The 214,311-nt window shown below is 53.2% G+C and overlaps 4 protein-coding genes across 6 annotated transcripts; 1 reads left to right on the top strand and 3 right to left on the bottom strand.

Annotated features, from left to right (window-relative positions):
• Nucleotides 1–25,736: 25,736 nt before the first annotated feature.
• Nucleotides 25,737–55,331, bottom strand: RBPMS2 (RNA binding protein, mRNA processing factor 2). 2 transcript variants are annotated; one of them, XM_086471598.1, is made up of 8 exons: nt 55,253–55,331; nt 41,109–41,186; nt 40,398–40,436; nt 39,753–39,815; nt 38,000–38,150; nt 37,179–37,327; nt 26,212–26,281; nt 25,737–25,948 (listed from the first exon to the last, which is right to left on the bottom strand). In XM_086471598.1, exons 1-7 carry the CDS (start codon nt 55,310–55,312, stop codon nt 26,219–26,221), a joined length of 603 nt encoding a protein of 200 aa, XP_086327724.1. In that variant the 5' UTR covers nt 55,313–55,331; the 3' UTR covers nt 25,737–25,948; nt 26,212–26,218. The 2 variants fall into 2 exon arrangements, with proteins under 2 accessions (XP_086327724.1, XP_086327723.1); XM_086471597.1 differs by having other exon boundaries at nt 25,737–25,935.
• A 27,435-nt stretch (nt 55,332–82,766) lies between these two features.
• Nucleotides 82,767–96,167, top strand: OAZ2 (ornithine decarboxylase antizyme 2). The gene is given in 6 exon segments (XM_086471429.1): nt 82,767–82,829; nt 86,221–86,296; nt 86,298–86,378; nt 91,616–91,791; nt 93,533–93,618; nt 95,354–96,167. Coding segments are annotated over 6 exon segments (573 nt in total). The 5' UTR covers nt 82,767–82,809; the 3' UTR covers nt 95,488–96,167.
• Nucleotides 96,168–100,268: 4,101 nt separating this feature from the next.
• On the bottom strand, nt 100,269–159,490 carry ZNF609 (zinc finger protein 609). The gene is made up of 9 exons (XM_086471488.1): nt 158,722–159,490; nt 116,125–116,350; nt 105,737–105,824; nt 102,987–105,339; nt 102,296–102,662; nt 101,944–102,119; nt 101,129–101,345; nt 100,845–100,923; nt 100,269–100,652 (listed from the first exon to the last, which is right to left on the bottom strand). Exons 1-8 carry the CDS (start codon nt 159,466–159,468, stop codon nt 100,850–100,852), a joined length of 4,248 nt encoding a protein of 1,415 aa, XP_086327614.1. The 5' UTR covers nt 159,469–159,490; the 3' UTR covers nt 100,269–100,652; nt 100,845–100,849.
• Nucleotides 159,491–178,214: 18,724 nt separating this feature from the next.
• Nucleotides 178,215–213,383, bottom strand: TRIP4 (thyroid hormone receptor interactor 4). 2 transcript variants are annotated; one of them, XM_086471497.1, is made up of 13 exons: nt 213,298–213,383; nt 212,452–212,618; nt 212,103–212,239; nt 208,416–208,649; nt 207,428–207,506; nt 205,516–205,645; nt 204,985–205,200; nt 204,313–204,439; nt 203,389–203,576; nt 202,189–202,313; nt 201,279–201,370; nt 183,295–183,397; nt 178,215–178,452 (listed from the first exon to the last, which is right to left on the bottom strand). In XM_086471497.1, the coding sequence occupies exons 1-13, from the start codon at nt 213,381–213,383 to the stop codon at nt 178,385–178,387; spliced, it is 1,752 nt and encodes a 583-aa protein (XP_086327623.1). In that variant the 3' UTR covers nt 178,215–178,384. The 2 variants fall into 2 exon arrangements, with proteins under 2 accessions (XP_086327623.1, XP_086327622.1); XM_086471496.1 differs by lacking the exon at nt 178,215–178,452 and adding an exon at nt 182,903–183,108.
• Between the last annotated feature and the right edge of the window lie 928 nt (nt 213,384–214,311).

Here is a 214,311-nt window from a genome sequence, read left to right as displayed (position 1 = left end):
CCTCTTACCTAGTGCCCGCCCAGCTGCATCCTGCTTCTGTGCTAAATGGAGTGGTTTGACTCAAACCACTGCTGGTGAGATGCTGGCAGCAACACAGCGCCATGAACTTTTGACTAAAATTTGATAAAATGCAGGGCTGTGGGCTTGCCTGGACCCAACTGGACACAGCATGGTTGGGACGTGGATGTCTCAGTTGTCATAATGTCTTATGGGGGAAAAAAAATATATTTTGGGGATTCTGGGTTTCAGGGATAAGGGGTTTTCCACCCAAACAGAGTTGGCAAAGATCTCGAGAAGATTATCTGCTCCAGGGTCCCGTAAGAGCATTCTGCAGTTGAAAGCTTTCCAAGCTTGACTTCTTGGAAAAGTAGAAAATGTACAGGACATGTCATGCAAAGTTGCGAGAACCAGCTAAAAATAGCCTGCACTTCTAATATTGTTGCTTCCTCCTGCTTGCATGAATGCACATAACTATGACTTGCTTTTCCGTCTTGCAAAAATGTTTCACCTTCCAGGTGGACAAGGGCTGATGCATTTCTGTTCTTCCTGTCAGGGTCATTGCCCATAACGCTTAGCTGAGTCAAAGTCAGCATTGAACTAGTGGCTGTGAGATGCCCCTGTGGTTATTCTGAGGGCAGGAAAAGGAGTGTGTGTGTGATGGACACTGTGACAAAACACCTTACACAGCAATGCAATTCCTGCGTCAGTGGGTGAAGCAGGAATATTTACATTTCTGCAAATTGCAGAAAGATGAGGAACAGACGTTTCTTCCTGGACACGCTTATTTTCTCGAGGCCCCTGTTCACACCTCTCCTTTTTGGGATGTATTTGCAGCTAACCTCCAAACTTGACTTGCCACATAAATTGTCAGTGTTGTTCTATCTCCATGCCAGCGTGGAAATCGCTGTGAAATCCCGCATCTCTACCAGCAACATGCAGTCTGGCCCTCCCACTCCCCAAATCTGAAGAAAAGCTGGAGGTGTGTACTGGGGGCTCTGCTGGGAACTTAAGGCTCTTGCTATAGTACCATTGCTTTGGGTTCTTAGGTCAGTTTTGCTCCCCAAGGGCATTGCAGGGTGTTGAGGGGTCTGCTGGGAGCTGTCACAGGAGCTGTCTTCAGTTCCTGCGTCACTGAATCTCACTTTCCTGGTGGACATTCTTCCCCTGTGTTGCTGGTTGTCAGATAAAACCCTGAATAAGTGGAGTTGCCTACAATTAAGCACATCTGGGGATGCCTGGGAAGCTGGCTGTTCCTATGCAGCCTTATCCCTCCTATTTTTTCAAGGGAAATTTCTCACATGCTCAATATTTGTCCTGGATAGTTTCTCTCCATCTGAAACTACTCCATTTCTTGGGGCAAAGTTGCAGACTGCCATTGCAAAAGCAGCGCTGTTTCCTTGCATGCTGCAACACACACTGAGATTTCCTCTGTGTGCATCAAACAGACCAGGCCAACGGCAGGTGTGTCGGACAAGCCAAAAAAATGTGTGTTTCAATTGCTGCAGGCTTCATCTAGCTGTGAAGGTGGCTTTTGTGCTGCTTAGATCTGCTTTTGCACACCAGGGGCTGCTCTGAAGAGCCCAGCCTCTGGCTTCTGCTGCGCCCAGGGTGTCAGTGCTTTGACAGAGCAGGGTGGCAGATTTAAAGTGCTTTGGTTCTGCTGTCTCTCTCCCAGGAGGAAGTGATGGTGCTGGCTTTTCTTTTCAAGGCATGGCGATGCCCTGGACCAACATGGCCCTCTGGCCAGACAGCCTCTGCTCCTGCCCTGCAGCGAGATGGGGAGGAAGGTGGTTCCTTGCCAGTGTTTGGGCAGACAAGTGGCTTTTTGTTGGGGCAGGAGAACTGGTTCCTTCAGCTCTTCTGCTCCTCCCTGCCATGACTGTCAGCACTATGTCTTCAGTTTCCTCCCCCTCTCTTTCCCACTTTCCTTCTGGATCAGATCCACTTCACATTTTCTTTCCATCTGTGTTTTCTCTGCCAGTATTTGCTGCTTGGCAGCTAGCTCCAGCGTGCAGACAGGGTCTGCTCTTGCTTCAAGTTCACCAGGACTTCACCAGCTGCTACAACTCCTCAGAGATCCTCCTTTAAAAGAAGTTTTGAAGTTCTTGCCATGGTCCATTTCTTTTTGTTTGCCTTCAACACTGCCTGGCAAGTTTTTTGACTGCCAACCAAAGAACACTCTAAGGCAAACGTACTTAGGACTTAGATGCACATTCATTTCTTTTTGACTTATGCTTATGGGCATACAGCTTTTACTGACCAGAGGTCATTTGCATTCCTTCGAGCACTCCACAGTGGTGCTGTAAAGATCATGTCATAACCATAAGCTGAACTTGCAAAACAATCCATATTGCCAGAACAGTTTCACTTTGCATTAGCTCAACAAAAATATGTTTGTCTTTTTAGTCAATGATCAGGATCATTGTTGCCTCGCTAGATAAGAAGATAGATGCTTTGTTGACATGCCTATAACTCGGTTCACTTAGAGCAGTCAGACTCGGCATGTATTTTCCTTGTTTGCAAGTTATGAAACACCTCTCTGGACCATCTCAGGTGAGGAGAGGAGTGGCCTGACCTCAGGGGGACACATCTCTGGAGGGGGAGCTCCCCTGAAACAAAGGGCAACATCACAGGTCACATACCTGCTGGCTCCCCATGGAGGGTGAGGACAGTGTTTTGGACCCCAGGCTCCTTGCGGTGGTCATTCAGCAGTCCCACACAGTGGGGCAGCCTCGGGTGTAGTGTTGGCCGTATGGAGCAGCCAAATATCTGCTGTAAGCATCAGACATCAGTGCAAGCCTCTGCCTGATTGTACAACGTAACCGAAGGTCTGAATTCCCTGTAGCCTGAGCCCAATCTCTCCACCTTCACGAGTTCTGCATCTGCATGCACAGTGCAAGCGGGACTTACATCGGAGGCAGATACTTCTATTCCCCTCCCCTTATTTACCCTTTAAAGGTTTTCTGTGTTTGCCCAGGAAGTGTTGTCACCCTCACCAGGGTCCCTCTGAAGCTTTTTGCACATCCCAGCATAGCAATTCTATTTCAGACAAACTAGATCAAATGTTTTCTCCCAAATTTATGCAGAAAATTCTAAGATGCCTGTTCATGATGCCACATGAGTTTGCTCAGGGCCTTGTCCAGTCTGGTGATGTTCTAATGGTTGGTAATCCCTTTCCAAATCTTTGGGCCTGTCCCACAGCGGCACCGTGCTTATGGTTACCAATTTTTCACTTTTCTGGAATGGGCCTACTGCAATTTGAGCTGTTGCCTCTTGTCATTTCTCTGGGCATCTCTGAGAAAAGCCTTGGTCTGTCTTCTCTATATCCTCCCTCTATGTAACTGAAGGCAGCAACTATATTCCCTATAATCCTTCTCTTCTCTTGTAAGACAAGTCCAGCTCCTTCAGTATCTCCTCAAATGCCACGAACTCCAGTCTCAACCATCTTAGTGACCCTCTGCTGGACTTTGCAAACAACCAACCTTTCCAACACCCTTCTGGAAGGATATACTCAAAGTCCTGCTTCCACACAGGTGAAATCAAGTGGCCAGTGATGTTACTTCCCCTCCATTGCAGCATCCCTTCCTCCGTGTACCACCCTGAAGCTATCTGTCTGCATAAGCATGATTATCTTGTTCGTGTCTTTGGCTTTTTTTTCTGTTTGGGGTTGGTTTTTTTTTCTGCTACTTGTCACACACCATTGACTCCAGAATCATTTAAGATGCAGCCACATGGTACTCACATTCTACCCCAGAGACATGGCTTAGTCCAGAGTTAGTCCATAGCCTGTGTTTCATGCTTTTAGTATTTCTCCTTTTCCATAAAAAAAGACGTGACTTTTGATGAAGAAGAAGCTGCCTGGATGCTTTGCAGAACATTTCCCAAGTTCATGATATAGCCCTCTCTGAAATCCTCATGAAGTCGTCATGGGCAGCTGGGCCCTGATAGATCCATAAGGCAGAGATGAGGCCAGTTTTGGGGGGAGCTGTTTCATATCTGGGGGATTGGCTGAAAGAGCAAAAATGTCCCTGTGAGTGAAGCAGAGAAATGGGACAACAGAGCATGAAACAAGTGGGGCTTGGTGAGAGATGCAGATGAGTAACTGGAGAAGGACTAGCCACAAGGAGGCCTGAAAGCAGAGAGGGGACCCTGGACCAAGGTGTGACTGAGACAGGGACAGTAGTGAGGAGCAGCAACAGAGTTTGGATAATGCCTAAAGAAGCTACTACGTTCTCCACACAGGAATCAGGCCATGCGGAAGGTCCAGCTGCTTCTCAGCAGGGATTAATACTCCAAGATAGGCTCTGGGTGATAAGAGATTTTTGCACTTTGTCTCTCTCTTGCTCTGGGTCATTCCCCAGGGTGTGTTTCCTGGAGGAGTCTGGCCTTTTTTAGCACCAGCAGCACCAGGCTGGAGGCAGTTGTTTGCTTTGTTTTGTAGCTGTATCTAATCCTGTGCCTGTGCCATCCACCACAAAGTTCAATGCCAGCAGTACGAAGGAATACTAAAAAAAAACCCCACATGCCTTTAAACACATCTCGAGTAACTAAGCACTGTGGAATGAATCACAAACCACACTCCCTCAACAGATGAGGAAACACAGGGAAACAAAAACATCAAGTGTAGCAAGGAAGCTAAGTACTACTTTGTTCCCCTGACCCGCAAGGCTTGTTTGGGAAGTTAATAAAAATGTGTTGACATTCTTTCTTGTTAAACCAGGTGACCTATTTACAATAAATACAACCACCCAGGACTGGAAATGAATGCTAGATCTCATAGGGGATTGAGTAACTTCCTCTTCTCCAGGGGGTGAGGCGGTGAAGCTTTTGCTTCTGATGTGGTGTGGACTCCATCTCTGAGACGGGTATGAGCAGCAGGGCAAGTATTGGCCCCGGTGGAATCTTGGCCCTTGGATGGCATTAATAGCCCATATGGGCAAAAGAGATTGAAACTTCAGCAAAAACAATTTAGGGTATCTGGGTAAATGTTCAGGGGCAAGATATTGAGAAACAAGCTCTGCACCATGAGCAAATGAGATGAATACAATTGGTCCAAGCTGTGAACACCCCCAGGAACAGGGACTTGGATACAGTAGGAGGAGGGACAGGCTCCTGGATGCCTCCTGGGTCTAGGGAAGATTGGACGTCAGCAGGGTAGGATGCCACTGACATAAAAATCTACCCAGACAGCAGGAGTCCTGCTTGGAGAGTAAAACCCAAAGACAGACAGAAGACATGTTGTGAGTCCAATGATAACCTGGGTAGCTGCAGCGTCCAAGTTTCTCCTTCCTCTGGCAGCAGCAGACACCTAGAGAGCTTGCCAAATGTCACCAAAAAGGCCTCAGACAGCACAGCAGTTCCTTGTTCAGTGGTCTTCCCAGAAATGTGAAAAGCCTAGCAGTGAAGTCTCCCAGGAGGGTTTTCCTCCTTGTTTAATCATCCTGAGTACACAGAGGTGTCACATTCTTGTCCTTCTCTTCTCTCCTCTCAAGGAGGGAAAAGATTAACCAAACGCCACGTATGGTAACCATCGAGGTGGATTGTGGCAGCGCGGGTCTGTGTTCCAAGCCAGATGGATGTCAAGAGCAAAGAGCACCTCATGACATACATTTCTACAGAAAGTAACCAGAGGTTGCTCTAAAATTAAACGAAGGTGGACAAACCCTGATGCTACCTTATGTCTGGTATACTCCAGCTCCTGAAGCAATCGTGAGGACTCGGAGAAACCTCTCTTATTGATGAGAACAGCAGAATTTGGGGCCAAATAAACTCCTCCTTTCCAAAGGCTGTAGATCTTCTAACGACAGATGTTTATGTGGTTCTGGCTTGATGGCCAAACTGCCAATGACTTGAGCAGCACTTCTGCCAAGGGGAGGGAGCAACACAGGGAGATCACAAAAATCACTGCCCACCCTGCAATCTCCAGCCACAGAGGAAACACGATTCCCACTCAGTCCCTCTCTTGTCGACTGCTAAAAGGCCATTCCCATTTATAAGCCTGGGATGGTATCCTAGGGACAAGAATGGCCTGTCCTATATACCTTTCATAAAAGTAATGCATCTTTTCTGTCGCCTTCTAATGGAAACACCTTAGGAAAAAAGTCTGCATTAGATGGAACAAATGCATAGCAAAGCCGATATGTGAGAGTCCAGCAGCTTCTTACCTCCAGAGGTATCCAGAGAAGAACGTGGGAACACTAGGAACATCCTACCTTTCCAGATCTCACTCTTGGAGAAGTTCTTCCCCTTTCCAGTCAACCCCAAATGTTCTTCTTGGCAACCTCTTCTTCTCCTGCAAGGCCTTCTCCTCTCTTTCCTCTCAACTCTTTTGCCCCTTTGGGGTCTTGTACAGAGTCACAGGCAGCCCTGTTCCTTACCCTCAAGGTTAACACCCATGCAGTAAAGGTATCTCCTTGCAATCATTCACTCCCTCATTCCCCACTCCCACCAGACTTCTCCCCCTTGGTTTGCCCTTTTGGTTCCTCCCGGCCTTGTTGTGACCTGCAGGCATGGGGCAGACTTCCTGTCTCCTCTGCGAGAGGTGGGAAGTACCCAGACCTCACTGTCTCTTTTATGCAACCCAGCATGGCTGAGGGCTACATAAAAAACCTCTGCTGTTTCAGTCTTGGGTGATTCTTTAGCAGCCTGTAGGGACCGTTGATTAATTTTTTTCCATCCAAGTGTTCAACAGTGTCATTTCAGACAGTCTTGGAGTATCTCCAGTTTCTGGAAACCTCCATGACAAGATGTTCTGACATTCCTAGTGTTCCCATGTTCTTCTCTGGATACCTCTGGAGGTAAGAAGCTGCTGGGCTCTCACATATCGGCTTTGCTATGCATTTGTTTCATCTAATGCTGACTTTTTTTCTAAGGTGTTTATATTAGGAGGTAGAAGAGTCTATGCTTTACTTTTATGAAAGTTATGTAGGATTTGCATACTCATCCTTACACTGTGAGCAGCAGGAATGATCTGGAGCATCCTTTTGGGGCCAAATAACAAAGAGCTGGGTGTGATTGGAAAGGCACACTGGGCTTGGCATGACCAGCCCAGCCCACTGTCCTCATACAAATGGCATTCCTTGAGAAATGCAATGGAAAAGAAACTGCTGAAGGAGGAGGTTGAGCATGGAAAGCTGGCTTGAGTTGAGCAGGGGAGAAAGCCTAGCATGCCCAAGCTGGGAGTGGGCTGGAGCTCATCAAGCTTCAAGTCAGAGATGTTGGGTTGCCAGCTGAATAACAAGGTAGCTCTTCTGCACCCCCCTGAAGACCAGTGGGACTGCAACTGATGAATGCTCAGCTTTTTTCAGCATGTGGGCTACAGACTTTCTCCCAGTGGCAGAAGACACTCACAGGCTGTGATTTCTCAGCTGCTGCCTGGCTGAACCTACCTGCACGTGCATGGTGATACATCCTACTCTGGAACTCGCTCTGGAGACCAGTCTAACAGCTCAACTGCAAGGCTTCCCCTAAATAACTCTCAGCCCTGCACGATTTGCTTGTTCTAATTTTGCACATCATGTTCCTTTTGGAAAGCAGTGACTGGTTGGCTCCTCCCCGGGGGAGCAGCTGAGCCCAGCTGGGGGGAAAGACCAGGATCAATAGCCGAAACAAGGACACGGGAAGCTGCATCTCTGGAAGAAGCTGCAAGGAGGAGCAGGGAGCAGGCATTGGGGTGATGGAGAATGGCCTCACACAGAGTTGAACTCAAAGCCACAGAGCTGACTAAACCCAAGCCTGGAAGCAAGGACACCTGCAAGGACACAACGCTGGAAGAAAATTTTTATAAATTTCTTGTTCTTCTATTCCAGCCTTGCTACTTTGAGATCCTTTTAGTTGAAAAGTGATCTGTTCTAGTTTATACCTGGGTTTGTTATGGTAGCAGGCTTTGTGGGGTGTTGTGAAGTCTGAGATCCATGCCAAGGGTTTGGCTGACTCAGGGTCGCAGCATGCCCTGGCAAGAAACAGAAGTCTGGGGCCTTGAGAACCTCACAAAGGCTATAGCAGACTTATTCTGTGACACAGGATGACAACTGCTCTTTTAACCCTTGGCAGGTGGCCATCCTTTATCTCCCTGTGCTAAGATGGAAAGAGGCTAGGAAGATGTCAAGTCTGGCCCTAACTTGCGGGTTATAGACACTTAATTGGTCTTTAAGATGCCGAGTTTGGCCCATTCACCTGCTTCTTCTTTCCAACATACAAGTTGGCTTACATGTAAGATTTCAGAGTTGACCCATTCCTGCATTTTCTTCTCTTCCAAAACAGTGACTGAGTTGGAAGTTGCTGGTCCTATTAGAGAAGCTGCTTTGTAATTGAATGCTAAGCCCATCTCTTGCAAGGTGGTGCACTCCCGCAGCTGAGTCCATCGCTTCTGCGTGCCCCAGCAAAGCGACTAGCAGTCACTACCTTTTCTCACATGCATATTGGTGGGCACAGCTGTTAAAAAGCTGATCAGTGCTAACAGGCTGGCAGCCACCTGTGAAGTCTGAGCTGCTGGGTACCTTTGTTTACCTGCCACCACTTCACAAAAGAAACTTGACAGAGCACTTCAGCTCTTGCCTATAGCTTGCATTGCCAACCCATTTTGGCAGGACCATACCACTCCTTCCCAAGACCTGCTCATTTCTGCACACAGGTATTCTTACAGTATTGACCATGACTGCCTCTGCCAACTATACAGGGGGAGAGAATTTATTTTTCAGACATTTTTGTCATTATGGTTGTCATGTTTTTCAAAAGACTGGTTAAAAGTGCACTTTTGGCTGCTTTGAACTGGATATTTACAAGCACCTTTGTGCAGCTAGTGCTGTGCTAAGTAGCCTCAGAGGCAGGAAAAAACATTACGTTAAAAACTTTTAGACTTGAGGACAGTACAATTCAAATCTCAGCTGTCCTCCAAAGCCTTCATGATCTTGGCAATGGCTCCTTCCATGGAGTAATTTTGGCGGTTAGCTTTAAAAGCTTACAGTGAGCCTCTGAAGGTACTGTAGTTTGCATTTTTCTAATGTTACTTCCCTGGCCCTGCCCAGAACCCATCCGGTAAGGATGCCTGCGTACCCATCACCAGCTGAGGGGTGGGAGAAGATTTCAATAGAATGATAAAGATGATTTCATGACTACCACAGGAGCTGGCATTCAACAGGACAATCCTTTGTTTTCTGTCCAGGATTTTAGCAGAGTTTTTTATACTGCTTCTTGCCTGAGCCTTGGGGCAATTCTTTAGTTAACAAACTGAGTTTGCTGTACTTCTCCAGCAAGAAGTCCTGCAGGATTAGTGTGCTTAGCACACGTGGAGACTCTGTGTCTCGGGCACAACCTGGAGCACTGCTGACATCCGTGGTAGCTCCTAGTTGAAGACCACATTGTCTTGGACATAACCAGGATTGTGTTTCTTAGCCAGGAAACATCTGATAGGGAAGGGGAACCATGTGGTTTTGGAGGAGCAAGGCTGGGGAAAACCTCAGGATGCAAAAGAGCTGCTGGGTTGGAAGAAAATTGTTTCTCAGAGCTGTGATTCAGCCCAGGGCCCTCCCTCACTGCTGCAATACTACAAAGGACTTCAGCTGAGAAAGACAAGAGGATCCCAGTGTTGCTGCGGGCAAGGATGACTCAAAGGGAACGGCATGGTGTGGCTCCATGGGTGGAGGAGAGTGCTCCCTTCCAAGAAGGCAGCATAGGCATATTTTCTTGTTACTGTGGGCTGGGCTGAGTTGCCTGTTGTTTTCACTGGGCTGAAGCAGAAAGGTTGCTTTGAGACACCTAACAAGCAAGGCAGTGGCTGGGAGGCAGCACCAACCTGACAAATATCTGCCATTTCCCATCACCATCCAAGTGCTTGGCCTCCATGAGGTACCGGCTCCTCTAGTCCCCACAGCTCTTCTAAAACCTCCTGCTCCTGCAGGTTGCTACTGTTGGCACTGGAATGAGCATCTCCAGGGCAGAGCTTTCACTCTGGTGCTTGACCCTCACCCGGGAGGGTTGGTTCTGCTCTGCCAGGGCAAGCAAGGAGCAATGAGAGTGAGGCAAGGAACAGCGTGAATCACAGAGACATTCTGAATTGCCCACAGCAGTCTGAGAGTGCTTATCTGTGGCATATGAAACCCAGTCCTTTAGTTTTGTATTTTTTTCACACTGGAAAATATCTAGAGTGGCCACTTCTGTTTAAGTCGAGCATGACCTGTGCAATGCGCTTGAATCACCAGCTTAGCTTCTGCTCTCTGCTGGAGATCTTTGTGCAGTTATTAAGAGAAATTTGATTTAAATACATAATGTCCCAGAGAGGGTTTTTTGTCCTAAAATGAGGAAAATACATTCTGTGTATTTGCCTTTATTTCTAGCTTTATCTTCTTATAAGATTGTTTTCAATGACCTTGTTTAGAACCAAATTGTCCCAGCAGCATTTCCCTACAAAAATACATGTTTTCCTGCACAACATTTTGTTGTTTGTTAGCCCAAGCTTTGCTCCTAACAACCTTGGACACGCAAGCATCAATGCAGGTGTAAAGTCTATGTTTGCTCTTCCCTAGAACATTTTCAAAATTATTTAAAACAGCTGACCATTTTTCCCCACAAAGAGTTAATACACATTTTGATAGTGACCAGAAATATCTACAGCAGCAGGAGATCCTAGAAAAAAAATAAAAGGTTGGGATCCAGGTGATGGAGAGAAGGGGTATAGAAATTTGTCCAAAATCCATGGGAGGGAGAGGTACAGGGGAAGACATACATAACAGCACTTCAGGTGCTGGACATGAGTGTGTGCATTTCTCTAGCCCCACCATCTTCACAGAGCAGGTTGGCTTTGCCCATGTTTATCTAAGGCTCTGCTTTAAGCAGCAGTGGAATTTCTGTGGGCAAGTCAGGACACCTCAGGGTACATCTCTGTAAGTAGAAACAAAGACTGTCAAACGCTTTCTTGACACTAGTTGCATGTCTGAGGAGTGTCTGCCCCCGCGATCTGTTACTAGTTAAGAATTGGGCCACATACTGCTTGCTGGGTTGACATGGAGCTGGTTTGCCCCAGTTGGTTCCTCTGTTCTTTCTGGGATGGTTTTGTGGACCATCTTGTCCAAGGAAGGGCATGCATCCCTGCTCCATTATGTCAGTAAGGCAGATGTCCTCTCTCCTAGTATCTCTCCTTCATCACAGGCTCTGGAGAAGGTGTTCCTCAGTAGTTCTTAGCAGTGCTCTATCACTTGGGTTTTCTCCTGTGACTTTCCCAAAACGCTGCCTTGCATCCTGCCTTGTCCATTCAAGAAGGTTATTCTGGGAGGAGGAAACACGAATTTAAATGGAAGTAGTTATAACAATATTCTTTTGCACAGTCCACTGCAAAAAGCATTAGATGTGGTGGCTTGGGGATGGTTTTAGCCTGAACAACTCAGCCCCACTCTTCCCTTTCTCATGTTGCCTTTGGCCATTTCCTCTCTGTCCTTTGGAGTTGCAAATGTTTCAGATCTAGCATTCATGCCTAAGTCTTTGCCCAGGAACAAAAGGTCCATAGCTCTGACTATGCCTGCTCAGAAAAATATGAGAAAACCCATCTTGTTTTTTCCAGGGCTCACCCAACACTGTTCTCTCTGAGTGTCACCAGTGTTCGCTTCCAGTTTCTAGTTCGGGAACCTCCTGTGCATCGCAGCTTTAGTCTGATCTGATACACAAAAACCTCTGGGAGACCATCTTTCTCTTAACCACAACATATTTTCTTTAGGCACTCAAGTTTTACTTACTGGCTTTGGATTTGTGTGTGTTTGTAATAGTCTTTTTTGAGAATATAAACAGTGTAAAAAGCTGTTAGCTTCCAGTTTTCTTTCATGTAGAGCTTTTGTAAAGGCAGGTGTTATGAGGAGTGAACACCAAGAAATGCTTAAACCTTCTGGAAAACATTGGCTGCGTTCAGTGGGTATAATAAATTTAATCCCTAAAACAATACGTATCTTTTGTTCTGAGCTAGAAACTTACTTTTTAAAGCAAAAATCTGTTCATCCACACGTATTAAGTGATAAATGACTTCCTACTGAATGTGGCCAGAGAGACCTGCTTAGCCAGAGTTATCCCCTCTCCCATGCAACATCCCCATAAAATGCAACGATCAGAGAAAGTTTTGGGGGTTGAGGGAACTCTGGAGGTCTCGTTCCAGTAGGTGTGCACTGAAGGTCTCCAAGGATGGACATACTCCTCCGATTCTCTGCTCCCTGTCCAGCAGCTCCACCACTCTCAATGTGAATTTTTTTCCTTGCATCTGACTGTAATTCCCCCCATTTCCCAAGGGGGGGTGGTTCGTTGTTCCCCAGCCACAGGACCTCTCTGTCAGAAATAATAGATAGTAATTTTGAACTGTTAAATGTTAAGAAAGGATTTTTAGCCTTAGTTAAATATTAAAATAGTTTTTTAAGGCTCCACCGCTAACATTTTTTACGTATTTTGGATATAAGCTTTCCTGTGTCTGTTTAATAAATTCAAATCCATCACATGAACTCAGTGCATCTTCCCAAGAGATGCCCTTGTAACCTTTCAAGCTGTGACAAGGGCAAATTTTTCAGAGCTAGCATTTTTTTGAGACAAAGAAAGAAGACAACAGACCCAGTGGTCCCTGGGATTTCCAGGTAAGTTGTTTTTTGTAAATATTAAGAAAAAAGTCCATGTCAAAATGCTCAGTTCAAGCCAAGAAAGGGTCGTTTTAAGATGCATCTATTGAAATCCATTTGAATTTGCAGATTCTGAATCTGCATTTCAGAAAAATACTGGTGCAGCCAGGCTGAGCCACAAAAGAGAATTATTTCTCTCCAGTTTCCCCAAACTGCCCCAAAAGAGGCAAAATACCTGCAGGTGGAAATTTCCATGGAAAAGCAATATTTCCTTACTGATTCCCAGCCCACATCTAAGTGCTTATACCAGAGGGGTAACCCAAAAATATGGGTATTTGATTAAACTTTAATCAAATTTTACCCTATTTGGTCCTTGTCAGCGTTTTGATGTGCTCAGGACATAAATGCAAGGGCTGGTTCAGCAACAGGATAGTTATGACTTGCAGTCAGTGATTTGTTTGGGAGTGGTTTTCTTGCAGAAACGAGTCCCTGGGATTGGAGGTGCTCTTGCTAATTAATATCCCTCTAAAGACTCATCTGTGGGGCATAGGGGGGTTGTGGTGAGGCTAATAAATGCATTCATTTCCAGAGGAAAAACTTACTCTGTTTTCAAAGACATAAGTTTGTGGGTAAGACCAGTTAGTATAGCTGGAAAAAAAATAAACTTATAGCTGCAGGAGCACTGCCTAATATTATAACACGGCATCCAGACCCTTTCTGAGCCTGGTATGTGTTTCTGAGAGCATGGTGGCTGGCAATTAGGCTGCGTAGTGATTCCCATGCCCAAAGGTCTCAGCCGCTTCATCTGTGAAGCCCTCATCATAACTGGTCTTCATTCATTCAAGAGTGAGGAAGAAAACCAAAAGGTTTCTGTGGCGTGGTCTGACCTCACAGACAAAAGCGGTGAAGATCTTCTGCAGGGGTGATCAGTTCTCAACAGCCTGTCAGGGAGCCAGACTGTGTTTCTCCAGGTGGAGGTGACAACTGCTTCCCAACCCATGGGCATCTTCTGGACAGCACAAGGGACACACGCTCGTACCCCTATGCTGCAACATCTTGGAAAGGAAGACCTATCCCAGGGAGCCATTTCCACCCAGGTCCCACTGCCTACTCTTCACTCCTGCTTTTTCAGGCACAAAAGCCATATTTCCTCATTACAGTCAGGTCTGGGTTTGGAAAGTAAAAACGCTGGCTGCAAGTGACTGGCGGGAAGGTGGGTGAAGGCACAAAGTTTCCTGTAATGCAGGGATGTCTTATCAGGCTGTCTGTCAAGCCATCAGGAGCCCTGTTGAGCCAAACACGCGGAAGCAGTGCTGAATGCTGTTGACTTTGGCCAACGATGGCACCTGTGGCTCAGACTGTCTGCATTAGCAGAACCTGTTCCCAGGGTAAAGTGCTAGGATGGCATCCACCTGCACCAGCGGGCACCTTGTAAAATGCCACATGAGGCATTGGGTTGGAAGGGACCTTAAAGATCACCCAGTTCCACCCTCCCTGCCATGGGTAGGGACACCTTCCATTAGACCAGGTTGCTCCAAGCCCCGTCCAACCTGGGACGCAGAGACCTCCTGGGAGCATTGACAGAGATGAACCAGGGTGGAGGTGGCAGTTACTTGGTCTTCCTACTGCAGCTGGGCAGCTACTTGGTCTTCTGGAGATGATGCTTCTTGCTGGGGGAAGCAGGGCATGATCGAGTTCAGGCTGAAACCAGGGACACTGTGGACAGAGTAGAGCTAACAGCCTCTCCCAGCCATCTGCAAGATTCAGGTTTGTCTGCCAAAACCCCTCTAGGCTCATTCGTTCCCTTCAGCTTTCTCTCCCAGAAAGCCATGTGCAAGTCATATGCACCCTTAGCAAGTTTGCCAACGACACCAAGCTGTTTGATGTGGTTGACACACTGGAGGGAAGGGAGCCCGTACAGAGGGGCCTTGACAGGCTTGAGAGGTGGACCCATGCAAACCTCATGAAGTTCAACAAGGCCGAGTACAAGGTCCTGCACATGGATTGGGGCGATCCCAAGCACAAATACGGGCTGGGCAGAGAATGGATTGAGAGAAGCCCCAGAGAGAAGGACTTGGGGTTGTTAATTGATGAGAAGCTCAACATGACCCAGCAATGTGCACTTGCAGCCCAGAAAGCCAACTGTATCCTGGGCTGCATCAAAGAAGCGTGGCCAGCAGATCGAGGGAGGTGATTCTCCCCCTCTACTCCACCCTCGTGAGACCCCATCTGGAGTACAGCATTCAGGTCTGGGGCCCCCCAACATAAGAAAGACATGAACCTTTTGGAGCAAGTCCAGAGGAGGGCCAAGACAGGCTGAGAGAGTTGGGGCTGCTCAGCCTGGAGAAGAGAAGGCTCTGGGAAGACCTTACAGCAGCCTTCCAGTACTTAAAGGGAGCCTACAGGAAAGGTGGGGAGGGACTTTTTACAAGGGCATGTAGTGATAGGACAAGGGTTAATGGCTTTAAACTGAAAGAAGGGAAGATTTAGATGCGATATTAGGAAGAAATTCTTCCCTATGAGGGCGGTGAGGCACTGGCACAGGCTGCCCAGAGAAGCTGTGGCTGCCCCCTCCCTGGCAGTGCTCAAGCCCAGGTTGGACGGGGCTTGGAGCAACCTGGTCTGGTGGAAGGTGTCCCTGCCCATGGCAGGGGGGTGGAACCGGGTGATCTTTAAGGTCCCTTCCAATCCAAACTGTTCTGTGATTCTGTGAACTCATGGCCACTGCTGCTGGTGCTGAGAACTCACAGTAACCTGAAAGTCACTGACAACCCTAAGATGTAAGTGTCCTAGAATGAGTGATTTAGATCGCTTAAAGAATCACCAACAATGTGTAATTTGATTGTAGCAGTTGGTAGGTTGTGACGGCAGCTGAATAGTTAAAGTCAGATTCCATAATTTTGGTAAAATTACAAGCACAGATACTGAATTGATTGTTTGTCTCTACAGTAGTGTTATCTATAAATACAGAATCACAAAGAGTTCTCCTGCAAGTGCCTCCATCTCCAACATACACAGTGTCAGGGCTTTCATCAGTATGTATTTCAAAATGACAAACATTTTGTTCAGTGCCAAGACAAATGTCTTGAGCCTTAATGGTATTACTTTCACAAGTAAATCCTTTTTGTTCCCGTATAACACATGCATCAACATCAATAGGTTGCCATTTGTTCCTATTTTGTTGGGCCCACGCTCTATGTTCTAACGGACGGAGTACAGTTCTACAGTGATTTAACCCCAGTGCAGTGGTTGGGTATATGGTGTACACTGAAGCATTGCATGTTGTTAAAACAAAAGCTGTGGCTTTTCTGTCGATAGGGTCATAAGTGATATTCACTAGACACCACTAGGATTGGAATTCCCTTTCAAATTTAGTTGCATTATCCCAGATTATCTTTCGAACCTCAGTGAGCAAGGTGCCCTCAACACCTTCCCTTACAATTGCTGCCACAGTAGATTGCACACACGACTGCGAAACAAGTATGGTGCAGAACATACTGTAGTTACCGTATTGATTAGTATAAATAAAAGATGTGAGGGTCTCCACCCTGTGGGCCGGCCTTGTCGATGTGTGAAGCCAATTTGGTTCATACCCAGTATCATTCCTAGAAAGGGAAAACAATACAAGTCTCAGCAGGGTTTTTCCGTACGGGTTACACCTTAGCGGCTCAACTTGTTTAACTGCTCGGACTAAAGACAAAAGTCTCTTTTCCCACTCAGAATATCTCTGTTCTGTCTCTTTAAATGCAGTTATGCTAAACATTAAACATTTCTTTGGCCTGTCAGGGCCGGTTTGGAACAGGTTACTGTAAGTACCATGTTCAGCAAAATCCCATTCTGCTATAATGGGGTCATGGGGGTGTACTGGTCCTAATGACTGATATGTTTTTAATTCCCATATTAGGGTTTTGACTGCTTCTTCATGTTCTGGGTTCCATCTGCGTGGTTTTCGCATTCATAAAAGCGAGTGCAGTGGGCGAGTGATGATAGAAAATCCAGGTACATGTTTTCTCCAATATCCTAAAGTTCCCATAAGCTGTTGTAACTCTTTCCTAGAGCAGGGCATTTGCAGCTGTTCTATTTTCCTTAAGGTATCTGGAGGAATCATTGCACTGCCCACTATCCACCAAGTACCTAAAAACTACCTTTCTACTTGGTCCCTGACATTTTTCAGGTGGAACTTCAACTTCTGCTTTGTATAGTGCTTGCCACAGTGCTGCTGTCACTTCTCCCACTTTTCAGGGGAGTTCCCTCTGTTTAGAATATCATCCATATATTGGTACTGTTTCACATTCTGAGGAAGTGAGACTGAAAATTCAGCAAGCGCAATGTGAGCAATTGTGGGTGAATGTTTATACCCCTGTGGGACTCTGTTAAAGGGTCCATCGTATACCTTCCCAAGTAAAAGCAAATTTTTCTTTATCCTTCTGTAAGGAGATCATAAAGAACATATCTTTTATGTCTAGCACTGCCATCCATGGATGTGCAGCTGCTTGTAGGGTGGCTGTTAAAGTTGCAATACTGGGTACTGCAGCCATTAGCGGAGCTGCGTTGGCATTTAGACACCAACAATCAATTGTCAGCTGCTGTCTCCCATCCAGCTTTTGGACTGGCCAGATGGGTGAATTGTATGGGGAGCAGGTTCTGGAAATAATGTGCCATTTTTCCAAGTCTGCTATTACCTCAGAAAACCCATTCTGTGCTGCAGCAGAAGTTGGATATGGTGGTACATTAGTAATCTTTGAATCAGGAAGTGCCAGGGCCGTGTGGAGCACACACACTGTAGCCTCCTGATTTCTGTCAGGGTTAGGGTCAACACCTGAACAGAAGGACCACATGCTCTGTCCGGCAGGTGCCAGGTCTGGCCATTCAAAACAGCAAAACTGAAAATATTTTCATTGTACTTTTTATTTGCAAAGTGAGTAGACAACATGTGCTTGTCACCCGGGAGCCATAAATTAACTTTTGCAGTTTGGCAAATAACACTTGCTTCATTTATTCCGGTGATTTTAACTCTTTGCCATCCAGGTGGCACACCCAGCATCCCGGCATCCTGTTGTGTTAGTATTGACTTTGTGCTCCTGTATCCATTAGAAATTTCACCAGTTGTTATTGAGGACCAACTGGAATCAGAATGTATTCTGCTTTAATGATGGGTCTACCTACATATTCAGAGGAATCTGAGGGAAACAAAGGATCATCTTCCCTTGGTTTGCTATCATTGGGGCAACCCCATATGTTCCCATCTCAGTCTTCAGGCTATACAATTAATTTCCTAACCTGTACACTGTCAGGGGGGTGGGGAGCTTGTATAAGCATCGTTTTGACCCTTTCTTCCAACTTTTGTTTTTTCTTCTTTTCTTCCTGTAACTGTTTCTGCAGCTGCTCAGTTTTCAAAGACAGTATTAATTCAGCTGCCTTTCTGCCTTCTGTTTCTTCTTTTAGGTCCTGTTCCCTTTTATCGTTATTCTTCCTATCCTGATAAGCAGCTTATAAACAAGTACCTAGCATTTTGCAAATAATTCCTTTCCCTTTTCCATCCTTTATATGACTCCTGGCCACCTTTAGCTGTTCTTCCACAGCTTCCCAATCATGCCAATTATCACACACCCATTCTTCTGAGAATTTGGGACTCGGATTTATTCCATCTTTCCGTAAGTAATCAGTGATACTACTTGCCATGCTGACGACTACACCAATTTGTTGTGGAATGAGTGATTTAGATTGCTTAAAGAATCACCACTAAAGGTATTAGCAAAAGTGGTTTTGCAAAATTTGTAAAAGTGCAACTTCACAGAGTTTGATGGCAAGGTTTGCTCTGTTGCTTACTACATGGAAGAGACATACAAAGGAAAATCAAGTTAGAATTGAGCTACAATGATTTACGCGGAGAACGGAGACTCAAAAGGGTAAGGGAGATCCTCCCATTGAGCATGAGGCTCAGAATGGACCCCCTTGCTTTCTAAACTACTTCTCAGAGAAGTTAAGGAAGGATCTGTTAGTCTCAGGTAAGGAATCTAAAACCTTTAGGGGTGTCCCTGCTCAAGGAGAGTCACCTGGAGTGCAGCCCTTTTGCAATTTAGGGAGAACTCGAATTGGGCTCATCCAAAGTCAGGAGGCTCACTTAGGCTGTCATATTTGTGGGATAAAGTGGTTGGCTTATAGTCAAATTGCATACAATGGGAGCGGTATGCATGAGACTCCTTGTACCCACAACTTCCTTTGTTCCTTGATAAATGAGTCTTGAAGAAACCACCCATTATTCATGCATTAATTGCAGGATCAGTGTTCCAAACTCATATGCATCGATGTTCACTAGGTCACTCTGTTCCTCTGTGGGTTTCCTAGAAGAGTTCTTGGCCTGGCTACAGCTCAGCCTTTTACCCCTTCTGGAGCCTGTACCAGCTACTGTGAGTTTGGTTAAGGGGTCGAGTGCATCCACCACAGTAAGTGTTCCTCCATGCAGGGCAACTCTGTACCACCTCTGGAGAAGCAGCACTAAGTACCACAGTCCAGACCTGTGGGCACAGCTTTTACCCTGCTGCCTTGGGGAAACATTCAGAAAAGCCAGTTGCAGGAGGACTTCCAGCATTTGTTATCAGTATTCATGATTTCCAGCTGGAAACACCCAGCAGGCAGTAGCATGGACTGAGGCCTTGCTCATGACCCGCCCAGCACCAGTCCCTACGGCTATCTACATTCTGGTGGGCTGGCAGACCTTCTGAGAAGCTCCAGCACACTCTGCATGAGCTCAGCTGGTGGTGGACAGAGGGCTGCCTTTGCTGTCCTTGCCAGCAGAGAAGGGAAAGCCCCTGCAGGGGACAGCAGGTACCCACCTCACCAAGTGACCACGAGGGGGACCATGCTGTCACCTACAGACCCTTGAGCAACCAGCCCAGTCCTCAGCAAGACACCAAGGACAGCAAGAGGAAGAAAGACAGATGAAACACATTGGTCGTGGTGCCAGAGTGCTCTGAACATCTGGCTGGCTGCACCAGCCATTTGGCTTTGACTCGGCGCAAGCTAGCATCCTCCCTCTGCCTGTTGAAACGCCTGTCCTGGGGGAGCAGCATGGAGATTTTTGTCCCCAGGAGAGGTTCAGGAGTTCCCACTCACTCTTGTGACCCAGAGGAGGATGAAAGGAGCGTGTCAATTACAATGAAGCCAAGTGGATGAAGCCCACCAGATGAAGCCCACCAGATGAAGCATGCTTGGCCTGCCATGCCTAGAGAGCATAGGAAATGGAGGGAAGGGGAGACCTGTGGATTCCCGTAGCAGGACAAACACCCTGGAGACTTCAATTCGTCTGCATCAGAGAGGAAAAGCTGGGATTTCTCCTGTTTTCAGTGCCCCAGACCAAGGGAGCAGGACATTTTGGATATATTTGGAGACACTTCTAATTTTTTATCAGGGGCTGGTGTTTCCCTGTCCCAGGGTTCTGGGTTGCTGCAGCTGTTTTTATCCTTTTGGTCTTCTCTCTGGCAGCTATACAGTCTGTGCAGCGCTGAGACCTGCAGGTCCAGCAGTGGCCTCTGTTCCCCCAGGCACCAGGACTTGCTCAGTCCTTCCTGAGCTAATCTCCTAGTGCCATCTGCCGTCTGACCCAGCCCCATCGTAGGGTGGTGGTGATGCTCCTGGCCATCTCGATCCTCAACCTCATTTGCCAAACAAGCTGGACTAGGTAGCCCACTGCCAAGCTTGGGTGGCCCCCACTGCCCTGTGCCTAGTGAAGAGCTGAATGTGTCATCGTTATGTTGTCATGTCAGATTGTTATATTTTCTTCTTCTTTAGTTAAATGAGTAATACCAGAAGCTATGCTTTGGGACAGACACCCAGAAAAGGGAGATCTCAAGCCTTAGGGGTTTCCCAAGCTCAGTTGGACCAAGCCAGAACTGGCCTGAGTCAGTGCTGGTGACAGTCCCACCACAGCTGGTCTACGGACACCCCTGCCCCAGCAAGCCCACTGAGATTCAGTGTATTTTTGGTAACAATGCTGTAGCTGACCAGAAAAGTAAAAAGGTTTTCGTCTATTAACTTAATATGGAGATTCTTTATCTAAAGTACTTACATTCTCCCCATCTCAAGGGGGAAGGGGAAGGTGCAGGACAAAATCTATGCGTGTTTTCTCCAGTGTCCCAAGCTGCAACTTCCTGTTTAAGCTCCTGCTTGGAAAGTGTCCCGGTTTCGTGTGCTCAGGTCTCGGATGCCACCTCCTGGCTTTCCCACTGTACTGTGTATCTCGTTAACGCGCTGTGGTGCAACGCAGACCGGGAGGACCTTTCCCATCACAGATAACAAAGCCGTGTAAAGCCTTACTGGTTCAGAGCAGCTTTTCTTCTTTGAGGATCTGACCCAATCCCATGTATTTTTGAATCAGGATGAAGGTAACTCCTCTAACTAATAACCCTCCAGCCACCCACTCGCCATTAAGATCTTACAGGCTTTTGTGCAGGATCCCATCACAGCAGCACCTTGACTCCCAAAGCCCCTCTGAGCTGTGATCCATCACTTGGGGGTGAGCCCTGGTACCTCTCACCTTTCACCAGCAGTTATTGTGCAAGGTGTATTTTGTCCCTACAAACTTGTGTGACCCTTGGGCAGTGTCTTTGGGGGTACGGGGGTGCTGTTTGCACAACTCTACAGACTTCTTGCTGGATTGGGGAATAATTTAGTGAGTGAGCAGTTGGCAGGGGGATAGCAAAGGTATATTTTGAACTGTAAGACAGTGTGGTGATATCGGAGCCCGGCAGTTAAGCAAAACTTATGAGAGGGGCAGTGTGCAATAAAGAAACACAAGATAAGGAGCAGATGGCATGCTTTCTCCTCTGTGCTTGGTCTCCATCATTTCCTATCTTTCTGCCCTCCTGGTGAGGTTTCTAGCCTGGGTAAGCCTACTACTACACCTGCCAGCCAAACCTGCCTCTTCCAGAGGCTGGGGCTCCACAGACCTGGTATGCATGACATTAGACCTGCTCCCAGCAAAATTACGTGAGCTGCAGCTTCTTGGAAGTCAGCTGGGAGCAGTAGCTGCTAAAGCCTGATGGAGTATGGCTCTGGGGCTATCTGAGACATGTCCTCATGATTGTGACTGTTGGTGTCTGCCTGATGGACAAACAGCTGGGAGGACATCAGTGGTCTTCAAAATGGTCTTCAACCATGAAAGGCTTCAGCCTGAATGAGGAGGGATGCCTTGGGGAAAGGAGACGGTGACAGAGGCTCTTCTCCCTGCGCTGCCAGTGCAGACCAGCAGGTGGAAGTTGCTGGGATTTGCAGGAGCCATTTTGATCCTTTGCAGAAGCCATTTGAACCACTCTTCATCACATTTGCTGTAGAAATGGGCTGAAGGCACCAGATCATGCAACCTGCGTGACTGAGCTGCATGTCGGTGCCCTTAATCATCTGCAAAGATATGCAGAACCATGAGGACAGCATCAGTGCTGCAAGGCATTCCTGACCTCAGTCACAGGAGCTCTGTGGTCTCTTGTAACCAGGAGGTCCCTGGATGAATGTAGATGTTAAATGACCTGCCTCCTTTCCTACATCTCTGGTTTCAAGCAGGGACTGAGTTTTGCATCTGGCTTCCCTGAAGACACCCTGGCCTGCTGCGAGCATGTCTAATCAGTTCAAATGGGGGCCCAAGCCAGCTCTGTGGCAGCTTGTCCAGCACGACTGTGCCGTGGGGCCTTTTTGAATCAGAACAACTGGATTTTCTCTTTCCAAAGTTGTTGCAGTGCCTGGACCACACGCTGTGGCAGAGCACAGTGCTTTCAGGAGAAAATGGTCCGAAAGCTCCCAGATTGATTTATTTTTTATGCCACCTTCAAAACAAGGAAAAGAGAGGGGGAGTTTCCAGTAAAACATAAAATGAAAGTGTGCCAAAACCTATTGTTCCCTATTCCTTCTTATAGAATCACAGAATCATTAGGTTGGAATAGGCCTCTGAGATCATCAAGTCCAACCATTGATGTAATACCACCATGCCCACTAAACCATGTCCTGAAGTGCCATATCTACATGGGGTTTTTTAACACCTCCAGGGACGGTGACTCCACCACTTCCCTGGACAGCCTGTTCCAACGTTTGACTACTCTTTCCATAAAGAATTTTTTCCTAACATCCAATCTAAACCTCCCCTGGTGCAACTTGAGGCCATTTCCTCTTGTCCTATCACTTGTTACTTGGGAGAAGACACCAACCCCCACCTCACTACAACCTCCTTTCAGGTAGCTGCAGAGAACGACAAGGTCTCCCCTCAGCCTCCTCTTCTCCAAACTAAACACCCCCAGTTCCCTCAGCCGCTCCTCACAGACCTGTTCTCCAGGCCCTTCACCAGCTTCATTGCCCTTCTCTGGACACGCTCCAGCACCTCAATGTCCTTCTTGCAGTGAGGGGCCCAAAACTGCACACAGGATTCGAGGTGCAGCCCCACCAGCGCTGCATCCTTCTTCCAGACCCAATGCCATCTCCTCTCTTCTCTGGCCACTTTCTCCTACGGCTATGCCCCAACAGGTCTGGGCAGTGCCAAGAACCAAAGGAGCTGGGTGCCAGCAACCTGTGCCCTTTTTCCTGGCAATGCTACCAGGCTGTGCCCCATCTAGAGCTGCTCTCCACCCTGGAGCTTCATCCCACCCACAGACCGGGGACATTCCCTGTCCCCAAATTGCTGCGCAGAGAGTGTCCCTTTGGAGTAGGACACGAGTGGGAGCAGCCGGGGAGGGGCAGGGGCGTTGCAGACACGCACGGACAGAGGCAGCAAGTGCACACGTGTGTGCACACACGCCTGCGCCATGCTCACACTGGCCACGGAGGGGGACGCCCAGGGACCCTCGGAGCAGACGTGACCTACTTTAGCTCCAAGGCGAGCTGTGTTGCGCGAGTCCCAGTGTAAAAGCTTAATAGAGCCGGGCGTAAATTATTCATTGCCTGGCCATGTTAATGCATGTGCTAAAGGCTTTTTAAAAAAAAAAAAAAAAAAAAATCTCCTCTATAATTTAAAGCCTTGCACACTCTCATCGCCAGGCCCTGACTGCTCTCCGGGGTGTTTCTGCTTAGGTGAGCAGAGCTATGAGATGAGGACAGACCCGGCAGGAGGCGGGATGCAGGCAGGAGCTGGGATTTCAGCAGGAGCTGGGATTTCGGCAGGAGCAAGCTTTGCCTGGACCCCAGGCAGGGGGGTCCCATGGGGAAGGGGTTGGCAGCCCGGCTCGGGCTCTGGCAGCCTGCGGCCCTGCAGCGAGTCACTTCCTGGAGCAGCAGAGCTCAGCGGAGCCCGTTCCCAGGCATGGTGGCCAGCAGAGCTATTTATAGACCTATCTTTTGCTTTTTCTTATCCCCCCCCCCCCCCGTTCCTCACCTTTGCTCAGCGCTGCCCCCAAAACACTGGGGAGAGAGGAAAACACTGATCCCTGGAGTAGGAAGCTGCATGGGAGGGCTTTAGGAGCACCCCATCACACAGACTCACTGAGCTGAGCCCCAACAACCCCTTTGGCACAGCAGGGAGACCCCCCCAGGCCACCCTGCTGGGATTTAAGCAAGCTGCCTCCAGTGCATCTGCAGGCAGCTCCTACTGTAACAACCAGCCCCGCTTCCACCCCACTAGGACAACCACCCCCTGCTCTAGGGCTGCTTTAGCAGGTACTGATAAGGCCACAAAAAGAGGTCGGCAGCTCTAGCCAGGATACCCTGCACCAGAGGAGGAGCTGGGCAGGCGTGGGGTGCTGCTGCAGAGGATGTTTGCCTTCTATGGACATCTCTCCTCGCTGCACCGCTGGCAGGGAGGAACAGCGCTGGCACAGAAGAGGGAACAAAAACACCCAAAAAAGCTCGTGGTTGCCCTCTCAGAGGCCTCCAGAAGAGCTCAGCATCAACAGCCCCTTCAACACATGCCTGCGCAAGGCAAGGACTTGCCTTTCTCCTGGCGGGGGAGGGGGAGGAAGGGAACGGAACACGGACGGAGGGACAGGGCCACCCAGCCCCACGCGTGGTCCTCAGCAGCATCCTGACCAGCCTATATCCTTGGGGCCCCGGGCAGAAAGGCAAAAGGGGGCGTGCTATACCCCTCCACTGAACCAGCCCAGCCCAGCCCCTGAAGAAAACACAACAGACCACAGAAAAAGAGTCACAGCAGCCTCTAGGTATATTTTTTTCTTTTTTTTTGGTTGCATTTCATATATTATCCAGTTTCACATTCTCATAGGATCAGCAATGATATAGCAACTTATTCTCAAATCTTTTAATACAAGCGAGACAGCCATGGTCGTATAATACTTAAAGCACTTCAATACCAAGCAATAAGATGCTAAAACAAAAATTGCACAATTTCTTGTTTACTATGCCTGACTGAATCATTGTTACAGAAGACAACCCATCTCTTTCAAGCTTTTAACTAAACATTAACTTATCTTACAGGATTACAATTTCTCTTTAATAATAATAATAATTAATTGCACACAAACACACAAGAAATTCTTTATGATGCATAAATATTTCCTTATTACACATGGTACAAAAATACTCATACTTTTTTTTTGTTCGGTATTCCCATAAGGATGGCTGATTATTTGGCAGGACTGGATGCTCTCCAATCAGAAGGATGTGGAAAAAAAAAAAATAGGTTAGATATTTTACAGCCGTTCTATATATAGAAGTCTGAAGAAGAAAAAAAAATAATATAATAACCCTGACTTTAAAACCAGAGAAGAATGGATAAGAACAGAAACCCAGTGCATCGTACTTGGGGAAAAAAAAGTATTTTTCAAATTTTTCTGGTTGTACTGGGAGGGGGAAGGCGGAGGTGGGAGAAGGGGTGAGACAAGGACAGTTAGTATTTCTCAAAGCCAAGTCTTCACCGAAGCAAGATGAAAACCTTGATAGATCAACCCATTGGGCCAAGACCTGTTGCTAACGGTTACACAAACGCTAGAACAAACAAACTTACACTCACACATACACAAGTTAAGTGTTTTAATTCATGCCAGAAAACATGCAAAACCCATTGCCTTTCATTTCCTTCAGCCGAGCCACCGGGGCAGGGCGAGCCCGGGAAGACCAGGACCAAGCCCCCCGGCTGGGTTTTGGCACAGCTGGACGGCAAAGCTCAGTCGGGGAGGATGTCCTGGGGGTGGAGGGATGGAGGGAGGGATGGAGGGAGGGAGGGATGGAGGCGGTGCCTAGCCCATAGCAGGGGGCCACAGCAGCTTCACAGTCCGGGGAGGGGGGATGCCGGCAGCCCTGGGAGGGAGCACACAGGGGCCGGGCGCCTTGTCCGCTGGCCGCAAACCAAACCAAGAGGAGTCTGAGCGATCGTCCCTGGCACATCCCTCCATGGAGAGGCAGGGAGGAGGAACACAAGCTGAGGAGAGATGCTGCATGAGAGGAGCAGTGGTGAGCGGGGCTGGCTGGATCTGCTCCCCCAGCAGCGTCCACAGCCCTTTCCCCACCCCAGGGCTTGGTGGGCCTCCCTGCTCCCGCCGGGGTGGATGTGGCCCATCAATGTGACCCAACCACATCTTTAGGTGGATGCGGGGGGCTGAACCCAAGCTCCCATCCCTCCTCCCCACAACAGCCCAAAGAGCCCAGGGATGACCAAAAGACAAGGACCCAGCTGCAAGAGTAATTAATTACTTACTAACGAACTAACAAAACTGACGAGACTTCCATCCTTGCTGGGTAGCTTCAGAGGGAGGATACCAGCGCATCTAGAAAAAAAAAAGCCACGCCAGAGGTCCATGATCCAGGATTATCCCAAGCAAAACCCAAACCTGCAGCTCCTTCAGGCCACGTACAAGGTCTACTGAGTAAAGATGTCTCCAGCATGGGAAAGGAGACTGCAGGGTGAGCCCCAAATACTACTTGAGTAGCATCCCAACCAGGGGCTGCACTGTGCCAGCACTACCCGTTGTGCCAGCCCCACACTGGCCAGCTCTGGTGGCTCACGCAAGGACAGGCTGAGGCTCACCAGGCGCTGGGATCAGGCCAGGTCTTCCCTTAAAAAGCACGGCAGGATCCCACACATCTAAGAAGGAAGCTAGCACCCCATCCCAAGGCTTGCCTCAACATCTCAAGTACTTTCTGCCTATTGGCATAACCAGACGACAGCCCCCAAATTCACAGCCCTGCCTGGCCCCAGCTCACAACACACAGAACACCACCATTCAAGCTAGGAAGTCTCCTCACCACCAAGCTATCTGTGAAGTTTACCACTGCAGAAGTGTGCGCAAGAAGGGTCTGTTCCCCCCAGCACGCTCCCATTCCCACACATACCCCAAGTTTACATCTTCCCCTCCCCCCATTCAGGCTGAGGCAGGGCAGATGAGGATCACTTTGGGCATGCAGCACCTCAAGGCAGTGGCTGCTCTGCCCTCAGAAGGAGGCATCTCAGGACCAGACAACCTCTACATAACACGCATGGGGTAAGAACTGGCTCATCCGCCACAGAAGAGACCCATGAAAATTTCTAAGCCACAACCCAGCCATCAGAAGAGGCTCCAGGCAGACCATGTCATGGCAAGAACTTGGTAGAACTGCAAACCAGCAAGACCTGGAGGCTTCCCTGGCAGGTCACTGCTGCCACATCTACTGCTCAGGCCTGTTCCTTGCTGAGGCAGGACTGCTGGATGGGGACCCAACAAGCAGTCATGGGAACAGTAAGTGAACAGATAATTTCCAGCCTGTCAGTAGATGCAGCAAGCTGGCAACATCCAGCAGAATAGCATCAGACATCCAGATGCTCCTGTTTGATCTGCACGACCAGTACGTCAGGCTGGGCTGAGTTAGCAGCTTCATGCCTGAGAGCAGTGGGAGATGAAACTGTGCCACTTGACTGAACACAGATCCAGCAGCAGAGGCAGCTAGCAGAGCTTGGTCCTGCTGCTGTTTTCAAAGGGAGCTCAAAGACAGTGGCCATCTCCACTCTCCTCCCTCCCCAGCTGGTGGGAGGAGAGCACAGCCTCAGTGCAGACAGGCATCAAGGGCAGCAGGTACATTCAGGGCTCTGGGCACCAGCAGAACAACGGAGTTTGCTCTAAGATGGGCGGAAACCACCCTAGAGCCCAGCATGAATTGTTCCCCTTGCCAAACCATCCCGGCAACATTGTCCCCTTGCCTGAACAAGTCTGGCTAGATGCTCCCCTCCCAAGCACATGCACCACCCTAGGGCTAGAGGGGAAAAAAACAGTATTCCCAGACCAGCTCCAGCCCCCATACATGGCACTCTCCCATAAGAGGGACCCTTTGTCGAGAACAGGCAGACTTTCCTGAAGCAAGGTCCCAGGCCAGTCAGGCAAAGGAAGAGCTGCAGCCACAGCCAATGCATCTAGTTTGGCAGAGGCTTTACAGCTCATCGAACACGGTGTGCCCAGCAAGGGCAATCCTGCCAGCCTTTCTAACAGGGCTCTTGCCAGAGTCAGGTCTCCTCTGTAGGTTCTAAGCATGCAAGAGACATCAAGAAAGCTGCTCCAGACTGAGGTAACAGCTGGCAACAAGGGGAAAAACAGGAGCCAGCTATTTTCTAACTACCTAGCAAGCAGCGTGCTGCCCAACTGATGCGCTGGATGACACATGCAATGCAAGTCTTGCTGCAATGTTATCCAAGAGTGGAGATGCAAACCTGGGTCCCCAACCCCAGCTGCACAAGACCTCCAGAAGCTGCACACAGGTCTTCAGAAGAGACAGAGCTGAGGATCAGGACACCCAGAGACTCAGAGACAGCCCTTGGATTACTCTCCCAAGCTAGGCACATCCGCAGTAGGTACCTTCAAACCCTATTCCCTCCATCCCTAAAGAAGTGGAAGTCACATCCGATGGAGGTGCAAAGCCAGAGGCTTTGCAATCACTCCTGCATGCAGATACATGCAGCAAACTGCCAAGACCAAGAAACTGCAGCCTCCTTACAGGAGCTGGAGGGGACAGTAAGCACACATCTCCCAGAACGCGCAGCTGCCTGCAATGCAATGGCCAAGCCCTCCCTCCACCAGCACAAGGGCCGTGATGCGAGTAATTGAACAGCCCCAAGCATGAGCTCAGGGACATCAAGTCCCTCTTCCTGTGATGGCTTGTATGATGAGGAGCCCTGCAAGCTTGCAGAGGCTCTGTCCTAGCAGGAGCCTCTCATCAGCTCATCAAGTTAGATCTGCTGGATCCCAGGCTCCTGTTCAGGAACCAGCACCACACCCAAGGCAGCTGTCTGTAGCCAGGCACACTGGGCTGGTTGGACTCCTTGCTAGACACCTTCACAAGGCAAGTGGGTGCCATCAAGTCAGCTCCCAGCTGGCCCCATAGCTTCCTCCATGGCACAGCAATCAAGTGCACCCCAGGCAGTCCGGCTTTGGGTGGAGGGAATCGAGGGCATGGACATTACCAGGACCCTCCTCCCCAGTGAGGGGTCCCACCTGATACCATGACCAAAGTGCTATCTTGATGCTACTCACAAACCCCTTCACTTCTCCATTAGCCTGTGAGAGGGCCTCAGCTCAGCTGCACTCTTGCTCCTCAGTCCGAGGCCACCATGCTGCTCTGGAGCATGGTTATCTCCTTGCACTGGCACAGGCCAGGAAGGCTTGCAGCTCAGTGCAGGCAGCGGCATCACTGACACCTCGTGGGGCCACCACAGCAGCTGCCAGTGCAAGGAGGGCAGTTACTTGCTCCCCCCCAACCCTGTCAGCAGGAGGTGCTTGCTCAGCAGAGCAAGCATCTCCTCAGCAGCCAGAGGTCCTACTCCCTGGCCAGTGTCTCCCACTCCAGCACCCCTCCCCATGACAGCTGGAAGTAGTTTCCTCCTGCCCAGCAGCAACAGGAAACTCCCACTGCATTCACAAGGCTTCAAGCACTTAACCCCACGAGGTGCCTCCATCCCACACCAGGCAAGCAGCATGGCTGTACGGAAGCAGGCACAGCAGCTGCACACATGCAAGACAGCCATCCTCTACCCCGCTCCCCAAGCCTGGTGGCTCTTCATCCCTTCCTCAGGGGTCTGAGCCAGCTTCTGCCTCACATGCACACCCCACCCCAAGCCTGACCAGAGCCTCCAGCACCTCCAGTTTCAACAGAAGCCCTGCTTTTCTCCTAAAACTCACACTGTTTGTGGCTCTGGCACTAATCACCCTCCACTTCTGATGGACCACCTCTCCTTGCATTCCTTCTGTAGGTCTCCTATGTTCATACATGCAAATCCAACCAGCCTGACTCACAGTGGCCCCACCTGCCAGCAGAGGGGCTCATGCAGGTGCGATGACCCTGGGTACAGATCTGACACAGACGGCAGGGTGAGGGAATGACCTGCTAGGTCTTCCAGCCCACAGAAAGATTAAGGGCCTGATGGGATGAGGCAGGAGCACCCCCTCACTAGGAGGGTTGTTTCTGAAACCAGCAGAAAGCACTGGAAGAAGCAGATTGGAGGTAGCAGCTAGCCAAGAGGACATGCCCTTTAGGACAGTGGCACTTGCCAAGGCAGTTTTCTCTTCACATCCTTCAAAGTGTCTCAGGCACCTTGCTTTTACCAAAGAGTAGAGAGACTCTAGAAACAGGGGGCTCCCGGAACCACCTGGAAGAGGAGACCAGCACCACAGAAGACTGCATAGGGATATCCCCAAGAGGATCACAACCTGGCAGGGCAAGCCAGAGCACTTCCCTGTAGGAAGCAAATTTTTGAGGGCTTTCAGAAGATCCGCTGTCTCTCAAAATACCACGTCTGTCAAGGAGGAAGCTGAGAAAGAGTGAACAGAGATGTCCAACACTGGGCAAGGAAAGCAGAGCAAGGGAGGCTTTTACTGGAAGAGGCGCAGTTGTTTCTGGAGCTGCATTAGCTCACAGTTGGAGAGGAGTCTGGCCACACCACTGCAGACATCTCCTCCTCGCAGGGACGAGACAGACACCGCCAGCCAACTGCAGCCAGCGTCATGCTGCTGCGTTCAACATCTGTCCTAGAAAACAGCTGGAGAAGAGAAATTTGTGCCTCTGCCTGCCACCTTCCAGAGGCCAGGTAAAACATCCAGAAGTGAAGAGCCTCTCCCTTGCTGCAGCACAAGACCAGTGCTACCAAAAAAAAAAAAAATCACAAAGAAATGATAAATGGGGCAGAAATACCCCCTCAGCACTTTACTCTCCTTGTCAAGTCCTCCATTGTCTCTCCCAGTTACCCTCAAAATATAAATTTCCCATCTTGCCCACCATCCTTATGGAGAGCAACTCTTTCAGCAGGAAAATGAAGGGGAGGAAGGAATGACTGAATACACAGATCCATCAAGCCACCTTTAGCTTGGACGCCCTGCCTTTTCTCCTTAGTTCTAAGTCTGCTTATCTTTGCTCTGCAGTCAGCCTCAACATCTTGTGGAGCTCAGAGCTATCACTACACTGGGAACAGACCCAGCCACCTCCCCAGGCAGCAGAAAGGCTCCCTGTGCAAGAAGGGACAAAGCACTCCGTTGTGCTCCTGGTAGCTGGTAGGACCCGAACCAGCATGTTCCAAGAGCTGCATCTATTTACCAGCTGCTGACGGGCAGAGTGGCATCTTCAATTGCACTGCTGAGACAGCCTCACCCCAGCAAGCCACAAGCACTTCATGGTCACTGCTTCCCCCAGGCTGCAGGTCCCTTGGGCAGACTATAGGGGTAGCTGGCAAGAGCTCCATGCTCCACCTGGAAACACAGCTGAAGGGAACATGAGGGCAGACAAGCACAGCCTGCAAAGGTGCATCCACAAGGCACTAACATAATCCATTAGTGCTCTCTAGACACATACTTCCAGTCTCAGCAGCAGGCACTTCACCCAAGCCACCCACTTCCAGGGTCCTTCAGGGGGCTGGGTTGAGGAGATGAGCATCCAAACACTTGCAAGTGGCTCAGCCCACAAGAAAACCTTGCTGCAGTTGGATCGAGCACAGACATCTCCCCAGGCAGCTATGGCAAGGGAGAGCTAGAGGATCAGCACATCATCTCATACCATGTTAAGGAGCATGCAGAAGACAACAGGCACTGATCCATCCTGTTGCTTTAAAGGAGTGTTTTAGCAGGCATCCATCCAATGCCTTGCACCCCTCTGGGCCTTGAGGGAGCTTATGCTACAGCTCATGGAGACATACCCGTCTTGCAGACCACAGCAAACAAGCATTTCTCCTTGTCCCAGAGTGGAAGCGAGTTATGCTGCTTTGCTTTGGGTTGAGCTAGCCAGGGAGAGCCAGTACTGGCCACAGGTCAGAAGTCACTTCTGGTGGCATCTCAGTCCAGTTCACTCATTAGGTGTGATTTAGCAAGACTAGCTGCTGAGCAGGTACCTGGAGGAGCTAAGAGCATCTCCTGCCTGCTTTTCTCTGGCTAGGAGGAAACAGCTGGCTTGGGGAGAGCTTGCTCAGGGCTGCTTGGTCAGCCACGCTAGCTCTAAGTCACTGGAGTTTAGAAAGACACCACAACTATGAAGGTCTTGAAGACTGCTTCACACCTGCAGGAACCATGGAGATTGCCCAGAAAAATAATCCTGGAAAGTCCTACACAACACCCCCAAAAACCAGGCAAAAAGTTATTAGGCACAGAAAATCTGTCACTGTCTCCAGCCTCCCATCCCAGGGAGGGTCTGTCAGAGTTTAGCTGCCTCAACGTGAAGTTCAGGAGATTTTGCAGATGAGACCATGAAGTGAGTCCAGAGCTCAGTGGTGCACAAAGGCAGGATCCCTATTGTCCAGCAGATCCACCATGGTGGCCATTGCTTGGTGCTCCAGGGCTTAGCCAGGCTGGTGGCACCCAGGTGGTCACACGCCCAAGGAACAGCAGCATCACAACAGAAGGCAATACTCAAGGAGAAGCACAGCACCTGAGCCTACCCCAGCAGATCTTCCCCACACTCCCACTTCTCTAGGGCCAGCACCAGATCACAGCCACTAGGATCTGCCTCATGTCCATCCTCAACAGCAGCCACCACTCAGAAGATCCAGCCTAGGCAGCAAACAAGAGGGAAAAGGTTTTCTGGGGGCACTGACCTCTCTTTCCATCAATGGGCTCTGCCTCAACTCAGTGCTGGGAAGCCTCAGGGTCCTGCTGGGCCTCTTGCACCACTCCATAGCCACAATCCAGGACTGCTCCTTCCACCCACCACTCGCTTGGACAGATCCCACCTTCAGAGGCCCACCATCTCCTCAATGCCTCCAGACAAGGCTGCTGCCAGCAGCAGCCATGTGGGTGCTCTGAGGGCACCTTGGTCAGCCCACCCCTAAAAGGACTGGAATCTGATGTTTCGGTCCATGACTCACTCCCTGACTCGGAAGAATCTACCACAGACACTCTTCTGGGCTCTGGGTACCCAACACATCAGCCTAGCATCCTACAAGCACTGTTTGGTAAACCACCACCAGCCTCACCCATGTTCTTATGAAGCAGTCCCGTATCCAGCCCCTGCTTTCCAGGGCAAGTCCTGTCCATAGGAGAGTCCTGCCCTCAGGGGTGCTACCACAACTGGAAGCATCTCTTTGCAGAAGAGCTCCAGCCACATTGATAGCCCCAGATGTCTCCTACTGCCCACTCAGAGCCTGGCTTAGAGGCGCTCCAAAACAAGTAGTTTCACATCAGAGACTCAATGTATCCCAACTCCATCACACAAGCAACAGATGAAAATGTGCACCAGGTCCAAGCAGAACACCACAAGCTGTATCACTGTTTCTACGCTTGTGTTGAGCTCTCCCCATCTTCCCAGGAGACCAACTCTGCACATCTTTGCACCCTAGAGTCTTCCAAGACCAAAGGCAGACCTGAGGCTGCATCTTTGATGACTCTTCCCCAAATCACCACCACACAGAGGAAAAAAGTCTACCCAGAACCACTGCAAGGAGTAGTGAGCCAGGACTCAGTTCCTTCAGTTAGAGCTGACACAGCAACCATCCTCCCTACCAACAAGTCCCAGGCCAGGCCATCTTCCCTCTTCCCAAGCTCCCAGTTTCCTACACCACTCCCATCTCTCCCAGGCTGCCAATTCCCTTCATTACAACTCACAAAACCTGTGTCCTGCCTGTGATTTCAGGTTGCAAGAGAGAAGCCAAGCTCCAGGTAGGAACTTGCTCTGTTTCCAGTAACTGGAGAGGAAAGAGGTGAGATTAGACCCATGATTAAGGGCAGGGTCTGTCCCGGTATGCAATTCTGGAACAAAGTGACCGGTAAGTGCTGTTGTCTAACGTGCCCACTAGAATTTAGTTGTGTGCTATCACTATCATGTCACTCACCTCCCCCACCGTGTGCCAGGAGTGAGGTCAAGGTGTATTTCTGGTTGCCCTCGAAGGGTCGTGGTTGGGGAGAAACCAGGTTTCTTTCACGCCAAGCGACAGGGTTGTGCCTGCCCTGGCTCAACCGGGCTGCTCCCTTCCCACCAGCAGGACCTGGCTGAGCCTGGCTCAGCTGGGAGGAGTTGATGTAAGATGGTGCCATGCTGTGTGCGCCATGTCATGTGCTGCCAAGTTGGAGATGTGGGTTAGAAAGAAGGCCTGGTATCTCATTCCCCAGGCTCTGGTGGGTGGGTAGCGTGAGGCCCATGCACTGGGTTGCCAAGGAGATACGGGCTACAGAGATGGGCAGAAGCTTGCAAATCCCATGGTGCACCTTGGAGGAGAGATGGTTACCTTACCAGTCTTTCCAGACGTGGCTGCCATCATGCTTAACACTTCTAGGAATGGAGCTGTAGTACAGCCACTCCACTAGCTGCAAAAAGGCATCACTAGGGTGTCCCATCTCCAGGGACAGCTCTGAGCTTCAGGGCTAGCCTGCGCTGGCATCATGGCTGGAGTTCACTAGGGACATCAAAGGAGGGATTTGAGAGAGGGTGGGAAGGAGGGAAGGCAGATGGGACAATCTTAAAGTCAGTGGAGTCCCCACAGGTAGAGGCTCTTAGCTGTGCAGGGTCAGGCCACAGCCACACGTATAGCAGCCTGGTGCCTGCCAGGAGCATCACCAAGGCACGGCAGCTCAGGGAGCAGCAGCCGCCAGTCTCATCTACAAGCAGCTTACCGATGGCTCCCAGTGTGCGAGCTGAGGCCAGGCCAGCCTCGCACCGTCTCCTGTGCCTCGCCACTCCTGCCAGCCCTCTGGGCAGCTCTTCAGGAGGTTGCACGGGTGCATCACAGAGGGCAGCCACCTCCTCTCCCACTTGCTACTAGACTTGAACACATAGCTGCAAGAGGACGAGCACTTCAGGTTTAATTCTTTTCCATCAAGCTCTCAGTTTAGCTACAGCCTTCAACTTCATGCCTGCTTCAGGACTGATTGCTATGGAGCTGCTATGACTCTGGCCATCCCCATGAACATCCTCCAGCCAACACCAGTCTCAGGAGGAACAGCAGCTGTCCTGGAGAATAACCCATGTGCCCACCACCCCAGCGAACCAGCCCCTACCAGTGAGAGCAGAGGGCTCAGTACACCAAGGCTAAGGTTACAGCTTTTAGCCCAGTTTGTGAGCAAAAGTCATCTCACTGACTCACTCCACCCTGCCTCGGCTCTGCAAGGGAGAGGGCTCCAGCTTAGAGACAAGGCAGCTTAGAGCTGCCAGCCTGAGTAATGTTTAACCCCATAAAACTTTATTGGTAACATACACTGCACCAGAATGTCTCCCTGCGAGGTCACCACCGGCTCAAGCACAACACAGCAAGGAGCAGCTGTAACTGCTCACCCAGCCCAGATGCTCTTCAGAAGAGAGCTGGGTCCGGCCATGGCCACGGGCCTGGAGGGGCTACACTGGCTCCCTAAGGCTTAGGGGCATGTTACCACTTACGGACCTCCTTGGGCAGGGAGTTCTACCTATACAGGGAGCTCTCTGGAGCCTCCGGGTCATTCTTCAGGCCAGGAGACCTCTTTGAAAGATAGTAACTTGCCAATTGGAGGGCAGGAACTAAGACCCCAGAGGGAGAAGATCTGGCTGAGGGCCACCTTGACACCTTGCACTTCAGTAGAGTGGAGTTTTTCCTCCCCTACCATGCACCATAAAGTTTTGGTGTCTAACCATTACAGTCACCGATGATCATCCTTGAAGGAACTGCAGTAATGGTTTTACCTCCCTTAACCACCTCAGCCAGGCCAGAGGAGTTTATTTCCTGGTTCTCCCTCGTAGGGGCAATTCAACCAGCAACAGCTCTCAGCTCCACCACCCTTTCCCTGCCCCTTGTGTGTAGGAAGACATCTGCTCTCCTGGGCTGTGCAGGAGCAGAGCGCACTCCTGTAGTTGTGGGCACCATCAATAACAAAGCAAGTACAACCCTGCCCCAGTGAAGGACCAGCCTGGCTCTGGAGGCCCTTGGAAGAACAAGCCAATGCCTTGTCCTGCCCTGGGCGCCACATACTTCTTGCCTACCCTGCAAGAGCTTCAGCCCAACACAAGCTCACCAGTAAAGGTCAAAAGCAGCAGAGGCCTGCAGGTGTGTGAGGGGCAGGACAGACAAGCCTACACAGGCCAGGAGCTTGCATACCTTCCACTGCCTCCATACTGCGTTTGGGAAAAAAGCTTGGGTTGAAGCTGGGCAGTTACAGTCAAGATGCTTGCGGGAAGCCAACTGAGCTGACTGTCAGCCAAGTGGACAAGATGAGGGAACATGGCTCTTCATCCTCTCAATTTAAGCAGGGCAGAGTGGAGCTAAACACCCTGCTCAGCAGGGCAGAGAGCCCAAATGCTCTGAGGTCTGAGCCCAGAGTCCCACTGCCCTAGTCCCCCATGGCACTACTACAGGAGCAGAGACCAAAGCAGGCAGAGCACAGCTGACTGGTAACACCAAGCAGGGCAGGGACAGGGGCTCCAGGCTCTCCCACACGAGTGTTCCAAACCTTAGCCTGGAATTAGGACACTTCTATTTTGGCTTTCCCTTTGCCTTTCCATGGTTTCAGGGACTCCATGCTCAGCAGGGGTGTTGGTCTCAGTACATTAAAGCATTCCAGTTTCAGACCAGTACAGGCATCCCTACACCTCCAGCTGTCAGCAGGCATATCCTGGGACACCAGGCAGCTGGTTGCACCACCACCAGTGTTTCCAGAGGCTCGTACACATAGTGACTCTCTCTAGCCTGCATGCAGGGTGGCTAGCACCACTGCCCCATCAGAGTTCCTCGCTGTGGCAAGGCTCTGATCGCTCATCTCCTGCAGGACATCCTCCTCCAGCTTCAAAAGTATTTGACTCACTTGGCCCAGCTGAGCCCCTTACTTCAGCACTGAGCTAAGCCTATTGCCTTCGCTGTGACTTCAAGGAGGACATTTTGTAGCTATTTTACTTGCTGGCAGGTAGTGTTTCCTCCCAACAGTCCCACAACATGGTTCTCCAGCCACAGAGATGGGCAAAGCCAGACAGAACTTGAGTCCTGACTTTCTCCCACCTGCCTGCCTCTTGCAGGGAAGTAGGCTGGACCTGCAGGGTCAGAAACCATCATCCAGCTCTGACTGCTCTCGGCCACGTAGACCTCTCCCCTGCAATTTTCTCAGGGCTGGGGGGCCCTCCAGGCACTTCAGCCAGGAGGAGGCTTTGCCCAGGAGCCAAGGTGCAGAGGCCAGGGTCGAACCAGCCAAGCAGAGACCCACAGGAGCAAACACCAGGGCAGGGGAGAGAGGAGAGCCCAGTTTCTGGCACAAGACACAGGGAGCGACTCACCTGAGCGTGAAGAGCAGCGGCCGCAGCGGCGGCTGCTGGGTATGTGAAGGCGGCATGGGGGATGGCAGGGGTTAGCTCCGTGGTGTACAGTGGGTAGGGAGCCCATGCTTCTGGGGACGCTGGAATAAGAGCCGCTCCAGTCAGGTCATCTAGACAGGAGGAGGAAAGGTGACAGCATCTCAGTAGCTGGCCACAACAGCCTGTTTCAGGGACAGGCCCTGGATTTCCAATCCAAACTAAAGCTTTGTGCTGCCATCTCGGTGAGGTATAAAATATAGCACCCCTGTGGCATCTGTGACCAGCTGCTCCTCCAGCCTCCCAGCCTTGCCAAGAGAGGCCAGGAACACACTCCATCACACTGCTCAGCACCCCACACGGGCTTTGGGCAAGCTAGTTCACAGACACAGCACAGGGCTGGTGCCACAGGGTGGCAGGACAGGAGTCAGGGCTCTCAGCACCACGCTACAGGCTGCCCAACAAGCCTCAGCAGGGCTGCTCAACCCAACAGGCTACACTGAGGGTGCATGGCACAGGACTCATCCTTTCTGCTTCACACCTAGGAGTGGTTTAAGTGACTTATGGTATCCCTTAAGCTACCAAAACCAACTCTGCACTCCCAACATTTCTAGTGTTGGCCAGAAGCCTTACCAGATGTCTGTTATTCTCCTGCAGCCCTAACATGCTGGCCTTCCCACACCAGGCAGATTTCAGCCAGAGCACACATGGGTATGGTTTCCTTTCCACCCTGGCAACATACCCAGGGTTGGGCATCTCCCAGGTTGGACCAGCTGCAAGCTCAAAGTCCCTCCCAGCATACTCACAGGGGTCCCGTGCAATGAAGTGTGCGCCCAAGGCGGGGTGGATATTGGTGGGGTTTGGTGTAGCCATCAGCTTGCTCTTGGCCATTTTTGTGTTGGCTTTTGCAAACTCTAACCGCAAGGTCTGGGGGTTCTCTGGGTCGAAGCGGATGCCCTGTCACAGAAGAAAGCACAGGAATCTCTCAGAGGTGAAGTTTCCAGTCCAATCACAGGCTGTGTCTATTCACAAAGCAAAGCCCAATCAGGGAACCAAGGCCATCACACTGCAGTCACATGCCCAGATTTTTGTCACCTCACTGCGACACAAGCTCCCACATGCTTGTATTTGTATGTTTAGCTGGCCTAGGACCACTGCTTCCAACAGGAGGGGGACAGTTTTGCTCCTTATGTGCACTTCACCAACCAGCATAGCTGTGATGGCTACCAGCCCTGGTCAGGAAAGACCGGTCTACTGGAGCTGGGGTAATCCCATCTATACTGGAGCTCTGCCAGCCTGGGCAGAGACACCAGCACATGCCCCAGTGCCCAAAGCAAGGTCTACAGCAGACCAGAACCAGATCAGCACATCCTGCTGCCTGGATTCCACTAACTTCTGCAGGTCCACATGGGATGGAGATCATTTTGGGTATACCTGCCATGTTGACCATCCTCAAGTCTTTTACTTGAGCTGCAGCATTTTGGAAATGCTGTGGATCTGCTAAAGAACCCTTACCAGACAGCTTTGACCGTGCCTCATGCCCTGCCATGGAAGCAGCAGCATGGAAAGGCTGGTTTCCTTCCTTTCTGAAGTAGGTACCTTCTGGCTGCAGAGGTCCTGGCAGGCCAGAGTCCAGGACAAGGACCTGCTCTGCAGAACTGCCACACGATTTTCATCAGGGCATTTGGTAAGTGAGGCTTTAACAAGGCTGCTATCACCAAGCAAGTTCTACAGTCAGACAACAAACCAGCTTTGCTATAAGCCTGCTTCACTACCCACATACCCCTGTGAGCCTGACATAGAGCCTCAAAAAGCTGATGCTAAACACAAGTTGAGCTCTGCATGCCTCATTACAGCATTACAGGGTGTCAACTGGGTATCACCCCGGCCTGCATATGCCTGGGAGCCCCCAACACCTCCCTTATCTCTTTGCTAAGGACTGGATCCCCAGAGAAGACCTGCCTGCTTCAGGTAGGCCAAGCCAAGCTAGGATGAGCCCCCACCTCAGTGCTCAGCGATGACAGAAGGCGGAAAAGCTCCTTCAAGAGTAGCTCTGGCTACACATCAAAACACATAGATAATCCATGCTCATTTGAACAAGGCGGGGGGCAGTCCCTCAGTCCACAACTCTTCCCCATATAGGGGGGAGCACTTAATGGAAGAGGAAAAGGATCCACAGTCTGGATCCTGTTATCAGAGGCCAACTGTTGAGTATGGAGGTGCATGCTGAGTCAAGAAGAGAAGTAGCTGTTCTTTTCCCACACTCAGAGGCCCTGCAGCAGCCTTCCAGTGGTCAGAAACTACACCTAGTCTAAGCATGGGACAGTCTGCATCCACTTGTTTAGGCTGATATCAGGCTTAAACAGCTCTCCTGCTTCCTGGTGGGATGCTGCAGGGCCACTTAGCTTCCAGACTCAAGGGCACAGCTGAGACACTCTGACCCTTCCTATGCTATGGACAAGCCAAACATCACTCTAAGCCCACAGCTTCAGGTCTAAGTACAGCAGTGTGTACGACCCCCAGCCCACCCTGGCGCCTCCCAGCACATTGGGTACTCACATTCAAGGCGTTCTTTGCTGCTTCAGCACCAGCTCGGCTGTCAAATGTCACAAAACCAACTGGCTAAAAGAAATAATGCTGATTTCAGTTTGGAAGCCTCTTCTACCTCCTCATAGACAACCCTGCCACCCCCTCTGCCCCAGAGAGCTTACAGCAAGTCGAAGACACCATCTAAAGCTACAGAAGGCCTTCAAGCAGAGCTTGAAGGGTCTTGGGTCATTAGCCCAAGATTCCTGCTCCGTGTCTGCTCCCACCACACCAAAATGCTTTGACATTCATACATATGGGGGCACTGGTCACCCTGGTAGCCCCCAGCAAGGGTACCCGTTGCCCACAAGGAGAACTACTGCTTTGGTTAGGATGGGGCTGGGGAAGGTTTCTGACAGCACAGGGTTTGAGGCAGAAGCATCAGCTCTCACCCAGCCACATGGCCGTGGGCAGCAATAGACAATATGTGGACATTCAGCACATGCTGAAAGCTCGGGGCCACGAGGACAGTGGGAGTGAGCAGAACCCAGCTGTATACATGGTGCTGAACACAGACAACACTTTACATAGTGAAATGGTATCTGTCCCCCCCTCCCCTCCTGGCGTGTCTAGTTTTCTAGAAAAAGCAAAAAAAGTAGCCAAGCTGGAAGGAGGTACCTGCTTTGAAGTTAGCTTGATCAGTGACCCTTCATAACCCTGCAAGAAAGTAAGTCAGTGTCAGGTTCCTGAAGGAGTCAAGCCACAACTGAGACATGATGTGACAGCTCCAGGAGTTCCTGTAGCACCAAACCCTTCATAAGGCAGGGTTTGCAGCAGGAGCAGTTACACTTCTTTCCCACCAATAGAGAAGACAGAGATTAGACTAAGGGCAGAGCAGGTATCTTGGCTAGTCCATCCTGGCCCTTTGGGAAGAACTCCCATTTTCTAGCTCTTCATCAAGCAACTAAGATAAGCACCCTGCCTGGCTAGTGCCTAGAGAGCACAGAGCACCATGTGCTAGAGGAGTGCAAACAAAGGAACCCCACTTCCAAGGACAGCCTACACAGTGATCCGGTGAAGGAGGGACAGTTAGGAGGATCAGGACACATCCACAAGGAAGGGTTGGTCCAGTTGGGCAGCAGGGATGACCAAGCAACCTTCATTGAGCTTGGAGACAGCATGATTTCAACAACAGGCGTGAGGGGAAGTTACCCAGCTGAGTACAAGCCATGGATACCATGCTGGTTTCATACCAGGTTCCCCAAGCTTTCACAGAAGGCCTACCTTCCCATTTCATCCTTGCTTCCCCTCTGATAGGGATCTTTGCTGCAAGGTTGGCCACAAGACAGCATCTTTCCCACCAAAGGTCAAATCTGAAGACCTTCTTACCTTAAATGGTCGGAAAAGTAGGTAGAGCTCTCTGGGCTTGATATCCACAGGAAGACCACTGACAAACAGTGTCCGTACCTAGGAGAGAGGTCAATGAGGTCTACTGAAAGGAGATGCTTAGTACCAAAGTGAAAGTACAGAGCACAGTTCAGAAGCTAGGTGCAATAAGAGTAGGACACCTTGCACCAAAGGTGGCCTTGCAGGCACTGTCCTTTCCCTACATTAGAGGAGCATTGTCCAGGGTAAAATACACCCAGTCCTTTCCTCCCTGGCACACAGGATTTAGACATTTACAAAAATTCAGTCTCTAGCAGACTAGTCTGGGTTGATTAGGGCATGGACACCAGCCCCAGTCTGACTGGACCTTGATGACAAACTTGAGAAGACTGCTAGACCATATACTGCCAAAAGCACTAACACAGAGTTTGACAGATATCAAAGGTCCAAAAGAGACAAGTAAAAACCCCAGATGAATCTCTAGCTCTTTCTACAGATCATACACTAGATCTCCTTTCCTTAGCCTATACTGGCACTTTATTTCAGCCATCGATTCAAACACAGCCCTCAATTTTGAAAAATACCTCACTGCTATACTCACATTTTTTGACTTGCAAAAGCCCCAGAACATCACTGAGAATTATTTTTGGGCCCATCCCAGCTCCTTCACCAACACACATCAAACCCTTCAGAAGTTGCTCCCAAAACAGCTCTTACTGTTTGTTCTATTGTGCCCAGCCAAAAGCCAGCTGTGCTGTACCAAGCCTGGGTAGGCTACTGCTCTTTCCAAGCTGTAGGAGTCACACACCAGGTCCAAAAGCACTCAGCATGTATAAGCAAAAACACAGTACCAGAGGAAGATTTCAATAGTCTGTTGAAATGATCTGTAACAGTTCACATGAATAGCCAGGAAGAAACAGTGCTGAAAGCTTGTGGCCTGAGAGAACGAGAACTCTGCTCAACAGTCCATCATGGCCACGTTCTCCCTGCACTGGGAGACATTGGCCATCAGCCTGTTTCCATAGGAAGCAGCATGATGAAGCAGCCAAGACTTCTTTTAAATCAGCACAGAGCTGGAAAGGGAAGTTATGCACAACAGAGGTCACCAAGACACCAGTCATCATTAACAAGGACCGGGTGACCACAAGCACAGCTCGGCCAGCACTGACAGATAGGCAAGGGAAGACAGAAGACTGGGAAGGAGATGGAGCTCTGTGTTCCTCACTTGGGGGATGCATGGGGATGCCACCCACCAAGCCAGTCCCAAACAAGCCACAAGAAGGTCATGGGACAGCACTGTTGCCCAAATGCTCAGAATGGCACCAAACAGCATCAGATGCTTTTGAGCTGCAAAACACACACCAGGATCAGGGGCTGTAAGCCACAGCCCGTCTCCTGGCCTGTTTCCAGTCTGGAGTGACCTCATGACCTTTGCAGGGCAGAAGCACTCTGCTCCCACATTTTAGTTTTTGCTCAGCTATTTCCCCTTCCCCAAAGTGAGTTGTATCTGACACTTCTTCAAACCTCTTTTGCCATCAAAACAAGCAGCACATGCTTGCCCTGCTTCTGGGCTGGAGACAGTGGCCACCTGAAAACACAGGAGTGTGCAGCACAGCCTCTGCACCCTTTAACTCTTTGGGTGCAGCCAGAGTCAGACTCCTCCAAGCAGGGAAGTTTCTTCTGTTTACAGGAGAAAACACACACCTCCTTGTACTCGTGGGCCCAAGAAAGTCCTCCCAGAGAGACACCCTTCACATCAACTCAGGGGGCAGATTAAGCCCTGCAGGATGGACGGCGATCATGAAAGTCTTGGGGCTCTCTGCCCCTCTTGCTCTCCATGCATGGTGAGACTAAGGGCTGCCGACAGCCAGTGAACACCCCGGTGGGCTGGTACCACTCCCCATTAGTGTGCAGAGCCCTTCTCCAGCCTGGCACATCTCAAGACTGCTGCAGAACACCATCACAGAGCATCCTTCCCTCCAACACTGGAACCCTTCCCCTCCCCTCCCCTGATCCCTCAGTATGGATGGCCCTACCACACACCCCAGCTTTTGCTTCGCCCTGCCTAGGGAAGCAGGATGCTATCTGGAGCACTCCAGAAACACTTTCCATGCCCAGGCTCAGCCCTACAGTCTCCTCACCCAGCCCAGCCCCTTATGTGATGCTTCGATGCGTCACTCAAGGGCCACCTCATGCCCAAACAGAGCAGGCAATGGCACTGTCCCTTGGTCTGCTGGCTGCCTCGAAGACTTTGGCGCCTGCGCTTCAGCGTGAGCTACATGGAGTGCCTGCCGTGCATTCCCAGAAGACGCAAGGCCATCTCTTGCAGGGGAGGACTGTGCAGAGTGTGGTGGCACACATGTGCCTCAGCCATGTGAAAGCACCATCCCTTTTCAATATTTCAGGATCAGAGTGTGCTCAGACCACAGAATGGATGTTTCTTCCAAGCAGATAGAAATCTGCATCCCTGTTGGGTCTCTAAATGGTCCCATGATGTGTCTCTCAGTAAGTCCTTGCGACAGGCGTGACAGAATGGAAGATGCATGTTGCTCAGGGAAGGGGAAGTCAGCTACTCTGAGCCCTTACAACAGCCTGAAAAGAGCAACGCAGGTGCCTAGGAAAGCTCTTTGTCGGAGGTAACAAGCTCCTAATGCCAGCCCCATAAGTTGCTGCCAGGGATGGCAGCAAGAGGCCTTCTCTCACAGGCCAAAAGCTTCCCCTGGCCTCCAGGTCCAGACTGCCACCATACATAGCATTGGAAAGGGGATCCCAGCCAACCTACACCATCTGCCAAGGGCTAGCATTGCCCCAAATAAAGTTGGGCAGTCCCAAAAGCCACCAGCTAGCATCTTTAAACAAGGTTTGCCCAAGGGTCTCAAGACAGACTAAGGAAAGTCTCAGAAGAGCTTGTTAGAAGCCACGAGACCAAGTAGTTGGTTTTCCAAGATCTCTGCAATTCAGCAGATCCATGAGTGATCTAGAAAAGGGTAAGGGGAAAGTGAGACCAAGTTATTCAGGGAAGGGAAGGTGAGGCTGGTGACAGACCAGAGAGATACATTCAAGGGACAGAGTGAGGCAAGCCAGAGGGAGATTGCTTCTGAGACCAGATGTAAACATGGGATCAGCAACAAACAGAAAGCAAAGGAGATCTGGGTTATCCCACAGAAGAAAAACAGGAGGCAACTTGCCAGTCTGAGTATATTGTGCACTTAGGCAGCCCTGGTCCAGCCTCTTCCCCCTGCTCTCAAAGAGAGGAAATCGTAGATGAAGACAACAGGGTCTGGACAAGCATCTTGCAGTGAATTAACCAAACTGGGACTCCCCAGTCACTCCTTTGCAGCCCAAGTTCTACAGGCTTTGAGAGGGCCACCAGGACTACCCAGGGCTGATGAATCCAGGCTTCCAGCCCCTGCACTCAACATGCCAAGACAGGGTAAGCTTCTGCTTAAATGTATTTGCCCTGCTTCAACTCCCTGCCATCAAATGCTGGATCCATGTAGATATTCAGCCTCCCCACAGAGCACCTAGAAAAGCCAGAGAACAAAAAAAAAAACCAAACATCCAGGGCTAGATGAGGAACTGCCTGGGCCAAACTGCATGTTCAGCAAAAGCTTGGAGAAGATACAGCAGCAGATCTCCAGGAATACCTTACCCTTATTCTCGCTCTTAGATTCCACTACCAGCCTCTTGAGAGGCGACACCAGATGAGAACAATCTCACCCAGGATGGCTGATCTCAACTGGACACACACACAGAGAAGCAGGGAGGAGCTCTCACCTAGGACAGCACAACAGGGTCACGCCACTAGAGGCTGTGCAGAAAACGCTTTTCCTTCCCCATCCCTGCCCCCTCTGGGGATGTCCCCAGTCCAAACACCCAGCTGAGATGGAGGAGGGCCATGGAAAACAGGATTTGTGCCAGGAGGGACAAGACCATCTAGGCCATCCCTTAGAGAGGAGGAACCCAGCATAGCTTCCCACACAGGAGGAGGGAGGGACAAGGACAAACCCATTTAGTGCTTGAGTCCTCGGTGGCTCTAAAGCAGTCCTTACACAGCTGTGTCTCCCGGAAGAGACACACACCGAGTGCAAGCACAGCCAGGTACTCAGCACCAAGGACTTAAAGAAGCCAAGCAGCAACACCTGCCTCTTCCTACCACAGCTCCAGAACTGCCAAGAGGTCAGCATGGGTCTTACAACATCCACATCTCCTGGCCATGTCTGCTTTTAAGTAAGAGCTCTTGAGAGGGAGTCCCAAGCGGAGCCAGACACTGCCCTGCAGCCCAGCAAGGGACAAGTTATGTCAAAGACATTACATGCAAAGGCACAAGTACCCACCTCCAGCGAGGCTGCTCTGGTAGGTCTCCAGCACTGGGCTTTTGTTAAGAGACTGCTCCGAATCCTTCCAGAGGCCGGCGAGGCTGACCCTCCCCTTCTGCACGATCAGCCCTTTAGCCGCATTACCCACAGTCCTGCTTTTGCACAGCCATGGCCACTCCAACCCCCCAAAACTGTGCTAGAACACAAGCCTTTACCACCAGTGGTTAGCAGATATCTGAGGACAGCTACAGCAGGAATGTGCTCAGTGTCTCACCCACACTGTGCCACTGGATGTCCCCCCTCTCCAGGAAGCCACCCCCAGCTACATGCCATTTTTTCCTGGAAACAAGCCATCTCCCACTCATTCACACCAATATGCCCACCGAGCCTTCTTCCCATGCCACCAGCAGAAGGGAGCCCAGCGCTGTCCTGCTGAGGACAGGGACAAGCTCTGCTGCAGCATCCCAAAGGCTGTCCCTGCTCCCGGCAGCCACCCTGAGGTCCCAGCAGCTCAGGCACATGGGCTACAGCTCTTCCCAGGGGAGAGCATCCCAGCAGAGCAGCAAGGGGTACAGAGCCCTGGCCACCACGAGGCAGCTCAGGCCACTTGACGTGAGGCTGCTGGAATGCAGCAAGGCTGACTGCTGCCCTGGGAGCCGGGACTTATAAGGCACAGCAGAGAAAGGCAGGGAGGCAAGCTCAAGAACCAGAGCTGCATGGAGAGAAACACTCGGAAGCCCAGCCTTGAGGCTTAAAAACGGGCCAGCACCCCTATCTCACTGCCCCATACAGGACGCGGGGCTGCAGGGTTCCTGCCACTGCACTGGGTGGACTCAGTCCTGGGCAGTTTTGCTCCTCAGCACATCAAACACACAGGAAACACAGGAGAGGAGAAAACTGGGGGAGAAAGATGGCTGGCCTGTGCTAGGGACAGCCTGGCAGGAAAGCAGGGCAGCCTCAACACCATGGAGCACGCCTCCCAAGGGGAAGGGGCTGGCTAACAGGCTCCTTCACTGCTCTGTGCCTCAGTTTCCCCCCCACCAGCAGGGCTCAACAGCCCAGAGGCTGCAAGAGCTGGCTGCCTGCTTGCAACTTCAGCGCTGGCAGAGCTCTGATGTCCTCAGGCAGCTCACAGGGCCAGCAGACAGTGTAGCGCTGAGCCCCCATGCAGGATCAGACCAGCAGCTGCTCCAGCCAAGAAGCCCTGAGCAACCACATCTGCAGGGCATCCCCCCTACACTGGAAAGATGTCCACCCATCCCCAGAGCAGAAAGAGGGCCTTGAACTTCCCCCAGCACTTGAAGCAAGGAGGGTTTCAGGCATTTCCCTCTGAAATCAGCCTTTTGCACGAAAGGCACCCAAGGACCAACATCCTGCTCACCCGCAGGGGAGGATGGCGGGCTGACCACAAGCAAGCCCAAGCGCACAAGCATTTTGTCCCCAGGGCTGGGATGTTTCACATGTGACACTGCTTATAGCTGGATCAGCCCCTCCCAGCATTGCTCTTCCCCCATGTCAGGCAGGGGGATGTCAATGGGGCTCAGCTGCCCCTGCGGTCAGGGCAGGAAGGCATTCGAGCGAGGGGGAAGCAGGGAGAGGCACCAGCCCCTGCATGGGGGAGCAGGAAGCACATGGGAGCTGATAAGTCCAGGCACAACGGGGCAGCCCCCAAGAATAGCCTGCAGCCCCAGCAGAGGAAGTGCTGCTGGTGCAGCCCTGCAATGGAGACTCCCCCCTGCTCCCAGCTGTCAAGTCCCATCTCCCCTGTCTCTGCAGGATCTCAAGAGATCACTGTCCCAACGCAGCAGTTCCACAGCTCAGGGAGATGCTGGTTGAGCACCCTCAGGATGCCATCACAGCCTTCCACCTTGCCAAGAGGTCTGCTAAGCTAGGAGACACGCACAAGTATCACAGCCAAAATGCTGAAGGACGCTCGCATCCATGCTTGCTCTACACTGCCCACTGCACTAAGCCCCTGGCTCCAGAGACCCAGCAGCACATCTGCCACCCTCTGATGCTCAGGGACCTACAGACACCTTTCACCATTAGCTGGAGCCATGGACTTCACCCACTGGGACAGCTCTCGCACCAGGTAAACCTGCTGCAGACCAGCTCCTCCTGCCCACACCCAGGCGTTTGTTCTCCTGACAGGAGACACAGAGGGAGACGAGTTCAGGAGACAGAGGGAGACAAGTTCCTGCTGGCCTCTGCCCTAAGCAGAGGTCTGGATGCAGGACCCTCACAAGGTACATTCTCACCTCAGGTCCTTACGCAAGTACATCTATTTCTGCTTTGCCCTGCCACAAGGCAATTCCTGGGCACTTTTCAGTCCTATGCCTCCTCTGCCCAGAGCCAGGACGCACCCAGAGAGGCACACTAAGCTCTTCTCAAATCAACCTGATTGGGAGCATGTCCTGGTTTGGGCTAAACCAGAACTAATTCTGTTTTAGTGCTTTAACTTTTCAGTTAACTCTCCTCTAACTAACGGCACTTTCTGAAATCAACAGCATGTTTTTCCAGACAGTGATGGCTTCCAGCGGTGATAAGGCCAATGTTTACAGTCAGTACCACGGAACGGTGTGCAGAGAGGCCCTTGCTCATACTTGTTCTTATAGCGACCAAGGTCACTGCTAGATCTTGTGCTCCGTGTTGAGGTGCCGGGAGTGAAAAGGGTCACAAGCACGAAAAAGGTCGCCCCTGCAGGGAGGAGCGAACCGGACAGGTGACCCAAACCTGACCCACAGAGTGTTCCATCCCATAGATGTCATGGTCAGTATAAAGCTGAGGGATCGCGACAGTCAACCTCTCTTCTTCAATGGCCGACACCTGGGGAGGACTCTGTCTGTTCTTCTGTCGTCAATCCCGATCCGTGTGTCCCTGAATCCAGTGCCTGAGTCCAGCTCCTGCATCCAGTTCCAGCCTGGGACTGCCCCAGTGCCAGCCCTGCAGCGTGGTGGTGACATAGCGTCATCAGGGTGGGGGAGCTGGGTTCGGTATTGGGTTTGTATCTATTCGTACATATTGTATATATTTCATTATTTCCTTATTATTATCTTTTCTTTTATTGTTACTGTTTCATTAAAGCTGTTTCAGTTTTCTTTTCCAAACCGTAAAGTGTCTCTCTCCTGTTCTCTCTCCTTTTCCCTTTTGGGAGGGGAGAGGGGTTAGTAGAGAGCGTCTGTCATTCGCTAGTGGCCGGCCCAGCCTCAACCCATGACAGGGCAGCACACTAATGGCCATGCCACAGCCCCGTGGAACATGCCTGGTACATCCACAGCCCAACAGCAAGCAAAACCCAAGTGATAGCAAGCTGAAAGTTTGCAGCAGCTCTCCACTGCTGACAGTGGTTATCGAAGTGTCACCCCAAAGACAGGGAGACCTTTGGGGACACCAGTAGGAAAACAAGCACACAAAGGACTAAGCCACCATTGCATCAATCCAGCTCTTGACAAGACAGGGCCACCAGACAGTGAGGAGTGGCTGTGCCACCCAAAACTGGACCAGAAATGCCAACCCTAGCCTGCATCATGCCCTGATCTCCCTTCATACCACCGGGCACTCTCCCCACAAGACCCGAGGCAAGCACCCAGCCTGTACAATATAGGGGGCAAGGCAGAGGTAAGACCACCAGCCCAGAAGGTGAGTCTGGGGAGCAGGGCAGCGTGTGTAGCAAGAATGGATATGACACACAGCCCAAGCTTTAAGGCCCCCACCACAATCAGACCATGTCCCAGCCAGCTCCCCACCAGCATCCTACTGCAGGCAGTGAAACCCCAGGAGGTGATGTTTCCTCCCCTCCTCCAGTACCTCCCAGAGGAGCTGGGTGCTCTCTTCAAGTCCATAGCTCACTCTGCACTTCAAGCCACTGCTATAGGTGACACACTAGGTTGCCACTTTGAGGCAAACACTAGCCTTCTGCCGTTGAAAGCAGGTGGGAGGGACACACATCCCCAGGCCCCTTCTGACACACACCCACTTATCAAGGCCACACTAATGCAAGAACCCATCACCATGTCCTTCACAGCACAGGAGGGAATGTACGACCCCAAACTAGGGGGTGCAACATTTCCACAGCCTCTTCTGGGCTATGCAGCAGGACTGGAGATCCTCCACGTGGGTAAGACTGCCCTACTGGGTCCTTGGGTTTCCAGCAACCACAGGCTGCGGCCAAGTAAGCTTGGACTCAGTGATCAAGGAGAGCAATGTGCAAGGCCAGCACAGCAGTCGTGTGCAACTGTCCTCTAGAGAAACCCACCCCAGCAGCTACTGCGCTGGCTGGAGGCAGGATCTCCTACCTATGCTCTGCCACCCTGCCCTGCCACAGGATACCAGTTGGCCAGCTGGGCTCAAGACTGTTCCTTCCCATAGGGCACACAGCAGAGGTCACCTTGTCCCTGTCCACAGGACTAGGTGCAGGAGATTATGTTCACTAGACAGATGGACAGAGCAAGCCTTGGCACTACCCCTGCTCACATCTCCAAGCAAGAGCCAGTGAGTGAGCTCTGGGGCCAAAGAAAGCCTCACCACCCCAGACACACCAAGAAGAGCCTAGACCTTGCTTAAGCCCCTAACTCCACACTCACCTGCCATCCAGCTATTGTCCAAAGCATCACAACACCCCTCTGTTGGGGCTGAGCAGGCCCTGGGACAGGTAGCCTCTCAACCACACCATGACCCCACTGTGCAGTGGTCAAAGTGTCCTTGCCAAGCCTGCAGCATCTGCTTCTGCCAAGCATCTCCTCACAGTGCTGGTTCCACTGCCTGCCCCAGGGTCCCTCCTCCTCAGACATGCTGGGTTGGCTTGGGATCACAGCTATGCTGACGCACCTCAGCATGGCCCAGGTTTGGCAGCTCCAGTGCTGGGGCTGCATCCCACCACCCTACTCCCGCACCAGGCCCAACTTTGCAGGACTGGACACACAGGAAGAATTCAGTTTCAGCCATCCCATGTGGCACATGGGTCTTAAAATGCAAATGAATTCTTTCTACTTACAGCCTCTGCCACATGAGCTGTCCTCATGTAGTGGTGGCTGTTGCTGCAGAAGGTACTTTCCTGCTCCGGGGGTGGCCTATGATGTACAGGGATCCCTGGGAACACACTTTTGAGACTGCTTACCTCCAGATCTGAGAAGGGTACTGGGTCCCAGCTAGTGCCTGGTACTCCTGGAGAGAAGGTGCTGACCACCTCACTTCCAATCTCACGTGCTGGTGGGGCTTAACGCAAAGCCTTTACTTCAGGTACTCTGAGGTCCAGGACAGGCAGAAGCATTAGTCCATGGTCCAAGGAGCAAAGTCTTCATGACTTGACATGGCCAAGACCAGCAAACCCAAAGCATCTTTTGTCTCCAAAAGCCTTCCGTACCAGTTCCAGCAAGAGTCATACTTGACTTCCCACAGTGCCAGTTCCTCTAGCAGAGGCATAAGGAAGGACAGCAAAGCCTGAACCACTCTTAGCTACCCTTCCAGACATCTCCAAGGGCATCCTTCCTACTTGGTGAGGGAAAAGCAGAGTCCCTTGCTAGGCAGGGAGCCTTTGGGTTTGGCCCTTCATAACTTCTGCAGGCACCGCCAGAAACTCCTTCTTTTTGAGGTTAAGTAGGGAAAGCTCTGCTCAGCAACTCCTCAGATCAGCCAAGGAGGAAGACTCATTTCTGAAGCTGGGTCTCATTTACTAGACCAGCTGCACAGCCAGGCAGCATGAGGACTAATTGGGATATTGATGCTCAAAGCAACTTAAACTCATGTCTAGAAAACTTAGATTTGAAAAAGCAAGAAAGGAGAACATTCTTTACAGGGTTTTCACAGAGCACAGAGTATTTACCAGGACATAAGGAGATAATGGGGAGACTCCCGCATCCCTCCCCCAGTAAGAGCAACTTACTGATAGACCAAAAGGAGGTCTGGGAACACATCAGTTCCCAGAACCTCTGTGTGCATGGTGACTTAAGGGTATTTGCTCAGCCAACAATCTGTCACTAACAGAAGGCTGCATCTAACATTGCGAGGACTTTTATGATCCCTGAAAACTGCTCTGAAGCACCATCCTGGTTCAGCCAGAGCAAGTACAAGAAGATTAGCAAGTGGTGACCATAACTACCACCCTCAAGTTCTTCGTAGCAAAGAGCAACATCCCAGAGTCATTTGACTTCAGAAAATATATTAACCTTATTTGTTTCAAGTCAGAGCGCTAGAATCCATGCACGCAAGAGGTATCTAGGTCCACTCAAGCAGAGATTACAGAAATCAAGAGATGCCTGGCACCAGTCCATGAAGTGCTACAGACATCCAGCACATAACACAGGCTGCTCACCAGTGGCATTCCTGGGTGGTTCTGGCAGCCCCGGCATGCAACAGCCAAGAAAGGCCAGGGATGAAGTACTCACTACTGAGGAGGCTGTCTGGGAGCCGAGAGCCTTCTGCCTCCCCTAACAGGGCATTTTCCAACTCTAATGGGTAACACCACAGCCTTGCCATGGATCAACAGGGAAGATGATCCTCTCCTAGCAAAGCTTGGCCAGGTAGCTTCTCCTGGTCCTCATCTGGGTTCTGCCAACCCAGCACAACCTCACATTTGATGCTTTCCACATTCAGTAGTCTATAATGTCCAAGCTCCACCATAACAACAGCAGCCACCACCCATGGAGCTGCAAGCAGGCCCTTGAGATCAGCCAAGGGAAGGGAAGGGGCCAAGAGGACACACGGGACCAACCACAGACTTCAGCCACCTGCTTTGGACATCTAGACAGCCAGCTCCAGATTTCCCACACTCCCCATGGACCTACAACTTTCCAGTGACCTCCTGGGAGAGCAAGGATGAACTTCCAGAGCAGAAGCAACACTTCAGCATCAGACACCCAAGCCAGCAGGGTGAACACACAGGGTCCTCATTGCAATACGGCCATGAACACAACACCCAGTGTCCATGGTAAGCAAGCTTCTCCAGTGCCAGAAGAAGCTCTGCCTGCAACAGGGGTGTGCAGCACCTAGGCAGCTGCCTGTCTTGCACTACCCCTCAGCAGTGCTGGGACATATGCTGTCACACAGACTGGCGGCTGCCTGGAAAACTAAACAGAAGATAGCAGCAAGTGGGGAGGGATCGAGTTTGGGGAGGTGTCTGGTGAGGAACAGCAGGGACTGACATTAGGCCCTGTTTGTTTAACATTCCCGTTAACGACCTCGAGAGGAGCGAGAGGCATTCCTGTCCTCTGCATGTCACCGGGCAGGAAGCGGCTGTGAGATCCAGGGGCTTGCAGATAAGATAAAGGGAAAGGCTGAATGCGGGAGCTTCGTCCCACTGCATCTGGGGCACACGGCGCCCTTCTGCAAATGCTCGGGGAGGCGGCAAAGGAGGCTCACAGGAGGGGGTGGAGTGGAGGGCTGTCTGCAGCACCAGGATCTGGCAGCGTTACCCACACAGTGTGGGAAGATATTCCAGCACACCCTCCTGCGTACGTTGGGACTGAAGGATTCCACTTCGCACTAAACATATTTATTGCCCTATATCAAGGGGAGCTCTGGGCAAGAATTTGGGTGGGATGTGGGATAATTAAGACCACCAGACTATGCTGGGACCTTGAACACAAGGTCACTCCGTGTGCCACCATTAGCTGCTTTTGTGGTGAGGAACGGCTCCTGGTCAGCCAGGACGCAGCACAGGAAAATCAGGCGTTCAGAGGGCTCCCACAGGCTGAGAGCGGCCACCACAGAGCTCAACTAGCAGCTTGCCACCAACAGTGCTATTTGTGACGGACCCTGGCAGAGAGAGGGCTTTCCAACAGCAACCCCACCAGGGATGGGGACACCCCCCACCCCCAGCCCACCACCTCCCAAGCATCTTCAGCCACCTCCAGGGTGGTTGGTCCTTTGCTGCACCCCTGGGTTCAGGGTGACAAATCACAGACTCACAGAATGTTAGGGGTTGGAAGGGACCTCGAAAGATCATCTAGTCCATCCCTCCTGCCAAAGCAGGGCCACCTAGAGTAAATAATGCACCCAGCGAGGCTGCAGACCATCTAGCAGGGTGGACTGGACCATCCCCACACACACACGGAGGCAACATGATGGAGAACAGGAGCCTCTTCTGTTCAACCCCTGCCCCATTCCCCAGGGATGCAGTCTTTAACTCAGTTTTCCAGCCACCAAGCATCACTCCGGGGAGGACCAGCCTCCCTAAAGGGCTAGGATCTCCAGGCTCCCGAAATGCAATAGCTTTCAGCACCCACTTTGCCAAACCATCACCCAGCAGCGGGCAACAGGCCAGCTCTGCCCCAGCACCAAGAGCTCACCTGGCCATCACCCACGAGGCACCAGCCCAGCCGGAGCAACGCCACTGGGATGCACCAAGCAGCATCAACCCCATGGAGCTTTGCAGGCCAGTGAATAATTGGATCAAGGAGCTGCATTGAGTCTTCTGCACATGCGTGCACAGCCCACAAAACCCCCTGGTACCAAGCCTCCCGCACCGGGGAAGCGGCACAGGGCCCCAGGTGCTCTGTCTCTCTACCCATCTACACCAGTGCCACCCAGTGAGGCTGGGAAGTGTCACCAGCAGCATCACATCCACACCCCATCACATCACCTAAGCCCTGCACCGCACAGGGAAGAAAAATGCTACGGCTGCCGCATGGCAATCCATTCCACCCCATTACCCAGGTCCCCCCACACCAGGGCTGAAGACCAGTGGGCACGATGGCCCCAAGACAGCTGGTGCACGGGGACTGTCCAGCCCCGGTGGGTGGCAGAGCAAGCCAGGCGCCATGTTGCGGCGGCGCGAGCGCACGGCGCGCTGGAGGAGAGCGAGGGGAGGGGGCAGAGCACCTCCCTGGTCTCGAGGGCCAGGCGCTGAGGACTGCAGCAAAACGCTACCGAGGCCAGGCGTTTTTCCAGTGCCCTCTCCAAGATGGAGGGCAGCTGGCAACCCACTGCACCAACGCCTGCTCGAGGGGTGCAGCAAGAGAGGCGCTGCACTAGCAGTGATGCTACCACCCAGCCAGCGGCTCCAACAGCCAGCGTGCAAACGTGCAGGGCTGCAAGCTTGGCTTCGGAGTGTGGCTACAAGACAAGCGACCCTCGCGAGCCCTCTCAGGGCAGAGTCCGGCAGCACCCAGGCTCTGGCTTGTGATGGCCGTCCAGGGGAAGGGGACTGCTGGCAGGGGCTGGAGGGCTGTGAGCTGCCCAACCAGGCTGCGGGCACATGGGGAGGGGGACAAGGTCTCCACCACCGTGGTCCAAGTGTGTCCCTAGCAGCCCATACGGGCAGAGCAGTGCCTGGATACAAGAGCCTGGTACCCTCCAGCCACAGGGGCTTGGGGACAGGATACCGTACCCACAGGCACTGGCTAGGCTAGACAGAGCAGGGACCTGCCAGTCCCCTGCCCCGCAGGGCTACAGGGACACCAGGCTGATGAGGGGGCTCCCAGCCAGCAGCCGGGGCTCACCCTGCCCGTCCCCCAGCCGCGATCCAGCCCCTACCCCTTCCCCGGGATGGCCCGCGGGGCTCCCACCCCGAGACCCTCTCCCAGCGCCCTGCCCGGGGTGCTCCAGCCCCGGCGCTCCGGCTCCCCGCCACCTCCGTCCTGCGGCTCCCACGGCCCGGCCTCGGCTCCCCAGCCCGGGGCAGCCCCCGCATCCCGTCTTGGGTCCCCCAACGACCCGGTGCTCCAGCCCCGACGCCGTGTCCTCGGCGCTGCGCTCTGTCCCCGGTTCCCCGACGCCCCGGTGCCGCATCCCTGGCTCCCCGACACCGCCGGGCTCCATCCCCGACGCCCCATCCCCGGTTCCCCGCAGCACCGGTGCTCCAGCCCCGCCGTGCCCTTTCCCGGTGCCCACCTCCTCCTCGACGTTGCCGCTCCCGTTGGTATGCTCGGTGTCCTTGTTGAGGTTGCTCATGGTGGGGTGCCGGGGTAGGGGGGCGGACGGGGCGGGGAGGATGGTGCCGGCTGCTCCGGAGCTCCGCGGGGCCGGGCCGGGGTGCCGGTGCGGTGCCGGTGCGCGGGGGCGGTGCGGGGCGGTGCGGGGCGGCGTTACCCTCCCGGCTCACATGCGGCGTCCCGGGACGGCGCCGCTGTTAAGGGCCGGGCCGGGCGGAGCGGGGCCGAGCGGAGCGCAACGAGCCGCAGCTGCGGGGCCGACGCGCCCCAGCCCCAGCCCCCGCCGCCGCTCCCGGTGCCGCCGCCGCGCACCGAGCGGCGGGGCCGGGACCCGCCCGCCCCCGCCCCCCCTGCCCGGGGCCGCCCCCGGGCCGCCCGCCGCCAATCCCGGCCCGGCCCGCCCCCCCCGGGGGGGTGCGGAGCTTTTTTTTTTTTTTTTTTTTGGTTGAGTTCGAGTTATTTTAATATTTGTTTTCCCCCTCCTTTCCACGAAAAACTTTCTCAACTTTGATGAACTTTCGGGCTTCGACTTTCTTAAAGGGCCAGCCGGCCTCTCGGCCCGTAGCGTGACCGGGCTGCTCCCTCCCGGGCATCCCCGGGGCGGGGGGGGACGTGGCAGAGCCCCGCGGGGGTCCAAGCGCCCCGGGGCTGCAGCCTCACGGCCCTGGGACGGCAACTCCGTTAGCCGCTGATGGAAGCCCCGAGCCCCAGGAGCTCAAGACACGGGTTCCGAAACCCCGTGAGAGTGGCCCCACATCCCCCAAGGACACTGGCCCTATGAGCCCAGGCCAGTGGCCCTGACGCCCCAGGAGAGCAGCCCCAACTCCCCCACAAAAGCAGCCCCCAGTTCCCTGGGGTCCAGCAGCCCGATTCCTCCTGCCAGAGATGCCCCATGTCCCCACAGACTGCCAGTGGGTGCCAGGAGCACAGCCCTGCTTTCAGGCCTGCAAGGAGGACGAGGGTTGAGGCATGTCCATCTTCTTGCCCCTCTCCCTGCCCACACGGGTGCCTAACCAGCCTCATCCTAACAAAGCAGGCCGGGAGGCTGGCACGGGTTGGAGCCAGGCTCTGGCAGGGTTCCTGGCTCCTGGTGTACCAGGCTGCACAGAGATCCCCACCGTGCCCAGGGAGCAGCCCGACCTAATTCCCATATCCGCTATGGCAGTTGGAGAGGATGAAGAGGGTCCTGCCTTCTTCCAGGCCTTCATGCAAAAGGGTAGCCCGCAGCTGGGGTTGTGCAACGGGAGCAGAAAATGGGGTACATGGCTTGTTCCTGCACGCTGCATCCCACAGCTTGGTCCCTGTGCAAGGCAAATGTGTAAAACCCCAAGGGTTTGGGATCAACCTGCCAAGTGGGAGATGCTCAAGAGATCTGAGCCGCGTTAGTTCAACCAGAGTTGCTTGTACCTAGTCCTTGCTGCTTCCTCGGAGCCGAGGCTGGGTGAAAGTGAGGGGAAACTTCAGACCTGCCCCGGTGATCCCAACCCCCTCCCTCCCCGAGCTGCAAAAGCAACGTATGCTCCCAGTCCCTGGCTCGCCAGGTCAGCCCTGGCTGGAGACACTCTGCTACACCCATGGCCTGTGCTGTCCCAGCCACATTGAATGTCACTTCAAAATCAAGCTGAGTCCACGTCTGGCTCTGAGTGATCATTTGCTTTCAGCAGTAGCTCATTTTGCTCATGTGCGTGTTATGAAGAGGTGTGAGCCTGGCTGGGGGCAATTACAGCTGCTTTCTCCACTGACACCTGGGTTTACTGCCCTGTTCAAGCCCCAGCCTCTGACTTGCTTTGCCACCTGGTTATGCAGAGGGTCCCCATGAAAATTTAACCCTAAACTCAGCTGTCCCCTTGCACAAGCATCGTCCCGGACAATCCAAGGAGCTCCGGATCCAGCACCGTCACTGAGGTGGTTCCCATAGTCAAGCCTGTGGGGCTGTGTGGTTTCATCGCAGGAGGTGTGTTGGAGGGGAGGAAACATCCCCCTGGGAGCATCAGCTTTGCATTTCCTTGCTTTCTAGGTTAGGGCTTTTAGCAGCAGCAGCTGTTTGCATGTGGCACCGTGGATTTGTGTATTGAGTTTTCATACAAACAGCGGCAAAGCAACTATTTCTTTTTGCAAGGCTGTGTAATGAGCCGTTCAGCCAGAGAGCCTGATCCCTGCCAGGTCCTGCAAGAGGGGAGGAAAAAAACCCCCAATTTTTAATTTAAAAAAAAATTTACTTATTTACAGCATCATCCTACAGGGTGTTTTTTTGGGAGACTTTTCACATAAAGAATACACCCAGCCCTGCCGAACCACAGCGAGAGGTCCCAGTCCACCCCCAGAGCTCGGCACGGACGGATCCTCAGCAGCACAAGGGCTTTCTCCATCTCCAGTAAAGCTGCACTTCACCATAACTTCCCCCCCAGTGTAAGGCTGCACAGGAATAACTCCCAGGAATAGCGTTGCCCACATGCTGAAAAGACTTGAAGCAAGGCCACCCTGATGAAGACCAGGAATATTTGCTTCCTGGGCTAATTAAGCAAAACCCAGAGTAACCTCGCAGAGCTTTCTTGGTGTTCAGGGGTTTTGCCCGTTCATTTTTTGTTGTTTTTTTTTTTTTCACTTTCCACAGACTTTAAGTCAGGAGATGAGGAGCCTGTGGCAAGCGGAGGAAGACACAAAAGGGTGAAAGTCAGAAGCAGCAGCGGTTTTTTGTCAGACCCCCAAGGAAGCCATGCTGCACGCACCCGCAGAGGAAGCATGCCACCTCTTCCACAGCAGGAAAACACCGGCCACAAGCGGAAGAGCTGCTGTGTCCGTCACGCTGAGGAATGATGGCGGGTCCACCAGCTTGATGGCCCGTAACCTGTGGTTTATTCTGTAGGCAAGTTCATTGTGTTACTGTTAGGCAAGAGAGAAGCATCCTCCCTGCACTACCACCCCTCAGAGCTGTGCGTGGTGGCAGCATCCCTACATCCCAGCATCTTGTGGCTTGTAAGTCACTTTGATGTCCCCATATACATCACACCCAGGCAGCCTCTCCCCTCCCAAAGCTCTGCAACTAAGCAGCATGGGCTGCAGCACATGGAGCCCTCGATGGTCCAACCAACCACACAGGGAAGAGATGTTTCCTGCCCCCAGGAGCTTACAAGGGTGGACAAAATGTGGGACAAATGAAGAGTCACTGCTACCAGCTTGTGCAGGTGAGCCAGACCACCAGAAAATTGTGATGCTTCCACAGTGGCTTTGACTGAGGATTTTTCCTTGGGGTGGTTCTCCACTTCCATGTGGAGATGCTCAGCTTTGACTGTGTGACCTGAGACTACATAAGCTGAACCAGTGCAGGACCAAGGTGACACTCTGGTTTGGACCATGCTTATCCAAGTTCTACAACAAAGTATTTTTACACCAACGCTTTTCACTGTGAGGCATCTACCACCCAACAGCACCTATCTCTGCAGTCTAGCCAAGGTCTGCATCAGAGGCCCTGTCCTTGCCATACCACGTCCACTGAGATGCACTGGTTAGAAGAGCAGAAGTGATGCTGTGACTATGCAGCCTGCACCCACCAGCCTCTCCCACAGCAGCTCCTGTTCAGGGTGGCAGCGAAGCCAAATCCACGCTCATCAAAAGCACCTCAGTGAGACCAAAAAGTTACTCTTATGCCCAAGACTGTGTGGTCTCCTGCTGTCATTTCAGTACGCACTTCACTTGCAGTGCTGTCACTTTCTTAGCTTGCACGCAGCAAGCGTGGGGTAATTCAGCAGCGATGCCCACCTAAAACCAACTGCGCTGCCACAAGCATGTGGCAGGGCTCAGAAAGCAGCTTGCTGGGGAGGCCTCCAAGCCACAAGCCCCAGCCAGGTCACTGCCAGCTGGAAAACAGCATCTTCATCTCCAGAGCAACCTCCAGGTCTCCTCCACGCTACTTCACACACAGGGATGGACAGCACACACCTGTCCCCAGCTGCCACGATGCCCCATGCAAGCAGCTCCAACTGTGCTGTCCCACCTGTAGATGATGGGGACAGCAGTACCTTGCCAAGAGAAAGTAGTAAAAGCTGTGAGGTGCTCACAACCGTCAAGCAGGTCCCAGCTAAGGGGGTTACTTAAGTACTTGAGATAGAAACAGGTTGTAATCAGCTGAGAAATCAAGGCGGGACTTGAAACGACAACAGCCTGTAGACAATCTTGTGTTTTCACACAGTTTTTCAGCTTAACGTTCTCCAAGGGCTCTTTCTTACTCTTGAACAAGCAGGCCATCAGCTCAGGAGACAGGACAGTCAGGAGCAGGGTCCAGCTGCTCAGACGCTGGTTACAGGTGATAACAGAGGGATGTCTCTCTCCGGTTGGGCTCCTGCATCCTGTGCCTGCTGCCCATTCATTTTGTGATCCCAGGACTCATTCATCCATCTGTAGAGAGGTGACAAATTTCATTTTGGGGATCATAGTGGTTGTCATAGGGGGTACCTTGGGTCCCTGCTACCCCCAAGCCCACCGCAGGCTGTGCCGCGTTTTGGATGAGGTGCTGGGTGTTTTGCTGTTTCTCACTGCTTATCTGCAACAACAGCTGAGCCTTGGCACTTTTCCCAGGGCAGAGAGGACACTCCTGTGCCACTTACAACATATTTGAGGTAAGGTGAAGGGAGGATTTCCTCAGCTCACCACTGGCACCAACTTATCCTCCTCCTGTCCTTGCCTGGGAGGCCCCACATCTCCCTGGACCATGCCAGCTATCACCACTCTGCTGCTCTCCTCCATCCTGCCCCGGAGACACCCCTGTACACCCTTCCATCCCACCCAGCTGCTCTTGCCTCATGCCCTTAGTCTTTCTGGTTAATTATTCTGGACTGGGATTTTCAACACTGGCTGGAAAGAGGCCACTAACCACAGGATGTGGAGAAACCCTGATTTCCAAGTGCGCGGTGCAGACTGGCTGGACCCCACTGTGCCACATGCGGCAAGTGCTGGGCATGTGCAATCTGGGTGCTGGTGTCACTGAAGACTCTTTACAGGAGCTCAAATGAGTTTTCAGAGACCTTTCTGGCTACAGGCAGGAGAAGGCTTTAGGGCTGTGATGCTTTTTGGTATGGATCGGCATCCAAACACCTGGAGACTTGTTACAAGCATCACACCGCAATGGTGGGAAGGGACCTCTGGAGTCTCCCATCCAACAGCCTGCAGGACAGTCACCAGCAGTGGATCAGGTTGGTCCTGCCTTGAAAACCCCCAGGACAGAGTAACCCCACCTCTCCAGGTGTCTATCCCAAGGCTGAGCCATCCTGCAGGGAGGAAATCCTCCCTAACACCCAACCCTCCCAAGCCACCCTCTGGGTCTGTTGCCCCACGTTATATCATCTGCCGCTATAAAGGAAAGTCTAGCTCCACCACCTTTGTAACTACCCCTCTAGGAGTTGTGACCTGCTAGTAGACTGCCTTTCGACCTCCTTTTGACCAGACTAACCCAGCCCAGTGCCTTGGTGACCCATCACTGGCCCCTTCTGCAGTTCCCCCACCTCCCAGTCCCTACCTCTGTTTGACGCAGAGCCTACCCACCCATTCCTCCCAGCCACACAACCTCATTTGGCCTGTCTGTCCCCAAACAGCAGGGATGGCATTTGGCTAAGGACAGGCTGAAGAGCACTTCCCAACCCCTTCCATGTGTTGGGCCAAATGCCACGTGGCTACACCGGTCCTAAGTACCACAAAGGTTCAGGTGGTGGAGGGCTGCTCCTGCCCAGTCAAACCATTCGGTTTCCTGCTGGTCCCAGTTTTTTTGCTGTATTTAACTGTGACAGCTACAGGACACGGTGCTCCTCCTGGGAGAAAGGGATGGGCAGCCCTGGAGCGTGTGCCTGCCAAGTGCAGTTAGCGGTAAGTTCATCGCAAGAGACATGAGGACTCGAGAGTAATAGGATGATGCTCAAAGGCAGGAGAGCAGTGGGTCACCCCAGTAACGGCCAGAGCAACCTCTCGGGGCATCCACTCCATGTCCCAAATCGATCAGCAAGGTACTGCTGGCCCCTTCCCCTCTGAGACCTGTGACACCCCCAGGACTGATTTAGTAGCACTGCTAAAGGGCAGAGGATGAAAATCATGGCAGGAAAATTGGGACCAGGGATCACTGATATTTGGGTACCGAATGACGGGATGAAAATAGCCCCATCCCAGGGGCTGCACAGGATTTTGGGTGGCCCGGTGGGTGCTGGGCAGGGATAAGGAGCTGGGGAATGGCAGGACTCGTTCAACATCACATGTCTGGAGTAGCTGCTTTGAGGATGGCGGTGAGCACTTTCAAATTTTAATTCCTTTCCGTACGTCACCGCTCGTCTTCTCCAGCTCTGCCTTCCCCCAGAGGATGAGCTGAAGCTAACAGAGAAAGACAAGGGCTCGGAGGTGTGCACAAATGTTTGCTCAGATGCATCGCATCGCTGCAAAGCTGCTTTTATGGGCATTTCAGAGCTGCTTCTGGCAGCGCTGCTGGAGCCAAGCTCTGAGGATGCTCGCCGCGCCCCATGACATGAACCCACTGAGTGGGCTTCAAACCAAAAAGGGGCGAGGAGAGCTCATGTTTACAAAATTTGAATTAAAAAAAAAAGGCCGCCAAACAGAAAAGCCTGTTCGGAGCCAGGAGCAGGAACAATAAACCCAAACGCTTTCCTCTGATGGGTTGCAGATGCAGCACGCCAGCAATCTCCTGGTGGAAACAGCGCTGCTGTACGGAGGGCTTTTGCTGTTTATTCACCTAGGAAATGTAGACAGTACTTTAGTCTGCCCCAAAACTCTTTGATTTTTTGCCTTGAAGATGAAATATGGTAAAAGAAAGGGCAGTGCTCCTCCATGCTTGTGCAGTGCTTAAACAATGTACTGTTACCTCTTTAGTGTCATAATTAATGTGTCATTTGTATTGTGCGGGCGTATTAATTATGGGGGAATAAACCAGTGGGAATCTTTTATACAGGCATTTGTTAAAGGCCGCAGAGCCAGCCCAACCCCATGCGTGGGGTGGTTGCAAGCCTGGCTCCAGCGCTCATCCTGCACTGAACCGCTGCCCAAGGGGCATCGGTAGCTGGCCCTTAAGGGAAGCAGAAACCCGTCTTTGCCAAGTGTGGGGCGAGGGCTCTCTCAGCCCCAGGTCCATGTGATGGGCCCAGACATTTGAGCATCAGGGCCCTCCCTCTACGTCCATCCCCTGTAGCTCCTTCTACCACCATTCATTCAGCCAGGGGAGCAGCTGAAACCACCATGATGCTCTCAGGGGCCAAAATTCTCCCCCTATTGCAGCTGGACCTCACCGATGATATGATCAGTATGACGCCTCCTCCACAGAGGAGCTGGGAGGTTGCTGCGGTGCCATGCGGGCCATCACGGGGGGATTTCTGCAGCTGGATCTGTCCCTTCTCACTTGATCCATCGCGGGAGCTGCCTCGCTGGCAGAGGGACAGGCTCTCAGCTCTGCGGGGAGAAAGGCTCCCCCAAGCCCCACAGTCGCTGCCTCCGTCAGCAGGCACAGCTCTGCTGTGGCGCCTGGCACTCAGCACTGACAAAGTGGCGCCAACGGTCTCCAGATCCGTTCCGGCGGCAGCGAAAAGGCACAGCGCACTGTGGCAAGCCCTTGCCGGGCCAGATCCTGTCCCCTCCCACCCTCCGCGGTTGTTTGACTGAGGTTTTGACAAGGTGCTCAGTGAGAACATTGGCTTTGGTACCTACATAGGTGGCCGGAGCAGCAGGGATGGGACGTGGCTTGACCCAGGGCATTGAGAGAGGATCGGTGCCATTGGTGTCTTGAGCCCTCCTGTGTTGTCCTACCCCCAGGACCCAGCCCAGGCACCTCTGGGTGTCAGCAAACCCAGGTTGCCCAAGCTAGGATCCTTCAGCCAGATGCTATCAAGTGAAGGAGCCATGTCCCATCCTGCTCAGCAGACCCACCTCTGACCATCCATGTAGCCTCTCCAGACCAGGATCTCTTCATCTTCTGCTAAATTATCGTCATACCTAATTAACAGACATTACAGATCATACGGAGGGCAGAAATGCTCCCAAACTTTTCCATTAAGCATCTGGACAGTCAAGAAGGGCCACCTTTGTAACAGAGGAGGTGGGCAGCTTTGAGCCCTGATGTATGATACATTCCCTGGTCATCACAGAAAGCATTACTCAAACTCTCCCAAGAGAAAAGGCATCCCATTTTCACAAAGGTTATTAATGTCCAGCCCTTCTACATGCTGGAGACCTTGTCAAATAAAACAAAAGGACTTGTTGTGGAGGAATCCTTGGCAACATGACCAACATACACATGACCTTCCGACTTGGAAAACAGATGGCCAAAAACTCAAGCGCGGCATGGCTCAGCTCCCCTGCTGCCACTGCTGCCAGCAACAGGCTGTGATGCACCATGGTTCCCAAAGCCTGACGGAGCAAGCCAGTGAGTAAGAGGGGACGTGCGGGATGAGCATTGCTCCAGCCTGAATGTGGCACTTTCTCTGTGGCAGCCACAAGCCTGGAAAAGCCCTTTGTCAGCTCATTTATCATGTCCTCCCCCAGGGCACTCCCTGCTCCCACGGGTTCCCCTCAGCCCTCTGCACCTCTGCCCCTGGGGAGGTGTCCATGGGTGGCTTCAAGGGTAGGGAAGAAGTCTCCTTGTGCCTCCTTCCTCCTCCCCGTTGTTCTCCATGTGAATGTAAAGTCCTGCTGAGCTGAGCACCACAGAGGGCAGCCTGGGACACCTCCATCGTCAGACCCTGCATGCTACTGCCCGGCACGGGGGGAGATCCCAGCCTGCCAAGCATGGCACAGAGGAGACTTCCTGCTGACTCCAGCCTCCCGTCTCCTCTGGTCAAGGATGACCCGTGCCCTCCTCCTGGAGATGACACTTTCTGGCCAAGGGTGCAACCTGCTCTGTAAAAGCCTCCGCCGGCACTTCGCAGGCTGCTTCTCGGTCATGTGGATAACAAGAGGGATTAGCAAGTCAGGGGAGGATGAGAGCTAAATGAAGCGTCACCTTGCAGGAGGCTGCTCCATCCATTCTGCTTGTCTTTGCGCGGAGAAGGGAAGGCAGAGGGCAGCGCTAGCGGGCGGGCCAGGCCCAGCAGCACAGCTCCATGGTCACTCCTGCCCTCCTGGAGCTGAGGGTACAAAAGCTGAAGCAGCGCCTTGGCTTGGCCAGAGCCTGGGGTTCCTGATGGGCACAGTTAGTGTCCCATCCCTGGGGCACCCCAAGTCTCACCCCTTGGAGTTTCAAGCCTTGGCAGCAAACCAAAGCAATATATCTTCCCAATTCTCAGTCCCAGAAACGCCAGACTTGTTTAAACTGGACTGTTTAGATGAATTCGTGTATGTTGGTATGTTGGACACCCAGCATGAAAGACTTCAGCTCACGATTAAAATTTGGCAAAGCCCTGAACCCACAGAAAACAAAGAGTTTTATCATGGGAAGCACTGGTCCCTGGGCCGAGCTGTAATTACTTCTGTTCGGCTTCAACCACAGCGTGTAAACACCGAGGACTGACTGCAGCAAGGGCCGATTTTCCAGAGCTGGCCATTGCCGATCGCTTTGGCTGACGGGACGTGCAATGTGGTGCAAAGTGCCCATGTCCCCGCAACCAAAACACTGGGCTCACGCCTGCAAGTCTAGACATTTCCCCCTAAACCCGAAATTCCTGCGAAACGCCCGTTGCATCACTGACCGCTGCCAGCGCAAAGTTCCCAGGAAAAACTCATTTTCAGGAAAGGAATACGGCCTGGAAAATTCCAGCCTCGGTGGGGAACGGCAAGCAAGGGGCTGTGATGGAAACTGTTTTGCAACCTTAATTATTTTAACCCAAACGCCGGCAGCCCAGGCAGCGCCTCTCGCCCCGTAATCTCATTAGTCTCCTTGGGAACGCCTGCCCCATGAGAGCCCCTCTTGCCCTCTTATCGCTCCCCGTGTACGCCCGCTCCCCCTCAGGCACCAAAAAGAGCTCCCTGTGAAGCTTGGGGGTCTGGTGAGCCCCCTGCATGCGCGCCCTGCCAGGCAGGTCCCGGGAATGCCTGATTTATAGTCTTATGCCTCGTTCTGTTTACGCCAGGCGAGTTATTTAAAACGAGCGAGAGGAGCCCGGGTTTTGTTTAAAAGTCCAGCGAGGAGATTTGCCTTAAATAGTCAAGAGCTGAGATTGGAGGGGAGGCCGCCCAGCAGCCCAGACCTCCAGGGTGGGAGCGGAGTTGGCACCCGCGGGGGGAGCTGGCTAGCTGGAGGAGAGGTGGCAGGAGTCTCCCGCTTAACCCTGGGGAGTTAAACCACCCTGCGGGATTGCTCGCAGCCCTGGCTTTGCAGGGCCCGTGGCACTGGAGACACCATTCACCTCCATGATGTGAAATGCATGAAATGGCACCGGTCCTTGCTAGCCAGTGTTCACTCTGAACCCTAATGATGGCAACCCAAAAAGTTGCTCCACAGCCAGAACTGGTGCAGCCACCCCAAAGGAAGCCGTCCACAGCCTGGCACAGCCCCAGCTATGAACCCTCCAAGCAGGCCCCCTCCAGTCCTCGAGGCCTCCTCCTTAGGGGCAAGGCTAAATGTGAAGCCACGTCGATGTAACAGCCTCCCACGGGTGCACGACACGCGCTTGGTTTGCTCGGTGCTGAGCACAGATCTGATTGCTCTCTATAAATACATCCGGGGTCAACACCAGGGACGGGGAAGAGCTATTTAAACTCAAGGGGGACGCTGGCAAAAACAAAAGGCTATATATAAACTTTCCATGAGCAACGCCAGGCTGGAGGGAAGGTTTTAACTCCTGGAGCAGGGAGGTGGAGAAGGAACCCCCCAAGGAGTGGGGTAAGGCAGTGGGATAGGGCCGGACACATTTCCCTCTGTCCCCCATCCCCAAGACCAGGAAAATCAGTGGAGGGGCCAGCAACCAGCCTTGGCACCGCAGCAATAGCTCCCAACCCCACTGCAGGCAAGGACAGCAAGGGGCAAGAAGCTCTTCAGATATTTTTCTACTTTCTTGACTTATTTGGTCAAAATTGCTGACGAATTAATCAGAATAACGAGTAACTTGGGTGCCTCAAAGCACTCAGCAGCAACGGTTGAACGCTGAAAGGCAGAGCTGTTGTGCAAATGCTGGCACCCTTTCCTCATCCCTGAGTCGCTGCTAATGCCAGTGCCCCCAATAATCCCTGTTCCTCCTGCTCATCCCTGCACCCCTGCTAAATCCTGCACCCCCTGTCAGCGCATGTGTCACCTGCTAATCCCTAATCCTTGCAACCCTGCCCGTCCCTGCAGCCTTGCTGATCCCTGCAACTCCTGCATGCTGATCCCTGCACCCTACCTCTCCACTAGTCGCTGCACTCCAAGGAGCCCTGATGCCTGCACCCCACCACCCACTGCACCCAGACCCACCCTGGGCAGCACCCAGTGGGACAGGCAGAGGTCCCTCCACCCGCTCCTGGTGTCCCTGTTGAGTCCATCAGATGGATCCTTGAACGCCAACAGTGGCTCGTGGGAATGGCGTGGGCAAGAAATACTGTGTTTGGGAGGTGTTATGGAAACAGTGGGAAGAAGAGGAGGAGAAGGTGGCTGCATGGTGGGGCAGGCTGGTGTGACGGCCCCCGTGAGCAGGCAGGCTTGTAGGACACCAACCTGCCTTTTTTTGCATCTTATCTCAGAGGGATCTGAGCCTGGGAACATCACTAGCTCCAGCAGAACAGCGGTACCAATCGCAGGGCAGGGGATGAAATATTCAGAGAGGTTTAGAGCAATTTGGTGTCTCCCACAGAGCACGGTGATGAATATTTCAGAGGAACAGGCACCCGAAGAAGGGCCGGGAGGCTGCTGAGCGCTTCGCCAAACAGCCACCCTGTAACTACAGTGGCCACGGTGTGGTATGGCAGGGATGCTGCTGGGGATCAGCTGGGAGCCTCAGACCACACCAGTGGAGATGGCCAACAGAGCAGAGCTTTGGGATAGCCTAAAAACAGCCAGCTGGGGCAGTGACCAAGGAGGACACCTCTCCTGGAGGTGTCTGGTGTCTTCCCACTCTGCTCCCAGTAATGTGACAGCAGCAAGGGCTTGCTCCCAAACACGTCCACCCATCCATCAGCTGTCCTACGTCACTTCAGAGTTGCTTCTCAGCAAACACCGAGACAGACCCCATCTTCCCAGTTGACCCCCATCTTGCTCATCCCCTCCAAGCAGCCTGGTTGCTGCGCTCCTACACCGTCACCTCCCGTTTTGGGCTCGCCGTAGGGGGAAGGTGACAGCATTTGGTGCAGAGGATGTGCATGCTGTCATGGGAAACCCCTCTCCTGGCACTAGCCCACGGCAATCTGGTCCTTTCTAGGTTATATGAAGAGGAAGCTGATCACAGAAGCAGTGAAGTACGGGCTTTAGCATGAGGCCCATAAACATTTGTCACCATAAATTAAAACAGAGCTGCCCACGTCTGCCATGCTCCCAAATCCCCTAAGCCACAGCCCTGATAGCAGCCCCACCGGCGCCAGTGTTGCAACAACCAGGGGAGTGTGTGGAGTCATGTCCTGGGTGAAAAGTTCAGGTCCAAGCTGGGGGAGCCTCCAGGGCAGAGTAAAGGCTGCAAGGTTTGAGACGCAACACTCAGGGATGCGCTGGCACCCCACTGTCCCCGATCTGGCATGGAGCTGCAAGCCACCACCGGACACGTGCCCCCTTTGCTCCCAGCAAAAAACAGAGGACCCATGGTGCTGGGAAGAGGCTTTAATTCCTGATACATCCCCGTGGTGTGGCAGCCGTGGGTCCGGGAGCCAGTGGAGCAGGGGTGTGGCCCTGCTGATGGGAAAGTTTAGGGTAGCAGGAGGGAAGGTGGCATGGCTGTCAGCAGTGCCGCTGCGGGCTGAGCCAGCACTGGGGCCGCGTTCCCCAGGGACAGATAAAAGCTACCGTAAAAGGGGAGACCTGTCACTCAGGCTGGCCTGGCTTGTCTCAGCACGGCGGGGAGAGCAGTGAACCACTCAGCGAGTGGGTGCCACCACAGCACCGGTGGCTGAGGGCCACCTTATCGGTGGCGTGCCACCGCCCCTGGCGCTCACTGAGCGATGCCAAGGAAGGCACTGACCAACCAGGGCACCTCCGAGCTGCCTCAGCCCTGTCCCCCCTGTGACGGCAACCTGCAGCCGCACGCCTGGCTAGAGCCGTCACATCCCATCAGGCTCTGCCAGCCGCTGAGCCCCCACTCCGCACACCGTCCCCCCACCACTGCGGCCCTTCCATGGGAAGCTCAGATGGGGGAGCCCAGAGTTCCCAGGGGTACAGTGAGTGCCTGGCTCCCTCCATCACCCTCTCGCACCCAAGGGAGCAGGGACCTTGGGCGAAGGGAAGGCAGCAGAGAGCAGCCCCCTCCAAAAGGGCAGGAAAAGCAACACTCAGTGCTGCCAGCGTGGAGTAGGGGGCCCGGCAGGATCTGCAGATGGGCCACCGACTGCAACGGCTTTTGCTTACGATGGGCAAAACGCTGGAGCTCCATAAGCAGGAAGAGGCTCTTTTGGAGTGAACTGCAAAATATTGTCTTTGCACAGCTAAACTCCCCCGCCCGTGCTTTCTCCTTGAAGTCTCGGCAGCTCTCGGGGAGAAGGTTTCCTTCCTCCTTACCCCTCCGCGAAAGGCAACGTTCCTCCCTGCAGCCAATTAGTGAGTAGGGGTCGGGGGTCAAGGGGCTTCCCGAGTTCATGGCACTAATCGCTAATCACCGAGCGGCTGCTGAGCGGAGCCGGCATCGAGCGGCACATACAGGGCAGGCTCCCATGGTTGTCCCTGGGACACCCTGGGGACAACCAAGTCCCCTCCTCAAGGTCTCCGAATTTCCCCCTTCATCACCAATCGCCTGGTTCCCCGCTCTGCGCCTGGCTCCCTGCTTCATTCCTCCCTTGACCTGACAGCCTCCAGCTGCTGTCCCGGCCCCCACGCATCTCTCCGCAGAGCCATCGTGGCTTCATCCCGCTGCTGGCAGGTTTGCAGGGCTGGAGGAGGAGCCCGCATCTCTCCAGCCCCGTCTGGGCACAGCCATACTAGCCCGGGCAGCCCTGCTCTGTGCCAGCCCTATTGCCAGCCCCCCACCAGCCACCTCCTTTTCCTCCGCAAGCCGCGCTGCAGCGGGCCGGTGGCCACTATCAAATATTCATGGCACTGCGTGGTAAATAAGCATTATGAATTTATGACTTGCTGAATTAAACAGGCTCCATCACGGGCCGGCTGCCGTTCGGCGAGGCGGAAGGAAGGGTGGCGTTGCTGGCACACGCAGCAGCAAAGGGTGCCAGCATGGCCCCAAAAGCTGACTGTATTCAAACCCAAACCAAGCCCAGGTTTTGGGAACACCCAGAGCGCTGCAGCCCCAGAGACCTTGTGCCAGGGCTCCTTCATCTCCTGTAAATCCTTCGCATTTCAGCTCTCCCCAGGGCAGCTGACAGTGCAAACTTCCCCCTCCATGGAGCTGCAGTACCTTGGAGTAGAAAAGAGTGAGTGAATTGAGGCTCAGGTTCACCGGTTTTGTCCAGTACTATGGTTACTTGACTAACTGGGTTAATTAATAACATGGCAAGTGTTTGCCCAACGCAGGAGAGAAGCACAAAATGATTCCGCTTGGCATGAAGAGGCCGGCAGAAAGTCACCTGCGAGAGCCCCAGGCAGCAGCACCAGCACAGGGAAGGAGCAAGCTCCAGCTCTGTCAAAGAGCCCGGTTTTCCACGGCCGATCCAATACGCTGGGTGCAAGGAGAGGGCAGCATGGCTTGACATCTGAGCCCAGCCTCCTCTCCAGGAGATGTTCAGGTGTCCTTGTGAACATCTTCACAAGAAGGGAGATGTAGGGACGGGATGGGGGGAAAAGAAACGGGATAAGCACTACAGCAGTGGGCGAGCCATCACCCAACCTGGGCCAGGGCCATAAATGCCGAAGGAAAAGCCGGGGGATGGGATTTCCAGGATCGGCATCACAGCGAGTGCAGAGAAGTATATAAAGAGCAGCGTGAAAGGCTCCCTGCCAACACCATCTCCCAAGGGAGCACCATTCAGGGCTGCCCCCATGTAAGGATCAAATCCAGAGGGGGAAACATTTTTGCCCGAGGAAATACTGCACGTCACAGCTCCCTGCCACGCTGCAAGGCCAGGAGGAGCGGCCGACCAGCACCACCATGCATTGGCCATCCAGCGAGGCCTGGGACATCGCTGGCGCCACAAACCCCGCGGCGTAGTGGCAGGGCATCACTGGGCCTGGCTGGTCCTGATGTTCAGCAGGTGTGGCCCCCACCCCCGCTGCTAATAAAGCAAATTATCTTCTCGTGGCCCCCTCACAGGGCTGACTCCCTGGCGCTGGGCACGTCCTTCAAGGAGCAGCACCGCCAGGCCCCAGCCTGACATCACAAAGCCACCACCCTGGAATTGCAAAGCACCCTGTCCTTGGGCGATCAGCTTCCCAAATCAGCCCTGGCACATCTTCTCTGAGCTCCTTTTCCTCAAGCAATAACTGAGCCAGCGAGGAGGATTGCCAGTGGGGCCTGGCTGGCTGGCACTGCGTGGGTCAGTGCTACCCGCTTCCCACCCTATCTTCCTGCCCCCACCGGGTGTTCAGGGCTTTCCGGCAGGGCTTTGCCACCCAACGATGGCAGGAGCCACGCATGCTCCTGGCACGCTCGGCTCCTCACGTGGCCAGCCAGAGCCAGCTGGGCTCTTTTGCCGCCACTAAATTCATCCCTGAAGACCCCCTCCTCAGTGCGGTCGGTTCCCATCGCCGGGTGTTGCTTCACTCCCACCCCCGCGTTTCCCCCACCGTCCCCTCCACCCCCTCTGCCAGGACAGGACGTTCCCACGTGGTCACGCGTGCCCCGGGCGGGCTGGGAGAGGCTACGTTCACACGGGACGGCCAGGGCGGCCGGACCCCCTGAGGATGCTCCAGCTCGGCCGCCCCTGGCCCCTCGCCGCTAGGGAAGAGCCCGTGGGCTTCAGCCTGGCCCCGGGGGGCACCTCGCTGTGCCCACCGCAAGCCAGACCCACGCTCCGCAGCGGCATCAGCCCCTCTCGCCAGCCGGGCCGGGCGCCGCCGGGCCCATGCCGGCGGGCTGAGGAGAGGTTCCGAGAGCTTGACATCCCGGCTGGCACCACGCGCAGGGGATGCGACGCTCCGAACTCGCCGCACTGCCAAGCACAACCCGGGCCCGGGAGAAAAACGCCCGCTGTGAAAGAGCGACCCCAACCGTCGCGCTGGAAGGAAGGAAACCTCCGGTGCCTCTCGGGCGGTGCGACGGCAGACGGCGAGAGCCGGCGGCTGCAGGGCACGGCGCGAAACCACTGCGGGGGGACACCAGGCAGGGACAACCGCTACGGGGTACCGCAGGTGACCAGGCTCTGTGCCCTTCTCCAGCAGGCGTTCGCTGTGGTGGCGGGGTGAAGGAGGCTGGGGAGGAGAAGAACCTGGTTTTGCATTAAAACATTTGAAAATATATTTGAGCCCCCCCCCCCCAGTTTCAGGTGTTGGGAGGTGGGATTTAAATGCCTTGATCGCTCCACTTCCACTGCCAGCAGCACTGAGACAAGCTGCTGTTCCTGGGGTCACCGTCCTGGGACCAGTAACCCTCCTGGTTCACACCTGCCATCTGTGGTGTGAGGCCACAGGAAGATCACACAGGAGTTGATATAAACTGCATAAAATGGAGGAAAATGCAATCCCTAGTGGGAATGTAGGGGACAGAGGAGCAAGGGAGGGACAAAAGACCAGGTAACAGATGGGGTGACATGAGACACTGACTGGGGCTGCCAGGGGCTGGGGCATGAAGGGAGCAGGGGGGCCGTAGGGTGAAGATGGCTCAGACAGAGCCTTGTCACCTGCAATACCCCATAACTTTTGTTCCTGTCTTGTGCCTCCCCGCAGTGGTTTGGTCCCAGGGACCCCCCACCCTGCACTGTTCCCCTCCAGCAGTGGGGCAGACAGGGTGCAGCCCCCTCAGCATCGCTCTCAGGCCTGGATTCACTCCATTGCAGCCCAGTTTGGACACCCTCAGCGACACAAGCCGGGAAAATACCGAACAGATTGTGAAGTAATAAACCCACCAAGCGCCTGGAAATCCACTCCATGTCTACCAGGCATGGTCCACCCCCCCGGAGGACACCCAGCTCACAGCAAAGCTGTCCAGGGGCCCAGCCGCGGCGGAGCCAGACAGTGCCGCACATGCAGGAGCACACTGCCATCCCGCGGCTGCACCAGGGGGCCGACAGAGAGGGGCAACCACAGCTTTGGGCCAGAAAGTTACTTACTATTTTTTCACCAACACCAACAGAAATTCCTACAGAAAAGCTCTTGTCTGCATTTTGCCTTTGCTTCCACCCCCCTGTTGCTGTTCCCTTCAGCTTCCAAGCAATTGCATACTCCTGTCCCAAATAAACCACCCTCCCCGAGTGCATCCAGCCCCACTGCAAGAAAAGGGAGCTGGAAATGCACCAAGCAAAACAGCCGGGAGATGGTGGCTGAGGTGAATATCCCCTAAAAAAACACAGGGCCGTGGGTGGAAGCGGGCCTGACAAGGCTGCGCTCGGGGACAAGGATGGGGCACTGCTGTGCCCACATACCCAGGGCTCTTTTGGCAGGATGATGGCCCCAGCAAGTCCTGGGAGAGATTTGGGGGACGAGGAACAAAACGTGACATTTTTCCATCAACTGAAAGCAGAACTTGGCAAATAGTTTTAAGAATGCTTAAATCAAACGCTGGTGGAGCCAAAAGTGGCACTTCAGTACTTCCCAAGTACTCAGAGGTTTTCGTGTTCAGAAGAAGCTCCTCACTTAATAAAAAGGAGGCAAATATTAAAAGGCACATGAGACATTTCAGCTGGTCCATAATAACCTGCCCCTTTGCCTGGCTTCATGCAGCAACCAGCTGCAGACAGGGGGTACGGCTGGTTGGAGTGACAGCGGGGAAGAGAACAGGGTGAAGAGGGGTGCTGGGCACCCACACTTTGGTGAGGGGCACGTGTGCAGGGTGCATCCACGCATGCTGCCAGCCTGCAAGGGACCATGTGCCCGAGCTGGTGATGTGTGTACCCCAGGCACCCCAGCTCCTCACATCGTTTCGCACGTCCTTGTCCAGCAGAGCGGAGGCAGCGTGCCGGGGCGCTGCTCTTGGCTCCCGCAGCGGCTCAGCCTCCTGTCCTCAGGCCGGTTCCCACGACCCACTGCACTTCCTGCGGCTGGCGGCTGCTGGATGGCTCTGGGACGTGGTGGCGGAAGCACTGTGATTCGGGAAGGAGAGGCCGAGAGCTGGCCCCAGCCTGGGAACAGCCTCTGCGCGGCATTCCCCCCGGCTGTGACACCCAGGGTGGGATCTGCTCACGGCCAGGAACTGGTCTGCCTGCTACCCAGCTGGTCTGCGGATGCCCCAGGACAGCGTGTCTCAGGAAATTTGGTCTCGGGTGGTCTCTCCTCAATGTCCAGAGCAAGGCTGAGCCTCGAACAGAGCCGTTATGTGACGTTTTGCAAAATGCCCAGTGTTGACCCAGCCCAAAACTACTTCCTCTCACTCCTGAAGGGCCGGCTGAAGGGGGCACTCTGGGAGGCAGATGTCGGTGCTGCTGGTCTTGCAGGGGTTCCCATCCTTTCTTCCAGAGACATGCAGGAGGAGGCATGGAGCAACAATGCTTTCCCAGCCAGGCTCAGCCCTTACATGCTGGGCACCAGAGCTGCTAGTGGCATCTATCTTAGGTATGTTGCATACTACCCATCACACACATGGCAAGCCAGAGCTATCCGAAAACTCAAATTCAAAGGACCATTTTCCCTTTGAGAGGCTTCATGAGCCCCCTCTGCAGGACAGCATGGTCTCCTACCAGCCAATATGGTCTGCAGCAAGGCTTCCAATGGGTGTGATACCTTTATCCATACCCTAAACCTATGGGTGAGCACCAGCATCACATGGCCGCTCAGCTTTTGGTATTGTATTTGGGAATGTCCTCCATGCAGGTTGCTTGTGAAGCTTCCTATCAGTGTTTCAAAGGGCTACAGATGCTCATGCATCCCTTACTCAGCTGTTTGATGAGCATTTTCTCAAGCTCCTTCTTGCAAAACATTTAAATCCCTCCTGAGCTTGGGCTCACTCGGTGGCTGGAACTGGAGCCCCGAGGACAGCAGGCTGCCCCCGTACACAAAGACACCAGCGTTACAACCCAGACATGCACCTGGTTTGGGTCTCCCGAAGGAGAGTTGTCTCCAGAATTATTTTTAGCTGTGGGCTCTTGAAGAAAAAGGCATCTGTTTTCTCAGGGACTCCTCTTGGTGGCCAATGCACCAGGATGAATCCAGCTGGAGTCACCTGCAACACAAAGGTGTTTCTGTCCCAAACCACAAGCAAAGCTGCGCAGAGGCTGAGGAGGCCCTTTTCCTGTCTCCTCCTTGTTTCTTTCCTCTCTCCATTCTTCGTGCAAACCTGTGTTCAAATAACACTTCCCTGCAACAAGGAGAACTGCAAGGTAATCGGTATGAAAAAGGTTTGGCATCTGGATGTGTTCTGAGCTGACAAACGCTCACCCCATTTTCCATTGCTGTTATAACAATGCTGGGAAACAATGCGCAGCACACACACCCCCGCAGCGAACCCGCCGGCGAGAGCGCTCGCACGAGACAGGGCAGGCACTGCCCGGCAGGCAGACACAGGCAGGGGAGCAGAGGACGTCACTTCAGGCACCCACGAACGCTCGCAGGTGCTCTGTGAACAAAAGAAATGTGCTGGAGATCCTCCTCGCCCACCTTGCGGGGGCGTGAAACCTTCCCAGCTGTGTCCCCTGCTCCCACGTGGGGGCACACCCCACCCGGCTTGCTACAGATGCACGGTGACAACCCCCAAAAGGGTCTGCAGTCTTTGCAAGATAACAAAACCAAGGCATTCATCATCTATCTTAAAAGGAAATTGCATGAGAAACCCAGATTTTACATCCTTTCTACCAGTTCGCTACCAGAGTTACAGGTGACCCAAGTTTGGAGCTTTTGAGTCTTTTATGACTGAGTCTTTCATGAAGATGGTGCAGACATTGATCGTAAAAGAGCTCACGGCATTTTTCTCATTCTTACCACAAACTGCCCTCCATCCGCTAAGTTAAACTTTCAACTCCTCCAGAATCCAAGACATTTCTCCCCCTCTGCGTGCCCAGCAGTGATTTCTGGGGTCAATTCAAACTAAGAATGTAATTTTACAAGAGTAAATTAAATCACACCTAAACCAACCAGAATACAGCAACCTTGAAACGCTAGGGAAAGGTGTATTTGGTGGGTTTGAAACAGCCAATAGAAAGGAAAGGACTGGAAGCTTCTATCACACAAAGCAGTTTAGCTATCTATATTGTGAACAAATAATTGACCTGCATCATTTGGAAAAATATCCATTAAAGCATAAAGCACAAACTTCTAGGAAAAGCCTACATACATTCATAATAAAACTATCCAGAGAACAGCTCTAACAGTATCTGGAAAATACAAAGCAGCTCATCCCCAGAAAAGCAGCAACTTGAGGGTTAGCAGCACCCTGGCTTGCGGTTAACACGCTGCGGCTGCAGAGAGGAGCCAGAAGCCATGCTTCAGCTCCCAGGCCGTGAGCGAGGCAGGCAGCTTTGCAGAAAAATTTTCTTCCATCAGCTCTTTGCCTCCGTTTGCAAATGATCCGGAGGGGTAACACCCAGCCAGCCTCAGCAGGGAGCCCCCAGCAATTTCCCTGAGCCTGCAAATTCCTGCGGGGCCACGAAAACACGAGCTTTATGAATCCAGCTGCACAGCACTGAGCAGAGGCCTCTCATGCACAGAGCGCCACAGAAGAGAATCCAAGCACACAGGTTTGGGGGTTTTGCAGGGAGCGCATCCCCTGCAAGCCCATGTTTGCACGTGTGACACAGAAAGAGACGAATGACATCACCTTTTCCCAGAGGATGGGACAGAGGCAGGATCAGCTTCTAGAAATGTCTGGATACCAGACCTCAGCTGAAGGCTTTGAGTGATCCAGTGCACTAAAACAGGCCTGGGCACATTATTATGGGGGTGTAGAATTGAGAAAAACAAAATTATTAAAGCAAATGGAGGAGGTGTTTTGCCTGGACAGGTCCTCAAGCTTCTCGGCTCTTTGTTTCCAACAGCTTCACCGCCAGCTCGAGAGGTGTCGGCAAAGAGGCGCTCTGCAGCCACGAGTGAACCCCCCGGCCCCGAACCACCAGCGCTGCCCCGCGGGAACGGGCACGCCAAGGCATCCGGCACCGCCGTGCAGCATCACCGAGACCTGTCCCCAAACACCAGCACATGGGCCCCACTGGAGGATGGCACCGAAACCCGGGTGTTGGACCCACCGGACCCACTCCTAGGCTCAGTCTGCTTAAATCTGTGCTGCTAATACAACGGGATAGCAAGGCTTACTGTGCTGCCGGGGCCACCTCACACCATGCACCCTCTGCTTAGGGAGTTCTGAGATGGCACTTTAAGACTTTCAGACCAGCAGGGACTCCAGATGCCCCTTCTGAGATTTCAGGGTTTACGGTATAGCCATAGGTTAAGACAAACGATACAAAACAAGCTCCCCCAAAACATAGTTCTCAATTCTCGTCATGTGAAATTTTTGAGAAGCCTCGCTCAGATACTGCGAAATGCCACAAGCAGATGCAAGGCTTTCATTTTTACATTGTCCTTGCAAGGTGCAGCCAGCTCGTGGTCTTAAAAATGCAACTCCAAGACGCCTTTTGGAGTTTTGGCTGGACTAGTAGTGGCTCCCATCATCGTCGTGCCTTTTCATGCCGACACACTGCTCCGACAGCCTTTTCCACAATCCAGTTCCATTCATGGGAATGTATCCCAGACCACCAAAACCAGAGAAAAAACAGCTTCTGAGCAAGGTGCGCAGAGGCAGTACATGGGCCTGATTTTGGCTAAGTTCAGGCAGCTCTACTAGAAACACCTCCAGCTCCATTCATCCTATCTTCACACAGCGTCTAAAAGGAGCCAAGACAGGACACCTTGAAGGTACCTGTTTTTCTCCAGGGACAACAAGTGGAGCTGCCTGTTCCCAGTTCACATGCAGATGACTAAAGAGAGGTGAAACGAAGCCTGCCATGCCTGTATTAAACAAACAAGGGAGCAGAGATGTGCCAGAAAAGATGAGCTCATTGTAAAAATAATTGAAAGAGCTTTTACGAAAATCAATACAAAGACCTAGCTGGATTCAGATGTGCAACGTGCCAGCAGCAAGACACCTCCTCACCGCCTGCGGGCTTTCCTGTGTGCTCTGACTTACCAGTTTGTCCCCAGATTTCCCCCCTTTTTGTCTCTTAGTGCCGCCCACCAGACCCTGCACTGGGAGGCTTTGGCCATGTCCTGGAGCATGACCTACTCCATGAGCAGCCAAGAAAAAGAGCTCTGAGCACAGAGGAGCAGCGATGACGTGGGGAAGAGCCTCCTCCAGGGGAAGCAGAGGCAGGGAAACACAGGAGCATTTATTTTGACCAAGAAAGTGGTGACCTCCCGAGCTAACCCTGCTGGGAGAGCGCTGCTCCTGCGGGCACACACTGCTGCCAGCTCCAGGCTGACGCAGTCTCGAGCTGGGAGCCGCATGCCTGAACCTCGCACCTACACGTTCCCATCTTTGCTGTAGGCTTTCTACTTCACAGCTTACTTTTTCCATCACACCCCATTCCCAGGTTCTGTTATGCCAGGAGATCACGGGTGGAGGGACCGCCTTTTTTCCAGTGTTTGCCGGTAAAAACCCTCTCCAGGGCAACCCATCCCAACGCTCTGTGCTTGGAGAGGCAGTCGGTTTGTTAGGGACTCGCTCTGGCACATCTGTTGCAGTAGCATCTCACCCCGTGCCCATCCCACCATCCCAGCAGAGCACTCTCTAGTGTCTACAAAGGTGCCTGTGCTGGCCCACAGCACTGTTCTCAGAGCACAGGGCTCAGCAGTGACGCACAAGCCCACGATAGAACCATCTTGTGGTGTCATACCACCAGCTCTCTCCCTGAAGCCATCCAGCTCCTCATCCCACCCCAACATGCCCCAAATTCATGCTGCACAAGAACACCTTCGACGCACATCCCACCAGTGTGAAGAGGGACGATGCCTCTTCAGAGCACAGCAGAGGGAAGCTGTCCCTTGTCGTGATTTCTACATTCTTTCTTCTGCCCAAACCCTGGTTCAAGGCCTTGGATGCGCCAGTTATTGCCCAAGCTAAGCTTGACGCTCACTGTGCTCTGAAACAAGACATTCCTTGACCTGCTTTTCTCTCATCACTAATTCACACCTAGCAGATTTTCAGCTCAGCTCATGCGTGAACTCTGCGCTGGCACCGCTTAATGGCTAAATAACAAATTCTGACAAAGCTCATTAAAAAAGAAAGCCATTGATGTCAGCAACATGCCTTAAATCTGACCCCCAGCTCCAGGCAGGTATGCCAAGGAATCAACTCACTCCATTGGAAATACAAAGGAACAGCACAAAATTGTATCAGCAGGGCTTGGAAGGAATGTCTTCTTTTCAGTACAGATCTGAAGCAGGTAGGAGAGACATGGGTTATTGACACTGAACAGTCCAACATTTTAAACAATTAAAATCCACCTCTGAGATGGACACTCGCATGAAAACCTCAAGACACGATTCCAGCCTCGTGGCTGCACAGATGGACTGGCTTTAGGGAATATATCCACGGCTCACCTAGAAACACAGGGAGCCAAAATCCCAGGAACACTCCTGGTGCTTCCACAGCTGAAACACGATATAGACATGTCGGCACAGGAAGACCAAACTGGCAGCTGGGCTGGGAAGACCGAGGTATGAAAACAAAATTCCCTGGCAGTGTTCATTTTTATTTTTCCCCTAGCAAAACAAGATCCTCACATTAAAAAAAAAAAATAATAAAATTGCAGAACGGGGGATGAAAAGGCTGCTGTCGAAAACATAATTACATTCCCGGATATGCGTACAGCCCTATAAAGTTCTGAATGACACGTTTCTAAAGACGTTTTTAAATAACTACGGGGTATTAATTACACACAAAGCTACCAACCCTTTTCTATCGTTGTTTTGAAACCTCCGTTTGGAAGTGTTTTCCATTAGGCAACACCTTTCAATCACAGCCAGGTACGCAGCAGAGCTGCAGGTACCGAGGACCCGCGTCCGAGGCCCTGGCTGGATGTGGCACCCATCGTGCACCCCCACGCCGGCCGCGCTTCGCTCCGATGGGGAGGGCACAGCCAAGGGACAGGCGTGTGGTACTTGATGGGAGCACGGGCACAGCGGAGGGCTACAGCCCACTGCTTCCCTGGTACAACCGCCTCTGCAATGACACTGTTTTCCTTATCCGAGTGGCCGCATCCCCGCGAGGTCAGCAAGAGACCCTGTGACTGCATCGCCATGGAGCCGGTCAAGCGGGTGAACCCGCTTCTGGCAGTTTCTCACACAAAGCAATGACAGCGTGGCCAGGACCGCAGCCAAGGAAGAGCACAGAGCAAATGTTCAAGAGACGTCCCATCCCGCAGGGACCCCGCTTTTCCTCTGCGGACCCCAACATCTGGGCAGCATCTCTGCGGTCAGTCCCGTGTGCAAGAAGGCGGTGACCGAGCGGTTGTCCTCCTGTCGTCTTGTCCTCGCCTGTCTCCATCTAGCGTCTTCCACCCCAGCGCCAGGCAGCCCCGAGGCTGGGGCTGGCCGGGCAGGTAGCCCCAGCCCACAAGTGGGCACCAGCTCCAGGCACAGATGAGCTCTGGGCCCCCGTTCCCCAGCTGGGGAAAAACATATCACTTCTCTCCGTAGTTTGTCCTGATGGAAAGTATTAAGAGCCATGTAGTCCACAATTAACCACAATAATTAATGAGAACAATGAAGGAGATTTCTAAAATAGAAAGCTTGCAGACATCATCTATTCTGCATCTAGAATTTGGGATAATCAACCCCCAAACCCAGCGCGACAAGCAGCAAAGCTATTGAGAGGTGCTCGTCCTACATCAGACTGGCTGTAGCAAAAAAAAACCTGTCCAAAACCGCGGTGCAACAGCACTTCCCATTGCCAAAACCCCGGGCAGGGCAGTAAAACCGCTTCCACGCCAGGAGAGGACACGGCAGAAACAATTTTGCAAAGGAGCAACGCAGCGCTGGCAGAACTGCAGCGCGGCAGAAACAGCTAGTGCTCCGCTGGGCTGCCGCTCGGGGTACCAGGCCAAAACCACGCACGGAGCTCTCAGAGCTGAGAAGCTGCCTGCAAACGGCTTTTGTTTGAGAAATAAAAAAGAAGGGTGACAGTTCAGTGGAAAGAAGGGTGGCAGCTCCCTGCGCGGGGAACGGCCTTGCATGGCCCTTGCTGGGCTCCGCTGGCAGCAACACCTGAACAAAGAGTGACACCGCAACCCGGCCGTCACGCCCAGCCTCACGTGGAGTCCCTGTGCCACCTCAAAACTGCGGCACAACAGCACTTCTCATTGCTGAAACCCTGGGCAGGGCAGTGACGTGGAGTCCATTTCTCTGAGCAGGATTATCAGTCCTCCCCTCTCCGCCCACGGGGAACACTGAGGCACAGAGCAAGCAACATGGTGGGTGCTCCCGGGGCTCAGTAACGAGACAGGGGTTATCAGTGATACCCTCTTTGGCTTCGAGCCCCCTAGCTATCAGGACATCTCTCAGAGCAGCCACCACTGTCCCCAACAGGGGCAGGCAGGTAGACATCCGAACATGCGGCACCTCGGCAAAGCACTTGAGAGCCGTGAGCAACAGCTGGAGACCTTGCGCTTGGCAAACTTTCCTCGGCACAGATGGGGACACGGAGTGCCACGCAACGAAAAAAAAACCCTTCCCGGGGGGATATAAAAATAATACCGTGTACATTCCAGTTTCCCGAACAACAATCGCCTGAGAAGCCGGCGCTGTGGGAAAGTCTCAGCTCGCTTTTCCTGGGTATTATAAATAGAATTACGGCTGCAAGCAGGGCTTTAAACGCGGAGGAAGGGGGAAAAGGCCATTTAACGGGCTCTGTTTGAACTCGGGCTCTGGCCAGCGTCCAGCTCTCTGCAGAACAGCTGGTCACTTCCTGCCGAGCGAAAGCCAGCGTCGCCGAGCTGGGAAGCAGGAAGCTCAGGCCGAGGGCTGCCTGTGAGATCCCGGAGTCTGTGAGCCTGCTGGGCGCACTGTGCCTTGTGCTGCCATGTGTGTCCCTCAGGAGCTGGCTCCGCTCCCACCTGGGGCCAGGCATGTGTTCTCCAATGTGTTGCGACCACCAGCAGACAGACAGCGTGACACCAGGCAAGTAGGTGCAAGACTCCCCCAGGACTCCGACCTGCAGGGCTTGCATCCAAAGGGTCTCAAGATCTTCTCTTCCAGCGAGCTGCTCAGTTTCTGACCCCACGTGAAGGCTCAGCACCCACCAAGCTCTGCAGGACTGAACCCCACAGGTTACTGACACTGCCTGGCTCTCCAGGCTCTTCTTGTCTGGGTGACTGCTGCTGCCTTTCCCTCATGGGTACACCGCTCACCACAAGCCCCCGCAGAGCCCTGCCATGGGCAGCACAACATCCTGTTATCCACACACTCATTCCTCTCCCCCTTACTGGGTTACGAGCTGCAGTTCCTCAGGCCACCTTTTAAGCACCAGCATCACGCTTTAAGCAGGGTATCACACACAGGGCCAGTGGCTTGTTCTGTAGTGGTACCACCAGGGCCCAGCAGCTCATTACTTTGTCTCGCTGCTCCCTAACCTCTTCTCCCACCACTTCACAGACTGGTGGGGGCGGGGAGGGACCTCTGGAGATCACCTAGTCCAGCCCCCCTGCCAGAGCAGGTTGCACAGGGCAGCGTTCAGGCAGGTTTTGGGTATCTCCAGGGAAGGAGACTCCACAGCCTCCCTGGGCAGCTCCTTAGACAGGAGCCAAAACGCCTCCAGAAAGCCTTCAGCCCAGCCGCTGCCACCGTGACAGCCAGCGCAGAGGCCACTCAGCTTCCCGCCACGGCGCGGTCGCTTCTCGCCCCTCCTCACGCCCCGGCCGCCCGCTCCGTTCCCCGCCCGGCCCGCAGGCCCGGCCCGCCCCACCCCGCAGCAGCCCCCGGGGCTGCCCCTCCCGCAGGCCGGGCCCTGAGCCCCGCGGCCCGCCCCGCAGCAGCCCCCGGGGCTGCCCCTCCCGCAGGCCGGGCCCTGAGCCCCGCGGCCCGCCCGCGCTCGGGGCCCGGCCCCGCCACCAGCCCCCGCCGGTGCCCTCACGGGGTGGGCGGGGCACGGCCGCCCTCAGCGCGCGCCCCCCCGCGCCACGCGCCTGCGTCACTAAGCGAGGCGGGGGGGGGAAAGGGAGAAAGGCAAACGGGGAAGCGCGCCGCGCCTGCGCGGTGAGTGGGCGTGGCGCGCCGCGCGCCTTTGTTTGGGGCGGCGGTTTCCCAGGCTGCCCGGCGCGCTGGGAGGGGGAGGCGGGGCCGGGCGGTGCGCGGCGCGGTGGTGGGCGGGGCCGCGCGCGGGCCCGCGGGGTCAGTCGGAGCGCGGCGGCGAGCGGAGCGGGCGGACCCGGGCGAGCCGAGCGGAGCCGAGCGCAGCCGAGCCGAGGATGATAAACACCCAGGACAGGTGCGGGGCGGCGCGGCCCCTGCTCCCCTGCACCGCCGGGCCCAGCCCGCAGCCCGCCGCGGCGTTCCTCGCCCCTCAGAGCGGCGGCGGGGGCGGCCGGGCCTGGGGTGCGGGCGGGCGCTGAGGCGGCGGGGCGGGGAGGGAGAGCGGAGCAGAGCGGAGCTGTCCGCCCCTCCCGAGTTAAAATCCCCCTGGCGGGGGGGAGACCCCCGGGCGGGTGTCCGGGCTCACCGGGGCTGGGTCCCGGGGGTGAGGGGAGCAAGTGTCTGAGCACCCTTTTGCTAATCAGCCTGTAGCGCCACGGGGGGGTTGTGCCTCCCTTCCCGCCGTCCCCACGCATCTCTAAAGAAGGGGGATTTTTCTTTTTTTTTTTTAAATTATATTTTTCTTCCTGGCAGCTTGGTTACCTGCAGGCATAAGCTTACTCAGTTTTAGGGGTATTTTTCTCAGCTGACCAAATAATCCTGTGTGTCCGTTCCTCGTTTGGAGTCCCAAAAGTGGCGTTTCCTGAGCCTTTATCGTGCCGGGTAGATAAGCACCCAGAGGGTGTCTATCAGACTGCCTTGTTTCTTGGCCCCTTGCATCTGTGGTAGATACTTGAGCTCTGCTGTGTTCATCAGATGGCTGTTTAGAAGTTGCTCCTCAAATTGGGTTCCTTAGTATATGACTTGCAACGGCTGGCAGCGTAATGTCTTGTTATGATGGGCAATGGCTGGCAGCATAATGTCTTATTATGATGGGCCGAGTGCAGCCGTATCTTCAGAGCCTGTTTGGAAAAGGGGCAAAAAAGAAAACAATCAAAAAACCTTTGTTTCTGTAATGTCGGGAACTGTGTGGGTCCTTCTGTCTGCTCTAAGTGTTCAGTGCAAATAAAAACCCTCTAAAAGGCAAGAAAATGTGCAGCTTTTAGACCCCAAAGGTGCTGGGTGTTGTGGTGGCCTGGGGCTTCGGGTGCAAGGGCTGTTGAAGAGCAGCCGTGACGGGGTTCAGAAGTTGCCGAGTTGCCCTTTGCGCTTCCCAGGGATGGAGCACGGGGTTGAGATCTCTGGAAGCTTAGCGAGTTAAAATTATACCCACGGGCTGGAAACAGGCGCTTGCTTCCAGCTCCTGTTTCAGGCAGGACTTGGTCAAGAAGCTTTTGCTTGGGAGTTTCTTCAGGGAAAGGTCCTTGGTGATCTAAATGCAGCTTGATCTAAACCAAGCTGCTGGAAAGCAGCTCTTCAGAAGAGAAGAGAGGCTGGAAGGGAGCGCAGTCCTGAGTTTTAAGTTATACACGGGCCTCGGGGAGCAGAGTTGCGGTGGGCTGCTCGTGCGTGGATGCACGAAAGGCTCAGACTTTGTCGGGCGCTGGCATGAACTTCTTCCCGGGGCACTCAACGCGCATCTGGAGGAAGCAAAACCTCTTTTAATCTGTGCCCCCAGCCCACGCGCTCGCTCCCCGGCCTTGCCCGACGGCGCTGCCCTGCGTGTGTGGCTCTCGGGACCCTTGCTGGCTGCTACTGCCAAGTTTTGGGGGAGGAGAGCGGTGGTGTGCAGGTCCGGGCTAGGCGAAGCGCCAGTGCTGCAGGCAGGGCTCGGCAGCTGAAGGGGTCTTGTGTTTTGACTTCTGCATGTGCCAGAGGAAGCAAAACTGGGAAGTGTCTTGAACTGCTTTGCATGAAAACTACAGCTTCTCTCTCTTTATATATATATTTTTTTTTTTTTTTTTTTCCCCACAACTACAGTTCATTATCCAGCTTCTTGATGCCTTGGCCACAAGTTGGAGCGAGCTATCAATAGTACATTGTTGACTGGGGGGTGAGGGAGGAGGGAAGGGAATAACAAAGCTGCCAACAGCTTTCTGGGGGTGGGGAACGGCACAGCAAAGTGCTTTGTCATGCCTCTCGACATCCGCTACTACTGAATACACACTGGTCCATTGATAGCCCCAGTCGTGTTAATACAAAATGCCACCGAGCGTGTGTGCGAAGGGGTTTGCCCTGAGACGTCTTCGCTGCGACTGCTTAGTGTCTCTTCCTGGTGTATTTAAACAGCCTTTTCTCCAGGCAGCTCCTGCTGTAGGCCGTGGCACATGGGAACGCTGCTGAGGAGCCCGGTCTAGTGAGCCTGGAGGAGGAAGAGGAGGAAATATGTGGAGGAAGAATATTTGTGTTTCCTGTGGAAAGATTATTTTGGTAGGAGGTGGCAAGCCAAGTCCTTCGTGGATTCTGCCTGTGTCATAACTGCGTTTGCGAGTTATTTTTTGACATTCAGAAATGCCAGATTTCAGCAGTTTGTTTGCTGTCTGGTATACGCTCTAGCCTGCTGCGTGGGCAGCTCAGGTGGTTCTGAAAGTGCAGCTCGGTGCCTGGTCTTTGGGTACTTAATCCCTTCGGAGAGGGATTAGAGAGGAAAAATGCTGTCTTGGGAACAGCTCGGGTGAGAAGTTTTAGGGCAGACAGCGAGTTGTCAGTACATCTGCAGAGTCTGTCCATTGTAGCCTTGTTCCTCGCTCCGTGTGCTTGTGGAAAACCCTCACGCTCCCCTTCATTTTGATGGTGCTTACATAGCTTTGTGCTGGCGTGTTTCATAGTGGGAACACTGGGGAACGACTGGTTTCTCTGTGTTGCTTCTGCAGGCTTTGTTAGAGGAATACCGCTGCTGTGCTGTGCCTCAGCAGAGCTTTTGTGGTACTGATAAAGGAAGCAATGCTCCAGAAGTAAAATAATTTGCTTTCATGAGTTTCCTGAAAGCTAGAGCAGATATTAAAGCCTGTGTTCAAAGTGATGCTGAAAGACCACATGTAGGACATCCAAACAAACTTGGAAACTTCAAGAGAATCTTATTTTCTGGCTCTTAAAAGTAGATCTGTGGGATGAACTTGTAATATTTAGGGTTGGGACGAAGGATGCTTGTAGGACGGTTTCGATTGCCTGTGAAAATGTCAACTTGGACGTTGTAGAGCATGTTGAAAATGTCTGAAGAACCAGCCCTTTCGCTCCTCCTCGTTTTGAAAATGTGAAACTTCAGTCTCCTCCTTCTGGGTGCTGTTGATCTATTTGTAGATATCTGTCTGTAGAAAATGTGTGCTCATCTGGTCATGCGTTTCCAGCCATCTGCTATTGGCAGTCTTCCAGGCGTCCTTTATTAGCATGAGGTTGCTCAGCACTCTCTCTGGGTTCTCGGCTGCAGAGCCCCTCCTCCCTTTTCTAACAAAACACCGCGGGTTGCTGACACGGCTCGGGCAGCCAGTGTTTTTAACTTGGATGTCCGGGCTCTAAAGCCCCGATAGCTGCCTCTGGCGTGCTGTGGGGGAGCAGGGGTACGAGCGGTTTGGGGTTGTGAGGAGCTGTAGCGTCCGAAACGTGATCCCTGTTAATGTAACCTGGTGTTCTCTCTCTTTTTCTTGCAGTAGTATTTTACCTTTGAGTAACTGTCCCCAGCTGCAGTGCTGCAGGCACATTGTTCCAGGGCCTCTGTGGTGCTCCTGATGCCCCTCACCCACTGTCGAAGATCCCCGGTGGGCGAGGGGGTAGCAGGGATCCTTCTCTTTCAGCTCTGATATATAAGGTGAGAAAGATCTGACGTCTAAATAATGACCTGTACCCGTGTTGCGACTGTGTTCGGTTCCTTTTGCAGTCTGATGGGAGTAAATGCGAATAACTCCCAGGTGATAAGTGGGAGAACAGTTGGTTTTTCAGCGACCCTGTGGGCAGGTTGCTGAGCTGCATGCAGTGCTCTCCTTCTTAAATATCACCTGTTTATTAAGGAATGAGAGACCTTTTCTCAAAGGTGTGCAGCAAATAATCCACTAGCCCTGTTCCCAGAAGCCTCTTTCAGCGATGGTGCGCAGGCCCAGCGGTATCAAAACACAAAACCACTTCGTAAATATCTCGCACGAACAGGAAGCGGGAAGCAGAAAGGTGAAATGCAGAGAGAGAATGGTTGATAAGCTCCTTCCTGCGCCCTAGGCCGGAAGGTAAAGCTGTCGGGGCCCGGGAGCTGCCTGAACCGATGTGCAGAGCGACTCCTGACCCTGTGAAGGGGCGAGGCGGCCGTCTGCCTCGCGGGCTGGGACCTTTCTAGAACACGTGCGTAGGACGGGGCGAGTTCAGGAAGGGTTTGTACCTGCAGAGCTGCTCAGGAGCACGTGGGGCTGTGGAGCTCTCGCCTTTTGGCCCTCTTCGTGCGACGGGACCTTTCCTTTCGAACGAGGAGACCTGGCTGTTCCCTGCTGTAGAATAATTGGCGCTTGCGCATTTTGTGTTGTGTTCTGGCGGCATGTATCTGTCTCCCTTCCGGGACAGGGGCCGCTTCTCCACGTGCCAGGGGGTGAAGTGCTATCAGATGAGGTAGCCTAAATTTATGCTTACCTTGCAAATTTGGCTGTTCAGACAGGAGTGTTGGCATAGGTGTTAGACTTGGTTTTTAATTACCCTGTGGGAGGCACACAGACTTCATATGATGAAAAGATACAGCCCCTTTTGGGTCGCAGCTACCAAAGTCTCCTCTGGAGAGTCATGAGAGAATCGCAGATCTCTCTGCTGCTTTCAGAGAAGTTTTCTGTAATGCCGCCTTGGTGAATTTTTAGCACGTGCCTCACCCCTTACCTTGACAATAAATGTCAGCCTCTGTAGCCTCTTAATAGTAATGTAACATCACCTTAATGCTATCAGGTTGAATCATCACAGGTGTTAGAGGGTTATGAAATCCAGAGAAGCAGCAGAGCACAATGGGCTTCCTGTCAGGATAAAGAAGATACATAAATAACTTTGAGAGGGCCCAGGGCAAATGACGAATTCCCGTGGGTGGGAAGGGATGAGAAGTAGGGGACCCTGACGCTTTTTCAGCTCCGGCGGGCCAGCTTTGCCAAGCCTTGCGTACGCACCAGGCAAGGTCCAAAGGCAGAAAATGGCCTCGACGTGGAGGAGATGCTGGTGGAAAGATTTTTGAAGTGTTTTGATTTCGGTATGGCCCTGAATTCCCACAGAAGCGTTTGGTAGCGGTGTGTAGGCAGGGGCTGCTGCCTGTGCAGATGTCGTCTAGACAGCTGCATCCCAGAAATATGGATGTCATTCTTCCTGGGATTATTGCTGACAAAACCTAGCAAGATCTGTCGGAAAATCAGCCCCTTCTGTAACATAGCTCATCCCAGACCAGAGTGGGCTGTGTTACCCAGTGCTTTGCAGTCAAACCTCAGATGGGGGCTCTCTGCCCCCCTCAGTTGCCCACTCAATCTAGCAGTAGTTACAGCAGGCTGAGCTTTTCAGCCAGCAAGCTTCAGCATGATCTAGAAAGGCATCTGGACCCAAAGCTTAAGTCCTTTTTCCAGCTTGATCAGCTGTTCTAGTTCAAGGGATGACCTTTCGGAAGGAGCCTGCCCCCTTTGGAGCCTGCAGCGCAGCGCTCGTACACTACAGCCCTATAAATTAAGCAGCGGGGGCTCCCTATAGTCGTTGGGGTTTTTGTGTTGAGAGACTTAATGCTCGGCCCTTCGTCAAGGGAGCTGGAGTGGAGCTGGGAACGCAGCAGCGGGCGGCGTTGGCAGTGCGCAGCCCGGAGGGGCTTTGTGCGGCCGGACGTGCTCTGGCTGCCAGGCCTGGCCGCAGGCCGCAGGCGTAGCCCCTGCCAGCAGCAGGCCGCTGCCACGGGTTTCTCCATTGCTTGGCTGTGGGAGACCATAACGTCCTTTCCTCCTGCGCTGCCAGCACGGAGGGGCCCCCCCCATCCTGCTCGGGACGTCAGAGGAGCGTAGCTGGGTTGGAATATCTTCTGCTTGATGACTTGTAACCAAGTGGAAGCTGGTCCTTGTGGCTTGGCTTCACTGAAATGGAGCCGAGGGCTGGAGAGCCGGTGGTTTAGGCAGCTGCCCATAAAAGATAGTCTGGTGGGTTTTTTTTTACCCACAGTAGCGTGGCAGGGGGATTTTGCAGGGGTGAGCTAAAACTGAACATTTGTTGCGTAAACAGGATTTTGCTTTGAGCGGCTTCCAAAGAATTCTGGGCTGCTGCTTCACAGGAATGGCTTCTCTCCCCAGCATCTTGCTGTCTCTATTTTGATGCCTAGAAATAAAATATCGGCTGCCCGAGACAGGCTGTGTAAACGTGATTCCCACTGAACCGGGGGAACCGGTTCTGTTAATCCGTGCGGTTGTGCTGCCTCTGGTTAGTGGGCTGTCACATCAGGGGGCTTTTAAGTGGAAAAACCTAGCTAGGTTTGGAGTGCCGGGCGTAACTTCTGGTGACAAAAGGGCTAAGCCAGAAGGCTCAAAGCTTTCCCCCTCCTATTGCAGGCTCCTGCCAGTCTTCCTGCACAAACGCATGCATCCAATGTGTCAATCCCAGCCTCCTTTTCCAGCTTCCTCACCCTCTTTTTGTTTTCATGAAGTATGAGAAAAGCAGCATCTGTGAGCTTTTCTCGAGAGAAGGATTTTTTCTGAAACAGATGCTTTCTGCACAGTAACAACAACTGTAAAAGGCTCCTATAAAGTCACTGGTGAAGGATGTGCATATAATCCCCTTGGTTTTTGTTTTGTTTCAAATACGCCTCCAGTGCAGAGCACTCTCTGGGCTTGAATCTGACTCTTGCTGCTGGCTCTGCGGTGCTGGATCAGCAGCACCTGACTGAACTTGAGCAGCTGTCAGTAGGTTTCTTGCTGTGCTTGGCTTAAAACTTGTAAAACCCGACAGCAGGCGCAGCCACGAAAACTTCTTTCAGACTCGATGAATAAACTTATTTCCTACAGGATATTTATTCTGATGAAGTGTAAGCTTGGTTTTCAGCTGAGCTTTGTGGGCTTTAAACAAATGGCGGCTTCCTCTGCTCTGGTTACCGAAGCCAGGCAGTTCCTGATTTGCGTGCAGCATTACTTTGTCACCAGCGTTAACGTACTCGATGGCTGCTTCTCTGTCACAACAGTCAAACCAAGAGGGATCTGTTTTAATACACATGGTAATAGGAATTAAAGCGCTGGGACACAGGCTTGAGGAGCCTGGAAGGGTTCTCAGTGATGTCTTTGCTGAACCCCTCACTAGTATTTCAGCAAAGCCTACACCTTCGTAGCTTAAAACACCTACAAGAAAGCATCTGCTTGAAAAGCAGTGATACTGAGGAGTCTTCCACCCGCTTGCTGGGCACTGTTGGCCGCTGATGTGTTTGTACAGCCCATCTTGTAAGTGCCTCTTCACTGCAGGTCCAAACTGGACCGAGTTTTCTTTGCTGTACTGGCTCCCTCTGTGTGTTGTGGTCAGGGATGAGCGTGTGTCCCTACAAAGCATTTATTAAACCTGTGAGGTGAGGTGCTGTCTTTCTGCAGCAGTGTCACTTGTTTCATTGTCAGTCCAGCTGATGGTCAGCAGATCAGAGCTCGTAATGAGCTGCTGAATTAATCACCCTGTTAAAACAGAATGCCTGGAGACTGGTGGGTCGCTCACCTAATGACCTGATGGTGTAAACCAGCTCCCACCCCACCTGCTGGTGCTGTGGAGGAGAGAGGGACACAGGGCTTTCCCAGGTGCTCCTGTGACTTGGGAATAGAGCAGACGTGACTCCTAATACCTGATTTACTTCTGCCCTTCAAAGCTGTGCAGGTGACTTTATAAATGTGAGGGAATTGGGATGTGTGAGCCTGAACCCAAGCAGGTGGGAACAGTTCAGCTTCCACTGCAGCTGACAACGTTAACTTGGGAACTTAATGGATTTCTTTGTCATTTCATTGGGGCTCTTGGCAGTGAAATGTGGAAATCACTACTGGGCAAGTCAACTGCCTGCAAAAATTGTCAGGAGAAGGAATGGTGTTTTAACCACGGAATTGTTTTCTAGGAAGTGCTGAGCTGAATCTGAGGTGGCTGCACGCTGGGCATTCTGGTTAGAGCAGCACTGGAGAGGGATGTGTAGGTTTAGAAAGACCTTCTCGCAATCTTCAAGTCTGTGTAGCTTCTGTCTGTTTTGGGATTCTCTGCCCTGTGTATTTCCTTCCCTTGTACCAGGAGTCAAGCCATTTGTGATACCAATTGGTTGTAAAGTCTGGGAAAGCAATTTGTGGTCATCCCTTAAACAAAAAGACTGTTGGGGCTTGGGGAGACAATGAAATTGGTCAGACTGCAGCAGCAGATGCTCTTCCAGCTTGTCAGTTCAAGTTGTGTTCTTTGAAGGGTAGTTCATGAACTGCCCTTCACAGATGTGGCTGGAACCTGAAGTGAATGAATGGATTCTCACTCCCCAGAAATGCAATATAACGTAAATATGTGAAACTACATTCCCTTGAACAGGAAAACATGACTAGAAAAACACTCTGAGGTCTGAGTACTCGTTGTGGTGTGTCCCTGAGCCAGTGAAAGGGGAAGGGAAAAGTGTTAATGTTCTCCTTGATAAAACTGTAACACCATTTATGTTGCATTTGCTATCTCTAGTTATGCTTCCCTGGCTGTTCGGTACATAGGACTTCACCTTTTTTGTTCTCTTATTTTTGTATTAGGTTAGAATAAAAGCAAGGTACTATAGGTAGTTCAGAACAATAGCTCTTAAAGACTTGTTTAAAGCGCTGAGACTCAGATGTGGCTTGCAGTGCAATACCTGCACGAGCTGTGGTGAGTCTCACGGTGGTGAATTTTAGTGATAGGCCAAAGCTCTGGACACACACCGGTCTGTAAGGGCTGGTCCTTTGTCAGGAGGGCGCTCCCATTGAAAACAGTCCCTCTGCATGCTCGTATAAGCATGATCTCGTACGTTTTCGGTCTACAATCTCATGGATCCCGATCTTTATTGCTAAAACATATTTCATGAGCTCTCCTCCCTCCCCTGCACAGGACGAGAAGATCACTGTTAACCAAGATGTCCCAGCGCACGAAGGGAAGCCTCATGTTGTCCACTTCCAGTACAAGGTCACAGAGGTGAAGACCTCCTCCTGGGATGCAGTGCTCTCTAATCAGAGCCTCTTTGTGGAAATCCCTGATGGATTATTAGCTGATGGAAGCAAAGAAGGGTAAGTTCTGGATCCCAGAGCAGGGCTTTGCTTACGTGGGTGATGCTGTGTGCGTGGGGAGAACGGGCTGTATGCACAGCAGCTCTGTTCTGGCTGGTGCATCTGAAGTACATTCTTACTGCCTTGTCTTCAGAGAACTGGTGGTCCTCCATGTATAGTTGTGGGGTTTTTTCTCCCACAGTGATCATTTTGGGTGGGTTACTGGTTTTTTTCAAGTCCCTGTGCTAATGAAATATAAGCCATAAGTGAGCAGAGTGATTCTTTGCATGCTTTGGTATGGAAAATCGACAAGCCTTTCTCGGACTTTTTTTTTTTTCTGCTGGCCACTTGGCAAGCTTATTTTGGCAGGCATTTTCCTGTCTTTTGGGGGGGAAAAAACCCCAACCGTTATATCGATGCGCTCCTTCTCATCAGTAGGTGGATCTGCTCTTGGAGCGCTGCCACGCAGGCTTTGGGCTCTGCCAGAATCTTTGATTTTTCTCTCTTGGCACAATACGGTAGTGTTTTGTCCAGACAGCTCTGCTCTGGGAAGTTTGTGTAAACGCAGCTTCCAGAGCAGCTCCTTCCTGCCAAGTGCTTTGCCAGAGATCTCCGCTGGTGGGGAGCACTGTAGCGTGGATGTGGCTTTACTGGATTCTGCTGCAGAGCTTTCTGAAGTCCTCCAAAATCTCCAAGTGGGCTTCATCCATAAATGACCCAAGCTAATTAAGAAAAAAACCAAAAACCCCTCATTGGGCCCCTTCAATAAGTGCCTGTGTTCTCGCTGTCTCATACTTGCCTTGTTTGACTCTGCGTCCAGATAAGTGTGTGTGTAATTCCGTGTCAGCCCGTGACTCTGTAGCGAGTCCAGGTGCTGCTCTCGGGAGCGGGTTCTTCTGGCAGGGCATTTGTACACCTCTGTCGTCGTGGCTAAAAGCACAGTTTTGTCAGGTTATTTTTAGCCAGGTAAAACAGCCTGGTAGAGGCTATAATTAAAATAGTTCATTACCATATTAACAAAACCCTTGCAAATTTAATCTCCCTCGCTGCACTCCAGCCTCACTGCGGGCTGTTTGATGAGATGTCGACTGAAGCCCTGGCTGTCGCTGCTCGTGCAGCTGCACCGTAAGGTTACGAGGGCAGCGGTCACAGCGCCGGCTCCGCCGTGCGGGTCCCCGGGGCTCCGAGCAGGGTTACCGCAGCGCTGCTTCCATCCAGAGGTGGCAGGAGCACCCGCAAAGGATTGAGGGCGCGTCACCTGTGCCACCCAGCTGATGCATTCAGGGGCAGCTCCGCCTGTGCTCACGCTCCTTCAGTGGGGTTTTTCTCTTCTCCCTGGCATGAGCTCTGGTTTTTTTCTTTCCTTTTTTTATCTTCCTTCCCATAAAGCACAAAGCCCACGGATCCTCTCGTGCATGTTGCCAGCGGAGAGGATGTAGCCTGGCTCAGGATAAGCTGCGATATTCAGCCTCCCCCGTACGAAGGCTTCTGTTCAAAACCTGGCTGGTGGGGATGGGCGTTGGTGCGCGCTGGCACGCGGGTGCCGAGGACAGTGATTTGATGTGAGGAAGCTCTGAGCTCGGCAGGGCTGGGTAGCGAAGCAGGAAGTCCATTGTTTCAGCACCCATTGTTCGCTGGAAGGGGTCTGTAAACAAGTAATCGTCGTGCCCAAAAACATCCAAACGGTTGACAATGCTCAGAGGCTTCCTCAGGACAGGACTTCCTATGGCTGATGTTCTTTTGTCTTCCTCTTCCTTGGCAGGTTATCAGCACTGTTGGAGTTTGCTGAAGAAAAAATGAAAGTAAACTACGTCTTTATTTGCTTCAGAAAAAGCAGAGAAGATAGAGGTGAGAACTCGCCCCTGCTGTCAGGTTTGTCCTCTAGATCTAAAACAGTGCTGCTGAAGCTGCCCCAAAATCCGGTAATGCCAAGGCAAGGCTCCACGGGATGCTCCTGGTTGCGGTATTTGTTATAGGCATAATTCTCATGGCGTTCTTACAAATTAGAAATAGTTTCTTGTGGAGGAAGTAAGCCCTTTCTTGACACTAAGGGAGAGGGAGTATTTTGTTTTCTATTGGTCGATATTTCTCCTTTGGAAAGGAGTGAAGGTCTCCATTTGACACCAGACTTCAGTGATTTGGAAGGAGCAACCAGGGAGAAGTTCCTATGTGGGAAATGGACACTTGTAGCTTGTTGCCCTGATGTTCATCTGCTTTTTAAAGATCTCCCGGCACTTTTGCCCTTCCTAGACTTACAGGTAATCCTGACCCCAGCTATAGATGCTTATGGCTTAAGGGGGCTGCATTAGAATCTAAAGATAGACGTGTTGGACAAGTGATTACAGCACGGAAGTTTGAGGACACTTGTGAGGTACCAAGCTATGGATGTGTCACTTTAAATCGTACTAGACGCAGGCTGGTAACCAAGCAGTTGCTGTGGCAGGAGTAATTCAAACCTTAATTCTAATTTTACTCTGCTGCTTCACAAGCTGCTCTGTCTTCTCCGAAACGAAGCACGTTATTAGAGCTAAGCTGTGCTGAGCCCGGGAAGGTGTCATTCCGTGCTATGATGCCAAGAATAATTTTCAGATTAAGTTCTTGCTATAATGTCACCACCACCGTGGGTTGCACAGGTGACCTCCGCAGTGGCCAGTTCCAGGAGACAGGTGATACTGGGTTTTGTTTTTAAAAATGGGCCGTGTGTTGCTTTTGGACCTGCCTTATTTGTACGAGTTCTGGAGCGCTCCAAATCCTGGGTCCTTGTCCGTGCAGTTCAAATTCAGTGCTGTCTCGAAAACGCCTAGGAGCTGCTTGGCGTGACTGTGCGGTGGCTCGCAGCTCGTCGTCAGAGGGTGCCGTAGGGATCAGGGGCTGCACCAGGGTGACTTTCATGGGGCACAGGGAAGCGATCGCTTCAGTAACAAGCGAGGGAGCATCCACTCACTGCATAATAGAACCTTGTCTGACTGAGACGAGGTGTGGCGGGCGCTTCTGGACTGACCTTGCTCTGAATTTCTGTGTAACCCGTGGTGGCTTTCCTGGGGACGGCGCTGAGCTGCGCTGAGCTGTCTTGCTTCCACCGAGCTGCAGGTCTTCCTTGCAGAGACAGCAAATGTCTACCTAGACCCTGAGCAAGTGGATTCCTGTTTGCTGCTGTCTGACCCACTTTCAGGGCTCAAAGGGTGCTGGGACCCCCTTAAGCACAGAATAAAAGCTTTGACGTGCTACGGGATGGCCACGTGCATCCTGGGAAGGCGGGTCTGCGTGGCTGGTGCAGGTAGATGACCAACCATTGCTGTTTCTCAGAAGGGACGGAAGCGACATCGAACAATAAACGTGGACAAACCTGCTCTGCTGCACAACTGAAGTCCCCTTCACGCTTAGGAGCAGCTGTGATGAATGCAGGAAGAGACAAAACCGCCTATTCGAGAGGGCTGTCGCGTTAAAATGGTTTCTTCCTGTGCAGAAAGCTCTGGATGTGCTCACAGAGGGTGTTCAGTGCCCTTTGGTATTCATGGCTTCTAGGGAGGCACAGGTAAAGAGGATTATTCCTCATGGTAACAGATTTCCTTCTCTTTGGTAGCTCCACTCCTGAAGACATTCAGCTTCTTGGGCTTTGAAATCGTGAGGCCTGGTCACCCCTCTGTCCCGTCGCGGCCAGACGTGATGTTCATGGTGTACCCTCTGGATCAGAACTCTTCCTCTGATGAAGAATAGCTGCAGCGGGGGACTCCAGTGTGACCCGAACATGCTGTTGAGGGGAGAGAGGGTTAAATCTCCTTTCTTGAGGAAAGGGAAAACAAGCTTCTGTTGGACTGAAACTGCATTTCTCATTGTTAGATTGGCCTGTGTATCCTCAGAGTTGACTATCTCATTGAAACGTGTTGCCTAGAGAACTATATATACACACATGTAATCACCAAATAGTAATTGGAAGATGTTTATGAACTGGCATAGGAGCTCTTTATGTGCAGCTGTGGTGTGTTAGCCTAGGGGCGCCTGGCGCCCAGGCCCTGCGGGGGGAGCACCGCGGTAGACGCAGTGTCAACTCCTTGACTTCCTCAGCCCCGTGTTGGCCCTTTCCCCGTCACCTGATGTGCGCTCGTCTGACAGACTCCCTTTTTCGTTTTCACTCAAGACTCTTAAGTAGAAGGCGTGTTTTGGGTGTTAGGCACATGGAGGAGACGCGCTCGAGTTTAACCTTTAACACTACATTAAAACCCCCGTGCGCCTCCGCTTTGGCACGACCGATGCCGTCTTAACTGGTCTAACCTTTTTTTTTTTCCTTTTTAAACTTCTTGCTCTTCCAGCTTTTGTTTTAAGCAGTCTTAACTCTGTTCAATGTTACCACTGCACTATCACAGCGTTCAATAAAAGGGGCATTCAGATGAACTTCATAGCTGGGGCTGCTTATTTGAAAGGAGCAGAGCCTCTGGTGGGCCTCTGCGTTGGTTTTGGAGGGTCAAGTGAGTGTTGGGAGCCATCCCTCCGCTCTGGGGGAGCGTTCCCTTAACCTGCCGGCGGTGCGGTGGGTGCAATGGTCCAAAGAGCCAGAAGAGCTCACGCCTTATTTCCGCCCAAGGACTGGTGCAGAGCAGGCCCGTGGCTGTCACCTCTGTTCTTCCTCCTCCTCCCCTTTCCAAAGAGATGATCTCAAGACTTGAGACACGGAGCTAACGGCTGTATCCAAACCAAAGGGGGTTGCATGTGGGGGCAGGCGTGCACGGCAGCGCCGCCAGTTGCAGTGGGATGCTCTCCCTGTCCAGGGGCTTTCCCAGGATGGAGGGATGGGGCCCTGGTGCTGGCGGCAGCTCGCGTTTCAACCCTGCCCCTCCCGAGGTTGGAGAGTTGAGGTTGTGCTCTTGTCTTTGTGCCATGTGGATGTCACCTGGCTGGCTTTCTTCGGAAGGCCACACGAGAAGGGTGTTATTTACAAACCGTGCCCTGGAGGTGTGCTGTGAGCTCTCTGCCTGGTCTGGCTGCTTGTGTGTGGAATTGTCCTTGTGTGCTTTGTTGGGCTCTCGCCCTTCTGTGGAGGATTTTGTCAAAAGCTGAAGCCGAGCCATTCCATAAACATCACAGTGTTTTCTGTTTGGGGGGGAGAGGTGGGGCTGGGGTACAAGTTTGTGTGAATAAATCATCTTAAAGTTTGTGTCTTTCCACCCCCCCCTCATTCTGCTCCAATGAAATGAAAGGGCTGGTGGCTTTGCTCCCTCTTCAATGGGGCATTAAGTCCTAAGGCTGGTTTAAGTCAGAAGCTGCGCTGTGCTGCTGGGAACATCTCTGCCCTGGCTTTTAGTGTGGGGCCATCGCCCCCTCTGGTGCTGGCTGTGGCTCTGCAACAGGCATCGCCCCTCTGCCCTCACTCCAGGCGCGGTGAGAAGACCTTGCACCTACTCCCTAGCGGAAACAATGCTGATTTCTAGTTCTGGCTTTTGAAAGGCCAAGTTTTAGCCCTTCTTATAGCTGGAGCTGCCCCCACTCCCTTCCCAGGCTGGTGGGTGCCTTTCAGGGTTTCTGTGTGCTCCAGGGCCCTGCTGCCGCCCCATGGTGCTCCTCTACTGGGACACCCCTAATGTGATGGGAGCCACTTTGCTCCTTCCTTACTGGTAAAGTGCAAGGTTCTTGTCATGGGAGCTTGGAGTGAGGATCTCCTGAGCTCGTTAATAATCTGCAGTTATGAGGCTGTGCCAGCGCTTGTGCTGCTCTGACCGGTACCAAATAGTGTCCTGCCCTGGCTCGAACAAGTGAGGTCAAATGTAGAGGTCTTGGATCACTGAGTGTCTTTGGAAATAGCCACTTGAGAAGGTAAAAGGTGCTTCTGATTGCTCTGGGTGCTGCCTTCTGCCCGCGTCACCTCCGTTGCAAAGCCGGAGGAGCCAAGCTCTGCCCTGTGGTACACCAGCACTGCAGCTGCCTCCCCCAAAGGGGCTCCCTGGGGTGACAGAGATGGGCTCGCCTGGTGTAGGGCAGGCTGGGGGGCAGCTGGCCCTTGCTGGTGCCAAGGGGTTCAAGCCTGGGGGGGTTGTGACCCAGATGGTCACAGCTGAGCTTGGCTGCAGCATCCCTGGGTGGAGCTGTGCGTGCTGTGGCGGAGCGGAGGGGCTGGACCCAGGCATGCAGGGCTGGTGAGCAAGCAGAAGGATGCTGGGGGGCAGGACCTGCTTCCCCACGGGGCCACCCCACCGCAGCCTCAGTAGCCACAGACTGATGAGGTTGGCCTCAGGAGCAGCACATCTGCTCAAGCCCTCTCAGATGCCCCAGAGATGGGGACCCACCCTCCCCCCGCCCCTGACAAAATCACTGGCCACAGCTTTTGGGGACAAAGGACCAGAATTGGGGGGGGGGGGGGGGGGGAGGAGCAGGAAGAAAAAGCCACCCTCACAGGTTTGTGATTGTCTCTTAAAAAGATTTATTCTCTCTCCTTGCCCAAATGTACAAAGGCAAGAAGAGTACAGTTTGTATATATATATATTTATATATATATATATAAAAAAACAAGGAACTTGGTAATAATGTACACTTTACAGAAGGGCAGAATCAGGAAGACTGAAATGAAACCCAACACAGCAACGCCAACGGAAACAAGAGCTATAAACACCAACGGTTTGACGCCCTGGCCGGCCGCCTGCGGGGCCCAGTGGGCTGGAGGGGGGGACCCCACGGGCAGGGGAGCGACACTGCTGTGGGGGGCCGGGGTGCCAGCCCTGCGGGCAAGAACTGACCAGGAAAAACCCGGAAAAACGTCAAACCTCAAATCTATTCTGCATAAACCGTTGTTTCATTTAACACCTAAAGAGACTCAACTGGGACCCAACTGGGCAGGTGGGGAGCAGTGCCCCCTGGCCCCCCGACCCCCCCTCCTTGAACTGCCATCAATGCCTGTGGCAACACCACCCCGCCCCCCCCCACCACCCCGCGCCCCCCCCCGCACCTCCCCCCCTGCCCAGCCCAGACACTCTCCTCTGCGCCCCTGGAGCTGCTGGTGGGCCCTGGCCATGCTGGGAGCCAGGCTCTGCCGGACCGGCCAAGGCTGGAGGTAGGAGCAGCCTGCAGGACGTTCCTCCATGGGTGGGATGTGGGGTTCCCCCCCCCCAGCACCCCAGCCCCTCTGGTCGCCAGCCTGGTGGCTGCAGGTGGCTCCATAACGGGCGCAGGGTGGGTCGAGCCACCACTCAGCATCACCTACCCCGTCACTGGGGGGGGGTGCTGGGCCACATGGCCCCAACTCCTTGCAAAGACAATGGAACTAAAAATGAGTCGCTCACCATGAGCAGGCAGGGGGCCACTGTGCTGCCGGCACACAAACCGGGGCTGAGACCATCGAGTGCCTCCTTTCCAACTGGGTAAAGTGGGATGCGGGGGGGGGAGGTGTGGAATGGGGAAAGAAAACAAAACCCAAAACAACAGCTTTCAAACAATTCCTTTTTACAGTATGTACAGAGCCCGGCGGGCAGAGCATCCCCGTACAGCGGCCCCTCAGGGCCGGGTGCGACGCAGACACACACACACGCTCCCGAGACCGATGGGCCCCCTGTGCTCCCGGACCAGGCAGGGGGGAGAGGGCTGGGGCAGCCTGGCTGCTGCAGGGCCGAGGTAGAGCATCGGCCTGGGGAGAGCCACTCTGGGGCTGGGGGAGCAGAGGACCAGAAAGCCCCTGTCCTTGGGCGCAGGGGAGCAGCCGGGAGCGGGGACCGGCTTCCTCCAGGGCCTGGTGCCCTGAGCCCTGGCGTGAGGCCAGAGGTGGGGACCAGCATGGGCCCAAGTGCCTCTGGCAGAGCCTAAGTGTGCTTGTTCCTCGCTCAGCTCGGCCCACGGCCTGGGGAAGCCGCCTTAAAAAGTGGATGTGAAGGGGAACCACAGCTGCCCCCCAGCCACCGAGTGAGATGCGCTGCCCTGGGGTTTGGGGAGCACTTGCGGGGGTAGGGGGGGCAGAGGAAAGGCCGGAGGTTTGCAGACTCACAGCTCAGAAACCAACTTGAAAGCCACTGGCATGAGATTCAGGCAGGTCTGGCCTGTGCAAGGCACTGGGGAGGAACCCTGGCAGCCAGCGGGGCGGTGGGCGCAGCCCCCAGCTCTGCACCCAGCTGCCCCCCGGCCCTGACGAGCCCCAGCCACCGGGGGGGGCGGGGGGGGCAGAAGCTGCTTCGCCAGGGCCGAGAGCAGCCCCCAGCTCCCCCAACCCACCACTCCAGCCCTCGGCCACACACGGGCACAGAGCAGCGGGACCTGTGGGGGGTGTAGGATTGTCTGTGGGACCAGGAGAGGGTGCGCCCCACATGCAAAATGTCCCTGTGACCCACGGCTCCCTCCGGCCAGGCTGACACACCCCACACCCCCCCCACACCCCCCCCAGGCTCACACCAGCCCCCCGACACCCGCTCTAGCTCTGCATGAGCCAGCCCTTCCTTTCCTGAGACTGCGACTCCACGGCAGGCTCAGCCCCGCGCTCCGAGCCCCGGCGAGGAGCAGGCAGGAGGCAGCACCCCTGCCTGCCCCCAGTCCCGTGGCGCTCAACCCCATCGTGAAGCAGCAGCTTGCAGAGACGTGGCAGGGTCCCAGATCCATTGAGAAACCTCAGTGCTTCCGTTTCCTCTTCATATGCACCAGGCAGGCGAGTCACCTCCAGCCCGAGCGCTGGTGCCCAGTAGAATAAATATTTCCACAGGTACCAGCTCACCCACTCACCGAAGGGGAGGGTGTAGAGGGGGGCGACGTGTGTCCAACAGGGCGGGGAGAAGACAGTCTGCCTTGGATCACGGCAGGAACGTCAAGCAGAACAATTAACACCATTCAACTGATGTCTAAAGGAGTCTCCAGCGCTTCCCCATGTGAGCCAGTCACATGTCTCGTACAGCCCAGGCATCCCGGCGTGTCACATCCTGCCATGACCCAAGGTCAAGTCAGCACCCGCCCCGGCAGCCCCGTGAGCCCCGGGGCGATGGGCAAACCCCAAACCCTCTCTGCCCTTGAGGGCGCCCCCTGCGCACCCGTCCCAGCCACCTCCACCCCAGCCCGGTCGCCTGTGGGCGAAGCAAGGTGGCCGTGCCAGGGCCACGGGAGGAGAGCCTTACCGTTCTCACCTCCGGGGAGGTGGGTACAGGGAGGGAGCAGAGCCTTGCTGGCTGGCAACGATGGCTGTGGAGGAGAGACCTGCAGAAGAGAAGCAGCATCAGGAACCAGTCACCCAGGACAGGAACCCAGCCACGCCGAGGGAGCTGGAAAGCGCCGGGTTGGGTCAAAGCAAAACTCAGCACAAGGGCTCACTCTGCCCAACGGTGGCTACGGCTCCTTCCTGGCTCCCCCAAACTGTGCCCCCCAGCCCCGGCTGGGGGCTGGCGTGAGGCTCGGCTCTCACCTGTTGCATAGGGCAGGTTGTACTGCGCCGGCAGCAGCGAGTACCCGAGGTGGTGGTGGTGGTGATGTGTGGAGAGCAGGCGCTGAGATGGCGAGGTGCGGGGCCGGTCGGTGCTCCTCTCTCCCCCGCTGGCTCCCCCGACGCTGCTACAGCTCCCGCCTCCTCCCACCACCCCGCAGCCACTGCGGTCCCGCTCCTGAGACGTCTTCTCACTTATCTGGAGAGGCGAAAGCAGACGCACGCTGAGGGACACTTCCAGCTACCCCGGGGCGCAGGGCAGCATCGGACTGTGCCATGCACTCGAGGCCACCCCATCAGGACTACACTCCCCCTGCCTTTGCCCAAAAGCTCCCCACGACACTGCTGGGAGATGACGGGATGCCCAGTGACCAGCCGAAGAGCAGTGGGGAGGATGTAGGTCCTGTTTGAGAGCAGCTCCCTCCTCACTGTGTCAAAGCTCCTCCATCTCCCAGCTCAGCCCAGTAGGAGCTCATGACCCTACACTGCTGTGGGATGGAGACAGCCCCTGCACCCCACCCACCAACTCCAGGGCTGAGGACAAGTGTCACTCAGTTGCTGCAGGGTCTGGAGGAGCCCTGGTGCTTCTCTGGGCCACCTCTGCCCAGAGGTTTGGCTTGTCCATCCCAAAGGCATTGTGTTGTGGGATTACTCCACAGCCCCAGGGTCTCCTACAGCAGCAGCAATGTCAAAACCACACAGCAGGCAGTGCTGCTCCAGGCTGCTTACAGGATCCAGGGACCTCCCCAGAGCTCAGGCACAGAGCTGGGCAAAGCCAGCACCTTCCTGACCCTCACCGTGGGCGATTTGCTCTTGTAGTGGCTGGCGTGCTGCTGCAGGATGTCCAGGGCCTTGGACTCCGAGCTGGATTTACAGCTCACGCTGGGGCTGGCTCGGGACTTGTCGCTGTCGTCGCTCCCGGACGCCTTGCTCCCATACGGGGAGAAGGAATAACTGGAGGGGAGGTATGATCCTGGGGGGGGGGGTAGAAAAAGCAGTCAGGGCATGAGGAGTCTTCGGGTGGCCAGTGGGAGCATGTGGCTCTGTATGTGTGCCGCCACGTGCGAGAGACGTCCCACGGCTGCCCCCCGATCCAGGAGCAGCGACAGCCTGGGAAGGGACGTCCCCGAGAAGACCCCGTCTCCCTACCTGGGTAATTCTGCATCATGACGGTGGGCATGGCCCGGTAGCTGGGGTGGTTGGGGTCGTACGACTGGCTGTAGGAGTAGCCGTGCATGTAGGGGATGTAGGACTGATGCTGCGTGAGGGGTGAAGACACAGGGACGTGGACGCTGGGTCTGGGGTCCTTCCCCACCATGCGAGCCTCCTCGGTGGGGGTCAGTTTGCACTCAGAGCTGGTGCTCTCCTTCCCGTCCTCCTTGGATGCAGCTTCTTTGCTTCGGTTTCTTTCTTCCTTCAACTTTCGGTCCCTCTCCTCTTTCCACCGCTCGTCCTCCGTCTTGATGTCCGAGTACTTCGCCGGGTACACGTAGGTCCACATCCGGGGCTCGGCTTCCTGCAAGAACCACACAATCATCAGAGCAGCTGCCTCCCCCCAGCCCTGCCTGTCTCAAAACCAGGCTGGATTTGGAGAAGGCCAGCGAACCCCACCCTCTTCCCCGGGTCTTCCTCGGCCCTTTGGTGGCCTCCCAGCCCCATCCTTTTGCCAGCCCCAAGGGAACCTCATGGAGTCCCATCATAAGCAGAGGACAACACATGTTCTCTGAAGTAACAACCCCAGCAAACCCCCACAGCAAAGCCACGGCGAGGAGCTTCCTTCAGCAGAAAGCCCACCACCAGGCTAGCAGGCAGGGCCTAGCGGGCAGCGGGCAGGCATTACCTGTCTGTACCAGAGCACAGGGTCCACCTCCGCTTGCCGGCCACACTCAGAGCCAGCCTTTGTCTCGGTGGTCTCCTTCCCAAGGTGGCTGGCCTCGCTCAGCTTCACCTTGAGCCCCTCGGCGACCTGGCTGCTAGACAGCTTGGATGAGTCCTCCAGCTTGGGGATGATGACAGATTTGGCCATGTCAGGACCTCCCTGCTCCTTGGCCTTGCTCAGCCCTGACTTGACGAGGTCCGTGAGGCTTGGGGCTTTGGTTAGCGTCGGGGGCATGGGTGGCTTTTGTTTCCACTCCTCTTTGAGCACTGCCTCCCTCTCCTTCAAGCCCAGCTCCGCCTTCTTCTCCAGCCCCCGCTGCTGCTGCTGCTCCAGGCTCTGCCGCTGCTTCTGCTGCTCCTCGTACTGCTGTCGGTAGGCAGGGTTGGTGCTCAGCAGGTGAGCGTGGTAGCCCTGCTCGTTGTAGCCGTAGGGGGGCACGTAGGCGTACTGGTTGTAGTAGAGGGACTGCATGTACATGTTGGGACGCTGCTGGATAACCGAGGGCTGCTGGCTGGAGCTGCCAAGCTCCGCCTTCTTCTCTTCGCAGCCTTCACTCTTCACCTTCACCTCCGGGTTCTCCTGCTCCTCATCCTTCTTCAGCTTCAAGGCCTGTGTCTCGGCTGTGGCCTGGCCACCGGGGTTCAAGGGCCCCGGGCTTGCCTGGGGGTAGCCAGGAGAATAGTAGGTTTCAAAGCCTTGGTAATAGGGAGACTCTTTGCTCTGTGGTTGCGGGGGGAAAAGAGCTTTCTTGGCACCTTCCTTAACCAGCTGCTCTGGATCCTTCACCTTCACGCTCTCCAGCTTGCCCTCCCCATCCTCCCCGGCATCGGAGATGTCCGAGTAGGCTGGGCTGTTGGTCTTCACCGAACTTGCCTCTGCCCCGTTCTGGGTGACAACGTGGAGCGGGGTCATGGGTTGGGCTGGGTTGGTGTTCTCCAGCCTGCTGGCACCACCAATGGAGGGGCTCGGGGCATTGTCGGTGAAGCTGTAGATTTTATCCGCCTCGGCCTTGATGCTGGCGAGCCGGCTCTGGTGGGGGTCGGACGAGCCGTTCAGCAGCCCCTCGCCTTTCATCCCCAGGTCGCTGGATTCCCCCCGGAAAGGGCTCTTGCCTTCCTCTGCTCTGCAGGCTTTGCCTGGAGTCAAAGGGTTTTCTACCTCCTTGGGCTCCTTCTTCTTCTTGTCCTTCTTCTTCTTCTCCTTGGAAGGAGTGAGGGCAGGGTTGACCACGAAGGGCTCTCCCATCACCGTAGGCTTGGGCTGGATGGGTTTGAGCTGAGGGCTATTGGGCATGGTCTGGACCACGGTGGTGGCAAGGCCCGTGGAGGAACCGGGGCTGGCTGTGGTGAGGGTGGCTGTCTGGAAAGTGTAAATCGGCTGCGGAGGGATGGCTGGCGCAATGGGTCTGGCAGACTTCAAGCTTTTGGAAGGCATCTTCTCCGGCTTAGCACCAGATGCCTTCTTTGACTTGTCCTTATCAACACATCGCTTCTCCAGAGCGTCAAAGCCATCGTTACTCGTCTCATCAGCCACTGAGGGACCATCCTCAGAGCCATCATTGGACAGGGCACCTGGGTCGGTGTCTCCTTCCCCACCCAGCTTCTTCTTGCAGGGGACCTTGGTGCTGAACTTGCTGGATGGGGAGGGACTATGGGGTTCCATCAAGCGCACCTTGGGGGTGGCTGAGCGAGCCGGCGAGAGCGAGCCCTTCTGAGAGACGGCAGCACCGTTGCAGCTCCCAATGTCCGCGTGCAGGGAGGGCTCCTCGCCATACTCGCTGTCCACGTCCGCCTCCAGCTTGCTGTCGTCGTCCGTGTGCGCGTGGGCCTGGTGGTACTTCAGCCCGTTGATGTGCTTGTACTTCTTGTTACAGTTTGGGTGGGGACAGTCGATGAGGATGGGAGAAGGGCAGTTTCGGTCGAGGACAGTCGGCTCCACCTTGACCGCAGCGGGTGGCACGGCTGCCGAGCCCATTGAGTTCGTGCGGATGCGTTTGCTGCCCTTGGAGTCCTCCGAGCTGGAGTTCAGCTCCATGTCAGAGAGGGGTTTGCTCTTCCGCTTGGTGACAGAGGAGGGACTGGCCTTCACATCCTCCACCGTGCCACCGGGCGGCGTGCGGTGGTCCGAGGAGTTCTGGCTTCCCCGGCGCCCTTTGCTGTTGGCTCCCGCCCGGGTCTTGCTGCTGTTGCTGGTCCCTTTGCTGTCCGAGGCAGCGGCCGCCTCATTGACAGGCGTGTTGCTGTTGGGGCGCATGCGCTTGCCCCTGCCCCGGCCATTGCGCATCTCCAGGTCACTGGTGGGAGAGTCGCAGAACCTGCCGGGAGGAGGACATGGAAGTTTAACGGAGAGATGGCTGTGCTGGGCTGGGCTACACTGTCCCCACCGTGTGGGGGGGACCCCCCTTCATCCTCTCGCTATGGATCCTGAAGACTTGTCCCTCCCACTGACCAGTAAAGAGGAACCAGAGAGGTCCATTGGCAAATGCTCAACCATCTCCAGTCTCCGAGACAAGGGAGCCTGCAACCGCGGGGGCAAAAAGCCCCGGGAGCAGCTCGGTTGGGCAAGGAGGAGATGCCAGCCCCCACGGGCAGCCCCATGGGCACAGGGCAGAGCATACGGGGTGCCACGGGGGCCCTACGTGGCTGGGTTTGGCCTCTGTGCTTGGATGAAAGGGGCTGAGACAGCGCTGCCAGCCCCCCCTGCCCACTTACCGGGGAGGCGCCCAGTCGTGCTGCGTACAGTCGAGCAGCGTCCCCACATACGTCTTGTTCCTCCAGGTCACGTTGACCACCAGCATACCTGTAAGGCGAGGGGAGAGGGTCACATGGGGCCAGGTGTGACCCCACGGTGTCTTGCCCACCCCTGGGCACCAGGGCAAAGGGGGAGCTACCCCTCAAGATAGGTGGAGGAAGAGCTCAGCTCTAGGGCTGGAGGAAGTCAGACAAGGCGTCTTGGGGTCCCAAGAGAGGTGAGACCCCAGGCTCTGGGCCTGAGGGATACAAAGATGGGAGCTAGAGACCCCTGCTCATCCCCCTTCTTGGCATGGCTCTGGCTGGCGTCCACCCAACCTCCCCTCCTTCAGCCATTCAGTGCTCCTCCCTATTTTAATGGGGATGCTAAAACCAGCAACCCTCAAAGGGCTGCAGGATTTGGAGGCGGGTGCCTGAAGATCCACGGTGGCTCCATGTGCGCTCAGGTAGGGTAGGGAAAGCGATATCTGGGGAACAAGAGCCGGGAATCTCCGCAGGGAAGATGCAGGCAGCCCCCAGCAAGGCTGCAGACCCCAGCAGGGTTATGACCCCCCCCATGTGTGGCCGTGAATCCCACAGCCCTCCAGAAAAGGCTGTTATTGCCACTAGATGGCAAGCTGAGCCCAGCAACCCCGCACAGGCGACCATCCCTGCCAGGAAAACCTAACTTTGGGGGAACAACCCTCATCTCCCCTCTTTGCTTTCTGCCCACACATCCCAGGACACCCATCAGCCCTGTATCTCCACCTGGAGAACCACCTAGGGGGCCACATCTCCTCCCATCATTGACCAAATGCATTGGGCATTTGGAATGCCTGGTGGTTTCAGCTTTTTCACACCAATTCAAGAAGAGAAGCAGCCTGGCTCACACCCGTGCCGAGGATGTGGACCCTTGACAACTCTTCTTGAAGGCGGAGCGGTCTTTTGCAGCATCACTCAGCTTTGCAGGTATTTCCTCTCTGCCATGGACCGCTCTGATTACTGCAGAACTAATTTGACCAAGAGCGGGAGTCCGTTGCGCTGAGCACATTTATCTGAGCAAGGTAAAACTCGGGAGGTAGGAAACTCGTTTGCGAGGGTTGATGAGCGTGGTGAGATATACAGCCGCACAGCCCCAGGAGATAGATAGAGCAGAGGGAGCCCAGAGCAGCTGTGCCTGAAGCACGTTTATAAATCTCAGCCCGTATGCCCCATTGTGCTGTGCCAGCAGCCAGCTGCAGGCTTCGAAGGGGATAATATACAGAGCCGAGGTTTGACACGTGGGTCTCCTTCAAAAAGAGAAATGAAATGCAGGTCTTCTCTATCTCCTTCTCCTTCTGGAAAACATTGGGTGCTCCAGTGGGAGCAGGTCAGGGGAAGACATGGTGCTGGCATATGGCCAAGGCCTACAGCCGGCTCATCCCAGTCAGCAGCAGAGTCTGGCTTCTGCTGTTGGAGGAAGGTGCTGAGGACCTGCCTTAACATGGACATGGCCCAGACGTGGTGGTGGAGACGACGTAGGGTAGAAACAAGCGGCGAAACCAAATGCTGGGAGCCCACAGCCCCACGCAGGGAGAGAGCAGTGGGAAAAGAGGAGGATGCTGATCCCACATATCCCAAGGAGAGTATGTGGAGGTAGTCTTCTCCCTTGGTTCCTCCTAATGCAGCTTTTGTCAGGCAGGAACCTCACCCTCCCTTTCCTTAAAACCCAGTGAAGCTGCTGGCTGTATCCTGCGCCCCAACCCAAACCGACTCTCCCCAGCACACCCCCATGGAGCTGCTGCAGGACCGAGCAGCTGCTGAGGGACCAGCAGCCCTAACCTAGACCCATCCCTCCCAGCCACAGGGCTCACAGAAGCAGCTCCCTCTGCCCTCCCCGCTGTGCAGCCTGTGCCGGTTCAATCCCTGCTTGAAGCCGGCAAAGACCACCTGCGCTGCTGGAAGGTAACTGCATGACAAGCCACCGGAGTCTCTTGTGCACGCAGGGCCAGCGTGCAGTACTGGAAAGGATGTGCTGGCATCTATTTCCCCCCTCTCCCCGGCACAGCGAGTACAGGAGAGAGATGAAAGACGAAGGGGCGAAGTGAGCCAATACACAACGGTCCCTCCCCTCCCTGCTGGAGCGTCAAGCCTCCAACACACACCAGCCTATATTTAACCCACTGCAACCAATCATACCAAATCCCCTCCTAATCCTCCAACAATAACCCAGGACAATTTAAACCCTGGGGATAGATCCTAAGCAGCTTTTTTCACCCTCCGTGTCCCCCTCCTGCGGCAGGATGATGAGCAGGCATGGGCAGGGCAAGGGCAGGCAGCGAGGAGGCGATGCCCTTGCATCCCTGAGGCTGGAGATGCAGGGGAGGAATCCCACTCAGATAACTCCAGTCCCACCCGGTTTCATGGGAAGGGGACACCTTTGAAGCTCTTAAGCAATCAATGCCACCCAAATCTGCGTGCAAACCACTCAGCATCCTGGCCACTGAGCGTTCATGTCACTGCAGAGTCGTAGCCTGGCAGAAAAATGAACGGTGGGGGTGATGGTGCCAGGGTGCCATCTAGGAATGCAACGTACGAGCTAATCCTGTAAAGACAGATAAAGAGATGAGGGGAACGCAGGGGGATGCAAAAAGCACCGCCTGGTCCTTATACGGTCCCCGCATGGCTGCTCTGTAGCAGTGGAGCTGAGGCTCGGTGGGTGCACCCGGCTGGTGGGAGCATGGGATGGACAAGGACAACGCTGCATGAAGTCCTCCATCCCAACGCAGCCCTAAATTAGAACAGGCTAAGCCTTTCCAACAGACAGTCCCTGCTGGGGTGCAGCTCTTCCATGTCAAAACGTAGGTGGTGGTGTCTGCTTGCAAGCCAGGGCCGTGGGCACCAGGAGCCATCACATCAGGGGGAAACGTGCCCCAGGTCCCCCCAGGCATCCAAAGGGCACTTAGGGGGACCTGGAGCACGTTTCCCCCCTTTGCAAAGAAGCAGCCCCCAAGCCCAACCAAGAACATCTCCTAACCTTGCTGAGAAACCAGCAAGCCAGCACCCGCGGCGAGCAGCGATGCTCTAGCACCCATGCATGGCCAGTTCATCGCGTGGCTCAACATTACCCAGCCATAACGCTACTGAGCTGTCTCGAGCAACGCCAGGTCCTCAAGTACCATGGGGACGGCTAGAGTGCTTGGAAGAGTGTCCCCAGCCTTTTGGGAGGCAATGAGATGTTGCCTCTGCAGTTGTAGAGGACAGTCGCTGAGAGGTCTGCTAGCTTTCTGCTCGTTTGGGGGTGAAAAAGACCTCTGCAAGGCAATGGGATGACAGCCGCTGGCATTTCCCACCCCAAGGAGAGGTCTGCAGGTCTGTGAACCAGCTCAGATCCAGGGTTAGTGTAGCCCCACATCCCATCTGCACCGATGAGCAGGAACAGGGATTCAGCTTGCACTGATCTTTCTCCAGGGCACCACCAAACCTCCAGCTCCTGGAGATGTTCAAGGTCCTTCTTCCATGAATTCCTCCTCCAGCTGCATCATTTTTGGGATGCCACTTTTCCCATTAATTTCTCCTCCAGCTGCATCACCTTAGGATTCCCCTTCTTCCATTAATTCCTCCTTCAGCTGCATGACCTCTGGGGCGCTTCCAACTTTAGGATGCCCCTTCTTCAAAGCATTTTCCCTCCAGCTGCATCACTTTGGGGATGCTCTAGCTTTGCCATAAGCCCTGCTCGTGTGCAGGGAGCCTCGCCTGACCATAGCACCCAGGCTCTCTCCACCACGGGAGACAATCCTCCATGAACTTCAAGACGGGTCTTTCCCGCAAGCTGCAGTTCTTCATGAACTGCTTCCACAAGGTGCAGTCCTTCAGGAATGGAGTGCTCCAGGGTGGGCCCCATAGGGCCACAGGTCCTGCCAGAAGACTTCCTCCAGCATGAGCTCCTCTCTCTATGGGGCCACAGGTCCTGCCAGGAGCCTGCAGCAGTGCAGATTCTCAACAGGGCACATCTACCTGCTCCAAGATGGGGTCCTCCACGGGCTGTAGGTGAATATTCTGCTCCACTGTGGATCTCCATGGGCTGCAGGGGGACAGCCTGTCTCACTGTGGTCTTCACCACAGGCTGTAGGGGAAGCGCTGCTCCGGTGCCTGGACCACCTCCTCCCCCTCCTTCTTCACCGACCTTGGTGTCTGCAGAGTTGTTTCTCTCATATATTCTCACTCCCCTCTCCCAGCTGCCCTTGCACAGCATTTTTCTTCCCCCCTTCTCAAATAAGTTATCCCAGAGGCGCTACCACCATTGCTGATGGGCTCAGCCTTGGCCAGCAGCTGGTCCATCTTGGAGCCAGCTGAAGCTGGCTCTGTTGGACATGGAGGCAGCTTCTTATGCCTCCTCACAGAGAAGCCCCCCTCCACCAAAACTTTGCCGCGCAAACCCAATACAGTGTCCCTGGCAGGGTCAGAGGGAGAAAGGCTCATTCCATTAAACCACGCAGGGATGCTCAGATGGCAGATGACTGTCTCTGGCCATGTAATGCCCTTCCTTCCAAGGGAGAGGAGGGGTACGGGAGGGGCCTCAGATGCTGGAGCACAGAAAAAGCAGCAGGAAAACCTTCAGCTTGGGTCACACCAAGGGACAAGGAGCCAGCAAGGGTGTGTTTGTAGGTCCCAGTGACCAAAGCGACTGCGGGAAGTCACAGCACTTCTTGTTGACACCATGGGACGAGCATTTAGTTCACCAGGAGCTGCTGAACACGCATAGCCGCTCCTGCCCAAACCCCGCAACAAGCGTCCACATTTGGTAACAGTGATGATGTGACTATGAGCAAGGTCCTGACATCACCCTGCCAGAGGAGAGCCTGTCCCACTGCAACCCACACTGGGCAGCACCCATGTGGGACTGGGGACCACAGCTCCCTCCCCCTGGCCTGAAGCCCTTCCAGAAGATGCCTGCAGGATTTCGGGGACCTTGGTGCCTCCCCAAGGCTTGGCAGGGTGGGCAGAGCACAGCCACAGCACCAAGCCCCCAGAGCTACCTGCAAGCAGCCCAGACCTCCAGCCTCATGCTCCTGGAGAAGAGAGGCAGAGGAATCAAAACCAATTTAGCTCTCAGGAAAGCATGGCAGAGCAGCTTGCAGCTCAAGAGCCTCCTTGTAAACAAGTCCTTTAATCCAGCGCTGGGCAGCTAAAGCAGGAGCCCCAGCTGGTATTACCTGGGGCAGCTACAGACGTGCCTTAGGGAGACGGACACGAGCAATAGCCTTGTCCAGAGCAGGATATTGCTCACCTATTGATACAACAGCCTCCGTACCAAGCTGACAGATGCTTTGAGAGCGATAAGCGGCACATTAGCTCTCCTCCAGCTCCCCGCACTGTCAAGCCAGTAGATATTAGACACGAAGCAGTGGCGCCGGAGGAGCACTGGGGAATGATGCATAATAAAGCTCTGCTTCTCTATGCCAACATGCAAGCAGCCACCGTGCTCAGGGGGTTTGCAGCCTTCCCATCCATCAGTGAAACACAAGGAGGGTGCAAGGCAGCAGCCCGAAACACCAGAAACCCTCACGGCGCCAGAGACAAGATGCCCCGTCACCGAGCGGCGCCAGATGATGCTTGCACCCGGAGCGAGCTGCCAGATTGCTGATCCAAAGATGAGAGCGGTCACAGTTGTGTTGCCACGGCTTTAGGAGGCTTTGGAGGAGCACATTGAGCCTGCGCATTGGCTCAGCAACCTTGGAGGGGATTTACAACCGCTCATTACTTTGGGAAATGCCATTAAAGCAAATGAGAAATCCATATTCCCGCTCCTCACCCTTGCTGCATCAGCCTTAAAAACTCACCTCCTGTTTCTGGGTTCAAGTACACACAACTAAGAAGACTGGAGTGTGTACGCAGGGGATGCTGCAGTCCCCTTTCAAGCCCCACAACCCACCCATAAGCAGTGCAATCTTGCACATCCCCCTTTTAAAACATCCCCAAAGGCAAAGCACAACCAGAGGCGCAACTGAAGGCCACAGGTAACGGCAAGGCAGCAGGTTCAACATGCAATGCAATCAAATTTGGGGTCAGGCTTCCTCATGGTTACGGTAAAACCTTCCAGTCTTTGCCCCCACCCTCCAATCCTTCCCCATCCCCTCCCAATCTACTGCATCTCTGATGCTCCAAGTAAGGACACATCCACACTGGCATCTGCAGACCCCAAGGACACTCATGCTCCATCATACCCCCAAGAGATGTTTGCAAAAAGGGCAATCCAAACACCTGGAGAGCGCAAAGCTCGGCCATGGGCGACCTGCTGCCACTGTCCCACAACAGAGCCGGAGGAAGGGATGCGGAGGGAATTTGCTGCTGCTTTCCTGGTGCTGCCACACCACAATCCTCATTGCTCAGAGGTTTTGCATGTCAGATGCCAGCTTGTTTCAGCTGCAAACAGCACCGGCACGGCGCCAGGACCCAGTCCACTCGCTGTGAGCGGAGGTGAGGGGGTGACATGCTCCGAGCCAGGTGACACCAGCTCCACTGAGGCGGATGGAGGAGACCCGGCAGCTAACGAGGCAGCAAACAGAGCGCTGCTTTCCGGTGTAATTAGATCAGTTAATAGCTCCTGCAGATCAAAATCACACTGAACAGAATTAGGGGAACTGCCAAGACAGCTGCTCCCCACGAAAGCGTTTCAATAAAACGCATCCCTGCACAAGACAGGCTCAGCAAAGGGACGGCGTCACCAGCGCAGCCGTGGGAGAGCGCGCGTATGACCGGTGCCCACCACCAGCAAGACCAGACCTCGGTCCGACACCAACCTGGAGCAGCAGCAGAGCAGACGGACCAAAGCCCTAGAGCCAGATGTTTGGCGGTGGGAGTGCACTGGGACGCCTTTATCAGCAATCACAGTCTTGTGGCAGGTTTTCCAGCAGGAGGAGAGGACAAAGGCAGTGTTCAAGGCAGGAGAGACATTGCAGAGCTCCTCAGAGCTTCATGCCCCCATCTCAGATGGGTCAGCTCCACCTTGTTCTTCCAAAGTCACTCCAGTGTTGCCAGGCTTCGGCTTCAGGAGCCTTTCTCCCTGCTTTTGCAGCCCCCCAGCCAATCCAAAAGGCAATTTTCTACAAAAAGGGAGCTCTGGTCAAAGAACCATGTTGCTTTCCTCTACCCAACCCTTCCAGAGGCATTCAAGGCAAGCAGATGTCTCCAACAAGCCATGGGCTTCTTCAGCGTGAACAAGCTGATAAATAGCAGCTGCCTGTGCCCAAAAATGCTTTTGCCAGCATGCATGGAGCAACACAGATCCCCTCGGCTCAGGGGCATGTGCCACTACCATGCAGCTGGGAAAAGAGCAGCTTGCAAAAAGGTCCACGTCAGAGCAATTACCACAGGAGTCTAAGTGGCCCATCCAACACAAATCAAATTTTCAAGGTGGCATCATGCCACCAAGAAGAGATGTCCATCTCCTGAGAGCCTTAGTGGGAACCGCTCACGACGTGCCTGGTGGCAGCAGGCTTGCCGAGACCCAAAGTGCCTACAGCATCCTGCTTGGGAGCAACCGTAACTCCACACGTCCCATGCCTATCGCGCTCCAGGGGATTCAGGGATGTTACCCCTGGGGAGAAAGCAGCTGCTGCAGTTGAGCCAGCAAACTCCTCTCCACCACTGCAGAGGATGCCCGATGCAAGCCAAGAGCTGCTCCTGCTGTCCTGGGGTCTCTCTGAGCAAGGCTGCAGCATCACATGGAGTAGCGGGAGAGATGGATCCCTCTGGGTGAAGGTGCTGAGATCCCTCTGGAGATCTTGGGAGTAGTCTCCAGGCACACAGGCGAGCTCACACATGCTCAAAGCACCTTGTTTGGCTTTATAGATGTGCCCTCGGTGTAGCTTTCTCCATTGTATCCTTCGGGCAAGGGGAGATGCTCGCTGTATCCCTACACATTTCACAGCCTCCAGCTTTGGACAGCCAGGTCCAGCATCTCCTCCAGCATCACCCTTGACCCCCACCATTAACAATGGGAAGGCAGGAAAGAGATGCCAAGCAGGAAATAGGGACTGTTTCACCCTGACTTTTCACTTGAGGACAAGAGACACCACTACGACAGCAGCCAACGTGTGCAGCAGACCAGAAGCGACCAAAGGCAACAGCAGTGCTTGTCTTCTGCAGGGCTGGCCATAAAAGTCATTGCTCCTGACGGTGGCAACCAAGCAGCAGCCGGCAGAGAAGGATCTTTGTGCAAGTTCATCGAATTACCACAGACTACAAACAGCCAGGCTGCGGAAAATCGCAGGGTGCCTCTGAGGCATGCTCTGAAACGGTGGCTGCAGAAGCGAGGGGTAATGCGGACGGACAGGCTGACAGGGCGCAGAGCTTCACGGTGGGGTGAGGAGCAGGAGAAAAGGGAGGCGAAATCAGAAACTGCTCCCACATCACTGCTTCTCAACCAGGAACTGGAGGGGAGGATGGTTTTGCACTCTTTGCCTTGGAGATGCTCTGTTCATCCCTCCTGGCACAGCCACGTGGGATCCTCTCCCCACCATGAGCCTCTTCTCCTGATTTCTGCCCAAAAAACCTCCCCACACAAGGTCCAAGCTCTCACCAGCTTTGCCGCTGCCCATGGGGGTCTCCAGCAGTCCTGGGATTTTCAGCAAACTCTGCAGCTCCGCGTCTTCTGGGTTGAGGGAAACCACACCAAAATGGCACGCTGGTGGGGATGGAGAGGTGAGGGGGGGGGGCTTAACATGCAGCCCCAAAAGTGGGGGGTGCTGATGCTCCTCAGCACTACTGAGTGTCCCAACACTCAGCCCAGCCATGCCTCAGTTTCCCTAGCTGAAGGTACTGCATCTCATAAAGCACTCAGGCTCTTTGCAGACACCGAACAAGCAGTACCAGTGCACCGGTAGCTCAGCAGAAGACCTTCTGCAGATTTCCTCTGAGGAGATCCCCCCAGCAGATCCCCCAGCCCTGGAGTGCACAGAGCAGGGCTCCTGAACAGTCCTGCTTTGTGTTTCCTTGTCCCCACCAGCAAGCCTAGCTCGAAGAGGATCCTTCGGTCTGATTTTACAACACAGGGTGGCCTTCTGCCTTGGAGCAGCAGAAGAAAGGCACCTACAGCTCCCAGCTGCTCCAATCCAGAGAAGTTTTACCATACAGAACGGACAGTGAAGCAGAGAGGGCAGAGAAATGTGGAGCTAGCTAGCGCATCCCAGTCTCCTCCAGCATGGTCCATGCAATCCTCTCTTCCCACATAGCTCAGGTCACAGTGCTTTTCCCAACGGGAAGAATTTCACTGCTCACCACCTCCACATCGGGGGCCATCGCAGCACTCAGTCCTGCACCAACGACAGTTTCAAAACTAGTTTCCCAGTAGAGGGAGAAGAAAAGCAAACTGGGCCCATCTCTGTCTTCCCAAAGCACAAGGTAAGAAGGGAACCCCCCTGGTAGCAGCTCATGGGAACACAGTTCAGCTTCCATCAGAGATAACAAAGATAGTCACAGTGAGCAGCAGCCAGGGGATAAAGGCCAACAGCCTCATTCTCCACACGCGACGATGAACGAGCAGATGTACGAGAGGAGCTCTTGGGTACCCAGCCGAGATGAACCACCAACTGGCCTCCACCACCGCTGCTCTCTCACACCTTTGTGCTTCTGGGCTCTGTTTCTGCTTCCAGACCCCAGCTGAAGCCACACACAAATATGAGGAGCTCACCCTGAGCCTCCTGAAGCAGAAGCCTCCAGCATCCCAAAAAGACTGGAGGGAAGGCCAGGTTCCAACACTTGTCGTGGTCCACTGAGCCACCTATTCATCCCTGCGTTACTTGGCAGAGCCCCAACACCAACGAAAACCCATCAAAGGGCCTCGGAAAGCAAACCAAGCTGTGCGAGATGAGATGAGCTCCAGTGGAAAAAAAAAGATTCGATTGGCTTGGCAAGAGAGAAGAGAGCCCGATCTCCTGCCGAGTCGATTTTGAAAGCTCCACTGGGGTTTTTTAATCCAGCAGGAGATTTCTGCTGCCTCCCAGGGTTTGAGCGTTTTTGTGACAGACCTGCGGGTTGCCAAGCAGAAACGAAGTCAACTCCATCGAGTTCCCGTGCAGGCTGGCACAGCCTTTCCTCTGGCACCTCCAGAACAAGTCAGCTCTTGCAGAAAGGCAGAGAAATGGCAGCTTAGATTTTCTGGGCAAGGGGATAACGCAACGCATTGGGCAAGTTTTGGCCCGTTACTCCCTTTGCTGGACAGATTAACGGCCGCTCGCACACAGCTCCTCTGTCCTGACCATCCAGATGGTGGGGGGAAAGCCCAGGATGTGCTAACAAGTAGCACAGCAGTGACACGGGAAGGAAGGGATGGCCATGACTCCAAAATGACATTGTAGGAGAGCAAAAAGCTCTCCGGTGACACTTACCATCCTCCGTCTCTTGCCAGACAATGCCCTCCAGGTTCACGCTGGTCCCAGGCTCGCAGGGGCCCAGGCACTCGGGCTCAGTGGCCAGAGCCACATCACAGGTGTTCACTCCCACCGAGCGAGTGCGTACCATGATCTGCTCGCAAGGCGACGAGATGTCATTGTTGACAACAGGGACAAGGAGGTGCAAGGGCAGCACTGCAGGCGTAGAGACTGGAGACTCCATCTGTGGGGAAGGAGAAACACGCTGGTCACCATTGGGAATACAGGAAGGAGAACAAGTATCAACAAGCATCTACATTCCTGAAGAACCTCAAGCCCAGCGCTGCCACCTTCTCAATGCCTGTGCCAGCAGGCAGTTCAAGTCCCACGCCCTGTCAGAGGACAAGGATCTTGCAGGTCTCTCCTACCCTGGCGTGCCCATACCCACATAACCATGAAGAGCTAGCACTTTGTGGTCGTATAGATCACACCCAAAAGTCCCTCTGCAGGAGATATTTGCTCTCCTGCTTGAAAGAATTTGTGCCAAGTTCCTTCCCTGATGGCTTTTGCCAGTGTAATTATCCCCGGTGAGGATGCCTTTTGGCTATTGCTCAGATGTTAACGCAGCCAGTGACTTTGGACCTGATGGCTTATTAGCAGAAAAAAAATCTACAGGCTTCTGTGCAACTGGCAGGACAGGACAAACAAGTAGCGATCTCCCTCCAGCGCCCACGAAAATCAACATCCTTCTCCTCCCAAATCTACCCTGTGACCAGCTGAAGACACAGGCGTTCAGATCATATCCCTCTTCTCTGCGCAAGTACCCGCTTCAGAGCCTGATCCGGCCAACAGCCAAGCCAATTGCGCCAGCCATCGTGCTCTCCTTGCACATGGAAACCACATCTCACCGCCAGAGCCAGGCTTGAAAAGCCAACAAGCCAACATGCCAAGCGAAACCACAGCCAAGTCACCCTGACGCTGACAAGCCAAGGCCCTTGGCCTCTCTGCCACACTAGCAGACTACAGCACTGTTAGGAGAAGCATGGCTGACGGACTGACTTTGCTGCTGGCCAAGGGAAGGGTAGGGTGGAGACCTTCCTGTCCTTCAGGGTTCATCAGCCAAGCCATCTGCAGTCAGTCATCCACTCGCCTTGGCTCACGAGGATTTGCAGCAGTTTTGGGGTTAGCTGCTCATTCTCTGCTCAGACCTCCTCTCTTTACACCTTATGATCTTGATAAGATACTGAGCAACCTCAGAAGAGAAGCAGACTGAGGAAACTAATCAAATCATTAGCGAACGCTGACCTGGGTTTCGGTTTCAAGCAGGGGAAGATCCCTCTAGAGCATCTACCACTACACTGAGCAATGTCCTCCTAAGCCTCTGCTGAGGAGAGATGATTATAACCCTGGAGAGGTCAAGCTTGCTGGTCACCAAGAATGGACAGAGACACCAGCCCACAACCACTTCCAGCCTCGCTGCTGGCTCTCCATGGCCAACGCTGCCGACAGCCACCAAACAGTCAGACTCTCACCCTGAACTGGCATCCTGGCCCTGATCAGCTGCCAAAATTACCTGCTTCCTCTCTGGCTCACACACCTCCATCCTTTAAGCAAGACAACTAACTCCAGCAGAAGCTTGCACATCCAACCTCACCTGCCCCACGCAATACCAGGCCCGCAACCACAGCGAGTGGCTGCAGAACCCATCAACTAGTGACCCCACAAAGCCTCTCTGCATCCTCAGTGACACAGACACCACCTGCAAGCGGAGAAGGTGCAAGAGGCAGAGGAGCAGAGAGGAAGACATTACATTCACAGCAGCTTCTGCCTGTTCCCACATGGATGGCTGTAGGCAGGGGACATAAGATTGACCTCCGCCGAGAACTCTGAGATCTTCTGGCTCAAGTGCATTTGCTCTTTCAGCAGGAGAACACAAAGCACCTTCCGCCTGAGTGTCTGCAGCCCTCTCCTTGCTCTCCCGCATCCATCCTCTCTCCAGGCAGCTTGTCAGAGCAATTCCACCCCACTGAGCATTAAAGATGGCCTGGAGGTCTCAAGCAGCAGTGGCTGGACCACAAGGTCCCCTCTGCCAGCAGCACAGCTCATACTCCACAGCTCTTTTCCCCATGCACCGCTTCCAACCGGCAGGACCAGCTCTCCCCCAGGAGCCCATCCCCAGCTCTCCATCGCCACCCGCCTCCGAGGCTGCCCCACAGCCAGTGTCCCAGCTGCATCCCATGGGATCTGAAAAGGATGGGTTTGGCATAAAAAACCCTCATAAGCCTGACGGAGAAGAGGGCTGCGCTCCCACAGACAAATCACACACACACACACACACCCCTCCCCACCAGAATACGGCAACCTCATCCGGCGCATCTCGGCAGAACCAGGGCAAGGTGCTCGAAGAAAGCGTGAGGCTCCTTTAAAGGGCGCTCAAGAAAACAAACCCACTCCTCAATGCCACATTTTGCAAACCAAAAAGCAAGTCTCCAGCATTGAAATGGCCAGAGAAGAATCAGGCAGGGCTGCTTGACTTTGGTGGGCAGCAGCAAAAGCTCAGGCGGTGATGAGGAGCGCTCGCCCCCATCGCCCCGGGAGCAGCGGCTGCGCGTGCACGCCGAGGACCTGCGGGTGTTGAAACCGTTCAGCTTCCTTCCACTTTGCGACAGAAACCACAGCGCAGCACAGGAGCGTTTAATTACAGTTCCAGCTCTGCTAATTATCGCCCGGTCACATTCGTAATCTGCATTATGCCACGGTGCATAATAAGCAGCTCGCTGAGATCTCTCTAATAAGCGAGGCGGCTTGATGGGATTTCATATTTCACCCTGCACTGGAACAAACAGAGCCCCGTTTAGCAACCATGGGGAGACAAGGCAGCTCTCCTGCTCCCTTGCCCAAAGCTCAAGAGCAAAATAAAAAGGCCCCGGGTGGCTCTCCAAGGGCAAGGACAGGAACAGAGCTGCCTCACCAGGACACATCTGAAAAAAGCTGAAAGCCACGCCGGAGGAAGACAGATGGATCAATCCCTGAATTCATCCCCCGCCCTGCATGTGTCTTATCTCCCGGTGCCGTGGCTTTTCATCCTCCTGTTTTATTGAGCAAGGTCAGGAGATTTGCCCGCTGGTGGCTGCGGGATGGCTGGGGGGAGCCGAGGCAGCCCTGGGTACCGTGGGGTGGCTCTGCTGGCCGCTCTCACCATCAGCAGGCACCCACTCCCTCCACCAGGCCAGAAGCCAAGGGAGACGCTGGCATCAGGGCCGTTGGGCAGCACTCATACCCTCGAGCAGCAGCTCTCGCATCTCCTCCAGCTAGCAAGGCTGAGCTAGCAGAGATATCTGGCTGTCCAAAACAAGCCCTGCACCCTCCTGGCTTCCAGCTCCAACACACGTCAGCCCCCGCGAGCAAATCACTTAACACTTCTGGGCCCTAAATCCCCTTTGCAGAAGGAAAATTTATTTCTCTTTCCTTGCTGGGTACGCTCTAAGATTAAATGCCAGCAAGTGCAAACACAGCCGCTACACGCTCACTGCTGGAGCTTGTATGTCCCCAGCAATCCCTTTGCAAGAGTTACGCGGGGTGAAGCTTCACCGTACTGGTGCTGGCCGTCCACGTCCGCCCGCCGCTGCCTTCGCTAATGAAAGCCCTTTGTGTTTCTCACGGAGGCTTTCCCATCACGAGGAACGTGCTTTCACCACCACCAAGGACAGAAGTGGAACGGAGCCAAGCCCAGGCAGCAGCCAGCACAAGCACTGCTCAACGGGGAAAAAGCAAATCCACCGAGAGTCTGGGGCGATGCTGACGGCGCTACACTGCCAGTCCTCGGGAAAGGGCTCCGGGTGGGCAATTAAAACCTGTCCCTCACCATAACACTCACTCGAAGGTGGGACGGGGTCCCACGTGAAGGGAAGTGTGGCAGCGGGTGACAGCACGGAGACACGCACACAAAGCAGCTCCTGCCATCTTAGAGCTGTGCCAGTGCAGCTTCGTTAACGTCAGTCACCGTTAAGGAGACTTCACAGCAGCAATTAGCTAACAGAAGAAAGAGAAGAGGGCACAACAAACACAAAAATACCCTACTAATTTTGATGCCAACCCCTAAACCACCCAGACCACCCACGCATACTTATGAGTATTTTGGTTTGCTCCCAATAATCAAAGTGAACCAGGCAATAAAAGTGTATTTTTGAGCAACAGAAGCAAACAGGGACACCAAAAAACCCAGAGAAGTGCAACCAGCAGAGATATTTGTGGTGCATCTGCTAGGACAGAGAAGGTACGAACAACCACGTGGTGCAGGGCACCCACAGAGCTGCACCCCATTTGTCAGCGAGGACCTTGCAGTGGTCAGCATGAGACCACTGACACATCTGGGATGGTGCTAGGCTCCCAGTGTATCCACATGTTAATGAGTTATGCAGCGTGGTGGCCCATTTTTCTCATCTAGAAGGGTCCTTCAACTCCTGCAAATGCAAATAGACAACAAAAGCCAAGGAGGAGCCTCATTACTGGTCACAAACTCAGCTGCCGTGTGCCGGGAGACAAAACACGGCACAGAACTGCTCCACCACAGGAGCATTGCTCGAGGCTGCAGCCAACACTTCCAGTGTCATTGCACGGCTCAGCCCAACATTTGGGAGCTTTGGTGTTGTTGCTCCTGTCCTGCTCGGTCACCACATCCCCAACAGCTTTGCTTTTTCACAGTAGGACCTGGGAACATGAGCTTCCAGCTCCTTGAAGAGGGATAACCAGGGAGCAGACCCATCCTGTTAATGAGCATCTTTGGTGGGCATCTCCGAACCTCAAAACCATAGCACCTGACGTGCCTCTCCCGCACCGCCAGTGACCTCAGCAAGGATTTCAAAGAGGAACCAAAGTCTTCTCCAATCTGGCCCCCAAAGCTGGGTATGGAGAGCCTGAGGCCAAATCCCTTTGTTGGCACCAGTGCCCACCACGCCTACAATTCAATCTTGAAACTACTTGCAAGCATTGCTCAATAAGCTCCAACAGACTCGCCCAGAGCTGCCGGTCACATCCCCCAGCGACAGCATCCCAGCACACTGGAGGCACACAACCCCATGCAGTGTGAAGGAGGCTCCAGAAGAACCCCTCCCTGAATAGCACGGGTGGCAATGGACCCTGACTGTTTGCTGGCTGGATTTGTCTGGACCCCAGCAAGAAAGCAGCCAACGAGAGCTTCCAACAAAACCCCACATGCAGGGAATACTGGTGGCACGAGCATCAGGTCCAAGGATGAAGCCAGGAGTGTGGTCTGGAACACTGATCCTGACACTGTTGCCCATTGCTGTTCCCTCTTGCTAGCTGGAGGCTGAGGTTGCTGACATAAAGATGTAAAAAAAGAAATGTGTTTTAGAAGAAAGTTTCATTTCCCTGGAAAAACGCCAGCTTAAATAAACAAAGCCAGTTATTTCTACGGACCACGGGAACGCACTCAGGGAGGACACTGGGTTTCTTACTCAGCAAATCCAAGCCCACAGGACATTGGGGCAGCTGGTCCAAGAAAAAAGGAGGATTCTCATTTCCAAAAGACCCATTTAGCGAGAAGCAGTAAATGCCACAACGAGGAAGGGTTAATGCTTCTACATGCCGCAGAGAGGAGCAGGCTCAGTATCGCACTCACTGAATTCGCTCTGCAGAGAGGACAAGCGAGCATGGGATCTTGCGGCCAGTGCCACTACCAGAAGAGACAGGCAATTTGGATGGGAACTAAGGATTTTTAAGGAGCAGAAGTCCCAATTTTACCCTCCTCGGATGATGCAGCTTGTCCTTGGGAGCCACAGGTAAAGCCAGCCCCAGGCTGCACGGCAGGCTGGGAAGGAGATGTCGAGCACACACCCAGATGGTCTGGACTGGCTCTGTGACCCACGACTCTCACCATTCCCCCAAAAACAAACCAGGAGAGGCTAATTCTGCCCCCTGCTCCTTGGTAGCTTGTCCCCGGTGCTCCTCACCATCCGCTCTCACCCCTCCAGATACCTGCTTGAGATACGCGGCATCTCCCAGCCGTGAGGCCATTGACAGCACGGTGTGACAGGAAGGCTCTGCCTACAAAAAGCTGCCTGCGCGTCCTCTCCTGGCCATGCCAAGCCCCTGCGTCCCAGCTCCAGCGGCCAGCTGTCCCCTGTGCAGAGATGCTTTGCCTCCATCCATGCAAACCCCTTCCCTGGCTGCCAAGTCCCTGCAGAATGGCCAGAGGAGACGGTGGCCAAATGGCCAGCACAACGCAGCACACTAGGTCGGCAGGCACATTTCAAACTCAAGACTCATCTTTCGGGGAAGACCTGGCTGGGAAATTCTGCCCTGGCCACACATGAGCAGGCTGCAAGAACCAAAGCCTGGACAAAGACTTGCAGAATCACAGAATGGTTGGGGTTGGAAGGCACCTCTGCAGATCATCTAGTCCAATTCCCCTCTGGCTAAAGCACAGTCACCCAGAGCAGGTTACACAGGGCAGCATCCAGGCAGGTTTTGAATATCTCCAGGGAAGGAGACTCCACAGCCTCCCTGGGCAGCCTGTTCCAGTGCTCTGCCACCCTCAGAGTAAAGAAGTTTTTCCTCATGTTCAGGCAGAACTTCCTGTGCTCCAGTTTGTGCCCGTTGTCCCTTGTCCTGTCACTGGGCACCACTGAAAAGAGTCTGGCCCCGTCCTCTTGACACCGACACTTTAGATATTTATGAGTGCTGATAAGGTCCCCTCTCAGTCTTTTCTTCTCCAGCCTAAAGAGTCCCAGGTCTCTCAGCCTTTCCTCATAAGAAAGATGCTCCAGTCCCCTCATCATCTTAGTAGCCCTCCACTGGACTCTCTCCTGCAGTTCCCTGTCCCTCTTGAACTGGGCGGCCCAGAACTGGACACAGCACTCCAGATGTGGCCTCACCAGAGCAGAGCAGAGTGGGAGGAGAACCTTCCGAGACCTACTGGCCACACTCATCTTGACGCACCCCAGGATATCACTGGCTTTCTTGGCCACAAGGGCACATTGCTGGCTCATGGTCAACTTGTTGTGTGCCACAATTTGCAGGTCCTTCTCCACAGCACAACTCTCTAGCAGGTTGACCCCCAGCCTGTACTGGTGCGTGGGGTTATTCCTCCCCAAGTGCAAGACCCTACACTTGCCCTTATTGAACCTCATCAGGTTCCTCTCTGCCCAGCTCTCCAGCCTGTCCGGGTCTCGCTGAATGGCAGCACATCCTGCTGGCGTGTCAGCCACTCCTCCCAGTTTTGTATCATCAGCAAACTCGCTGAGGGTGCGCTCTGTCCCTCTGTCGCTGATGAACACATTGCATAGGACTGGACCCCATGCTGACCCCTGGGGAACACCACTAGTCACAGGCCTCCAGCTAGACTCAGCACCACTGATCACAACCCTCTGAGCTCTGTCCTTCAGCCAGTTGTCGATCCACCTCCCTGTCCACTCGTCTATCCCATGCTTCCTAAGCTTACCTATGAGGATGTGGTGGGAGACAGTGTCAAAAGCCTTGGTGAAGTCGAGGTAGACAACATCCACTGCTTTCCCCTCATCCACCCAGCCAGTCATGCCATCATAAAAGGCTATCAGGTTGGTCAGGCATGATTTCCCCTTGGTGAATCCATGCTGACTACTGATAATCTCATTTTCCTTCACCTGTTTAGAGATAGCGGCCAGAATGAGCTGTTCCATCACCTTTCCAGGGATGGAGGTGAGGCTGACTGGTCTATAATTTCCTGGATCCTCCTTCTTGCCCTTTTTGGAAGACTGGAGTGACCTTGGCTTTCCTCCAGCCCTCAGACACCTCTCCCATGCTCCATGACCTGTCAAAGATGATGGAGAGCGGCTTAGCAATAATGCCTGCCAGCTCCCTCAGCACTTGTGGGTGCATCCCATCAGGGCCCACAGATTTGTGAGTGTCCAGTCTGACTAAGAGATCCCTAACCCAATCCTCCTTGACCAAGGGACAGTCTGCCTTCCTCCAGACTTCCTCCCCTACTTCCAGGGTCTGGGATTCCTGACGACCAGCCGTAGCAGTAAAGACCGAGGTGAAGAAGGCATTCAGTAACTCTGCCTTCTCCACATCCTCGATCACCAGGGCATCTGCCTCTTTCAGCAGGGGGCCCACATTTTCCCTGGTCTTCCTTTTGCTACTGATGTATTTGAAGAATCCCTTCTTATTGTCTTTGACATCCCTAGCCAGACTTAATTACAAGTGGGTCTTAGCCTTCCTCGTTGCATCCCTGCATACTCTGACAATATTTCTATATTCCTCACAAGCGGCCAGTCCCTTTTTCCACACGTTGTAAACCTCCTTCTTCCCTTTGAGTGTTTCCAGAAGCTCCTTGCTCATCCAAGCAGCCCTTCTGCCTCCTTTGCTCAATTTCTTCCTCATAGGGATGCATTGGTTTGTGGCTTGGAGGAACTGGTGCTTGAAGAGCAACCAGCTCTCTTGGGCCGCCCTACCTTCTAGAACCCTAGCCCATGGAATTCCTCCAAGTAGGTCTCTGAAGCTGCTAAAGTTAGCTCTCTTGAAGTCCAGAGCTGCAATCCTACTGATTGCCCTGCTGCTTCCACGCAGAATCCTGAACTCCACCATATCGTGGTCACTACAGCCAAGGCTGCCCACCGCTTCACATCCCCAACCAGTCCTCCTTTCTTTGTTAGTATGAGGTCCAGCAATGCTCCCCTCCTCATTGGTTCCTCCACCATCTGAGTCAAAAAGTTATCATCAATGTTTTTCAGGAACCTCTTGGACTGTGGCTGCTTGGCTGCGTTGCTTCTCCCAGTAAATACCAGAGTAGCTGAAGTCCCCCATGAGGACCAGGGCCTGTGATTGTGAGGCTGCTTTCAGCTGTCTGTAGAAGGCAAGAAGACTCCTGCATGAAGGTCACAGCCCCACCACCAGCACTGCTGAAAACAGACCCGGTCACGGTTAATGGGTATACCGGGGTGCAACAGCCCATCTGGTAACACCCAAGGTACAACATCCCACCATGCCAGTGATAAGAGACTGATCCAAACGCCCAGGTGATCCAGACAGTTGTATGCATATCAACCCTGGCCACACTGCTGGAGAAATGCAAATATTACCCAGCACGACCTCTGATGAGGCACTTTCTCTCCCCAGCAGAGAGGGGAATAAAATCTCTGCTTGAACACAGCCAGTCTTATCTCAGTGCTTGCAGTGTTTCGAGATCAAGAGGAGGCAGACACCACAGAGGCATAGTCTTGCATATTACCGTGTCTTCAATAAAGCCAGGAATAGTATCCAAGACAGACGTGCTGGCACCAAGTCACCTGCTCCAACCACTTACAAGACTATCAGATCTGCTCTAGGAAGGTGAAAGAAAAAAAAAAAAAAAAAAGGTGTAATCGGTAGGAGAGAGGTAGTGAAGAGCAGTGATGAAATGGGACAGTTGACACAAGCGAGAGACATGGGAAAGAAAAAATCCAAGCTGGGACCTCCAAGTATCATTCCTACCAGTTGACTGAGGATGTGTTGTTGGGGTCTTGGTTCACCTACTGCCAACATCTGATATCCCATGGAGCGGCCACACCAGACTAGTCTCCTTTATTGAATTAAAACACAAAGCAGCTTGGCTGGTGGTGAAAAGGGGCCAGATCCCATGCAGAAAAGCACTTGAGATGTGTCTGGGTCAAGGGAGGGCAGAGATGGTTGGAAATACAGAGCCCAACCGCAGACAGCTTCAAGCATCCTTTGCGTTGACCAACACAGCCTTTGGCCCCTTCTTCAGCATCACTGCTGCCATGCAGAGGCTGCTCCCGATCAGCAGTCATCCTCGCCACTAGCAGTGGTGTCCGAGCAGGACAGCTCTGATGACAACAAGCAGCTTCCACCGGGAACCCAGGTCTCATATTAAGCCCCCACCATGCCATGCCCACCTTCCTGTCAACATGGCAAACATCATTGATGCACGGTTGGCTTCTTACTCTGCTGCTCTGCCTCCAGCATCCTCTGCACTGCCAACACCAAACGTGTCCTTCAAGCCAGGATGCTAAGTGAAAGAACCACCATGGGGCAAAGTCTTGCTTTTATTTAATTTCTTTCCTCCAAACACAACAAAATAACCAGGCAACTCTACCCAAGCAGAAAAATGATCCTTCCCCACCATGGGAGACACAGCAGGCCCATTTCCTGGGGACCTTCTCAAGCATCAGTGGGGCCCAGTTCTTCAGTGCCTCCCTTCAGAGATATGCATGTGTCATCTTTTTGCTTTCTGGGCTGGAGACCATTATCTGTTCCCCAGGAACTGGCTCTCCAGTAAGATCCCAGCCCTGCACCCAGCCTTCTTGCAGAAGACAGCTCATCAAGTCCCTGAAACACCCCCAGCTCATGATGTCCATCTACACCATGCTCCACCAGCTGCCGTTCCCCAGTCACTATCAATCAACCACCCCCTCAGCTATTTTCTGGTCTGTTCCCACTGAAAGATGTTCACATAGGAAGACCAGAAGCAAGAGGACCAAAGCCACGATGACAGAGGCAGACGTATTTTCTGCTTTGGACCACATGAAATTCATGCCCCAATTTGAACAGCACTCAAATGGCCACCATTAACACTAGTACTCTTTGACCAGCACATTAGAGCAGGCAAAGGAGCAACACAAAAGGTTTCATAAGCGCCTCGGTGCATCAATCTCCCAGAAAGAGGATATAAATCCAGGAGGCCTTTTCATGAACCACTTGTTGCGGTGTGATGCAGCTCCAGCCACTGTTAAAAGTTCGCTGATAACCACTGGCTACATAAAACCTGGCCGAAGGATACAGAGGTTGCAAACAGCCAAGCCAGAGACAACACTAAAACCCAAATCTGCAAAGCAAGCAAGGGAAATCACATGAAAAAGCAGCATATTCGTGGCAAGTTGCTTTAACCCTGCCAACTCCCCCGTGGGCAATGAGGCCTATGGCATCTGTCTTGTGCTACTGAGTCCCCTGGCCGGGATCCTGAGCACCAGGGCCACAGGTTCATGCAGCAATGACCTACCACTCAAGCAGCTCTAGGGACAAAGAACATATGACAGAGTTTGGCATCTCCATTTAGGCAGATCAACAGGTCTGCCCTGCCAGTAAGTGTGGGCAATCCTGTAACTCCCAGGAGGCTATAAAGAAAGCAGTTCATCTCTGGTTTTAAGGAGAAGGATATTATACTTGAACTGAAGTTACCACTGCAAGCTATGTCCATGCTAGGTACACACCAGCACGAGCCCTAGACAGCAAGTTCCCACCACAGTTAAAGGTCCCCACGCAAACATCCCAGGCCAGGTGCTTCTCAGAGGATACCCAAGTCCTCTACCACCTTCAAAGAGGTCAGAAAAAGACGGTGCTCCTGATTTGCTGGGCACTATAAAAGAGACTGAAAAACAGGCCCTCTGGAGATGACGAGAACCCAAAAGTCACCAATAAACCTTGACCAGGATTTGGAACCAAGGACCACAAGTTAAGGCAGACACTTGGTAGGTCAGGGCTGAGTGTGAGAAGCTGGCACAGCACCTCAGCTGTCAGTTGGGAATTGGCACAGCTCCACCTGCCTGGTTCAACCTTTTCTTCATTTTTTTTCTCCCCATCCAATTTTTCTCCACCTCAGTCTTGCAAGTCTAAACCTCCAACACCCGGACGCTGTGGCTGCTGGGCCCCCAGCAATTCGCACCAGGGCAGCCATGCAAGCACACACTCCATGCAAACTCAGAGAATTAATAATTAAATCATTTAACTAATTAACGATCACAGAATCACAGACTGGTAGGGTTTGGAAAGGACCTCTGGAGATTACCTAGTCCACCCCCCCTGCTAAAGGAAGGTCACCTAGAGCGGGTTACACATGACTGTTACAGGCAGGTTTTGAGTATCTCCAGGGAAGGAGACTCCACAGCCTCCCTGGGCAGCCTGTTCCAGTGCTCTACCACCCTCAGAGCAAAGAAGTTTTTCCTCATGTTGAGACGGAACTTCCTGTGCTCCAGTTTGTGCCCGTTGCCTCTTGTGCTGTCGCTGGGCACCACTGAGAAGGGCCTGGCCCCATCCTCTTGACACCCACCCTTCAGATATAAGTGTTGATAAAGTCCCCTCTCAGTCTTGAACACTTCCTATCATGGGGCATCCACAACTTCCCTGGGCAACCTCTTCTGGTGTCTCACCACCCTCATTGTAAAAAATTTGTTACGTCCAATCTAAATCTACCCTCTTGGTCTTCGTCCACGCAACACGGCCTAGACATTCCTGTAAACACAGAGATGGCACAGAGGTGCAAAGCAGTGTCATCAAGCTGGCTCAGCTACACTTGTCCTATTTGCCATAGCCACTGGGAAACCACATATCAATGCAGTGAGACCAGCTTGCAAAAGAGACCCAGAGGCAAAGCCAGGAGCAACAAATAGTATTTTGCTCAGACACATCGACACCAAACCGCCCTTGCCCCTCTCAACCCCAATTCAGCTGGGACACAGTATCGGAGAAGGGGGAATTTAATAGTTTTGTGCCGATGGCCCTTCTCAGGAGAGCAGCAATGGCACTCGGCTCTGGACATCTCATAACCAAAAACGACATAGTCAAATTGGAAGGAGTTCAGAGAAGAGGAACAAAAATAACAAGGCTGAAGGGATTGGTTTGGAAGAGGAGATTAAAAGAGTTAAATATGGATAACTTGGTTCAGCAACAGCTATGTGGGGACACAGTCATAATCTACAAACACATGGGGGATGAAAACATCAAAAGGAGAGAGAGGAATTACGCAGGATGATGCAGAGGGTGACATCAAGGAGGAATGGGACGAATCAAGGATAGGAACGTTTAAGACAGACATTGGCCACAGCTTCCTAGCAGCAAAATTGTTCCTAAGCACACCAGTATTTTAAAAGTGGGAAAATCCTTCACCCTTCTACTGCTCTCCTCCTACCCCCATTCGCATGTGTCTCTATCAGTAGTACCACAAGGCACCCACATCACTCCTCATGGCACCCCCTCAGCACTCAAGTGCTGCTGACATCCCAGATCCCCCCCGTCCAGGCTCCAAATTGCCAACAGCCACATTCATGGCACTCCCAAGACACAGCAGCAGTCCTCGTCCTTTCACAGAGAGCCAACATCCAGCAGTTTCAGACTTGTCCAAGTTCAGACAAGGCACCAGCAAATCTCAGGCTGGTCAAATTTTGGCAGGGTTACCCTCTTTTGAGCTTCTTCCACATTGCAACCATGACAATGACCATCGCTGTGATGACAGAGCAGCTTCAGCACAGAAATCCACATCTATGGCTGGACCAGGAGGTCCATGGCTAAGCAGATAAGAAAAAAACACTTCTCTCATTGCATCAGTCTACTTGTGAATAGCAGTTTGTGAGCTGGAGTATTTTCTAAGCAGTTCCCCTGCACAAGAAACCAAATAGCCTGCAGCTACAAACAACATTTGGTCCTGAAGGTCTTGTGGACTTGTTTCCAAGGCATGAGAAGCCAAACTGCGTGCTCAGCGTTCATATCTGTAAAATTTGCTTGGGGAAGGAGTGGGAGGGAAGGAGACGACAAAGGTCCCCACAAAGTGAGGTGCATCTCCTGAGCCACCACACAGCTCCTGGAGGAGATCTAGCACTGGGTGAGCTTCACTTTGAGGGAACCGGGGGACCACAGACAGCTTCGACACTTGCCTTGGTGGCACGCCGCGAAGCGTCACATCTCATTCTCCTGACCAGACCGCAGGGTGCACACAGCTATGGATCTGGGGGAAGAGAAGCAAATCCATTCACTGAGCGCTGCATTCGGAGACTTGCCAGCACACTGCACATACGCGGCAAAAGCAGGAACATTTTACACATACGTTGTAGCCAGGTATTTGCAGCTCCTGGAGAGGCTCAATTCCAGGGCGAGACACACGTTATTTCAGACGCGATAAGCAGCAAAGTCTAGGAGGAGTTTCAGATCTATTTATCCCTCGGGCAAGAGGAGACATCTTCCTTCCACCTATTTAATATTAAAGACCTATTTTGGTATGATTTTCACGTCCCAGCCCCTGCAGGCTGCACGTTTAGGAAGCTGCCCGCTTGGCTCTCATCTCTTCTTCTTTGTAGGTTTTGCTCAAGTTGCCAGGAGAGATGCTGGTGGTTTCCAGACACAAAGCCAGCACTGTCCAACAGCCTGACGGGGAGATTACAGAAGGGAAGCGATCAAGAAATAGGCCCAACCACATGATATACGAGGATGTGGGTGAGCAAGAGGAGGGTGTCACCGCACATGGTCCCATACAAGGTGGCCACAGAGAAGGGACAAGAGCGGTGCTGCCTTTTGGGGACTCGCATCTGGAGGAGTGGCTCTCAGCATCGCTTGTCGAGTAAGTGCCTCTGTCTCCCCAGCACACGAAACGGAAACCCCATGCTAAGATGGAGGATGACAAACATCTTCACTTTTTGTGCTGGGTCCCACGACTGCAGCTCTCCCCACTCCCCAAATCCCAGCCTTCCAGCAAATTTTTTCAAAGGTGCTATTTTTAAAGCAGCACAACCCAATTTCTGGCTGATACACGCTATGCTCTCCCCAGTCCCTCAAGCAATGGCTTGTACCCACGCCCATCGGCTTCCCCCGGGAACACACAGGCATTGGGGCCTGCAGGACGCAGCAATTTTGATAAAAAGTTTTTCAAAGCCAATTCTCAAGAATTTTAATCATTGAAATCAAGCTGCTGTCTCTCTAACCCCTGAGCAGAATGGTACCCAGTTGCACGCACCGGCCCCAAAGCAGCATGGCACATGCTCATATTGCCATGAAATCTCCACTGGTGAGTCGCAAGAGGAGGAGGAATGAGCTTTGCGCGTGAACCCATGAGCTCGCATCACCTACCATCACTCTGGATTTTAATTCCAGCCTCGGAGATGAAAAGCAGCTCTCCCTTCTTCGTCTCAAATGCCTCTCAGTGCCTCTGGACTGATGAAAAACATTTGCCAGGAGGAGGGTGAGTTGAGCTAGGTTCTGCCCCAGGAGCGTGGGCTTTGCCATACCAGGGAAACCATCCCACCCCGAGACGGGTTTTGCCAACCAACCCTCCTGCAGTACAAGTCTGGTTTGCACCCACTGGGATCAATAACCGCAGCTTTGCTCAGAATTGCAGCATTCAACACTGCCCATTTTTAACACTCGCATGACGGTGTTTAACGAGGCATCTCTGCTCCCACCGACCTCCCTGCGCAGCACGGGTGAAGCCCTAGGCACTCATCCCAGGTCCGCTTTCTCCCGCCCTGTCCCTGCCAAAAAAACCCACTCTTGCACCAACTGCAGTGCCTTGCAAACCCCACGCCGCTGGCGCTGCTGCGAGCCGGTGTCCTGGGTGCCAGACACAGCTGGGCTGTGATGCCTGAAGGCCTCGCCCGGTGGGTTTTGTGCTGACAACCGACAGCCGCCGGCGGTCGAGCAGCACGACTGCAGAGGATCAATCGCTCGCGGGGATGCTGAGCAGCCAGGGAGAACGTGAGACGAGCTAGAGCCAAGCCAGACCATAACTCATCACCTGCAGGCTACCTACCAGCCAGAGAGCGGTGGAGCCAGGCTGGGAGCTTTCAGCACATCTAAGGGAACGGAGCTTCGTGACTTGCATCACAGGACTGTGCCGCCCGCAGCCATGCTCTTCCTTGAGAGCACTTGATGTAAAAATAGAAAAATAGCTTCAAGTGGCTGCTTTGTCGGCTCCTCTGGACCGTAGCGAGGGGAAGAGCTTGTATCTGAAATCCAAATAAGCGCCCACCAAAGGGGGATGCCGACACCACCCATGGCTGCAGCTTTCTTCCAGCCCAATTAAGCTCCAGGAAGGTTTTTAGCCTCTAACCTCATGTTTCTCAGGCTCCATGCAGGGATACCCACGGGTCACCGAATTCTAGCTAACGAGAAATCGCTCCCCTCTGCCACAAAACAAAGCCCAACGCTTGTTTTGAAATGAGACAGAAAACAGTTGCCACCTAAAAAACCACCACCTGATGCCAGCAGCTGCTGTGCCTCTTTCCACCCAGCAGCACCTTTTGCACATACATGTGCAAAAATGAGATGCCAGGGCTGGCGGGCACATGGGTGAGGGCAGCAGTGGGGCTCAAAGCCAGCCAAGGTTAAATTCAATTGACATGCTGGATTTTAGCTAGCATCCCTAAAATAAAGCAAAGATGCTTCTAGAGATAGACCCACCATAAGCAAGCCCAGATTTTATTCCCTGCCCTGCTGATATTTCATTGATTCTTCAGATTAACAGCCAGCTAAGAGCAATATTAATGTCACGAAAATAAAAGAGCAGAATAATAATAAATAAGAGCATTTCAGCACTGAGGACACCACACTCAAGGTGCCCTGCCACATATTGGGCTTTGCTGGCCACCATGGCCCTGAGATTGGACACCCATCATTAAAAGCCACCCATTCCCCTAGGCCTGAGAGTGATCACGGTGCTCATAGCCAAAATAGCCAGCCCAAGGAGGAGAATACAAATCCTGTTTGGAAAGACACAATGAAGTTGTAAGCCAGAAGCGGGAAGCTTTTTATGTCCAGCAAGGGAAGCGTAAATAGAGGGAGCCCTTGGCAGGAACAGAGAGTGCTGATGGTGCACCCCGAGCACCACAGTTGGCTGGGGAAAGCAGCCATGGGCTTGGCGAGGGACCCCAACACCTGCAAGTGGAGGCTCCCAGCTGTGGAGAGCTCTTCTGAGGCAAAAAAAAAAAAAGTCAACAAGGAGTAAGCACTGGGTTAATTACCTGCTGGCTTCGTGCTTCGACCTCCTCCATCCTCCCCTCCTGCCTGGTGAGAAGTGGAAAGGGACTGGGGAGCTCCTTATCTGCTCCCCAGGGCTTTCCACGCCCAACGGTTGGCTTTGAGGGACAATTAAAAAGTCATCTTGCCCACTGAGGGTTCAATGCCTGGAGGCCACGGGTGGGCATCATGTGATGTTCAAGTCATCCTCCTGGTCACTTCCGTAACAAGGCTGCCCTTGTCATACAGGGAACCCACTACCCTACAGCACCACATTTCCAGGCTCCTTGGGAAGCGAGTCCCACAGTGTTTCTTGGCCTTTGATTCCTAATCAGGGATTTTTATTTTTTTTTTCCAAGTCCAGCTTCTTGGGGAGGGAAAAAAAAATAATACAAAACTAAGACAAGTGTGATAAGGCAGGATACCAGAGTCCCTCCCAAGAACATCACTGTCACATGCCTGTCCTGGATCAGTATCATAAACCAGTGGCACCCCATAAGAGAGGATTCCCCATTGCCAATGGGACAGTCTTCCAGAGCTTACACTGGAACCTACAGGACTACCACAATGGTTGGCCAACAGCTTTAGATACCTCTACTCCAGCCTGGAGAAGAAGAAATGCATTTCTGCCTGTAATAAACCCATCTGACCTTTAATCATACCCTCTCTCTTGAAAACAGAGGTGGCGTGCCTGTACACACTCATCTGCTCTTGTCTTGTACCTGATGGAAAGGAGTAACAGTTTTTTATTGACAGTAATCATATGAGACATTATTTGGACTGAGGAAGAGGGTCCCCAACATGCCAACTAGCAGATCCAGCATGCCAGGGCACGCTAATGGGCTGCTTGTCTGCAGATGGCTAGGCTGCCCCAGGTTGGGGCTAGGAAGCAAGGCACTGGCCAGGGAGCAGCAGGGCTTTGCACAACTGTAGGACACCCTGGGAGCGGGCAGGAAGGTGCACACGAAGGGCAGAGACAGATGGATGGACAGTTGTTTGTGGCAACTCCTGCGCCCCCTACCCATCACTTTGGATCTCTGCCAGCATCTGCACCTGATGGGGCTTTCATCAAGCAGAGGCAGAAGGTGACACCCTGGCGCCTGTCTGAACATCACCAAGCTCTTCTCTACAGCAGACGCTGCGGCCACATCCCGTAAACAACATCACGTAGCTCATGTGGGGATAACTAAGGAGCTACCCAAGGGCATCCATCACAATGCAGCCCAGTGGCACAACCCAAGGACACAGTCCCTGAGCATTGCAACATGCTCCCACTCCCATGCAGAGTCAGAGGGGCAAAAAAAGTTAGGAAGCAAAGTACAGCAGTTCAGAGAAGCCATGCTGTCCCAGACCTGAAGCCAGGAGGGTCCCTGTTCAAGGGATCAAACGTGCATAGCAGCAGAGGCTGCCATGAGGCGCACGGCCGGTATGTCAGATCCCAGAATTGCTTCTTGGCCATGGAGACTAAAGACAAAACAGTGGTGTTTGAAGGGCACTGCCTTAGAGAAGAAAGTTGACAGCCGCAGGGATAAAAGCCTTAGTAAAGCTGCATGGGGACTACAAAAGGACCAGCGGCTGGGAGGGATTCAACAAGGTTAAAAAGCTAACTTGGTAAAAAGCCAGAAATTACTCCCTTGACATGGAAGAACACCATGACAGACACAATGGAGAAGGGGATCTTAAGAAAGTCCCTGAATAGAGTAACAGTAACCAGAGGAACACAAATAAGGACGTAAAAAGCCAAAGTGACACACCAAAGCCAACAGGCAGTGCTGGAGGAGTAGCATTGACTTCCAGAAGAAGCAAGTTAAGAGACCAGAAGACATACAAGGTTTCAGAGACAGAGAAGAGGGCGCCCAGTTGGAGTCATGCCAGGGGACACTGCCTTGGGCAGAGCTACGCAAGCAGGGAGAGATGTGGGATGCAGACTAGGAGGGGAGAAAAGGCTTTCTCTGTTACATTAGCAACCTCCCTTCCCACCCAGAGCGGAGCAAATGTCTTCTCTGCCCCCTCTGGCCTCCATGCCAGCAGTCTCTGCAGCTGCTATCCTTGGAGATTACTGAGCCAGGGTTCCATTCCTTTAGCTGCACATCTCCCATGGTCCACGGCTGTCACTCTTCTTCTCTTGAAAGCCAAGAGACCGTAATTCATCAGTCATCCAGCTTTAGCTGCTGCACAAATGATCCCTAGCCCCGCAAGATGTCCTACCCATCAGTCATCCCAACCTCAGCCTGGCAGCTATGGGACAGCCTGGAGCAGAGGCATGAGGAAGAGTGCAGCCAGCCCCGGCTCTGCTGGCAAGGCACTGACCCACACAAACCTCATGCAGGCGTTAACCGAAGGCTACCGAAAGCCACTCCAGAGCTGGATACATGAGATGCAGAGTCGTCCCTATTTATGCCGTCTTGGGAGCGTTTCCACCAGCCATCACAGCACAAGCAGCTGCATCCCACCCTTCTACTAAACCCCACCCTGCCCAACTGCTTGCCAAGCCTGCTCCATGAACCCTGCCTTGGCCCATCCAACACTACATGCTTTCCAGTCTGGATATGGTCGTGCTGGGACAACCAGTGCCGTTAGCCCTCCTGGGGGCCAGGCCCAGCCTGGGGTTTCAGCTCCAGCATTTCACAGCTGCACCAAGGCTGTGAGAGCACATGGGCCATGGCTGGAGAGCACGAGGATGCTCTGGAGCATGGAGATCACCCAAAGAAACCAATGGGGAGGGCTCCCCACCTCCTGCTTCCCCCATATAGGTCTTCCTCAACCTGTGAGGCTTTGCCCAGCACTTGATCAAGCTGACGCACGCAACATCGCACTTGCAAACCAAGAATCTGTCCACAAGCAAAGGGGGAAAAAAAACAAAAAAACCCAAACAAACAAAAAAAACAGGCCAGGAGAGACATCCCTGCTCCAGCCCTGGCTCAGCCACTTCCCCATCTCTGGGGACCATACAGCCATGGCCCACTGCTACAGGCATGAGCCACCCAACAGGGGGACCTGAGCTGCTTTCCTGAGCCAGCAGCTCCCACCTCCTCGCAAGCAGGCAGAGGAAGACCTCGGAGGAGGGAGTCAAGTGCAGAGGCTGCAGACACATTTTCTTTTAATTGCATCAGCAACCGCCAAGCAATTAACGGCAGGGAACAGGAGGAGGAACAGGGCACTGGGAGAAAGAAAGGGATGCAGCAAGCAAGGGGAAACAATTTACTCTTTCCCTAAGGAGCGGGGCACTATTTACAGCTGCAGCTGCAGTAGCCTCACCCGCTGCATCCTGCTCCTAGAGCATCTCTTGTGCTGTACTCAGACCACTACCATGGCTTGCTTTGTGCTTTAAGCCCCAAAGTCCTTTTCCTGAAGCGACCTCTTAGCCCCAAACAGAGGTCTCTGACTCCTCCTCATGCGCAAACCCTCCCGCACACTTCCCAAGAGCCATAAGCCATTGCAAAACCCCAGGTCAGGGAAGCAGGGACTGGAGATGGAGCACCCCACCACTACCCCGGGGCTCTGGTCTGCCAGGGCACTGCAGCTCCCACCCAAAGGTCAGCCCAGTCCCCGTTCTCACCCCCTGCCCATCCCACCGACTGCAGCAAGCAGGAGAGCAAAGCTCATCCCCAGGAGACGTTGTCCTTCAAAGCCTCCATGGCTTGATCTTAGAGATGGCAGCTCCCCAAACGCAGCCTGGAAAGAGAAGGTGCTGAGATGCCAGAAGAGCATCATCACCAAAACGTGGCAAACCAAGTGCCAGCATCCATGACTAGCTTCACTGCACTTTTAGCCACAAGAAGCAGATGCTTAAGAAAAAGCCTGAATGCAGCAGCACAAACAGCTGAAGCCAAAACCTTCAAGGAAGGGGAAATCAAGCACGACCTGCTGGTCTGATCCCCAGCTGAAAAAGCCGGTCGACAAAAGAGGAAAGCATCCATGGGAATTGTCCACCAACTGGTTTGCAGCCTTCTCATCTAACCCTCCTCTTCATCTCTGGCAGCCCAGGCTGGTGCCACTGCCTGCTCCAGGATGGCAAAGTTAGGCAGCGGCAGTTTCCCCGTGCTCAGCCAAGCGCCGGCAGACTGGCAAGCTCCGCTCGCCTCTGCTCCTGCTGTTGGAATAAAGCGCTACGGAAATTTTTTGCTCTGTTTAGCGAGTGTCAGGGACTGCCAGCGCTTGCAAAGCTCAGGGCCTGACCATGCCCCTACTGAGCAATTCCTGCTGCAGTTCATCCAGCGACAGAAAATGGCTTTCAGCTCAGCCTGTGCCGAGATCAGGGGATTCATCCCCTCACTGCTCCCTACAACAGACAGGACATCCGAGGGACCCCAAAAACGCAGCGCTGGTAACCCATCAAGCATGGAGCCAAGCAAAGCCCTTGGACAGATCCCAAGCCCTCCTCCTGCTTGTTCGCAAAACCTGCTGGTGGCTTCAAAAAAATCCAAAGAGCTGGGCTCCAAATTCGGGTACGCTTGGAAGAAAGGCACAAGGCACTCCGTGCCGGAAAGCCGCCGGCTCCAGCAGGGAGCTGGCAGGAAAGGCTCAGCTGGCAGCAGAGGCTTTTCTCTGAGGAAATCCGTGGGAACAGCCCACTTGGCACCCCCATAGGAGACGCCACAACATTTCACTGCATTGATTTCACTGTTTCTAGAAAAAAAGATCAGAGGTGTAGACCCCATTTCCAGCACCTGGTTGCTCCCAGAGCAGTTCATGACTGATTGCAGCAGATCAGTGGAGACTTGGTGCAGTCTAACCTCTATGAGCTGAAAACCTGATGCACCCCAAGGCTGAGCACTGGACAACTACCTGAAACCCAAGCTTTCCTACACGAAAAACATCCTTCACCCACCAATCCTTGGCTTTTAAAGATTTAGGCTGTCAGTTGGGGTTGGGCAGCAGTGCTGGTGCGGAGACGTCTTCCCTGTCGCAAGGAGTGCAAGCAGAGGGGCGAGCCATGCCTCCAGCCTGCAGTTTATCTGAGTTACTTTCTCTGCTCATCCCTTGAGAACCCACATTAAAAGAGGAGAGCGGACGGGAAGGGCGGCCTGCCCTGCCTCCTTGCCATGGACAGACTCCGATCGCAGGCAGCACGCTCGCCCAGCGGCAAGGAGCGATCAGTAGCTTTGTGGCGGATATTGAATTTGCCAAGAGAGAGGAGCGAAACACCAGCAGCAGCAGGCAGTGATTTATAAAGCCAACATGCCTTTCCAGGTCACATATCGATAGGAGCCTCGCCTCCTCCGTGGGCGGGGAGCCAGGCTGATTATCTGTCATATGCTGCAAGACACAGTGCCAACAGCCAAGCCGAGATCACCCAGCTTGTTTGCAAAAAAAAAAAAAAAACCAAAAAAAAAACAACAAGACAAAAAAGGCAAAAAAAAACCCCCACAACCACACAGATGCAGGCAACCGGCTTTTGTTCAAGCCTATGCTTGCCGGTGGTAGGTGAGCAAGCACATCAGCCTGCGTGAAAGCATGTAATGCCTGGAGGCTGATCCTCCCTTGAGCTCCTGGAAAGAGTGATGACAACCAGCAGGCAGGAGCATTGCTCATGGGAGCCGCTCTGCAGCTGCCCGCCACCTGCCCGTGGGTGTTCTCCCACCTCGACTCACCCCAAATTCAGCCCCAGGGTTTTTGCAGCGTTACAGGCTTTGGAGGCAGGGCTGGCTGCTCCGGTGCGACGCTGCCTAAACATGGAGTTAAGCAGCCCCTTCTCCTGCACGGCCAAGCGAGGAGCAAGCAGCAAAACAGCCTGTGCAAAAAGAGGGTGTTCATAGGTCCACTCTCACAAGACACATGGCTTTTGCAATTAGCCCATAATAATAAGCACACTGCTGTCATTGATTATTTTTTTTTTTAAATCGATTTTAAGAAATCTGTTTTTCAGAAATTCAAATTTACGACAGTATTTCCTACAAATCCCGGTTCCTCTGCCAGACTGGAGGGATAAGCTGAGAACCACCTGCACCTAAGCCAGCCGAGAGTCGCCAAGCTGAACAGTCGCAGCTTGAAGGACACAAGCTTCTGGAGCTGCCGGCCGTCAACACTGTATTAACCTTTTTTCCTTCCTTCTGTTTTACCGAGTAATCCCCAGACGCAGCCACTCTGCAGCAAGATGCCATTCAATACTCCTCAGGGCGTCTTGGAGCCTTTGCTCCCCCTGGAATCAAGAGTGGGAAAAGGTTTGCGGTGCTTGTTTGACAGCCCTAGAGAGCAAGTGCAACGCAAATCCCATCACTTCCGAAGTGTATTTCATCCAGAGTTTTAAAAGAGAAATCAAATCACACAAGAGAGAAACTGAAGACACACAGGTTGAGAAGCACTCAGCAGTTTCTTGTTCCCATGGGTTCTACCGAATGCCTTAGTGGATGCCAGTTTTCCAAGGGGGGCAGGGGGGATATTCAGAGATCCTCCCAAAGAAGACATGCAACAACTGAAGCACCTAACCCAATCACCAATGAAAATACAGCCCGAAACAACACAGCCTTGTGTTTTGAAGGAATAAACAAATCTGGAAGAGCCAAACTGTCAATGCAACATCATCATTGCTCAGAGTGAAACAGCTACACAAAAATTGGAGGGTTCTGGTTCAGAGAGGAGAGCATGCCTATAGAAAAAGCTTTATTCTAGTTTTTTAGCCCATTTTGGCCCCACCAGCTGCATGTCCAGTAAACATAGACCAGAAGCAGGGCCAACACACACCGCCCCATGGGACAGGAAGCTCCTCAGAGGTGAGACCTCAGCCGTGTTGAATCTAAGCAACCAATCTTCACCTGCGACTTCAAACAACATGACACACTAGGAACCTGTCATTAGGCAATTAAGAACCTGAATATTTTTACACCTAGGATATATCACTGCAGGCCACACACAAGTGAGCCACCCATTGCTCCACAGCAGAGCCTCCAGTGCCAGCCAAAAATGGAACTGGGAGCTGATGATCTGGGAACAAAAATATAACCTTGGGGTTGTGAGCCAGGCTCTGTCCCAGCCAAGCTTGCGTGCTAGAAGTTTAAAGAAGTGGGTTGTTTGCTGACAGCTTAAAGGATTTAAAGGAAGGATTAACCATGGCTTTGCTGATGAGGGAACCGGTGGCAGACTCGGAGCAATCCCATGAGCATGGGGAGAAGCTGGAAGAGGACAGGGAAAGGGGGGATGAGCCTGTGATGACAAAAACAAGGTGGACAGGTTGCTTTGCACAGTAAACTTGACCAGAAGCTGCTCTTCCCAACATTAACAACCTTCATTTGCTGCCCACTAAACATGGGACAGCCAGTTCTGGAGTCCTACCTTCACAGTACTGGATCATTCAGGGAACCATAGTTGCCTAGGTTCTGTACAAGTAAGAACATCACAGACCTCAGTCATAAGTAAAGATACCCAAAAAGAAGAGAGTGCAGAAGGCCTGGAGGAGAAGGATGTGGCAGTGGGAGTCCTAGTCTGGATGTGGGGTAGGAGGGAAATCCTGCTACAGAGCAGTAGGCAGAAAGGAACTGCAGATCAGCAGCACTGGCTGATCCAGGAAAGCTTCACATTTATTGCCTAAGAGCTTCATAAAGTGTTTACTGCTAAATCAGGCTTATATCCAGGTGGATGTAACAGACAAAAAGCAGGAAGTGGCAGATCTGCTCCAGATCATCAGAGGAACACCCAACCAGAGAGGTTCTTCCAGCAAGCATGGGATGCTGGTCACCAGGAACATGCGTAGACGGATCAATAGACTCGTCTGGCAAGCTGAAGCCCAGCAACAAGGGCATGCTCCAGCCAGGAGCAGCTAATCCACCCTCTCAACCCACTCCAGCTGCTCGGCAATCAAGCACGGTCCCCTTAAGAGAAAGCGCAATCAGCACAGATTTAGCTGGAAGAGGGTGGGGATATCGCTGAGCTCCAAGCCATAGTCTGAACCTTATCTGATGCTTTAATACCTATCAGTGTTGATACAGATTAAAGGATTAGTCAGGATTACTGAAGGCAACCCCCCTCACCGCAGGCAGCGAGGCTGGGTATGGGTGCGGTGCAGCTCTGGCATTCCCCTCTTGTGCCCACAGCCCTTCGCGCTGCACCCTTGGGAGAGAAGGAGCCTACTGGAAATGTGGTGAGGAGGCTCTCCATGAGTCACGGCAGCCTTGAAACATCAACCCAGCTGCCAGGGAAGCAAGACTGGACTGTCCGGGAAGAAAACGAAGGCTCGCCAGCCAGAATCCCAGCAGCAGTCCAGTTTGTTGTCCCTATGGTTGCCTTCTGACACAGACCACATTCAGCAAGTCTTCATGGACCAGCACCACCACAAGCAGCAGCCATTCCACCACGTTCCATCCATGGCTGCCCGTTCCTACCCTGGCCCAAAGTCCTCTTTTACCAACGCAAGCATTTCTGCAGTGTTGGGAAACTGCCTCGTTAAAACCTGCTTTTGATGTTGCTCGGCATAGCTTTTAATTGGATCATTTCCCTGACCCAGTTCCCCACATGGCTGCACAAACCCTGGAGCATCAGTGTGGGAAGAGGTGGCCAGGAGCAGGCAGGACACCTCCTGGCATAGCAGTGAAGCTCCGATGACCACGCAAGCAGGCAGGAAACTTCACATGCCCAATCTTAGGCTGAGCTTTGTGTGGGGAAGCTCTCCTCTGAGACCTCCCATCGTCCAAGAGATCATACCCAAACATCTGCTGTGTCCAGAGAGCTGTATCCTGAAACACGGTTGGGCTGAAAGCGGTTCAGGACAACAGGCAAGACTGGAGATCCCAAAACAGAACAAAACCCCAACGCTGCCTCCTGTCCTCACGCACCGCATTCGCTTCTCCAGGTAGGAGCCATCAAGTAGGAAGACCATGGCTGTGGTCTTCTCCTGGGCAGCAGGGAGTATGGCAGGACATCACATCTCTGCCAGTCATCCAGGACAACTTGACTCTTAAAGGACAAAGGTGCAAGAAAATACAAACTTTCATTTGGGGACAATTAAGCTGGTCAGCACAGCTGCGGTTTACCAAATGGCATGAAATGAAGCTTTGCTTGTCCAGGGCACTGGTCACTATTCTTCACATCTGGCTTAGAAGAGAGCAACATCTTGAGACGCAGGTAAGCTTCAGCGTGCACCCACATCCTGACACCGCTGCCTTCACGTGTGAGCTGGCTTTGGTGGGAGGCCTTGCCAGTGAGGAACCACTGGGGCACATGAAAGAATCACAGAATGGCTAAGGCTGAAAGGAACCTCTGGAGACCATCTGGTCCAACCCCCGGCTCAAGCAGGGCCACCTGGAACAGGTTGCCTTGCTCGAGGGAGCGTTTTACATAGCTGGCCTGCCTCCTTTACCAGTGACTTCCAATCCAACACCTCCACACGAAATCTGCATGCTGAGCATCAGCTCAAGCACAGGAGGCTCTTAAAGCACCACCCAACTGAAGGGCTTTGCAAGTCAGATACTACTGAGACCAAGGGTGGAACCAGACCCAGCTCCTCCAGCTCCCTTGCTTCCCCCACAAGGACAACAGGACGGAATGGCAGAGGTGCTGAAGCAGCCAGCAACAAGAAGACAGGCTTGGATGTTGGGGTAAAGACCTGCAGAGTAAGACATCACCGGTCTGAAATGACCACCTTCCAGAGCCAAGCTCAACTTCCCTAGGTAGTCCGCTCACATCAACATGTCAGCATCCCACATCCTGCTATGATTCAAGGATGATCCTTTAGTTCAAGCTGCAAGCCCAAGGTAGGCCCCCTGTCCTCCCTGCAAAAAAAGCAGCTCCTCTGCAAGGTGAAGCCCAGGCAGCTCTGCTCCAGCAGCTACTTCTTCCCAGGAAAATACCACCACGCTGCAAATTGCCCAGAAAAGCATGCGAAGCCCTGGCCACATACTGCTAATGTGCTCATGAAAGATATACACACATAAAAGACTCCTTCCCCCCATGCAGAGAGGGTCTGAGTAAGAGAGAGAACCAATATCTTCACTAAACTGATGACACTTCACTCAAAAATACGCACAGCATGATCGCCTCTCCATAAGGAACAAGATGAAGACCTGCAGTATTGGACATTCAAATAATATATATAAAAAAAAAAAGCCTAACAAGCAACCTTGGGCTGAGATTTTAATTTTGGACCAGAAAAAGCAAGCAGCATTTGCCCCACTGGGAACGCACCAGCTGCAGAAGCTGTCCCAGGCGCTCAGGCAACTGCCTGCCAATAGCAATAAATCTGACACTGGAACAGCATTACAGCCCAGCACCAGGACAGGTCAATTAAGCCCCTACAAATTCTTTGCCCAGATGGAAGGGAGGCTGCTTTCAGCCCCGTTGGGTTACGAGCCAGCTAGAGTCCTCCAGTGAGTCTCCAGAGCCAGGCTCCTCATCCTGCCCCACTCCCCAAAACTCCAGGCAGAAGCCAGCATGGCTCCTGGCCAGTGTGGATGCATTCAGCCATCCCAGGACTTTGAGGAGCTCTTCAGGCAGAGCCACCAAGCCTGATGGTGCCTTCCAGAGTTCCTGTTTCTCGAGCCAAGAGAAACCCCTGAGAAGGGACATGCTGTCCCACCAATACGACTCCCACAAGTTAGTATCAAAACTGTTTATGGAGCCAAGGCTATCAGTCATGACTTCAATACTCTGTGGCCTCTGGTTGCACTCACTTTTGCTCCTGCTCCCTCCAAAGCCGCTGGCTGTTTTAAATGAACTCGAGCAGTGGCACGCTCAAAGCCTGGCTTTGCGTATTACCCAATGGGACATGACAGCCACCAGTGTTCTCACCAGGAAAGTCCCACCTACAAAACAAGAACCCTAAGGCTTCAAGGGATAGTGCAAGCCATCAACCAAGAGGTTCAGAAGAAAGTCCTCCTACAAGTACGCTTTTCTTATCAGCACCTTAAGAGTTGCCTGTACTCAATTAATTGTGAATTAACTGAGCTGACCCAATACAACCAATCCGGGGTCCCTTGGGATAGGCACAGTACAGCACAAAGCCAGGGCTGGATCCCATGCAAGCCAGGGGAGCACATTAAGCTTCTTCCAACAGATCAAACTCTGCCCCCTATGAAGCAGATGGCATCAAAACCATATTTCGCTTCATGGCCACGCAACTTTGGAGAACACATGCCACGTATACCTACACGTCTCATCAAGGAAGAAGTGTAGCTCCTTTTCACTGCACAAGTTGCCAAACAAAGTCACAGCATACGGACGTGTGATTTTAGCGAAAACACTGCCAGAAGGAGCATGACGAAGGGGGCAGAGTTAAGGCTGCTGCGCTCAGCTTAGCTCTGCGCTTCTCGGGTGCCGAGAGCCAAACACTCAACTCCAATGCTGCACCAACTACTCTTCAGATGGCTCTTCATACCATACCTCAAAGATCTCCATATCGCATTGTCACCATTGCGCCCTCAACACCTAAAGCTATGCCAGCTATTGGGCTTGTTACATCAGCTTGTCGCAGGACCAGATGTCATCCTGAAGGAGAAAAAGCAATTCATTGCAGGGAGCGAGGAAGACTGATGTGTCCATCAGCTGGTTCCAGACTGTTTCCATCAACCTGACCACGTGCATGCAGATCCATCCTCTCAAGGATTTGGTCAGCTCAACCACAATTTCCTGCAACTTCCCTGAACGCTATTAGATCATCTCACACAGCACGTGACAAACTCAAACACTCTCCACAGAGAATTTATAGTCCTATAACCCCCAACAAGAACGACCAGCTGGAGCATTTGGGATCTTCCTAGGGTTGTTCACTGTGCTCACCCACAAATTGTTTTACAAGAGAAAGTCCTGAGAGCAGTACTTAGTCCCAAGCAAAGATTATTTTTGGCAGCTTTATCAGAACAGTTCTCACTCCCTTAACCTCTTCTTGGATGAAAGCGCGTTTAGGAAAACAGTCCAGATGCTGGAATATCAATAAAACAAAAAGCAATGGTAAAATGCAGTCTTGAAGAGCCTTTTACAAATAAACACAACTTTGGGGTGTTTCTGCTCAGCAGCGCCAGGCCCACACTCGTAAACCAAAACTACATGCTCCCCTCGCCTGGAATTGGAAAATAAAAGCTGGTTTGGGTTATCCACCTGCAGGACACGCAAGCAAGAACTGCTCCTGCAGCTCTCCTTCTCCCAAATGGTCAAGCTACTCATATCACTCAACAGATTTGTAATCAAATTTTCCAAAATAACAGTTTACAGAAGGGGTTACAACCGAGCCAAACCCCATCATGAGAAACTTTGAGAAGATGTTACAAGAAACTCACACCATCAGCTCTAAGCGAGGCTCTGGAGAGATGAAATTAATCTCCCATCACAGCAACACGTTTGTGTAAGCAAGGAGACATCCCTCACGCATGCCGCACTTTGAACCCAGATGTCACCCACCAGGGCTTTGAACCTCACACCAGCATTTCTCACTCGCAACAGCATTTACCAGTACCATCAACAACACAGAATCACAGAACGGTTTGGGTTGGAAGGGACCATCAAAGACCATCTAGTCCAACCCCCTGCCATGGGCAGGGACACCTTCCACTAGACCAGGTTGCTCCAAGCCCTGTCCAACCTGGCCTTGAGCACTGCCAGGGAGGGGGCAGCCACAGCTTCTCTGGGCAGCCTGTGCCAGTGCCTCACCGCCCTCATCATAAAACACTTCTTCCTTATTTCCAATCTAAATCTACCCTCTTTCCGTTGAAAAACAGTTGACCCTTGTCCTGTCACTACAGATCTGTTTTATAAGCCCCCTTTATATATTGAAAGGCCACAAAATAAGGTCTCCATGGAGCCTCTCCAACTGAACCACCTCAAATCTCTCAGCCTTTCTCCATAGCAGAGGTGTTCCAGCCCTCGGACCATTTTCACGGCCCTCCTCTGGACCTGCAGGCCCACGTCTTTCTTGCACTGGGCACCTCAGAGCTGGATGCCGTACTCCAGGTGAAGCCTCATGACAGTGGAGTAGAGGGGAAGCGTTACCTCCCTCAACCTGCTGGCCATGCTTCTTTGGATGTAGCCCCGGATGCGACTGGCCTTCCAGGCTGCAAGGGCACAGTGCCAGACAATGTCCAATTTGTCACCCACCAGTATCCCCAGCTCTTTCTCCACAGGGCTGCTCTCACCCTCCAGCCTGCACTGTAGCAGGGATTGCCCTGACCCAGGCGCAGGACCTTGCACTTGGCTCTGCTGGAACTTCATGAGGTTCACATGGGCCCTCTCCTTCAGCCTGTCAAGGTCAACTTCTTGAATACATCCAACCATATCACACTACTACCCCAATCTGCAAGGCTACTATTACTATCAATTAAGCAATCTTCTCCTCCAGAGCCACACTGGCCATCTCCAGCAGGTGTGGGACAACTTTCATCAACTGCTCCCAGAGGACTCTGCCTCATTTCCAGCTAACAGCAAATCTCCAGCACATTGAAGAAGGCTTATTTTCTCCCTTCTCTTACCCAGCCCAGGGCACGGGGGCAGAAACACTAATGTGATTGCATTAAATGGTCCAGAAGACACTCAACCCATCCAAGCCACGGCCCCATCTTTGCGCCGAGATTGCTGATGAGTGGAAGAGGCAAAGCACAGTTACCAGAATATTTCTTGGGTTTCCTTAAGTTCTTCTGCCAAATTCTGATTAAAATCCTCCTAAGTGGTTTTCTCCTTATTCAATTTCCTAGAACTGAAAAGTAAAGCAGACCTAAGCACAGCACTGACTGCTGGAGCTAACAGCCACCGACACAGCCAGGCCATCTGAGTCTCCCACACCAGCTCATTAGGATCAATGGGAAACTGAAAGCGACCCTCTCACCATCTCCCATATCAGGCCATCAGCTCCCAGAGGAGGCTGGGTTTTAGCAGCCTTGCTGACTGCCAGGAGGCTGGAATCGCTCAGTCAACATGCGCCGCCGAGGCACTTCCCACCAGGTGCTGCTTTAGTGCCACATTTGAAACGAGTTGACCAGAGACAATGGTTCCCAAAGGCTTTTGGGCAATGCACAATGGCAGAGCAGTGGGTAAGGAGCAAAGCACAGCACAGTAATATAGGTCTCCATGCCCAGAAATGGCCAATTTACCAAAACCCTGGTCCCGTGCCCCAACTCTACATGCTCTGTTTCATGATGGTGTCTTCAAAAGAGGAGCCATCCTCTCATCACAGGCTCTTTGTGGTACCAGCCTAGGATCTGACCAGAAAATCTGGCTGCTTTGGTGGCCTGCAGGATTAAGCTGTTGGTTTCTTGCCCAGAAACAACAGGCACCTGCAAGTCTGGTCACTCTTGTTCCTGTGGCCAAAGGCTGGAGACCATCAGGATGCCACAAAGATGTGGTGCATCTCACTCATCCTCTTCTCCCAGCCAAGAGCGGACAGGGAGAGCCCCTTCCCTGCAGGAAGGCAGAAGCATTTGACCCCAAGGCTCAAGCACACTGGGAGCACTGCGTACAGAGGTGGTGCAACGGGAACCCCAAACAGCCTCTGTTCACACAAGAAAAACCAGAACCAGATCTGCTGCTGCCCTCTCCACCATGTCTTCCACCTTTGAAGTGCCCCACAAAGGGAGGTGCTCCTGTCAGGAGCCAGGGCACTATTGTTGAGTACATAGCCTGGAAATCCCCAAATTTCCATTTTTTAATGCCATGAACCTCCTCACGCCCTTGGGGGAACAGGTAAATGCTGAACCTACTTACAGAGACCACGTGGACAGGACACAAGCTGGTCCAAGCCACCATTAGCTACCGTTGAGTTATCTGTCACGGAGGACACAAGCAGCTCCCATTTCCTTGGTCTGTAGGATGGAGCAGAGAGGAGCACAGGCTGTGAGCCCCTCAAATGCAGAGCCTTTTCCAGGGAAGTGGCTCCTCCACAAACAAACCAGGCAGCAATCCAGCAAAGCCATGGCACATTCGGTCACTCTTACACCAGAGGATGGCTTCACATGCAGCCTTTGGTTTTTTGATGCAAGATCCAGTCCCTGCAGAGCATGGCCTGGGAGATGAACCACCCGCTCACCCCGCTAGCAAGGGGCTTTAACTCTTCCCCCAGGTCAGGGCAGCTAAGATAGGCTCAGCTCATGGCCTTAAGGTTTCTACCAAAAGGCTGGTTTCCTTCAAAGGGACATTCAAAGCTCAGCCCCTCCAGCTCCCTTCACTCTGTACACAAAGCAGAGTATTAATAGCCAGTCTGGAAGACCATAAAACACTAAATACCTGAAGAGTTCCTGTACCTTGAAATGTTAATGCTAAGCAAAAAAAGAAACCTTCCTGTTAGCAAATCACTCAGCTCTGTGATATATATACATGGTTGCGTTCCTCCCCTCCAAGCCACAGAACAGCAAACAGCGCTCAAAACCCTAAAATGTTGTTCTACTTACAAGGCATCCTATAGATCTGCTCGTCTCCCCAACGCCCGGACAGGAGAGACTTCGCCAGCACACGCTAGCACTTCTTGATGACTTAGTTACCACCTCAAAGAGCTGACTGGCGCCCAGCCATCCTCCCCTTACAGGATCCTTTTCAGCCTTCAAAAGCGATCTCCCCGGGCCCCCGAGCACACATGGCCTGGCCCCGGCTCTTTCCTGTTCTTCCAAGCCTCCCTTCCCCGCTCGATCGCTGGAGCTCAGCTCCAGCACTGACGTCCTCTCTTCCCTCCCATTGCTCCCTTCTCCTTGCAAAGGGCCTCTCTCACCTACGCTGTGGTGGGTCAAGGGGACAAGGGAGCGGAGATCTGGGGCTGTGTGTGCTGCCAGGGAGGGTGGGTCGGGATCCCGAGCTGGCAGGACAGCGCCAGCTGGAAATACTCGCTTGGAGCCGGTATAGTCACATTAGACGCAGCTCTCTGCATGCGCCGTGCTCAGTGTGGGACCACAGGGACGTCGCAGCCCCTTCACCGCACCACACCGGTGATGCAGCACCCCGGTACCACCACCAGCGTTAGCAGAACCAATTATTTTCAGGATACCCTCCCCAGGGGAGCTCCTTTGAACAACACACCCTATGCCTCCACTTGTCACCATCCATGGACGAGCTGCCACCAGATGCAGCTCTCCCTCCTCCAGCCCAGCTGGCAATGGGCTTGAACCCAGGACCAAGCCCCAGCTCCAGGGTCCTCTTTCAAGGGCTGAGCCCGAGGACAGCAGCCACCAGCCGTACAGCACACAGTTCACTCCGGAACGAGCCACATCCATCTGTTAAACAGATGAGCGGGGCCGTTCCCAGCGCAGGAGGCAGCGTACCTGCATCCCAATGACGGGAGGGAGGGATGCGGGGGCGAGCGGGGGGAGTCTGGGAACAGCATTCATTTGCATAGCACCTGGGGAAAAAAAAAAATCACAACATTGCATTTACATAGCTAATTGAGGGAGCGAGCTTCCCGGAATGAAATTACTTTCTAGCTTGGGAAAAAAAAAAAAAAAAAAAAGCCACACCACCACATCCACAGGATTTGTAGCTGTGATGGTGCCTTCTTCACACGGAGCACCTCGGGTGCTCTTGCCGACAAAGTCCACGCTTGGGCCTAACAGGGGAGCATCTGATTCCTGCAGAGGACAGGGGAAACTGAGGCACGGAGGCTCCAGCGTTCACATCAAGGGCAGCCAAAAGCCCCAACAGGTCTTCTTGCTCCTTTTACACCAGATGAAAAGCGCTTTTAAGTTGTATCGCACCCCGTCCCGTTGATGGGACATAAAATGTGGTGACCTCCATGTCACAACCAGAATTAAAGCTTAAGCCTGCAAAGCAGGCGTGCTCTCTGCATTATTTATCATGGCATGCTTCAAGAGACCCCAAGTGAACAAGGGCCAGACAATATTTTAAAATAAATCTAGACACTTACCAAGTTTTAAACCAATTTCAGCGTCAAGCACAGGGGAAACATCAGCAGATATAAGAGCGTACAATTATCACACTGTATAAAAGCTTTGTGGCTAATGTCTTCCTGCAAAGGGATTTATCCTGTCTGTAGCACGCTGGGATGGAGCTGTCACTGTTCAGCTGGCTGGGAACAAGACTGGGGGCATGGGAGGAGGAGAGATGGACGGCACAGGCATCATGTGCCCTCCAGGGACAAGAGGTGCTGGCCAAAGTCACCACAGGCCCTGCAAGAGGCTGGTGGCCGGGCAGAGCCCCCAGTCCCTTACACCACAGCATCACCCGAGCAAAGGCACCCCCCTCCTCCAGGCTCAGGGAGCATCACCACTGCCCGTGACCCCGTCCATCCCAGCAGCACAGCACACCACTTACCCACCCATGCCAGCCCGCAACCTGAGCTCACCCTAGAAAACGCTGAGTGCGTTTATTTACATCAGATCAGTTCCCTGATCTGGTCCGTGGGCAGGAATGAGTAACAGGGACAGGAATATCTTGAGCAGATGTTGTCACCAAATACAACATATCATCAGGCTGCTGGTAGCTTTAAATCATTTCAGAGCCCCACAGCTTCTTTCCAGCCCTGGACTGCTCTCCCCAGCTCTGCAACTCCTCCAGCTGCTGGCTCAACATCTACGAGAGCTGGGGTGGCTGTCCTCTTGCACCCTGATGAGGGCTCAAGCTCCAGACATTGATCACCACAAGGTAGGAACATCACAAGAAGTCACAACAAAAAGTCCACTGCAATCACCAGCTGCCCTTTATCCTGCACAGGGGTGCTCCCAGCTCTGAATATTTGGGCGTCCTCTCACTCAGACCATCTCCGAGGTTGCCTGCACACAAGGACTCACAGGGAAGATGGACTTCACAGCTCCAGCCCCAAGCATCCTCAAGATCAGCAGCATAGCAACGCAGCGCCGTGTTTGCAAGGCAAACATCAGGAAAGCAGCGGCACAGAAGATGCCGTGCCTGCCGCAAACAGGGAGAAGGCAGGGGAATCACCCACAAGCTGGCCTTTAAAAGCAGAGGAAGGGAAAAATAGGCAGCGCTTTGCTCCACAGCCCTTTCCAGCGGCCTCCCTGGGTGCCAGGTGGAGGAGCAGCTTTGCTCATTAGCAGGTTATTCCTGGCACACTCCCCCCGCATCAGCTCCCCGGCATGGCCGCGGGAGCAGCTCGCCAGGTTTTGAAGCCTTCGGGGTCGCGCGGCGCTCAAGACGCGCGAATCTTCCTTTAAAGAAATCTCACTGAGGCAGATAAATGGTGCTGGGTAACTGGGGTCATTAGGCTAATAAGCAGCCACCACCAGCCTGGAAGGAAAGCAACAAACACGAGAGAGTCTACCCGAGGCGGTTAGCCTCAAAATCTGACCCTTCTCAAGCAGTTACCATCTCCATTGGAGGCGAAACCGGGTCCGTGAGTCAGCACGATCAATCACCCGCCAGCCTTTTCATCAAAATCTCTAATCAAAGCATCGGGGAAGCAGACTTGCAGCTCACTCGTGCCAAGAAGAGGTGCACGGACCCTGTCGAGAAGGAGCCATCCCCCCTCTGTCAGCCTCCTCGTTAGCACGTTGTCATTCCACTCTTGTGCTTCAGGAACAGGGAGATGTTTTCTCCGCTTTCCCAGCACAGCTCTGTTTCCTACCACCATGTCCTCGACAGGGAGCCGCAGGTCCTGCTTCCCGCTGCAGCGGAGATGGGGCTGCGTTTCAGCACGACGACTCATTAAAGGGGACACAGCAATGCCGACGGGTCAGGCATCAAGACTAACTCACCCCTTAACTAGTCCTTCCTAACGCTGCCAGCCAGGAAAGCAAACAGGGAGAGACGCAATTCTTCCTTTATAAAACCTTCAGAGGTGGGATCAGCTGAAACTCCCAGCCTTCTACATCTAGCGGTTATTAAAAAAAAAAAAAAAGCCCACATATAAATAACCTCTCAGCAGGAGCCAAAACTCAAAGACTAACCCCATGGTTTTAAGTGAACGAGGCCAATTTCCTCCTTTGTAGCTCTTGACACATGTTGGCTGCATGCCCCCTTCTTGCCTTGTTCCTAGAGCAGAAGGCTCCGGGCGGCAGGTCCGGGGACGATAAGGAAACGAGCAGTGTAATTCCCAAGGCCTCCCAACACAGCCCTGTCAGCAGCTCTGGAGGCGGCCGATTCCAGCGTGGCTGGAGAAAAGAAACCACGGCGAGAGCATCAGGCAAGAGCCAGCAGCTGCCTGCACACACACACACACCCCCACACACACCCCCCACTTCCTTGAGTTGCCAATGCTGCTCTGGCTGCCGTTCCCTGCGAAGAGCCAAATCCTGCGGAGAAAGGGGTGGGAAACAGCACTAGGATGGCAGGAAAACAGCTTCTGCCCGGAGTTTTTGGTACAAATGGCTCCTTACCCCAAGCACTGGGCTTCCCATGTGCCCTAAAAATCCCTGGGGAAACAAAGTACAGGGCTAATGCCAGCTCCGAAGGGATGGTCAGAGCAAGGTTTGGAGGGGCTGTAAAGCACAAATTGTTTTCACCAAAACACCTCCATTGGGAGTTTCTCCACCCAAACTCTGGCCATAAGACACAAAACCCATGCTGGGCACTACCCATCACACCTGGGTCAAAATTGCAAGCATCTCTTTGAAGCACAAGGCTGGGGCCAGCCTGCAACGCCCTGTCCTGGCATTGCCCCACATCAAGCGACTCAGCTTCCCAAACCACCATCTCAAACACAGAAGAGCCCTCTTCATCCTCACCTCGATGGGGATCTTGGGACAGAGCAGCTTGGGTTTTGTCAAAGCCTTATATCAAACATCCTGACATTTGGTGTGGGAAAACCCGTTTTGGTGTGTTTTGCAAGCACAGAAGGCGCTCGGCATGCAGAGGGCTTAAGCCCTCAGCATGGTGGCTCCCCGGTCCCATGGCATTTCTTGGAGGGCTCACTGGTCACACCACATTTGAACCGTTTTGTATGGCAGCAAGGCACAAAGAGCTGCTGGTTGGGGGCGTGAGATCAAGTCCTAAAAGGATGCACAGACAGCAGAGCTGGAAGCACTGAGCAACATGAATCAGCTGCGCTGCTGTTCTGGTACCACCACCAGCTAGCACAGGAGAAGAGGACAAGCACTAAGGGACAGCAAGGAGCGTGACAGAAGAGGCCACAGCAGAGCTGGAGCCCTTTATACCCACCAGCAGGACAACGTAAAGCAGCAGCACAGGATTAGCGGCCACATCTCCACAGCCATTTGCAAGAAGCTGCCTCCACAATCAGGCTGAGGCCAAGCTCATGGTGGTCTCCAGGCTCTACACAGAGCATCAGTCTCTCTTTGAGGTGCAAAGCTGGAAGCAAATGGAATATCTAACATACCAAAACATCCCTAAGAGTCTAAGGCCATCTCCTGTTGGTCTTGGACCTAGCAGAGCTACTGCCTTCTACAAAGATCTCACCTCTTCAAGCTGGAGTCACTCAACCATCCCTTCACCCCAACCCTCACCACTCCATCCACCACCAAACATCATCCCTCCCACCAACAATAGCTAAAAAAAAAAAAAAGAAAAGAAAAGGCAACTATGCTTTGATTCCAGGTAAAGCATTAATGGGTGGGGGACACCTGGCACCTGGGGGTCATCCCACATCCTGGTCACGCTGGGATGGTCACAACTGTAGCAACAGCGCTGAAGACACCATGCAGGTCTGCTTCTCTGGATTCAGGGGAAGAAGTTCTGCACAGATGACACCAAAGCCACATTGTAAACTGCCAGACAAGACAGCAGCAGCAGGGAGAGCCCAGGGATGTATCTTTGGGAGTATTTCTCTTTTGGCAGCTGCCACTAGTGTGGTACAGCCGCCCCACTTCCTCCACTGCCATCTGACCTCCCAGACACTGCTTGAGCACCACCTCCAACACCACACTGTCCTCCCACAGAAGTGTATTTTCACAGCAGCTTCGGGGCCTGGCCGCAGCAGTGTCCCCCACCTTATAACGTCCCCTCACCATCAGGCCACTCATAGCAGGGGATCTCTGCTCGGAGCACATGCAGGGCATAACCACACTGTGTTTGGGGGCAAAAATTTAGGGCAAAAAATGCACTGGTGGCTTCTACCCCCTCTCCTGCAGAGGGACACGACCGAATCCACCCTCCTCGCTGCCCGAAACCGCAGCACACGTGACCCAGAGAGGCTTTTCAGAAGAGCAGAGTCTCCAGCGGCTTCTGTTTGCCTTTCCCTTGTTTGCAGCAGCGTCGCATCTGGACGCTCGTCAGAAGAGGAGGGAAGGAAAAAAAAAAAAAAAAAAAGCCCTCCTCCTGCTGAACAACCTCTCAATCAAAACAAAGCCCGAGCGGCAGCCAAGAGCTGGGAGGCTCTTTTGTTTAATGCTTAACATCCCCAGGCCAGCCCGCCGAGGAGCAAGCAGGGCGCAGGGGCAACGGTGCAGGCAGCGAGGCGGCAAGGAAGCGCCCACCACCCCAGCAAACGGCCCCCGGGGCAAGCTTGGCCACAGGAACGCAGCCGGCGGGGCAGGCGGCGAGAACAGGCTTACCGAGCCCGGCCGGCGCTTCTCCTCCGTGCACGGCCATTTTGCTGAGCATGGCTGCTCGCCGAGAGCAGCCGTTCCCTCCCGAACACCAGTGCCCCCCCCAACCAAACCCCAGCTCGGTCCAGCCGTCCCAAACGACCCATGGCTTGCTGCCCACCAAGCTGGGCACGGACCCGGTTGTTGGTCCACACGCTCCGGACATGGGTGCATCAGCGCAGACTTGTTTCTCTCCCTGCTGCAAGAGGTATTAAGCTCCCACTTCTGCCTGCCCCCTCCCCCCTCCCCCACCAAACATCTTTTGGGGCTCCAGCAGCATGGGCTGGTGCAAGGAGCTGCCCAGGCACCGAACCACAGCCTGAGGCAAACCTGTGCTAGGTGCTCAGCCCACCCCAGAGACCCTAGAAGGTCTCAGCAGGGTTACTGCCAACAGGTTTCACCACGATCAGCCCTATCCCTGGCAAAGTTATCACTTGTGTCCCAACACACCAGTGGCATCAGGTTCGAGGAGGGTATGTAACAAGCCAGGGCATGCTGCAATGGGAGGATACGGCCAAGGTACGCACCTAGAAAAAGGGCGTTTGGGATATTGGCTTCCTGAGGCTTCACCCTGGGAAGGAGCGACCAGAGGAGCCATGGCGTCACAGCAGCAAAACATGTCCCATCGAGTCGACGGGCCATGTCCACAGGCTCCATCGCTGCGATGTCAGACACAGGAACAAGGGTGATCTCGGCCACGGACACCATGCCAGCTCAAGCACCTGCTGACCTGAAAGGGTGTCTGAAAAAACCCAAAGCAAAGCTCTTTCCTACATCCAACAAGGACTGGAGGGCTGCAAAACCTCACAGTGAGATACTTAAAGAGTACAAAAGCAGAAGGAGGGGCAAACAGCAAACTGACTGTGACACCGAAGCACCTTATCAAGGAAAAATACTCGCTGCTAAAGTGCTCTTTAATCCAGCCAAGGAAATACAATAAAGCCTCCTGGCTGGAGGCTGACTGCTCAGCATGCATGTATGTATGGGGAAGGTCATCTACCCCAGGCTGCAGCCGGTGGAGGGAGAGATGATCTCTCTTTCTTCATCCCCAGATAGAGACCAGCCTCCCTGCCCAAAATGGAAGCAGGAGCAGCACAGGGTTAAGCAGAGGACAAACTGCTGGAGACCAAAGGTTGGGCTGAGTCACATTGTTGGCCGTTCCTGTTTCAGTCTGAGCAAGTTTCTCACTTCCCAGGCAAGGTTTGTCCCCAGGGCTCCAGGAACCCATCGCCTTGGTCCCCGCAACGCACTCCCTGGAGAAGCTGCCCTCCCACAGCCAGCATGTACCTCTGCTCTTCACTTGTCCTTCAGACTCCACATGCCATTTTCGGAGCATCTCTGCTGCCATCAGGACACGGGAAGAGCCCAATGCCACTGCCCACCTCCATCTCATCCCCTCCGTCGTCCACCCTGCCCCAGCCTTCAAACCATCCTCAGGCTCTTCCTCGAGAAATACAACTTCTTTCGCACCCCTTGCCATACAGACACTTTTCTTCTCTCCCACGGCTTTCCCAACCCAAAGAAAGCCATCCAGCTGCCCTCAAGAGGCTGACAAAACCTCCTGAGCACAAACGTGGTATTTTCCTGCAGATCCAGGTCTTAAATCACTCCTCAAAACGTAGCTCAACCCTCCAGGCTGAGTCTTCATCAATGTGGTTGTACCCAAATCTGGACAAGTAAAATGGCAGAACCATCCTCACAGGGTATCTGTACGGAAGTGACAGAACAGTTTGGGTTGGAAGGGACCGTCAAAAACGACCTAGTCCAACCCCCTGCCATGGGCAGGGACACCTTCCACTACACCAGGTTGCTCCAAGCCCCGTCCAACCTGGTCTTGAACACTGCCAGGGAGGGGGCAGCCACAGCTTCTCTGGGCAGCCTGTGCCAGTGTCTCACCACCCTCATCGTAGAACACTTCGTCCTAATATTTACTCTAAATCTACCCTCTTTCAGCTTAAAACTGTTGCCCCTTGTCCTGTCACTATAGGCACTGTTAAAAAGTCTCTCTCCGTCTTTTTTACAAGCCCCTTTATATATTGAAAGGCTGCTCTAAGGTCTCCCTGGAGGCTATTCTTCTCCAGGCTGCACAACCCCAACTCCATCAGCCTCTCTCCATAGCAAAGGTGCATCAGCCCTCTGATTGTTTTCATGACCCTCATCTGAACCCACTTGAGCAGGTCCATGTCTTTCCTGTGCTGGGGACCCCAGAACGGGATGCAGTACACCAGTGTGGTGGGCGGAGGTGTCTCACCAGAGCAGAGTAAAGGGGGAGCATCACCTCCCTCGACCTGCTGGCCACACTGCTTCTGATGCAGCCCAGGGTGCGACTGACTTTCCAGGCTGCAAGGGCACAGTGCCAGACAATGTCCAATTTGTCACCCACCAGTATCCCCAGCTCTTTCTCCACAGGGCTGCTCTCCATCCATTCACCCCTAGCCTGCACTGATAGTGGGGATGGGCCCAACCCAGGCACAGGACCTTGCACTCAGCCCTGTTGGAACTTCATGAGGTTCACATGGACCCTCTCCTCCAGCCTGTCAAGGTCCATGATGTTCGGTCCCTGTCTTCATAATCGCCACCTCTCTTTGGCGTTTCTACCTGCAGAGGGTTTCTGCAGCTGCATCAGTGAAAGAAATAAATCCTTAACAGTAAAAACACAGGAAAATCCATGCAGGGTACGACCAAAGGTCCAGCCAGCTCCTGTGCTGGCTTCGACAGCAGCCAGCAGCAGATGGCTATGAAGGAACATAACAGCCAAGCATGTTGAGATATTTCCCAAACCACTTCCCAAGCTCCAGCCCTCCTCAGGCTTTTCCCAAACGAAAAAGATATTGCCCTGTATACCACCCCGATGAGTTCCTCCTCCACAAACACACCCAGGTGCCCCAGAGCATCAGTGAACTTTCAGCATCCACAGTTTTTTGCAGTAGCATTCAAGTCCATCATGCAAAAGAGCATCTGCTCCTCTTCCTGGTTTCATTCACTCTGGTTCTGCTGCCAGAAAGGACAAGGAAACAACACGTCGTCTCCACACCACTCCTTAATTTTACAGGCTTCAGTCACCTGCCCCAGTCAGGAGTCTTCCTCTCAAGTGGAGGAAGCACCAACCTACTCAGCAGCTCTTCTCCCAGAGCCACCCCATTGCCGACCATCCCCACCCCCCCTTCTCTCCCTATGTGCTCTATCTTTTTGCAGATGGAAAAAAAAAAAATCTACCCAACATCTCACTGGTCTCAGCAACTCTCCCAAATCCACTGAGCACTCCCCACCCATCCCTTCCCTGTGCTCAGCCCCGTGACACCCACAATAAAGCAGAAATCCTCCTCGGGAGCCACCGTCTGCAAACACGGCGACGCACACCTCGATACCCCCCAGCCACTCTCCCGACATCCCAGCACGTGTTGACAGCAACAGGGCTGAGCCACCCCAAACAGACGCACTCGTGATGCTCACTCCGTGTTCAGCAAACGTGTGGCTTCACAGGCACCGAGCGGCGACACCACGCGTGCAGCTTGCGCAGAGGAGCTTCTGCGCCAAGCGTGAAGACTCCACGCACTCAAAGTCTTCCCCCATCCGCCCACAGAAATCACATCAGCCACTGCAATTACTAAGAAACAAGCTAACCGAGCTGCCTCTCCAGCTGCTGTAGCCAGAAATGGCTGCACAGGCACCCAGAACCAAATGCCGCTCAGATGGCCAGACAGCCATTCACCCCGTCGGCACGTGCTGCTGGTGGAGCTTTTCATGGCCCTGGTGACCTGGAAGAGCAGCTTCGCCGTCTCAGCATCACTGCTGCATGTTAGCAGAGGAGCGACACGTAAAAAAAAAAAGCACACCCACAGCAACCCGTTGGCCCAAGGCAGAGCGTCACCACAAGTGGGACAAAGCCCACATACCAACGGCAGACCAAGAAACGAGGCGGTAACTCCTGTCAACCTTGTACCTTCTGCTTGCCCGCACACCCACACAGATCCCACATTTACTAACACGTTAAGGTCTCCTTCTCTGCAAATGATGCAACCAGAGAGAAATAAATTCCTCTGAGAGCTGCACGGAGCTTTGACACGCAAGGTGAAGCCACCAGGAAGCAAAGCATGGCAGCCAACAGACACTGCCCCGTCCTGTTGGGAGCTGTATCAGGCACAGGACCAGGACATCACCTTCACCGCCAGCCCAGGCTCGTCCCACAGAGCAACAGGAGCCAGAGAGGCTTGGACCCACTCAGCACAGCCACAGCACCAAAGAAACCAAATCCCCAAGGGTACAGCAGGAGGGTACCCTGACGTGCAGTGACTGCAGGCAGTTTGCTGCTGCACAGCTCCCAGAAGCCAGGCCCAGCTTGACCGGTGCCCTCCCATTGCCACGTCCAGACCCCGGCACACCATACGGCCAAACAGTCTTCACACCAGAACCAGGCTGGCCCCCAACAGTACAAGACACATAGTCCCGCCGTAAGCTCCCGCTTCCTCGTCATCCACACTGGCGCAGGAATAACCACCAGAGCCGAGTGGCAATGCCACCTCCACCCGCAGCCCGACAGCTTTCTTACCTTCTCCGACTTCACCTTTTTCAGCTGCCGGCACTCACTTTCCCCATCCTCCAGCTCTGACTTAACTCCCAAGGGATTGAGCGCAGCTCCCGTGTCAATAGCTATACTCCCAAGCTGCTCGGCAGCAGCAGGCTCTGTCCCCTGGCCCCCATCATACTGTCCCACCCTCACTGCGAGGGCCAGGGGCTGCAGCACACTGGGCTCCTTCTCCGTCGCAGTCCCCGCACCCTCACTCCTTTCCTTTTTGCTTTTGGATGAGCCGCCCTCCTTCTCCTTCTTGGAGCCGGCCACACTGCGAGACGCCTTGGCCGATTTCTCCGAGCCCTTCGGGGTGACGGCAGGCACCAAGCCGCCTGAGTTCGCACCGTCCCCAGAGCGTCCTTGAGCCTCCTTCTTACCACCAGCTCCCTCGCTGGGAGTGAACAAGGAGGTCCCTGGGGTTGGCTTGCCACTGTCCTTGCCACTCTTGCTCCTTTTCGACTTAGATTTGCCTTCCTTGCCTTGCGGGCCCGGCACTGGGCTCACAAACTTGATGTTATCCGGTAGGGTTGCCACCGCATTGGGTGCCGGGAGCCCCACCTCTTTGGAGCCCGACATTTCCAATTTCTGCTGATCCTTCTCCAAATCAGCGTCCAGGTCAATGATGAGATTCCCTACACCAATGTCCCACTCATCCCCACTGTCGTACGTCTCAACCGGGTTCGCATCGATTCCTTTCCCTCCGGAAGCTCCACTGCTCAAGGACATCTTAGAGTTAACGGCCCCTCACGGTTCAAGGCTCTTCCCCGCCTCCACGCCCTGGGGGTCACCTACTTCCTCGGGGGGCTTCCAGCAGTCCAGGTCTGCCCAGGTGACGGCATCGCTGCTGGAAGGGAGAGCAAAGAGAACAGGGTTACACTTGAAGAGCCCCAGCCCCGGGCAGGCAGATCTGCCTTCATCGGCAGCCAGATGTGCAGGTAGGAGAGGTCCTGGGCAGGGTGAAAGCCCCCAACCTCCCCCCACTGTACGGCCCAAAGCAGCATCCTCCTGCCACCCTCCCCTGGGCTGGGGGCTGCTCCTCAGCCGTCCCCACAGCAGCAGCCATCTGGCACCAGTCCCTCGATCAATACCAGCCCTGGCAGGTCACGGCTCTCAGCTCCAACAAGACATTACTCACACGTTTCCCCGCTCGCCATTTCCCTCTGAATTATCGAGCGCTGCCCCTGGGAGAGAGGATTGATTCCTCTCCTACCGATGCCACCTGGGGGGGAGGGCTCCTCTCTGCGCCAGCCTCGCTGCAAGGAACGAGAGCCACTCGCCGGGGAAGTCGAGTGCCTTGGTGGGAAATCAATCCCAAGCTTCAGAGTGCCTGTGACACTTGGGACGCGCCAGAGTGGTTGCTGAAGGCCAGAGCACAGCAGGAAGCGCAGGGCTTCCATCCTGCGCCTCCAGGCAGCGCAACACGGCACTCGGCTTTAGGATGTTAAACCACCGTCACCTCCAGCACAATGAGCCATGTAGCAAGCTTCGAATGATGGGAAACCAAGAGACATTGCACAGGTACCTGGTCTTAACTGGGAAGAAGGGGATCAGCCCTACCTGCCCCCACCGTAGCCGACCCTGGCTAGCCCAAAATTTCTTCTCCCAGCTTCCCAGGCCCTCGCCCTTCCCGCTCTCAGCTGCATTCTACACTGCCGCATCCCTGGAGGCAGCAACAGGGTGGGGGGAACAAAAAAAAGACACCCCCATGCAACCTGAAAAAGCGCCAGGAGTCACTCGCTGAGATTAGCTGGTGGCAATTACACTGAGGAGACATAATTAACACATGAAACAGCTTCTTCTCAGCAGCCACCCAGCCAGCTACTTGGCCCCAGCCGCCCGCTCTCCAGATCTCTTAAGAAATCCTGAAATCCTTGACCACCCATTTGGATGAAGTTCCTCTCCAGCAGCACTGTCCTCCCCTTCCCCATCAAGCTCCAGGCCTGCCAGCTCCTGGTACTATTTATGAGCAACACTTCAAAAACAGGTGACTTAAAGAGAAATGAGAAAGGAAGGTGAAAAAAAAAAAAAACCAACCCTCAACCACCACACATACACACAAATTTCTTCAAACCCCAGCAGGCAGGAGCCTGGAAAGCAGCTTCATGGTGCGTTTCCAGAGATGCAAACACTGTAAAAATGCCAGGGATTCTTTCATCAGACAGGCTGCCACAGCCAGACCATTTTCCATCTGCTCTCCACAGCATCCTCAGCTCTGTACAGCTAATAATCCGCGCTCTGACAGGTCATTACAAAGATTTTTAACCCCAGGAGCCAGGGGCTAGCATGCAAGCTGGAAATGAAAAGCACTGACCTCTCATTTCAGCAGCAGAAAAAGTGCCAAATCAGGAGATCACTTTGTGCACCAGAGTCACTAATGGCTTCCCAAAGCTGCCCTGTATGTTTCTGTCACCGCCTCCTCCTCCTCCTCTTCCTCCTCCTGCCCCAGCACCCACTCCCCAGCCCTGAGCCAGGGCATCCAGCCCAACCCCACCAACCTGCCTCTCCTCAAACCACCGACAGGGCTGGCGATGGGCAGCAACCATCCCATCTCTGCACGGCGTAGACCTCCCCGGCCGGCGTGTGGTGCCACAGCCAGCGCCCTTTGTGCTGCGGACCCACACCGATTCCTTTGTCCAGATGGGCAAAGCTGGTAACAAGGTGGATGAACCAGATTTTTAGGTGGTAACAGCCCCTTCCCCGCCCAAAGTTGAGGCCCAATGTCCAGCCACAACCTCATCAGACAGGGCTCGTGGACAGGGCGCTGCTGCACACAACCAACACACAAGCTACCGGAGGGGCTCAGCCTCCAACTCCAAGAGCTGCCCGCCCAAGGTTGGAGCACGCAAAGGGCCATGGCCAGCTCAGATCAGAGGGACAAACGGAGAAGAATTTAGCCTGGCACTCGCAGGAAGGCGACAAACAATCCACAGGGTTGTATTGCAACAGGCACAGCATCACCCACTCCACGCAAAGCCTCCATGAAGCCAGCTTGGCCAGCTCTCAGCTCACACCAGGGAACTTGCCTTGCTGTTTTAAGTGCATATATACATACACGCATACATATACATAAATATTATTTATATGTATGAAATAAGGAGAGCAGATGAGCGGGGCTTTGGTCTGAAACTATGCAAACAGCAGCAGCCTTTGCCAATTCCTACCACAACAAAAGGAAGAAGGAGCCCAGAAGTCCGCTGGGTCCCTGGCGATTAGAGAGCCAGGAACAGTCAAAGGGTTAGAAAATGAGGAGAAAAACATTCACCCTACGGAGGAGGCGTCGAGGGAGCCTGAGCTCTGCTAATGCAGAGGGAAAGGAACCACAAACAGGACAGACAAGAACATGCTGGATCTGCAAGAGCAGAGGAAAGGCACATTGTGTTGAGAGCAGGGCAGGGAGCTCAAGACCTGCCACCGCAGGAAGAGGCATCAGGGCAGGATCGGCCCTTTCCAGCCCAGGGCCGAAGGCTAAGACACTGGTACGCAATTTGAGGGGATACCCTGAATGTCACCCATTGCACGTGGCTCTAAAGCATTTCCTGCAGCTCAAACATCCCCTCCCTGAAACTCCCATCCCAATTCCCCATTTTCCTGCTCCAAAGAGCCACTCTCACAGGCTCAACTTCTGCAGCCAAAGGAGCATTTCGGGCCCCTCTCCCCAGTAAGACCCCCAGAGACCCCCGACATGCCACGTGGTCAATATTATGGGCAGATGGGAACACCTGGCTAAGGCATCCCACGGTCCAAAGAAGGAGGTCCCTTTTCCACCACCTGGTTTGCCCAAGCTGGAGAAATGCCGGGTGCTATCCAGATCCTCCCCACTCTCCTGCTGGGGGGAGTAACGCCACCACAAATCACAGCATCTCATAAAGCAGACCGAGGAGATTGATTCAGCTATAAACGTGTCCTTCCCCTTACCTTCCGCCATCGCGGGATTGATCCCTGCGCAACACAAAAAGCATGTGCTCACTTGTTGGCCTGGAGACCTGCCAACAAAGCATTTTAAGAGCAGTCCTGGAGAGCAGATCCTACAAGGAGACAGCTTTCTGCTTGGGAATGCTGCACACACAGAGCACCAGACATGAATAATTCAGCTCCATTAGGTGCAGAGACCTCTACAATCCGCATCTACAGGCTGGGACGGAGCCAACCGTACTAAGAGACAAACCTGAAAGTTCACTTTCAGAGCTGCAAACACACCTAGAGAAAGCTATTCAAACAGAATAGCTCGCCTTCAAAAAGGGAGTGAGGAAACCGCACAAGCCCCCGGCTCTTTGTGCTAAAACATGCACAGGATGCTCAGCAGCTGAGCCCGCACCACGCCGGCTTTCTCTACCAGTTACCAGAGGCCAAGAAACCAAAGCGGGGAAGGATTGAACACCCAAGGGCAGCGAGAGGCAGGAGAAAGCTCTTCTCCTGGCAGCAACCAGCCCACACATAGGGAGACTATTTCATACCCATGTGCTCCAGCCTGCAGCGCTCCAGGATCAGCCTCTGGTGGCTTCCAGACATGACCGACTGCAATTTTCACCCTGATTAACTTTCAGGAATGCCCGCAAGAAGGAGCGGCAAAGACAACGGGGGGGGGGGGGGGGGGGGGGCGCCATAATCTCCAGGACGCAGCGTTTCCTCTGGCGGGGCGCAAGACAGGGAGCAGAGGGTTTCAGCAAGATGCTTGCCCCGGCCAGGAGTGACCCTGGAGAGCAAAGAGAGCCCTCCGCTCCCTCCCAGGGGGAGGCAAAGGCAGCTCCAACAGCCAGGCAAGAGCATCCATGGAAGAGATGCTGGCCCCCGTTGCTTGCCAAGACCCCAAAGGGCTCGCCAGGAGCCCCCAGCCCTGCTCCGCCGAGGCGGCGGCACGAGGGGCCGCAGTACCGAGGCCCTTCCTCCCGCCGCTGGCAGCCAGCCGGCAGCTCTCCCCATACACTGCCTCCGCACAAGATCCCTTTTTGTTTCCTTTTACGACTAAAGAAACTCGGGGCGGGGAGAGGGGGGAAACACGGCTGCCTTTTCCGAGCTGCCGCGCTCGCTCCCCACTCGGCTCCTACCACCGCATTTGTAATCCCCCAGCTGGGCTTGTTTGGGTTGGATTTTTGTTAAGTAACTCCCATGTCTTTTCTGCAGATTTCTTTTTAAGATGTTCCCCTCTCTCCCCGCCCCCTCTCTCTAGAGATGGGGGAGAAAAAAAAAAAAAAAAAAAAAGAGAGAGAAAAGAGAAATGTTGAACGCGAGCCAGCTGGCACGCACAAGAGGAGACGGAGAAATCTGCACAAAGGAGCTTCCTCACTCACTTGCTGCTTTCAGCTCAAGAAATCACGCAGGGGAGGAGGGTTTGCTCTCCCCCATACATCAGTCAAGCCGTAGCAGACAAAGGAGATTTACCATGACACCCTCCAGAACTGCCACCCAACAGGGGCAGGATCCCTCAATCGCCTTTGCCCAGCAGGAGTCCGAGCTGTTGCAAAACACGCTGAAGCGCACGGCTTCAAAACAAGCTGTTCAATGTGGAATTAAGCAAGATTTTGAATGGAAGAGCTGAGCTCCCGCCTCCTCGCTCACACAAGGCGCCGGGAGAACTTCGGTGGCTCTTGGGGCTGAACAGGACGGCGCCGGCAGGCTGCCAGGAGGGAGAAGGCTGAACCCAATTTAAATAAAATGGAGCCACCCTTCTTTTTTTAATATGGAGGTGCACCCCACCAAGACTACATCTTCCAGCATGCACTGCAGCCGGAGCGCCCGGAGAGACGGCGAGAAACTTATGTCGGGACTCCAAGTTTCCATTTCCATAGGCTGAGCCTTGACCCTGGAGATGAACCTGACACAGGGCAGCACTCAAGTCATGAGTCATTTGTTGGCATTCTTGAGAAAAGCCTGAAATATTTCAGTCCAGGCATTACAAAAGCAGGACAGACAGAGGTCACTGGAAGAGGCTGGAGATGGAGGAAGACGGGGGAGGTGAGCAAAGACCTCTTTGGTGTAGGGGTGGCCAGGCAATCAACCCACTCATAGCAAAGCTCAGGAGATTTATCAGTCACAACACCCACCTACCACCAAATACACACTCAAGCGTCAACTTCACGTTCATCATGAGTCAAGAGATGCAGCTCGGATCAAAATTCGCTCATGACCTTAACACACAACCTTTACAGCAACATTCAGCAAGACTACAGCACACAAAGAAGTCCAGCAAAACTGTAGATACAAGACAGTGGCACATGGTGCCAGATCTCAGCCTGGGTGCATCTGAAGAAAACACCAGATTAGCTAAAACTCAGCGTTTACTTCTTATTGACACTTCTTTAACCTCGATGCCAAACAGGCATTGAGGAGAAACTTGACCTAGGCTTAAAAACCCAACGTTTCTGAACACAGCTCAACGGCAAAGCCACCCTCGCCAGACCCCCTCACTTCCCTCAACTTCCAAACAAGCCAAACACGTCACTGATATGCGAGGCACACAAAAAGCAGGGAACAAAAAAAGGAGGAAACATGTCAGGCCTTCTTTTATATTACAAAATGGGGAAAACTGGAACAACGTCCTCTTTAATCCTCCCATCACTCTTGGAAATATCATCACCAAAGTCCCAATTTTTTGTTTGTTCGTGCCTTGAGAGCCTGCAGTTCTTCAGATTTACAGTTACTTGATTTTGACATCTCTCAACCCTTGCAATTTTTCAAGCTACCTACCTCTGTACTGAATAAAACACAACTCGCATTTCCTCCACCAACACACAAGGAAGTTCATATTTCAAGAAAACTAATGGCGAGAGAAACATCACGCAAGTGCGGTCCTCAACTCAAGCAGAAGGCACATCAATACCTACGGACCCACATGAAGGCACCAAACGTCACTTCATTTCATTCCCATGAAGGACAGCAAGCAGACATCACCTTCTCAGTATGCCCGCTTGCTCTCCGCTGAATCGCGCTGCTGGAGTCACTTCTCCGATGGGAAGCTGAGCAAGCACCACCATTACACACAAGTGTGAACATACGTGTCAACGCCACTCAAGTCGTAGAACTGTAGAGCAGACCAGGTTGGAAGGGACCTTGAAAGGTCACCTGGTCCAAACTTCTGTGGAAAAGGGGGCCCAGATGAAATTATCCACCATCCTGTCCAGGCACATCTTTAAAACCTCCAGCGATGTGGACTCTACCATGTCCCCAAGGACGGTGTTTCAGTGAATGATTGTTCTCACCGTAAAAAATTTCTTTCTTATGTTGAGGTGAAATCTTTCCTGGTGCAACTTGTATCCACTGCCCTTTGACTTCTCCATGTGGCTCCGTGTGAAGAGAGAGCCTTCACCCTCTTTGTAGCCACCCTCTAAGTCCAGCGACCTGCCTGCACGCACAGCCCTCCTACAGAGAGCTGATGGACCTCCTGCCAGGCAGGAGCCAGGTTTGCAGGAAAGGTCACAGCGGTGGGATAAAGCAGCAGCACAGACTAAAGGAGCATTGAGCACAGCCAGGGCAGATGAGAGCTGCACCAGCGCTTCATTACGACTCTCATGACACTGTCCTGTGCGAGGCACGTCCCCTTCCCAAGCCTCTGACGCAGAGATGAGCAGGTAGCAGCAAGGCTCAGGCTTGGCTATTCCTCCAGAAGACACTGGCTGGACTGTAGTCTGCTCATCCAAAAACACCAGGCTAGACTTCTTCCAGCAAGCACGACCTTTCCAACTTCAAAATCTCTGACAGTTACAAATGGCCAAGAGCTTTCTCAGCAATACCAGCACTCAGATCCACATCTATAAACATAAACGGGTGCCCAGTGCTCTTAACATTCAGCTGTAATGGGAAAGAGGAATTGAAAAAGCCACACGCATGGGAGAAGCAGCATTCGGTGGGTAAAATAACAGAGCCAGCTTCCTTCCTGCAAGCTCAGCTCTCAGATCTATCCTGACTCAGGGACGCCCAACAGGGATTTACCCCACACCATTGCGTCTGCATGCTGGAAGACACCACCACGTAATTGCCGTGCCCAGACCTGCATGAGATGGTTTAACAGTAACTAGAAACAGCCCCATCTTCACCCAAAACCTGCATCCCCTGCTCGCCCCATGATCCCCACATGCCACCCCGCATGACTGCAGCTGTCACTGTGTCACCGGCACCTGGCAGTGCCTGGCAGGCAGCACCACAGGAGCGGAGAGGCATCACCCTGGGGTTTGGCTGTTGAAGGCTGACACATGGACCCCGCTGACAGCTACACAGTGGCAAAAGCAAAAAGCGACCCCGTGAGCAACAGCCAGCCAGGATTCACTCAGAAGTGCTTCAGGTGAGTCTAAGCTAGACAAGCCAGTGCACTATGGCTCACCAGAGGTGCTGCTGGCAGCACCACACGCGGCCCCAGAGCTCTCCTACCACCACAAAGCCCATTCTTGCTGAACCCAGCCAGACATGCCACTGCTGGTTGTTGCCAAAAATAGCATTAAACACTCAAAACGGGACATCTGAGCAAATCTGTTTGGCATCGAGCTCTGCATCGTGATGCTTCCCATAGGGATAAACTTGGAGGTTGACTGTCCCTCAAGCAGACAGCTGGTTTCCACCAGGAAAGTGGAGCAGCCATGCAGATTTAAAACCAGTCTAGTTACACCCTTGCTAACCCCAATGCAGAAGTGAAGTGATTTACAAGAGGCTTAAACATATCTGAATCGTGACCTGTCCTCAAGTGCAACCTAGAAGCGGGTAGACAGCACGTAAAAATAACCAAAAAGGCTTACAAATTTCAGACAAAGCTCCGCGCAGGCTGGAAGGTTGCCAGCAGCCTGAGAAAGTCTGCAGCAAGAGGAAGCAGCAAGATGGATGTGACCAGGAAAGATCCCCAAAGCATCAGTCACGGACATGGGAAGAAAGAAGAGCTGGCGAAGACCAAAGGCAACCAACAGGCATAAATAACTGCTGTAATAAATGCCAGAAAAAAGGAGCTCGCCCTTTTCTCCCTGCTTGCCCAACGCCATCGGCAGGGTTGCAGAAAGGCACCTGCAGTTTCGGCAGCAGCCCAGGCTCCTGGGCATTGGTGGGAGCAGAGCGGGCGCCTCTGAACCAGCCATTTGTACCCATTCCTTACAGGGCTTTGGAGGCAGTGAGGCTCCTCACCTTGCTCCCGGCCACCCTGGTATCCCTGCTGTTCCCCAACCCCACAGTGGTCCCAGTCCAAAGCTGGGGCCCTCACGGTTGCAGCCGCACAGGCTTCCAACAAGGATCACCCTCCACCGAGGTGCAGCAGGAAACCACCAGCCGTGTTGGCAGACACGGGGAGGGCTCCGGGCCGAAGTCAACGTCTCATTTCTGTCTTCTCCATCCAAAGGATGGGCACCAGAGCAATCCCAGCTGAGCGATGCCCAGTTAGGTGGCATCTCCCAGCCACAGCCCTACCTCAACAGGAAAGGGGTACACAGCAGCACAATTTGGAGAGGACAGACAGACACTCACTTGCTTGCTCCGAGGGAAGGGAGAGCTTCTGGGCTTTATTTTTTTCTTTTAGGAGAAGAGCATGCAGGCAACCTTGGCCGTTTCCCAGGCTTCAGAAGAGGACAAACATCTCTCCACTGCTCCAAAAATGAAGGAGCCGCCACTTCACCTAGTAATGCCTTTAATTCCCTTCATTCAATAAGCAATTAGGGCACCTTGGCTACACAAGCAAAGGCTTCATTTGCAGCAGAGGACCATACGTGCGGCTGTAACCTCCCTTGCAGTCAAACCATCAGCCTGGGAACACTTCGGGAAAAGCCAACCAGGCTGCAAAGTAAAGGAGGAGGCAAGGAGTATGGAGACAGGGACAAACACAAGCAGAGTGAGCACCACGCCAAGAAATCCCTTTTTTTTTCTCCCTGGGAGGGATAATAAATAGGTGTATGTCACAGATTAATAAAGCCCATTTGCAAAGCTATGATTTACATCAGAAAGTTGCTAATTCACACTAATGACCCATTGCAAATTGCCGAATTTTGTGAATTAGCCAGCATGTAAAGGAATACAATAAAAACCAGCAAGAACCATGCATCAAAGTGTACTTGGCTTCTTTTGGTCGTCATAGTTTGCTTTTAAATACTTGTGGCAATAGGTAAAGTGGGAAGTTACAGATCAGATGTGAAATCCCCCCAAAAAATAAACAGGAGATCTTCAGGACAAGAAACTCCACCACGGCATCACCTACTAAATCTTTGGGGAAGGAGCAGTAATTCTCCTGGAGATTAGTAAGACTCTACCTCTTCAATTGAATTCACGGCTAAGTCATTACACACCTAATTTTCACTCCTTTAAAAGCTGCAAAGCAGACTCCTCCCGAGCCACCCTTTTCCCCCACACACCCCAGGATAACTCTGAGCCAAATCTTTGGAGTCACTTGAGCCCGGAACGCTCCTCTTAATCAAAACCACAAACAAGCTTAGCAAATTTATTAAAATCATTCTCAAACTGCTTCATTTTGTTATCAATAAATCGGCGTAGCCACGCAAAGAGACAAGACGTCACATGTGATGTAGCTCTGTACAAAGATATCATCCTTCCAGCCGTCAGAAGGGTGGCTGAGCGGGCTCCAGAACAGCTCAGAGGGAAAATCCGATGCCACAAAACCTTTCTGTGTCCACGATGTGCTCAGGGAAGGAGCGGCATAAAGGGACAATGTAATATTTCCTTTTTCTTTATTTTCTTACTCCATAAACAAGGAAATGAACTGTAGAGGTTGAGCATTTAATGTTTAAACAAAAAATAGCAAGATTCTCCTGAAATTATCCTTATTCACCCACAAAAACACACTTCCATCCTTTTATATCCTCTCTGTACACACACACCCTCTCACACAACATCTGAGCTGACACTTGAGCAGCTACGTCAGTAGTTTTTGTGCATGTGAAGGACACTCAGCTGGAGCAAAAGCAAAACTACCTCTTGGTTTCATCTCAAAAACTGATTTTTCACCAAAACCTAGAAGTGAAATAGGCATTTCCTTTAAAGAAACTATATAAATTCAAAAAAAGAAATCACATGAGCAACTAGAGTCACCAAGCGAGTTTCCCAGACAGGCAGCCATTCCCTATTTTCTCTACTGTAGGATTGTCAGAGCAAAACCTGACCCCTTCCTCTGAAATCCCATCACACCACAAGGCACTGACCCTCATTAGCAGGGAAGTCCAACTGCATGGCAAAAGAAGCCACATCCCAGTGGGATCTTGTTTTAGTCCCTTCCCTGAAATCAAGCAGCACCCCTTCCTCATCTGAGCTGACCCAGCACGGGGGCGTGGAGCAGACTGGCTGCTGCTGGCGTGGCCAAAGCTCCAGTTCAGTAGCTACACGTGGCCACCAATAAGCTCCTGGGGCAGCCGCACACTCTGAGCTGGCCCATCTACCTACCCGCGATCTTACAAGAGCCCCTTCACACCCAGATGAGCTCCTCGGCATACCCCCCTACATCCCTAAAACCCTCCTGGAGTCAGGCACCCCCACACAACGGCACCATCCTCCCTCTGGCCGCTACCACTGCAGCCCAAGCATCCAAACTCTGACTTTCCAGAATAAGCAGGCAAGCTCCATGGGGAAGGCAGCAGCTCTCCCCATACCCAGAGAGCCGACACACACTTGACCCGTGTCCATGAAGCAGCAGAAGAGGCATCACAGGAGAATTGCAGACAGCCCAGGCCACCTCCAGGTGCTTCTCAAAAAAATGTCTCCACAAACCACCATTAGCTGCGAAGAAATACAGGGCAGGTTAGGGAATATGACTCTCACAATCCAGAGGTTGGGGAAACATCAGTCCATATTCTGCAGCATGCCTGCAAAGGCAAACACAGACTTCACCTTGAACTCGGTGGGAAACCACCCCATCTCCTGCCGACTACCCAAAGCTGATTCACTCGCTGCGTTCACCGTGTAAGAGCAACCGAGCACGGTTAAACTGTCGCCAGCCCCTGGCAAGGTCACCTGCGGCCTCACCTCCTTTCAGTAGGGAGCCAGCAGGCGAGGCGCTCCCCGCAAGCATCTGCCCGCTCACTGCCTGCCCCTGGCAGGCCCTGCCTCCAGCCAGGGAAGCCGGCCAGAAGCAGCAGCGTCAACACTCAAAGGGCATAGCTGCGCACGCACGCCACCACACATCCCCGAAACAACATACCTGGGACCATAAATACCATCTTATTTACATAATACTCCGGATAAAGGGGACAAAGAGGCTTATTGCATTACATCTGGGACTAGCATTGCATCAGCACCCAGAGGCCCTAATCCCCGTCGGAGCCCTGCGCAGCAGGACGGCAGTGAGGTGCATCCCCACTCCCAGCCCATCCAAGGTCGAGAGCAAAACAACAGAGCCCAGCTCTTCCTCTTCCCTCCACAAGCAAGCAGGGAAAGACCCCTTTTTAGGCAGCGTACACCCAGGAAATACCAAGTGAATCACAGTGTCGGGCACGACACGCAATTCTGGTCTCCAATCGCCTTTCTATCGCAGCTCAGCCCCAGGGGCACCATCCCAGTCATGGGTCTCCAACCTCTGTCACAACGTGGACATGACTCAGACATGGACTTGGTTTCGGTAGGGACGCCCATGTGGAAATGCTAAGAAGACGAGGCAGCTTCTGGTTTTCTTTAATTTATGCAATTAAAACTGAAAAGATACTGTAAATAGTCCGGAGGCAAATTTTGATTCCACGCGGCCCAGTTCTCGGAGAATACACCAGACGGAGCGAACTCTGGTCCTTCCTTCTTGTTCGTACATAATAAAGACATAGAAGCTGTTAGGTAGCTCTGACACAGCGTGAGAACCCCTCAACCGCCTTTATACTTCGTGAGCCTTTTCTTCCTGAAAACAGCACATTTTCAGCCAGCCTAACGATTTAAAGGGAAAAAGCTTCAGAGGCAGCAGAAATCATGCCCGCCAACGTCCAACAGGTCGGGTGCAGTGAGCGCGAGGGGACTTTGCAACCTTGCAGCTGCAGAGAGGGAAAGATTATTTGCTGTTGCCACCCAGCCCGCAGCACAGGGCTACAGATGGACGAACGTCCTTTATTCGCAGCAGCTTCTCCCACCCCAAAAGACAACACCGTTTTCAGCACGCGCATAGGACACCACGATAGGGTAACACGTATTAAGAGACACCTACTTGTGTATACGCGCACGCACCAGCCCCTCTGGCTAACGAGCAGCCTAATGGCGACTCACAAAACACACAGACCCTCCACTGGAAACCAACTCCAAGCACCCAGCTTGGGGAAAAAAAAAAAAGAAAAAAAAAGAAAAGAAAAAACCCAACGACACCACCTCCCCGTGTCCTGGCCATACTCAATTACAGATCATTACAATTTGCTTGATAATTAATTTCCTCTGGTGGCTCTAACTGGCTCACAGCCCTTGTCCTGATCGCGAGGCCAGTTTAGGTGAAACATTAAATCCTTGTCCTTTTGCACCACCGCGACGGCCGCGCTCCTGGTGCTGCGCACGTCTCCCTTCCTCAGCCAGCTCGATCCCGCAGGGAGAGGAGAAAACCTTGCTGGATGAACGAGGGCATAAAAGGGCAAGGATTTTTGTTTCAAGACTGAAGCAGCTTCAAAATAATAAATTATAAATTATTTCTGGTCAAGAGCTGATCAATAAAATAAGCTGACTGGATTTTTCAAGCGCCATGCGTGTGCAGTCGCGTACTGCCAACAAAGAGCTAGAAATGTGCAGCATAATCCGATGCCAGAGTCATCGCACAAAGCATGGAAATAGGTTTTCCTGAGGATGTCCAAGCGGGGAAGGCTGTGAGCACCCGTGCTGCCCCTGCGCACGCCAGAGCCTGAAACCAGCCCTGATGCCCGGCACCCTTAATTCTTCTGGGGGGAGGTGGGGGAAGGGGGCCCACGAGCTCTTTGGTGTGTGACCCAAAAAACGTGTGTGTCCAACACCTCCTCCAAGGGAAAAGGGCCGTCCCAGAACGCGGGGAAAAGGAAAGAAAAGGAAAAAAAAACCCACACAACAAAAAACCCAGGGCTGCCGGGAGATGGAGGGGAGCCAAGTCTCACAGACCAGACCTGAACCTGTGACCTTCCCCGTGTTCGCGAGGGGCGGGAGAGCTGCACGGCAGGAGCGTCCTGGCCCCGCAGCCACCCGCAGCCTTTATGGGACGCCTCGGCGGCGCAGCCACGTTGTCACGGCGGTGTCACCCCCCGGGACGGTGGCCCCAGGAGCGGGGCTCCGCAAGGGCAGCGCGGGGGCTCGCAGGGAGCCCCCGGGGCGACCGAGGGGGGCTGGAGCCAGAGGAGCTCTGCTCTCCGTGCTTGCCCCCCCCCACCGCCCCCCAACACACACAAGCGACTCCCGCTCACCAATCGCCTTCGGGAAAATTTAATCTGCCGTGATTTGCACCTAGAACCCCCCGCGAGGGGCCGCGTCCACCCCCCCGTCGGCACCCCAAAAGGGCTGGGGTGCGACCTCCCGGGGGAATCAGCCCTCCCGGTGCCCCCCCGGTCCCCAAGCCCTCTCTGAGTCAAGAGGGAGAGCGTCCCCCCCCGCCCCCAGGGACACAGCTGCCCCCTCGGGAACCACATCCTCAGCCCCACGGCCGAGATGCATCGCCCCCACCCTAAAACCCCGACCCCCACCCCAAAACCTGCCCCGCCGGTGACCCCACACACGGGGGATTCCCCCCCTCTCCGCAGCCGTGGAGGCTCCATGACGCCCCCGACGCCCCCGCGGCGGTGGGACACGCGGGGGACACAGCCCAGACCCCCCCCGCAGCTGGAGGATCCGCACCCCACGCACACGGGGAGCCCTCCCGCCACACAGCCCGGGGCGGCGGGACCGGGACCCCAGGCCCAACCGCCCCATGGATGCCCCCAGGCCCCCCCCCGCGGCGCCACGGCCACGGGGAAGGTGACCCCCGCGGTCGCAGGGGGGTAACCCCGCACCCCTGGGGGGACACCCGACCCCCACAGGCCTCAACACCCGGGGGGGGGGGGGCGTCCCCAACGGTCACGGGGGAGGGGGCAGCCACGCACCCGCGTCCCAACGGTCACGGAGGGACGTCTCCGGACCACGGCGACGGCGCCCAGCCACGGGAGGGGACCCAAACCGTGCGGGGGGGGGCTCAAAGGCCAGGGGAGGGGGGTCCCGGCCCCAAGGGCCGCGGGGGAAGGCCCCAACGGTCACCGAGGGGGGGGTAACACGGGCCACAACGGTCGCGCGGGGGCAACGGCCCGGGCCCAACGGTGACTGAGGGGAACTGAGGCCAGGCCCAACGGCCGCGGGGGATCCCTAACCGACGCCCCCCCCACCACCACCACCCCTGCACCGCCGGGGCGCCGCGGGGTCGGACCGGGCCCACACTCACCCGGCTTCGCTCCCGTCCCGGGCGGCCCTAAGTCTCCTCCATGGGGCCGCCTGGCCGCTCCTCCGCTCCGCCGGCAGCTAGGGGCCGGCCGCCGGGGCCGCCATGCCACCCGCGCCTGTGGGCCGCGCCGCGCCGCGCAGGCCGCGCCGGTGTCCGCCTGGCGGGGCGGGGCGGGGCGGGCGCTCGGCTCCGCTCGGCTCCGCTCGGCTCGGCGGGGAGGCGGCAGCCCGGAGCCGGAACCCGACCGGCGGCCGGAGCGGGGTGGCGCGGGCGCAGTACAAAACCCGGAAGGTGGAATCCGGAACGGCAGAGCGGAGAGCCCCGCCCCCGGCCGGGCGGAAAACACGGAGCGGCGCGGCCCTCACAAAGGGAGCGTCAGGGCCCGGCAGCCGCGGCCGGAAAACGCGGAGACCGGATGAGGATCAGGAGTCGGAGGATTTCCCTGCCCTGAGGAGCCGGAGCCGCCCCGGTGTCACCTCGGAAAGGGGGAGGGCACCTTTTTGGGGGTGTTTTACACGCTGTGGGGTGTCGTGTGAGACCCCGTGCCCGGCACAGCCCCCCCACGGGTGCGCTATCGGGGGCTGGTTCAGCTCACTGAGCAGGCACCGAACGGCTCAGGCTGGTTTTTGGGCAGGGTACTGGTCAGAAGGACCTGCCAGAAGCGGGCAGGAGGGGCTCACCACCCAGGATGCACCCTGGGGTACCCACATCCACCCCAAAACCCTATGACATCATGCCCCATGCCACCATTTTTCCTCCCTGAATAGGTTTCCAGCGCTGGACGGAGGGAGCATCTTCCTTCCCAAAAGCACCTGGACCTCCAGCCCTCCTCATCCCCAGGAGGCGGCATGTCCCTCAAACCCTCCGCTCCTCGCCCCAAGGCCTCGGTGATGGTCCCGCACTGGCCAGTGAGGAAATTTCAGCTGATCTCAGCAGGGAGTGTCCCAGCCCTGGCCCCAGGACACCCAAAAACGAGCCCAGCGCAGGAGTGGCTGGCCCTGAGCGAGGCAAACTGGCATGGCAAGCTGTGCCGATGGAAGGTGGGGCACACCATCCAAGCTGGCACCCCAGCAGTGCCGAGCTTGGAGCCGGGACGCGGTCCTGCAGCACAGGTGATGGAGCAGGGACCACCATCTCCACCCACCCACCCGGGCTCTGGTACGGGGCATCCCAACCCAGAGAAGTGCCACCATCCTTGGGGATGGCAGGTCTCCTCCTCCAACCTGGTTTCAGGAGGACACCGAATGAGATGCCAATTTCTTCCAATGCTTTTTGTCCCCAAACGAGGGCAATGCAAGACCCAAACCCCTGGCGAAGGAGGTGGGACGCCATGAAGGGCTGGGTTTTGGGTGCCATCACCCCATTTCTCTGGCTTTTGGGGCTGGGGTAGGTGGGAGGGGAGCCAGAAGAGGTTTAAAGCAGTAGGAAAAGAGCACTTAATTTAGCCGGAAAAAGATGAAGAGGAGAAATTCTTCCTTATCACAAACTGTCCTCACATGGCACAAATACAATGCTGGTGGGCCCCAAGACAACCTACGTTAACAAACTGAGGTCAGTTTTTGCCGATTTTTTTTAAAAGGATGGGGTAAAAGATATTCTGGGCATTTGGTGTTGATTTTCAGCACAGCCCAGACCAGGAATGGTGCTCCCGAGGGTGGGAAAACCAGCCTGTGCTGGGAATGCAGAACAAACCAGGAATGGGTCAGCACATCAGTCTGCTCGTTCCCTGGCAAAACCATAAACAGGAGGAAAATAAAATCACTGCTGGGCAACGCGCCTTCGTGGGAAGTGACGTCGGCATCCCTCTGATGGCGCGTTTCGCCATGACCATGAGCCGTGCCCGTGACCCAGCCTGCCCAGCACTGCTGGAGTCTCAGCGCCGGACCCACCAGCCCCACGGGACTCAATGGCTTTTACTGACAAGGGTGGAGAATGTGAAATCCTTGGGGAGTGAAACCTCCAGGTGACAGGCAGATGTGAGCTGTGAGCAATACAAAGGACAGGGAGGTGACAGAGGAGCTGCCGCTCTCATTGAGGTGGGCACAGGAGATGGATCTGGTTAATATGAAGCCAAATCACGGGCTCATATTAAAAGCTCGGCTCAGGTACAGGGTGGGCGACTCATCCCGGGGAGCAGTGCCCTGAGACAGGGATCTTGAGGGGCATTAGGTGTGACAGGCAGGATGGGAGCCTGCGCTCGCCTTGTCCCACGGAGACGGTACAAGATCCCACCCTGCCACGGCCTTGTCCAACGATGCTGCACTCCTGCGATAAGGAGCTGGAAACCCCGGGGCTGCGGCACGTGGAGCCCAGCCTGGGTGCAACCCCTGGGTGCCGAGCAGGTCCTCCTCCATCCTGGGTGCTCGGTGTCCCGAGCATCCCGTTCACCCCAGGCCATGCCGGTGGGGCACAGGGCAGGGCGGCAGAGACAGTGGTGATGTTTTGTGAAAGATATTGTCCACCAGGTAACCAGAGGCTCCTTCTCCACGTGCCTGTCTTCTGCCCGGAAGAGCATCTCCCCCACCTTGGTCCCACAAGCGCTGCCTTCGGGCCAGCTGCTCAAGGGTCAGCCCCTTCCGCCTCTAGGAGAGATGCTCCGGGGAGCTGCAGGCAGCTTGGGCAAAGCAACCTCAATGACCTGCCTCTCCCACCCCATCACCAAGGCCAAGTCCTCTGCTGCCTCCTTCTGCCCACGGCGCCAGGACCCCAAGACGCCCCCTCCAGCTCCGCTCCTACGGGCACCATAAACATTTCCCCTTGCTCTCGAGGCACATCCACCCAAGAAAGGAGGACCTTCACGAGAAAATAAAGAGAAAAATGTGCAGGGAAGTCACCAGGAGTCCCAGCACAGCTGATTGGGACCATACTGGTGGGACACAAGGGACAGGGACAGGCTGGCAGATGGGGGGACGCAGCCACAGGAGGAAGGAAGCAGCAGAAGCCCATCTCCCTCGGCCACGCCCAACAGCAGCTCCCATACCATAACCTCCGTGCCAAGCCCGGACTACTCTAAGCTGAAACACCCACAAAGGTTTTCCAAACGAGGAATGGCACAGGTGGGTGTTGAATCCAAACCCACCATCTCCAGCCTCTCAGACATCCCACAGGTAGCAAAAGGAGTCAGAAGACAACTCCCAGGGCAAACAGCAGCGCTAGTGGGATGATTTCCAGCGCCGCAGCATCCAGCTGCCGAGTTTCGGGGGTGCAGGCAGCTGATATGAAGGTTTTGCACCCTCCTCCTCCTCTGCTCTGATGGAGCAGTGACAGGAACCAAGACAGTGGGCTGGGACAACCTGCAACCAGTGACCATGCCAGGCAGCTGAGCTCGCAGCCCTGCTCTGCTCCTGGCCATGTCTTGGAGGAGGAGGAGGAGGAGGAGGAGGAAGGCTGCCGGCAGTGCTCGGGGTTTGCTCTGTCCCCTCCATAGCAGGGTGGGCTCTGGGGAATGAGGAGGAGCACTTAGGCCACGGCGAGGCAGAGCCTGGAGCGACGTGGCACGAAAAGCTCACAGCCCAGTGCACACGAATGTGTAATGAGCACAGACACGGCAATGTGGGGAGATGCTGAATATGAAGGATTAAAGAAAAAAAGAGAAATTAATCTTATTCATAAGGCAGAGCGGGTTTTTAACTCATGCACACAGCTGCTGGGGTGGGGTCAGCTTTTGCGGGGTGGCTGCTGCTTTGACACAAATCAGGAGAGAGGGATGTAAGGCCGGGCACTTCCCGGCGATGCCAAGAGCTGCACGGGCACGATCCTGCGAGCAGAAAGCCTCGGAGCAGGAACGGAGCCCAGCTCTCACCCCAAGTCCCTGCTCCCCTGAGCACACACTCAGCAGGGCTCAGGCTCTCCAGCTGTTGGGAGCCAGCCCCCTTGTCCCCCCAGTTTCTCACCCTTGTCCTTCGAGGCCAGCACCACAACGGGTCTGACCCTATTCAGCCAAAAGACCTCGAGGCACATTTTGGGGAGGGAGATGCTGCCAAAGCCAGGATGGGGCTACCAGGAGGGATGGAGCTGGGCTGGCTGCTGCTGCTGAGCTCCCCTCGCCCATCCTGGGATCCAGCACTCAAGGGAGATGTGGAGATGCCAGCACTTGGTTGAATCCCATCTCCCACCCACCCTTGTCCGCAGTGTGTGACTTCCCAGGAAACACAGGGCTGTTGGGCGGGAGCTCGGTGAAAACACCTCTCTTTTAATGCTTTTGGAATACAATGGATAAAGCAATACCTAAAAGTGCTCCGGGATCCGTCTTGCACTCACTTTCCAAAATCGAGGACCATCCTGGCGCCCTTCGGTGGCAGCTGGGTGCTCCGTGGGAACTAGGCGCTGCTCCCCTGTGGGTCACCCCATCGCTTTCTGCTTCATTAACCCCTTCTTTGCTCCCTGATGGATCTTTGCATCCAGCTTCCCTGTAAAGAGGGGATTAAAAAAAACCCACAACAAACCCTCATCACTCTTTATTTTTAAATGCTATTTGCAATGCAAATCAGCTGGAGGCAGTGAGGTCTCCTAGTTAGTGTGTTCCTGTCACATTCAATTATCGTGCTTGAGGAGCCAGGCGTTTCCAGACACTATGGCTTCCCTCCGCAGGCACGACACCAGGGAGCTGGAGGCAAGTGTGTCCGACGCGGCAAAGAGATGCCGGAGAGGGGGAAATTCAGCGAGGAGGAGAGTAAATTAACATCCAGCACTTGCCCGCCACTACCGGGGGGAAACCGATCCCTTCGCTCGCCCACAGGATGCGTGTCAACACATTCGAAGGAGCTGGGGGAACATCAAGCACCACGCCAGGGACATGTTTCTCCAGTGTGGTAGAAAGCCGGGCTTGGGGACAATAAACGCTCAGCTTGGGGACGATGATGCAATGGGGCATACTATGTGACAGGGACCGATCCCTCCGTGCTGCCAAGGGCACCAGCCGCAAGGGCTGTGCTGCCTTCGCTACCAGGCAGCACCTCAGGGAGCCCAGGCGCCCGCGGCCGGCTGCTCCAGTGGGACCCGGAGCAAACGCTGCCTCCCCTCGTCCTTCACAGCCCTCAGCGGCTTCGCGGCCAGCTCCGCTTTCCCACCTGGGAGAGGAGCAGGACACCAGAACACGGGATTTGGGCAACTCCTGCGGAAGAAGCCAAAAGCCAGGCACAGCGAGCAAGCCAGGAGGACAACACACTGCCTCAGAGGAGTGTCCCTGTCCCCCTCTCCCTGCCTGTAAAAAAGCAGGGATGCTGCCGCTCTCCCAGGCAAAGCTCCCTCCTCCCAAAGGGAAAGGGAAGAAAGGGAAGGTGACCCTAAGCGAGGCAGCACAGCAAAAAGCCAGCCTCCCAGAGGCTTTGCTGTCAGCCAGCACCTCCTCGAATGCCACGTCTCCCTGGGAACTCGCCTCCCCGCTCCTGTTCCCCTGTTTCTTCCCATCCCCCAAATGCCAGCCTTGTCCTGCCGCTGTAGCTGGGAGCAGGGATGGGGCTCCAATGCATTGCGGAAGCTAGCAACAAAAATTGCAGACCCCATTCTGAGCTGGGATGGGGGGGCCCCAGTCCCTGGGGAGGGACATCGGGGTCCACTGTGGTCACACCATCGGGAGAGGAGGCAAAGGAATCAAGAGTTTGATCGCAAGGAGATGGACAGAGTCTGTCCCAGCAAAATCCCAGTGAGCTGGGTGGAGCCAGAGCTGGCGGCACTTCATCCAGGTCCCTCAGCATTGTCCCTCTGGGGAGTCAAGCCTGGTGTCGACCCACAGGTGAAGCACAGCCTGTGCGGTCCCTGGGAGAGCGGCGTTGCTCCAACCCAGCTACAGCACGCAGCAGATCTCATCCTTGGTGGGGACAAGATCCACCAGACTCCAAACCAGTCCCACTTCAGCCCCTGCTCCAATGCTGCCGGTAAATCCCTGAGTGCCATGAGAAGCAGGCACTTGTCCAGAAAAAATGGATTTAAAGCAGCCAAAGACCATCAGCTTCTCTTCAAATCACGAAAACTTCTCAGTTTCAGCTCAACAAAGAGTCCAACAATGGGCTTCCCAGGAGAGGCAGGTTACAAAACTGCTTCGCTCAGGATGTCCCGCCAGGACAACGCAACCTCCCTGAGACTTGTCCTTCTCTTTCAGCTTGAGTTTTGGGCCAGCCTTGCTCCTGTCTCAGCTTGAGAAGGAAGTTCAACACACCAAAACCATAGCACATGCAAAAACAAAGTGGTAAGCAAGAGTTTGCAAGTGCCATACATACACAAACTGAAACGTGGCATGGTCAGGTCAAAATTTGAAGCAGGAACCAGATGCTGCCAACGTCTCAGTGCAGCAGTCACCAACCTGCAGCCCACAGGACGCAACGGGCCATCTACAAAACCTTTCCACAATCACAAACGAGAAAAATTAAAACCAAGGCCAAGTGAAAAGGCAAAAAAGGGCATTACTGGGAGCGTCTCTTTTCAGACAGCGTTTCGCCCTGAGCCGCAGAGTTTGCAATGCGGTCTCCTACAAGGTCGGGGAGATCCACCATCCCCTACGCCATCCTACATGGGAGAAGACTTTCCCCACCTGCCTACGGATGGGGAAGACGCCCCCTCCTTGCAATGGCTGGAAACAGCGATGGGGCACCCAATGAGACTAAGCCAGCATGGCTAGACCGTCCGGAAGCAGTGTGTTGGACCACTGTGTCGCCAAGCTGTGGGGTTTTTGGCAGGAGAAATGCAGCGAGTTCACACTTGCTCCATGCTCTGGTCCCCCACCACCAATGCTGTGTCACCTCCAGGGCTGTAAGCTTCATATTTAACCCATTTCCCTGATCCTCCTGGACCCCAAAAGCAATTAGGAGGCTCCTCTGCCCTACCAGCTGGCAAACATAAAACATCACATAGGTAACCTTTAGGAAAAGGCTAAAAATAAGGCAACAGCCCCAGGGCTTCCTTCTCTTTTCACTTGATGATTTAAGGACTCTTGCGTTGCGCTGCAACGTGTACCTTCGCCCGCTCTACCGTCCTCTTCGGCCATCAGCTATTGAAGGGCGGTTTCTGAGCGATGCTCGAGGGAGGCTTCAGGGAAGCTTTGCCTGGATTCAGGGAAATCTTCCATGAGAACTGCCACCAAGCTTTGTCCTCATACTTTAAAACTAAGCAGGGACATGTTTGGGGAGCGCCATGCTCCCAGATGCAACACAAACACAGCGCCCATCCCTTCCCCACAAACAATAACCCTGGCAGCAAAAATCAAGCTATGTTACTTTTTTTTTTCCCCATCCCTGGGCTGCTAGAAGCAACTAATTTGCAACGGAGAAGCATTCGGATGTCATCGCAGCGAGGTCCATGCTGTTATCTGGCAAGGAAAACCGCTCTGACTTGGCTTTCCAACAAGACAAACTGGCATTTTGTCATGGCTTCAGCCAGGCTTCAAGGAGACCGGGGCAGCCGGCGAGCTCAGGTGGGGATGTGAGCCAGCACCTTCCCCTTGCTCTGCTTCCAGCTTGGAGAATTAAGCTTTTGCCTGCCTCAGATGTAATGCCAGCTCCTATTAAAACAGCCCCTTACCCCAGTGAAAGGTCAAAGGCTTCCCTGCTCCTTCCCTAGGCTGTCACAAATGTCACTCAGCTGATGTCCCCTCCAGAAGGGGAACATGCAACTCCACAGCCACCCCCGGCGCTGCTCTCGTGACAGCTCCCGTCGGGATGGAGGGCAGGAAAGGCAGGGCCAGCAGCAGGAGCGGGCGGCGCAGGCAGCCGCCAGCACAGCCAGCTTCCTTCCAGGCTGTTAGACTGATCCTTCTCCAAGCAGGAAAGTGTCACAACACAAAGGAGATGATGTGACAGATGGGGAGGGGACCGTCAGCACCTGCACCCGGCGAGGCAGACGCGCAGAAGCTGGCCGCCCTGCACTCACACCGCGCGGCAGCTTCCCCTTCAGCCGTCGCCAGCAGCTCTGCTCCTGACCGCAGCCGGATGGAGGCAGATGTGGCAGTGAAGGGGCATCAGACAGCCGGTGCGGGAGCGAGGGGAGGTTAAAGCACGGGAAAAAAAAGGCTGCAGCGGCTGCTCCAGCACACAACAGCAACGAGGCTGTTCTACCGCAGCAAAGACGTTTGCATCCTAAATAACTCACCAGAACCCTGCCTGCTCACCGGCACGCTGGGAAAGACCCATCCCCAGGGGGAGGACGGTGCCACTGGCAAGATCCGAGCGCTGCAGCTCCCCAAGCACCGTTTGTCACCATCGGCTGAATGCACCTCCCCGATGTTGCTACAAAAAGCAGGGAAGAAACCAAATCGGTTTGCCCTGCTCAATGCCCCAGCAGGGCAGGAATAACCCCAACACCCAGGGAGAGACTGAAGCTGTGGGAGAATGGTGTTTCTCTGAGCAGACAAAAAACCTCAAAACCAACAAAAATAACCCTACACTGTGCTTCAAAAGCCCTTACTAACCGGTCCTGAGAAATCCTGCCGCCCCTGCACAGCTAGGTAACTACTCCCGGAGAACCACACTGCAAACGAGAAAGAAAACCCAGTCGTCAGCTCTGCTAAACAAACAGCCAAGACTATTTCTGCTTATGCTGCTTTTAGCCCGTCAAATTAATTTTTCACATCCCCTGAAAGCGTGTACGGTGCCTTCCCCAGGCTGTGTGGTGGGGAGGCTGCTAATAAGGATGGAGCTGACTGCAGGCTCCCCAGCTGCTGCATCCCTCCTCCATCCTTTTTACGGCAATGGGCAGGAATAACTGGCAGCCTGCGGAGGGGCTGGTGGCTCATAAAAGGGACTAACAACGCTGGCAAGCGGAGCGCGGACAGATGCTGCGGCGCTTCCCTGCGAGCTCTGCCAGGACATCCCATCCTGCCGGCCTGCGGATGGAGAACATCCATCTGGCCCCGTAGCTCTTGCTGCTTCAAGCCCTCACCATCTTCACGGGCGAGAGGGTAATTTTGAACCGCAGGCAAGGAGCTAGCGCAGATCTGCCTGAGCATTGCTGCACCGGCCCATATCCTGACCCGGGCTGATGCCAGAAGCGGATCAGCTGCAGACACGAGCGCTCTTTGACTCTCAAGTGTTTGCAGAGGCAGGAAGAGGCTTGTATTTGGAAGGAAGCAACATCTGGGGAAAGGGAACCGAAGGCAAAAAAAAAATATTACAGATGTATTCGAGTCATTAAACAAACACCTACAGATCAAAGAGCACAGGGCAAAGGTTGCGAACTCATATGGCAAAGGCAAGCAGAGGTGGTGATGAGAGCAGGCACGGAAGGCCAAGGGGGGCATCTGTGGAAACTTTACTACTTACAGATTTTGGGTTTTCCTTTGATGGGAAACTTCACAACCATCTCCTGGGGATTAGTGCAGATAAAGACAAATGGAGACCCGGACTCCTGGCTCAGATCCGGATACTGCGAAACACAGACACACACACACAAAACAGAGTCAGGCCGGCTGCCGCGGGTGCAAAGAGCTTGGCAGTCAGGAGCAGCGAAATTGTTATTGAAGAGATGGGTTATATCTAGGCTGCAGAAGCTCAGACTAAACCAGTTCAAGAACTTTTAATGAAAAAAACCCACACAATTGCAGGTTTAGGCCTTAATCAGCGAGCGCCTCGCTAAACTTCTTCTCATTACACCTCTGCCAGAGCTTGCTCCCTTTTTGGATCTGCTCACTGAGCCGCCTCCCTTGTACTCCCTAACCCTGTTCAGCCCCTTTAGCACCGACCTGTGTTGTCCTGCCTCAAGGGTTTGCTTTCACACCTGGCTTAAGCTGATCTAAAGAGTGGGGTGTCAACAGAGAGGCGCTCAGGGGCTCTGCCCTCCCAAGCTTGCCTCCTCACTGTCTGCTTTGCGCTGGGACGAGCATGGGACCGATTTTCAGCCCGATGTATTCCTGGATTCAGCTGACCGGGGATGCAGGTAGCCCCGCTAAACCTCAGCCAGCACACCAGCACCTCAACTGAAACAGCTTGACAAACCCAACAAGATGATGACCACGAGAAGGGTGGCCACCTCTTCTACTGAAGCACCTGTCCCAACTACAGATATATCCCCACCTTTTCGCCACAAAGCTCAGTCCAAACTCAAGGGCTTTAAGATTTGGAAAGCGTGCACCGTCCTGCTGTGGGACATGCAGCCCTTGAGATTCGTCTGCACCTAAAGGGTGAGCAATAGAAAAAATCACTTGCAACACACCAAGTCGATGGCTCGGAGAAACTGGCCGTCTCCATGCAGGGCTGGTGCCGTGCACAGAGCCTAGGGAGGGATTTCACTGCAATGAAGACATGGGGAATTTTATAGGAAGAGTATAAACAGATTGTTTCTCTCCTTAACCATGGAGGGAAAAAGGAGGAAAAAAAAACCACTCAGCAAGGGAACTGCATGGGAGTGCCGTCTGGATGCAGCTCAGCCTCACCGGTGTTCAGGAGTGAAATGCAAAACAGTAATAAAAAAACATAGATACCAACCATCACTTCAGGTTCTCCATTAGCTGCAGACCTTGTGCTGACAGGCACAGAGGCGAGGGCATGCCACGAAGGTGCTCCAGCCCAGGAAACCCTGTTCAAACAGACTGCGGAAGCGGTTTTCCTTCCATGGGAAAACTGCCTTCTTTTATTTTTTTTGCTCCCCTGCCTTCCTCGAGCAGATCTGTCAAGGCTGCTGTAGGGGACAGGATGCCAGACCAGATGGAGCAGCGTGTCCTGGCAAATCCCCCATTTGTTACTAACAAATGACTCCTAGGCTGAGTGTTTGAAAAGCTCTCACCGACCTGCCAAGATGAGTTTGGATTTGCCCTGGAACAGCTGGGCACGAAGAGGGAAGCAGGGAGCAACTCACTCTCCCTGCGCTGCAGCAGGGTTTGGCAGCGTTGCCAGCGGTTAGGGGAGATTTACAGAAGCCCGACACTGCAATTGGATCAACCAGGGAAAGCGTTTCCAGCCCCTCTCATTTTACAACAGCGTGTAAGAGCTGTTTACTGAGCAAAAGAGAGAAGTGTATGTGCACTTAGCTGCTCTGTACAGCACCAGCGCCAGGGGAGAAAGAGCCGCACTGATCCGCATCGCACGCGGACGCCCTGCTGTACCGATCTGGGGTTGGAGGTTTCTTCCTCTTTTTTTCTTTTTTTTTTTTTTTTTTGGCTGAGCCACGTTACTTGACTTGCTTCCACCGCTCCATGCCAATGCCAAGGATTTTCATTTCCCATCTGCAGGGAAGGAGCATCTTGGAGGGTTAGAAATAGCCAATATGAGTATCCCCGGCCAAGGCCTGGTGAGCGCGAAATGCTGGCGCTGCTTTATTGCTCTCGGCATCACACGGGTGACTGGTGGCCCCTCCATAGCCAGAGGACCTGACGAACCCAGCAGCTCCTCACTAGCACGGCCTCTGAAGGTCGCATCATAAAGCAGTGGGGTGTAAGCAACCACCCAAACCTGCTCGCAGAGGTGGTCCATCCCCACTCTACTACACGCAGTTCAGCCAACGGCTTCTTCAGCCAGGTTGTGTGTCCAGGACCGGTGTGCCGTAGAGGTCTTGCTGCCTGGAGCGCAGCTGCTTCCCAAATCTCCTCAGCCATCATCTCCTAGGTGGACCTGGACATCACCATGTCCCTCCTCACACACCTTACAGCCCTCCACACAGGGAATATACCCATAACAGGCACCCTGGCATCAGCAGCAAAAGCAACAGCCAGGTGGCTTTCTCCACTGACAGCTTTCATCCGAAACCAGGATCAAGCCTTCAGCTCCAAAAGCTTCCAGCTCAATCCAGTCCCAAGGCCAATGCGGATGCCACAGCTGCGCCTTGGGTTTATGCTTCCACACTGCAGGTTTTCATCTTCGCTCCCAGGGTACGCTTCTGTACGTGTGCCAAATCCGTTCGTGTCCTGCATTTCAAAAACCTTGGTCCTTCCTCTGGCATCTCACTCCTGGGAGGCAGGGAAGGAGCCCCTCATCAAGCTGCTACGTTTAAGGCTTCCTATTGTATCTACCCCGGAAACCTCTTATCCCATCCTGGTGAACAACAAAAGGAGAATATTCCTGCCTGCCAGAGCCGAGAAAAAGCTGTAACCCTTTCCTCTGTCTAGAGACAAGATACTCCCAGGTGGAGGAGATGAGGCTGAGCCCCCACAAGATGCTGAGCCCTCAGAAGATGCTGAGCCAACATAATGGCCAGGCTCCCCTCTTCCCCCAGTCCCTTCCACAAGTCAATACAACTCATTCATCCCACAGAAATTTAGGGAGGTTTGGGTAAAGTCAGTTTTCTGCCGGGTTAATGGGCTGAACTGCTCAAAGAAGGGTCTGGTGAAGCAGGTGAATGGCAGGACCGCGGGCCAGGGGCTGGTAGGAACGAGACTCCTTAGACAGCAGCAAGATTAGATGTGCCCACCGCGTCTCTTGAAACCCCTGCCTGCAAACTGAACGGAGAAACAGCCAGATATGCTCCTGCTACACGACACTAGGACCGAGAGCGCAGCCTCTCCCCAGTGCACCTGTACCTAACCGATATTTAACATGTTTAGAAATCACCTCCACGGATCTCGTTCCCTAGAGGTCACAGGAGTTGTTAGCACTTCCTACCCAAAATCTCTCCCTGTTGCTATTTAGTGCCCTAAACAGCACTTGCTCTCGACACCACACATGATCACCATGAGCAACACCGCCTGTAGACACCTACTGTGTCCACACTATCTCGTCTGGTCATCGACGGGATCAAGACAGACAGCGTGGCTGAACAACAACACTCCTCCGCCTCTACTGCTCTTTCTGCAGCTCAGCTCAGCGCCAGGACATCGGTACCAACCTGCCCCACGCCAAAGATGCCTCTGCGACTGCCAACCAGTCAGCTGACTTACGCTCTCAGTGGAAATGCTGCCACCAAACACATTTGCCTCTGTTATATTTTCTAAAGCTGTCCAAGTGTCTAACAAGTAAAAAACCTCATTTCTCAATGCTTCTACTGTAAGAGGTCAGTCAAGTCGCTCTACAATCTGCAACACAGTAAGTTTAGGAGACAGAGAACAAATTTACTCCCAACCACTACACTCCACAGACAGCGCCATCAGCACTTCAGCAAACCTGAGACTTCCAGTAAGAGCCCAAAAGCCACGTCTAGTGTGCCACAGAGAGAAGACAGAGCATATCCCCAACTGCAACAGCAGTTTTTTAAATAAAAGGTCAACTTAAGAAGGAAACTAGAGTCCCTCTCTACCAGAGACCAAGAATCAAACCCAGCCAGGAGTCTGATGGCGGATGTTCCTTCTCAATTTCAACACCATTATAATCTTGAAGGTGTAAATAAGACAGGTACCAGTACTCCAGGCTTTGACACTGCCTCTACTGGGAAGCAACTCTGCATTTAGAAGAAGGTGGCTAAAAAGGCACTCTACAACAAATATAGTCCAGAGGCCAGGTTGTCCCTCAAGAAGAAAACCCACGCTCCTCCAATCTTGCAGATCAGCAGGAAAGCTTGAAAGAGAGGGGTTATGCAATATAACTACGGTGTAAAAAAAATGATTCAGCCTCCTTTCAGACCTTCTGCCACCTCGTAGTGGGCTTGCGACGAGGCAGTTGGGAGGATGGTGGGCTCCGTGGGCTGCGAACAGCCGGCACAGCTTACCAACTGCTGCTCCAGCCCACTGCTTTGCACCGTTGAAAACCCCTTGTATGCTCTCCACACACCGGCACCTGTGCAACCACCACCCTCCTTGCTCATCCCATCTCTGCCACCACACCGGTCGGGCTTCAATTTGCTGCTAACAGGTTTGTAAGATCCGAGCTGTGAAGAGATTAGCGGTGGGGGCAGGGGGAAAACAGATCTCAAGGCAGCTTAACACGGGCAGAAAGAGCTCGAGGTGAAACATAGCCTCTGAGGACAAGCTGGAAAAGGGAGCTGAGCACTGAGGTCCTCCAAAAACCAGCCACCAGATTCACCCTCTTGCTGAAGCCAGTACTTTGAACATAAATTAAGTGGCTATCAGATGTCCCCAACAGCCACCCCAATCAAGCTGCAAGCAGGGATAATTGCTAATGAATGTTCCCTACACTTTGTTTGCACCATCCCTCCTCTCCCATCACCAGCTCATCACCACCAGAAATAGCAGCAGGGCTGCCAGCCTCCCCACTCCCCAGCCCACAGCAAAAAAGCAAAGGAGGGGACAAGCCAGCAGAGACACGAACCCACCTTCTCTGACATTTGAGAAAAAAATAAAATCCTGCTAATTTTTTTTCCCCCACCAATCTGCTAAAGTCGATAGTTTTTTGCCTGATTTGGGTATAGCCTGCAGTGGGATGCAGGGGCCATGCAGGTTTGCCCAGCATTGCTGGTAACAATGCGGGGTTTGGGACCCACAGCTTGTCCCGATTCCATCTCATCAGTGGAAAAAAAGCCATGGAGAAGGGCTGTTCCGAGCCCCTCGATTTCTTCACCCCTCCCCGATAAGCTGCGTTCCCTTGAACCCGAGCGCTGTGAACCGAAGGCAGGGGAATCGAAAAAGCCAAAGGAAAACGTGCCAGGGGGGAGCCAAACCATCACTAACGAGATGAGCTCTGCTCCGGTGCATCCGAGGAAGGAACAAAGACACCGCGTGCAACAGAGCAGCGGCTCCACACAGCACAAAGCCAAAACGCTCCCTGGCAGCTTCGTTAATGACCTTTCAAGAGCATCTTTCGCTCTCATTAAGGTCTCCGGACACAAAAGAAGACACGCAGCCGTGGTGCAAGAGACCGAATGCTAACACTGGGTGGGAATAGCCCCGGCATTTTACACACGCGGGCCTAGAGAGCCCTGCAATGCAGCCTGAGCTCTCCTCCGCTCGTCTTGCCCACGGAGCACGCGAGCGCACGGCCCCGGCGTGCATCCCGGTTAGCTGGAGCGTGGCGGAGAATTGCACGCTGGAACCTGTAGTCCTTCAGCGGGTCGCCACCATCCTCTCCATCTTACAGCCGCCGGGAGGTGGCTTTGGGGCACTGGCACTGAACAGCAAGGAGGTGGTTGAGATGTTCTGCAAGGTTAATAATGGAAAGGGTTGAATCATTTTCCTGGCACGCCTCCTCGGTGAACAACAGGGGAAATACAGCTCGCTTTGCCAGGCAGCGCCGGGCCAGGACACCAGCTCCAGTCTTCATTTCCCCGCTGCTCTCCAAGAGCTTCGAAATAAAAGAGGCAGCACTGGAAAGCAACGCTGTCTGGAAAGAATAAAAGCAAGCGGAGCCCATGTGTTGGCAAGAGAGCTCACCGTAAAATGCATTCGAAGGGAAAAAAAAATAATCTTGGCAGAGACGGCGTCCCCTCTGAAAGAGCAGGGCTGCTGTAACCAGCAGTGGCAATAAATCAGCTTTCCTCAGCAGGCCAAAACACGCACTGGGCTCTTCCCCAGGCGTTACAAGAAGCCCCTTGGCCACGCGCGAGGGAGAGGAGCGGGATATGAGGCGTCCCCCTGGGAGCCGGGCACAACTTCCTTCACCCTGTTTTCTTGGTGATTTGTGGGAAAGGCGGATCTGTTCTTCTTTCATGCCTCATAAGCTTCATAGCTGTCAGACTAACGTAACAGGTAATTAACTACTAAACAGCCATTTTCTCCTCCTCTCCAGAGGGAAATTGCTCACCATCCAGCTAGAAAATGTTTCTTTAGTGGTTTGCAAAAGGGAAAAGAAAGTCGAGAGTTTCTGGCGAGCAACAGGGGTGCCATAGCCAAAGAGGGGCATTTGCAGCAATGCCTGCAACACAGACACATGGATGCAGGAGAAACAGAGCCATCAGAAATTACAGAGATGATGCTTCTCCAGTTGTGGGTGCTGCAAACTCCCTGATTCCAGTTCAGGCACCACCAGCATTAACCCTGGTGCCTGCCTGCAGCTACCCCATGGACAGCTGCAGTCAAAACCGAGCCAGCGTTTGAAAGCTCAGTTATTGGCTCTGCGGTCCGTCTGCAGGTAGGAGTTATTTAATATCAAGAGGGAAAAAAGAAAATCCCATCCTTCTCACAGTCAGCAGGACCGGCCTTCAGGAACTGCTGTGCCCAAGCTGTGTCTGTCCTTGTCGCTTTTCCAAGGAGAGCGGTGTTGAAGCATTGTTTCCCCGTCTGTTGTGCTAACAGCAGCAGTCTCCACCACCTCTTTACAAGGACATACCCTTTTGGGGATTATCTAGCCAATGTTCCCAACCCAGCCTTCGCCCTGAAGTGCTCCAGGGCACATTCGCCCAAGGGTGACACCTGACTGGCAACAGGAGCCATCGCCTGAACCAGGAGATGCAGGTTTGCTGCTGCTCCATGTCACCTTCTCCTGACTCAGACCTCTAGTTTCGGAAAGAGTTTCCAGAGCACCAAGTGCTTCAGTTAAAGGTTTGATCTCCCTCATGACATCGTCTTGCATCACACTTTCAACTTTGAGCACCTTCTCAAGCATCATCTTTTAAGGACCTGTTCCCTCTGCCTTAGCACAGGCCAACCAGCCTTTGGCCCATGAGAAACATAACATTTTTCTAAATAGAAATCCAAAAGCAAATCCAACTTTCTAGAAATGCCTGATTTTCTAGCCTGAGGCAGAAACATCCAGTACTGCAGCCTTGTGCACATGCACCCGAGGAACTCTACATGCTGCCCTTGGCCACAGAAGACCACATGGATGCAGAGGAACCACGCCATGGAGGCTGGGTTAGAAAAGGGATATGCACCGACGTTCAAACCGAATCAACAGAATGGGCAAAAAGAAAAAAAAAAGCAGGATTGCAAAGAAACACAAACAAAAGCCGGCAGCCAAACTTTTGTTTGAAAGCCTGTCAGGTCTAGACTGCAACGTGTGAGGAAGGAACAGCTCAAAACCACAGCTGCTAATGGTTATGGATTTGGCAATCAAAATGTCTTTGTTAAAAAAAAAAAAAAAGTTAACTGCCTTACTATTGAGGTTACAAACCGCAGCCTTGATGCATTGTTGCAGTCAACATCCTCCCTGCTGTTTCTGAGAGCTTACATCTGCTGCTGGCAGATCATGTGCTGGCATAGGCTCCCTTCGCAAGGATGCACAAGGAATTCTGCTAGCCTGCCTTCCTTTCCCCTTCTTCCCACAACCATGCCTGTCAGTCCTTGCCTGCTCAGTCCCTCGCATGCTTAGCTGGTACACAAACAGATCCAGATGCAGCAGGCTGGGATCGCCGCAGGATCCTTCCCCCAGCCGGTCAGATCCATCCGGTGGGTGTTCTGCACCTCCCAGCCTCAAGCCCGGCTCTCGTCATGTTCCTACACCACAAGCTGTACTTTGATTCAAAGGGCAGGGGAAGCCATTAAAACATAGTAAGTAATAACAAAGTAAGGACTTTGAAATGTAGATTTAATATTCAAACTTGTGCTGGTGCACTCAGATTTTAAAATGCTGAGCTGGGCTGCCAGGCTTCCCATCCGCAGAGAGACCTGGAAGACTCAGCGGTGCTGGCAAACACGGAGCACGCTGCACCCCCCGCTCTCCCTGAACTGGCGTCACAGCACCTACAGCCACCAATACCCTTCTGCTGCTCAAATCCCAGCCTGAGAAAACACCCGCCCGTGGTAAACCCTACAAGCAGTGTGAGAAGGGCTTGAAATGTTTATAGAGTGCCTGACGACCGTCAGGGGGGAACTGGGTGGACTTGGAAAAATATTTGGTAGCGTACTAGGCTCAGCTGAAAGAGCCGTTTTCATCCTCCTGTGCCAAGGGACAGCGGAGGCAGGGCTAACCTCGGCTGCAATGCAGCCCCACCGTCCGCACTGTCGGACGAGACTTGGCAAGGAGGAGGAAAGAGGTGACAGGGAGGAGGAGACAAGGGGAAACCACAGCACCTGCTTCTGGCTCAAGCAGCTCACAGTGCCTGCACCCTGTTAGGTACAGTCAGACAGCTTCAATCAGCTTCATAAAGTCCTCTCATAAATCAGAGTTGCAAAGCAAAGGGGTAAAACAGCACAGCTGAGCGCAGCAGGTGACAGAGATCAGCTGAACGCTGGAGAAACCCTAATTGTGGTGAACAGAGCCCTGCGCAGATAAGGCATCCGTGTCCCTGCCTCGGTTTACTTCGGCAGCCGCCGCTCCCCACGCTGACCCTTGCTGCTGCTCCCCGAGGAGGTGTGACGCTGGCAGCTGCTTCCAGCTATTGATTCAGTCCCACCAGCGTGATGGGATTTCTCACAGCCCAACACATGGCAGAACCAGGATAAGCATCTGAGCGACCGGTCTGTTCGGGGTTATGAAATCGATGACACGCCAATGAAAGCTTAAGCAAGCGCAGTCCTTGGGCACTCACACATTTACTGCGGTGGCTATATTCTGTAGCCGCCAACTCCCTGGCATTTGGGGTCACCACCTACAGGGTGGTCACAGCTCAGTCTGGTGGAGCTATAACTGGACGGCGAGGGTGTGGGGCACCTGAGCAGCAGCCAGGCTTGAGGTCAATTTGATCTAACCCTTGGTTTCAGGATTAAATAAAAACCAAACACCAAGAAGGTGGCAAGTATCAGTGACCACATCTGAAAGAAGAAGAAAAAAAAATCTCAGATCACTGACTAGTTTGCTGAAATGGCAGCAGAGGCTAAGTCCACAGTCATCATTAATTAAGTCATATGCTTCAGCCTTGGCTTCATTTTTTCCCTAGGGTCTAGGAAACCAGAGGAGAGGGCAAGCTAGCCTCTATCATTCGATTTCTTTGGCATGTTAATGCATTCCTAAATTAATCATCATCAAGTGACAATCTCTCCTTCATCTTAACAGACTGAGCAGTGGCCTCAGTAAACCTGCTGGCTTATGCAAGGCAGCTGGAGCCTCAGAGGAGTCTCTGATGAAAACCAAAGCACTTCACATAAGGAAAAACTCCCCCAGCTCTTACCGTCTATAATCCAAACCAGCTGCGTGCCTGCTCTGCTCTGCTCCTAGAACCACCAACCAGGGGGGCTTTATGCGGTGAGAAACCGAATAAAGAGATGCATCACCCGTAGGTCCCTGCAAGCCAGACTAATGCCTAATACCACTTGACCTGGCATCAGGCTACACGCAAAAGACAAATTCAGCTTCAGAGAACTCAGGGACCTGTGAAGTTCAAAGGCCTTTCATCGGCTGCAATCATTAGCAGCCACTTAGATTGCTGCAGAAGGAAGTATATCTGATCTAGCCTTCAAAACCCTGCTCAAAATCATTCATCAGTAGAGGTGCAGCAACTAAGCCTCAGGAATGAGAAGGCAAATATCCCGCTGGTGAGGGGTGAGCAAAGGTGCCAGGACAGCCGCAGCACTGCACAAACAAGCATTTGTCTCACTCGGAGCCGAGACTAGGAAACCTTTCCTTTAGGGAGAAGGTCCTTGTAAAAAATCTCTACTGTTCTTCAAAGTGCATGTCAGTATACGGGCTTGTGTTTCTCACTCTTACTAACTTCTTTCTTAGGAAAATATTACCAACGAGCTATTGTTCCTTTATTTGGAGATAATCTAAAGAAGCACCTTCCAGAGTCTAAATATAGAAAACTTCTACCCTTCTGTAGTGTTCTACGCCCACTGTAGAGGAGGATCTGGTTTGAGACCAACTAAGGAACCTGAAGGTGCACAAGTCCATGGGACCTGATGAGATGCATCTGCGCGTCCTGAAGGAACTGGCAGATGAAGTGGTTAAGCCACTGTCCATCACGAGATGTCGTGGCAGTCCGGTGAAGATCCACTGACTGGAAAAGGGAAACATAACCCCATTTTTAAAAAGGGAAAAAAGGAAGACCTGGGGAGCTACAGGCCACTCAGTCTCACCTCTGTGCCCAGCAAGATCATGGAGCAGATCCTCCTGGGAAAGATGCTAAGGCGCATGGAAAGTAAGGAGGTGATTGGTGACAGCAAGGGCAAATCGTGCCTGACAAATTTGGTGGCCTCCTACGATGGGGTTACAGCGTTGGTGGATAAGGGAAGAGCGAACGACATCATCTACCTGGACTTGTGTAAGGTGTTCAACACTGTCCCACACGACATCCTTGTCTCTAAACTGGAGACGTGGATTTGATGAGTGGAGCACTTGGTGGATATAGAATTGGCTGGATGGCCACACTCAAAGAGTGACGAGTGGCGTTCCTCAGGGGTTGGCATTGGGTCTGGTGCTGTTTAATGTCCTTGTCAGGGACACGGCCAGCGGGGCCGGGTGCCTCCTCAGCAGGTTCGCTGGTGACACCAAGCTGTGTGGTGCGGCCGACACGATGGAGGGAAGGGAGCCCATCCAGAAGGACCTGGGCAGGCTGGAGAGGTGGGACCGTGCAAACCTCATGGAATTCAACAAGGCCAAGTGCAAGGTCCTGCAGCTGGGTTGGGGCAATCCCAAGCACAGATACAGGCTGGGTGATGAGTAGATCGAGAGCAGCCCTGGGGAGAAGGACTTGGGGGTGCTGGTGGGTGAAAAACCGAATATGAGCCAGCAGTGTGCGCTCGCAGCCCAGAAAGCCCATCACATCCTGGGCTGCATCGGGAGCAGCGTGGCCAGCAGGTCGAGGGAGGGGATTCTCCCCCTCTACCCCGCTCTGGTGAGACCCCACCTGCAGTGCTGCGTCCAGCTCTGGGGGCACCAGCACAAGACAGACATGGACCTGCTCGAGTGGGTCCAGAGGAGGCCACGAAGATGCTGTGGGGGCTGGAGCAGCTCCCCTGTGAGGACAGGCTGAGAGAGTTGGGGTTGTTCAGCCTGGAGAGGAGAAGGCTCTGGGGAGACCTTACAGTGGCCTTCCAGTGCTGAAAGGGGGCTGCAGGAAAGGTGGGGAGGGACTCGTGATCAGGGAGGGTAGTGATAGGACGAGGGGTAATGGTTTCAAACTGAAAGAGGGGAGATTTAGATGAGATATTAGGAAGAAATTCTTCCCTGTGAGGGCGGTGAGGCACTGGCACAGGCTGCCCAGAGAAGCTGTGGCTGCCCCCTCCCTGGCAGTGCTCAAGCCCAGGTTGGACGGGGCTCGGAGCAACCTGGTGTAGTGGAAGGTGTCCCTGCCTGTGGCAGGGGGGTGGACTAGATCTTTAAAGGTCCCCTCCAACCCAAACCATTCTGTGATTCTGTGATCCTTCTTCACTCCTATTTGAGAATTTAAAGCGAGCCCTGAGCCTCTTTTTTTTTTTTTTTTCCCTGTTATTTTCGCTGAGGAGGGAAGGGCAGAACAAGAGATTAAATGCAAATTTCCTGAGAGGGAAAGATGGAGCCTATTTAAATGATAGTTGCAATCTTGTGGCACAAAAATAGCTTAGACCTGTTCCCTTGTGCAGATTTAGGACACTAAATGATCACCTAGAAATGAAAAATAAACACTTTACTCCTGTCAAATATAATTACCCAATATTTCAGCCCGAGATAATAGCTACATCTAGATATCGGCCTCTGTATGTGCTTGCATTCAAAATAAGTCCAAACACACCTATCAACTACTAAAATAGCAGCAGCGGAAATGTTCTTTTTTCCAGTTAAAGTAATAGTCTCTTGGATCAAAGTCATTAGCAAAATTAACATGGACTTCAGAGCACATAAAAATGGCATAAATGTAAATAGTTCCCTGCTTGCTTTAGACTCTTGCCAAGCCCTGCCTGCACCATCCCATGTTTCCCCAGCGAGTGCTGCTGAAGTCACCGACACCTCATGCAGGAAAAGAAAGGCAGCTCCTTGCTCTCCTCAAGGTGTCAGTGACGTCAGCCCCAGAGCAAGGAAAAACCATCGTCAATGCTCAGATCTCGACAAGGGGAAAAAAAGTTTCCAGGTCACCTTTAGCGCCGAAAAGCATAACAAAGGGATCATTCTGGTCTCAACTAAGGTGTTTTGGGTGGATGCCATGAAGAGAAGGAAATGAGCCCAGAATGCGCTCAGAAGAGGTGCAAGATGTGCAAAGCTCAACTGGAAATATTGAGGTTTAAGAGCCACGTGGAGGGATCTCCTGGCACCAGCCAACCACCCGCCCTCAGCAGCAGGGCTGAATTCAGAAAGCAGCTTTTGCTTCCTGCCCCTGTGAACAAAGCAGGTGACACTTGATAACTGGGTGGACTTTCCTACCTGACAATAACTTCTGCTCCTAGAGCAGCTTCAATCCAAAGATCACAGCTTTGAGCAGTAAAATTAGGTGTAAATAACCTCTGACGGGGAAGCACTGCTTTATTTTCCACGTGGGAAAGAGACCCAGAGGAACAGATTTAACTAGTTCATGCAATAAGTAGCACAACTGGGATTAGGGCAATGTCATCTGACGCAACGCTGATTTTAATCACAAGGACATCTCTTCTCTGCTCTTCCTCTGCTCCCTGCCAGCTACCGCATTCTAGATCCTGTTCTGTCATCTCTTCTCACATGGCCCTGAAGAGCTGCAAACCACTTCGACAACATCAGTCGGTCTTCAAATACTGTGCGTAGAGCAGAGCTGCAAGACTGACCCCTTCGACGGGGTTACGCAAGGCCAGACTGACACGTCTGGTAACCATGTGGATAAATAACCAGTCCCTAATAACAACACAAGCTCTCGGGGCAGGGACTTGGTCTGAGTCTGCTGGTGCAGCGCCCAGCAAAATGGGGCATCACCGCTTGGTTTTGGTTTTTGAGCGCAAGTGTAAAAAAAAAATACTAAATGAAATAATGATAGAAAAATACCAGCAGGGTGCCACTAACATCTTCATTAGCAACCTGAGAGAGGATGCAAACAGCAAGGAAATTAAATCTACAGACAGTACTAAGCAGGGAGTGGGTGACAGCATCAAAAGGACTGAGAAGTAATAGAAAAGTGGCAGGAGGGACAGACCAGGAAGAATCTCCCCTGCATATAGGAACGAATGGTCACAAGAGTCGAAACAAACATCCATGGCTGCTGAAAAAGGCAGGGCCACCACCGAAAGACAATAAGCAAGATAGGGAACTGTTTCATCTCCAGGTGGTGAGTATAATCTGCAAATGTGGCTTGCCCTGCACTTGTGAAATGATTTCATCTGGAAAATGCAGAAGCTTCAAATACGAGTCGGTGAAGAGGAGAGGTGTGAGTCAAAGCACAGCGCCTGAAAAGAGCTCCGTGGTGCCTTAATCTCCGAGAGGTCTCTGCTGCTGCATCACATTAACCTTACTTGCTAATACACTGCAGCTTTTTAGAAAATATTCAATGTTTTTTCATGCCATAAGTGGTGAAAACACATCTTCCTTTCCCTCTCCCACTGAACCGAGAAGGAGTCTTTGCACACCAAGCAATGGCTGGATTACACTGCTGACAAGCGGCTTTGGTGCTGGTTGCTGACGAACCTAGGCTGAATCATCAGCGTGAGCAACAGGGATTTCCTACTCCCACCGAGATTCAACTCGGATTTCTGAGCTGGCGCTGCACTTTTTCATCTTGCTAGCATTCGCAATTAAATTAATCTCCGCTTCCTTCAGATGCACTCGCTGCTCGTAACAGATCACAAAAATGTACATTTCCTCATAAACCAACTTCAGAAAGATGTTCAGCGCTCTGAATTCAATCTTAACAAGCTAGGGAAATGAATGCTGCATAAAGCCATCTGGTGAAAAAAAAAATGGACAAAACCACTGTAAAAAGGCAACAAATTAGGAATTATAAATAGTTTGCAATATGGGAGCAGCAAAAAGCCAGTGAAATATAAACTGGGAAGTGCCACGGCATCGAGAAGAGAGGTAAACCTCTCGCCAATAGGTCTGATAACAGTGCTCCTGGAACACCCTACCCTCCCTTCAGTGCCTCTGCGGCCAAGAGGTGCCAGCAAACCAGGAGGAATTTACAGAGAACATAGCTAATTGCGAGGCTCCTCTATGGGGACATTAAAAGCTAGTTACCTACAGCGCAATTTCCAGGTTATGAGAAGCTGTCACAGCCATTTTACCAATACCTGAAGAACAGATCCGCAAAGAAAGAGGAGGAATTGTTAGAAAGAGAACTTACGAGAGACCAAGACATACTTTTCCACCGCTGTTACAGACGGCGGAAGAAGGATGAGAATCTCCATTTAAGACCAAACTGCAAATTAGTGGATGCTGCAGAAGAAAAACCCTACACTGGCCCCAGGGTCCTTTCCTCTTCTCTCTCCTAAGGCTTCCTCCCATACAAGGCCAAATACTCCTGCACATTTCATTGTATTCCAGTCCCAAAGCTCCCTCTGCTGCTCACACTCCAACCTCTCCCCTTTCCACCCATGACGAAGAAGAGACACAACCTCATCAGAAAAACTCTCTTCATCTCTAGTTTCCAGGCATCTCTTCCCTGCTACAAAAACTCACAGGGTTTGGGAAAGCCAGAAGAGCACTCCATGAGAAACAGCCCTCAGCTGCTGACACCTCTCCAACTCTCCATGGCAAGAAGACACCCATCAGCCTGGCTGTGTCCTCGTCCTCTGTCCCAAGGAAACCATTTATTCCACTCACAAGACGGTCTTTGTTCACTATCAGGCCCTACATGGGCTGGTGATTCCCATTAGAGCAAACCTGGCTTGTACAAGGGGCAGTGAACAGGCATGAAATGGTACCAGGAACAGCTGTGCTGTGCTTGGTACTAAGCCTAAGTTTTCTAAGTTAATAAAACACACTCTGAGGAAAGCCACTGTTCCAGATTTTGGGCATGGAGTCAGTCACAACATCACAGACTCAGACCTCAGGAGGTCTCTAGTCCAACCTCCCGATCAAAGCAGGGTCAACACTGAATTCCAGCAAGGTTGCTCACGGTTTTGTCCTGTTGGGCCTCAAAAATCTTCACAGATGGAGACTGCACAACCCCTCTGGGCGATGCTTGTCCAGTGCTTGGCTGTCCTCATAGGGAATTTTTTTTTCTTAAGTCACATTGAACCTTCCCCTTTCAACTTATGACCCTTGTCTCTCATCCTCCTGCCGTGTACGTCAGCAAAGAACCTGGCTCCGTCTCTCTATAATCCCCTTGCAGGAAGTGGAAGAGCTCTCTTCTTCCTCTGCCTTTCTTGCCAGAGCATGTGCTCCAGTCCCCAACCATCCTGGTGGCCTCCACTGAACTCACTGCAGTTTATCAACATCTTTTTTGTGACCACAGTATTCCAGATGTGGTTTAACCAATGCTGAGCAAAGAGGAATAATCACTTCCACTGGCCATACTGGGCCATCATGCTGCCAGGGCTGCCGTTCAGCTCGCTGGCTGCCAACATCCCCAGTGCCTCTTCAGCACAGCCGCTCCCCAGCACAGATGCAGGGGGTCAGTCCACCCAGGTGAAGGGTTTGGTGTTGGGCCTTCATGAATATCATGCCAGCCCTTTCCTCCAGCTTGTCGAGATTCCTCTGAATGGCAGCCCTGCTGCTGAGCATACCCATTGCTCCTCCAAAGAGCAGCTCAAAATCATTGTGGGATACTCCATCTTGTCCTCCAGGTCATTACTAAATGCATTAAAAGTGAGAAGTTTGAGGAAAAAGCCCTGAGGAACACCACCTCCAAGGAGATTATGAGGCAACCACCACCGCACTTTGAAGCCAGATGACCCAGCCAGTTGTCAACCCTAGAAGTCCACCTATCCAGACTATAATGACTCACCCTGGACACATGCATGCTGTAGGAGACAAGGCTAAAAGCCTTTCTAGATACAAAGTAAAATATATTTACCACTAACTATTGGATCATAGAAGGTAATCAGGTTAGTCAAGCATGATTTTACCCGTAGGTAAATCCACACTGGCTATTCCCAACATCCTTCTCCTCCATGTGCCCAAAATTGGCTTATAAGAGGAATCGCTCTATGAATTTCCCAGAGATCAAAGTAAAGCTCACTGCCCTGAGGTGTCCAGGATCACTCTTCCTCCCTTTTTTAAAGATGGATGTAACAGTCACCTTTCTACAGTTATCAGGGTCCTCTCCTGATCTCCATAACCTTTCCAAGGTACAAGTGGCCTCACAAAGACATCTGCCAACACTCTCAGCACATTTGGATGCACACCCATGGACTTGTATGCACTGAAATTTCTCAAAAGACTCCTGATTCAATCTCCCTTCACTACAGGTAGTCCCTCTCCTCCTTGAACTCTGCCCCTAGGCACCTCTGAGATATCTTGCTGTTGAAGCCTGAGGTGAAGAAGGCCTCAGTACCTTAAACTTATCTGTGTCCCTGGTCACCAAATCACCTGCCTCATTCAGAATAAGGTCACTTAAATGTCCCTTGACTCCCTTGGGAGTCTTGATCCACTGTAACCTCCAGCTGGCCCTCCTTCCCTGCATCCAGGGGCTCTGGGTGTCCTCCCTGCAGGGTCGCTGTGAAGACCCCGCAGCTCTCCTGTCCACCCTCCTGGTGGGAGGGTGCTCACCTCCTCCCACAGCTCCTTCTCCTAGTGACTCAGTGCCCCGGCCAGAGCACAACTCTCACCAGTGAGGCCTCTGTGACCTCCAGCTGCAGGAAGCACAAGGCAGGCCCAGCAGCGACGGACCTAGACGCCTCTGCTTGGGCCAGCCTACTCTCTCTTATACCAGGGTTGTTGATCCCACTGGCATCCCAGCACCAGGGACAAGATCCCGTGGCACGTCACCACCATTGCTGCAGAGTTTTCCACATTTCCATGCTGTCTTGAGTTTCCAGGCCCCTTCATGTCCTCTGCCACACAAACCACTGCAGTAAGTGCAAAGTCTCTGCTAGCTGCACTCAGGGAGTGGTTTGCTGCACTCCAAAAGCAGCCAAACAGGTACTTGACCGTTCCTAATCCAGAGTCCTAATCCTGAGAAGGGAAGCCCAGCATAGTTATACTCACATGTAGCAAAAAATTGCTGCCTGGCTGGGCAAAACTTGGAGCAATTCTTTCTATTATGGCCTCATGAAGTTTCTTTAAGAGAAACAATCAGAAGCCACATCCAGGTAAGATGTAAGCTCCCAAGTTTGCCAAATGAGGACAAAAACTAGAAATGCAACATTAATGCATTGCAGGTTCCTGTCTTCTGCAGCCCAGCACAGCCACAGCATCCCGGCGCACAGCCATCCATGCAGCAAGGGAAGCAATGACTGTCATGAGCCCTTGCAGCACGGTGTCTCAAGCTAGCACTGGCTTAAGTAAACAGGCGTGAGTCCTTATTGAAAAGAGTTTCAGAGTATGTGAGAAACTAGTTTCAACCAAGCTACCTCACTGCCACAGAGTCTGTATTAGTCCACCGCGTCCTTCCACCATCGCTGAAACGCGTTTTCTCAGTACATTCCCTTTCTAGCCACACAAGACCATGCAGTGGTTGAGTCCTCTGTCTAAAGCCTCCATCCAATGCCTTCTCTAGAGCATCTCACAGAGGCGAGTTACACTACTTTAAAAGTTTGCTGGCTAATGCAAGCTTGTAAAGGTTTATTTGCTGTACTCACCTGTTCATTAAATTGTTCTTGTGATAAACAATCGGTCACATCCACACAGCCTAGGAGGCACCCTGAGGGATAATCGCTCGGAAATTCCACATCTGCATCAAAAGAAATATCTCTTCAGGGAGCCCACATCCCCACACAGACAGCTGGGGCCTTCTAACCCCCAGGTGCCCCTCCCTCTCCTCCACACATTACTACTTTTGGAGGCACAAGAAAACATACAGCAATTTTAGCACCCTGTTGCTCTTTTTCCAGGTCAGGATCTTCACCATGACATTACTAAGGCTGGGAGACTTAATTATATATACACTTTTCCCTGCTTAGCTTCTGACAGAGGAATGTATAGTGCAGGAAGAGCTCCTTGCCCTGATGAGAGAGCAAGCAATCCTGCTGTATGACATTTAAGCTGTGTGATGTGCAGAAACACCACACAAACAGGCGTGCAGTGGAGCCACCAGCATCCTCCGTACCCACACGAGAGAATAACATCTTCCTGAGGACCTGCAGCTTTTCAATCCTGATTTCCACAAGGTCAGGACACATGAAAAGCCTTTAACATCATTGTAAACAGACTGAAGAACAAGCCACTTCACACGCACGCAAGCACACACTCGACAGCTTGTTGGTTGAGCCAAGAATAAAACGAAGTCTTTTGCTGTCAAAATCAATCACAGAAGTCACATGCAATTCAACAGTGTTTGTGCTTGAGTACGTGACCAGAGGAAGGATGGAGTTAGAGTCTGCCACCATACCCATTCAGCTGATGAAATGCAGGAAGGATGAAGAGAATTTCAAGAACAGAAGGTTGAAAAGCAAAGCGGTAATAACTGCTCAGCAGAGAGGGCTTTCTGACACTGTTCATTACGTGGCTCAATGTACCAAATAATACAAAGAGCCAAGGAGAGAAGTTCACCTTTCCGGAGCAGCATTCTGTAGGTGGTCTCCAGTTCAGAGATTTCCTGAGGGGAAGGTCTTTTAGCAGTAGCTGCAATCCATAACCGCCCTCTATGAGATGTGTACCAGGTCCTGCCCTCCACCCTAGAGAACAAAGGAGAATTTAGGACTTAAATTTCAGCAGAAATCACCCACATGGACAGATGTTTCAACAGAACATTTCACTACACAATTCCTGCTGCTAAGCTTTGCCCTGAGTATTTAAACTCAAGCAATGTGTCAGCACTACAGAGAAAAGCTGAGATGGGCAAGAAAGCAGAGCATGTCCTCATGGCTTTAGAACAACAGCAAAAAAGGACATCAATCCTCTGCAAGTACAGCAGCATGCCGGACACGTGTGTAGGGCAATCTGCTCACACAACTCCCTCACAAGCTCAAAAAGTCACACAAAGCATGCAATCTAGGGAGCAATAACGGACCACGCATCTGTATGAAGGTGTTGGGGATCCCAGAACGGGCACTAGGCGTCGATGCTGCAGCTGCATCGGCACGGCTGACAGCATCCCCACACCACCTGCGTGCAGAAGCCGGGCACGTCAAGATTTACAGCATCTTTAGCTTGGGAAGTGACAAAGCTTTGCTCTCTAAACCGAAAAGCTCTGTGAAGGAAAGGGAAAAAAAAGGCTAAAGAAGATTCTTTGTCCTACAGTAATGGTAGGAAAGGTGAATTAACATGCCAGGGCTGGGCTGAAGGAGCTTCTCTTTGTAACCTGATTCCTAGCCCAGAGGAGGAAGGTAGCAGCAAGGGGTGTGCGCGTGTGGTCATTTTCTTTAAACAAAACCACTGTTGGCTTCTTTACAATGGACAAAAAGACCAGAAGAACTTATTTCACATTTTCAGCTTATTTGCCTTTCAAATTCCAGGAAGGTACACCCCAACTACAGCGCAGAAATCTCAGCCTCTCTCTAAATTTACCCACTGTGAAGAAACTTGTACCTTCCAGGTTCGCTGCTCTCGCAAAAAATGTATTCACCAGCTTCTCAAACCATCAGTACACTGATGAGGAAGCACAGCTTCCAAAGTTGGAGCTATCGGCCGGTGTCAGTCACTGTACAAAGCAAGCAAGTCCACAGAGGTCCTCTGAGGAACACAACTTCCCAACTCGCCCACAGAGCAAGAGCTGACCAGGATACACGACAGTTCAGGCCACCCCTTTACCTTTTGATTCCTCTTATGAGCAAGGAAGCCCAAGGCTGGTGCAGGCTGAGGCACCAACCATCATCAGAGATCTCCTGCAACTCTCGATCCTGAATCCGCAGCCTGTTCCGCTCCGAGCCAGACTCATGTCCAGCGTCCATGGAATGGATGGCTTTCCTGTGCGGGAGCAAACCAGTTTGGTCCACCCACTTCAGAGTGTTCAAAAGAAACAAGAACAAAGTTAGCACCTCTTTAGGAACAACGTCCATCAAGTGCAAATCCTATTTGAAGTTTTGCTTCATTTAAGGACAGAGGGATCACTCTTCTTGGGATCACTCTTCCCTCCTTGCAGGCTCGCTGCGCTTACGTGCCATTCTTTGGCAGCAGAAAAAACAAGGTCACGCTCCACTCCGTCTGGCTTTTCCTTTCCATGCATCACAGCTAAACTACGGATTTAAAGAATAAATCTACCTGCTGGTGTTTCAGAGCATTCACAGGAAGATACAACTTTCAAAGGACATTCACAGCCATCAACACTCAAAACTGGGAATCGTCCAACCTCCAAATGCTTAGCATACAGCAAGAACGCCACGATTAAAGTGCAATTAGAGGGCAGAGATTATGCCCTTTGGAAACCGGAGATCTGGCAGAAAAGGCTTCATAAACAGAGCTGAAAAAGTGACACGACCTCAGGCTGACTCTCAGAAATTCTTCCACATTCCTGAAAAGGAGGCAGGAAACTAAAACTCAGGTAAACCAAACCTACTGAGAGCAGGGAACAGAGCAGGGCATTGGCAAACCTCCTCTGTCCCCAACTGAGATGGCTAACAAGGATCTCCCACACATAGGGGAGGAAAGAGAAAAACGCCAGAATTCACAATTCTTAAGCTCAACTCTCCCAAAGTTAGCCATTACCCTGGAATAAATCACCGAACCCGTACTGACCAAAGGAGCAGGCTGAAGAAGACGGGGATTCACTAAAACACCAGAACTCGGAGTCTTCGATGCCTCTGGGCTCCCGACTGGCTTGCTCAGTGTGCCGCAATTAATGGCTTCGATGGTTTCACCCAGTCTGCAAACACAAACAAGAGGTATGAAAATTCCCTGCTTCCCTCCTGGCAACATCTCCCTTCTCCACACACAAACACTCCTGACCCCAAGCATTTTTTATACCGCCTCCCCTAACTAAACAATTTCCTTGCTCGGTCTGATTTCTAGTCTGAACAGTCACTCTCTCTACCACAGAAACTCAGCTTGGCTTGAATTTGAGATGAATTGGTTCTGTTCAGACACTCCCTTCCGCAACATCTCTTTCCACGGCAGCTTTATCTTTTTTTAACAGACGTGCCAGCTACTGAAAGCCAGTGCAAGCCTCACACAGCTGGGCTTAGGAGAGTGGCTCAGCAGAGTTGTGCTGAAAGAGATGATATGCTGCAAGCCAAAAAGACCCTCAAGGAAGAAAAGAATGCAAAACTTCATCCTAGTGTCAGAGGTGCCCCCCAAGCTCGCTCAGCTTTCCTTACACTTGCCCTTCCAGATTCAGCCAGACCACTCTCCATAATGACTTCCACCTCCCTGCTCTCGGGCATGCCTTTAGCTGCCAGTTCTCTCGCTCACCTGCTGTGGTATTCAGCCATGCCGTTGTCCTCCTCCAGGATCTGCCGGCCAGCGAAGTCAATGGTGATTTTTTTGGCAAGCCGAGAGGCATGACGCAGCTCCCGCAGCTCCTGCTCTCTCTTCTGGAGGGCTTCCCTCTCCTGCTTGGAGAGCCACTGGTTGGAGTCCGTGGCAAAGTAATCCGACTCATCGTCAATGACCTGCGTTCGACGCACGCTGGTGAGAAAGAACCACGATGGTAGAAGGTGAGCGCAGTGGGACAGCGACACAGCGCTGACTGCCCCAAACCCGCCCTCCCACCTGCTCCTTTCTGTTTTCTCTAGAGAGCTGGACTGTCAAGGACACAAGGCAAGGACATCCAAACGGGAATCATCCGAGGGGTTCACTCTTGTTCCACCAAAAGCCAACGTTAAGGTGTCTGTAGCTACAGCCCACGTTTCAGAAGGAACTTTCTAACGTTTCTGTTAAAGGCAGCTTAGCCTGCCAGATAATTTGTGCTATTTCATGACAGTTTCACAGCTAGCATCTTACCTTGTCCTGTCAAATTCCAACAACTTGTCTTTGTGTTTCACAGCCATCTCCAGGCCTGCTTTGAGTCTAGCTTCTTGTCGAGGCAGCAAGTCTTTGCTTATGGCGTCCAAATTCCCTGAACTTTCAGCACCTGAGATAGAAAACAGCTATTTAAAGCCCAGTCTTGGGGGGGGCTGGCTGCAGAAATGCCCCCTAAAACAAATGCCATTCAAGGAGTCAAAAGAAGAACTTTGCACCAAGACCAGCACCTTTCCAAACCACGTTCAAGCCCTGATTTCCCCTCTAACCCCCTTCACAGACTTCCTCCTCCAAAGAGGAGGAAGCATTTAAATACTACAGTGACCAAGTCTAGGTAGTGTTTGGAGAGAAGGTCTTGGTCTTTGATTCTCCTTCACCCTCCCCTAACAATTTGGGCAGTTTGAGTCCCTCCCATCACCAACCACAGGCCTTGAGTCCTCTCCTAAAAGCCAAATTCTCTCCTAAGTGTTGTTACCTCCACAAAGAGACTCTTGGTCACAACAGACCACCGGCAATGGCCAGTTACGCACAGAGCCAGCCTTCTGCCTGCTGCTGTATGAGCCTCTCGCAAATGAAATCCTCCTCCAACACACCTCAGCAGATTTTTCAGACCAGCTATTGTCAGAGACAGAGGAACCTATTACCAGCAACGATCTCTGCTTTCTTACCATTTCTGGCAAAGGGCTAAAACCCAAGCAACCAAACAAAAGGGAACAAAAAACCCAAGGTTTGCATCAAAGCCACAATGTGTTTCACAGAAGACATCACACAGACTAACGCCTTTATTTTAGGGAAACAAAAAAGCCTCTATTTCCCTGTCATTGCTGATCCACATTTTTTTGCTCCCAAGGCAAACAGCTAACCACGTTCCAGCTTTCACCTACACAGATAAGCAAGAGCTGGCAGGGGCAGAAGGGAAGACCAATAAAATGGGTAAGGAAAGGCGATCCTGAAGTACATCAGGATCTCTATGGGAAGATGATTAAAGACCGATCCTGTGATCGCTGTGACTCTCAAGGACTTACAGGACCTCCTGCCATCCCAGCAGCTCTAAAGAGAAGTTGACACCGAGATGCAGAGTAAATATTTCCCCAGTTCTTCGGCAAAGTGTATTTTTCAACCAAGAACACTGTGACCTTGGCTATATTTCAGCTAAACTCAGACAAACATCCCCATAATGCACAGGTCTTTGCTGGGAGACTGGGTATTATTTCCTCTTGCTTTCCTTGGCTCTGCTCCTATTTTTAGCTCCCAAGATAAGTGTTAGACAAGAAGAGTCATTAGAAAATATTAACCACCACCTCTCCAGACCAAGCAAATCAGATAGCAGCACTTCATCTTCCACAGCACACGTTCCACGTGAGACTTATCCTCATTTTCAAGGACTGCTACAATGATCCGGTTCATGTGATGGATTCAGGAATGCCTAACGAGCAGCCTTGGGGCCTCTGGGTAAGGACATTATCTGCTGCCATTTGACACTCGCAGATATCACCTCTGTTGAAGTCCAGAAATGCTATCAAGTGCTTGCAGAGAGGATACAAGGAGCCAGCTTCCCAGTCATCCTTCTAATGCCCATCACGGTCATTGTGCAGCCCAAAAGGCAAGTGGCTCAGTAAAGTCTGAAGCAAATAAAGTCCACAAACTGTCCTGGTAATTTCCACCCCAGAGAAACATTCAGGTGTCACCTCCTGAGAAAGAATTACCTTTAGACTCTGCCAGCAATTCTTCATAATTCAGACGTATGGATCCAGACAATTTACACACCAGGACACACACACTCTCATTCCCACACAACACCAACGCAAGTGAGGCACAGTGAGGCAGAGGAGGGCTCCCGCTGTTGCATAACTGATTGGATTCATTCTGTTACAGGTATGTAACTGCTACTGACCTGCCATGAGCTTCTTCAGCAACTTCTGGCTCTTGTTTGAGTCCCGCTGAAGAATGTCCTGCTCTTCTTTAGTGCACACCTGAGGAAAAAAAAAAAAGAAAATGAAGACTTAGGAAGGACATCACATGCTTGATCAGCTTCAGAGCCTTGGACAACAGCTCAGGGCGAGCTGTTTAAAATGGCCAAAGACGGTCCACACCTCCTTCCCTTCAGTGTTATTTACACAGGGAGAAACCTGAAAGCTCATTCTTTACTAAAAGCAATCCATGAGAAATGTACCACTTGGTGTTTCCCAGTTCTGTGGGTGGGCACACTGCTAGGTGATCTCAAAAGATGAGAAATGTACTCAGAACCTCCCCGAGCAGATGAAATGCTTAACGCAGAGGTCTTCTCTCTTGGTTGGCCACTTGGAGTCAAAACCAATCTTTAAAAATAGCAACAAATCTGATTTAAAACATTTTCTTCATCCAATCAATATTTTCCTTGCTCCTGAAGTTAACTTTACTTAGGCTGCCATCATTAACTTGCCCCCTTTCTCCAAAGGGTGCCCTTTCAACCAAACACAGGCTGTACTGTACCCTAAATGATGCATACCACACAAGTGCTGAAGAAGAGTCAGCACACTGGCCCTGGCCACATCTCCCGCCCTGTACGAGGCTACCAGGGCTGTGCCCAGGAGGGGGTTGAAGCCTTGCACATGTTTTGGACACTCGTGTGATGCACAGGACAGCCGCAGGAGACTGCCATGAATCAGGCAAGCTCCAAAGTGATGTGAATTACGAGGGAAAGCTCTCCGATCAAAGTGACTTAAAGCCACAGCAGCTCTCCTGCCCCTAGAAGGAGATAATACAGGTTCTTTCCTGCCCAGCTCTAGAGCTTAGAGAACTTGGCTAGAGGAACTTTGAACCGAGAGGCTAATTCAGCCCCACGCCATTTCAAAGCCCTGAGCAAACTACGCCACCTTCAAGCGCGGCAAACAAAAACTAACCAGAGCACCACAGAACAAGCAGGGCCCAGAGCCCTCCTGCTCACAGACGATGCGCCCGCAAACCAAGCAGTTGTTGATGAGCTTGTGCTTCTGGCCCAGGCACTCGCAGGTGTGACGCCCAGGGATCAGGACGGCCAGCTTGTCTTGCCCCTCCTTGGTATACAGGCTGACGTATTTGGGCTTCTTCTTAGAGGAACTGCTACTGCCGCTGACTGCGCTGCTGTTCTCCTGTGCCTGAGAAGCAAAAAAATATACAAACTGTATTTGCAGTGCAACACCAGCAGCAAAGAGAAAGCACTGACCCTTGAACAGGCTGGGGAGACTCAGACAAGTGTTATTCTGCCTAACTGGAATGAAACTTGGACCAGATCCCAGATTCAAATGGAAAGACAAGCTTGGGCCTGCCAGAAAAGGTCCAAGGAATCTAAACAAAGAAAGGACATAAGGATGCTGCTGATCCACTTGATGTTTGCTGCCTCTGGAAGCTAAAACTGCTTGGGTCTAGATGGCAGGTGTGCTGCCAGTTCTCTGGACCTGCAATATCAACTCATAAGTATTTAACAGCTCCAAACAGCAGCTCAGCTACTCCCAGATTTATTTTCAAGGGCTATTTAGGTTACAGCAATGCCCTGGCTGTAACTATGAAGTCCTGTGTGAGCTCAGCCCAGAAACAGCGCTGTCAGTGGCAGCAGGACCTTTTCACTTACAGCCAGTTGACCACCCAGCATTTCTTACGTTTTCCACCTGGCACAGACACCTGAGCAGAGGTGTTCCACACACTGCACGTTCAAGTATTTAGCTGTCATGTATATTCTTCTCCTCACTTCACGACTTAGCATCAGTGATTCTGTGATTCACCTCTCTGAGTTTCAATCAGGGACTGCATTGGGTCGGGCTTTGGGCCAGGGACTAAGCTTCGGTTCAAGCCAAAGCAGAGAAACCCCGATCAGAAACAAAGCATGATGTGTTAGACGACGGCTGGATCGCTAATCTAATAGTGGAATTCTCTGTGTTCTCCCTCAGACCTTACGCCTTGCTCAAAGAAACAAAGAGTTCCTCCTCCCACCCGGCATCTCCAGCAGGTACTGGCTGAGCAGTGAACTGTTGAGTAGTTAACTGCAGGATTTAATTACAGCACAGAAATCATTCCAGGGGAACAGAACAAAGCCAACTGCTACCATTTCTCTGGCAATACTCAAAACCAGATGCTTCGAGAAGAAAGCACAACACACTCCAGGCACAAACCTGTCCTGTAACACCAGATGAGACTGGTTTCAATCATGAATGGCGTGCCAGCCATGACCAGGACAGACTAGGACTTACTAGCCTTGTTTCAGCAAGCAGCACACCAATATAAAGGCATTCTCTGGCCTTTAGTTGTCATATCTTGAAAATCCTCTTGCAGTGCAAGCGCAGCTTTTCTTTGCCTCTCCTCTCCACAGCCTCTCTCGAGAACAGAAAAGCGGATTTCTCAGAAACCTTTTCCCAGCAAGCCTGCTTTCCTTCACCACAGAACACCCACTCGCTTTCTCTGCCTGCTGCCCGCCAGAGGATTGCTCCTGCTCCCTGCCCCGCGCCTCAGCTAGCACTGCGTCTGCATCCCACATCTTCCCATGCCACTTTTCGCAGCCACAGTGCGATGCTGTGGCGTTAGGTCACCTCTTATCTTGACTCTTTTTACCTGCTCTCAATAGCAGCAGGCTACTGGTTTAGTGACAAGCAGATGCAGCATTTCCAGTCCCCTCAGTTCTGCCCAACTGGCTTTACTGCCACTGCCAGATCCAAACACTACTGTTGTAAAAAACAAAAAAAAACAAACAAAAAACCCAAAAAACAAACAAACAAACAAAAAACTCAGATAAAACAACCTTGGTTAGCAAACCTTGGCAGAGCTTTCTCAGTTTGTTTTTTCTTTTAATTGAGTTAGAAGATAACTACCTGGAAATGGAACATTACTGCCCATTTTTAACCCTCCAGTTCAAAAAATGTGGGGTTTTTATCTTACAAATACTTTTGCAAACTCTTTAAGCATTTGCAGCCTCCCTGCTAGAAAAATTTTAACTTAAAAACACAAATTTAAGTTCTACTATTTATTCAGAAGCAACGCTGACTCTCAGGATTTGCACATTGCTCAGTCAGTGTTGCACCTGGATAAATCATGGAATTTAATTCTGGGAGGTGCATTGTGCTCAGCATTTACAGCACGAAGGGCTCCACTGCCAGTCTAACGCTGCACGCCAAGTGCACTGCACACCCACGCCAGTTCCTGCGGAGCGCGCTGCGCTCAGACAGCAATGCAGCGAGCTGCTGCAGCTGGTGCGAGCTGGGAGAGCAGCGGGACGGCTGGATCCCTACCTACGGAAGGAGCTGAGGCTCCCAACAAGCAGCTCTGAGCCAAAACCCACTACATCAGAAATAAAACCCAGAAAACCAGCCGAGGTAATTAAACCAACATTTAACAGCAAAGATTGTCACATTTGATGCGCTGACTGAGGGAAATGGCTCTGCTGAATGGAAAGCCAGTCTGCTGCAAAAAGGTAGTGAACTATCGCAGAGAATGGCAACTACTGCTCGCTGCGGGGCCTTGTGCTGCTTGAAAATAGCAGGATTTCTTGGGGTTTAGTGCTTCTACGCTCTCATTTTGCAGCTTCTTTCATTGCAGCTCAGGCTGTTTATGCATACTGCAAAGATGTCTCCACAAATACAAACATCTTGATCTCGACACTAAAGGTGCAGGACTGGAGCTGAACAGGAGAGGGAGATGGACAACCCAGAGTGCTCAGTGGAAAGGCACTCGCTACAGCCCTCAGATTCCTCTATCTAGTGCCCAAGGCTTCCTCTCTGAAGCAGCATGAAATATTTCAGTTGCCAATTAAAGCTTCATTCAGCGTGACTGGGAAGTTTTAAACACAGCAAGAAGTTCTGCCCGCTTGGTGGCTTCCTTAATTCCTCAACCTTCACACCTCTGCTTCAAAGGAATACCTCTTAATACTAATGATAGCATCTACTTCCATTGTCCACTCTCTCATCCGGGCTTCTTCAGGGGGGAACAAAACCCATTCTGACACCGTTGCTAGCTGATGATTATTTTACTCTCCATCAGAGGTACAAAAACACACAATCGTTCTCCCCATCCTCGTATTATCTGCCCCACAGCAGTGAGACTCCCAGACACACACACAGGGTACAAGCATGGCCTGTCCAAATCCACGGTCAGCTCTGAACAGAGTCAATGCATGGAACAGCCACCCCTCTCATTGCAGCTGGGCCACCCTGCAAGTGGCTGTCGGGGCACTTGCAGCATGGGACCCTCCCCTGTCCCAACGGCTGCCGAAGGATTTGCTCAGGTTACAGCTCGTGGCCGCCATGCTGCATGCTTTCTGTGAGTGAACAGATACACAAATGTGTCCCCCGCAGCAGCTGCACTGTACATAGACAAAACAGGGGCTGCAGGGGGAGGCACGCATTTCTTGGACGCTGTGATGTAGCTGGGAAACACAAACAGGCTTTCAGGTACATAATCACCTTCATCAGGACTCTGACGATGAAGGACGTGTATTTCTGAAAGCTTATTTCCACTTTCCAACCACACCTTTTGTTAGTGTTTGAGATGACCTTTCCCCGCGCCCCCGGCTCGAGGCGCGCCCGCAGCACCCCAGCCTGCCCTCGGGCTCCAGGCACACTCACCTTGGCCAGGTCAAGAGGTGTTTTGACTTCCTCAACATGTGCACTGGGCTCAGCGTACGCAGGCGTCTCCTGCTTGTTCCTTCCTTTGCGTTTAGCCTTTTTCGCTTGGTCTCCAGCCCGAGGTACTTCCAAAGTCTCTGGAAGTGTGTGTAAACACAAAGAAAGGCTGGGGAACCACCAGCAAAAGAAAGATGTCCCTGCACTCAGTGAATGAAAATGGGCTTTACACTGTCCCGACGCGCAGAAGTAGGACCAGCCACGGGCATTTGTGGCATGTAATTGTTTATAAACAGAGTAAGTGAGACAAGCTTATTTGAGACTTTAATTCCTTCCTCCCCATACCACTCACCATCCTTTTTCCGATACGCTGGCAAAGGCTCAGAGGGCAGCTGGGAGGACTTCCGCCACCTGGCCAGCAGTTCTTCTACAAACTGACTCTTCTTCCCGTCAGTCCCCTGAATGAGGTCGATGACGTACTCCCGGATCTCATCCTCGTTTGTTATTGACAAGATGTACCTGCAAGGGGATGGGATGGAGAAAAATGGGTAAAGGGGCTTTTATTCTGAGGAAACCAATGGTCTAATTGCACAGGTATGTAAAGAGTGCAACTTAGCTCTCCTCTTCAGATCAGGTTTCTATAGGGAGTAGGGTAAGGAATGGGTTTATGAGCCAAATTTTGAGACAGGCACTTGGGGAAATCCCTCGTGGCTGTTTCACTGAAAAAAGTGGAAGGTAAATTATCTTTCTACCCCTGTTCCAGCACAAAATGACATCCTCCCGACCCTTCTGACAAACACTACAAAATTTACCCCGAGACTCCAGTTCCCACCAAGTCATGTACAAAATCTAACCATAAACCAACAAGCTCCTGCTTAAACACAAGGAGACAGCAGCATGCCCTTCCTCACCTACCCACAAGGACCCCCACCCCTCCCCGCCACCTCCCGCGGCCGGTCCCCTCACGGGGCACCCACCCGAGGGACAACCCAAGGCACAGATCCCCGGCTTCCCCGAAAGCTGCTCTGAAAATGCCATTTTCCCTCCGGGTTGGCCCACGGGGCCGAGGGGGACGCGAAGGCGACGCGAGGGGCCACGGCGGCCTGTCACAGCGGGCCGGGGAGGAGGAAGCCGCCAGGCCCCGGCGGAGGGCACGGCCCCCAGCGGGGCCTGCCCCGGCACCCCCGGCCCCGCTCACCTCACCACCTCCTCGCCCACGTCCAGCCCGAAGTCTCCGCGGAGGTGCTGGACGCACCAGGCCAGCAGCGGGCTGGGCGCCGCCATCTTCCGCGCGCGGGAAGGGAAACGGCGCCGCACCGCCCCGGCACCCTCCCTCCCCCCCGGGAACGCGGCCGCGGCGCGACCGTTCCAGGCTCCCGTTCTTCCCGCGGGGTGGCTGCCCCCGCCCCGGGGCTGCAGGCGGGCGAAAGCTGCCCTTGTCCCCGCCTGGGTGCTGAGGCAACGGGGCAGGAAGATGTGCTGAGGCTGGGGAACCGGGAGCCGCCGCTTCCTCGCTGAGCACCCCCCGCAGGCTGGGAGCGAGGGGGCTGAGGCGGGCAGCACGGGGGGCTCCGGGGGCACGGCGGGAGGGGGGTACCGGAGTCGGGTACAGGGAAGGTACCCCAACCTGCCTGCGGCCTCCCCGCGGTTCTGAGCTGTCTCCTCCTGCCCGGCCCGAAGGGAGGGGGTGAGGGCTCAGTTAGGACAGGACTAGCTCTCCGTGCTTAGCCTGCACCCAGCCCCGCAGAGGCCAGCTCGGTGGGCAGAGATCTCGGCACCCTTCCCTCGGCAAGCAGGGCAGGGGTCTCTTCCCTGAGGTGCATCCCTAGGTGCACTCCGAGCTCCCCACAAACCTGGCCTTATCCGCAGACTATTTAACAAGAAGCGTTTCTCACCCACAGACGGAGTCGCTGCGTTCCCAAATCTCTTCAGTGCCAGCTCTCCTCGTACTTGTGCCACACGGGCAATCACAGAGCTCTGCCAAAGCGACGCCCAGCTCTGACACCCGCTCCCATCCCCTCGCTCATGGTCAGGAAACACCTGCGGAGCTGGTGCTGCTCTTCCTGGGGAAACTCCTCCGAAGTCAAAGGACAGAAGCGGTGTAAGGAAAAAACGCAGCTCACCCATCTACGGAGGCTTGCAAGGAGAGGAGGGAATATTTAGGCTTAGGCTTAGGGTGTTGTAGCCCACTCCTTAAAAACCAAAACCGCAT

Source organism: Leptosomus discolor, chromosome 11, assembly GCF_034619465.1.
Source record: "Leptosomus discolor isolate bLepDis1 chromosome 11, bLepDis1.hap2, whole genome shotgun sequence".
NCBI classification, from domain to species: Eukaryota; Metazoa; Chordata; class Aves; order Leptosomiformes; family Leptosomidae; genus Leptosomus; species Leptosomus discolor.
The sequence above is the reverse complement of the archived record's forward strand: the minus strand, read 5'-3'. Positions and strand labels throughout refer to the sequence as shown.

Bases quoted from the DNA above. Each gene is read 5' to 3' on its own strand.
- RBPMS2 (XM_086471598.1), bottom strand. From the start codon at position 55,312: ATGAGCAACCTCAACAAGGACACCGAGCATACCAACGGGAGCGGCAAC. The intron at 38,151-39,752 runs GTGAGTACCCAA...CTTCTGTGACAG, and splicing joins CAGCAAAGAACGCCTTGAAT to GGCATCCGCTTCGACCCAGA. The intron at 37,328-37,999 runs GTGAGTATGCTG...CCTCCTGTCTAG, and splicing joins CTTCATTGCACGGGACCCCT to ATGACCTGACTGGAGCGGCT.
- ZNF609 (XM_086471488.1), bottom strand. From the start codon at position 159,468: ATGTCCTTGAGCAGTGGAGCTTCCGGAGGGAAAGGAATCGATGCGAAC. The intron at 116,351-158,721 runs GTAAGAAAGCTG...CCTTCCCCACAG, and splicing joins AAAAGGTGAAGTCGGAGAAG to ATGGAGTCTCCAGTCTCTAC. The intron at 105,825-116,124 runs GTAAGTGTCACC...CTCGCCTTACAG, and splicing joins CTGGCAAGAGACGGAGGATG to GTATGCTGGTGGTCAACGTG.
- TRIP4 (XM_086471496.1), bottom strand. From the start codon at position 213,383: ATGGCGGCGCCCAGCCCGCTGCTGGCCTGGTGCGTCCAGCACCTCCGC. The intron at 205,646-207,427 runs GTCAGTAGCAGT...TTTCTATCTCAG, and splicing joins GCTGAAGAAGCTCATGGCAG to GTGCTGAAAGTTCAGGGAAT. The intron at 202,314-203,388 runs GTAAAGGGGTGG...TTTGTTCTCTAG, and splicing joins CTCATAAGAGGAATCAAAAG to GGTGGAGGGCAGGACCTGGT.